The sequence below is a fragment of the Teleopsis dalmanni genome, chromosome 2 (genome assembly GCF_002237135.1).
Source record: "Teleopsis dalmanni isolate 2A chromosome 2, ASM223713v2, whole genome shotgun sequence".
In the NCBI taxonomy this organism is placed as follows: Eukaryota; Metazoa; Arthropoda; class Insecta; order Diptera; family Diopsidae; genus Teleopsis; species Teleopsis dalmanni.
The window spans coordinates 150,187,207-150,432,288 of record NC_051847.1 but is presented as its reverse complement, the minus strand read 5'-3'; the positions used below and the strand labels follow the sequence as shown (position 1 = coordinate 150,432,288).

Here is a 245,082-nt window from a genome sequence, read left to right as displayed (position 1 = left end):
TCACTCTCGCTCAGAGCTTAACTCAGTTCATGTCAATCATGCAAACTACTCTTAACGAGATAGTTAAAATGCAAAGCCAATTAATGCAAATGTTTTTGTCTAAATAACGAGTACTTTAAAAATTTGTACATGGAATGCAAACGACTTAAGCCAACATAAACTTGAACTCACAAATTTCATGTCTCGAGAAAGTGTGCATGTAATGCTTTGCTCAGAAACACATCTAACTAACAAAAATTTCTTTTCTATTCCTAGTTATTTATTCTATAAAACCAATCACCCAGATGGCAAAGCACATAGTGGTACAGGTATTTTGATACGAAGGCGTCTAAAACACAATTTTCTAGGTACATATGCTCATAATTATATGCAAGCCACATCAATATGCCTTAAGCACACAGGAAAAAATTCAACTTTATCGACAGTTTACTGCCCTCCTCGCTTCAACATTACTGAGACCCAACTTACGGATCACTTTTTAACTCTAGGTGAAAGATTTCTTGCGGTGGGAGACAACGCCATGCACACGTATTGGGGTTCACGACTCTGTAATCCAAAAGGAAAACAGCTCTACAATTCTATTTTAAATAGAAAAAATGCACTAGACGTAATCTCTCCTGGGCAGCCAACATATTGGCCTGCTGATAACAATAAAATACCAGACCTAATAGACTTCGCCGTAACCAAAGGCATAAACAAAAATTTTATCTCAACATACACTAGCTGCGATTTGTCTTCTGACCATTCTCGAGTTACATTTTGCTTACTTGATGGTCCTCAGTTATATGACTGTTCCTATAGCCTTACAAGTCCTAGAACAAACACACATACACACAAATTACAAGATAAAGTGTAAGTCTCATATTGAGGACGCAACCTCGGTTTTAAACTCAATTCTGATTTCAGCAGCAGAAAACTCCACCCCTAAAGGCAATAAAATTTACAGATTCAATAGAGTACTTACAAATAGTGACATAGAGAATTTAGTTTTACAAAAACGTAGGTTAAGGCGTGAATGGCAAAAATCTAGGTCCCCTTTAGCACAAAACTTATTTAAGGAAGCCCAAAGGAGACTTAGATCTGCATTAAGCAAGGAAGTCAAAGTCAGACAATATAACTATATTTAAAACCTATGTCCAAATGGCAAAAACCATTCATCTTTGTGGAATGTTAGCAAAGGTATATATTCTCCCATAGACTCTGATTCTCCAATAAGAAACTCTCTTGGAAACTGGGCGCGAAGTGATGAAGAAAAATCTAACGTTTTTGCTGATTATCTAAAAGAGGTGTTCCAATCAAATCCTGCAACAGGACATTATGATTTTCCTACTCAGGATCTACCTGCACCATCTATTGACATGCATATCACGGCCAATGATTTTGTGCAAATAATCACAAATAAGTTCGATTGCAAAAAGACACCGGGATATGATAATATCTCACCCATCATGATAAAAAATTTACCCCTTTTGGCTATAAATTTTATCACAAGACTTTTTAATTAGTGGAAAACATCTATGATTATTATGATTCATAAATCAGGTAAAGACCCCACGCTTGCCTCTTTATACAGGCCAATAAGCTTACTGCCATGCCTTTCTAAACTCTTTGAAAGAGCACTGCTTTTAAATTTAAAATCGTTCCTTGACGTTTAAAACTTAATACCGTCCCACCAGTTTGGTTTTAGGGAAAAACATGGAACTATTGAGCAAGTGAATCGTATAACGAATGAAATAAGACACGCATTTGAGCTCAGAGAATATTGTTCCGCGGTATTCCTCGATGTTAAACAAGCATTTGATAAAGTATGGCATAATGGACTCATATATAAGATACGCTGTTCATTACCTGCAAATGTCCACTCAGTTTTAGAATCGTATCTGCATAATAGAAGCTTTAAAGTGAAATGCAAATCTTATACTTCTAATAATTTCCCAATAGAAGCTGGCGTTCCACAAGGAAGTGTTCTTGGCCCTATATTGTATGTACTTTACACATCTGATATCCCGATAAGTAGTTCAGTTATCACCACAACGTTTGCCGATGATACGGCAATTTTATGGCGAAACAGAAACGCTGTGTTAGCTTCAAACCAACTTCAATCTCACTTATATCGGGTGGAGAAATGGTTGTCAAAATGGCGAATTAAAATTAACGAAGTAAAATGTAGACACGTCATTTTTACCTTAAATCGGAGTACATCTCCAACAATTTTACTAAACAACATTCCCATACCACAAGCAGATAATATAACGTACTTAGGTATCCACCTAGACAGACGACTAATTTGGCGCAAACATATTGAAGCCAAAAAAATTCAGATGAAGCTCCAAGCCTCTAAGTTGCATTGGCTCATTAATAGCAGATCTTCCCTGTGCCTAGAGTATAAAGTACTCTTGTATAACAGCATCATAAAACCAATATGGACTTATGGTATCCAGCTATTTGGTAATGCTAGTGCTTCAAATATTGAAATTATACAAAGAGCTCAGTCAAAAATACTAAGAATTATCACTGGTGCCCCATGGTATATTAGGAATGAAAGTATACACCGAGATCTACAAATTCCCCTAGTTAAAGCTGAATTTGATAATATAAGAAAAAAATATAATAAAAGGCTGACAGAGCATGTTAATCCCTTAGCAAGAAATCTCGCACTTCTATCCATTACTTCCCGTCTAAAAAGAACTGACCGTCCATCCGTTAATTAATATTCAACAGCTTGAAGTAAAAACCGCACCTTTCTTTTTAGTAATCTGAACCACTTTCTTAAGAAACCACCTAACATTCACTTTAATGAAATTTAACCCATTAATCTAAGTGAGGTTCGTGATATAAGGTTTACTTATTTTATTTTATTTTATACAATGTATAATTAAAATAAAAATTTGTAACATTATGTAATTAGTTATAAGATTTTACAACTTATTGTTAGTCTCATTTTAAGAGAAGATGCAATAAATAAATGTATGTTTTAAAAAAAAAAAAAAAAAAGTTCATGTGTAGAAAATATCTCTTATATTTTTTATAAAGGTTGATGTCTATATTTTGAACTATTATCAAGTTACAGACACAAGACATTGGTTATCATATTATTGACGAATAGAACGACGAGTTCCTGGATATGTTATTGTGTATAGTAAATAATTGTAATATCAATTTAAATTTTATAAGCAATACTATTTTCTTTAATACCTAGTTTTGAAAAATAGCAAAGATCCATAATATAGACCAAATATATGTAGTTTAAAAGTAAATGTCAGTTTCGTTATTGATTTATTTCAAATAAAACAATGGTACAAATTCAACCATACACTAGAAACGTGTCAGTATCATTTACCTAAAATGTGCTCGGTTTTATTAGGCTAGCCTTTAAAAATACTTATATATGAAAAAATTTATAAAAAGAAATAATATTGTAAAAGGATTTATTTTGTAATGATTACAATATTTTGCCTCCTAAAAAAATTAATATGTCCAAGTCAATCGAATTTTACCTAAACTCATGTGTAAACATATCGAACCCAAATGTCCATATATATGGGACTTGAAACTATAGTTCTTTAAGAATTGGCTGAATTGTTGGACAATAGCTTCACTAAACAAAAATAAAAAAAATTATAAAATGAATTTGTTTACAACAATTGAAATACCTTGTGTAATGCATTTAACTACGATTTTCGTAATATCATATACGTATGCAAGATCCGAAAACGAATATAAATACAAACGAATGCCAAAAACTAAATTCATAAAAACAAAATAATTTAATTATAAAAAAAAAATTATATACAATTTTTTGCTTTTTGCTTACAAAAATAATGACTGTTTATTGTCCAAAAGTTTTTTTTTGCCAAACACAACTAGATTCATACTAAAATTCGCACAAATTGAATAAATAGAATTTATGTATTAAAAGATTGTAATAGTAACTGCTTCTCACGTTCCTTTTTCTTAACAATATCAAGACTGCGTTGCCTCCAAGTACTTTTACGCAACTTAATGGGACGGCTACCAACATAACGTCCATCCATTTCCTTCATAGCGCGTATAAAATCTGCAGGTTCACGAAAACTAACGAACCCGAAACCCTTACTCTTTCCAGTGCGCTTATCACGTATAACGCGTGCTCTTTGAAATGATGGATATTTATTGAACGTGCGCGTTAATAACTCATCATTAACATCATTGCCTAAATCACCACAAAATATACGAAAGTCATCATCAGGCCAATCTGCTAGGGAAGGATCCTCCCAGACAGTGCCGCCAGCTATGCGTACAGTTTTGCGATCTTTCTTTTTGCGTTCGTTTGACTGGAATGACTGTAAAGCTGACGAGGCACGTGCAGCCTTAATTGCTTCTTCTGCTATAGGATTTGGTCCAGATTTTTCAGCTTTGAGTTTTTTTAATTTTTGCGTTACATCAAACTGTATATTATTAATATCAATGTGTGGCGCGCTAGGAACATTTACTGTCTGCCTGCTTTGGTATAACTTTGGTGCGCTACTCAATACAATCGGAGTGCTTGCGATGCTAGATTGTTTCGGTGCCATACCCGTAACTTGAGTTGGCACAAATGTTGGTAGAAATGCTGGTGGTGGTGCAGGCGCTGGCCTGGATGGTGCTGAAACAGGAGATGGGCCTAATATATTTATTGGTTGTTGTTGTAATTTTTGCTGTACTGTCGTGTACGTGTTTGCTGCAATTATCGGACGCACCTGATTTGGTACAAACAAATTTCGTACCGGAATGGTTGTTGTAGGTTTTGATATTTCCGCTTCAAAACGGGAAAGTTCATCTTCTATATTTTTTCTTTTAGTTCCCATAATTACAAAACATTTATTATTTAACACCAAATCAACTCTTCACCCACCTTTCACAGTGAAATACTAAAATAAACTGACAACTTACTGAACGCTCAACTTAGAAACGATGTGGAATAAAATGATAAGTCAGGCAAAAAAACAGCCCATACAACGAACTCAAAATTTCTAGGAAAAATATAATAAAACAGGTATGAATATGATTTTCACAACGCATATGTCAGAAGTAAAGTGATTTCTGTGATATATCTGTAATAAAACATTTCATTCGTTTATGAAATAATATTATAAAAGTTATGTATGGCTAAAGGTTAAATGGTTGGGGTATTCAACTAATCAATTAAATAATTATATACTATATTTCACAATTGACAATAAATCTTTTTATTGTTTCTACTTTATTTTTTATGAGTATTTAATTTATTTTATCAAATAAAATAATAATTAACTAAAAAACTATTAATAATTAATTAATTGTTTCTTATTTTTATTAATTTTTTTCAAGAAAAACTACACAAATTTGTATATTAATAATAAATTAATGACTAATTATTATGAAATTTTTGATACAGTACTTATCAGTCTATATTACTTACTTATTTTTTATTAGGTCATCTAACAGTATTAGTGGTTTTATATATGATCACGATATATACATATAATACTTATTGTATAAGGTAATTTTACACTCTATCCTTTATTTACAATTTAATCAGGGCTATGCGAACATTTCTCTTAATGCCTTTAACATTCCGCAACCATAATTACAAAAAAATTAGCCATTCAAGTTTAGTTTGAGCAAACAATTGAATTTTTAGTATAAGTTGTAACATAAAGTATGTTTGTTTATTCTTTTATATCAAACGAGATTATATCAAACGAATTCATTTATAATGAAAAGCAATATATCAGTTATTCGATTTAATAAAAAATTATATATTTTGTGACATATAATTTGAAATGTAGTTTATATAGAATTAAAAAGAATTTAGTTTTGAATTAAGTGAATTCTTGCACTACCTTACCGCTGTTTCGACTTCCTGAAAGTATAATTGATTTATTTATTCATACATACTTTTTTAACTTTAAAATTTCAATCAAACAATCAATTTTGAAACATAGGCTTGTGTTTAAACACATATAGCTAAAATGATATGTCATACGCATATCATAATCCATTATGTTTTTGCAATAAACGACGTATATGTGTATTGTAATAATCGAAACATAATTTTAGAGTTCTAGAGTACAGTTAGCATTTTGAGTTGCATTTGAATACTTAAGATTAACTTGAGATTAAATGCATTAATTGATTTGTATATAGAATGGATTAATTTTTATATAGAATGAGCAAAAAATTCACGTTTTATTTATTATAGTTTATTATTTTAAGTCAATTGAAGCTTATATATCATACGAATTAATTTTATAATAAGTTTAAAAGTACCAAAGATTACATAAATAATAGTTAATAAAAAAAATTATAAAACAAAAATTATTGGTTTAACATGTTGATACATACAATTAAATTGTTTAAATAGATAATAAAAATTTGAAAATTTGATGTTACAAGTTAGTACAGCTGCTTAAAATTTACTGCTGCATGTTAAGTTGGCAACACTAAATGCAGTTTGCCATCCGGCTTTATTGTTTTGCAAATAAATATTAATTGCGTTATTTTTATATGATTTCAACATGAGCTCAGTTAATGTTTCAGTAGAAACGACTTGTGAAAATCAAATACAGGAAATCACTTTTGATGGGACCGAGATTTATCAACAGTACGCTTAATATTAATTATATATATTTCACTCAGCTAATGTTTACCTTGCAGTCCGCCAACATTGTCGGAGAGTCTAACAAAGTGTGCTGCACGTATAGATTTCAGTAAAACATCATTAGATGATGTGAAAAAAGAAGAGAAAACGGAAGATGATAAGGACGTGACGCAATGTCAGCCAGTTTTGTGGCCTTGGGATTCTGTTCGCAACAAATTAAATGACGCTTTGCAAGAGATATGTGTGTTGTCCGATGTTATTACAATAGCGAAAGATAAGCGTTACCTAGTACTAGATCAAGTGCCTGAAGAACCGGAAGACACAAAGCCGATCGTGCAAGTCTATAGTAGGAAGAAAGCACTTGCACATGCCGCACAAGTTATGCTAACAAATTCTGAACGCATGCGGAATGCACATGCTGAGCTACGCAGTCGTAACGTGTCGGATTTTCATATTGAATTGCTCCGTTTAAGACAAAATTGGCGACTTAAAAAAGTTGGAAATAACATTATTGGTGATTTGAGTTATCGAACAGCTGGTTCCAAATATGGCATGAGTGGCACTTTTGAAGTCACGAAAGCCGAGGATTCGCCTGATGATGATGGAGCATCTGGTAGTAGTTCTAACAATGGTTTGCCTAGTCAATCGCCGAAAACCAGTTCAGCATTACGAGTTATTGTGCCAGCAGAATTACAGGGTGTGGCTTATATTAAAGTTATAACACAAAAGGATCAGGAAGACCTTTGCACAGCTGTAGTAAATCTACATGGACATGGACCAAATTTATCGCAACAGGTTAATGAGTTTTTCCTAATTTTTGCTTAAATGTAAAAGTAATGTTTTGTGTTTTTATATAGGCTGGAGTTTGGCAAAAGACGCTGGAGTTTGCACAGAATGTTTTATTTTGTAAGGAATTATTTAACCAACTGGCACGTGAGGCAATTCAATTACAAGCTCCAATACCACATGTTGTGATTGGCAACCAAATACGTGCAACTTTACTTCCTGGCATACAATTAATAATATCACTTTGTCATTCAACAACATTTGATTCGAATCAACCTGGTCCGATTAATGATCACGATCACGTATTAGAGCACTCATTGCATCAATTATTGCGCGAAGTACATCATAAAAATTCATACCTTCCGTTTCCGCATCCCGCAAGTGGGCCACTTGGGCCAAGCAAAAAGCGTATGGTTGCTGGACCTTTGGCAACAGATCGTCATAATCTGTTAGAGATGACGAAATCCCAAACTATTTTAGAGCAAATAATTGCGCAGGCACAACACATTTTTATGCGTAAGCGAACCCAATATGTTTTAGATACGTTAGCTAGAGATGTTAAGGATCCACAAATCGTATCACATTGGAATGCTATGAACAGCCCCACCTTGTCGTGTGTCAAGATTAATATTGTTACACATGGGTAAGAAAAAAATAACAAATAAAATGATCTAAACAAAATATTTGAATTACAGTTACGATACCATAAATCGTACCTCACTAGTTATTCATGTAAAGGAACGCTCACTGAAGTGCATATGTCGTGATGGTCGTGTGATGCATCTTTCCTACGAACCACAAGAGCTACGTGATTTAATACTTTGCCAGATAAATTCACATCAAATATCCTGTTTACTTAATTTGGCACGCTGTATGGCTTGGACTGTACTTTCTAATAGCAACCATCTAGGTATTGGTAAGGTAGAGCCATTAGGTAATGCCAGTTCTTGCCTGTTAGCTTCTCCCAATAGTGATCGCATGATTGCTGTACAAATTCGTTGCGATCCTCAAATTGATGTTAAAGTATATATAGCACGTAGTCCACGTCAAGATTTCTTCCCAAGCCCTCTGGTACCTGAAAAATTCTGGGAAAATTTAGGCGGACAATTTAAAGAGGTAGTATTTATTTTCAATAATAAAATTTGTGCTTATATTGTATTCTTTTTTATTTAGGTGCGTTTTGATAAAATTGAAGGTAAGAATTTTCTCCACAAAATGGAATTTTTGATGGCATCATTAACCAGTAGCTCATCATAAATGAATTAAAATTATAGAAATGGTATTATTTAACTTATAATTTAATATTGATTCAAACTTGAATATCAGAATGTAATTCTCTTAAGAATATATAAATAGAATTTAAAACTTACAAGAGTATGCGTTTAATAAATTTTTGAGAATAAATGGTGAAATTCACAAACTTAAAAAAAAAATGGTAATTATAAAGTAAAGCAATTATAAAGTAAGCAATTGTAACAATGTACGCTGTAAAGTTAAGAATGGTGTTCATTTTAACATTAGAACGATTAGAATATTGTTGAAAGTGAATTATAAAAATTCAAGACGTGCGTTTCCAAAAAAAAAGACTAAGAAATCAGATAAACCAAGAAATGTGAAGCTAATTAAAAATAAGAACTTTCTATAGTAGGAAGAAAAGTATTTCTTTTCAATTTATATTTAAGTACTACTTTCAATATTAATCTTTAATATTGAATTAAAAACGCTATTCAAGATAAGTTGTAAAACAGTATTTTTATTCGGTTAAATCTATAAAACCATCAATAATTTGATTCTATTAGGAGGAACGTAAAAATAATGCAACTAAAAGTGGAAAAGAGTTTATTCACTATTAAATCTATTGTATAATTTGTTTGTAATGAGTCCAAGTTACATGTAAGAACACAATGGATTAATAAGTATTGAATATACATCAGCGTAAGTTTTACAAAAGTAGCTTCCTAAGAAAATTTATTTTTTTCAGTGAAGTACCAATGCTTCACATGAAAAATATGAACAATAAAATTTTTTTATAGACTGTAAGAAGTGATTCATATTATAGATTCATAACAATGGCTTTTTTATATGTCTCAACGTTTACACGCATTGCTTGGGGATTCTTGGAAGGTGGATATAAGTGATTCATATAATAAATCGAGACAGATTGTTCAAAGCCGCCACTGTAATTTATTGATAATAAAGTATAAGAATCTTATTTCTGTGATTTGCGGTGCAAGATTCATGTCTATTTCTCAATTGTGTGAAGAAAACAGGATGAAGTATTGTTGAAAACTAAACTTGTACTTTTAGAATGTTAAGATAGCGCTATTTTAGTTTTGATACGTGAAATTATCAGTCACCTGCCTAAAAGAAGATACAATAAATTAATCTTGAAAGGAAATTCTTCACAAAAAATATTTAATTGTATGCATATGTAATATATTTGTATTTATTGCTGTAGTACCGTCAAATAAAATATATAAAAGGTACCAGTTAAAGCATCCTCAAATTTTGACTTATATGTTTAAGACAGAATTTTTTCAAGACTAATTACATTCTTTGTAAAATAAAAAGGTTATTAAAACAGCGTAATATAAATAAAAACTTATGTATATAAATTATAAAATATATACGTATATTATTAACTTAACGGCTTGACTGTGTTCGTCAATATGAAACGTTTTGTAGTATTTTTGGTTTATTAGTCATTTAAAGTTAGTTAAGTCGGAATATAGTACTACTCTTTGAAATGCTGACCGTACCAAATGTTTCTTTGCAATCATAATCATTATTTACTCTAATGATTTAGTATGATTGGTGTTTTTATATAATGTCTTCTTTATTAAATTAGCATGTAGCATTTAAAGAGTACATAATTATTATATTTTATAACATTTAAATAGAGGTACTCAAACAGATTACTTTCGAAAAATTAATAGCGTAGATAATTATTCCCTTGTACAATTGTTATACGTCAATATGTTTGGTATTTCCTTAAAACATACATGCGCAATGTATCATAAATACTAATGTTTTGGAGTTTTTAGAATTTAAATAAGAGTATTTTATGCTCCACATAAGTTTATAGTAACTATGTGTTTCAATTGTAAAATAAATGAAACCTTTATAACTTATGTTTCTATTTCTCTGTTAATAAAAAATTCGAATAAAAAACTTACTCAAATGTAATGTAAACGCTTAAACGTTTTTATTGATCTTTCGATCAATATTTAAGAAATGTACAATATGGCACCTCTATATTTTCTCTTGCTGTAACGATTCTTCTCCAACAGTGAATAACCGCTCTGATTGGTTGGAGAGTTTATTTATTTATATTGCTAAAGTTTAGAAGTTATCAATAAACATATTACGAAACAATATTATGTTGGTCCATGCAATTAATTGAAAGAGAAAGTATAACACTGGAATTCGCTGCACCCCACAACTATTAACAAGTATTTAACATTGAAACGACCGCAATTTGATTATGAAAACATACACTGGTTTAAGTATGTATTAATTTGAAATTTAGAGTGAAGCAAAGTAGACGGTTACATTCTAGTTTTTTAATTTATTCCATAATAAAAAAGAATTGTCTTTTATATCAATTATATTAGAATAAATTCTTACATTTAGTCATAACTTTTCGGAATTTTCACTGCACAAGTAAAATGACAGCGCAATCATGCGACGTGAGCAATTTCGTTGATAACGGAAGAAAAATTTTAGGTGCTGCCTTGAATTATATGTAGGTATTTAGTAAAAGATGTACTTAATAATTTATAAATTATTTGATTTTAATAAATAAAAAATAGGGATATAGTTCGTTCCCGCAATGTACCTGTACCGGAAGAACCACTACTCTTTTTTAAACCCACGTCATCATATATAAAAGAAGGACAAAATATTATAGTATGAATTATACAATTATTTATATATAAATATAGTGTATTCTTAATTATTATATATGCATTCATCACTTTTAGATACCCAAAGTATTTACTAAAGTAGCTCACGAAGTAGAACTAGGCGTTATAATTGGCAAGAAGTGCAAAAATGTTTCAAAGGAAGATGCTATGAACTATGTTGGTGGATATTGTTTAGCTTTGGATATGACTGCTCAATGCAACTTAGTAATATCACTAGTAATATGATTAAATAAATGTGTATATAATTATTATTTTAAAGGCTGACGCTCGCGCTAAAGGTCATCCTTGGGCCTTAGGCAAAGGATTTGATACAGCAACACCTGTATCTGGCTTTATTGAAACTTGTGCTTTAGAAGACCCACATAACATACAGCTGTGGTTGAAAGTTAATGGCAATACACGTCAATGTGAAAACACTTCCGAAATGATATTCAAAGTACCAGATCTAATTTCATATGCATCGAAATATATGACTTTGGAACCAAATGATTTAATACTAACCGGTACACCAGGTGGTGCAGAACCATTAACTAGTGGTGATGTTATCGAATGTGGTATGGGTGACACTATTGCTATGAAATTTAACGTGTGTGCAGAATAAATTTACTGTATTGAATTCGTGTCTGTTATAATCCATCAAAAATATATTTTGTATAAATCTTAACGTTTTGTGAAATATAAAAAAAAACCATGTAAATAAAGCTTTGAAAACTGTATTTATTTTTTTAGTATCACATCTTTAAGGTAATTAATTTTCTTAATAACTGAGTTTAAATCCTTTTGTATATTTGCACTTTCAACTATATGTGTCAGACACCTTTTAAACTGCTCTGCTGCTGTGCGTAAGGTACTTGGTGTTAACACACCAAACCACTGCATTGGCTCCAAATAACCATTTTCCTTATCAATTGGCGAACGTACAAGTGTATATTCGCTATTGCTTAACTTGCTTTCGTTTCGTTCTTGCAGTACACGACAAAGTGCATTAAAGTCCCTTCCATTTTCTGTTGGTATTTGTGCTACACTAACAGATTGGGATCCATGAACATAACGGGTTTTGGCTAATAACAGTTGACCACCATTACTTAAGCGCTCTATGTTGACTCGGCTGGCTGCTTGCTGTTCAATTAAATCGAACATTTCTAAATATAGCGCGTCTAACAGCTCTCCAACTTGTCCTTGCTTTGCCGACATTTCTTTGATCCTTTTTTTCGTAAATCTGTCTATACTTTAGTACTTATAATTACAAAATTTCTCGATTGAAAATTTGTTTTTATATTTTAAAATCATATGACAACCAATATTACTATTATTCAGATAAAAAGATAAAACAGTGTTGTAAATGATTTAAATTTTAAAGAAATGGTAAATAATTGTGTATGAATCATTAATTGGATAAAAGTATTGTCTACATTTACAAATTAATTACACGAATGTGTTAATTATACAATAAGTCGACATATATTATGTTATGAGTCGCTATCTGTGCCTCGTCACTTAAGCAAGCAGTGTAGTTTAGTAATAAATGTTAGAATTTACGCTTTTTAAAAGCAAATTATTACAATTTTGTCAGGAATCAACACAGCTTATTTTATAAACAGCTAATAATCTAATTCTGACACTTTCCGACTTTAGAATGAATCAACATTTTTACAGCCTCTATGAGTTTTTCTTGCTGGTTATTTTTGGTGTCAAATTTAAAGTAAGCATATTTATATTTTCTGTCAAATTTAGGCACAATCAAAAAGTACAAAAGTAATAGTAAAAATACGTAATACGTGACAATACTGATGTGGCACTCTACATAACATGCATTTTCGTCAAAGAGCTTGTGGTGTCCACCCAAATGTATTAATGATACGAAATTTGGATCGTAATTAAATTTTAACAAGGAGTTGAGAAATACAACTCTGTAATTGGAATCCAATGTCAACCTATGTTCCACAGAGAGTTGACAAGAATGTAAATGCAAGCGGAGACGGAAAAATTTTGATTGAGGAGAAAAAGGTTGTTGTCAAAGTATAGATAAGTGATAAGTGAAAAAATTAAGCAAATTGTTATATTATAAATAAAAAAGTAAAAATAAATTGTCTATTTTAACGACAAGCTAATTTGGCCATGCCCATGGCACTCCACATAACATGGCCCTTAGTCTCACAGTGCTGTTAAATATGAACAGTACTATTCACTGTACAAATGAATCAATTCCAGTTTTGCTCAGTACTGCCATTTATATTTATAATAAATTTCCTATGTGGTAAACATTAAGACCTTTAAACCCAAATTTTTTTTTTTCCATTAAGAAAAGTTAAATTTCTCTATTTTTTTGCAGTTAATTGATTTTTGCGAGGAACACTTTATATGTTAATAATACATTTTTATTTTGGCAATTGACCTATCTGCGAATATTGAATCTATATATTTCGAATTATCTTATTTAATACATTCAGTGCAAAATTACATTACTATCCTACATTGTATTATAATTCGATTGCATCTTTTTTTACATCCAATCGGTTGAAAGAATGGAAAGCCACGGCGTAAGATTTGAATCCACGAAAACCACCTTCTAGGAATGCTAAATAAACAGATTTCAATCATTGGATCGTGAAGGTCAAAAGCTAAAACGTCATTTCAGTGTTAGGAGAAAAAACAGATAGAATACGAAAACTTAGTAATTAGACAACAAATATATTTAAGCCAAAATTGCACACAAGTGTAGGAGAAAGAGAGGATGTTATTGCTAGGTAGTGATATTGATTAAGAGTAAACTCTATGTAAGAGGTTGTTGTTACAACGATTGTAGAGAATTAGAGAGATTAGAGAAGAGACGTGGACGATGACATCTAGATAAATGCCTGGAATTGCAAAGAGTTGTACGTCATATTATTAAGCAGGTCCATGGGAAATTGAGCTGGTTTAAGAATTAAAAAGGAAAATTATGACGTCTGATAAAGTATCTTCGCGCTGGGGATAACAAAAAGTCAGATGTTGTTGTAAAAACAATTGCCTTACTTTTGAACAATTCATATTACTATGCGCTACATATTTTATAATAAACGCTTAAACTTGAACCGAATAAAAGTCGCGGTTCTCCAATACACTTTCCAACACTTATCATCACTTGACAGCGATAAACAACAACAACAACGACAATAATAACAACCACAAAGTTTGATATAAACTTTATGCGCTAATATTAATGAAAACATTAGTAGTTAAGCGTGCGAAGAGACATTTTGCAAAATAGGGCTGGAGTTTTGGTTCCAAGTGTGCTTTAAGTATTAATTGTTCACTTTACAGAAAACGATTGGTAAGTAATGGCAATAAGTGTGCAAGCAATATTATTACTATTGATCCTTTTGAGTGTGTTTTTATCCAATTTTTAGATATTTTTGTTGATTTTAAGTGGTTGGATTTATAAAAATAACAGTTATACCTATATGTAGAAAGCAGTTAACTTTTTTTCCATCCTAAACTTACCAAACTCTTAATATAAATATTGAATAGCTGCAGATAAGAACATAAAATATTTAGGGACCTAAAAAAAAACGATAACACTTCAAAAAACCCATGACTCAAAGAGAATATCTAGCATAATTAAATCGTTAACTTAAACTGGCAGCTGGTCACATTTTCATTAATATAACTATTGTAAGTGTTTATCAAATTGTTAAAGAGAAAGCTTTATTCAAATGGCTTATATATGTACATATGTAGATTAAATATTTGTGACGATGAAGTGTAAATCAGTATAAACCAAATCGCCGTGTTGATTGCTTAACAGCATCACACATTTTAAGTATACAACGTTAATATTTTAAATAAATTTTATTATTGCATTTTATACACATCTGTAGTGTAAAAATATTATTGACACAATCGTTTAAGCGTACTGCTATGGAACTATCATCAGACTCTGAAATTCGTAAACGTGTTGGCTTGATTCAATATGGGCACAGTGAAGGGATCAATAAAGCAGTTGACGAGGTAGTAAATATTGTACTTGACAATATTTATATTTACTTAATGCTATTTAGTCAACAAGTTCATGACTTAACAACTTCTCAGAATTATTAATATAGTCACCATTAAAATATGATAACATCACACGCGTCACGTTACACATCAATATTTTTTATCTACTCACTTTATTGTTTAATATTTAATAACATCCGATACATTGACGGCTTTAATTGTTTTAACTTTGCGCCTAACAAACTAATTATACATAATTCTATCTTAAAGCTTACATATTAATTTGAATAAATTTAGTTTTTAAGCATATGAAAAATATATTAGTTTTAAATAAATAATTTTTATTATATTCATTTTGTATGTAAATAAATAATTGTAAATAAAAACGATAATAGTCCGTACCTGTTTAAATGATTAACATACGATAAGAAAATTAAATTGTGTATATAACACAGCTTTTTGTTATCTTATATTTTTCACAGCATGTCAACTCACGTTCTTTAAAAAACGGTCACAAAAAGCATAATATACCTATGACAATGTCTGAAACAACTACTACTACTACTGGAACGTCAGCAGCACAGTTAATAACGCCTCTAGAGAAATCGTATCGTAATGGCATTAAACGAAGTCTAAGTGAAAGTTCTGCTGATGAGTATCAGAGAAGTTGTAAAGAAAATAATTCTAGCGGTTATAATAGTAAAATGTGGCAAAATGAACTGTTGGTCAATGCTAGTAGCACGCTACCACAACCACAACGTAAGAAGGACGTTTTGGATCCGGCTGAACGTGATAATAAATATCGCCGTATAAGTAATTTTATCGATATAGCCATCAGAGTAGCTATAGTTATATCATTTATGTAAGTATTTCAAATGCTAATATATCATACATTTAAAATATTTATATCTTTGAAATATAAGTAATAAGACTTATGAACTATACATATGTATTCTCTCCTACATATATAATGTTAGTTAATATTAATGTTGGTTAAGGTGCGCTGACTCTGGCTCTCAAATTTGGCAGGACACGAGTTCGATTCCTAGTACTTGCAGTCTCAAAAATTATTTATGAATAATTAAATACAAGAATTATTTCCAAAACCACAGATGATAGGTACTTGACAACTGTACGGTCAGCCAAAAATTTAATTAATTCAAATAATATAAAATGAATTTTTGTTGTTGTACTTCAGTACTTTTCGAAAAACCTCTTTCAATAATGTTAGTGAATTTTAATATGTGCCTTTATCTATTGTGTTTCTCATACAACGCAAATTCACTCTCAACTAAGTTAGACTAGTTGTATCAAATTCAACACCTTCAAGAAAAGATTAAAATCCCTAAACTAAATTCCGAATAGAAAAACCTATTTCAATAGGCAAATGTCTTCCAGATATAAGTGGTAAGACAATTGTGATATATATGTCATGGACCACATAATTAGAGGATAACTAGCAACAAACAACACCGAACTAAATCGCCAATATAAACTGACACAATAGTACTATATACTTTTAAATGTGAATATGCAGGAAAAGAGAAGAAATAATATTTAACGAGGCTTTGAAAATAAACCATATCTTTATAATGAAAATATATCTTTAAACTAGTTAGTTATTTTTACAAACAGGAAAAACTCAATGATATGAATTCAAATTAAAAGAGAATATTTTGCATTGAAATAAAAATACTTTTTTTCTCGACAGCAATATTTTTTTGAACGTGCAAGTTTTAAGTTATAAAACATAAATAAACAGAACCGAATAAACATATACCAGGTAAGAAAAGATGGACAATTAAAAAAATAAAAGATTAAAGATTCTCGAAACAGCGTTGTATGGTCAGCCAAATTTCAATAAATTAAAAATAAAAAATTTTTGTCTTTGTCCTTTCTTTGCTATTCGAATCCGTCTAACTTTTAAATAGTTTCTTTCGTCATAAAAAGACACGCCATTATCGACAAGAAAAAATTAACCTATAAAAGAATAAAGTTTATAGAGACTCTTTCAAAAAAAATAAGTTTGGTTGTTTATGTAATTTTTTTGGTTAGATTTTTTCTACACTAAAACTAAAACACTAATATTTGCTAAATCCCATATAATTATACATCTTATTAAAAGATTTTTTAACAATTTTCTTCTTTATCTATAATAAGAGATAATATTAATAATTTCTGCCAGAGTAGCAAACCAAACTATTTGTTAGGGTTCCAAGAACGGTCGGGCGTACGTCCCGGAGTCACTCGTCTCCAGCGACGACCAAGTGCCGTTCAACACCAAATACCAGTTACAAAAACAACGTGTGTTAGAACTTAAATAAATATTTAAAATGTTACACATTTTTAAAAATTCATTAATAAAGAATTCATTTAAAAATTCACTAGAAGTGACCATATTGTTGAAAACGATTGACTGTTCTTAGACATAGTAGAACGAAATATGTATCTTAGTAACTTCTCTTCAATACAGTAATGTGAGGTTTCATATCACTCGAAAAAAACAAATTTGCTATAGTTCTAATAAGTAGTGGTGAAAACTCACCGTCATTTAAATCCTGACGCGTTGTAAAACGTGTATATCTGTATAAATCTGTACTGAGTGGGTTAATTTTTAGTTTTGTGTTATATTTAAATAATATATTTATAATATAACATAATTTAATAATATATAAAAGTTTTGTTAAGAGGATTAAACATCCAAAAAAAAAAAAAAAATAATAAAATATATAAAAGTTTTAAGAGAATAAAAGTTTCAAAAAAAAAAATAATAAACTACACTTAAGTCTCATGGAATGTGGAGGGACGTTATGCGTTATACAAGTTCAGATTATAGATGACATATATTATGGATTAACTTATACAAGTTGAAAACGTGTTGATAAGTTTTAAATTTTTATCACATTTTTTTACATTCAATTTCAATTTTTTTACATTTTTAATTAAAATTTTAATTAGTATTGTTAAAATAAAAAAAGTTGTAAATAACATCTGTATTACATTTAACTCATCAATTTTAGTTACATTTTACCAACATTTATGCAACAGAAACGCTGTTCAAATTTTTTAATTGAATATTATTTTTTATATTCACTTATTCATTATTGTATTATGACTCGGAATAAGTAATTCTAGATCAGCGTTTTCCAAATTTTTTTGCGGTATGCCCCACGTAAGACTTTAAAAAAACCTTTTCTCTCCCAAGCTACATCTACTATGAAGGTCCCTTTTTCAAACAATTAACCAACTTTTTTGATTTTTTTTTAGCTAATACTAAAAATAACTATTTAAACAGTAATTAATAAGAGTATTATAAAAAGTAAAAAAAAAGTATTGGTTTTTATGCGGATATATAACAGATATTCTCAACTATACAAAACGTCAAAAAAAAAATTGGCTGTCCGCAATAAGATTTTTGGTATAGCACACGCACTGCTGGAAACTCCTTCTCCTTCTTTTTATATAGAGTTGACTTGCATGTGCATTAACAGCAATTATCTACTTTAGGATTTTATAAAGACAAGACTTGTTTTACCACAGATTTAACTAACTATAAACTTCAGTATATAACACCAATGGAAAGACTTTAGAATAAAAAAAAAATTGAAATACCCAAATTATATTTAGGTATAAATATTGGTTTTATATTTTTCGTCTATTAGATTTCAGAAGAATTACTATTATTAATTTTCGAGTTACACTGAAAACGAAATACATATGTAAAAGACAATTCTTTACGTTTAAGAACTACAATATTTTTATTCTGTAATTATTTTTAGAAATTTAAAGTTTAAAATTTAATGTAACAAAATTTAGTAAATTTAGTAGTAATTATTTTTTGTTGCAATAATTTTATTTATTTTTTATTTTAGCAAATTGGAATTAACAGTACCGTTTAAAAGAAAAATTCACTTAGAAGAGCTATGGCTTTACAAAAATCCTCGTATGCCTGATATTGTTGCGCCCCTCACTCTGATAGTAGCAGTTATATTTGGACCATTTTGTACTACACTTTTACGTTTATTAATATCAAAAGATCGACGCGATTTTCGTGCCGCAAGCTGGGCATGGACGTTGGCTTTATGTTTAAACGGTGTTATAACAAGTTTATTAAAAATTACCGTAGGCCGACCTAGACCAGACTTTTATTATCGTTGCTTTCCCGATGGTAAAATGGTGTTTAACAATCTGAATGCAACCACAGATAATACAATTGATATATACAACTGTACTGGAAATATAAGAGACATAAATGAAGGTTTTAAAAGTTTTCCCAGTGGACATTCATCGTGTAAGTTTTTATTGATTTTTCATAAATGATAAAAAAAAATTATTAATTAATAAAAATTATTTTGCAGTTGCTTTCGCTAGTTTTGCGTTTATAACATTTTATGTTGGAGCTAAGTTGCATGCATTTGACAGTAGGGGCCGAGGTCAAACGTGGCGTTTATGTTGTGTTTTGACACCGCTTATATTAGCTGGCCTGATTGCTATTAGTCGCACTTGTGACTATCATCATCATTGGCAGGATATTGTAGTTGGTGGTTTTATTGGATTTTTCACAAGTTACTGGGCATATAGACAATACTATCCTTCAGTGTTTTCAATAAATTGTCAAAGATCTTATAATAGATATAATTCATTCCATTCACTTAGAAAAACCAAATCTTTTAACAAGTTATATACAGACAGCGTAGATGCTGCAAGTGATACTAGTGATGATTTTGATGTTGGTACTAAAATAGAGAGGCATCCATTAATAATAAGCGAAAAACGCAGTCATAAAAAAATTTAATTTTTTTAAGCTGATTAACATTATCCTATGCACATACAGAAGTAGAATATTAAAACACAGCAGTGCTGTAGAAAGACGTATTTCATAGCTTAATTTTAAGATAATTAATTCTTAATTTTATAAATAAGAAATATAACAGAAAGCTAATGAAGACTAATTTTAAAATTATGCGACTGGAAAATGAATGAAATGAGTATTGTGTGCATATTTAACGAACTTTGAAAATAGTTTAAATTATAAAAAATTATTCTAAAAAGAAAACTGACGACGGTTCTAGAAAATAAGTTATTTCTCCATCACTTGATGTGAAGTACTGCTTATATATGCATGCAAGTGCATTTCAAATCTTTCGACATAGTTAATCGTTGTTAATTAGCAAGCTTATTAGTTGTTTTCAATTTGTCCTTAAGATTAGTCAATTATTTATTTAATAAATGTAAATAAATAGTTTAGTAAGTATGTACTTTGTAGAATAATTGCAGTAGATACATTGCATCTTTACTATTAAATGAAATTAATTTAAATATTGTCTATAATAAATTGTGTCCATTTAGATTAGTTATCAATACGACTATAAAATTATACACAGAAAAAATTCTTAATTCCTTTAATTGATTAAGTTAGATTTAATTTGCTATATTTTCCTTATTAACTATATACAATTTCCTTACTAAAAAGTATAGGAATTTTTCACTTTTTAGTTACTTTTAAAGAATTATACATGTTTATTTTGACTAAGTGAATTAATATCCTTATCTTTATTTGTTAACAACGTAGTCATGTGCTTTGATTGTATTTTATTGTACTAATTTAAAAAAAACTTCTAATTAAATTTAGTAGTTCATAAATATGTTAATTCAAAAAATAGTATTGAATCTTTAGTGTTTCCAAATGTATACGGAATTATACACACGGAATTGTACTCTATATAGTCATGGATATCAATAAGAAAAAAGTTTAAAAATAAATATTGAAGGTTGTAAAGTAATAAAAATATATTTTTTTTAGTAAAACAAAAATTTTTATTTGTTTAAACCTAGAAAATTATACGTTTTAATATATTTTAAATTTTATAAACAAGTGGTGATTTATAAGCAAAAATTAATTATATAATTAATTATAAATTAATATAATATAAATATAAATAATATAAATCTTAAAAATGATTTAATAATAATTTGTTAATATGTTAATATGAAATTTGTATAATTTTGTAAATAGTGTAATTTTATTTAAAATTGGGTACATATACCTACATTTTTAACAGCGAAGCTTTAATAAGCAAAATATCAATATTTTAAATATTTGCAGCTAATAAAGAAATATTGCATATCTTATATTTTGAATTATTTATTTTTATTATAGTATTTTTAACAGAACTGTAATGGATAGAGCTTAGAAAATGGCGACAGTTCTTAAACACAAGAGAAGTGACCCCGAAATGACTAGTTGATATTAGAATTGATTTATTAGGCTAATATCTGTATTTAAGATGTAAATAGTAAGATTAATTAGTGCAAATTTTAACTCGATTACGCTTATGTAGTTTTTGGCATGATCAGACGACATTACAACTTGTGATCTGCATCAAGTACAATAGAAGAAGTTCAGAAATAGTCTTGTTGAAGATATGGAGATGTTACAAAACGGTAAAACAAAAAATTTGTTGGATGTACATGGAACGCAACATATTAAATTTTGGAATCTAAGGATAAATTGGAATCGGAACATTATTCAATTGGAGTATAAGACAAATGTATCTGTTTTCATTTTTATTTATTTTTATGATTTTTGAACAAATTTAACTGTTTAAAGAAGTTCAGTAAATATTCAAAATATTAATTGTGTTTTCAATACCTGCTTAATTTTTTTATAACGTTCGTAATGATAAATATTTCCTTAGAAAATTTTAATAATATAAATTTAAATGTCATTCCATAACCTAAAACGGTTACAAAGTATTACTATGTTGAGGCTAGTTGAGTCAGTGCACTTGAGCAATTTTATTCTCTATTAACTATGAGGTTTCTTCATATCTCCTCTCTACGCCTTGACTGAATTATTGTTTTTCACTTCATCAGACTAAGCAATAACTGACCTCAGATGTGCATACCTCCTCGAAGAGCCTGTAACCATTCTGAGATTTAATAGCGCGGTATTGATAAACCTGTCAGTTTTCGTAAATAATTTTAGAACTTTATCCTTTATGTATTTTTTGATCTGTTGAATCTTGAGATCCCTCAGGATTTCATTCGTCCTAATGGTCCATTTCACCTTGAAAAGTCTTCTCAGAACATGGCTTCAATTCCCAGCTGGCGAATAGTGGTGTTTGAGGCCTTGCTAAACGCTACACATCCATATAGAAGAGGCGGTCGAATTATTTGGTTATACCATATAACAGCTTCCTGTTTTTAGCATTAAGATTTTAATTTTTGAATAGCGGTTGGAGGAGATGAAGAATTTTGGCTAATTCTTTCCATTGAACAAGTTAAAGCCATGTGAATCGTTTATCCACCGTGATGCCTAAACATTTAATGCTATCCTCCCAGTTTATTACCATATCTTCCATTTTCACTCTCGATGGGTTCTGTCTCGTCTTACGTGTAATGAACAGAGATTTAGTTTTTACATTATTGATTTTTATTTCCATTTCTGGACATACTCCAGGATAAGGTGTTACTCCTTATAAACAATATATAAATTATAAACAATTTCACAGTTATTCTAATACTATGCCACATATGGTTTCTATTTACTCGACTAATGCTCAAAGTCTCATTCATTAAAGACTCCGTGGTTATTATTTTTATCATTACATAATCATTACATTATCATTACATTTTCACATGAATTACTTGAATCACTGCTTTCAGAAGCGAACTTCTCCACAGTTATTTTTATAATCACGTCACAATGGTGACAATTTACTGGACTGCTTTATGGTTTAAGAATTTTTTAATAACTACATTAAGGATTATAAACAACTTTACAGTAATCATAATTCGTATATGTATATGTATAAGGAAAACATAAAGGGACATTTTAGGTTAGTCTAGGATAATACTTTTTCAAACGTATAGACCAGTGTTTCTTAACGTGGAGTGTATACTCTACGAATGCAGAATTCGATTTTTAAGCGGGCAATTTCAAAATTAACTTTAATTAAGATTGTGAAATTTGGTGACCGGAAAGTCTCGCCGTACACGAATTTTATGCATTATAGTTTTAAATACATACGAGTTGGCAACTCTATGTTAGATTTGTTATGGTTCTGGTAAAAAATAACCGTTGTTAACGAAATTCTTCGTGATATGGCTTCTATTTCATATTTGTACTAAGGAGCTTCCAAAAACAAACGTCGAAATATTGTATAAAGAACACAATAATTTGTACGAAAAGAAACAAAATATTATTTTAAAAAGTATTTTTTTTATACTAATCAAGAATTTTAAATAAATATTAAAACAAACATTAGAAAAGTGAAATACATGGTTAAATCAAAAAGCTATATGTGTCCTAAATATAAACTTATAACGGAAGTGAGAGTTCATTAGCTTTACAATTTACAAGTAAAATTTTGTCATTTACTCAAACCATCTAATAATTTTGTATAAAATGGAACAGAAAAATCAATAAAAATTTATTAATAAATTCGCAGCAATATACATATATACATCAATCATAATTTATATCTGATTTCTTTCTAACTAATTTTAATTAAAGATATTTTAAAATTTATAATGAAATGTACTCTCAAAGGCTACCAATGCCTTCACTAAGTAATTATGCACGAATATACAACCGGTGAGCAATCGAATTCCCGGCGTCAAATTCAGCAACAAATACAGCAGCAACAGTTTTCTACCAGTAAAAATTCAAAAACATCCGATTTAAGTGATTGCTCTAGCCGCCTATCGGAAATTGAAGATATTGAATATCAGAATACGAATACCGTGGTGAAGCGTGGTACACCTATTTTATTCTCAACTAATCGTGGTCTACATCTGCGTATGGCAAAAGCATTTTCCTTTGCGGCATCTACTAACACCAATTACAGTAATCAGAGAAGTGGCCGTAGTGGCAGTGCATACGATATTAAATTCTGTGATCTCGAACGTTGGGTAATAGTTTATTAAGTCTAATCCTTGGAGGTATGCTTATATTATTTTACTTGTAGAGCACAAATCATGCAAATAGAGTGAGCTTGTTGGAAGACAGTGATGTTATTCACAAATTTTCAGTTACTAAACCAACTCACACTGAATGCGGTTGCAGTGCCAAACAATGTACCACCATGTCACAGTTTGTGAAAAATGAGGGAAGCAAATGTTGTAATATTTCAGGTATTCCAGTAAAACGTTCTGTGGTACGATTCAATAAGACATTCAGGAGATTTGATACGAGTAATTAAAAAATCTATTTTAATGTTACTTTGTACTGTAAATAATTAATAAAAGTGTAAATAGTTATTTTCTCCTTTTTATATATATTAAAATATTTTCAATGAATTTCAAAGTATTAATATGATGATTGTAAAATTGTAATTACTGTGGTTAATAATTCTTTATTTTTATAAAATAGAAAATTTGTGTAATAGAGAAATAATTTTGTTTTTAAAAAAGTAATATACTTTAATCAAAAGCAATATTGTATGTACTTTCTCTGTTCTATATTATAACCCCATTATTATATTTATTTAATATGTCAAGATAAATTTTCCTTTATATTAAACATAAGGTCTTATGATGACGAAAGATATCATCAGTGATCAATATAAGAAATTGCGATAAACTTAACACAAAAACATAACTCAGTAATTATATGGTAATACGATATATAATATATACATATTATTAATAAAAAACCAAACAGCCGGTACTGCGGCCAGAAGAGTCCTATTGTATCAGGTAATATACATAAGATCATATGCTTCAAATAGTGCATTGATACTTCTGTTAAATTAAAAAAGTATTTTTAAGTAAAGTATATAATCCGGCTAAAGGATTTTTGTTATATGATATAATTCAACGTTTAATATTTTTTATTTTTTTCTATATTTCGACTATCCTTGAGAGTCATCATCAGGATCACGATCTAACATAAATTAATATTACTAAAACTATATCTACGTCATCCTCTTTATTCTATCATCTATATTGCACTATAGATGTACTAAAAACCATTAGTAAATATAATTTTTAATTTAAGATTTACTACCGGATTATAGTGAGTATATTTAGTCCTGTGAGATCGACATAGCATTGAATATTAGCGATTACGCGTTCAGTTAAAAAATGATATAAGTACGAGAAGAGTTATATTGGAACAGTGCACCCAGTGCAAGACAATGTTCAACCTATTCTTACTTGCTTCGAAATAATAGGCTACTAACGATATTTTTAAAAAGTTAGACAGTGAAAAAATAAATAGAGACGGTTTAACACATTTGACATAAATTCATCTCTTTATCTCTCTTTATAAATATTGTAAACTAATAAATAATAATTAAATTAATAATTAATTCTTTATTTTACCAATTTTACAATTATTTGCAGTTCTATGGTTAACTTATAATTTCAAGTTTATTAGTTCAGTGATATCCTTAGCACCAAAGTATTATAATTGATTAAAAAATATGGGATAAATAAATAATATATCAAATTTTAACTAAGTTGAGTATAATATATGCATGTTAAGAAATATTTATTTATTTCTATGGAAAAAATATGGAATATATTCTTCATATAATATATTTACTATCAAACTAATTTAAAGAGTAGAGCTAATGAGCAATAGTTGAAGAAAGAAGGCGTAGAGGTAAACCATGTCTCTGGTAGAGTGATCAAGTTGAAGGATCACTAACCGGACTTGTTGTAGGATACTTCTTTTGCTGCGTTAGGCCGAAATCCGGTAATGAGTAAGGTTACATAAGTAAGTAAATAAGTGCTAATGAATTGGACTTTTTTAACCAGACAGAGAAAGGTGACAATTCTGAAAAGTTATAAATAGCAGAAAATAAAAGGATATTAAAATTAAAAAATTTTAAAATAATGAAAGTAAATTTAGATCAGTTTAATAGACGTACTTTAAACATGTGTCAAACATTTAATATTACTTTATATTGAAATATCTGTATTTAGTGTTAGTTAGTGGTAGTTGCATATTTAGATATATTCATTAGAACTTATGGTATGACTAGAACATCAGTATGTGGTGGTGTTGGTATAATTCGTAATGACTTATGTTTTTTATAATTCAAAGTGATTAAATCATTATTGGTTATATTAGTTATACATTACTTTTTACGTAAAAAATCCATCACCGAAACTAAGGAAAGACTTGATAAATACTACGGGGACTCGGCACCATCAATTTCAATGGTTTAGAATTGGTTTATAGAGTTCCGTTGTGGTCGTACCAGCACTAGTGACGCCGAACGTTCAGGTCGCCCAAAAGAAGTGATCACGCCGGAAATCGTCGATAAAATCCATGAAATTATATTGGATGATCGGAGAATGAAAGTGCGCGAGTTGGCTCATGCTGTAGGTATCTCAACTGATCGGGTACATCATATTTTACACGAATATTTCGACAAGAAAAAACTCTCCGCGAGATGGGTGCCGCGATTGCTCACACTCGACCATAAGCGCAATCGTGTGATCACTTCAAAAGAGTGTTTAGCGATGTTCAGCCGTAATCCGAAAGAATTTTTGCGCCGTTTTGTTACTGTGGACGAAACATGGATCCATCACAACACGCCAGAGACCAAGGAACAATCGAAACGATGGGTTGCTAGGTTCACCCTCGTGGACAAAAGAAGGTCAAACAAAATCTGTCACCCAACAAACGCGGATTTTGAGAGCTTTGAAAAAACCTATTATTTGGAGGGAATAAGAAAATTAGAAAAACGGTGGACTAAATATATCGAGCTAAAAGGTGATTATGTAGAAAAATAAAATGTTTATTCGCCGAAAAAAAATTTGTTTTATTCACTGTCTCCAAAAAAAAAGTCACTGTCTTATCAAACCGCCCTCGTACCTTAGAATTTCATCAATAAATGGTACCTAGTTATATATACATTAAAAATAAACTATTACATAAATGCATTTTAAGCTAGACATAAATCATATAAATTTGTTTGATTTCCTTAAAAATATGGTTAGATATAGTAAATTTTATAGATTAGTCAGGTTGTGTTACATTTACTTAAATGGGTGATCGTGTCTTTTCTTAGACAGCGTTTGTACGCCAACATTTTGATCTTTATACCTGTTATGATGGTCTACTTAGTCTGATAGATAGTACAATGGGCCATTATTTGTGTTGAATTAGGCTTTGAAGTGCAAAGCGACCAGTCCAATTTAGATGTGGTATTATAAGGGAAATAAAAAATCGTAAATGCTGGTTCAATAGTACTAAAATATTAAAAATATTAAATAATATGATGTGTCGAAGAAATTTATTTAATTCAAACTATTCATTAAGGTCTAAATATGATTGTTTAAATTCTTGAAAAATATGTACATATGTTATGTATTTTCAGTTATATAGAAAAATAGCAAAAATGATATTATTACTGATGAAATGGCTGTATTATTGTGTATAAATAAACTTTATTAGTTTTGTGGATTCAATAACTTTTGTATGTAGGTATGATATAAATTATAATATTTAAAGGTTTTTTAATCTTTTATCGTAAAAGGTCCGAGAAAAAAGTAAGTATCGTTGTTATCAAAGTTTTAACACCCATCACACTGATTACAAATTCATTAATTATTATTTTCTAACTATAAAATTTTAGTTAATTTTATATAATTTATATATTAAATTTTGTTTAATGATGTAATATGCAGATTATGAACGATCAGCCAACTAACTTTATCTATTTTTTGACTTAATCCATATTGATCCTTATATAAAATTTTATTCTATAATATATTGAAAAATAAACAAGTTTCTTGAAGTTGAATACTCTGTGTGAAGTTTCTTACAATAATGCTTCTGACTTTCATTTTATTTTGTTTCTCACTAGTTTTTAACGGTCACCATGGATCCCGCAACTTGTACAAATAACTACTTCGTAACACTGTTTATACTGTTTTATATTCTTCAAGAAATGCGTTAATCTTTAGACTTAAGCGATATTAATATACTTACGAATTGTAAGGTGCGCATTTAATATTCTTAACATTACATTCAGTTCCACTTTAACCGAACCTAATACGCTCTGTATTAGGTTAGGTTAATGTGACAGTCAGCATAGTTGACCAACTCTCTTTGTCCATATGTATAACTCTATAGTGATACCACTTATGGAATAAATTTAAAGCTCTCATAAAGCTTAGGATGTTTTCAATCTTTTCGTTGGCACCTCTTTGAGAGAGTTTAAAACATATGTACTAAAATAATTACCCTGCTGTTGGCCAGAGCTGGGCTGTCGCAGTCGCATAAGCAGTGTACCATTGTTTCTTCTTCCTCCATAGGGTCACAACTTCTAAAATATTCATAGCACAGAAGTCTTAGCCTAAGAGCGTGCTACCAAATAGCCATCATATTACAGAACTTGATTATTTCGATGAATTCGACACAGAGAACGCCGAAATTTAATTTGAAAATTAATATATAAATATGTCTTTAATGCTTTTTGATCTTTCAGACATTTTTTTTTATTTTCTTCCTTATGGCTATTATAAAAAATTAATTAATATTTATAGAACTAAAAAAATTAAATCAAATCGAAATAAAACATTATATTATTTTACAAATATTGTTGTTTAAAACTTTATTCATTTATATTATATTATGTTGTTTCATTATTTGCAAATTGTATAATTAACACTAAAATACTTATTTAAACATATTTTCTTGTTTTTAATATGCATAAACTTAAAGTCTAATTAAATTGAAGTTTTTTTTTGTGTTTTAAATATTCTCTTATTATTAAGCAAAACTTCCCATTACTTTTAATAATTAAGTGTTTTTATATTTTTGATTTATTTTAAATAATTTTTTTTTATAATTATATATATACTTTTTTATATTAATGCTACATGAAAATTGTGTTGAGAAAAAGTGCAAGCATGCACACAATTTTATAAATAATATATATATATATTGTATATAAATTTATTATCTTACATTTTTAAATGTAAAATTTATGTGATTTAATGCTTTTCAACACTTTAGAAAATTTTAAACTTATATTAAATAAAATAATTTAGTAATTTTATTCATATATATATATATATATATATATATATATATATATATATATATAGATATATGTATTTAATATGTTTATTAAATATTTACTTTTAGATTTTTGTACAGAATTAATTTGATATAATATATATAATAAATGTTTTCTATTATTACATATAATATATATTTTATAAATATATTTATATATAAGTAGATTTTTTATAAACTATTATTACTAAGTGAAATTAAAATTCTATATATATATTTTTTTGTTTTTTCTATATCGTCGTTACGACCCAACCATATTGATTTTTGAAATTTTATAAACGTTGAGTGAAAATTTTAAAACTTGATATAGACTAAGTGTCAAATACTTTTAACTTGCAAATATATTGTTAGCTAATATATTAATTATGTTTTATCTCATACTAAATTTTTATATATTTATATTACTTACTGCTTTTATAAAAAGAAACAGCTAAGTAAGCACTGCAGTATTAAGTTTACATACATGTTAAATTTAGAATTTTATATTTTTATTTGCTAACATTTTCTTCGAAAAATATTTTATACAGCAGAAAATACTAACATAAGAATAAAACTTATTAAATTAAATTTTGTATAACTAGATTAAAAAAAATTAACAAATAATAACTGTATTGATTTACAAGCAATCAATTTAAAATTAAATATTATTTTATATTCTATTAATATATATCACACAATATATATGTAAAATACGTTACATATTATATATACAAATTTATATATATGCATGTATGTAAAAATTTTGTATAAAAACTTGGAATAAAAGTATAATTTAAGGCTTTTATAATTTTAACAACCGATAAATCATCTATCCCATAGTATTGTATTTATTTTCTTGCCTAATCTGTGATAAGTTGACAGACAGTATTGAAACAACAAGAAACATATATTATTATTACATTGAAATTAATCAACTGATTAAAAAAGGTATGTTTAGTAAGACTGGCTGGTACTGTGAGCCAAGCATAGATGTCTGGGCTAATAGCTATACCAATTAGAGGCGCGTTTTATATAGCTGCAATAGCTTAATTCCACCAGGTGAACTTTTGATTAAGTTCAATGTATCTTAGGTATTGGCATGGGTGGATGAAGAGCTTCATTTTTTATTGTTTTAAGTTTTACTCGGAAGTTAAGAAACTCCCAAATTAATATTTATTTTTTATTACACTCTAATTATTTCCGTCAATTGAAATCTATTTCATTAAATTTTTATATTTCATATACTAAAATTACATTGATGAAGCCATATTAGTAGATATTTGTTGTAACTTAATGATATGAGCAATTTCGCAGCTTTATACTATCTTTACACTTACATTTAATGAATCGATTTAGTATATATTTGTCAGTTTTGTGTGAAAAATTCCCAATATTACTGCATATTTGTCGAGTTAAGAACAATAGTCTAACCATAATATTAGCTTTAAAAATCTTAATTTTATTTAGACTGCGGTTTAGGCTTCATATAACAACACAACAAAATGGGAATATATGCACGAATGGAATTGTTTCATACAAAGCCAGTTTCTCTATTGGTATTACTAAAACAAAAATATTTTTATCGTTATATATGTAATTATCATTATTATCCTAATTAGAAAATAAGGTCAATTAAATATATTAAAAATTCTAAATTGTAATTTTAAAAAACAAAATTTGATTTAATAAGTTTTATTCTTAACTAAAACTATTAAAATTCAATTGCATAATTGCTTGAAAATATATTATAAATATTTAACATAACTGTTTAAGTGCCATTGGTAAGTAACAATATATTGTATATTATTGATACGTTTTTTGGTTTTATATTTTTAGAAAATTGTTTATATACTATATAAGATTGAATTTGACATTTCCAAAATAATAAAACGTACCAACATTGCTGCAACTTTCATGTATATTTTGTATAAGTTTATTTTGATAAGTTTTGTTTAACTACAGTTCAATGTCTAATTTAACATATATTTTATTTAGTTTGTGGTAGTTTATTTTTATAATATAATGCTATGAAATTTATGTATATATACTCTCTAAGCTGTTATTTATTATAAAACAAATGAAGAAAAATAAAAAATCATAAAATAATATAAAACTAACATTTACCATAAAAAAGTTTTAAGAATACAATTGGTTAGCTCACATTAGTTGAGAAGTTGTTTATAGGAATATATATATATATATATATATATTCTTATAATTATATATTATTGATATTGAATGGGATATGAGAGCATACAGAGTTAAATACTTGAAATCTTAAACGATTTCTTTAAAGCAACTTAAATGAAAAAGCAATATACATATTTTTTAATTTTAAATACATATTTATATTTATTTTGTTAAAGCAAATTAAACCCAAAATTTTTAGTTATTTTGTATGCACTTTGCTCTCTCTCTCTCTCTTCTACAAACTAATGTGAACACAATTAATAAATGTATTTATGTACATAAAACATCTATAAGAAAGTGTATTAATATAATGCAACACAAAAAATACATTGATTAAATATTAATTATAAAATAAAGGAATCATTTCTTCTCATTTATTTAAACAAATAAAACGGAAAATAAACAACACTTGGCTACGTACGTAGTGCAATACAGCGTGCAGCTGACAATATGCCAATGGGCGGGTTGTTAATATAGCTTTAGTTAACCAACAAGGTTGTTATGCATCATTAATATCAGCTATTATATTTCAAATCTTATTAACATAACACCATCTGTTATATTATTCGCAGGTTACATTTATAAGTTTTTTTTATAAGTTTGTATAACGAATTTACTAACTTTTGAAATTTAAATATATATATATTTGTGTATATATAAAAACGATTTATGTACAAATTTATAATATTAATGTTGCATAGGCTTCCTGGTTAAACATAAATTGTCAGATTCGAGTTAATTTTTATACTTTTTTTTTTGTTTGATATTTTTTGTTTCGTTTCTATATAATTGCAATATATCTTGCGTTTAAGCTTAAGTGTAATGTAACTACATATATTTTACAAAGTTATTATAATAATTAAGTTTCCATTTATCCATTTTCATATAAGTACAAATTGAGTGTAACTATATTATTTGTTTCATTAGAGATTTATATATATATATTTTAATTGTTTAAGATTTCAAGTTTTTATTATAATTGCGCTTCTTTGTACAGTTTAATACTTTGATTTTTTACTTCTAATAAAAATGTAATTTTTGTTTGTTTGTTTATTTGTGCCAAACATTGTCAGCTGCAAGTTGTAACTTATGTCCTTAAATTTTAAAATAATTCATATTTAGTTTCTACAATTGTCTGTTTTAGTTTTGTTTATGTTTAATACAATATTATATAGTTATAAACTTAATATTTTGCTTTAATATAAATACATGTTTACTTGTGTTGTTTTTGAATTTTACAAAAATTTTTACTCAACTTAAGTTTTCTTTCTCGTTTTATTTTTCTGTTTGTTAGGTTTGATTTAGGTTTAGGTTTTTGCTTAATTAAAAATTAAGTTCTTTAGGAAAATGCGGTGCGCATGTGGGATTAGGGACACTGTTGCTATTGTTAATGCTGCTATTGAGGTTTAATGCAACTGAGGGTTTACCTAAAAGATTAGCGCCTAATACCGCTGTGTGCGTCGTGGCCGTGGTATGTTGTTATTGCATGAAATAGTCCGGATGCTCAGAATCTTTTTCAAATCGTTTTGCTTCTTCGTGCATACTTTCTTTTATTTTCATAATAGCTTCTGATTCTGCTTGATTATTTTCACCGGGGCCGCCAAATCCACCTAAATTATAATCACCCATACCGCTACCTGAATCTTCTCGTGGTGTACCTGGACCGCCGTTTGCTGGTGAGTTTTTCATTCCGTCTAAGCCTGTACCATCGCCACCGCCACCATTAAGTACTGGACCCATTGAATTAGGTCCACCGCCCATTGGACCCATACCGCCAGGACCGCCACCACCACCATCAGGACCACCACCCATTGGAAATTCAGGTTTCATAAGCGAATACATGCTGTCGCCAGGACCACCGGGACCTCCTTGTGTGCTGTCTTGTGGTGAAGGCATTATGGGCGTACCAGGGCCAGGTGGACCGTTCGAACCGGGACCAGGACCGTAATTACCTGGTGATGATGATGAATACGCATTCATTGGTGCTGTCGCGTTCGGTTGCCATTGTGGTGGTCGACCACCAGCGCCCATACCCATGCCAGGAGGCATACCACCTGGTCCCGGTGCTGGTCCCCGCATACCACCTGGTCCGCCATATCCCATTGGACCCATGCCACCAGGACCACGTGGTGGATTCATTCGCGGATTCATTGGACCCATGCCACCAGGCCTTGTTGGATCCAAACTATTGGGCATCATAGGCTGTCCAGGAGGACCATTAAATTCATTACCCATTCCTTGCATACGTACTCCTGGTCTGGGACCACCAGGATATCTGGGTCCAGCCATAAATGGTGGCTGGCCAGGCATCATTTGTGAAGGTGGCGGTTGCGGACTTGAAGCATGTGTAGGCGGGGAAGGCCGCATTGTTGAATTTGGGAAAAAGTTGGGACCTATTGGTCCGCCTGGGCCCATTGGACCATCACCGCCGGGTGGCATTTGCCCTAATGGGCTTGGTGCTGGACCACCAGCATTATGTGGACCGCCTGGACCAATACCATTTACACCATAACCAGAGCTCACAAAACCGTAATCATGGAAAGCTTTTGCCTCTGATGAATGATCACACTGATCACGTCGTTCAGGTGCTGCACAATATAAATCCCAAAATACACACCACCATGTATGTAGAAATCCAGGTGGTTCACCTAGTGTGATATTTTTTTCCCATCTGATTTCTGACAGGAATGTTTGTGCCGCTTTTTGAGCGCCAATGTGCAGCAGGTATTCGTACACGTATAGTGCCAATTTTTCGCGTGCCTGTGCGTCTGAGGGCACAGATGAGGCTTTTGATTTACCGTACATTGTGATGTGTGTGTCTTATATTATTAGATTTTTATTGTTTTTAATGTGTTTTTTCAATGTCTGTGTTTTGCGGTAAAAGGTGGTTGTTGCCACAAAGATATTTTTCTTTATATGCTAAATATATATATATATGTATATATTAGATCTTATGAAAACTTTATACTTTTATTCACTAAATATTATGTTTATTTTATTTTGAGGCCGCAACTATTTAATTGGCGCTCGCCGCCTTGCTGGAGCTCATGCAGCCGTTCTTCTCTTTTCTATGACTTCCAACATTTTTTTATGTTTAGTTTCTGGGTAATAATTTGTGCGTTTCTTTCTTCGTTTTACAATTTCAGCACTCGCTTGAATTTTTTTCGTGATATTTTATATATTTATATTTTTTTAAGCTGTTTCTGCAAGCACTTTTACAATAAACTTTTTGCTTTTCTTTTATTTATCGTGCAAATTTAGTTCATATATTGCCTTCTTCGCTATTTCTCCTTTTTTACCGTTTTTTTTTTATTTTAATATTTTGTGTTGCTTCTTCTTTGCACACATCACTCCACCGTTCCTGCTGCTGGTCCACACACTAAAAAACCAAAAATACAAAAATTATATATGTATGTATAAAATATAAGCAAAAAAAGGTGTAATGAAAGAGTACACAAAAGTGTGCAGCTAAAATAAGGTTGCCAGATACTTAAAAACAGTAATAATAATACTGCAGTGATTTCTTAATTATAACATATATTATTGTAAAGCTAAATAATATAATAAAAGAAAAATATATATTTAATATTAAAATATATAAAAAAAAAATGTGTACATTATAAGATTTTATATCATATATTATTACTTAAATCAAAACTTGAAAAATTATTGAGTATTACTAAACGGCCAACAAAACACAAGTGCAATATATATTTATTATAAAACTATTGAAATATATACTTACTGTTTTTTTTCGTTTCTTAATCTTATTTATTATAGTAAAAATACAACAAACATAAACTCTACATATACCCTCACTAAATGATATATAAGCGTTAAAATGGTAAAATGCAAATGAACGCAGTAAAAGCCCCTTGTGCTTGGAATGCTACTTTTTAATCACAAATATAAATTAATATAATCGATCTTTAATTTCAAAGTCAATATAATAAAAAAAAAATTTCTCTTAATAGAAAAAATAAAAATCTTGTTATTGTAATGCACCACTGTTAAAAATCCTTTCTCTAAGTTATTATAATTTCCATTTTATATAAAAATTATAATTCAATATCAATTATATCAATTCTATATAGTTTAAAAAACTACGATACGATGATAAAAGTAAACTACGATATTGTTAACCAATTAGCAACATATATACAGAATAATATCACATTGAAGTAATAATTAAAAATTGTAATATTATAAAAACCATTAATATTCCATTATTGTTGTTAGTTAAAAAACCATTAGCAATTAAATCAAGAAATGGTATTATGTACACGAAGTTGAGCTAGAAATAATTTTGACCTGAATTGGTTTTTGTGTTTAGTTGTAAAATAAATGGAGTAAAGAAATAAGTAATTATTGTTGCTTCAAGAATTATGTCTATTATTTAGTCAAGATCTATAATATTTTCTGATTGATGTATAAGCTTTCGTTTTTCGATTTAAAGGGAATGTATATATTGTTGACGATTTTTTGAAAAATATTACATTCAAATAAAGTTATACAATTTCCTATATCAAGTTTCAACTTTAACGCCAATTTTATATACCTTATTTCAACTTTCTGAAGTATAAAATAAATTAACAATACTGAATAAGTAAACAATACTTATTTATTTCATAGATACTTTATAAATTATACAAAGTTCAGAACATTTTGTAAAATTTTATTTACTAATAAATTTAAACAATACTTTATCAACATCTAAAAGCGGTGCTAATATTTTTTTTATAAATTGTGTTGCTTTTATTTTTATATGAATGTCGTTGTCCATTTTAAACCTTTTAAATTATTTAGCACATTTTATTTAAATTATATATTAACATATAAAATCAACTAATAAAAATGCATATTCATACACATTATTAAGTTATTACTAGCGATAAAATTAAGTAAATATTTATATATTTTACTTGCATTTATTTAATCTAACAAAGCGGTGTTTTTCTAAATGGCTACATAAGAAAATTTAAAATTTGTTTAATAATGCTTACAGTATTAAAAATATATATTTTTTAATAACTAATTTATGTGTAACTAATAATGAAGTGTTTGTTTCATACGTTTATATATAATAAATCTATTTTATGTTTACAAACCTTCACTTTTTATGTTTAGCAAATATATTTACTGCTTGTTGTTGTTGCTGCTAATGATTCCTTTTTGTACGAAAATCGGAATATGTAAGAAATGAAAACGTAGCAACGTATCAATAGAAAAATTTCACGTTACCATAAAACACAACACTTATTAAATATTGTTATTAATTTTTATTCAATTTTAAACTTATAGCTTGTATTAGTTATTTGTTTTGTGAAATCTAAATATTTTTTAATAATTTTATAACTATATTTTATTGTTAAGATTTCTGATTAGATTTTAATTTAAATCGAATTTTCTTGTTGGTTCACTGTTTTCCTTTTTTGCTTTCTTTCTACCACTTCATTTATGTTCACATTAAAATTCGTTTAAAATATTTTACATATATTTTGCACAATTTTTTGCCGAAATGTGTAAATTTTCACTGTGTAACATTAATTTACATTTTATTTAGTGTTTTGTACACAAATTTAATAAATACAATTATATTTTACCACAAAATTGCAGCAATAATTTATTACACGACTTTTGCGTCTACTCGTTATGGCTATATGAAAATGTATAGTGCTATACTCATCATGTGCATGTATCCGATGTTCTCTTTCTAACATAATTGAAACAGTATTGCCAATAACTGTATTTATTAGAGTTAAATAAAAACTATACATATACCATGTACGTTAAATATTAAAAACTGAATTTTTTTATGTTTCATAAAAGTATTTATTAAAATTACTTACAATAATATGACATTATTCTAACATTATTATTTGTATTTTAAAAATTTATACTATTCTTGTATTGTGCAAATTTGCAAATATAATAAAATAATATGTTGGCAGCTCTGATTTAAACCAAATAAATAGGGTAACGCAACTTATAGTGCAAGCGACGATATTAAAAAAGCTTATAAAAAGATCTAAGTCGATAAAAAATTGTGTATAATTGTTTTAAAAATTATTTTTTAAACAGTTTAATGATTTTAATAATATACAAACAATGTTAAAGTAATACTGTCACTATTTTAAAAGCGTGACGAATTTCAAATTAAACATTATTGATTTCTTTATTTACTATCGCCGACGATAACAGGTTGAAAGTGCCAGAATATTTCATCTCTTTCCTGTACATAGGTAAAGTATAATAACGCCGGCATTTTTTATTTTATTTTCTTTTGCATTCCTATTTTTGTTGGTTGAAAGACCAAACAGTGATGTATTTTTGAAATTTTTTAGGGTTTGTAATGGCAATTGCGTACATACATTTTCTATAAAATAAAACATATATATAAAATAATTACAATATATATTCAATTTGTTTTACCTATTTGTTTTATAAAGTTTTCTTAATAATTTTGTTACTGAAATTGTTATGTAATTATAAAAAAAAATACATATTAACAGAATTACATATTATTTATTTTATATTAAAAAAATTAGAATGTAATAAAAGTAAAAAAAAGAATATTTCTTTTCCTCTGATTGAATTACATATTATTAATTTTATTATATCTTATTATTGTAAGGAATTAATTTTTGTTTATAGTTTCTTATTCATACTCCCATGTTCGATATATTTGAAATTTCCTTTTATATGATGAGTTTAAGACATAATTTTTCTTTTAAATGTGTGCTGGGTTAAAGTTTTTTATATATCATTTTTATCCCGTTTAAAAATATCAATTTCAGTTAAATCCTTTCGCAAAGATTTGTCTATTTTAGAAAAGGGTTTTTTTTTTTATATTTTAAGTGTTAAATATTATATTTAATTTATAGCACTTAAATTTTAGTATTTTATATTATCAAAATAATATTTTTCTTTGATAAATAATAAAGAAGTGTTGTTGTTTAACAAATTGGTATTGAAAATGTAATACTGTTTTATCAACTTTATCAGTGGCAATAATGTAATGTTATTAACATTGTAATTTTAAATTCGTCAAGCTAACTGAATATAAATAATTTCAAAAATAAATACAGTTTAGCAACACATTGCGAATCAAAAAATCTACTAGTATTTAATTTTCAAACTGTTAGTTTCTAATATTAAAGTTCTATTCTAAACTTAAAAAATAAAATGAATTTGAATATAATTGTGCATATGTTGTTTATTTAACAGGATTATGTATGTTACCTTATTAAACTATTAAATCCTTACTCTCTTCACATTGTTTCTCTAGACTTGCGCATAACATTTTCAGTTGTATTACATTTTTAGCGCCAAGTTGTAAATGCATATATTTCACCTCGATTTTATTCAACACATTAACACAATTTTGAAAACAACAGTATAATTTTGTCTACCGTTGTGTTGAGTACGTGTGGATTTTGTGATGATTTTGTTTACAATAAAAATCTAACGAATTTTTGTTTTGATTTGGTTAAATTTATACTTCAAAGTCTTGTATTAAATATAAATGGAAAATACCATAAATTATAATCGATAATAATAAAAATTAGTCGAAGTAAAAATAAAAAGGTAATTTAATAATGATAATTATATTGATATATTGTTATGTGAATTGTATTCTTTTTTTTTGTAGTTATACAATTTTATGAAGAAGTTATTGTTTGAAACATAGTCATTACATTATAAATAATGTCAAATTAATTTATTTCCACTGTGAATATTTTTATTAGTAAAATAACTAAGCAATAAAATTATAAACTGTGGTAAATTCTTGTTTCCTCAAAGAGTTTTTTATTATTATTTTTCCGCTAACTGAGGCAGAAAACATCACACGTTTATAGGATCCGTTCCTGTTTAACGCTCGTGGGCTTGTATTTGCTTTCAACTTTGCAAAATAGTTCCTTTTTATTAGGTGAAAAATAACGTTATTTATATTCCAACAAAGTAAACTATTAACGGTGTTTACACTATAGAAACAGTAAACATATCTTACAATGTATTTTTACTAAATTTTAAAAATAATTTAAAATATTTATGCATTATATACCACCGAGAAGACTATATCAGTCACTGCAGTTAGTTCATACTATAAATATATTTAAAATAAATGTGAATTATAATTTACTTCTATAAAAAATAAATACTACTATAACCGCATTTACAAATACATTCTGTGATAATAAAATATTTTATAGAACGCATTATTACACATTATAGAACTTTTCAAAAATTAGTATAAATCGATAAGACAGATCTTTTTTTAATGTATTCCCAAAATTTCTTGAAAGTTAGAGCCATAGAAATGGAGTTATTTCCTAGTCTTTTGAATGGCTTTCACGTCCCCGAAATACTTTCTGGGAAATATTAAATGCCGCCCAAATCAACTGAATACGGAGAGTGGTTAAGCTTACCGATGTATTTAATTGCCAATAGATGGCTTCAGAAAACATACATATTTGAAAAAGTTCTGTTAACTTTTGGCTGCGCCTTATTCACATACATATATGTTCAATTCATACACCATGCTATCTATTAAGTATTTCATATATAAATTTGGAATTTCGTAGTATAAATACGACTCTCTGCTTCACTTAGTAAAAAAGCAATATATTATTGACCCTGTATAATTATTAAACCGTCATATATGCTTCTTTTATCCACTATTGACAACTGTGTTGATTGAAATAAAATTTTTATGATTAACTTAAAACTCTTAGGATATTTACGTCTATTGAAATAAGGCGGTTTTCCATCGGCGTATTGACATGTTACCAAAAACAGTTCAATTTTATTTTTTTATTTAAGTAAAAAAAAGGTTATTAAAAAAGGTAGATTAGGTTCAGAAGGCGCGTGCTGACCGTTGTCAGTATTTCTATTAAAAAAGTTTGTGTACTAAAAATTTTTTAATTAAGCTAAAATTTTTTGTAGATTTAGAAAAAATAAGAAAGATCTCGCTACTTGCCGCTTTGTTGGGAAATATACGTTGAATAATTCATTAAACTGTGTTTTTAACCCTATATTAGCAAAATAATCAGATTGTGTGGAATAATGTTGTTGTTATATTTAAAAAACGCATAATAATAATCATATGCAGAGATCCATGCTTCTAGGACTGAGTCTATAAACTTTAGTTTTACAGCTTATACTGTATAGGCGTATTAAAAACAAATTCGATATTATGAAATTCGATATTATAAAAGATCGGATTAATAACATGGCACTGTAACTTATGGTGATATCTTGGCAAAATAATAGTGTAAGATATAGACATAAAAAATTTATTCTGGATTTACGGTGTGATGTACTGCAACGAACCTAATATAACAACTTATACGTTACTAATTATAACATATGGACTTTAACATCTGAAAATACAGTTATTTAGAAAAATGTACATACTACGCCTTATCAGAACTAAGCAACTTGAAAAAATGCTGGCAGTATGAAAATCTAGAAATATCTTAATTATATATTCTTGAAGAATTGATTAGATTGTTAAGTATCCCATCCATATTTTTATATTTTTTTTGTAATTTTTTATTTTTAGCTTTAAATTAAATTATGATAAATAAAAGTAATATATGTAAAACTAGTGGCTATATCTTCGTTTGTTGCACGTATATAAATTTCTAATATTAATCCGCATGTCAATAACAAATATTACACAACTATAAAACTATGAACCTCACAAAAACAACAATAATAAAATATGACAACATAGGAAAATCAATATTTTTTTATAATAAAGGAACAAAAAGTAAACTAAAACTCAATCGGAGTTAGCCGGCTATTTTTCTTATAGTATAGATATATAAAAGATTCACCTGAGTGGATCTACTTCTATTAGAGATTTCATCTCTATTATATATTTTAGAAGCCCGTTTGCTATGTAGCATATAGTTTTTTATGCAATCTATAAAAATTTTATTATTTAATAATAAAAATAATAACAAATAGAAGTATAATAACTATATTTATAATTTAAAACGAATAAATTATTTTTACAAATTATGACTATAGTTCAAATTTCGTCACTTTTCCTTTTACGGTAGTCATATTGAACCATATGTCCATAAAATTTTGAATCTCAAATGCACAAATATTGTATATACTCAAGTAATATTAGATTGCAAGACTCACGTTATTAATATTTAGTAAAATAAATTTTAAATCTTAAAAACGTTTTGGAATTTTAATTTATTTTCATATAATTGTATTTGATTACTCTAACGTTCTTATCTTTGAGGAAATTATTGTAAAATTATTTAATTTGGGAAGTCATCACCCCATCACCTTAAGAATATATTGTTGGATCTACAATTACAATCAAAAATTTTAAAAATGTTCTTGAATTTATTTTCTTAGCCTTATAAAATATATTCACATTCAAATATAGAACCATAGTACCATACGTTTTTAACATTAATTTCTATATTTGCTTAATAATTAAACATTCGCAACTACATCTTCACTCGCTTCCTCATGTTCCTCACATCCTCATTCATTACATCCCTAATTCTAACACTGCTTGATTTTGTATTGAGATCAGGTTGTTCCAAGTAAACATTTGATACTGAAAGAGAGTATTTTATGACAAGTAAATGTCTCCATATCTTCTATTTACAATAAACTTATCCCATTTATTCTTTGGTTTGCTTCTTGTACTCCCCTTTATTTTATTAGTATATTGATTTGTCAGCGATTTCGGCATACCACCCCGATTCAACCATGCTCTTTCTCTCATGACATTGTAGTATATATTATTTTTTTTTTTTTTCATTAGAAAAATTCATTTCCTTCAAAAAGAATTATTACTATTTTTTTAATTGCTTTATAAATCTTAATTACGACTCTGCTGTACATAATTAAAGCTAATTATATAAAATAGTAAACTGATATTAACATATGTACTAAAATAGTAACTCAACTGGAATGATTTTACTAATTTTTACAAGATTGATCCATCAGTTCGCAGTGCACATTTGACATTGAAATTTTTTAACCAGAATCATTTGTTGTAAAAGTAAAATTGTATAAAAAATTGTAAAATTGTAAATTTATAATTTTTTTATTACCGTCTACTATTTTAAACAGTTTTATACAGGTGATAAAAAACCAAAGTAATTTTTCTATAAATTTTATATACTTAGTGCAAGCCGAATTAATATTAATGAGTTTTTTAATGTCACAGTTATACTCGTTTAATGTCACACTCGTACTTTTAAGTGGTCTAAAAACTTAGTCAATATTAAAGTTTGTTAACCGATTTGAATCAAAAACGTCTTTTTATAGGTTAAATCTACATTACCTTTCAATTGCTTCTAACAATAACCATTCATACTAGCAATGGACCGTTTTTACGTGTCTTCTTCTTTAGCAAATATTTTGTATATAGAAAAGTTTTGAAATACGTAGGGCAGAATAATATATACCTGACTTGGGCTTTTTCTATTTATTTTAAATTTATGAATAAATTTTTTCCAATGACACCTTTTTGCTTTGTTTGTTTTTACGTTGTCGCCTAAAGACATTTTGATTCAAATTAGTTGTGATATGAGATACATTCCCAATGGTGAATAAAATTTTATATGACATACAACTTTTGCTTCAGTTCAGTGATTTTGCTATACAATGGTAACATTTTCTGTAAAATGGTTTACTACACCTACTACTTTGTTGGTGTATGAATATGTATCCTTGTGGCTGCAAGGACAGTTCTCAAGTTGAAGTTAATTAAAAAGTTATGTTTTAATTAAAATGAGTCATACTTTATTAAAAACTCTTTATAGGCCTTGCTGTGTTATCGTTAGACATATACTATAATTTATTAAATTAAACTACCTTTATTATATAAATTATTTATTAATTTTTAATGGAGTGGAAGAAACAATTATTTAAAAGTTGGAATTTTTGTAAAATTATTTAAAAAATGATATAAAATATAAAAATTATTTAATGTAATAAACTGATTAAACATTGCTAACGATATTTTTAAAACTATTTGAACATAATTGCATATAGTATACCTGATAGGCTATTGAAGTGTTACATATTCAAGCGACCACTTTTCTGTGTGAAATTTTTTTTTAAATTTGTGGAAATAATCAAAAATTTCAGAATCCATCACTTTAGCTCGATGTAGCCATCGAGTTACATGCTTCACGAATATGATCTTCCGGTATTTTAATCCATTCCTGAACAATGACTTTCTTCAGCGAATCCATACTGGCATATTATTTAGTCCTCACCTTGCTCTCCAAAATTGCCCAGAAAACACAATGTTGGAAAATTCGCCATGTTTGTGCAAGCGTAACAACTCCTTTACTCTTTCGAGTCTAAATTTTTGTTGCTTTGGTGTAAAATCTTGTGGAACTTGTAAGACTTTACCTTGAACTTATTTTGGAATAAGTGTCGGTTGCTTCGCTGGAATATTTTCAGTTCTTTAGCCATTTGATTACAACTACTACGTGGATTTGGTTCAAACGAGCCCTCACTTGCCGAACCATTTCAGGTGATGTTGCATTTTTTTTCGTTCACCTCATGAACAATAGCTGGATGTGATTTTTCTGCCAAATATAACGCAATCACACTATTAGATTTGAATTTCATTTCGAATAACTTTTGTTCTATAAAATTTAGACGCAAATGCTTTTGGTAGCTTGTAAATAATATAAACAGCTGTCAGAGATGGAAATCTTTTTCTTTCAAGCGTCGCATCTGACAGGAACCAACTTCAAATACAAAAAATGGCTAGCAAAAAAATGCAATCTGCCAAGGTAGTTTTCACTATAAATATACTAAAAAATAATAAACACTCTTCTCAGTTTAATGTGATGTCAATCGGTTGCTTTCAGTCATCATATGTTATTGTTTAATAAGGAACCATGCCTCTAGAATTTTATAAATGGTATCACGATATACTTCCATATGATTTGACATTTATAATGTCAATGCTCTTATCATGCATGTCCTGCTGTATGGTGCAGGAGCTTGGACAACAACCAACAGTGTGAAAGATTTATACTCTTACGCGTTGGGAAGAAATGTGGAATTGTATGGAATAATGACATTGACATAGTTAAGCGCATAAAAATTTATTGGCTCTGGTGGTTTGTTTATTTCATACGAATATACGAAAATGCTACAAATGCTAGAAAAGTTTTTGATTCAATATCAGCTGGTGAAAAAGGAGTCCGCATCTTTGATGGATGAATCAGGTGACAGACGATATGAAAGCATTGGGTACTACCAACACGTGACAGCAAGTCACTGATTGGGCTGGCTAAAAGAGGTTACTAGATACTGCCAAGAACGATTCACGTTTCTAATGACCAATTAAGTAAGAAGGTAAATAATCTTATTGCCCAACTATATCCGGATAAAGCGGTAACTCATTAGGAGATTATTTTTTGTGGAATAGGTATAGCTGTATTTGAGGTAGTTGAGTTCAAAAACACAAACTATCTAAACAATAGCTTAAACTATTTTCAATGTAGGCTTTACTATTGTTTTACTATTTGAGTTTATGATTTGTTTATCAAAATTATTTTCCGAAACATTTTGTTTTCTAATCTCGTATTTTCTTTTGGCACATTAGTAAAAATATATGTATTTGATATCTTTATATATCTTAATTAAAAGTAGCAAATCCTTAAAAGTTTCAGTTTTTAAATGATCATTTCTCAAACTGTAAGTCCGTGCAAAATCTAGTGGCAAACAATCTTTATTAAAAACCAAGAGTATCAAAAAATGTTCAAAATAAAACATAAAAACGAAAGAATAAATAAAAAATAATACACAAAAAGTATGAAAAAGCAAAAAAGTGTTTAAAACACTGTTAATACTGCTTTGGAATTTCCGCTTTAAGTTCATTTATTTTACTTATATTTTTTTCCCGCATTTTATTTTTACAACATTTTTCATTAAATTTACTGCAACAAGCACAGTTCAGAACAAGCACATCAACAATAGTAGATACGTACCACATGAAGTATTCTTGTGCAGCTCATACACATGACACTGGTGCAATGCTGCTTCTCAACTGCGAACGTATCCATCCAAAGCAAATAATACGTATACGCTCAAGTGTGCTTTAGAATTGGTAGCATCAGGAATCCGAGAACCATCGGCCTTTTTGTGCTCATACACTTCGTTTGTTGGCTGCACTTAAATTGTATGAAATGATGCATTCGTACAAAGCCAAGCTTGTGTATGTCAATAAATTTGTCCATATATATATATATATATGGACAAATATATATATATATGCTATGTGTTAAATGTAAATATATATGGGAATACATAAGGAGTTAAGCTATAGAATAAGGTTTTTGGTTATTTGAAAATGTTGGTTTGTTGACCAAGGTGAAGTAGGAATTGTTATTGGTTTTGTAGTTTGTTGGGATTTGAAATAATCCTTGTTGTATTGATTTAACTATGTACATTGCTGTACATACTAATTTGTTAAGTATTTACATGGATTTATTATCTATTCTTTTCTACAACTACGAGTATCTTAAAATATTTAGAGAAAGTATATAGGATACTGTTTTTAAATATCCAAGCAAAATGTTGATATAAATATCAATAGATATAAATAGATAGATATAATAGATATAAATATCAATAGATATGATTTAGTGTCATTACATCTTCTAATGCAGTACGTCGTTATCCATTAAATAATTTATTCTTTGGTACACGTACTTTAATCAGACTAGTTAGTTCGTAAAGTAGTAGATAAGTGTATGCTAGTGATCGTATCATAGAAGTAGGACCTTTGAAATACTTTATTATCTCTTCACAAACTCACTCAATATTTTAGGTGTATATTAGGTGATTGTAACAAATATCTGCGATTTTTGTTACTAAATATTGTTGGTACACATATATTTTGTCAAGTGAACATCGATTATGTCAAGTGAACACCTATTGAAAAGTTGATATTTTTTGTGCAAACTGTTGTATAATTCATCGCTTTTCTGCAGATAACCTTATCAGCTTAAGTTTTAATGCTTTTAATATAGACAAGTTAGGCCGTACAAAATAACTATCTACTATAATTTTTGAATTTGGATTGGTTAAGGTTAGTTATTTTATTACAGATTCAAGCAATCGTCATGCCAACAACAGCGTTTCGATGACGATGTTTCTCTTCAAATTCTCTTTAGTGATAAAGTTCAATTTTCGTTTTAGCCTTGGTATGGTGTAGCAATTGTCCTGAAGGCGTGATAAACTAGCACTTTTCTTAAAATAATGAAAGTGTGACACAAACGATCAGTCATTCTGATCGGTACAGTTACATGATTATCATATATTGGAATGGAAGATATGTGGTTATAAGAGGACGATGTCACAAGCCTCATAACATATCCTTAACATATCTTTATTGTATCCATACATATCTTTATCTTAACATATCCTTATTATCCTTGTTATTATTATGAATTCATTAGATGCTAAAATTGTATAATTTCAATTTTGTTTTCTGTAAACATATCACAACCGATCTTCAATAATTCATTCGATACCGTTTTATAGAACCATTAAGTGTTATTGAAATCGTTTGTCGTTTTAAAAAAGTATAACGAAGTTTACTGAAATCACAATTAAATAATGTGTGGTGTTTAAATTACTTATACATTTTTAATTATTTCAAGAATAATGTCTTGAAATAAAAAATAATGTCTTGAAAGAAAAAATAGAATTATTTATGAATACTTAATAATTCTATGTATTATAAAAGCTATGTATTCTATCATTTAAAGGTCGCCATATTTCCATATAACATAAGACAATAATGATTTCCGAAAAATAAAAAAGTACAGATCTTTTTTTATTAAAATGACTTATTTTAAATAAAGTATTTATAATGCTTTAAAAATATTCTAATAATTAAAAAATATTTAAAAATTTAATAATAAATTCTACAAATGAAATTTTCTTGATTATTTCGAATATAACTTAATTTTGAATTTTAGTTAATGAACTCATAATACTTAAACAGCTCATTTAACTTTATTTGAAATACATTATTACTCGCAATAGACAAATGACACCAACATACTTACTTACTTACTTAGTTGGCCATTACAGACGTGTGTCGTCCTTGGCCGCGTCGAGTAGCCTCCGCCAGTCAGCCCGATTAGTTGCCTTCTGACGCCAGTTGGTAGTACCGAGCGCCCCCAAATCGTTGGTCACCTGGTCCTTCCACCGAAGATGCGGACGTCCTCTACCGCGTTTTCCACCTGCGGGTACCGAATCAAATACCTTTCTAGCCGGAGCACTTTCTTCCATTCGCACGACATGACCAAGCCAGCGTAGCCGCTGAATTTTTATGCGCTTAACTATGTCAATGTCGCGGTATAGCTCATACAGCTCATCGTTCCATCTAATTCGATACTCGTCGCCAACGCGTAAGGGACCATAGATCTTCCGAAGAATTTTTCTCTCGAATGCTCCTAACGCCTTCTCATCACTGTTGGTAATTGTCCAAGCTTCTGCACCATACAGCAGGACAGGCATGATAAGGGATTTGTAGAGCGTGATTTTTGTTTGTCGAGAGAGGGCTTTATTTCTCAATTGCTTACTTAGCCCGAAGTAATATTTGTTGGCAAGAGTAATTCTTCGTTGAATCTCTAGGCTGACGTCATTTTTGGTGTTTAAGCTGGTTCCTAAATAAATAAAGTCTTTCACAACTTCGAACTTATAATTGTCAACAGTGACGTAGGTCCCAAGACGCTCAGGAGATTTGTTTGTTGACAGAAAGTACTTTGTTTTGTTCTCATTTACCACAAGACCCATTTGCTTTGCTTGTTTTTCTAAGTTGGAAAATGCCGCACTGACGACGCGGGTGTTCAGACCAATGATATCAATATCGTCGGCATACGCAAGCAGCATTACACTTTTGTAGAATATTGTGCCAGTACGGTTTAAATCTGCTGCTCGAATTATCGTTTCCAACATTAGGTTAAAGTAGTCACACGACAAGGAGTCACCCTGTCTGAAACCTCGTTTGGTATCAAACGGCTCGGAGAGGTTCTTTCCAATTCTAACGGAGCTGGTGGTGTTGCTCAACGTCATTTTACATAGCCGTATAAGTTTTGCTGGGATACCAAATTCAGACATAGCGGCATAGAGTGTGCTTCTAGTCGTAGTGTCAAAAGCAGCTTTGAAGTCGACAAATAGGTGGTGTGTGTCGATTTGTTTTTCTTGAGTCTTCTCCAGGATTTGACGCACTGTGAATATCTGGTCTAGAGTGGATTTGCCAGGTCTGAAGCCACACTGATAAGGTCCAATCAGTTGGTTGACGATTGGCTTCAATCTTTCACATAGTACGTTTGACAGAACCTTATATGCGATATTTAAAAGACTGATCCCGCGGTAGTTGGCGCAGTTTGCAGGATCACCTTTTTTGTGGATTGGGCAAAGCACACTTAAATTCCAATCGTTGGGCATGCATTCATCCGACCAAATGTTGCGAATTAGCTGTAGCATGCATTTTGATAGCTCTTCGCCACCAGCTTTAAACAGCTCAGCCGGTAAACCATCGGCGCCTGCAGCTTTGTTGTTTTTGAGCCGCGTTATAGCTGTTTTAACTTCATTATGATCGGGAGGCGGGACGATTATTTCATCGTCAACGATTGAAAATTCGGGATCATCTTCGCTTTCAGTCACATTGCTACTACCGCCATTTAGTAGTTTCGAGAAGTGATCCCTCCAAATATTAAGCATGCTTTGGACATCTATCACCAGATTACCGTTTTCATCTTTGCAGGAATTAGCTCCGGGTTTATAACCACTTGTCAGGCTTTTAATTTTTTGATAGAATTTTCGAGCCATATTCCTGTCGCCCAGCTTCTCAAGCTCTTCGTACTCACGTCTTTCTGTTTCCTTCTTTTTTCGCCTGAAAAGACGTTTCTCCTCCCTTCTCTTTTGCCGATATCGCTCTTTAACAGCGCGCGTCGCAACTGACCGCAGGGTGGCTTGATATGCTGCGTCTTTCTCTGCTGTAGCATTGCGACACTCTTGGTCGTACCAGCTGTTTCTTTGTATACGGTGATAGCCGATCACCTCTTCTGCAGCGGTACGCATAGAGTTAGAGATGTGGTTCCATTGCGCGCATATATCGGCTTCTTCAGATGAGTTTTCCAGATATTGGGAGAGTCGAGTAGCGAAGTCATTAGCTGTCTGTTGTGATTGCAGCTTTTCGACGTCTAGCTTTCGCTGTGCTTGTTCACGTACCTTTTTCATCGTACATAAACGTGTGCGGATCTTGGCTGCAACAAGGTAATGATCCGAGTCGATGTTGGCTCCACGGATAGTACGTACATCCAAGACACTGGAAGCATGCCTTCCGTCTATCACAACGTGATCAATTTGAGATCTTGTGTTTTGATCAGGTGACAGCCATGTTGCCTTATGTATGTTGAGATGCTGGAATCTGGTACTACTAACCACCATGTTTTTAGCCGCGGCGAAATCAATCAGCCTTCTTCCATTGTCAGAAGTTTTCGTGTGAAGGCTGAACTTTCCGACAGTAGCACCAAAGATACCTTCTTTACCCACCTTTGCGTTGAAGTCTCCAACAACTATTTTGATGTCATGATGGGGACAGCGTTCATATGCTTGTTCAAGTTGTTCATAGAAAATTTCCTTGGTGTCGTCATCTTTATCTTCCGTCGGGGCGTGCGCACATATTAGAGTGATAAAGAAAAATTTTGCCTTAATCCGGATTTTTGCGAGCCTTTCGTTTATTGGTGTAGACGTTGAGACCAAATTTCTCAGCTTTTGGCCTACCGCAAATCCGACTCCAAACTCGTGCTTTGTTGCATGGCAGCTGTAGTAGATGTCACAATGATCTCGTTTAGAGCATCCTTGTCCCGTCCATCGCATTTCCTGGAGAGCGGTAATGTCAGCCTTATATTCCTTGAGGACATTAACCAGCTGTATAGATGCACCTTCTCTGTAAAGAGTTCGGACATTCCAGGTGCATATTTTTAAATCGTGTTCCTTAATACGTTTGCGTTTGTCGTCATCAGTAGATCGTTTCCTTATCCGAGGCTGCCTCTTCGTTTGCATTGAAAGGATTTTTTAAATGGTGGGTTCCAAGCCCGACGCAAAACCTCATATATCCCTGAGGTGGATTTCGCTGCACACATTAGTTCACTACGCACGGATGATTGTAGCTATCCAGAGGGGCCACGTGGAGGCTGTGTGTCAACTTGGAGAGAACAGTGACAAGGATCGCGCTGGCATTTACCATGTTAAATGCAATCAGACACTTTACCTTGTATGTTCAATCCCATCCCGGGGGAGGCGAGTTGATAACCTTTGACACCAACATATCATTCTTTATTTATGTATGCAGCAAAAATTTTCGCAATAAAATTTGCAAAAGCAAAATGATTCATCATCCAAACAAATGCAATTATAAGCTCAATAAACTGCCAAATGACACAAAATCAATTCTAAAGGATACGTACGTTCATACAAATTTATGTAATACAGATATGAAATTGACCACAGATGTGTATTGTGACATGTACAGGCCACAAAGGTACTCTCGTATATTTGTAATGAAATATTTTCGTGATTATTTACATAAATATTAAATCATTACAGTGGACGTCCAATATAACGAATTTTATGTTGCACCCCTTGTTCGTTATATCGAAAAATTCGTAATATCGAATGTTATACATTTACCTACCAATATGGTTATTTTTAGGAGATTTCATATATTTGAGTTCATAAATTAACTTATAAACACGTACGAGTATATATTTATTTGAAAGTATATTTTATTCGGTTGTTACAAAAATTATTTATAAGAAAGGACGCATTCAATCATAGTGTAGAGTAAAAAAAATCATTAATTTTTGTTTGTTTTTTACTACACTCAAGACTTTTCTGAACAGCTTTTTCTTGTAGTTCTCTTAGTACAGCTAATTTTGAAGTTTCATTATTGTTAATCGCGCACTTTATGCATTTTTCGAAATGATTTATGGCATCTTTATGTTTAATAATTTCTAAATTATTTTCTTCTATATTTTCGTCATCAGATCCATCATCCTCGTCCGAGACATCGATGGTATTATCAGCATTATTCCATTTATTAAATTCGTATGTACTAATGTCACACTAACAATAAAATTGAAAATATAATATAGGATATTATATGTATGTCTAGATAGTATTTCGTATATGATAAACTGAATTTGTGAACAACAGATCAGTGGCGCCTGCATATATGCATTTTGCCATATATAGGCATTTTTCTCAGAAAAAAAAAAAACGGACAATTACATGCATATTCTAAGCTGAATAATGCTAGTTTTATAGTAAAATTATATTCAAAAGCATAATTTGTATAAAACAAAAACGAATAAGAAACAAAAAATTTTTTGTTCGTAATATGGAGCAGAATTTTTTTTTTCGTTCGTTATATAGAACAATCAATGTAAATATTTTGGGTGTTCGTTATATCGAAAATTCGTAATATCGAGCGTTCGTTATACTGGACGACCACTGTACTTAAAAAACTACTTTGTATAAACGATATTTTTCGTATTTTTTTCTATGTTTGATAGGTTAGGTTAGGTTCGGAAGGCGCGTGCTGACCGTTGTCAGCTCTTCCACTCGGAGGCATGTATTATCCATTGTGATGCCCTCAAAAATTTTGCCGGGGGAGGCGAGTTGATAACCTTTGTAATCCTTGTTAAACATTTTGGTTTTCCAGATGAAGTTGAGGAGATCCGATAAGTTTGCTTTCGTTATTTCTTCCAATTCAGTGAAAAAGCGATGCCGAGACATTGAAGTCGCTTTGAGACAGAGGAAATGGTTGATAGATTCTACCTCCTCTTCATCTTGGTAACTCCTGTATAATCGGGTTGTTGGAATTCGCCGCCGTTGGAACATAGTTGCAATGGCACAGTGCCCCGTTAGTACTCCAGTAAGCACACGAACTGCAGGTTTACTGAAGCCTAAAAGGCTTTTCGTTTCATTTTTGTCCAATCTAGGCCATAAAGATCTAGTGACCTCACAGTCTTCACGGTTAGTCCGTGTTGGTGATTTTTACTATCATCCTAAACAGTTCATATATTGGTGTCTGTATTGTGAGGTCGGCCTCTCCTGTATGCAGTTCAGAAATTCTTCTGGCTATCTCATCTGCTAGTTCATTCCCTTCAATATTGCTATGTCCAGGAACCCAGCAAAGAGAGACCTTGTGATGTTTGATGCTCATCAGTGAGGTACGACATTTTAATACAATCTTGGATTTAACTGTTTTGGATTCAATGGCTTTCAGCGCGGCCTGACTATCTAACATACAAAAATCGTGGTATTCGAGGGACGAATTGCACTTTGTTGTATAGGGTTGGCCGCTTTTTCAATAGCATATATCTCGGCCTGAAAAACGCTGCAAGTGTCAGGGAGTCGGTAGAACTGCCTTATCTGCATATCTTTCGAGAAGATATCTGCTCCGATGCCGCCCTCCAACTTTGAGCCATCTGTGTATATGGTAACTGCAGAGTTACTTGTTACACATCCAAGCTATCTCTGGTTGGAAAAAGAGTGGGAATTCTGGTATTGAAATCTAGCATTGGTGTCATATAGTCTGTAGCAGAGTCCAGGTCCGTTTGACTGAGCCATGACCCTTTTTTCTAATCTTCTTCAAAATTGTACGATGTCCGTAGTTAGCTGGTTTCCACATTTTAGAGTCCCGAAGCTTAATAGCTTCGGTGATACCTAAGAAGGCAATCTCTCTGTTTTTCCGATTCGGGCTAGATTGCATTTTTTTTCCAATGCCTGCAACCAGACGAGAGACCCATAGGTAATGATAGGTCTGATGATCGATGTTTGATAAATTATTATAAGTTTAAAAAAGAATGGGTACTCAAGTAATCACCACAAGCTATTGAATAAAAATTGAATAGACAAACTAACATAAAAATAAAATATTTATAGAAAGTCATTTTCAAAAATTAACTAATTTGGATATTGTTTATTAAACCATTATACATATAGTGATATCATCTACTTAAATTTGTTTAAATATTTACACTATTATTATTAAATAATAGGCTATGAATCCACCTCACCTAAATGAACTATTTTTCGCCTAAAGCCTCTTTATGAATCTCGTAATTACTGTGGGCTTGATTTTACCTTTTGATTTGGGACTGAAATCCCGCTTCCAAGATAGTCAAGTCTATGTCTTGCCGCCGCTGGGCATTTGCATAGAATATGTTCTGATGTTTCCTTCTCCTCATGACAGAGTCGACAGGAATAACTTTCTAATGTACCTATATTCTTCATGTGATAATTGAGTCTACAGTGTCCTGTAAGAAGTTCAGTGTAGATTTTAATATCGATTCTGCTAAGGTTAAGGATAGCGCCAACTTTGATGTGTTTAGGATCAATGAATCTTCTTGACTGCCGCATGCCTGTTTGGGCTCTCCAGTGTTCAAGTAGGTTTTGTTTCTCCCGTTTACATAATAAGTTATTTGTGAAGTTATTAATTACCCCGCAGAAGAGTTCTGGACCAATGAAAGGAGTACATGCACCCTTCTTTGCTAGGGAGTCTGCTATTTAATTGCCCTCATGCCCTTCATGTCCCGGGACTCACATAAGAATAACATAGTTCCTCGATGTTAGAGTATTGAGAAGTTATAACCATTTCCAGACCAACTTTGATTGAAATGAGAATTTTTCTAAAGATTTTAGAGCTGCTTGGCTATCCGAAAGAATCCATATTTTGGTGCCTCGGGTGCCCTGCGTAGGAACTTTCTCACACATAGCTCTAAGACATAGACCTCTGTCTGAAAAATGGAGGCGATTTTTCCCATTGCAAATGCTTTGCGGAATTTCGGTCCTATAATTCCTGCTCCTGCACTGCCATCTTCCATTTTGGACCTATCAGTATACCATAACTGTGAGCCCTGTTTTAAGATAACTTTGTTGTTTCTCCAAGTTGATCGGTTGATGACCACTTCGAATTCACTGGAGAGAGCTAATCTTCTATTCATCTTATAAAAAATCTTAAGGCACGGAGAGTTCTAGACTACATCCAGAATCTCTGCTTGCTCTGTTAGATTGCAATTCTAGAAGGGCACTTCAGGAATCAGAAGGATTCAAGACTAGGAAAGATAGATTCTATCTACTGTCTTTCATTAAAGAAATCGGACTTGCAGAAACACTCTAATCCCACTAAGGGACACAATAGATCTTTCAGGGCGCAGTACATTGCCCCTTTTCACAATAATAATAGAACAACTTGGTTAAACGGAGTAAACCCTATAAAAAACAATATTAGACAGTCCGGATTTGTTTGTCTTTATATTCATAACAAGGCAACTCTGTGTCAAGCAAATGCAAAGCCCTGTGTACCTTTAATGCCTGGTAGAACATAGCGGTTTTTACTATGTTATGACAATTTTTCATTTTTCATTTATCATTTTTTACAAGTTTAGATATTAAAGATAAAGTAATAAGAAAGTAAATAATGATTTAATTGTAAACAAATGTCTATATTTTTAGCGTTACTAAAAGATTTATAGAACATCGGAACGCAAATTACAAATCAGTGATTTTGTAGATATTGTATTTAAATTAACGAATATTTGTAGTGCGTACCAAAAAGGGCTCAGATAGTAATTGTATTGTTCTATTAGGCAAATTCAGAACTTACAATCCCAAATAAAAGCTCACACATTGCCATTCTTCCTTCCTTCCTCTCTTCGTTCCTGATTTTATTTAACAGTACTCAGCGTAATGAAATTTACATATGAATAGTTTGCATACATTTTTCTAATTCATATTAAAGCCTTTGCTGAGTTGTTTTATTTATTATGGCAAAAATGTTAATGCAGCAACAAAAACAGCAATTGCAGTAGTTGCAATTGCAATTGCAATGGCAACAACAATAATATGGACTGCAGACACAGCATCAGCACTTTTACAAGTACTACTATATTTTCACAGTTGTGCATATTTCCTTCCATTCAAACCAAAATTTAGATTGAAGTTTTTTCCGTATTATGAATACTGAAACTGGAATTTTAATTTCAAGCAATCACCTCTACTTTCCCACTGCTAGGCAAATTGCACCAAATGGTTCTTGATATATACAGTATTACGTACTCGTATACTGCTAAGCATCTGTCTGACTATGTTTATATTTTCCTATTTATACTTTTCCATAATAAAGTAGAATGCAACATTTGCACCATTTAAACACTTCAAATTGCAGCAAAGACAGAAGCGGAACAGAAGGATTTGTTAATCCTTTGTTGAGGCATTGAAGAAACGTAAATGAATGGCTGTTGGTATTTAATTAAAATTGACGGAGTTACAACAAAACAAAAAATATATTCCTCATTGTGGGAAAGAATATTGCGTTCAGTGAAATGTTGGACTGAAAAGACAGGTGTTTTTATACACCAATTATTCATTTTATCTAGTCATTTGCTAAATCATACATTTCAAGCTGATATCCTATATAATTATGTATATTTGTATAAAGTCTTTAAATGGTATTAAATATGTATAACATTAAGGTGTAAGACAATTTAAGCTAAATGATATAATAAATCAATATATCTTTGTAGATTTTATAGATAAATCTTTGTTTACAAGTTTACTTACAATCTATTTAATGGAGATAATAAATAAATATGTTTAGAATTAGAAAAGATAATTGAACAGCTTAACAGAAGCTATTCAGTTTTAAAATAAATAAAACTAATTAAATAATTACAGTTTGATTTAAATCTGAGTGATACTTTTTTAATTTTCTAATATCATGAGTTTTGTAGAATATACTTACTACAAGTCGGTTAACTTGATTACTATGTTCTGACGGTGTGTTTTAAGTTCCACGAGCTCACTCGAAATTTTTTAAGTCAATTATTATTACGTAGATCGTAGATCGTTTTGTAGTAAAGTAACATTTACTACAAAACAATCTACGTACCCGCCTGTTTTAATAAACAATACTGAATTACCACAAACTTTAGAAACAAAATACTTGGGAATACATCTGGATAGTAAGCTAACCTGGAAATCACACATATTCAAAAAGCGTAAGGCCCTGGGTCTTAAATTACGAAACTTATTTTGGTTCCTCAGCCGAAACTCGAAACTGTCACTCGACAATAAGCTGCTCATATACAAATCTGTACTAAAACCTATATGGATTTATGGCGCCCAATTATGGGGTACTGCAGCAGACTCAAACCTGGCAATTATTCAGCGTTTCCAATCTAAAACATTGCGGATGATCACAAATGCACCTTGGTATATAACGAATGAACAGCTACATAAACAACTACATGTTCGGACAATCAAGGAAGAAATAGCCAGTATTTTAAAGAATTACGCTCATCGCATATATATGCACCCAAACCCGCTGGTGACACACCTGATGTCCCCTTCCAACACTTTTACAAGGCTAAGAAGGAAAACATCTAGAGATATTTTAGATATGTATATGTAAATCACACACTGTTACTTTAAATATATATGGATATGTCACTGTGCATAGTCCATACGTGTCTTTCTTTTTTTAGATTGTAATAATTATTATTACGATTTATAATTATACATTATTACTTATTGTCATTCATACCTGACAGATTGTAATAAAATAAATGGATCTCAAAAAAAAAAAAAAAAAATTATTATTTAATAAAGTATGGTGTGGTTAGCAATAATCTTAACGATTTGGTTTGATTTGTTTATATAATTAGAATATTTCAATCTCTAGCGGTGCCCCAAAACTATATTCCATAGGTCTATATAGGTTCCAATGTCGTTTTGTAAATGTTAGCACTGTGTGTTGACTACTAGGCCAACACACAAGAACGGACCCACTCGTCGAAGACGATCAAGCGCCGTTCAACCACTCCCAAAGGGACTTCACAAGCAGGTCCTGACGGGTTACAACAACAACAACTACTACTAGGCTGAGATTGATATATTGAGGTTGAGATTATATTAGTTTTAATATTAAGTTATTGTCGTTCTTCTATTAATATATATACCAAGATTTTTTAATATAACATATTACCTTGCCATTTCTTCTACTCATAAAAATGACATATGTATTATTAACTTATTGTAAAATAAGCAATCATTTTGGATTTTATGTAGAATTTCCAACAAACAAAAAATCAAATTTCTGTAGATGTTATGCTATTTAATATAGTTAACATTAAAAGCATGTTTTTATATTTACATCAATACTAAATGTTGTAGTGAATATTAGCAAATTAATGCCTTGGTAGGTAATTCCTTCCTTTGTTTCTCCTCTTCTTTCTGATTAGGTGAGAAGATATTATTTTTTCTCAAACCACAGAATGGTTCCGGTACTACAAGAAACGTCGCTGTCCCTTTCCGCTAAGTTTGTCTTTCTTCGTTACTCAAAATTACAGCGTGACCATAAACCTATAGTATCTATATCTTGATTATTTTGGATATATAGTTTTTTGACACACTCCATCACGAGTTTTGATATCACCTGACGAGATGCGTGACGAAATGCGTTTATTGACCCCTGGTTTTCAGTTAGAATCGCTATTCCATTCGATATGAAATCGAATCATCTTACTGAAATAAAAAAAGGTATGATGCATTAAAGTATATAGTACAAAATAGTGTCTGAGATTTAAATAGTATTATAAGTATGGATTTGTGTGTAATATCACTTTATCAAAAATGTTTGTTTATTTAATAAACATTGACTTGCTACCCAATTTTTTTGTGAAATGGTTTCTGTCAATTTTATATGTACTGTAATGTGAGAAATACATTGATCTATTGAATTCGAGATTTAAGTGTACTGTGATATAAAAATAAATACTTTTTGGTAAATTTTGTTGATATTTTTATTTATTTATTGACAAATTGACTATAATTTTAAATAAATAACTAATCTTTTGTTAGATTTATTAAATTTTAAGAGTCATTAAAACAATCAAATCATACTGCTCATTATATAAAAATGTTCTAGAAGGCAAGGAAGCTATAGCCAGACTAGCCTGCAACCGCAGACTTTGTATGTACTGGATTCCTGGTCATAAAAGCATAGAGGAAAATGAGACGGTTGATGCTATTGCTAAAAATGGAGAAAAGCTTTCAGAGGAACAAACGATCGAAGTGCTCAGACCTCTGAAACAAATACATAAACTTCTAGACGAGTACATAACAAGGAAAGCGAAGGAAAGGTGGCAAAACTTAACCACCTGTAGAATAGCTTGGATCATGAGTAGACACATGTACGAGGAAAAGTACACCGAGGATGTTATATCGCCTAGTCGAAGGAACTGTATAATATTAATTGGTATATTGGCAGGTCACTTGCACAAACTAAATCTAATTCGCAGTGATGCTTGTAGGAAATGCAATGAGCTGGATGCAGAGGAAACCCTTTGCCCGACTCTCTCGAGAACTCGATATAAATACAATTTTATCGGACTGATGCACATACCTGAGATTTCTGTTGAAATCCTAATAAAATTCGCTAATATCACGCGCATCTAAAGCGATGCACACTATCGCTAAAAAATGATGACTCTGATCTGGAATCGCAATAAACTTAAATAAATAAATAAAATAAAAAATTGTAGTATAAATTATCTTTGGTTGTAATTTGCATACATAAATTTTAAAATATGTCGCTTAGTTAGTCTAACGAAGTAGTAACTTTGATAATCAACATGTCATGTTTCTGTGTTTCTGTAATCGTCAACTGTTCAAATTTTGTAAAATTAATTATTATTAACTTTTAGCTCTTGCATATATTAGAATATTGCACAACACGCATATGTATATCAAACTTTTTTTACTCAGCTCTTCTAATTCAGTTCATTTTATTTCACTTCTTTTTATCTGAAAAATTTATAGTATTCCCTGTGTTGTTTTATTCTACTTGATTAAAATTTTCTTCACCGTTTTTCAAAATACAAAGGATATTCAAGTACTTTATTCTGTTTAGTATTCTCTTGCATGTGCATACTTTAGTCGCTTTTGTCATGTTATCGCTGAAATGTGAACTAACACTTTAAGGACACTACTTAAATGTCCTTGTTTCGTTAAGTTGAAAAATTCGTACTGAAATTTGAAAGGGTTTTCAATTTCAACAACTAGTAACAGGATAATAACAGATGCTGACATCATTTCGCGTTATTTATTTATTTATTTACCCCATGTCGTAAATGGGAAAATTAAGTGCTTTCTTATAAAATAAAAATCTAAATTCTGTTTGAATTGTTTAATTTTGTTTTGTTAAAACTTAAAAAGCGTTTTTGTTAAGTAAAGAAACATTTTTATGATCGAATATCACGTATAATTGCATAAAGCAATAATATAAACTAAATACTCTAACTTTATTATAAATGTATTTTACAAATGTCTTAAGCTAGCTATGTTATTGCTACACCTCAAGATTGATCCGATAAAAACATACATAAAGAATAGAGCCCTGAAATTATTTACGAAAACTGACAGGCTTAGCTACACCGCGTTATCGAATCTCAGAATGGTTACAGTCTCCTCGGGGAGGTATTCAGATCTGAGGCCAGTTATTGCTTAGTCTGATGAAGTGAGAAACAATAATCCAGTCAAGGCGTAAAGAGGGGTTATGAAGAAACCTCGCAGTTAATAGAGAGTAAAAGTGCTCAAGTGCACTGACTCAACTAGCCTCAACATAATAATAATGGAACTTATATTGATGTCGTCAACCTTTTCAACAATAAAAGAAGTTGCAAAATGAGAAAAATTTAATTCGAATTATAAAAGACCCATTAATACGGATTTTGCCTTTTAAATTATTATTTCGTAGCTGACAGTCCTTTAGCTACTGTTACTGATCAAATCCTGTAATGTTGTGATTGTAGAGCATTTATATCTATGTAATGTAAAAATGAAAAACTTTCTTTTTAACAACTGAAGTGAATTTTGCTAATGAAGAAGTTGATACTTTTAATTACAAAAGTTACAGTTTTCCTTCCAGTGAACTTTTTAATTGTAAAGTCGTCCTTATCACTTGCTTCCATTTTTTCTTTTTTGCTTTTAATTTATATAAATATTATAATGTGTTAGAATACATATACAAAAAAAATATTAACCAAATTTATAAAAACGCTGCGACGTGATGCACCTACGTAAATATCTGAAACTTATTGGGTTACACTGCTATTTAAAATACTACTTAAAATACTAAATAAAGTTATTAGATAAGAGGTTTTTCGTAAAGTAGTGAACTACTCAACAAAAATTCTTTTTTTTATATTATTTTAATTAATTGAATTTTTGGCTGACCATACAGCTCTTTTAAGTATTGCCAAATACCCATTATCAGTGGTCTTGGAATTATTTATTGCAAGTACCAGTAATCGAACTCGTGCCCTGCCAAATTTAAAGCTCAGAGTCAGCGCACCTTAATCAACTGACCCAAAGCGTTACTTGACTTTTTTGTTCGCATATTTTTGTGGAGTTTTGTTACTATTACTATGAAAGTTTTTATTAACAATTTTACTTGCTGTGTTTGTATTAGAACAAAATCATAAACTAGCTGTAGAATAATTGAATTAATTAATTAATTATATTTTTATTTTTAATTGTTAAATTTCAATACTATTCTGTTATTAGACAAGTACATATTTGCATTTTATTGTTTAATATTTAAAAGTACCATATTGTTATGATTCAAATATTTTTTCGCAAATTATTTATAAGCAGCAATTTTGAATCAAATGATTTTTTTAAATTTCGATAATTATAAATAAACTGAATTGAAATGTAAAATATAGACTGCGAAGGCAATGTATTTTTCAGATATTCTTATAATATCTGATGATTGATTCCTTCTCATAGGGAGACATTGTCCAAATATTCCTTAAAATTAACCTGTAGAAATGTTCTCTCAAAAATGTTTTTAGAAATATTTAAAAAATTCATCTTTTCAAAAGGAAAAAAAGGTGATTTGTGAAGGGATGTCTAAAGGTGAAAATGATTATCTATCTACTCGTAGCAAGGTTAGTAAAATAAAAATGTATAAACTGTTAAAAACCTTCATTTTAACTTTAATCTGTTATGATCAAAGACCCATATGTCTATGAAAAAATCAGTTTACAGATTTAAAATGATCAAATTTACCTAAACTGTTGCAAAAGCAAAATAGAAAACTTAGTGCCGCATAGTAAAATTGTAAGATTTATGCTTCAGGTATTTCAATATTGAGATTTAATTTAATCTTTTGTTCAGATAGAAGTACTTCACAAAATTATTTAGCTCCGAAGATGAGTTCAGATACCCACCGGCCATTCTTTTCGGAGTCATTTGTCAACTTCGATAGCTATCAGTAGCGCAGTACTAATGTTAAGGTATAGATAAAAACAAATACCATACAACACTTTTGCTTTATTTATTTTAAATCTGAATGAAAATGGTGTTGGTTCAAACTTAATTAAACCTAATAGCTATAGCAACCTGATTATCCATATATATATATATATATATATATATTAAAATAAAAGCTCTTTTAAAGAGACATTAATTAGACCAGCAATTTCTTAATATGTATGAAATTGGGTCATAGGTACAGTAGAGACCCATTAAAAGATATATCCGTTTATGAAAGCGTTGGTTTTCCATTGTACATTTATGGTATATTTGAAACGTCTTTTAAGGAATTTTATAATGTAACAATTATTATTTTATTATTATTACAGAATTATCTAAGTATGTAAACAAAAGTAATATTATTGAATTATTATAAGTACTTTTTAATACCTTGAACGTATGTCTGATTATATTTTCATTCGAAGTGCATAAGTGCAGTTTAAATTATATTAATAAAAATGCTTTATTGCTCATTGATAAAAACCTTTGTGCTCAATTTAAGGTATTTATTTTAAGCTTTAGCATTGCATATATAAAAGTAATGAAGTGTTTGTTGCAATAATTATTTTCTATTATTAAACTAACTATTTGTTAATATTGTGTGCAATACCTAAGCAAATAATTTGACATTTTATATTTATTTTAACTAAAATAAAAGTCACACGATTCTTATATTTCACTTCTAAATCAAAATGAAACTGTGCCGTAAATAAATATAATAGCAACTTCCATTATGAATGAATAATAAAAAATAATTATATTATTATATTTTAATGCAAAATGTCATATTCATATAAATATTCATATAAATATTTTTGTTATTATTTTTGTTGACTAGAGATTTTGTATTCGCAAAATACATGTACATATGTGGTGCATATATTGATTACTTTATCAATGCACTTATCATATACTGTCATTAATCTAAATAAAAATATGTGTAAAATATATAAATCCTTTTTTTTTATTTTTTAAGTAATAGGCTATTAAAGCACCCCGACCTAAAAGATTTATTGTGCGCCTAAAGGCCCAACTAGGACAATTTTAGACTATTTATAAATCTTATAATTGCTGTGGGCTTAATTTTACCTATTTGACTTCGGACCAACATCCCGCTTCCAAAGTAATCGAGTCTACGTCTTGCCACCACTGGGCAGTTTCATAGAACATGTTCTGATGTTTCCCTCTCCTCATGACAGAGTCGACAGGAGTCACTTTCTACCACACCTATAATCTTCTTGTGGTAATTAAGTCTACAGCGTTCTGTAAGAAGTTCAGTGTAGTGTAATATCGTTTCTGATATAAATACTTACAATGTCTGTAGAAATTAATATGTAAGTTATATAAATTAGTCTCAAGATTCAACTACAATAAAAAACAGAGAAAACAGAAACACGTCACTGTGGACACACGTGGCGTATGAGTGTTGTTATTCCGTTCAGTTCTAACCGTTTTGTCATAAGCGTAAATTAATTTAAAACACTAAATAATAATAAAATATGTATTCTAAACAGGATTTAATAACAGAGTAATTGCAAATAATTTTTGTTTTTATGTTGCATTTAAGCAAAGAGGATACAAAATTGCAATAAATGGCAATTCCACTTAAAAAATTAAAGCTTCCATTTCATTCTGTTGACAAGTACCATTAACCTATTTTACCAAGTGCGGGTATATGGCATGTCGCTTTAGTGCAATACAAAATGCAATAATAATAAAAATTAAATTTGTAGCACCAAAAGTTAACATAAAAATGCAAATAAAGTAAAATTTATTTGCTGATAACAATGCAGCGCTTGAGGACGAAATAAATCAAATTTAAAGGCTAACGAAATATTGCAGAGCTGATGCAGAAATTGGCGGTGAGTCTGAGTTGGTGAGTTGGTGAGTTGGTTTGCATTTCATATTCCTTCAGACTTTACACATCATACAATTTACTATTCTCCAAAAAAAAGTATATTTTCTATTTAAATTTTACTTTATATATTTTTTTTATATTTTTTATATTTTTTATATTTTTTTATATAAATGCAGTTTCGGCCAGAACTGAACATTTTCATTACAATTTGACCCTGATTCAGCTTGGCAGTAAAGCTGCATAAAGCTACGTTGTGTTACTAAAAGCCGTGCAAACCGCAAAATCTTTGACTTGGTACACATTTCTAGTATAACTCAACATTTTCTTGTTTTTTTTTTTGTTTTTTTTTTTTTTTGCGGAACTTATAAGCTTAAGTGCCACATCAGCACTGCCAAGTACCACCGAGAACTGCGTAAGCATGCAATGGCGAATTGCCAAGCAGCATACGAGAATAAAAATCCTTATTCTCAATTTTTATAAATTTATTTTTTGTACTTCGCTTTGATACATGTTGGGCGCATACATGGATTGGAATACGCCTGCCAAAGTCAGTTTTGTAGATTTTAGTCGAGTATGTGTCAACTTCGAGCTGATGCAATTTAACCAGTTAAACCAAGCATACAAATGTTGCTTACAAATGCAGCATCACAGGAAAAATGAGTAATTGAATACTACGCTATGAAATCTCAATGACTTTGTTTCTATTTGTAGCAATTGTAGGTTAAATTTTTCCTCCCCAATGCATTCACATATGTTGCCGTGCAACATAAGTTCACTGAAGTGAAGTATCTACAGTATTTGTGCTGCAGTTTATTATGGTAGCTCGGTTACGTGCAGTAGTTCATATGTGCTTACACAGCCAATATGAGTAACGAAAGTTCCAGTTTCTATTTGCTAAAGGCTGTCTTCTTCATTCATGTGTAGACTTCAAGTGGCTTCACCCAGTTTACATCTAACATACTCAACTTGTTAAATCTATTTGGGTTTTAACGTGAACTGCTTTTTAAAAACATTAAGATTAATGTTTCAAAATACATTGTAGATAAAATAAATTTTTAAGGGGCAATTTATAAAATTAGTATTTTGAGTGTCTTTTTTAAATAAAGCAATCATTTTATTTTATATTCATTGATCTTAAATGTATTTATCTATAAACGGTCTTTGCGCTAATAAGTTAATTCAATATATTTCTAAATTTATAAAAATTTTTTTAAATAGACATAACAGTTTTTAAATTAATATAACAATTAATGCATTATATTAATGCATAATTATTGCATCAATGTGGAGATGCATAGAAGCATTTCCACATGTCATAGATCTTCTGTTATTTTAACCTTATGAAATGATCAACAGCTATTGAATTTTAACCTGAATTGAAAAATATTTATTGAAGATTTGGTCAGAAAAGCATATATAGCTTACTACTTCAATAAAAGTATTATTGGAAGAAACGGGCCTTCTTCTCAAAATTACTCTATCGATGTATTATGCAGTTATATGCCTAATATACTGCTATGATAATCTGGTCTAGTAACCAGACCTCTTGTAGAGGTTATATATTAAAAAATTCTAGCAGATACAAGAATTGCATGTCTAGGAGCTATATGAGCTAAAAGAACATGCTACCAGTTGTGCTCAAAATCGTTCTCCGTTATGTGTCGATAGAAACACAAATTAAAAGTAGTGCTGGCGCTTGGAATGCATAAGAGTGCTTGCTGGCAAACCAAACCAAAGGAGCATATTTTAATTGTGGCTATACTAACATAATCTAGTGGTGACACTTTACTACCTATATCACGATAAGTTTTAAAAATTATATTATTTAATCTTTCCGTATTTTTATGGAACGGTATAAATAAACACGCTATAACGGTGTAGATTGTTATAATTATCGAAAACTAAAATTTCGCTTTAAAAACTGCAGGACTCGACGTTATTGCTAATTTTTGACCTTACCTTAAAATAACATATCAAATAATGATAAAGAAATATTGACAATAACTATGTAATTAGTCCATTCAAATCAATTGCAATTACATTTCTGTTTATAATGTAAACAGAAACTTGTTGGGTTAACAATATCGATGTTTACTAATTTCTCCAATTAAAAAACTCCCAAGGAGTTAACTCTTTCTTTGGAGAAACTGGTACATTTTTGGTTGAATATGGCTTGATTTGTTGAGAATGCCGGTCATTTTCTGCTTTTGCAGTTGTTATTTGTCTAATAAAACGTTAAAAGGGAGAAATTGGGATACATATCGCGAATATTGCTTTATTATTTTAGAGTCGTGTCGTCTGGAAGGAATTAAATTTTAGTAAATTTTTTCGAACTAAGGTGTTTAATAATTAAGGTGTTTAATAGTTTAATAATCAATACAGCTTTCTTTGCTAATAAAAGACAATTTATTCCTTCCTCTACATCCCCTGACGTATTTAATGATTTTCACATTTAAGTTAGGAGTTTTAAGTATAATTCTGTGCAATACAAGACAGTTTATAGAATATTGCAAATATAGTCTTTACATCAACTTGTTCAAATAGAATACTTAGATGTTTAGAAATCAGTTCTTTTGTCAACCTTTTAACACATCACTCAATAAGTAGTGTGACTGGCACACAGTTGGCGCTGCCATTGGCAAATCCATATGACGTTTATGAAGTATCAACCTTCAAAAGACTATGTGTAAAATTTCATGACATTTCGATTAGTCAGAAAAAAAGTGACAGTCATTTAAGTGAAGCTACTTTTGTTATTTTCAAAACAATGGATGCAAAACAATTTCGTGTATTAATTTATCGTTGCTTCTTAATAAATAAAATACTGTACAAGCTCAGCAATGGGTTCAAAAGTATTATCCGGACTCTGTTCCATCGAAAAGAACCATTTGTTATTGGTTTGCTGAATTTAAACGTGGTCGTACAGACACCGATGGTGGTGAACGTTCTGGTCGTCCAATTGAGGTGGTTAGTCCAGAAAACATTAAAAAAGTCCAGAAATTGGTTCTATCTGATCGTAAATTGCAATTGCGTGAGATAGCTGAGACCGTAAAGATATCAGAAGGCAGTGTGTTTACAATTATGCATAAACATTTGACTATGAGAAAGCTCTTTTCAAAGTGGGTGCCACGTTTAGTCGAACAAAAACAACGTGTTGATGATTCATAGCAGTGCTTGGCTATGTTTACACGTAATAAATCAGATTTATTGCGTCGATATGTGACAATGGATGAAACGTGAATCCATCAGTTCACTCCGGAATCAAACTGATCATCATCTGAGTGGACTGCAGCCGATGAACCACGTCCGAAGTGTCCAAAGGCACAACAGTCAGCTAGGAAGGTTATGGCTTCAGTATTTTGGGATGCACATGGTATAATCTTAATTCACTATCTCGAAAAGGGAAAAACCATTAATTGTAACTACTATGTACACGGCATTACTGGATCGTTTGAGAGCATAAATTGTGAAAAAACGACCGCATATGGCGAAGAAAAAAATTTGGTTTCACCAAGACAATGCACTATGTCACAAGTCAATAAAAATGATTGCAAAATTGCGCGAATTACACTTCGAATTGGTTCCTCATTCACCGAATAGTCCAGATCTGACCCCCAGCGATTACTGCCTATTCGCTTATCTCAAAAAATGCTCGCCGGTAATAAATTCATCACAAATGAAGAAGTAATTGCTGAAACTAAAACCAATTTTGAGGTAAAAGACAAATCCTTCTACAAGCTCGGCATCGAGAAGTTAAAGAAGCCTTGGAATAATTGTATTGCCCTTGAAGAAGATTATATTGATGAGTAAAATGGATTTTTGGCAGAAAAAATGTGTTTTTCTTAGTTAGTCACATGACTTATTGAGTGATGTGTTAACTCTTTGTTATACGAAAATGGTCATAATTTAATTGGGAGTAAACTTAATAGATAATATTTCATGATATATACTAGGCCAGTGTTCTTTAAGAATTTAAATTCCGCAATCCAACATATTTCATAAAATACAAAAGGTATGATATGCTATAAGGTATGATAAGGTATAAGGTATAATATGCTTTTATGGTTTTTATTTGTAGTTTATTATTTCTTTCCTTTGTTCTTAATTGTAGTATTGCTCTAGAAAATGGTATCCTCTAGGGCACTGAGTATTTTAAAAATATCGGTTTGAATGCGGAATAACATAGAATCACGTGCTTGCTCTTGATTTTTTTTATTCTCAATTGGTTACGTGTTATTTTTGTATGTACTTAAGATAACATAGGTTTCAGTAAAACAATACTCACATTACAAAAAACGATGCTAGAAAGAATATTTTTTTATTTCAACTTTTTAGTTTATTAACTTTACTGAGTTAAGCCTTTCAAGTGCACAATATATATTTTTTAATACCTTTTAAAAATAAAAACTCAGCGTTTCAGCGTTTCCATAGTTCTTCATTATTATATTTTTATTTTTAATAGCAAAAATAGTAAATTTATGGATATGTTATGTGGATTCGTGTTTAGACACACTCTCTGTTTTATTATACTTGTAAAATAAATATATTCAGATAAAAATACTCATATCTTTGCTTTGTACTTCATTTTGCAATAAGTTTAATTGATGATTATATAAAATTTTTACCAATACAGTAGAGGCACTAGGTTCAGTAGAATCACTTGGTTTTTCGGGTAGTTCGAATATGCGAAAAATTCTAATTTCTGGACTTTTTATTTCTATAAAAAATGATCAAAAAATTAGAACTGAAGATAAAAATTTTATTTTACAGTTAAAATCAATCCTTACTAAGCATTATTGTATAAAATATTCAATAATGTTAGTTTGTTTTATGGATTAGTCTAATTTTTTGTCAATATTTTCCTTACGTAGATTTAAAGGATTGGTCACGTAATTAGTAGGAAACGAGTTGTTCTTTTTGCACCAATTTATTAAGATATTGATTGTTTTAGAATGGGACACATTTGGTGTGGATTGGGAACATCATCTTCACTGTTATTTAACGTATCAATATCAGTATTGAACTCATATTCAGATCCGTCTTAAACTTGCCTTTCTAAATGAGTTCATTAAAGTGCGGATTTTGGGAACTCCCTCCTTTCTTTTTATTAAAACAAAGAAGAACGAACACTGTCTCTATTTGTTGTTTTTCATGGCTTTCTATGTCGTTGAGACTTAAAACCATGGTGTTCAAAAACACACGTATTAATTTAAGCGTCAATCAACGCTCCATTGGAATCGCATTGGTGATTCCGCCGGTACCAACTAAAGAAATTCATGCCGGTCATATCTTTCATCTTGGTTCGATGTTGAGAACCATCTACATCTCTCCTACAATGTGGGTTGTTTGAAACGCACTCCACGGTTTGAAACGCACTCCACGGCAAATGAATGATATGCTTATACCAATGATCATTCTTCCCGCGTATTTTTGGGTATTAACCACAACCACTTCGAGTCCTACACCAATGGTCAGCGCAGCCAAAGCTGTCGGGTTACTGACCCCCGAAGTACCAGATCGGATCATCTCTGGTCAAATGTCGCAAGTTGCACTCCTCAACTCACTACCATTCACACTTCTTGCATAAGTGCCAGACTGGCACTGGGGGATATAAGTCGCCTCTTACGACAGGCCATCCTAACCGCGGGAGTATTCTTTTCCCCTCTCCGCAGGGATAAGAAGAACGAACAATAACATTTATCAACTTACTAATTTATACAAACTTAAAAAAAAAAAGAAACGAGAATTTGCTCAAAAATTGGAACTAATAGTTTCAGCTGTTTCAGGACCACTGTGATTCGTTTGGAAGTCCTTCTGGTTGCATATGAACAAGGCAAATCCGTGGTATCACAACGTACCTTTATTTGAGTTTAAGTGAGTTTGGCTGTACAAGACCGTTACTCCAAACCTGGAGTATAAATAAATAATTATTGAAACCACTTTTTTAATATATCATAAAAAGTCTATAAAATGAGTTTAAAATCGAGATTTAGCATGAATTATTAAATTAAGATAGAGAAAAATTAGTCAATGATAATAATTCTTTAGTACTAATGATAATTAGAATGTTATTTTTTATCAAAAACTTGCTTTGATGATATTTTTGAAAAGAGTAGAAATGCTTTAGAACAACTGAATTTGAATTAATTGGAGTTCTTGCTTTAAATAAAAATAATGTTTTAATACTATTTTGAGAACTACTTTAAATTTAATTGCGTAGTGTGAAGTATAAAAATGATAAATTAATATTTAAAACTTAAAATAAATATATCTCATGCAAAAATAAAAACTTATTATATTTCAAGTGCCTTTTTATATTTAAGTTTTTTAAATAACTTTTTGCATTTTTTTGTTAAAAAATTGCTTTTAAAAATTCTTCTTCATAATGCCACCGTAGAAAATAATACTCACTTTTAGCCTTTCTAAGAAGCCTAATAATGCAAATGCATCTAGCATTTACACGGTAAAGTATTATAACATGAAGTTGGATAGATGCATACCATAAATGTATGTAAGTAAGCACTTAAGATACCTTATTGGCCTCAAAATATTTATTGAAGTTTTGCATACTTGCACGAACATTGTATGCAACACAGCAATCTTTAAAGTGAGCCATAAGCCATTTGTGTTAATAGTTGGAAAATAGTTTCTTCTAAGTAAATGGAGCATATTTCACAAGTTGTGTACTTGAGGGAATGTTTCAGCCGCAACGCATTTAAATTATTTTCAACTATGAGACTAACAAAGAAAATTGACATTAATTTAAATAAAATTTATTTTACAGATGCACTCAAATTTAATTTTAATATTTTGGAGGAGAAAATTTTCCATACTTTTGTTATCAACAAGTCTGATAATTATCACCCTTTGGTTCTGGACATTTATTGATACGCAAACTAATAGTCGAATTGGCGGAGCACATCTGTGGAGTGTAAGTTTTTTAACATTTCTAAATCATCTTTATGAATAATAGTACAATTATTTATAAGTTTTTGCTAGTTGATAAAATTCAAGCCGATTTATCTAGCCACTAAAGATTATAAATTAATTTTGCAAATTTATTATTTATTTTATTTTAATTTAATTTATTTTTTATACATAATAGGATTTTAGTAATGCCGAGAGCACCTCTAAAGAAACACATATGCTACAGAAACTGATTTCACAAGCAAATCGCGTCTTAAGATACCAACAACAATTGAACGATAATTCAGGTGCGAGAATAATAGCTGGTGGCATACCAGCTGTACCAGCTGCAGCACATAGAAATTCACCTAACGACTTGCGTATTGTGCGTTTTGTAAAAGGAACGAGAAATCCGTCAGAAGGTAAAATAAAAGAAGTATCCTCGAATACACTTTCTTTAGTGGCACGACGGAAGAAATCGCCCGTAGTTGGAGAGAGCTATTTATTTGAGGAGGAACGTTTAAAAATATTGGAAAATCAGCAACGAGTGCGTAACGCTGTCATGGAAGATCTAAATCAAAATAATATGGATTATGAACGCACATTAACTTCTGCTGAGAGGCAAACACAATATGAGCATGAATTGCAACGTATGGGTGTGCCAGTGATTGCAAGTATAGGTCCTGAAAATGCACATCCACCAAATGAGCGGTTGGTACATTTAGACCTTAAAGGAGCACCTCCAAAAGTAAGTATTTCAACAAAAGAATTTTAACTGTAAATTTATAACTGTTTTTTATTAATATAATTATGATTAATGTGTAAATTATTTTGAAATCTATGTTAAAACTTTTATTTTTAAAGTTATATCGGTTATAATTATAAATTTATAATAATAAATTTAATTTCTAATTAGTTCCTATTTAATTTAAATAAAATCAATTTGTATTTCAGCTTAATTTTTTGAAGCATCTTCTGCCGGTATTAAAAACACTTGGTGCCACTGGTTTGCTAATCGAATATGAAGATATGTTTCCGTATACCGGTGTACTACAAGGAATTTCGGCTAACAATGCTTATAAACCAGATGAATTAAGAGTATGCCTTACAGTGTTTTTAACATTATTCCAAATTGCATATTAGTAAATATATTTTTAGAATTTTTTGGAGACAGCATCAATGCATGGATTAACCATAATGCCGCTCGTACAAACATTTGGTCACATGGAGTATGCGCTAAAATTGCAAGGATTTGAGCAAATGCGTGAAATACCAGAAAGTCCACAATCGATTTGTCCTAGCCAAAAAGACTCCATCGCATTCATAGAGAATATGTTAACACAAGTGATAGAGTTTCATGTACGCATGGGTGCTAACAATAGTAATGATGCTGCTGCTCCCGAGCTACCAATCAAATTTACACACATACACATTGGTTGCGATGAGGTTTACCGTATGGCTGAGTGTGATAAATGTCGTCAACATTCACGACATGAACTTTTCCTAACACATGTTACAACAATTGCCAATTTCGTACGTACTCGTTGGCCGCACCTGCGTGTTGTTATATGGGACGATATGTTGCGGGATATGACTCTCACCGAAATGCAACATTCGCACATTGGAAATTATGTGGAACCTATGATTTGGGTTTACGCTAATGATATTTATCACTTTATACAGCCACAGTTATGGGATATGTATTCCAAAGTATTCACAAGTGCTTGGGCTGCATCGGCATTTAAAGGTGCGTTCGGCGAGAGTCTGATGATACCGCCATTGCAACAGCACTTAGAAAATAATATGAGATGGCTTGCAGTTATTGCTAAAGAAGGGGGCAGGTTGGTTTTTGTTATTATTAGATATTAATGTTATTAAATATTTGAATTTTCTTTGAATCGGGCTAATATTTTTTTTTTAGATTCTCTAAAGGTTTTAATGGTTTAGCATTAACTGGCTGGCAGCGTTATGACCACTTTGCTACGCTTTGTGAACTGCTTCCAATATCTATGCCTAGTTTAATTACCTCCTTATCTACAGTTTCACGAGGTTATTTTAGCACGAATCCGAAAGAAAATGATTTACTACGAGTTCTAGAATGTGTTTTTCATCCGGATAGCAGGTATAATATAATGAAGCTGAATATAAAAAACAATTTTTGCAAATTTTCATTTTTGTTTTTTAGACGCTCTGGTCACCCATGGATTGAATTACACCCTAATTCTCATCACAGTCAATTGTTCTCAACTTGCACATATCTGGGCAGTCATGTCTACAAATTTGCTTTACGTCTTTTCGAAAAACTTGTAGAAGTACAGAATTATTTAAGCCATGTTAAAGACAAAAGCGCCTGGTTGTCGGATTACAACTTACGACATAATTTCAGTTCACCAATAAGAGTACGCAGTTTAACCACAAATACGCCGCCATTAATAAATGAGCTCACAGGCATGGCGAAAGAAGCACATCAAATTATGATTGATATATTTGATGAGGTATTATATCTTTATATTAATTATAATTTATTCAATTATTAATAATGGTTTTTTTATAGCATACAATTGCAGAGTTTATAGAACAAAATATTTACCCTTTAATAGTGTCACTACGCAAGCAATTAGAACAAGCACAAACCCTGCTACAGCGGCACACTTGGCCACAACGTCCTCTACCATTTTCTCGAGAACTGATTGATTTAAGTCTATTACCAGATTACACTTTACACAAAAATGAACACCATTCAGAGCATACTAACACTTAAAAATTTTGTTGTGATAAAATGACTCAAATGTTAACAAAAAACATGTTATGCTTTTTGCAATAAACAATTACGCCATTTATTGAGATCAAATTTCAACTTTTTAAAAGTATGTGATTTATTAATGTATATTTTTATTAATAAGAATGTATATTATATGTATTTATAAAACAAAGTATAGGCATTATTATCTAAGTAGTATTAAAATTTAAAAAGTAAAAATATACAGTATGTATGTTTTGCTATTATAATGTAGTTTTTACTCATACAGAAAAATTATTATAATAGAAACATTTCAAATAAAATTTAATCTTTTTTATCACATATTTAAGCGTGTATTAAATTTAAAAATATATTTTTGACATATGTATTTCATCAATATATAAAATATATTTCATTAATCAAAATATTTAGAGAGTACACCTTGAAGTTAAAACTAAATCTAGAACGTGACTACTTTAAATCGGTTTATAATATTTATAATTATATTTCTTTTAAATATAATATTTCTTTTATGCAATCGATGTTAGTATGCGTTTTGAACAACAGCTTTTTATGAGCGTTATATTCTGGATATTTAAAAGGTATAATATATAGATGTTTGAAAACAAAAACAGTCCGAAGTAATATAGTATATTAACAATTTTCTTCATTTTCACCGGACTTAGATCGTTTATTTAGCGCATTAAAATGATAAATAAATAGACTTATTAATTTATGTTAAAGCTTTTTTCATTATATTAAAAAATATTTATAATACAGATTAGACCATCTTCAGTGTACATAAGCAAAAAAGAAATTATCTAAAACGCATGTAAATAAAATTTAAACATATATTCAAACCATATATTATATTCAGATTTTTTTGAAAATTAAACTGCGATTCATTTTAAAATATAAGAATTTTGAACTCTCTATAGAGAATAAGATTATGATTCTATTACAATCAGAACTGACTTAACTAACTTGAATATACAGTAATTCCCCCTATAATGCGGTACCCTTATAACGCGTTTGCATATTACGCGATTCCAGTCCCCCGTTTAACACGGGCATTCGCTCATATAACGTGGGGATTTGTACAGTTCAATATTAGCTTCACGTACCTTTGCACGTTGTGTACGGGATATACGAGAATATCTCTCTAACGCGAAACCAATCTACCGCCTTATAGGGGGAATTACTGTATTTCTCATAATTTTGAAAACAAATCCGTTGGTACATTAGAACTACTTATTCCAAAATTATGCTTAACTTTCTTGTGAGCATAGAGAGTACAAGATTTCAACATTACACATAAAAAATTTATCGACGTACTTGCTGTACATATACGAAAAAGACAATTCCAAACAATTTCCAACAAAAAATTCAATTGCTGGTTCAGGAAATAAGAAGGAAAGAATGTACAAAACACCGAATTTAAGAAATTAAGGATGTTCTGAAATAGAAATGCTAAGTGTAAGTAATATTCTTTATTTATACCATTGTTTTGAATGCTCTTAGTGTTATTATCTTTTGTAGTATTATCTTATTTTTTATACAGCTCAATACAATAAGTTTTGAATGTTTTCAATACACATAATATCTTTTCTAAATGATTAAAATAAATATATTAATCTTGATTCTTCTTGAGTTAGTGCTATTACGCACTTTTACTCTATAATGGCTGGGGGGCTTATCTCTACCCCACACTAGGCTTTAACTAGGCTAAGAAATCATATAATTTATTTGTCTTTTATTTGATGACGGACCTTAAATCAGTATATCTTCCTGAGAATCCAGAAGTGGACTTGAGGATTGTTAGGGCGGGGTTAAGTAGCGTATCAACTTTAGTGAATAATTTTAGAGCTCTGTCTCTGATATATTTTTTCACTGAGTCAATCCTAAGATCTCTATGTATGGAAAATTTAAATTTTGAAGAATCCGAAAAAAAATCTTACAAAAGTTTGTTACGCGTTCAATATGTTAGTTGACTAGACTTGACTAGAACTAAACTGAAAGTGTCCAGCAAAAGCTAACCAAACCACGTCAGCAATGCTGAGATTTGCATTCTCTTGATAAGTGTGGTGGTGTTTGTCGTATCTAAATTGATATCTATAATAGGAATCATAAGCGGAACATTATTCATCAAGTAAACAAATAATGTTTGACTATGCTGGTCGTACCTAAATCGGCATAAAGAGTAAGTTAGCTTCGCAGCACTCAAAAGTGTGTAATCAGGAAGTGTTACTTTGTGTGTAGGATAAATTCCTAAACAAAAACAATATTGTTGCGTTTTGTCTTTTATTTTTTTTGATACAAAGTAAAACAAAATTTACTTAGACTTTTGTACTTGACTAATCATTGGCACACTTTTTTATCAAAATCACTAGGAATATTTCGTAAAATCTTCATTTTGGTTTAAAATTATAATCATATTATTCCTTATTTCCAACACATTTTCAAACGTCTCTATTATTTCATAACTATTATTATTTTATTTATTTACAACATATGGAAAGAAATGAATTTTTAAGTTCATAAGTTCAAATTGAATTTATCCTATGAGTTTTGATGTCACGAAACCTTATAACCAATATTTTTAATAACATTGGTGACACAAACAATTCAATAAAAAAAAATTTATACTTACTATTATTATATATATTTTTTTGTTCACATAAACTCTTTTCGTCATAAATAAGGAAAATAATAAGTTTCTTAATCTTTTAGGTTTATATAAATTTTATAATATAAATCTTTTTGCATAAGATTTTTTTTAAAAATATGTTTATGCAGATAATTGTATAAAGTTGCGAAATATTTTATTTTTTTTATCGGCGTGTCCGATTTAACGATTTTAATTAGTGATTAGTTCTGCTTTTAAAGGTAATCAATGATTATATAGGATACTGAAATTACATGACATTTATATTAAGGTGCACCCACAGCAAAGCGAACGCTTACGAACGAACGAATATTCGCAGGTAATCGTACCTGCGAAAGTTCTTTTCACCTTTATATATACGCGTATTTTTAATATATATATATTATATTTTTATATCAATATTTACATAAATTTTAATATGAATTAGTGAAATGTTGCAACAGCGCAACAGGATAACAGAAAATTTCATGTCCGGAAGCAATTAACATCTGTCAAAGAAAGAAACGCGCATGAATTGAAACACAGCTGATATGCAAATGCAGTCCTTTTGGGCAGAAATTGACAATCGGCTATTACGACCATAACTGCTTGTTCATTTTGCGCTTGAATAAAGATTTTATAGTAATAATATTAATAATTGGAGTTTAATTACAAAAAAAAATTATTTAATTGGTAAATTAATGAAAATTTGTATAAAGTGAACTGAAGCATTTACCACAACAAGACATTAAACAAGTCATTTTCTTTATACACATTTATTCATTGATAAACCTAAACTCACCCTTTTTACCACCTTGTCAGATACCGCAATTGTGTAAGATTTTTTTTTCATTCATTCCATTGAAAAACTGTGTCAATTAATTACTTGTGATTTACTTGAAGTAAATTTAGAATTACAACTCAAATATGGGCATTAATGAAACTCAACATGATACACAATCAGCCGATGAATGCAATACAACAAAATTATCCTTAGATATTTTTCAGGATATTTTTAAGCGCATTGAGCCGGAAGTGCAAATCGATACGTTTGAGGTAAGTACAATAGTTGCAAGTGCATGTATGTAATTGTACATACATATAGATATGTATTGATATATACAAAAATCATTTAACCGTAATACATACAGAGTTGTAAAATAAATATTTATTGAATATATATTTGCACTGTTTGTAATTGAATTATTTTTACTAGAGTGAACAGGGGTCTGGGCGTGGTGATAACTACACGGCAATACTGTACCGTATTCACCTTACTGGACAAAGAAGATGTACAGTTGATGGAAAAAAACTAAAATGGGAGAAGAATTTAATTTGCAAACGATTACCAGAGAATGTGCAACGTAGAGAAGCATACAAAAGTGATAAATTATTTAGGTAAGTTAATATAGAATTATGAAGGAAAAATAAATTAATTTGGAATGTTTAAACAAAACAATGGGTTCACATAGGTGTTATTTTATGTTGCTAATTTATTCATTTTGTCTAGCATTTTTCATGTAAAGCTGAACAAAGGTATTTACGATTCTCTTTGGTTATTAGAAATAATACTTATAATAATATTTGACATAACACCTTCTTCATGCATTAACTGCAGCTCCACCACTGGCAGTACGGCTATCACTGCATTGTTTTGGCTGGACCCAATAATTCAGCTTACATTATTTAATAAATTTGAATTCCAACGAATTTATATAACCAAATTAGATTTTGTTTGCTGACTCTTAAAATAGCACCATATAATTTGCCTTCTACTAGTTAACCGCTAAGCCTAATGTTTGTTTCCTGCGAGATATGTTAATTATTTTTGATTTCAATTATATCATCTGCATAGATATTAACTTAGTAAACAATAATCAATTTGAAATATTTCCTGATGTAGTAGACTTCTTTATCGTATGGTGTAGTTAGATTTGATAAACTATCATTTTGTTTTCCCACTTCCAACACGACAAACGTTGATGCACTGTTGCCGTACGAATACATTTCGATATTGTTAATTAGGACATCCACATAGCCTAAACTTGTCTAAATTTTTTTTTTTTTTTGAATTCTATAAGGATCATAATTAAATCAATATTTTAAGTTTCGATTCCATGCAAATACGTGATACAGAAATACAGTTTATTTTTAATTAATGAATTTTTAAACTAATATTAATATTATATTATAATGTATTATTTTTTTTTTCAGAAATGAAGTCGAATTTTATACAACGATTATGCCTGAGCTATTGAAATTTCAAGGCAGCAAGACAACACAAGTATTTAATGCTGTACCAAAAGTTTATATTGCACAGCCGGATATTCTTGTGATGGGTTAGATTGAACTTATAAAATTAATACAATATATACTTATCACTTATTATTATTATAAAAAATTTTATGCATACTAATTAAAATTAAAATTTCAGAGGACTTAAGAATACGTGGGTTTGAAATGCCTGATCGAAAAAAAGGACTTACAGTAGAGGAAACAACACTCGTTTTGAAGCAAGTTGCTCAATTTCATGCTTTAAGCTTAGCGTATAAATATGAAAATCCGAAACAATTTGAAAAATTACGTATGCTAACAACTGAAGGTCTATTTTGTGCCTCCAATGAAAGTTGGTATAAAAATTACTACGAACGTTTGACTAAAAATGCAATTAAAATGGTAAGTTTAATTATTAACATCGAGCAATAATAATTTTTTGATTTATAATATCAACATCTCAACGTAGGTCTCCGATGTTTTACCTGAAGACTCAAAGTATTTGACAGCTATGAAAGATTTTGCTGAAAGCTCATCATTTTTTTCACGCATGGTAAATTTAGTTAGCGCGGAGTCGCCTTTGTCAGCGATTTGTCATGGTGACTGTTGGGTTAACAACTTTTTATATCGATACGAAATAAATAATGATCAATTGAAAGTTTTAGAAGTAACTATTCAAAAATATACGCTTAATAGATTTAAATAATATTCTATTTATCATAGGTTTGTCTTGTAGACTTTCAACTAATACGATACAGTTCTATTGCTTTAGATATAGCTAATTTACTATTCTGTTGCACCAGTAAGTCCACACGGGATGAGCATTTACGTTCATTTATTAAACTATACAGTAGTGAACTGTTTAGTTGGCTTGAAATTCTATGTAGTACAATACCAGAGCATTTTAACACACCAGAAAAATTTGAAGAATTGTAAGTATGTCATTTTATTTTTAAAGTCTAATGCCATGGAACAGAAACAAATTAATAGTTCCTTTAGTAGGGTTAAATTCTGTACGATATTACAGACTGCAATAAATTTGAATTATCTCAGTTTCCGTTTCAAAAATTTACCTAATATTGTTTAATATGTTTCATTTTTTATTCTAGATTTACTAAAGAATTAAAAACCTATGGTCGTTTTGCACTTGGTCTAGCGTTAGACATTATACCAATAAGTACTTGTGCATCAGAAGATGCTCCTGATCTCTATTTGAATACACATCTAACTGATGAAACCAAATTAGGTGCACCAGAATTAAATTTTCCGCCCAACGATTTGTGCCGTCAAAAAATGTCCGAAATTGTTATTGACATGGTCGATGGTGATATGCTGTAAGAAAATGCAACATCACTTATATTGCTATCACTTAACATATACACGAATAAGTTTCCTTAAACGTATGGAATTTATATATATGATATTATTATTTAATCGAAAGTAATGTAGTGAAAGTAAAATGGTTTACATGTAGGTAGTAAAACTTACTTAGGCATTTGTAATTATTTGACTTATACGTATGAAATCTACAAGATGAAATACTTGGTAGACTACTCATGAATATTGTATTGAAATGAAATTGTGTCGCTATAGCGCATGCTACTACAGGATATGTGAATGAATATATATAGAAAACTCAAGTTCAGAGATAATTAATAGTATTTTTGCAGTATTAATAATCATAAAAATAAGTAGCAGTAAATATGTATGTTATATTTGTATAACTGCGGTTAAATGTGTATTTGTTTGATTTGGAATGGCTCAAGATGTGTAGAATGTTTCAGTTTTCTCTAAATCATGAACACATTTTATATTTTTTTCATTTTTGATATAAAATATTTTAAACAAAATATACATACATATTTTTAAAAATTTTTTGAGCCATGCATATATTTTATATTCGCAATGCTTTTTTGACCCTGAACAAAGTAAGTATTAAAATATGCTTCTAACATGAACACCTTAGACAATAAAAGTATTGTTAGAAAAACAACAACAAGCAATGTATATTTAGTAGTATATTTAATAGCGATTTAATTTAATAAACTATACAATAATATGCATCAAATCACAATAGAGTAGTTATTATTTGATAAAATATACTAATAATCCGCTTTAGCAGTCCAACTGGATTTGGTACTCATAGTTCCTTTATCGCAATTATTGCGCAAAAACCTTAAACCAGCTTCAATTGAATTTTCTAGTTCAATATCTTTTCTGGATTTTTTCGGATTAATTGGTAGCGTACAATCCAAGTCAGCTGGCGGTGGTATTGTCGCGCCTCTAGACGTACTACTGCTAGATTCGATATCCTCATATGTTTCACTTTGATAATTTTTTCTGTGAAATTGCTTAGTACGTTTTGAGCTTTGATAATTATTAAAATTAACTTCTTGTGTTAAGGTAGGCGGCGGCACCATATGATATTGCATTGATGAAGTTGAGCTGCTATTGAAATTTGTACGTTTTAATTCTGCTTGAGGTGGTGCAAAATCTGGATTACGCTCAGTACGCTTTTTTTCATTCCATTCCTTTTGTGACATAGGCAAACGTTCTGGTTTATATGTCCAATTATCTGATTTTTCATCCTCATTATCATCTTTATTATTGGCAACATATTTTTTCGAACGATCCCAGGGTCGTAAATGTTGCTGACGCTCAAATTCCCGCTGCTCTTCTATTCGTTTATTTTTACGTTTTTGTTTTTCTTCACGTTTTCTTGCTCGTCGCTCCTCTTTTGTTTCTTCTAGTTTTTCCTCATTTTTTATTTTTTCAGCTTCATCAATTTCATCAAGCGGTGGAAGCCCTAAACGTGCCCTTTGCCGATTTTTTGCTGCTAGTACGCGTTCTGCAATAATTTTTTCTCTCTTCGAACGAAATTCCTCACGTTGTTTTTGTTCTTCTAGTGTTTTTTGACGAACTTTTTGTAGTCGATCTTGTTGCCGTTTACGTTCTTCTTCATCTGTTGAGAATGCATAATAACCTACACCATGTTGTCTCGCTTCATCAAAAAATACATCTTGATAATGGACATCTATTTTCTCGAGATTTTCTAGTTCTTTTCGCTCCCATCCTATACGTTGTTCGTCTAATTTGGATATTTGTGAAAAGCCATCAGTTTTTTCAGATGGCGGCGGAAGTGGACCAATTATTTCGTCACTGCCATCATTACTGTTATTACTAACATTTGTATCTAACATCCAATTTGCTTTACTTTGATCAATACGTTCAGGCATACTAGCTGCTAATTCAGCATCACGTTTTTTCGCAGTTTCTAAGTCTTTACGTAGGCATCTTCGAGTGCGACCCAAACAATCTTTAAATTCTACCTAAAGAATTTAAGAAGTTAAATATTATAAACTAAAAAATTCTTGGTTTATTAATATGCGTACCCAATCATCTTCGTCATCCATATGTTCTTCCCCACTAGAACTTAAATCACTGCTAGAATATTGTCGTTTTAATTTGGTTTCATCGTCGCTATCTTCTTGTTTCTTGCGATTAAATTGCACTAAGCAATTGTCATCCATATTAAGTTTTCCACCAGCTCGGCTCATTTTATCGTAAAATTTAGCTTTTGCTTCAAGCACGCGCTTCGATTTTTCCAATAATGCACTATCTTCAACTTCATACACCTTAGCATCTTCCTTTTGTTCAATTTTAGGTGGCGCTTCGTTTTTATTTTTTGATGTAGTTTCATCTTTGGATTTAGATTTCTTAATAGAGCGTTCTTCAGTTGGCACTTCAGCATTCTTGGCTTTAGTAACTTCTACTTTCTTTCGCTGTAACTCTGCTTTCAAAGACAATAAAGCAGACAAATTTACACTAATGACTTTATTAGGATCATTCATTTTATATGACAAACTTTTGATTATTATTTAAACTCGAACTTATATTTCTTTTTGGATTAGTTGCTCATCAGCTGATATTCATTTTTCTACTGTCAGGGTTGCAATTTATATTCAAATTATTTTTAAAATAACTAAAGTTATATCAAAACATAAATTGTACATATGTATATATATATGTGAGCAACATAATATAAAATATAATTACACTATAGTTAATAATATGTTCAGACACACCTTATTTTAGCAAAAATCTTAATTTCATCTTTGTTTCAGCGAAATCAAATTGTTTTCCATCCAAAATTCAGTTTAAGGTTTAAAACGATATTAAGGAAAATGGCCTTAGTTTCGTTGAAACAAATACTATGTTCAGACACACCTTAATTTTGCTAAAATCTTAATTTCATCTTTCTTTCAGCGAAATTAAGTTTTTTTTTCCAATTCAGTTTTAACTGACAACGAAATTAAGGAAAATAGCCTTAATTTCGTTGAAACGAAGGCTGAAATTGAGGGATATTTCAAATGCAACTATGTGTAAGATAAATTTTAAGCAAAAGATAAAATTGAGAAACGGTCACAACAATATTCGTATCGCAAATAAGCCAACATGATGTTTTTTGCCAGATTTGCGAGCCACCGAAAGCGCCTATTATAATAATTGGAATTTATAATAATAAATGACACAATTGAAAACTTTAGCTTGAACGTCCTATAACGAATTTAAATTCGGTATATGAAGTTTTAACATTAATGATATAAATTGTTCTTGTAATTTATTTTATATTGTGTGGTTGTAATATAATACTTTACTTATACAATATATATACTTATAACTTATATATATACTTATAAATATATTATACATTACTCATATTCTCGATCATTTACTTTTAAAAAAATCTGTTCATATTATTTGACAATTTTGTGAACAGGAAAATATCTTATATATACCATTTCCAACACTGTTTTTCATGACAAAGGAGCCCTTATCCAAAAGCAGCTGTCATTGTTCTGTAAATGATAAGTCGTTGTTGTTGTTCTTGTTCTAACGGGCTGTACGATTTGCTGTAGACAAATTATTTAATTCATTAAATTATTAAGTACACGGCAGCTGAAATTTCACGAAAAAGTATTTATAAAAGAACAAGAACTTAATTTAAAATTTAACAATAACAAAAATAGTACGATTTAATATCAATCACTATAGTAATAGAAAAAGGAAAATTTTGCGAAGAACAAAACAAAATCAATAATCGAACATTTTGTGCAAAAAATATTATTTTGATTTAATTTTTAATAATCGTATAAGCAGAACATAATATAATAAATAAAAAATTTACAAAATAAATCTTAATTAACTGAAACGCACTAGTTTCAAGATAATTACGTTCAATATATTTTAGTTTTGTTTTAATTGCACGATTTCATTTTTCGTTTGACAATTTTGTGCGTACTTCAAGCGTTTGTTCCTACATGTCGGCTGTGGATCCACCTTTAGTGCAGTTGGAGGACGTTGATCTTATGAGCACATTTTCAGATGAAGAGTCAACGCCTGCTCTAAGTACAGGAAAACTCACAACAACGACAAAAGTTGAAGTAAGTAAATAAAATTCAAGGTCATTAATTATTTGTAAATAATTTCAATGTCATTATAAAATAAATTTAATTAGTTGACAGTCCGTATAAACATTTAAATTTTACATATCCAAATAACTGATTATAAATTGACTCTACCATATGTTTCTAAATTAAACAGAAATCGTGTTTAGTAACATATTGTAACAATCTTAAAAAAATTTTTTTTAAATGTTTTTTGAATCATTTATTAATTTTGATTAAATTGTTTTCTTTATTGCAGATAAATACAATTGGCATTAATAATAAAGAAAAAAAAGGCAAAAAGAAAAAATCGCGCCGACAAAACGTGCTGCTATCTGTTGACGATGATGACGATGGAGCTGCCGAAATTAAATATAGTGATACAAATGATGTTAGTATTGATAACGACGATGACGATGAAAATACTTTCTATAATGACTTAAGCAACGATAAACTAAATGGATACCATCAGCAGTATAAACAAAACCATAAACAAACGCTCCAACCGTCAACGCTTAAAAATACTCACGGCAACAGCATCATTTCGCTCTCATCAAACACCTCACCTTCTCTTAGCAACAACAGAGAGAACCATAGCGGTAGCAGTAGTGGCAGTGCAAGCAATCCCAGCAATCGCAGTACACCACAACCCGGCAGTGGAGTTGTTACACCGTTGTCACTTCGAAATTCTCCACAGAATTTTCATAAAATTCATAATTTGCCATTAAATAATCACGGACACGATTGTGCTGACGACGGTGACGAAATTTGTTTAGTGCCAGAAGTTGATTTTGAAGTAGGTTCGATGGGTGGGGGAGATAATCGTGAATCACAGCCTTTATTAGGTGGACATAGTGGAAGCGGCGGTCGCGATCAAACGGATTTATCTTTCAATACATTTGTCGGTAAGTCAATACTTCCTAGTTATTCATATTTAGGTGTACATAAATGTTAACGTCGATATTCTATTATACTTTAAAATTGGGTTATATATAATATATCAACCACAAAAGTGAAGCCATACAAATTTCAATTTGCATAGAGTGTAAATAAATATATGTAAAAGAGCTTTTGGTTCTTGTTTAAAAAGGTGCATATGAAATATTTCTTTTCAATGAATTGCGGTCAAAGTACTCTAGCTGCAATAATACATTTTGTAATTACTGTTAGTTAATTTATTCAAACTAAATAGGTTTATTGATATAAATATTCGTTTAAGAGTATGCATATTTGAATGATTGCGATAATTATATAAAAATTACTTAATAAACGTGTTTGTTGCGCTTCAGAAATAATTACTCTTCTGATGAGTCACATATATTATCTTCTATTTCATCATTCCCAACATCATTGTAAACTATTTCAGTACAAAATTACAAAAAAAAACCAAACAAATAAGTTTTATCTTTACGTTATTTTAATACCCTTTACACAGACATGAGATAATCTATTTTTTTCAAACTTAGTAAACAATTTTCATTAAATAAGATAGTGATTATTAACTAGAATTATCATGTTAAAAATATACTCATATAACTTAAAAAATAAATGTAAATACATACAAGTTCAAACATGTGAATTAATTGTACTTAAAAATATATTATGACTAAAGGTTTCAAGTTTTTAGTAACATTCATCTACATTTTTATTTTTATTTTTATTTTATATATATATTTCATTTTTTTCATATTATACTGCATTCACTAAAAGAAGTTTACTATTTAAACTGATTCTGAACTGAAAAGGTTTTATAGCGGAACCTTCAGAGCTTTTTTACTCTAATTAAACCACCGACCCTTGTATTGAACCATTAAGGTTTTGTGTATTTGGCATGGCGCGATGGTGTCAAAAAATTAATATAAAGCATTTCAAAAATTTTGGTTGTTTGCAGTCTAAAGAACCATATTCAAATATATATATTATAATATATTATACATATAATATTTTATACATATATTTTCTGTATACATTTACAAATATATATCTTATACTAATAATGTATAATAATATTATTATATAATACAATAATGTTGGAAAATAAGTTCGTACCAGTTCAGTTATTTTGACGCTATTTAGTATAGTTAACAAATATCACACAATCATGAATTTGATTGATATTAATTTAATAAAACTTCTATTAAAGTTTAATTGCTACAAAAAAATATATAGAATTATTTAAAAACTTTTATATTTTCTATGGGTTTTGTCATCTTCTTCCTTGTATTACAAATATCTTGACAAATTTAATGTATTATAATTTACTACAGAGTAGGGTATAAAAATTGGTATTTTCAAATTATTCATAAAAATAGTAGATTAAAATAAATGATTGCATTTAGATGTATTCTTATATTATTATTAAACCTATTGTCGTGAAATACCCCAACAGCCGGTATTGCGGCGAGAAGAGTCCTATTGTACCAGACTTATTGTGAATTCTTATAACTTAAAAAACAGCTTACCCGTTTCATTTATTAAATATAATATAAAATAAAATAATTTATTCAAATAATAGATAATTAAAAAGATACATGAATATTCTAAATCAATTTTTCCTTAAAGTGATGGTGAATGACCTTAAAATATATTACAATAAAATATCAGAAAAACGACTAAATAAATATTGTTTAAGAAAAAGCTATTAGTGTGCCATTATTAACGTTTAGTCTGACCGTGATAACTAATGATAGGATAATATTTTATTAGTTAATTAGTAATTAGGATTCCTTTTAAGTCATTCCACAAAATTGTTTACATTTTTTAGCAAATTCTATAGAAAATTGTTAGTTCTGCAAATTAAAATCTTATAATTTAATAGTTAAAAAAAAAATGTGCACAACCATTAAGTTGACATCTAAACCATCTATAGTTATAGAATTATATTGAATACATAACCCAGGAACTGTTGCTGAATTAAACGTAATGCTATTACAATATTTGCCCATCTACATTTTTAACTTTTAAGTTAGAGTAGTTAGCGGCTTTATAAGTTAATCAGTAATCTTGTTATTTCATTGAGCGGAACTCTTACAGTATATAATAAGCTTTGGAACAGGAATGTCTTTAAGAATCTACTTAATTTTAATAACGAATTGAGATATAAAATATAGTTCAATATATATTTGAAATAAAAATATAGATTTAAAATATATCTTAATTCGTATTTCCAATATGGAAACTCAGATATAGTTTAAGAAACAGCCTGATATTATATCGCAGCGTATCAGCGCCATCCCTGCTTAAAACTGCATGGAGTGCACATTTATATATAAAATAATAACGTTTTATATATGATTACATAAATGTGTAATCCGTAAAGTCAAGATATATAAGTACAAAAACTGAAATCAAATTGTTCTTGTTTTTAAAGCACTTTTGTCAGACCTTGTGTAGTGTTTGAAAATTTTGATATGAATCTTCGATATCAAGAACAGTATCAGCGCACCAACAAAGTTTTTTAGGTTAGTCGGCGGGGATATGTCTTTAATAGCTGGTATTTTATCTGGGGCTAGATACTATATTATATATAAATTTATGGATAATTTGTACGATAAGCAAACCGAAACATTTGAATAGAATTTGGGTTATTTTCTTTATAAAAATTACCTCAATCGTTTTATAATTTAACGTTCTAGATGTATATCTGATTACAAATGCTTATGCTTTACGATTTTTCTACTTAATTATTGCACATTTGATTTAACTGATATTACTTATTAATAACAATACGACCAGGCCCATATAATCTAAAAAATGTTCTATGTTCATTATGTATTTCCTTTAATAATTTCATCAATATATAAAATATATTAATAATCCAGTCATTTTGATTATTCTCGTTTATTTACGCAAAGTTGTAGAATAGAATAAAATTTTTCTTAGCTTTATAATTATTTTGTTTCTACAAATCTATTAAAATTGCGCTTTGTGTTAAAAACTGATATGAAATTCAATTACGCCCTATAAACATCAACAAAGAATCAATTGTCCCAATGCAAATGTACGAGTATATTACATATAATTTTAATTTTTTTTAATAATAAATATATTTTTTTTGTGAATAATAATTTAAAAGAATTTAAAAATATTTCATGAGTTATATATAATAAACTTTGCTCAAAAATATATAATTTAAATTGCATTTTATCAAAAAATTTGGTATAAACTTACTTATGAAGAATTGGAGATAAGAAGGCCTTCTCCCTGTTTTTAGCAATTATTTTCTTATCAGCAATTTTTACGATCTAAATATTATTTTCATACACAGTCATCATAAAATCATTTCGCACTGCCACTCCAGTATATCAAGTACTAATTCATTATGTATAAAATATATATTATTATTATAACGATTCGTTTTTGCAAAACGGTTTCTTATACATATTAACTATTAATAAGATTTTTCGACTACAAGTAGCACTCCATACCATGTATATTTTATGTGTTATATTATAAAAACACATGGTAAATTAATAAAAACTTCTTATTTAAGTTAAATATTGTTAGAACTACTTAAATATATCGTCCGATTTTGTTGTATACTGAGCGAAGTTTTTGAAGTATTGAAATATTTGACTTGTATCTGTAAAATACTGCTTTTGTAGGGTTATCTTAACAAATAATGTGATGCCATGCTATTTTCGGCCACTAGCAAAAAGTATATCAGTGTTTTTTTTAATGGTTAAAATAAAGACTTATGAAGGAATTTTCTGTAAGATAAAATAAGAGAAGGAGACTTTGAAGGAGGGTAGGGAGATATGAAGAGATAAATTCTTAAAGTTCTCCAAGGCTTGTATTGAATTTCTTGTAAAGCACTTTATAGTTCAGCCCTAATACGCTTCTAAATATATTTATAAGTAACAATTTTGTTTTATTTCAAAAAATTTATAAATTTACAATTTTGTCATTGACTATTGAAACAATTGATTCATCGTTAGGCGCTTTCTTTTGTAACCAAATCACAAAAGAACAACCGCTTATTTTAAAAATAACATATGAAACAACACTGCTCGCTTATTTAATCCAACCTTTTTGAAACCGCTTAACTAATAAGCAGCTTAAATCACATGGTTGCCAAGACTAAGAACTTGTGTATTGTGAACGATTTTTGGAAGTACATATGAAATTTCCAGTTCACTGTGAATTATTTCGTAAATTTTTCGTATTTCGTATTATCATTGTTTGTAACAAATACATTATTTTTTTATTTATTATTTTTCTTGTAAAAGGCATATAAATTATTATTTTAATCATAATGTAAAAAGGAAAATGTTCTTGCCAATAATTGGACAGAATTATTATTCATTTTTGAAATTTTAACTTCCAATTTTATTACGCGTTTTGTATATGTAAGCCTAACAAAATTTTCGTTTTGTCCAGAGTTGCCATCGAAAATAGTGTTTATTTTATTTGTTCTTTTGCGACATGCTTACAAAAGAAAAGGCCTATTGCTGTTTGTAATATGATATTTACGAAAAATTCTTTTCTTTTTCCGATATGATTTCCTAATGAATATATTGAAAACACGTTACAATTAAATATTTATTTTCCAATTTCCATTATTATTTTTATTATTTCAAAGGGCTTATATGAATACTATATAATACAATAAGTTGTAATTTATTACGTTCTCCGAAGTATTTTTTTGCTTTTTCTTCAAAAAAGATATTCGAAATTAATGTTTTAAATTTAATTTGGTTTTAAGATCCATTATGCCAAAGATACTAATTTCTGAATAGAAGTTTTTTATGATTTTTAAACAGCGAAGAATTACAATTTTTTTTCTATATTTAATTAATTGAATTTTATTGAATTTTATTTGGTTGACCATACAGCTGTTGGTTTTGTTAGTTAGGCTTACAATTTTGAACATGATAAATTTAAAGCAATGATTATCGCGTTTATTAAGCGGACAAGCCAAAGTTGGAAGATATTATCGCTGTTCAAATTTCACGTTTTTTTCCTTTTTTTTTGATTTCTTAAAAAATAACAATTGTAACATTTATCGTGCTGGTGATGAGTATTTGGCAATCCTTGAAATATCCAAATATTATTTAATTAATTAAATAAAAAAAAATTGTAGAAATTTTTGCTGTTAAAATAACACAATTTATTGAATTGTGTTATTATTAGAAGAATTAGTGCGACCCTTGAAATTTATAATGCGAAGGTCTCCTAAAGTAAACTTAGCAAATTAAGACTATTGATTACCTAAACAATAACTCTTATACTTTATACTATGTTCAGACAGCCAAATTTTCATAATTTCGTAAAAATGAAATTAAGTTAATTACGAAAGTGTTCATACTGCCCCAAATTAAGGAAATCATGCATTTTCTGTTTACAAAACGAATGTTAAAAATTACATGCTCCAAACACCATTTGTATCTGGGATATTTTAAAAGTTGATTATTATATAGTTAATAAAGGATGACATTTAGTAGTTTTATTAGCTTTAGACAATTTCAGGTATGTGAATTATTTTTCACTCTATTTTAAATTAATAACAGTTGCAATTTTTTCTCTATATTCAAAATTAAAAATTTGCATCACTTTCAAAATATTTTCCGGTTTTATTAAAGTCAACTGTCATTGATATTTATTTTAAAAAAATTTCCCTTTTTCGTTATCTCAACTTTTTCTTTTGCTTAAAATTTATTCTACGTATAGTTGTATTTGAAATGTCTCTTAATTTCAGCCTTTGTTTCAAGGAAATTAAGGCATATTTTCTTAATTCCGTTCTAACCTTAAAACTAAATTTTGTATGGAAAAACCAATTTAATTTCGCTGAAGCGAAAATGAAATTATGATTTTTGTGAAATTAAGATGTTTCTGAACATAGTATTAAGCTTAGTTTTTCAATTTGTTTAATGAAAGCCACATGCAGGTATTGAATTCCTTGTCTATTACCTGCAGAACATGAAGAGATAATGTCAATGTACTTGAATTTCATATTTTAATAATTAACATATTAAATAATTATAATAAATATTATGTTTGAGTTGCTGTAGCAGCGTAGCATTCAGGATGCTTTAAAGAAATGGAAGCAAACAGCTAGTATTTAACTTTTCTGCAATTATGATATAGGTTGATAAGTGGACATCCCACAGAAAAATTTCAACTCTGTATATGCAGATAAGCTATTATTTTACGCAAGCTTGTATCATAAAAAAAAAGTGCACTGTAGAATACCTCATGAACAGGTATCTAGCCGAAAGTACTTTATTCGTACTCGTTCTATTTCTATCTAAAAATAAATTTCTTTTTTATTGTTTTTTTTTTAAATTATTTAAAATACTTATTTTTATTTTATTTCTATTTACATAACTTCTTAAGATTGTAATGATTATTGTATTTAATGTGTGCTCATTTTATTATTATTTATGAAATAAGTAACACTTATGGTCATACGCATTATATTTTTCTAAGATATTTTTCTTCATTGACATACTTAGTTGCATCCACGTATATTCATATTTTTATTATATGTAGATAACAAAAGCTGAATTACAAGAAAAAGAGAAAAACAGATTATTTAGATCATATTTGAGAAACCTCAACTATATCAATAAACATGCATTCTCATATATTCCTTTCTTTTAATTTTTTTCTTGTTCTTAGATAGGTGATCAGATAGGTACTCAAATGCAATAAACTGCAAAGACTCGCATGTATAGCTATGACGGGAACTATTAGAACATGTCCCACGTCAGCACTGGAGTCCATAGTGGGTTTTACCTTTTTTTTTTTTTTTAAAGTGGGTTTTACCCCTCTGCATCTCTTCATTAAAAAGACAGCAGCCCTGAGTGGAGCTAGGCTACACCCTGCATCTCTTCATTAAAAAGACAGCAGCCCTGAGTGGAGCTAGGCTACACCCTGATATCAATATGCACGGAAGTCTTGACAGTCAAAACTCTATCTGCAGACTAGTTTCTGGCATAAAGATCTGCGATAGGACAGATCGCATGAACATGGAACTTCGCTTCGGTAGAAAGTTCGAAGTCCTCATTTCTGATCGATTGGACTGGGAAAATGGCACTCCTGGAGCAGAACCAGAAGTGATTTCATGGTTCACCGATGGTTCAAAAATCAAAGAAGGAGTTGGTGCTAGAACATTTGGTCCTAACACCAGAATCTCGCTAGCGCTGGGTATATAGCCCACTGTCTTCCAAGCGGAGGTTCACGCTATCGAGATCTGCGCTCGTATCAACTTAAACAACGGGTTGAAAGGCGCCCGCATCTGTATTTACTCAGATAGTCAAGCAGCAGTCAAAGCTCTATCCTCTTGGAGGTTTTTCTTAAAGCTTTCATTAGACTGCTTTGATGTGCTGCAGCAGCTAGCAAGCAAAAACAAAGTGACGCTTTGCTGGGTGCCTGGTCACACAGGAGTAAATGGTAATGAATTTGCCGACAGTCTTCCAAGGGCAGGTTCTGCCACTCAAATCTGTGGACCGGAACCCTATTGTGGATTAAGTTGGTCTACAACTAGGTATCTAATTGATAAATGGATCTTAGCCGAGAGAGGTCGCTACTGGCGCGACAATCGAGGTAACCGTCAGTCTAAAGAGTTGGTTCACCGATATAGTTATCGCAAGACATCCCTCCTTAGCAGATCAGACTTGAGATTGCTGGTGGGATATTTAACGGGTCACCAAGGACTGCACCTTAATAAGATGGGTCTATCCGAGGAGACGGAGTGTCGACCCAGCCTTGATCTGGGCAAGGAGGAGGTCACTGGGAGGAGGGCTGCTCTCTCCTTCTGACATTAGGAGGTCCTCAACGGACGACATTCTGGCTTTTATTCGAAAAGCGGAATGTCTTCTGTTCGGTTAGGGTCAGTTGCAGCACAAAAGTTTTTTATAGTTCTTAATTACTCAGCTAGTTAGAATAATTTTTATTAACGTTTTAATATATATGTTAAAAAAATTCTATCTTATAATTGTACTTTTTAATTTTATGTTCATTCCCATAGACATCCATACACATATATATATTTTCATATTATTTAGTTCGTCATGTCTATGTTTATCGTATTAGTGATAAAAAAATAAATTAAATAAAAACTGAACAAACAGCGTGTATATTTTTTATGTTTTTCTGATAAGAATTAGTTTTTTTGTTTTTTTTTTAATGACACACAAAATAGCAGGGATTCCATAAAAGTTTTCTAAATTTTACTTATATTTAAAATATATATAGATATATATATTGTAAACATAAATAAATATATAAAATATATATATTTAAGACATTTGCTAGAAGCTTCCAGTAATACTGGCTTTACTTTAACCCTATATTCTATATTCAAAGTATTTGAGAATATTAAGTGCTTCAATTATTACTATAGACGTAATTTTTTCTTTCAGAGTAGCAAAAAAAAACACGCAACTTACAAAAGAAAACATGTGAAGCAACAATAATGCTCTTAAAATCTTCAGAGTTAGGTTTTATTAGCTAAACATTTTAAGTTTTAAGTTTCAGTGCAGCCAGATTCAACAATTAGTCTATTGTGAATGTTCACTGGAAATTTACTAATAAATACAAATTCATAAATAAATTAAATCATTTAAATATATAAGATAAAAATGCTTACTATTGCCCTTTTAATATCCATTTTGTTTTCTTTTATTAAAATTAATTAATTTTTATTGTTTAGAATTTTTATATTGCATATTGTACACAACACAATAAAAAAAATTTATGTCAAAAAAACATTTAACAAATTTTAAAAGTGCTGTCAATTCCTTTCAACCACAGTTGTTATTTTTTTCATGTAGTGAAAGAAAAAATCACAGCTTATAAAATACTCTGCTATAACTAAATAAAAATAACTACCGTGATTATACTTTACGTGTAGAATATACCATATGTGAATATTTGATAGTTCATTAACTATTAGCTAAAAACTATAAACTGCATTTAAAGAACATGAAAGTCGGATATATTATTTCATAGAAGGTCTTCAATAACAGATACATACATAATTTTACTTGTATATTTAAACTGACAGTTTGACTTTCCCCAAGTCTAACTATGATAACAATTCATTTTATGTTAATATTATCTTATGCTTCAGACATCGAAAGATATATTTTGAAAAAAACTTTACCTACAAAATTGTAAAATTATAATTAAGATAACAAACTAACATGTTTGATAATGAGCACTGTAGGCTTCTTATTTCTAATATTAGTCACTGGGTATATTTCTAAATACATTTTAGTCTCAGGAAAGCGCAATGCAAAGCTATTGCTATAAATATGGAATTCGACAGTCAGATTACAATTAAACTACTGAGCTAAGTAACTATCATTGAAAATTGCTTCAAGTTATACTCAGTGTACTGTGGGTAATTTGACTCGTAGTTGGCATATATTACATATATTATATATTAATTAAATTTTGCACATTTGCTTCTTAGTTTAAAATCTAACTGTGGACTACTTTTCAAGTAAGACTGCTAGAAATCGTGCTCATATTACGAAAATTTGAATTTTTCAGCTGCTATATCTATACCATACAAAGTGGAATAAAACTATTTTCTATATTTTGTTCAGTTTAGTTTATTTGTTTATTTATTTATAACTGTAGAGATCTCCAGCTCTTGGAATATTAAAACTAAACAAAAAATTATTTAATAATTAATAAAAATTTATATTGGTATAACAAATAATAGGATAAATAGATTAAGGAAAATGAAATTGAAATTGAATACATCGAAGAAAAACTATTCTTAATGTGATTTAGCCATCGAATTTCGGCAAAGAATTAAAAAATGGATTAGAAGTTTAGAAGTAGGCAGATCCTAAGTACTAAAAGTAAAAAAAGAAAAAGGTATTGATCTGATCCCAAAACGGCGTTGAATTTGATTGGAGAAATTACTTTAGGAATCGAAGATAGGAGTAGATGATATGCGGCCACCGCAGCAATAGTAGAATTCCTGAGTGTTACTTGGGAATAGTTGTTTGCAGAATAAAAAGGATATATCTAATTTCTGGACGTGAGAACATCGCAATTTGACTTTGCGAAGGTGTATCAAGAAAATATGGTATTATATCATTTGAACGACATTTTCGAAAGTTAGAAAGGTATTACAAGGACAGTTTGCAAGACGCTGACTTTAGCCGCTTTTTTTCCTGGCATGCATTTATTTATGACCAAAGATCTACAAAACTCTTAGCTTCTGAGAGTGAAACATAGTCTTTGATGATCTAAAGAGTATAAAATTATTATAGGAGAGACAGGCTGTCGTAGCATACTACGAAATGTTTTTTTTTTTGGAGTATACTTGAGGAAAATGACATGTAATAAGAATGCCTTTTAAGATTTTGTGAGAACGAAGTAGGAAGCAGCAGAAAAAGAGGGTGACCAAGAAAAAGATGAAAAGACAGTGTGCAGCAAGATTTAGAAGAAATGAACATAAGAAATTTGAAAATAAAAACAAAAAATAGAGCAGAATGAACCTGTTGTCACGGATGATGATACTTGAGGAAACAAAACTGTGGCAGTACTTAGTTAACCTCCAGATAAAAGTCTAAGTATAAAACTGGTGCATTTATGTACTAAAAAATATTTGATTTGCTCATTAAACAATATGTTGTAAGAGTGAAGGTTGAGGTTAACTAATATTTGATTAAAATATTTGATTAAAAGTATAAAATTTGTGCATTAATTTAATAATATATATATAATATTTATAAAGTTCACTAATTCTTGTGTTTTAAAATATTATTCGTCTGTATGTATGAAAATTCTCTGAAGATAAAAAACAATTATAACATATATTATATCAGTTTCGTACATAAAAATAATCGCAGCATGAAAATGTTATTCATAAGAAAATTTATTTTATTTAAAATTAAATTTCTATAAAAAATATGAGTTTAAGTAAGTTTACACTATCTCAATTAATTCGATATATATATTTAGCAACAAATGCTATTTTGCATAAAATTGCATAAAAAAATGTACTCTAGGCTCATTATATTAGCATTATGAACACCTAATGTATATATATAGGGTCATGTTATGTAGAGTTTCACAGGCACGTCAAAATAGCTCTTTCTAGCCATGTCGAAAATGCATGTTATGTAGAGTGTCACATCAGTAATGCCAATTTCGTATTTTTACTACTACTTTTGTATTTTTTGGTTGTCTAAATTTAAAAGGAAATGTAGATATGCTCACTTTCAATTTGCCACTAAAAATAACCAGTGAGAATAACTCATGGAGGTTATAAAAATAGTAATTTATTATCATATTTTCTAATAGTACTACAATATTATAAGATTTTGTTTAAAATCGGAAAGTGTGAAAATTAGTGGTGTTAAATACAATAATCTAAACATAACATAATAGACATTGCTTGACATATTTAATCTATCTTTCCTGCTTGTGACAAAAAAAATTTTTTTTCTGTCAAAACATTTACTATATGAAAATATGTATACATAAATTTTACAATAACTTCGCATCAAGTAATAGATTATATAGATATGTAATACAGCTTTTGGGTAAAAATTGCAGTAAAGTTTCAGTATGTCTCAAATGTCACTTAAAACTAAAAGTTCACGGTTCTCAGTAAGATCGTTCGCGAGTATCAAACCTCCTGATAAAAAATGTTGTGAATGTCATAAGTTGCATTGCTGCAATTCCGCGCAAAAACTGTTCCGGATTGAAAGCGATGCTTTCATAACACCTAAACCCGTTAAAACGGATGAAGAAGATGATGAGAGTTCTATTTCAACCTATTTATCCTTGAGCCTTGCGCTGGGTGAATGCTTCTGTATTAATTGTCCATTAAAAAATTTGTGTAAGTTTTTTTAAGAAAATGCATTATTTATTATTTATTTATATTTATTACATTATTTTATAATTTATTAAATAATTAAGTTTCAAAAATATTCTTTATGGAGTTGGGCTTTCTAGTCCTATTTTAATATAGGACTATATATATATATATATTTTTGAATTTTTGAATTTTTAAAATTGTAAATACTCCGAAGACATATTTTAACCATTTTGACACAATTGGCACGACATACAAATGTATATCACTGCTAATTATAGTCCTAATTGATAAATCAATTTTAAAAACTAAAGTTTTGAAGCAACAATACACTTTGTGGTATAGATTCTTTTTAGAATTAGTAACTTATAAATGTTTTCAAATTAATTTAGTATTTTTGTTTCTAAAGATGTCCGCTTTGAAACAAAATTATTTGTTTTTTTAATAAAAAATACATAATGATGAGTTGTTCGGAAAGCAATTTCGTCTCTTCCTAATATAGGGTTTAATAAATTATATTTTTTTATTGCTAACTTTACATTAAAACAATGGCAAGCACTTCTCTATCTTTACTCTGTATGACAATGCCAAAATCACTCGTATTGCTGAGTACCTTTTGACACTCGCCCGTAGGTATCTCACCCGGCTCCATGACCTCCCTCCTGATGTCTCTTGTCCAGATACCCTCCCAGTAGACCTTGTTCTAACTTTACGTTTTAAACCTCCACAGTACCTTCTCCACTATTTTGATGAGCTGGACCAAAATCCTCTCGCTATTCCCCTCTTTAACCGCGGCTTTCGTGACCCTGGTCACAAAGTATATCACTAGTCTCACCCCCACTAACTAGCCGTAAACTCACCACCTTCATTATTATCCTTTCTTCTTAATTCATGCCCTTGCTTTCTGACTTAGATGAACCTAGTTCACTAGGTATTAAGTCTATCTACTTTCTATCTCCCCTGATTACTGAAATGAAGTTCCCACATTGCTGTGGGAATCTTCTCCATACATTCCTAAGAGTGGGTTTTAGTGGGTTCAAGTCAAAAACATTAAAGCCCATAATCATCATATATTTTGCCAGCTAAGCCTTACTTGTGCAAAAATTCCATTGATTCTACACAGTAGTTTTCTGCTGGCGTCATTTTAAATATGAAAAGTAAATAGCAGTATTTTTGGCATATTTAAAAGTTAAATACGCCAAATTAAAAAAATGCTGTTAAAATAACAAAAAAATTATTCCTTGTTTATGGAGAAGACGTATTGATGTGGTTTGCACAAATCTGACTCGGCTATTTCGTGTTGAAGTTACATCACATACTGGACGGTCAGTTGAAGATGATGATAATCTTTTTTTCAGCTCATGTCGGGTAATACAACAATCAATTCTGAAGGGTACTTTCATAAGCAAAATGAATGCGATACTTCGACAGAAGAGACCTGAATAATTGAAATATAGAAATCTTGTAGTGTTCCACCAAAATAATGTGAGACCGCATACAAGTTTTGGTGACTTACGAAAAGTTGCCAAATTGCCATACTCACGATATTTCCCATATCTGGTAGCGTCTGTTTATTATTTATGCCTTTCTCTACAAAAATTTTGAAGGTAATACCTCTGCTTCAAATGAGAATGGAATCGTGTTTCTGTTAGAAAGATGGCAAGAGGTATTTGACTAGAATGGACAATATTTAGTTGCATAAAATATTTATTCACAATAATAAAATCGTCTTTAACTTTTATAAAAACAAAAACGTAAGGTTTTTGAACAGTACTTAATTACAACACAATTTTTATTGTTTTTAATTAATTAAATTTTTGGGTGACCATACAGCTATTTCGAGTATTGGCAAATACCCATCATCACTCCGTCTTTTAGAAATATAATACTTAATACTTTATACTTAATAAATAACTTGTTGACAATGCAAGTACCAAGATTTGAACTTGTACCCTGTCAAATTTGAAGCTCAGCGTTAGTGGTAATTAGCCAATTGACTCAAAGCCGTACTTTTATTGATCTTACTTGAAATTTAATTAATTATTTTGCTCTGGAAGTTCATTAATAAATTCAATTGCAAATTATACAATAAATGAATTAATAGTTGTTTTCACTCCGTCTTGCAAAATTATTGTAATATGCACGAAATGTAAGAATGCTATACTAAAATTGCAAGAGTGCGAGAATACCTCCATTGCAGAATTGCAACATCAAAATAAAACAGCTGTTTTTGCAGCATACCACAGCCACATGAGAAACAGCAGATGTCAAAACAGCTGTTTTTTCCCCCTCTTTTGTTTAGTTACAACCATATATACATGGGTTTAGGTATAGAAGGTGGCAAAAAATTGCAAGAAACTTTGCGCGTGTGTTTTGTTCTTGTCTATTGCAATTATACACAATCTGTGCATTTCGTGCATCTTCCAATGAGTTTGCAAGATAGAGCGAATCCCTCTAAAAGTTAAGTTATTTTTAATTGTTGTGTTTCAGTATTATTTCTTTTTGTGTCGTTAATATTTATTATGGTTGGGAATTACTTCCCACACAACCATCTATAAAGCTACCTTTAGCATCAAGTTAAAGTAATTATAATTGACTAAAATTTGGTATATGTTGATCTATATTGAGATTTTTCCTTTCCATACGATTTACATTGTTTCTTGAAACAAGAAATCGTCTCCTCCTGTATTTATACTATTTAGTTAAAAACGGCCTGTATATATTAATAAACTAAATATATTAATTATTAAAGCTCTTTTTGTTTTCTCTTTTTCTTGTTTTAAATTTACTTATTTTCTAATTTATTGAATTTTGTTAAATACACAATATATAGAAATTTGCATTTTCTTTAAAATGTTCAATATTCTTATTAATAGAATGTAAACAATGTAACTAATACGTCACCGAATGCAAAATTACATATTGTACATTACAGCGGGTGAATGTAATAATGTGGCGATAACTGTGTAAGAATGTTATACTTATATATGTATATATATTTATCTACATACGTGTGTATTTTGTGTTAAATTTGAAGAAAAAGAACCTAAGTAAGTAAAGCCAACTAATTCCAAGGTTTTTCCCCCTGTCAGTCAACCTCGTCTCACTATAATTTAGTTTGTAATTTTATTTATACTCTTAATTCGAAATTATTTGCATTCAGTCTGAAGTACTTTCTTGCACTCTCACATCGTATTTCTGTTGGATGGTAGCATTAAAAACAAAATGTTAGCAGATACATTATCACTGAATAGTTTAAACTCCTACGAGGAAATTTCTTCACCACAAATAATTGGTAAGAAATATTGACCTTTAAATATTTCTCATTCATACATATTGCGTGTATATATTCTCTATTTTTAGTTTGTAGTAATTTTTTCAAAGTATATGGAATTTAAAATCGAAACCCTTAATTAATTGAATAAAAAATTTATAAATTTAAGGTTTGAAACTTATAGTTTTAATGTTAAAAAACTTAGAAGTGTGTTAAGGCACTCAGTAAATTCTATAGAGTTCCTTATGAAGAAATATGTTGCGCATACAAATTATTTACAAATATTTGAATAATAAAAAGTGCAGTGGTCGAATAATAGTTTTAAGAACTAATTTTATCAGTAATATTTTGTTGATTACTTTCAATAATTATTTTTTTCGAATTTTTCATATAGTTAACATAAAAGATTTTCGCTGTTTGCAAAAATATTTGTTTAAAAATAAAAACCTATACATGCCTGTACCTATATATATATGTGGAATGTGTTTAAATTTTATTGTAGGAAAAATGTTATATGGAGAATTATTGACCCCATATGTGAAGAATGATCTAGCTTGAAATACAAAAATAAAGCTTAGTAATAGTCGGTGATGCAGCGCATTTAAGTGAAAAGGAATATACTTAGAGAACTTTTTATAGAGATTTTGTGATACGCGGCAACGTTAAAAATATAAATTTAAATATTGTTATAATACACTACTGTTCACAAAATCTTACTATTAAGAAATAGTTTCTATTAAGAAAAAAATTACTTTAATTTATATTATTACTATCGACAGTTATCGACAGTATAATCCGCGTTTACATTAAATTCTGAATATAATGAGCTTACATTTTGTTCGGAAATGATTCAGATTTGATAAGAATATATATGTCGCTTTATATATTCGAATTTCGTAGAAAGCACAACAATTTGTGATATTCTTTTATGAGTACCGAGAACAGAGTCAGATATGAAAAAGTCCTTACTGTTTTTTTATTATATGTTTACTATTATTTTTTGTTTATAGTAATCTTTTAAAATTAGATACAAATTATATTTTTTAATTCACTCAGTTGAATTTCACAGACATGTTTTATCAAATAAAAAATCCAATAATCTCCCCCCAATCAACAGCTGTTGTTGTTTGTAACCTGAAAGTCGATTTGGGAGGTGTTGAACGGCACTTAATCGTCGGAGACGATGAGTGGCTCCGGCACGTAGACCCGACCGTTCTTGGAACATCGACAGTTGGTAGGATCCGAATGGTGGTATATTTTTAGTTATCTTATCCTTCCTTTTATGAAAGACGCTGAGATCCTTTATTGCGCTTCTATCTATCTATAGAAATACTCTTTTACATATTTTTAAGTAATATCTTTACAATAAATAAACATACAAAAATCTAAGCATATCTTTTAAAAATTTCTTTTATAAATATTTTATTTCAGATGATCCTGTATTTGCCGATATAGTTTCACAAGTAGAAACTGGTATCGAACATGGTATAATGCCAGAGCGAATTTATCAAGGCAGTAGTGGTTCATATTTCGTTAAAAATAATAATGGAGTGAGTAAATTCAATATTTAAACGCAAAAATAATTAATTAATTAAATATGTAAGCTCTTAGAAATATTTGTTGCTTCTAAAGCTTAAAAGCAAAAAATAATTCTTTAGTGTTAACAAGAGCTAAAAAAATAAAAGAATTTTGAGTGGGGAAATTCTTCAATTAGTGTATTTGTTGAATTTTTGGTAACATGTCTTACAAAAATAAATGCAATCTTAAATATTATTTTAAATATAATATAACTTTTAAAATAAAATTGAAATTTTTTATTTAGCAAATATTAGCTGTTTTCAAACCCAAAGATGAGGAGCCTTACGGTAGACTGAATCCAAAGTGGACTAAATTAATGCATAAAATATGTTGTCCTTGTTGTTTTGGGCGGGCTTGTTTAATACCAAATCAAGGCTATTTATCCGAGGCCGGAGCTAGTCTAGTCGATCGCAAACTGAAATTAAATATTGTACCAAAAACTAGAGTTGTACGTTTAGTAGCTAAAACATTTAATTATGCACGCATAGATCGGCAAAAAGCGAAGCTTAAGCAACGCATAAAAGAGCATTATCCTGCAGCCCATTTCAACCGAATGAGCTTACCTTTAAAGGTAAGAATATGCTTTTTATTATATTTTTTTTGATAAAAAATTTTTTTTCATATCTTCAATACAGACTGGTTCTTTCCAACTTTTTGTTGAGGGTTATAAAGACGCGGACTACTGGTTGAGGCGTTTTGAGCAAGAGGAACTTCCGGAACCAGTTGCTAAATCATTTCAACTGCAGTTCGAACGTCTTGTGATATTGGATTACATAATACGAAATACAGATCGCGGTAACGATAATTGGCTAATTAAATACGAATCACCAACGCCCAAGCCCAATGTTTTACACAAATTAAGAGCTTTTACGACTGACAAACGAACGGTTCCCACTGCTGGTTTTTTGCATAGCGGTGCGATTGACGAAAATGAAGATGAAAATTCAAGATCGTCGTCAAACCCTGACATGCCATCCACTAGTCAAAAGGGAAACGACACAAATGCTCGTGATAATGTGGTTGAAAGTGATGATGAGGATGAAGTACCGCCGCCGGAAATAAAAATTGCTGCCATCGACAATGGTTTGGCATTTCCATTTAAACACCCCGATTCGTGGCGAGCTTATCCTTATCATTGGGCTTGGTTACCGCAAGCTAAAGTGCCTTTTAGTCAAGAAACAAAAGACCATGTATTACCATTCTTATCTGATATGAATTTCGTAGAAGAAATTTGTTCAGAACTATTATCGTTGTTTCAAGTAATTATTCATTTAATTTTAAACGTATAAAAATGCAAATAAAACTATTAACTATCATTATAGCAAGATAAAGGTTTTGATAAAAGACTTTTTGAACGACAAATGTCTGTGATGCGTGGCCAAATTTTAAATTTGACACAAGCTCTTAAAGATGATAAATCGCCCGTACAGTTGGTGCAAATGCCTGCAGTTATTGTTGAGAGGTAATTAACTTCAAAGTTTAATATTTATTTTTTCAAATAAAATAATATTCTTATTTAAAAGAAACAGTTCCTAAATTTATATTGAAATGCTATATTATTGGAAATAGACTGAAATGTTTGCTGTATTGGGTTTTTTTATTAAATCAATATGTTTTACACTAACTGTTAACAATTATTAAAAAGCCTCAGTCATTTCAGTCTTTACAAAAATGACTTGTATGAGCCTTAAAATAGAAATGGGCGTTATTCTTTATTTAAATGGACTAATTCAGAGTTTGTTTTTATACTAAACAAGCCATGTCATTCAATTTTATAGCAGATTGTTGAGCTGAAAAGATGATTGTTTTCTTTGCGTTAACATGATTTGAAAATCTTATATCACTAATATCTCGTTGCTTGCTTAAATTGATCATAACAACTCATTATCGATTTTCTGCCTACTGCAGTACTCCTATTCAGGTGGCGCTGCTGCGTGTACGCTTTCTTCAGTCTCGTTCATCAAGCGCAGTTAGCTCTCACTTTACTTGATCAGTCTACCGGAAATACGTTCTACTTCTATGCTTTCTTTCTCCAATTGCTGCTTCTAACATCTTTTTCGCTGAAGCCTTGTCATCTATTCTCACGACATGACGAAGTCAGCGAAGCCGCACTAATATTCTCTGTATGCCCAAAATTTAAATGTAATTGTTTTGTCTTTATCCTTATAATTTTTCATGCCGTTATAAGTTTTCAAATCATGACATTTATGATAGTATTTTAGCTGCTTTATAGTAAAAATGTGGTAGAAATCATAAAACCTACTCAATTTATATACTTTGAAATAAAACAAAGTACAGAATTACAAGGAACTTAGTTATTAGTATTATTAGTAAACTACAGAAGACTACGATTAAGTACGTTCCATTACAGTCTAACCTTTAGAAGGGTTAACAAGAAATTAACAATCAGTTTTACTACTTTTTATATAAAATAACACTGGTAACCTGCTGGTGTAGATGCATGTTGAGGGAGAGAGAGAGAGAGAAAATAATTTTTTTTTATGATTCCTGCTATAAGATATCCAAAATATTCAAAAAATAGACCATTAAGGGTGTTTTAAAACGAAAAAAAAATCATATTAAATTATGTCTGAAGACTATATTGGATTTTTCTGTCAATAAATAAAATTAGTGTTTAACTGAATAGAAAATGTTAAACCCCAAACACCAACTAATATGTATGAATGTGTGTAACACATTCAAAATAAATAAAAGTTAAAGTTTAAGAAAAATATGTAAATACACACACTATTAATGATTATTTTCTTCATTAAACTTTATTCATATAGTTAAGTTGGAGCTGAAACGAAACGCACTCTTCTGCAGTCCATTTATAACTCTGCTTTATTTATTTCTCAAAAATCTTAAAATCTAAAATTATAATAATTGTCTTAAAAACTAAAAGAGAGTTTTACAATATACTTATAATTAGGTGTAGTTCACACACATGATATGATATATAATGATATATTAAGTATATTATAATATATGACACCCTCACCCCTACATTCAACAGTCCCTGTTGAACGTTTATTTCAATTAATCTAATTAAATTACTAAATCATATTTAAATTTTAATGTTATTAATTATTATTATTGTTTTGAAATTTAAACTTTCGCTTTACTTGTGTTTTATATATTTTTTTAAATTTGTTGTTATTTGACAATATGTAATTCCCTTCTTTCCTGTAATTAGTAATTCTTTTATATTTTGGTTGTGACTTACTGACTCTATTATTATCTACAAATTGATTTTCAAATTGCTCGGTATTAACATTGTTCTTTTTTATGTTTATTGTCTTAATTTTGTTTACTTTATTTTTATGTATTTGGTCAGATAAGTTAAAAAGTTCTTCTTTAGATATTAAATTATTTATAAGATCTATAGGTCTTTTTTTTGTAGTAGAATGTATAGTGTTATTGTATAGGGTAATAGATTTAAATACTTTCTCATTTATACCATCCTTGTTGTCTACGTCGGCGTTAAATAACCTGATATGTTCGTTCAGAGTGAGATGTAACCTCTCTATGTCACTATTACCTGATTTTTTATACGTGGTTGTAAACCTAAAAGATATGTTATTTTCTTTAAAGAATTCTTTTAAAGATATAATATCTAGTTCATTATCTGTGACTATATTTTTAGGTTTACCTAAATATTGAACTCTCATTTTGATCCCTTCTAATATCGAGATCCATGATCTGTCTTTCAAAGCGTGCGCTGTTGCATACTTCGTGAGCTTGTCAATACTGGTTAAGAACATAATATTTCTTTGGGGATACCAGATATCAAAATGAACGATTTCATTGTGACAACGTGGAGTTTCTGTTATATTAAGGCAGTGTTTCAGTGGCTGCCTATCATATTTGGCCAGATTACATATATCGCAGTTATTGATAAATTTTTGTATTGTTTTTAGAAAATCAGGGTAGTAATACTTTAGTTTCAGCTCTGAAAATATTTCATTAACACCTCTATGATTATTTCTAGTATGCTCCTCTTCGATTATATTAAGTAATTTGTCTCTATCAGTAATATCTTCCAGTAACGTGTTCGATTTTAATACTCGTAACTTGGTGTTATTTGCAAAGTATTTTGAGTACAGTTCTTGAAATTGTAAATATAATTGATTATCGCTACAGTATACTACAATTAATCCTTTTTCAGGCAATTTATCTTGCATTATTTGTAAAAGATCACTATTTGATGAAACCCCAATTATTTCTCTAGTTTTCCTTTTGTATAAAATTTTTGTTTTAAAATACTCCCTTTTCGATTTCTGCAAAAATATTTGTCTTTTAAATAGATTGAGTGGCTTTTCTGAAATGCTAATGAAGTGCGCACTGTCAGTATCTGCACTGTGAACAGTTTCGATGTCTTCATTAAACAGTTCATTTAAGTTAATATAGAATTCGTTTATATTTTTCTCTTTTACATGTCTACTGAGCCCATCTGCTACGACATTTTCTTTTCCTTTGATGTGTGATATGTCAAAGTCATATTCATTAAGTTCAATCTTCCATCTCTGTAACTTTGAATTCGGTTCTTTCAAATTGCTAAGCCAAATAAGTGGTCTATGATCTGTCTGAATTGAAAACTTGCGACCAAACAAATATGGGCGAAAATGTTTTGTTGCCCAAACAATTCCTAAGAGCTCTTTCTCAATAGTACTATAGTTTTTTTCATTAGGTTTTAGTGCACGACTAGCATAACAAATTGCTCTACCATTTTGCATGAGTATTGCACCAAGCGCAAGGTTACTCGCATCTGTAATAAGGGTGAATTTTTTATTGAAATCGGGTGGAACGAGAATAGGGTCAGATTTAAGAAGAGTTTTAAGTTTTTCGAATGCGTCTTTATATTCTTGATCTTTTATATTAATTTTAGTATTTTTTTTTAAATATTTGATAAGCGGACATGCTATTTTCGCATAATCTTTTATGAATTTTCTAAAGAATCCTGTTATACCTAAGAATGACTTAATTTCTGTTTGGGTTTTGGGTAATTCAATCCCGTTTATAGCATCAACTTTGATGGGGTTAGGTTTTATCCCTTTAGATGTGATTAGATGTCCTAAATATTCTGTCTCTTGAACTAAAAATGTGCACTTGTTTAACTGAACTTGCAGATTATATTTACCAAGGCAATTTAAAATTTTATTAAGTGAGTCAAAATGTTCTTCTACGCTTGAAGAAAAAATGATTATATCGTCTAAATAAACAAGACAATTTTTCCCAATAAATTCTTTTAAAACACGATTCATTAATCTTTGAAATGTGGAAGGAGCGTTTCGCAGGCCAAATGGCATACGCAAGAACTCGTAGTGCCCATACGCGGTTGAGAATGCAGTTTTTGATATATCATCTGGATGCATTTCAATCTGGTGAAATCCTTTTGCCAGATCCAATGTTGAGAAGAACTTACAATCTCCTAATTTGTCAAATATGTCGTCCACATTTGGAATTGGAAATCTGTCTTCAATTGTTATATCATTAAGTTTGCGATAGTCAACTACTATACGCCATTTTTTCTCATTGCACTGATCTTTTTTAGGCACTATCCAAATAGGACTATTATATGGACTATGCGATTCTTGGATTATTCCCTGATCTAACATTTCTTTTATTTGCTTATCAATTTCATTTTTATGTATTTGGGGGTATCTGTATGCTTTTGAGTAAATTGGTACATCATTTTTTGTTATTATTTTGTGCTTGATTTCATTTGTAAAAGAGAATTTGCCATTAATATCATTGTCAAAAACTTTATAATTTTTAGCAATAATTGACTTAAGTATTTCTGAATTTTTCTTATTTAAATGTTCAGTATTAATTTTGTCAAATGTGTATTCTAATGTATTAGTAAATAATTTTATACTGTTGATTTCGTTAGTTTCTTCTTCTTTGTTCATAAAAAGGTTTAATACAGTTTTAGTTGTTCTCACTTGTCTATTTGGATAATCTATTACAAAATTTAAATCTGTTAAAATATTATTCCCTATAAGACCATCAAAATTTCTATTAAAATTGCATTCAAGAAATTCGCACAGGTAACCATCTTCTTTAAATTCTTTAAAAATTGGAAATTTACATAATTTTTGTATTTGGAACTCATTGCCAAAAGCTGTTATATTTACGTCTACTCTAGTTTTCCATTTTGGATTACAAATATTTTCATTAATCAAACTGAACTCTGCTCCGGTATCAATTATGAAATATAGTTTTCTTATGTGCGTCTCAATTATTATATAGGGTAATTGTTTTTCCCGTCCATGTAAAAATTTAGGGATGAATTTCCTATATCCATGGGTTCAGGTTTATTGATTTGACTTGAATGCCTGGATGTTCTAGTTTGTGTTCTAGACACTCCGGATGTACGATCAATATATCTTAACGGTTGATAATATTGTGGTGCTACTCTTGAGTCATTATTGAATCCATATCTATACGTTTGCCTTTGACCAGGCATTTCTGACGATCTATTATAATAATTTCTTGGAAAAGATTGATATTGTTTTGGCCTTGTTTCTGAATTATTAGACCTTGTGGATTGGTACCCTTGTGGTAATATTCTCGAATTATTGTTTGTGTTTCTATAATTATCACTAAAATTAATTCTGTTTGTAGGGCGTTGTTGACTCAAATTATATGGGCCTAATGCTGTATACGACTGGTGCCGTGCTTCTACAATAACTTTAAATGCTTCTTCGAGAGAGTTTGGGTTTCTAGAAAATATCATAGTTTTAGTTGGTTCAGGCAAATGTTCTATGAATACTTTTAATGCTATACGATTTATTTCTATTGACGAAAAGTGTAATTCATTGTGAGTGAGCCTTCTATTATGTAGTCGATTTCTAATCTTATTAATTTTAAAATGGTAATTTTCTATTGTTGAGTCCAGTCGAATCGTTTTTAATTCATCCATTAATTCAACTGTGGTTTTCTTTTCACCAAAGTTCGCTAAAAGAATTGGTTTTAAATCACCCCAATCCCGTATTTCTGCATTTCGATGTATTATTTCCCTAGTCCGACCTGTGCATCTATTTTTAAGGTAATTAAACAAAATTTTTTTGTAAGTTTCGTCAAAATTCTCTAAAGATGGTAACAGATTTTCGACCGTATTAATAAAATCTGGTAGCTGATTTATGTCAGTACCATCAAATTCAGTAATGCCATTTATACAAGTCAGAATTAGTTGAAAGTTCTGTACAACGTTAGAATTCATTTTATAAAGAATACTTTTATAGATTTATGTATAAGACCAATATGGTTGTAAATTAAATTATATTACTAAGATTAAATCAAATTAATAATATTACTTAAAATGTACAAGGTAAAAAAATGATTTTCTTAATATAATAATTTATCAGAATGATTTTATATTTAGAAAAAGAAAAAAAAATTGTTAACTATATCTCTATTAAGCTTAAAGTTAAGTTTAACGTTTAATTTATATTTTTCAATAATCAAATCAATAGCTTTTTCCTTTTTTTCCTTCAATCAACCATTCAATTTAATAATCGTTTTCAGCTTCGCTGTGCTCGTGCTGTATTTTCCTCTCGCCAACTCAGCTTCACACTTTGCAAACAAAATCCACTCTGTAATATTTTTTTACAAAATATTCAAGTTCTTTCCAACTTATTGTTGTTTTTTTTTTTATTGTTTCATTTTTTACTGAAATTTCTCTTTTTCATTTATTTTTAAAGAAATTCGTTTTTACACACTTTGAAATAAAATTTTATCATGTCATTTTTTACTGAGTTTTTATTGAACAGTTAATTAATGTTTCACAGTTATTAATATTTGAATTGCATAATTTTTTAATTGAAATTCCGCCGAAATTCGAATTTAGAAATTTGAAATCAAAAACTTCTATTCGTTTTGCTTTCCTTAAAGCAATCGAAAATAAAGAAAAAATTTTTTTTTTATTATTTTTATCCTCGTCACCAGGTAGGTATTTCGCACTGCGGCTTCACCGATTTTATAATTTGCTATCTTTAATTTTAATTCGATTATTTTAATTTTATTAATGTTCGGCTTTCGTGAATAATTATGCAGGGTTGCAGTTATTGTTGTATTTATTATTACGGGTAAATAGTTTTTTCTTTTCAAGGTTATTACCATGCTTTTGCACGTGAACACGTTTTTGAAAATAAAAATGTTTTTATTTTATATGTTTTTTATTTTTTCTTTTTAAATTTTATATACAATTATTTTTTTACAATCTTTTAATTATTTTAATTAATTATTTATACAAATTTTATTATTTTTCAACGATTGCTCGGGCGCCAGTTAAGTTGGAGCTGAAACGAAACGCACTCTTCTGCAGTCCATTTATAACTCTGCTTTATTTATTTCTCAAAAATCTTAAAATCTAAAATTATAATAATTGTCTTAAAAACTAAAAGAGAGTTTTACAATATACTTATAATTAGGTGTGGTTCACACACATGATATGATATATAATGATATATTAAGTATATTATAATATATGACAATATACATTAAAAATAAATATATATTACTATATATTTATATACCAATATACTGTATATATATACATACTATTACTATATATATATATACTATCGGACCTATTCTGTGCACTTGACAAATTTATCAAATTCTTTAATAAAATTTTTGATTTTTATAAAGCAGAAAGCTTTTTGGTATTCTGGACACATCTTGACTCTGGACACATCAAAGCTCAAGTACCTAATGCTTCTCACCACACAATGGTGTAAAGTGTTTTGTATATAAAACTGTTCGTAACTGTTCGTAATTGTTCGTAACTGTTCGTAAAAAAGAACATATATTTTAAAATGCCGAAAGCATTTTTCATGCATTCAAATCACAATAAAAAAAATGCTTGTAAGGCGCGTATATTTTAGTTAAGAATATTTGTCATGCATGCAAATAATAAAAAATGCTTAAAAAGAGCATATTTTTATAGTTGTTAACAGCATATGAGGTATTACCAACTAACAAGGAAAAGAGCTTTTTATTTATGTCACAGAATACCAAAACCTTTACAGCAGTCAATTTTGACAAGTGTCAATGTTTGACAATTTTATAAGGTGCGCAGAATAGGTCCGTATATATATAGTAATATATATTACAACTGTTTTTCGAACAGTAGTGAACTACAACAATAAAAATGTCATTTTTTATATTATTTTAATTAATTGAATTTTTGGCTGACCAAATAAAAATAAATGTTTAAATCCTACTAAAATATTTAGTAATTTCATAACGTAATAAAAAAAACCTTATTTATAATAATATGAATTTTTTTTTTAGGTCAAGAGGAGCAAGTCGAGGATTTTTCTCATTTACGCAACGCTTCCAAAATAAAAGTCCATTCTTTTCATGGTGCTAACATGACAATAAACAGTTAAGCATCGTTACCTTAATACGTATATTGTGAACATACCGCGTATGCTATAATTCATTATAACCACATTATGATTGCGAACGAAAATGATGCAGGCCATGTCTTAATTTCAACAAAGATTTATTTTAGTACTTTGCTGGCAACTGAATACTGTGCACTTAAATATGCTTATGTTTTGTTAATTTCTTCATATATTTTAAAATTCTAAATTTACAGATAAAAATTCATTAAATTAATGAAAACTTTACTTCATTGTTTATTTATATATTTAAATATCTGTGTATATCACTTTTGTGAAATTTGTATATAATATATAAAACCAAATCCAAAATTATATTCATACACAACCCAAAATTTGTTTCATATCATTCCAATGATTTACGTTATTTATTTTTTAATTTAATATATTATTTCAGATCTAGTAATTGCATATACATACAAACATATATAGAACATTTTCATTTTACATATCGTATAAAATACAAACAAAATATTCATTTATGGTTATTAAAATATTGTTCGATAAAAAAAAAATTTATTAAAATCAAATTGTTATGTAGCTTATACGCCTTAACGTGCAGTCATATATATATATATATATATATATATATATATATATGTAACATTTAGCTTATATTGTAATATTTACTTGATAAATATACATATTCCCATATTAGCTGTATGAAATTAATTAAAAAAAACTATTTGTGTATGATATAATCATGTAATCAAGTACACCGATACGTTTATGATAATTTAATTATATTAAAGTATATATAATCGTATGATAAAAATGCTCTAAAAAAATTACTTATACCTAAAGTTTTTGTTATACTCTTATAATAGTTACGAACTTATAGCAAATTAAATGAAATTATTGAAACTAAATATAACCGAAATAAAAAACATATTAAAATTTAGATTAGCTACTATTTTATTTTTAATTATATATTTACAAAATTAAAATTATTTAGTGGAATCAATTAATTTTATAAAATATAGAACACTGGATTACAGGTTGTCAAGGATTTAGAACTGAGCCTGTCTTGTTGAAAGCTCTACATATCGTGTAAGCCCATGTTTCATGAAGTAACACCGAAATATCTGTTGTGTCGCTAATCAGGGTTTTCCAGATGCAGGCTAAACCTTTTTGCCGTCCTATTCTTTAACACATTCATGAAAATGTGCAATGTAAAATTGACCAAATACTTGCATTTATCAACGTCCCCGGCTGATTGTAACATACTCAACCCTTTATCCAAAATTACAAGGAATGTAGAATCAAAATGCCAATTTTCGGCTTATTGAGCCTTCACTTCACCTACTTAACTACCATAGGTAAGGTTAGGTTCCTTACCAATTTTCGCACAATAATGGCCTATATGTTAATTTCTTATAGGTAAATTCAAACAGTTTCAAATGGAAAGTTGCTGCCTAATAATAGGGTCTAATGAGTTTCTTGTATTACATTTCGTTCTAGTGACGATTCAAGTACTCTGAGATACCAGTTTTTAAGTATGAATGACAGAGTTTTGATGACTTTACACTATTCAGAAAGGTTTTAGCCGGGTATGGGAATATGTACATCGTGTTATTCAAGACCATTTGAAAAAACTTTAAAAAATTGGTTTTTAATAACTAACTTGGTACTTGATGCAAATTATCATTATTTGTAAAGTTTGTATAATAGGTTATTTTCACTTCAAGACAAAAAGGAAACCACAAAAGAAATCAATTTTAAGGGCTCTCATATTTTTCAATACGAAAAAAGTAGACGCGATTACATTAAAAATCGCTGCTGGTTTATAATTTTGAAACCTCTCATGAACTTCTCCAAAATAAAAATAACTGAATTATATAAAATCATTTTTAAGAATATGTAACGTCAGTGTTGCCGAAAATTGCGAATAATTTAAAAACCTTTGTCTGGCAATCATGACAAACAGCTGATTTGGAGACTTCGAAATTTTTAGTAACATTTCCGTTTTTCATTTTCTCTCTTTTCTTGTTTGTGATTGCTAGACAAAGGTAAGTAAATTTTAGTTTAATTTTTCAATCGTAATATTTTACTGTAATCATTAATCATGTTACAGATTTTTTAAGCGCAAAATAAAGAGTGCTATTTAAAATTGTCATAAGAGCATTTATATACTTATTTTTACAACAAGAAATTCTTAAAAAATCTTTATAATATGGAAAATGATAATGACGTGGAGCTGCCTCTTCAAAAAGGTTTAACATCAGCAGCCATACTTGAAGTTGGAGATGCAGATGGTGATGATAAAATCTCACACAAACACAATGAGGATGATGGTCAACATAGTAGACAACAGCAGCAGCCCAGCGCCAACATTACTCGAATAAAACAACTTAAGTTGCAACAGCTAGAAGAGTCGTTGCAGATTAGGGAGAGCTATTTGCGGGAAAAATTTAAAATCCTCACTGCAGATAGTGACGACGAGGGTATCGTGGAATCACATTTGCCTGAAGTTGGGCCTCAGCTGAATGCACATCAAGCCGTAGCTGATGAACAGTTTTCGCCACATGGCCAACCTCATCTACAGAGTACACCAAGGTTAGTAAATAATCCATCTCTTTATACCTTACAGATCGCTCCCACGCTTACGTCGTCTCAGCTAGCAGCGCGTCAATGCATACCGAGAGATTTGCCTACGTTCCGCGGCGATCCAGAAGAATGGCACATTTTTATAAGTGCGTACGAGCAAACTAAGCAAATCGCAGGTTTCTCCGATTATGAATGTCTAATGCGCTTACAGAGGTGCCTCATTGGTAAAGCGCGCGATGTAGTACGCAATATGTTGGTGTTGCCCAATATGGTTGGAGAAATAATAAACACTCTTCGTATGTATTTTGGACGACCAGAAATAATTCTAAATAAGTTAATTGAGAAAATGCGTCAGTTACCGCCTCCAAGGGGTAGGCTGGGCGATTTAATTGACTTTGCAGTCAACATTAATAATGTAGTTGCAACAATTGAGGCATGTAAGCTCAATAGTTATTTTAATAATCCACTCTTATTACATGAGTTAATAAGTAAATTAACTGAAGATATGAAGCTCAAATGGGCACTACATTCAGCATCAATAGCCGAACCTACACTTCGCGATTTTTCAGCGTGGCTCTCATCTTTAGCAAATGCGGCAAGTAGAGTAGCTACACCTTCTTTTTTAGATAAACCACTAAAAAAGGAAGGACGAGTGCACGTACATCAGACAGCTGAAATGACAACCACGGCAGTTAGGTGTTACATCTGTGGCGGCGGACATAAAATAATGGAATGTGAAATATTCAAGAACGAGCCTACTAATCAACGCTGGCGCATTGTCAAGGAAAAGAAGCTGTGCCGACAATGCTTAGGCGAGCATAGGCGTCGCTGTTTCAATAATAAAGTGTGTGGCATTGATGGCTGCAATGCACGACACCACCCCATGCTGCATTCTCGGATAGACCAATCTACGCCAGCAATATCTTTTACAGCTAACAATGTTTCATCGGATATAGTAGAACAAATAAGTTTAAGTCCATACTCAAACAAAGCGTTACTCAACAACCATAATTCATCAGTGAATAAAAACTGTTCATATTGCCGAATTCTTCCAGTTACTTTATATGGCACCAAAAGGACTATTAACACATATGCATTGATGGACGATGGGTCAACACTAACGCTTATTGAAGCAAGTCTAGCCGATGAATTGGGAAACGATGGTATCCAGGATGCGCTATGCATTAATTGGACAGGTAATATCAGTCGACAGGAAAATAACTCAAAAAGGCTCAACCTACAAATTTCTGCCAATGCTCCTCAAGCTAAAAAATTCCCATTGAAAAATGTCCGCACAGTAAGCAACTTACGCATGTCAGCAGAATCTTTTGCAGCTGATAAAATAAAACAAGGGTATCCGCATTTAGATGGCTTGCCTCTAGCAAGTTATACAAATGCTGTCCCCATGCTGATTATCGGCGTAAATAATCCAAATTTAATTTCAGCACTTAAGGTGAGGGAGGGTGGCTGGCAAGAACCCGTGGCGGTGAAAACACGTCTTGGTTGGACAGTTTTTGGTGGTGGTGAATTAAACCACCGTAACAACTTAAACCTACACAAATGTAGCTGTGGACAAGAAGCTGATAGGGAGCTTCATGAGTTAGTAAAGACATTTATAGTAAACGAGAATGTCGCGGTGGCTACCCCAAAAGCAGAATTACTTTCAGTTGAGGATCAGCGAGCAGAGGAAATAATGCGCAAGTGCCAGTTACGCGGAAACCGCTACGTTGTCAATTTGCCATGGAACACCGATACGGTCGAATTGCCAAATAGCTTGCCGATGGCATTACGTCGAGCGGAGTGCTTACGTCGAAAAATGCATGGGGACCCTGAATTGTGTCAAAAGCTAAAGGAACAAATCACTACTTTAGTCAGCAAGGGCTACGCAACTGAGTTGCCAGCAGAAGCAATTAACGAGCGAGGTGGGAAGATTTGGTATTTACCAATTTTTATTGTGCGCAATCTACTTAAACCGAAAAAGCATAGATTAGTTTGGGATGCTGCAGCCAAAGCTGAAGGAGTGTCACTAAACGATTTTTTGCTGAAGGGGCCGGATATGCTGCGACCACTTATAAACATATTATTAAATTTTCGTATAGGAAGAATAGCTGTCTGTGGTGACATTGCTGAAATGTTTCATCGAATTCTAGTACAAGAAGCAGATACTGATGCTCAGAGATTTCTATGGTTCAGCGAGACATTTAAAAATATTTGCGTTTATAAATTAAATGTAGTTAGCTTTGGTGCGCGATGTTCACCATATATAGCGCATTTTATTCGAAACCTGAACGCAGAAAGATTTATAGCTGAAAATCCTAGAGCAGTGTACGCTATTAAAAACAATCATTACGTGGATGACTTTATAGATTCAACAAATTCCATTGAACAAGCAATAGCATTAGCCGAGGCAGTTCGCAACATACATGAACAAGGTGGTTTCCATATGAGAAGCTGGACAAGTAATGCACCAGAAGTTTTAGCTGCGTTAAACGAAAATGGTGAACAGACGGGTAAGTCGTTTGATAATAATATCGACACACTTCCGATCGAAAAAATTCTCGGCATGTATTGGGACCCGAAGTCAGATTGCTTTAAATATGTTTTAAAATTCGTTCGTTTACGTCGTAATGTTTTTGCAGATGAAATTGTACCCACTAAAAGAGAAGTACTTCAAATTTTAATGTCCATTTTTGATCCATTGGGACTGGCAGCTTGCCTCACATCATATTTAAAAATACTTATTCAGGATATTTGGAGAAGCGGAATCGACTGGGATCAACCACTGGTACCCGATCTTATGGGCAAGTGGTTAGCTTGGGTTGCCTGCATGCCTATTTTTGCTAATATTTCTGTACCCCGTTGTTATTCACCATACATAACAGAAAGTTCATGTGATGTACAAATTCATACATTCGTAGATGCGAGTGAGTTTGCTTATGCAGCTGTATCATACTTCCGCATTAAAGATAAATATGGAGTAAGTACGAGGATCGTAGCAGCAAAAACCAAAGTCGCTCCAATGCGACCGATGTCTATTCCAAGAATGGAGCTACAAGCTGCTGTAATTGGCACACGACTTATGAATACAATATGTAAAGTACACACATTTGATATTAAAAAGCGTTTCATTTGGAGCGATTCCAAAACGGTGCTAAAGTGGTTGCGTGGTGATCCACGTCAATTTCAACAATTCGTAATGTTTCGCATTGCAGAAATTCAAGAAGCATCAACCGTCGAAGAGTGGAGATGGGTACCCACGAAATTAAATACTGCAGACAGTGCAACGAAAACAAAACAAAGTCCCGAATATGTGCAGCGGTGGGTCGAAGGACCAGAATTTTTGCTACAAGACGAGGATAAATGGCCAACTGAGGTGGACTTAGGTCCGATGGAGACCAGTGAAACTCGTGCAAAATTTTTATATCATCGCGAGACACAACCATGTTTCAATTATGAATATTTTTCATCCTGGATCAAGTTGTATCGTGCCGTTGCAAATTGGCTACTCTACATTGGGAAACTAAAGGCTCGTTGTGGCGGTTTCAATGCTACAAACGTTATTTTGACTGTTCAACATATTGAGCGCGCGAAGCTCTTAATATACAAAAGCGTGCAACAGGAACTACTTGAAGATTGGTCGACACTGAAAATGGGGAGAATAGTAGAAAGGAACAGTCCGTTATATAGGTTGCAGGTGTATATGGATAACAATGAGCTCATAAGAGTAAAAAACAGAGCGAGTAACTTTACGAATGAGTGTAAACCTCAAACTGATTTTATTTTCTTACCGCCAAAACATAGAGTATCGTACCTTATATGTGCGCACTATCATGAACGATTTTATCACATCCAACATGAAACTGCTTTAAATGAGGTCAGACAATTGTATTTCATACCAAAATTAAGACCATTATTCAAATCGATGCGACGAAACTGCAACGTATGTAAAATTTCATCGGCAATACCTCAAGCGCCGCAAATGGCCTTACTTCCCCCAGCACGACTAGCAGCTTTTCAACGTCCATTTACTCATGTGGGTATTGATTATTTTGGACCAATGGTGGTTATTGAGAATCGCAAAGCACTGAAAAGGTGGGGTGTTATAATAACTTGTTTGACTATCAGAGCCGTTCACATCGAAATCGCCCATAGTCTTAGTACTGACTCATGCCTAATGTGTTTAAGAAATTTTATTGCCAGACGAGGAGAACCTATCACCATCTACAGCGATAATGCAACGAATTTTCACGGAGTCGAGAACGTTTTAAGAAAGGAGTTAAAGAACATTGATTCCTCGGTTATGCAACACAAGCTAGCTCATCAAGGAATAGACTGGAAATTTAATCCACCGGCAGCACCACATATGGGAGGAGCGTGGGAGCGACTGATTAGAACAATTAAGACAGTGCTGTATCAAATTTCGCCATCTCAACGTTTTACGGATGAAAGTTTACGTACTGCATTACTTGAAGTTGAAATGATCATCAACTCGCGTCCTTTAACCTACGTGTCACTCGATAGTGAAGATGAGGATCCAATAACTCCAAACCATTTCTTGTTGGGGAGCGCTAATGGTTTGAAACCATTTTGTGATGCTAAGAGAATCGATCCAAAGATGTGCCTGCTACAATCTGAGATGTTTGCAAATCAATTTTGGCGACGATGGGTGCGTGAGATACTTCCGACATTAACGCGTCGCGGCAAATGGTTCAATAAAGTGAAACCCATTACGGTAGGAGACGTTGTGCTGATAGTTGATGAAACGGCTAAGAGAAATACTTGGGTAAAAGGCATAGTTATCGAGACAACTGTAGCGAAAGACGGCCAAGTAAGACGAGCTAAGGTCAAAACAACAAAAGGCTTTTTGGAGCGCCCTGCCGTAAAGCTGGCCATTCTGGATATCGGCAAAGTTGACGCAAACGACATTGGGGTCGCCTGCGGGGAGGAGAATGTTGCCGAAAATTGCGAATAATTTAAAAACCTTTGTCTGGCAATCATGACAAACAGCTGATTTGGAGACTTCGAAATTTTTAGTAACATTTCCGTTTTTCATTTTCTCTCTTTTCTTGTTTGTGATTGCTAGACAAAGGTAAGTAAATTTTAGTTTAATTTTTCAATCGTAATATTTTACTGTAATCATTAATCATGTTACAGATTTTTTAAGCGCAAAATAAAGAGTGCTATTTAAAATTGTCATAAGAGCATTTATATACTTATTTTTACAACAGTCAGTAAGAGTATATTAGCATCAACTTTTTAAAGTCATTTTAAAAAAGAAAAGTTCGTCATTTTCTCCATATCCTTTAGATGAAGAGGTGTTGTATAAAGTAAACATAAGAAAATATAAACACATATGAAAGCATACTCGAAAAGAATGACCTGCTAAGCGCCATCAATTATCCTCGTTAGTCGATTAGCTGAGACGTCTGTCATTTAGATAAACGGTTGCATACCTAAATGACTGTAAGAACCACTTATCGGATTTCAGTCTGATCAGCACTCCTCTCTATGCGCGTCTGCTCCGTGCTCACTTGTGCTGTCTCGTACATCAAGTACTGTTAGTGCGACCTTCAACTTAATCATTCCACCGGTAACACGATATATTTTCACGCTTTCTTCCTCCAACGGCCGCTTCAAATACCCTTTTCGTTAGAGCATCGTTATTAGTTATCACGATATGACCAAGCCATTAGATGATAATTCGCTGAATTATATCAATCTTATGATAAAACCATTTAATTCGTGATTCATTCGGATGCGGTAGTCGCCGCCAACTCGCATAGGATCAAAGATTTGACAAAGATATTTTATTTTGGAAACTCTCAGTATATAACTTAAGTTTTGTTTATTGAGAGAGAGTTCTATATCCCAATTGCCTACTGAGTCCATAGTAGCATCTATTGGTAATGATAATTCTTCATCTGATGTCCAATGGCGATATGTTTATTGTAATAATTCGCAGAATTGGTAATATTTTTATGATAAAAATGATATAATTTTATAGTTGTTTAAACCTAACTTATTCAATCTTTTACATATGAACAGATTGTAATAAAATGTTTTGACAATGTATCATACTTCAATCTTCATGATTTTTTTTATTTATTTTTTGTGTACTTTATTTATTATTTTTTCTGCGTGTTTATATTTTCTACGTTTGTAACGTTTACTATAACTAATTCAGCATTTTTTTTTGAATTATTTAATCTCATCAAAAAAAGTTATATTAAAGTCTAAAATTATTATTTATTTAAATTTTTTTTTTCGAGCTATAATGCTTTTCCTAACTTCTCCTAAATATATAATTTTTAAAACGAGTAAGTTAAAAACACATGAATATTATTTGAACTTTTTTGAAATCGCCTTTAATTGTACTTTTACAACACTACTAATTCAGATGATCTCTTGAGCAAATTGGCAACCCTATAAAACTGCTGTTCTCAACAGATGCGAAACAAAAACAGTTGCAAAAGATTAGAATGTTTATGTTTTTAAATAAATTAGTATAAGTATTTAAAAATAAAAGAATATAAAATTAATAACAATAATTGTGTTGAAAGTGGTTAAAGTGCAACGTTGAATATTAATGTTAATAAAGTACAAATTCTTTACTGAATTGTGAAATACTATTCCTCAGGATTTATTTAAAATTTTTATTTGTCGTTATTGAATATATAATACAAGGTTCATACTTATTATATAGTAATTTGATATTTTCAATAGTTGTTGGTAAAAAGTGATTACGAGACGATAATAAAAATACAAAACTTTTTTTATGGCGTTTTCTTTTAAATAATTTTATATTGTGTGATGCTATGTTAAGTCAAAATATTTTATACATGGTTTCAATATATATATTAATGACATTTATTAATCATTTCATAATTGTATGAGAATGGGTTAATACTCTTAAAAGCAAGAGTTAGTAAAAACTGAAAAATCACACAAATATTTAATTGCAATTCGGCTATTTTTTGTTGTTGTTGCAGCCACTTTGTTCTGCCGTTTTACTCAATGATTTTTTTTCGAACGTGCGTTGTATTTCATCATCTGAGTTGATTATTTCTAAATATTTAAATTTTTATATAAACGGCATAGTTAAAAAACATTAAAATATGGCTATTATTAAAAATTTCCTCAACTAATTTGTGTTTACTCAGGCTAATATATTATATACATGCGTATGTATATTAAACATATTCTGCTTTACAGTGCATGTCGGGCATAAGCCTTTTTTACTATTTCAAATAATAATAACTATTATATATTAAAAATTTATTTTATGTGTTATTCACGCGTGTAGTGCAAATTCGAAATTTATATACATACATATCTGATTTTTATACTCTGTACTACTTATGTATATAGTAGTACATAAGATCTGTTCCATATGGGAACTCTATTTATCTATACTAATTGAGTTTGTCTTTGCTTTAAGTGGTGTTAAGCACTTTTTAAGTGCTTTCCTGAATGTTAACTATTTGATGTGTTCATAGATGTTATATTACATATACATAATTTTATGATATATTATTGAAAGAAATAAAATCGCTTATAAACTAGTTATAGGTGTTAAGCCTTTAATCTGATTTTTATTCAACAAATTTTTTAGAACAATAATCCATCAAATAAAAAAATTGTAAAGCATCAATTATTAGGCTTCTAATAGATTACCGAATAATATTATCTTCGTATTTACTTCCAAATCTTAAGCCACTGATGTTTAGAACATTTTATCTCAATTCCTCATCATCTTAGGCATTCACAGGCTTGTGTGTGTAAAATCTGTCCTTTACTATATAGCTATATCTTTCTTAATCTATATATACATCTTTCTGGCTCCTAAACTTCTTGACTATTATTTCTGTTTATTCCAGTTCCTCTTAGCAGTAAAGACATTGTTAGAATGTCGTTCTATATTAATTTTGTAGCTCATTGCATTCATGGGATATACAAATATCTGACGATGGTTTTTCTGGATATAGTATATTTTACTCTTTATCATTATTCTTCTTTCTATGTGTGACTCATAAGTTTTTTGGACTGTTATTATTTCAAAAATAATATGTTTTCTTTAACTGCTTTTGTTATTATTCATGCTTCAGGTCCATATGTAGCGATAGCCTTCATGATTGTGTTATACATTTTTTTGTTTCCTTGAGTAATACTCTCATTAGATCAATATTTATTAGTATTATTAATATTATTAGTATTGTAAATTTGTTTTGTATTATAAACTTACATACGTTAAATCTGCCACTCTAGTAAATCTGCACGTTTATCCACGTCAAAATTGTATCGATCAATATTTTGTCTAAATTAGTAAGATTAAATGAATATTTTTTTTTGCTTTAGTGTATTGCATTGTTTATAGTTAGTTAGCTAATCTAACGTATAAAGTTTCTATCATTTCGACCTGGCATCTATGTCTTCTTAAGTAATTTTTAAAGAAAGAAAATTTTTAATCTAGTATCTGTGCGATTTATTATTCTATGTTAGTCCTTCGTTTTTTATATATTTTTTTTATTGTAACCATTGGTGGTCGATACAACGATAGAATCAAATTTTCAAAACGGAAAATTCGTAAATCTCCTTTAATTTATAATTGTTGTTGCTGCTGCTCAGACATCATACCTTGTTTAGAATGTGATAGGAATAGGCGACACTTAGCCGTCTGTACAGGAAAGGAGCTTACTACCAGTTTATTTTGATAAAAAATAACTTTTTATGAATGAATGGCAATTAGAGTTCACTTAATCCGGGGGTTTTAGTTTCTTATAACGGTATATTTCGTTCAGTAAATTTTATTGGTTGTTGTATTGCCTTTTTAGTTAAATAGTATAGCATAATTATTACTAATATAAAGAAAGTGATTAATTATTTTTGATATTCATTCCTCAGTTTACTTATATCTTAATATTTCCTGATTGTTTCCATGAACTAAAGTTTTTATTGTAAATATTTAGTGCCTAATTTGTGAGTTATATTATTATTAAATACTTTACGAAAATTCCAATAATTTCTATCATTGATAACGGCCTACTTTATATATAAACCGTAGATTTTAATCGTAGAGCTGATAGCATGGTTGAAGTAATGCAAAACTAAATGTCGACATATGTTTGATAAAAACTTATACGGGTATACATGTATGGATATATACATAATATATTTTTATTTTTTCACTTGAAAATGAATAATTAAGTTCGGTATTACTATACGACCCTGTATAGTGTTTAAATACCTTCATAACGTTGGTTGTTCACAGCTTCTAAATTTTGATTTGTTTTGTTGACATTTGAATGCTGAATTGTGGCGTTATCAGTGATTCATTGTGCCAAGATTAAATTATTATTCAATTAAAAAATATGAATGAGTTAGTAATTTTTTTTTTCACTTTAGAAAATAACGTCACTATACAAACTTGGACGGCTGCCATACATTCCCGGGAAAATTCTGTACCTGCGAGGGTCAAAATCCAAAAACAACTGATAAATTAGATTATTCTTATAATCTCAAAAGTACTCGCCGAGTACATTGAGATAAAAAAACTCATGCAGAAAAATAAAATATTCATTTAAAAGATTGTAAATTCGGTCAGTTTATATATCAACTTCGAGGCATTGACTTCATTTGTAGACAATTTTATTGTATCCTACTAATTATTATTAGAAAACACCCGTGAGTAAAATAAGTATATCTATCATAAACAGAATATTTAAAAAATATTTTTTTTTTCAGTTATTCAACATGAACACAGAAACTGAATTTCTTGATTCCTATAAAAAAATAAAGACATCCTATAAAAATGTTATGGCACAAATTGACATCGCTATTGATCACGAAGAACACGAACGCCTACAGGAAGCAATAAATGCATATGAATGCTGCATACAATCTATTGAGGAAATTTTTTCAATACCAGTTGGTATACCAGAAGACATTGATCCGGTCGAGACACAATGGAATGATGCATGTGCCATAATACAAAAGCTTAAAGGTGCCAAAACAGAAATGATATATCGGCAAAGGGTATTGAGGAATAAGATTTCTCCTATTGATGTTAATGCTGTAGAAGCAGCATTAGAAGAAAAGGATGTGACAGATGAAAATGATGTGGCAGAACCTGCAGCTAAAAAGAAATCAGTTTTATTAGATAACCCGCCCACACATTTTGATATCAATACTGCTAGCGGTGAGCGTAAAACCTATAGAGATATAATAAATGGTTTACGGGAAGTTATTGCAACGGAAAATAGTGGTGTCCAGTTTGATACATTATTTCAATGTCAAATTAAATTGTATAAAATAGAGCCCGATGGGGTCGTTACATCGGTAGCGGTAAGTTTATTAGGGTTTTTTTATGAATTATAATTAATATTTGAATATTTCTTCAATTTATTTGAGAAATAATATGAGTATTGCGAAAACTGAACAATTGATATGAATTTGCTAAAAAGACTTATTTCATTTACCAAAAATGTTGACAGGTTTCTCATTTCAAAAATAGACTTAAACTCAGATTAATCACAGGTTTCTTAACTACCGCTTTTCAAAGTGTGAAATGCAGAGTAAAAGTTCTGTCTATCTTATCTGCTTATGTTCTGCGATAGCCAGAAAAATAGTTTAGTATCAACCAACCAACCTTGAACCAAGAAGTTATTATTGGGTTTATCAGTAACATAATTTGTCCGTGTAAGCTTTAAGGACTCGCTCCAAAGTTAACATAATAGATCAGTTGTTGTTGTTTTGATAACTCGTGGAGATCTATATAGTAGACAACACGAAAGAAATTAAAGATTCGAATATATGGGTTAGGATATCGTTAGGTGGAGGAAGTGTGAAAGTGGAAGAAATTGTTTGGGAATAGGAGCGATTTAAGGATGAGCGGGAGCTTATATACGCTAAAATTTTCGAATAATTTATATTTTAAATAAAACAAAGAAACTATATTTAGTCTTATATTAAATAGATTTTACAATTTTTTTACTCTTATTATATTTTTATTAAAAAGCATTTAAATATATTAAGGCAATAAGCAATGGTTTACTTGCTTGAATATTTATTCACATATTTTTTTATTACTTCTTATTATAATATAAATAATTTTTTTTTAATATTTTTATAAAGGGTAATATACCAATGTCCTTGGTCATGTGCACCATTGGAGGCAAATGGAAATATTTGAATAACATTTTTTTCATTCAATGTCCATTAAATACAACGGACACTGCAAGTTCAACAAATAACAACATGATTTGGTTATATCCACTAATACCAACCGTGACGAATTGTTATCGCACAGATTATGGTGCATTTATTTTTCCAGATCTTGAATTAAATATACCAGGAAGCGCATTTGGCATAATAATTATAGAAGAAACAGTAACAGTAGATAGTGATGAGGAATTATCCGATTTACAACAATTTTTCTTGGATTTATTGGAAGCCATACTTGCTGGCACTGTTGAAAAATTACAGCAACCAAGTAGTTCACGAGTACCACGTGACACGAGCCAACAAGTGTCAATGCAAATTGTTAATGCCGCGAATTTTGTTGCCAAATATCTTATAAAGGGTGCAGAGAAAACTGGCGATATAATGGAAAAGACTACACCATTTATAATATCAAAAATGAATCCTGCACCACCAGATACACCACCTGTTTCGTCAACTGTACAAACATCAGTAGAAGTTGCAAAGAACGTTACCAGCGTGGCAGCTACCGCTACTAGTTGGGTGGCTGGTAAAGTTGGATCCGCTTCTTTGGCTTTGGGCAGATATTTAGCACCACATGTACAAACACAGGGTAAGAAGCTATTACAGAAAGGTTTTGGTTGTGATTCCGCTGAAGCAAATAATAAAATGGAAGGTGCATTGGTTATTGCAGCTGGTGCTGTTGAAGGATTTAGTACAATATTCAATGGTCTAGAAGAGTCTGCAAGAATATTAGGTGGTAACATAAGTAACAATTCCGTAAAAATTATAGAGCATAAGTACGTGCCAAATTATTCGGAAATAATGTATTGAATATTTTATTCGCAATGTTTCCTTTATATATTTCAGGTATGGGCAATCAGCTGGTAATGTAGCTGCTGGCACATTTGATACAATTGGGAACGCTTTCAATGTTAGCCGGAACGTTAACTATGTGACACCAAACGGTATTGTTAAAAAAATGGCAAAAAATACGGGAGCTGCTGTCGTTATAGATTTGGGCAAGAATGTTCAACAGGAATCTCAATATGTACCCGCAGGTTCACTCTATCCGGATTTACGCAGCATAAAAGAAAAATAATACCAAAGATATTATAGTTCATTCCACTTAACACCGATTTTAATATAAATACTATGAATCTCTAGACATATTTATATTATATTCACTTATTATTTTTTTATATATTGTTTTATATTTATCATATAGATTATATGTATGGATGTATATTTATTTTAATTTTAAATTTCATTTTTACAGTATATGATTAGTGAATCTTAAATTAATATATACATAAATATAATTAAAATAGCGACTGTGACACACAATGTTGTCCGAAAGTATAGTTATATTAATTATTTCTGTATATTATATTATTTCTGTTTAGTTATATTAAATAATAATGTTGTAGTTTTAAAATAAGGTGACATCAAACTTATATACACTTAATAAAAAAAATCTCAACTTGTTTATATGTTGCGTCCAGACTTTATTTCTGCGGAAAGGAGAAACTTTAATTTGTTTCTTATATTCTGCGTAGAAACCAGTATTGCTTTTCATACAAATTCGTTGAAATAATAAATCTTTATTAATGGTTCAACTGCTATTATATCAAGCAAAAGATCCATAAGGTACTACTTATGGAATCATATTTCAATACAATCAATTTGTCCATTCCCACGTTCTTGAAAGAAAGAAAATACATTCCCATGTATATGAATAGCTGATAAATTTAATACGTTACGCACTCTATTACAATTTATTGTATAGAGCTATGTAGATTTCTCAAATTTAGAAATATAATAACAGTGACATGAACGGTTTTCCAATAGTGTCACTAAAGTACTATACATTCTCTACACCATTATGGAATATTTTCTACTAAAAAGGCATGTGAAAAAAAACGAATGAGAATATGCTGTATACCACTACAAAGAATTCAAAGATTTTTCCACTAGAAATTTGCTGAAGTCGCTACATTTTATAGTATACAATACATTTACTCCAGTTGTTAGATTGTTATATCGTTCCAGATTTTTCCCCCTCTAATCAGTACAGTTTTCTATTTGATGAAAAAGATTTATGCATGCTAATTTATAGTTTGAGCTCAAACTGCTTTTGCTTTCAAAAACATTAATTATAATATTTTATGTTCCATTGCCAGATGTTTTGATAGTTATATTGAGTTTAGTTTAATTAAAGTTTATATATTTATTTTTTATAGCTTTTATTTATATATATATGTATATATATAGAATAACTTTTACAATATATGTATATAAATGATTAGTGTTACAATAAATTAATTTATTTTTGACTATGTTGTAGTTTCGGTTTATTATATTTTGCTTTTTTCAATACTATGAATAAGAGAAATACATAAAAGGAACTTCAGATTCATTTTTTATTTAATTTACGACACCAATGAAAAATTTTTTAAAAAATAATGCAAAAAAATAGTTATTAATTTAATAAATATTTTTACATAGCGTATGGCACACATAAACATTATTATTTAACATAAATTCTTATAATTTAAAGTTTTAATAGAACATAATGTTAATATTATTAACCAAAAATTTTATTAATTTTGATTTCTCTTTAACAAAACACATTGTATTGCATATAAAAAATAACTAATTTATATTAATATAAAAATGAAAAATATAATATAACAACAAAAAAATGGAATAAACAAATTATAACAATATATCATAATAAAAAATATTATTATATAAATAATAATATAATATTGAAATGAAGTTAAAGCATTAGATGAATTGAATTCGTACTTATAATAAATAAATACATTCTTATAATAAATTAAATTAAATCTTATAATGAATACAATTCGTCATTATGAATTTAACTCACACTCATTCACAACTCATTATAATTTAATTTTTATAATTGATTGAATTCATTCTTATAATGAATTATGATATAAATTCATTTTTATAATAAATTGATTTATTCTTATGATGAATTAAATTTTTTTTTACAATGAATTAAGATAATTTTTACAATGAATTGAATTTATTTTTACAATAAAATTATTTCATATTCACAATAAATTAGTCATTTTAACGAAGAATAGAATTCTTTCTATCCATAAATTAAATTCACTTTAACAATGAATTTAATTCATTTTAAGTATGACTAACTTATTCTAACCATGAAATAAATTTATTTTTTTGACGATGAAATAAATTAAAAAATTCATTCTTGAAATGAATTTTACTCATCCTTATAATGAATTGCATTAATTCTTATGATAAATAAAATGTATTCATAGGATAAATTTAACTCATTCTTATAATGAAATAAATTTATTCTTCTGATGAATTGAATTCATACATATGTTGAATTGTTGTATTCATCATTATGATGAATTGAATTCATACTTATGGTGAATTGTTGTATTCATCATTATGATGAATTGAATTCATCTTCATAAATTGAGTTTTTCTCTTAATAAATTAAAATCATTTGTGTGACGAATTGAATTCATTTTTATAAACAATTGTATTATGAATTAAATTCAAGTTATAATGAATTGCCCTGATTTTTTAAATTGAACTGTTTTTATTTTTATGATTCATATTAAATGATTTATCATATAAAATGAGAAAAGGGAAATTCAAAAAAGTTATTCAATAATAAATATATAATTTTACTTATTAATTATTATATAATATGAACTTGTAATATATGTTTGTGCCAGCAAAACATTAAAGACATTTACAAACTAATCTTAGTAATTATATTTATATGTAATGATAAACATTAAAATGTTTTATTCAGTATTCTTGGCATTTTAAACATTAACCAATTTTAAAGCTATATGTCTTTGAAAATGAGTTTATTCATATGGTTGGAGAAATAACAGTTTGTTATATAAAATACTTTTTACCCAAAAATTTTCATAATTCAAAGAAAATAAAAAAGTATTAAAATTAAAATTAAAGATACTTATAAATACAGATTAAGAGATTAGAGACTTTAGCAACAACATATTGTGATTTTATCACATAAATTAAATTATTGAATTTTTTGCTTTAATTTTAACTCATCAATATTTCTTTATTCCCTGAGAGAATTAAACCATAACATTTCTTACACAGTGTCATAATGATGAACCACTTAAATCTTTAGGAAGATGTGTTTCAATATCAACACGGCAAATTGGGCAATGTTTGTTTGTAATCAACCACTGATCAACACAATCAGTATGAAATAGATGCATGCAGGGAAGACGCCTGTAATAATAATTTCACGTATTACATATATGTGAAGAATTGCGCACTTTGCAATTTTAGCGTAGTTTACATACCTAACATCGTTTTCAATTTCAAACAATGACAAACAGATTGCACATTTTTCAGCATCTTCATCAGTTTCACTTGGACGACGAACACGCTTGTATTTATGCGGTAGAGTGGTACGTTCAATTATATCCTGCAAAATAAAAAAAAATATATCTACTTATTTATTTATTTTAAAATTTAAAATAAATGCACATATAAATCCTTATATAAACATTTAATAAACTTTTAAAAACTCATAAATTCCTATTTTTGAATTAAATAAGAATTAACCTCAATTATTTATAGCACAGAATAATTTTCAATAATGTGTACGTGTATACATTAAAGTATTTAAAAGCATATGCACATAAAAATGTAATATAAATTTAAACACAAGAATTTTAATAAAAATAAAAATATGTACATATAAATAAAAACATATTTAAATAAATAAACATAAATGTAAATAAACAAAAACAAATATAAAAACAAATGCAAATAAATATAAAAAATATAAATAAAAAACTGGAATATATAATAATAAAAGCAAATGTAAATAAATAAATACAAATATAAATAACTAAAAACGAATTCATAAGAAAATAAAAACAAATATAAATAAAATATATAAACGTGTATATAAAGCAAAATGCGAAAAATACATATAAAAATAGTAATGTGTAAGAAATACACACAAAAGTATGTATTTATGTATGTATAAATTTAAAAAATACGATGTATCATATTTATGTATACATAATACACATATGTAAAAATATTCATTTGTAATATACAAATACATAATATATGATATTATGTGTATATACATAGAAATATAAATATAATATTGCATAGTTTGTAATTAACTAAATAATTTATATACCAATGTTGCACCACGGTTGGGTCGTATACCAGAACCAAATAATATGCGCCGAGACAGAGGCGCAGCTAGCCCAATTTCTAAATGCAATGGTGAGTAATGATGATAAGCAGGATGATGATATGATGATCGACGACGAACTCCTGACATGTGTGGCCCATATTGATAATAATTCTGTTTGTTAAATAAATATTAAATATTGTAATTAAAACTTAATTGATCAGAAAACAAAATATTTGTATACGTACTGGATCTAGGCTTGATACAGGTCCATTACGCGTATGTATACATGAGCAAGCATTTGGCAACGGATAGCGGCCATGATAAGCCCCACCAGATAAATTTAATGCATTCGAGGAGAGATCAATTGGATGTACAGGTGCCATATGGCGTCTATGAATTTCTTGGGTATTTTGCTGACGATACCACAAATTTTGATGAACAGGATATGGAACAGGAGCATTATTAAGTGTATTTCCTGGTGGTGCAATATTATTTCTGTAAGCATTTGGATGTGACATTATATGAGGATGATCAAGTACTCCATATGCATAAGGATGAACATGATGATGTGGTCCCATCACTGGACCGTTATTTGCAGGTTGTAGTAACGTTGGTTGATGATAACGTCGAATTCCACTGTGAAGTGGTGTAAATTGATGCGTATTTGAAAAATCGATGGCTCCAAGTGGTGAAAATGTGCGACCTTCATTATTTGCTTGTGCCGAATCCGCTTCACCAATTAACAAGTCAGTTTGAGCTTCCTCTGCTGAATGAACTACAGCTGATGCAGCGGTAGTTTCTGCACTTGATATAAGAGTTTGAGGTCGAATACGAGAAAATGGACGAACAAGGAATTGATTTGTGAAATTACGTACTGGAACGTTGAGAGGAGAACGAGGTGGTGGCAATATTGGCACTGTCGATGAGAGATCAGATAGTGTCGGCTGAACATTAGTTGATATGTTGCGTGGAATACTACCGGTACTATGAGAAAAAGTTGGCCGCATGTAAGATATTTCATCCATTTGATTTTCAAGTTGCGCACAACGTTCTCTTAATTGAATGACATGCGGTAAAATTGAATTCAAATGTTCAGGTCGAGAATGCTCCATATTAGGTCTTTGCTGTGCTGTCAGAAACGTTGGAGGTGCTGGTGGTCTTACAGAAGAACTGGGTTCTTCTCGATAGCTTGGAAATATGCAAGGATATTCAAGCAGAACAGGATGTATATCATTTAAGTTATAGGAATTACCAGGCTCGTGATCCTGAGGTGATTGCGTATTTGCTTGCATACTGGAGTCATTTGGCATTGCTATAAACTCATCAAACAAATCATTAGTTATTTCCATTTCAGTTTCTTCATATGCTCCAACTGAATTCTCATCTGCACTAGTTAATTCGTTAATAGGATCGTATATAACATCATCATCTGTTGTTAAATCAATTGAGAGTATGGGCTCTCTAGTGGAATGTACAAATACCACATCATCATCCTCCCCATTCGTTGAATCAGATAACCAATCCAATTGTAAATCGGGAGCAGTTAAAACTGCACTTTCATCGTTCGTTGAAGAGTTAAGTGTGGCAGCAGTACTGCTAACATCATCCGAAAAATTAGTTGTATTATTTGAAGCAGTGGAGGAATCGGATCTCGCAGTATTAGGTGCTTCATCAAACGTATTTGGAAAATTGTAATTCGAATCGGTTGATTCTGTTTGTGTAACAAACTTGACCTGTAAACCTCGGTTATTAGTTTGCATACGTGGCTCTTCGGGTGATTGAATCCTGCTAGAATTTTGTTCATTTTGACCTTGCGTTACGGGTCTAAATTCAACAATACGTCCCGAAATTGAATATGGTACGGGCAACATTCCTCTATCTACTGGTCTTGGTAAGTTTTGCATAAATTCACTTACATTGTTATTAGTAGTATTAGACAAGTTTTCAGTTGAGGTAGTTTCGTCAACTGCACGTGATCCATTTACTAAACTATAAATTCGTGGTCGACGAATAATTGACTGTTGCTCATTTTCATGCGGCACACGATTATTAGCATCGCTGGTAACAAGCGTTATTTTTCGAATATTACGATCTCTGGACGGAAGACCATTGGAAGTATGGTTGGTTTCGTCTCTTCTGTGGACACATCCTCGTCTATCATTCTATAATTATACACAAAATTAAAAAAAAAAATTATTATTATATGTATAAAAAAAGAATAAGTATGTATAATTATATACCATATTAGAAAACTCCTCATCATCTGTGGAATCATGTAAAATAGTTGGTGGTCTTATATTTAAATGAGAATGATAAGCTTCACTTATTCTAGGTTGCTTAGGCAAACGTGAAGTACTTGCATTCGAACCCATATTTGTGTCATTAAGAGTAAAACAACTATGATCTCTATCCAGATTCATACTGCGACAATTTGCACAAACCCCGATTGGAGTTGTATTATTTCTTTGTAATCGTTGTCTTTGCAAATTTCGTATATCATGATTCCTACGAGATACCGGCCTACGAACATTAGATATTGTTGGGGAATTTACATATCTATACATATCTTCAACATCGTTTTCATCATCATCAGAAAATAAATAAAAAAATGGTCTCTGTGTAGACAATATATTTGAAGGAGATGATGATACACCTTGTGTACCGCTAGTACTAGGCTCATCATCTAAATCAACAATATGAGCTTCGGTAAGTATGTGATTAGTAAAAACTGCCCTGCTGTCTCTATTGATATTATTGTTATTATTATTGGTGGTGTTATAGTTAGAATTAACACAAAGTTTTTTTTTGGTTGGAGCTGCAGAAGTGGTTGTCGCAGTATTCGTAGTACATGTATTCGCAAATTGGACATGTTCAGTATCAGACGAACTAACGTCATCATTATACGATATGAAATTTGGAACAATTACAGAATCTTGATTTGTTTCTCTCTCTTCATTTGTAATAGTATAATCTGGTATTATAATCTCATCATTTGTTGTAGTAGATGTATCTTGTTCTTCCGCAATAAGTACTTCATCATTAGTTTGAATTGCGCTTGAAGCTAAATTAATAGCTTCTCTTTGGATTGGATCAATTATTGGAGGCTCTACATCTCTTTCTGTAGGCGGCATCAAATTTCCTGAGTTTAAAAAATGTTCTTGCGACATATTATTCATAATAACTGTATTCGCAAAAAAAGAATGTGGGTAATTTTCTGTATTATTTTCAGTCTTATTGCTACGATTGTTTTCACTTCCGGTGGAAGATGAAGCTATATTATCTTGATCTGACAAGATAGTCTCTTCTGCATTGCTGGAACCATTTTCAATTAATACATAGTTATGATCACCATTTATAAGATATCTTGTAACATCAATCGGCTCAATACTAGTGTTATTAATGTGTTCATTTTGAGATTGATTTGTAATTTGTTGCCTTCTATTAGAAGTATGGTTGCTTCCCAAATCTAAGATTTCATAGGTTGTGGATACCACACTAAATAAATTTTTGTTAAAATATTAGAAATTTTTTTTTTTTTTTTTTTTCGAAATTTGATATATTAAATTTAAATTACTGAATTTTTTAACAAATTACAAATGTATAAAAAACGTATATATTTTTGAACGGGCTAATTAGTTGTTGTAGCTCGAGGGGAACTGTCTATGCAGTTCAGTTCTTTTGAGGAGTGGTGAACGGCACTTGCTTGTCGAAATTGACGAGTGGCTTCGGGTCGTACTTTCTTGAAATTGGATTTTTTTATAATTCTTTTTAAATTAGTTTTAAAAAAAGAAAAAAATTCCACTGTTACCGCTACTTTAACTTTAGTGTATAGTATAATTATATATAGTTATATTCAGAGTAGCCCGTTCAAAAATATAAAAATAAGAATTGTTTATTTAAACAATAAACTATGAAAAATGTATAAAAATTATAAAAAACTTACACACTAGAGCTCTCATCTTGTATATCATCAGAGTTAGTTTCATTCACGCCACATTGGCATATAAGTAAACGGCATTTGGTACATCCGCTACTATCGTATTGGCCATTACCATTCTCTTCATATCTGTAAGAATTACCAGGTCCCAAATACCGATGGTGGGAATGTAAATTATGTGTTGGAATAATATGTGTAGAATTTGACCCCACATATGCTAAAGGGGGAGGATCATTTGAAGATGATAAGTCTTCAGCAACAGTTCCTGAATTCTGGTCCAAAAGTGTTGGTACAGCAGTTACTGTTGGATAACAAATATTAGGCGTAACAAAGCTGGCATCGTTTAAAGTGTCACATGGAGACTAAAATATATTATATTTTAATATAAAAGCAATCTATATAAATTTATTGTAGCATTTTACTAACTTGTATTGTAAAGGCTAGCGATCGCCGATTGGGAATAAAGTACATGTCACATGCAGAAGCTGAAAGAGTGAAATATTTAAAACTGATATTGAAGTTGAGAGTAAGATTCATATTTACAGCTTTCATTGTGTAACTCTAGTTCATTATATGTGTTATCAATATCATGGTGACGTCGTGAATAGCTCTCTCCGTCATTTTCCATTGCTATGTTGATGCGTAAAAATTTTGAACGAGGAATTTTCAAAATATCTAACAAAGTTCAAAAAAAATAAAATAATAAACGTCAAATTATTAAACAAATGTATATAGTATTTAACCAAGAATTTTTGAAGCAAAACGACGTACCTTACAATAAATCCAGTGACACATACATACAACTTGTTTTTTTTTTTTATGTGCAGTTTACAGCATTCATCAACCCATCAGCTGTGCTTTTTAAGCTAAAACAAAATAAACAATAGAGATACATAAGAAAATGAAAACATATGAACATATGGCAGAGCAGAGAGAACAGAGAAAATAAACACACTGATAAATATTTATACGCCGAGCTTATATACTTGTCCCACTCTATATATACAAAACAAATGCTACGCACTTTATTACAAAAAAATAAAAAAAAAATAAAAATAAGGAATGTGGAAGTTAATCAACAGACAATAAATAAGTTTGCTATTAAAACGAAGAAAATTTCGTACTAATTTAAAATAAACGAAACTGGTACATGTCTGAACATGAAACTGCATGTTTCAAATGCTTCATATTATTTTAAAAGAATATATATACACATACCTGCTGCTGCATTACCGAAGTGCATAACTATAACATAATTAAGAAAAAAAAAAATGAGATATACAAACTGCATAAGCTGACAAAAGTTTTTATGGAAGAAATTGTGAATAGCAAGTACGAAAAACAATTTCCGGAAAACGCAATAATGGACTACATGTAGACATTTTTCAAACTACATTTCAATTATTAGAACACAAACTCAATATATTTATTTTAAATTAATATTCGTTTAACATTATTATAGAATCTATTAATTTTTAATATGTTCAATTTAATTTAAATACAAATTTCCTTTTTTTTCCACGGCTAATTTTACAAAACTTTATGAAAAACTACAAACCCATCCGATCTACTGAGCTGATTGAGAATAACTGCAAAACTCTAATTTAAAGAGGAAAGAATAGGTGAAAAATGCAAGGTACAGTGTTGTAAAATGACTTTTTTTATGTGTAAGTTAACAAATAGTACAAAATGAACGATGGGATGACAAAATATACCTACCGGCTACAACTTGGCAATTTATTTAAAATGTGAAATACACACACATAAACACGAAAAGCTAAAAACTGTTGTTTAGCTTATACAATATATTATATATACTAAATAGAGCGCTGAAATTGTTTATTTATATTAATGCTCACACTAATTCAGTATTGCACACTCTTAAAAGAAATGAACTATATATTTTTTCAGAAAGATATGCTGGGCTACAAAATTTAATTTTATAAAATTATCATTATTATATTTTATAATATAATAATGATAATATAATAATGATTATTATATTTTAGCATTATCATATTTTAATGGACAACTTGTTTTAGTGGATTACCCACGTGGTGACAGACACCATTAAGCAATAGTGTTTTATAGAACATTCACACTGTGTCATTTTTAGTCGGTTTTGCTCATTATAATCACTAATGAGAATTATTTATAGCACATTTACTCTTTCTCATATAGGCGGATTTGCTCATTATAGTCACTAATGAGAATGATTGGTAAATCATCAAGAATCTCTTATATAAATGAGCTCATTATTAATAAATTAGCTCATTTAAGTCGAAAAATGTCGAATGCAACTTTTGTAAATAAATTTCCCACAAGAAATATTATTAAAATTTGAAATATGTGTCGTCATAAGTTTTATATATAAATTGTAAACAACAACAGCTGAGCTTTAAACATATATACTGAGAAAGTAAATGTTCAATCAAATCTTTGTTTTTATTAATTGAATATGTAATTGATATATAAAATGTATTTAAATGATTTATAATATTAATTATATATTTAATTTTTTTGTGAAATATGTAATTGTGTGAAGTTACAGCTGCATAAATGACCACATTACAATATGAGCTTTCATTCATTAATATAAATGAGCAAGTGCCTAAATGAGACAGTATGAATGTACTGTTAGACACTAATACTGGATTCGAATGAGAGTTTTGATTGTAATTTAAACTGTCATTACTAATTAATTTAATGTCGCTATTAATTTCGCTATTAATTCGCTATTAATTTTGATGTCGCTAGAAAAACAAGTTCATATCAAAAAGTTTTGTATGGGAATTTTGACAACTGAAATAAGAATTGAATCGTTGTTGTTGTTGTTGTGATTTGAATTAGTGCTATTGCACACTTTTATTTTTTTGTGGCTGGGGGACTTATCCATACCCCACACTAAACTTTAACTATACTAGAATCATTATCATTTATTTATTGAATCGTAATTTTTACAAAATATAGTTAACTGAACTGTCAAGTTGTGACAGTTCAGAGTAGTACAGTATAGTATAGTACAAACTTATGCTATTGTGAATCGTTTTGAGGAATAAATAAAATTATTATACAAAATGAAATGAAACTGATATTTATCATATGTTTAAAGTTTTATCATATGTATATATCAGAAGCTCAAAGTAAATGTTTTGTGAAAGTAATTAAATAGTGTGGACGTATGATAAATCTGACAAATTGTAATGATACGTTGTATGAATCAATTTTTAGTTGCTTTTGGATTTCAGATGTCAGTTGGAGATTTTTTGGTAGCTAAAATTACAATCAAAACTCTCATGTCTAAAATAAATCGAGGGTCGCCAAGCAAAGAACAAAAAAGATTAAATAAAGCTATTACAATTTTTTATATACATATATTAATAATTTTATTTGTAAGAATAATACATATAGTCAATCATATAGTATGTTTAGACTTTAGCTTAAGTTTTGCGTAAGTAAGTGATTTTGGTAGAAAAAGTGTTTAGGAGTCGAGAATTTTGAGAATTGTCAAACAAAAGAAAAATAAGAGAAAATTTTTGGTTTTTAAATTAGCATAGTTTATAGAGTTCATAGATTTCTATAAATCTGTTGTTATAATATTCAACCCTGAGGAAGAAATCAAATAAATTTCGAAACGTTGCGATATTTATATAGATAACTATATAAAATAAAAATAATATCCAACTTCAAGTTTTTTATTTGAAAATTTATAGAAGCCTTTTTACAATCAGAAATTTATAGTATATAGTATTTTTTTTTTGTTATTTTAAAGGAATTTGTAAAGTAGCACTACTTCATCATAACTATGTCAAGCCACACACATGTTTGATTACTGGGAACAAATTAACAGATTTTAGCTGCTTAGAAATTTTGATGCGACCACTGTGTAACTCGGATGTTGCGCCACCTGTAAAATTTTATTTCATAGGTGCAAAAATTGTCCGGCTGAAAAGGCGAGGATAATCGGCTAAATTTTTCGGTGATAAACCATAGAAGTTTTACACTGATAAATTTATGATGAAGCTATACAAAATGTAGCAGATGTCATAAATAGTAATTGCCATTATATATATATATATATATCATTGAAATTCATTATCAATTTACAAAATCTGTATTCAAATATGTAACAAAAAATGTGAATAGTTATTATATCATCCAATATTATTAGCACATTCAAGGTGAAACTTGTATATGTTGTAATAAAGGGTATTTATGGTAATATTAATTGCAGGATAGCATTGTTGATAGTTGGGTGCAAAGCTGTGCAACGGAGCATATATATTAAGATTGTTGTATATTATTTAATAAAAAAATAAATAATTATGGGCAGAATTACATTTTTCATTGCAATGTGCCTATATGACAAATTTTAGAATCCATTTAATAAATTGACATTTTTATAGAAAATGCAACTAGTTTGATTTCCATATACAAATTGTGAGAGAGTTGTAGTTTTCCCATTTTTGGAAAAAAATATAGGTAATAAGTGAAAAAGTGAGAGCAAAATAGCTTAAATAACTTGTCGAAAACTAGCTTGTGTAGTACATGCCTTAATTAACTGTTTTTTCTATGTGTATATATTACAGATTATGTTCTACCAGTACAAAATGAGAATTCGTTTAATTTTTAATATAAGTTTGTATAATTTGTTTTTATATATATAGTAAAATAAGAGTATTTAATGGAATTGTGCAACACTAATTACAAAATAAACAGAACTCATAAAACGTAATGAATTCTGTATTACAAGTGTATGAAATTATCTATTGAAAAAATCCAGGCACCTTGTTTGATTTGGCTGGTGCTTTGAAACTTAGTTTACACATAAATGGTAAAATTTTACATATCAAACACCCTCGCAAATTTATGTACACTGAGCGTATATGTACGCAAGGGAGATATTAAATATTAATTGTACATGTACAAGTATAAGAAAAAATATCCTTTTTCAATATGGCAAAGTGGGAAGTCTTACCTACAAAATAGTTTTAAACTTCTATTACGCATGCAATATTTAATTAAATTTACGTTTCTAAAAGTTTAACGTTGCTTTGAAAGTTTATTTTTTTTATGCCGTCGAGTACCATTTGTTGATATATGACTAATGCCCAACTGCATTGAATAATGCATTCTCTTTTAAAAAAATAGCACCGAACAAATAAACATATCATCAATATTTGTTACGCATCCCTCGTACCAAATAACATTTATTTATATATATTCGTTTACTTATATTTATTTTTAAAACTAAAAACAAATAATTCTATATTTTAACTTTATAAAATATATATGAGTAAATTTTTTTTGTTCTTTATAAAAGAATATTGTATATACATTTTTGTAAAACAAAATACATACTTAACACTTGCATATATGTGTCACTCCATACTCATTTCATGAAGGGAGCACTCTGAACTTTTAATTATTTATAATTGCAGACTATTTCTCAGCGAATTTGATGATAAAATAATATTGCTGCCTTCCAAAAAAAAATATTTAAACTAAATCACTTTTTATATATATTTATTATTTCTCACTGAGGTCTATGTAAATAATTGTATTTTTGTTTGTTATTCAATCTTATTTGCAACTTCCAAACACGTCACTCTACTTCGCGGAATCACAACATCAATGAACCACGGCAAAATACAGACTGAGCATATTTCTGATAGCTGCTGCAGCAGCACTGCAATTTTATTTGAGTTAAATTAGGAAAATGCAGAGTTGTTCTTACTTTTTTTTTAAGAAAAATTCGCTATATTTGTAATTACAATATTAAGGTATGTACTCCATTGCGGTGTCCGTTCGCTATGCATTTTGACCTATGACATAACTATATGCTAGGTATATTTGTAAATGCAAGTCATAAAATCATCAAATAATGAAAAGTTGTGTTACTAAACACCAAAAACTATTATCACAGTATAGTGACAATTTTATAGTACTTTAGGTTTACACTGCTTACTTAGTAAGTTACTTAAAGGTGCATTCATATCAAAGGGAACGCTTGCGAAACAACAAACTTTTGCAAGTGCGATCTTAAAGGTACCTTAAGTAACTTTAAGATTTTATCGTTTTTATTGACATAAGTTACTTATTCAATGTTAAAGAGATTTTATGTGTCAGAAAGTTCTTTGAAAGTTTTGAGAGAAATTCTCTATGTTTACAAAAATTTTACTCAATAATATATCAAACAAAAAATTATATCTATAATTAATATATTAAATCATTTATATATAATATATCTATTTTATAAATCTATTACATATTCAATTAATAAAAACAAATATTTTAATACTGACATTCTCAGAAAGTTTGTTTACAGCTCAGCTGTTATTTGTTTACATTGTACATATTAAATTTTTGCTCTAAAATTCTACATCTCCTTAAGCCGCTGTGTAATAATAATCACTTCAACCTCAAAAATAGAAAGTTATTATTTACTCAAATACTTAGGCCAGCACTACTGTACGGATGTGTAACTTACAGCATAGCCTCAAATACTGCTATAAAGCAATTACAGATAGCACAAAATCTGGCTTTAAGAAGACTAATTAAGATTCCTTGGTATATTAGAACAACAGACATGCATAGAGATCTAATAGTACATTCACACTGTCTCATTTAGGCTGTTTTACTCATTATAATCACTAATGAGCATGATTTACAATAAATCAGCTCATTTTAGACCAAAATTGTCGAATGCAACCCTTTAAAAAAAATTTCCCTGAAGGGAAATGACCAAAATTTGAACAAACAATAATTGAGCTGTAAACAAGCACACTGAAAAAGTGAGCATTAAATACAATCTGTTTTTATTAATTGAATATATAATTGATATATAACATGTATATAAATGATTTAATATATCAATTAAATATTTAAATTTTTAGTGGCAAAATAATTTCAGGCAAATGCACACGGTTGACTTGCCAACGCCAAACAGATTTGCTACGCTTCTGTATTCAGCCGACGACCCAAGGCAATACAAGCCAATGGCAATTCTCCTTTCTAAAGAAATTGAAATTTGAAAGGTTGTATCTTTTTTCTGTAGTCCTTTTAATAATTCACATAACTCCTTAAAACATTCCAAACTCATGCGAAAATTTTCTTTGAAAAAATTTCCCAGAATTTCTTTGTTCTTTTCTGAAAAAAAATGTTAATTTTAAACTTTATTTAATAATCATTACTGGTGGCACTAACCAAAGTCCAGCACTTCCTCCGGTTGCTAGCAATTATTGTAGAAAGTATTGCTATTTGCTTTTTTCTTATTTCAAGTATATTTTTTCGGTGCATTGCACGACATTTACGATATTCAGAAATTGCTTTCTTTGTTTCTATTATTAATAATTTCACACACATTATATATTATGTTTTTTAAATTTTCCGCGTTTTCCATTTTAAAATATTTATTTTACACAATACCAAAATTTTTCTTTGTTTTATTTGTAAACAAAAGAAAGTTCATTTATAGCTTTTTTGACATATAAAAGTTCTAAAAGCTGTATAAATGAGCTCATTATTATGTGAACGCTTCCTCATTTATATAAATGAACAAGTGCCTAAATGAGATAGTGCGAACCTGGTATAAGAATCAACTCAGTGAAAAAGTATATCAAGGACAAAGCCCTAACGCCGCTCTAACAAACCTTAAGTCCATCTCAGGACGCATAGGAAGATATGCTGATCTACGGTCCGTCATCAGTTAGAAAATAAATAAATGATAATGATTCTAGTATAGCTAAAGTTTAGTGTGGGGCAGGGATAAGCCTCCCAGACACAATAGAGTAAAAGTGCGCAATAGCGCTAGCTCAAATCACAACAACAACATAGCAAATTTATGACAAATATTTAACTGGGCAGATAGGGTAGCAGTTCTTTCTGTACTGAAATCTTTAATAAAAGATGAGAACACTCAGCGATATGCAGGCATCAGGCATCTGTATGCAATCTGGCCACGTTCCGAAAAAAAGAAATCAAAAATTCTCAATGAGATACCCCGTAGAGATATCGGTCTTTTGGTAGATCACTGCAAACTAGGGAACCATGCTAGAGGATTAGGTCTCCCTTTCAATCAAATCTGCCGCAGCTGTGGAGAAGACGATGAGAGTGCCTCACATCTGCTAAGTTTTTGCCCAGCTCATGCACGGCGATGACTTAATATTTTAGGAGCCCCCTTTCTTAAAGACCTGGACCAATTACAGGACCTGACACTAAATCGCATCTTATGTCAGCTAAAGGTTCTAAGTGGTTTTAGACCCTGATTTTTTGCTATATATACGGTAACGCAATGGGCTAATAGGCTTAAATAGATCCAGGGATCGCCGGTATAAGTTAACCTAACCTAGTAGGTTTTACAAAAGATTATAAACTAGGTATATGTTTATTAAGTACAAAATGATCATGTTCAGTTTGAATAATGAGAAGGTAAATATGTATAAATATTTTAATATCGATTAACTATTAAACTGTGCTATTAGAAGAAAATGATTATATTAATTAATATTTCAATTTAAATTAATGTGTACTTTAATAATAATGATAACTTATAAAAAACTAGCAAATTCTAGCTCATACATTTCTTAAATACATAGCTTTTTATTCATTATGCTGTTATTTATATTCAAATTCCTTTTATTTTAAATATGTGAAAATTGACAGGCTATCCTACTTACCACTATCTAATCTTAGAGTAATCAGTCTCCGCACGGGGAGGTACGCAGATCTTAGATCAATCACTGAATAATTATGAAGCTTATGAGAGGTATACAAATTAGTCAATGAGATGGGTGGGACCCTGTAGTACCCCCAGTTATCAAAGAGTAAAAGTGCCCAGTTGCGCTGACTCGAAAAAAAGAATCAACATACAACATACATTATTTATATTCAAATTCCTTTTATTTTAAATATGTGATTACTAAACTTAACTTAACTAAACTTAATAAATTACTATTTTTTTTCAACCAAAACTTAATTCAACTTCAATTTATCATAAAATATTGAAAATTCAAATATTTGTCAACAGGTTTTCACGGAAATTAGATCTGTTTATTAATTTTCTTATATATGTTCAAACTTAAATTTTTACAAAATACAAAAACAATAAGCAAAGTATTACTCGTAATATGATATTAATATGATATCAATATGATATTGTGATATAACTGTAACAAATTACTTTGGATTTGTTGCAATTCACATTAATCTTACAATTTACACTTAAGTATCAGTTAAATTAATATCAACACCATGATTCTCTTCAATTAATTATAAAATATATGACAAATATTTGAAATTTTGGTGATTTCCCTTATGAGTAATTAAGTTAACAAATTTATTGACTTAGATCAGTTTTGAGATTTAAGTAATGCTTGTGAAATTATCCTTTAATAATATTCTTTTGTATCACTCTTAGTAAAATTTTTATTCTGTACTATGCATTAGTATTTAGTAAGGCTAAACCATATTGAAAGAAGAGGGTTCAATTCGGGTAACATACAAAACCGGTTGGCAAAATACTGCTTCGAAAAGATTTCCAATTGAATAAAATATATAATATATTAGAGATATTAACTTAGTACCTATTGTAAGAAATATAATTTTTTCAATTGTTACAAAACAATGCTAACTTAAATGTAATACGAATGTCAAACAAAGTATATCGGAATTAGTTTTTTTTTTAGTTTAATTAAACGAACAAATATTTTCTTAATCATACCTTTTCAAACATTATCATACATTTTTGTATCTGGTAACTCTGTTTTTACTACAGTCTAAAACACGAGTACACTTTTTCCTTTGGATTTCAGCAGCAGCACTGTTTGTAAACTGTCAAAACTTCTGCGCCAATTATGTTAAAAACTTTTGAAAAAATTTCAGTTGTAATTGCGTCGCCGCTGGAGTTGAAGTAGTATATTTTCCAATTGGAGTTTAGTGCGAGTGAAGTGCGCAAGGTGTGGTTGACAAGTCGAATATAATTGCCAAAAATATATAAAAAGGTAATATAAAAAAGTTTAAAATAAAATACAATTTGCTTTGTTATGTAAATAATCAATAATAAAAAATGCAATTTGAGAAATCAATAAAGAATACTTAAAAGTGAAAACTGACAAAAAAGAGCAGCTGACATCATGGATCCCAAGGGAAATACATAAAAATAGACGCTCTGTGTGATGGAATCTGTATGAGTGACGGCAGTTGTGCATTTTTATTGCATCTTTTACGTGCAAAATCTCATTGTTGCATGTATATGTTAAATTGTTTATAAAAACATTTTTGTATATGTGCTCACGTATCATATAAGTAACAAAATTAAAATTTGAAAAAAACAAAAAAAATTAGATTGATGCGCCGTCATTGTGGGTCCATTTTTAAAAAACTACATTTCATATATTTTGGTTAAACCAGATTATTCAAAACTCTTACCCAGTTAGAACTAGTTTCAGTTTCACCAACATTGGCAAGTCCACTTTGTTAGCGTACCCTAAAAATACCAACTGCTATACGGTAATTGTAAAAGGCAAAGCAAAAACAAATAAGTTGTTGCTTTTTTTTTTGTTTTTGGAAGTATGAGGTAAATTATCTGCAGTTTCGTTGGGTATTTTTTTTTTTTTTTTGAAATGTGTCTGGCTATCTGCCACTAATTTAATATTGGAATAGCACAGAGTGAAGTAGCTAGAGTGATTCATCATCCTATGAAGTCAAGTCAGCCCATAAAAGTCACCCAATGGAAAAATGTATGCTTTGTTAGAGTGCCATTTTAGACGACAGTGTGCGTACTCCCTTTAAAGCTTTTTATAACCAATGTATGCTTTATATGTTTGTGTGTGTGCTTGTATATGCTTTTGTGCAGTTGTTGCCATTTATATTCTTAGTTTACTGTTAAACCAAAATACTTTACCTATTCCACTTGTACGTGCATGATTCAGCCGAATGATGCCACAATGTCGTGTACTTGCTATTGCCTCTGCCTTTGTTGTCTGTACTTACGAATTTTACATACACTTAGCGCGAGAAGTATGACTACGCTTTGCTATTTGGAAATTGTATGGAGTTTTTCAAATAATAAAAGTTAAATAACTTTTGAAGAATTGTAGTTTTCTTATGGTAGCTAATACAACAACAAATAAAACTATGTATTTAAGTTTTTAAATAAAAAGTAAAAAGTATACAAAAAACTTATTTATTTGATGTAATCATTTTGGTTGCTTTTGTTATGCACAACACTGTATATATTTAATTATATTGAATATTGATAAGAAATTAAATTTTTGTAAAATTTTGTACAGTTAAAAAACAGCACAACTTATTCTAAAAATTCTGCAATTGTGAAAAAAGATACGGAAATACGGAAAATTTCTTTAATTGTTTGGCAAAGAAATATTTTCCTCAGAAATTTTCAAGCCTAACGGTGCATTTATTCACCAATTGGTGACTGTATTTTCTTCTGTCCTTATTTTATTTTCTTATTTTATTACGAAGTAAATTTGTTCGAGCTGAGTTGAAGAGTACAGAAACATTAATTTCATTTTGAACTATTTAAACATAAGTACTATGTACAAAAAAAAAAAAATTTGAAAAAATAACGATGGTGTTGCGTATACTATAGGGTTTTTTAGTGTAATACTATTGGTATTATAGCATAATATATATAATAAAAATATAAAAATATAAAAAATATAAAATTTAATTTACTGTAGGGATTTATTTAAGTTGACAATTCGAAATTGAATTTTTTAGACAATTCGAAATGGAACTAGTTATTAGATTATTAATAACTTATAATTGTTAGATTCGCCACATTAAGTAATAGGAACATTTGCAATCACTGATTAATTATTTTTATAAACATTTCAATCTACATATTATCTTCTTATTATTACAATGAGAATAAATAACACAATTATTAAAATATACAGCACAATTAATTACTGAAGAACATAGTATTGCTTAGTGTACTTCATGTGTATATTATTACTATAAGGCACTACGTCTTCACTAGCAGGCGTTTTAATGACTTTTATACTAACAACAAATGTGTTTGCACTACTGCCAGTGCTTCCTGACTTCAACATAGGTAAACCTTATATATTTGTTGCAGGCCGGTATTATATTTTATAAGAAATTATTTTTGAAATTATTTTAAGGAACGAAGAAATGCGTTATAGGTGGGATCGTAGTTACCAACCTGCATATATTACTTGATAGATTATGGCAACAGAAATAACAAAACCATTATTTGGTATTTTTTAATCTTGCTATATCTTAGGTTTCGAAATTACATGTCTGGGTTGAGTTTGTGTAAAAATATGCTAAATTTTTTACAATAATAATTAAAATTGAATTCTTTTGAAAACATTAGTATTGCTACATAGTTTTATTGTTAAAGAAGATTTGTGCATTTAATTCGTGTCTAATATTTGTTCTATTTTATGAAAGTTTTTTTTTACAAACTTGTTTAGCGGCAGCTTTTATCCTTTCATAAAGTCATATATAAAATTTTGGGATACAAATGGTGTAACATATTTTATACAAGTCATTTGTTAACTAAAAAAATCAGAATCGTATTTAGTAAGATTGTCGATTACCATGATTGCCGGAATAACTTGCTATAATATTATCACGTCTGGTTATTACAGCTCCTAATGTACATGTTTTATGGTAAAATGCCATAAAATTCCACTGCAACACATGATTTAAATTTAGAAAATAAATAAATAAAACTAAATGTATAAATAATTATAATGGAACATATATCATCTGGCAGCTTTCCATCACATTTATATTAAAATTCAATTGTTTACTTGCATGAGAATGCGATTAGTAGCTGTTTTTGATTTTACCACGAAGGAAATACTATAGAACAAAACAGTTTTCTAGCAGGAATCAGAAATGATAAAACATTTTTGAAAGATTTTTGTGCCAGAATAGAAAAAATCTTACAAAGGATCTTTCGGTCAATATTACAAAGATTTTACGAAAGAGTTTAAACGATTTTTGCCAGCGTAGCCCTGTAAATGTAATTAATAAAACTTAACCTAATACCTTGATAAAACTCCACACTTTAAACTAAAATATGGTAGAATAATTATATCATGTGATTACTAAACGAAGTATAATAAATTTGTAAATTGTCCTAAAATGTGCCTCGCACGAGATCTATTTATCCTATATGATCAATATTGACAAATTAATGAAAGATAAATGTAAGCTAAATATATTGCATACCATTATTTTTAGTACCAAGTGTATAAATCCATTTGTGAAAAGTTTAGGTAGCAAAGTGAAGTAAGTGCTATTTACAATACCTATTCACATAATTTTTTAAAGCCCATAATCTCGCTTTTCCTAGGTCGCACAATTAAAGCAGTTATTGCACTTCACTCATGTATTTCTTTTTTTTTATAGGCGGTCAAAAAGTGAGGTCATTAATACTAAATATTAGGGTTTCAAATATATAATTTAGATACAACAGCAGTCACCTATGAATATGTATATGTAAGATTGATTACACGTAATTTGACATAGTACTGTTTTATCGTTATTTGTTGTTGTTCCTTAATATACAAAACAATAACAAAAAAAAACATATAAACTAAAAGCAACAAATGTTAACAATTGAAAACGTACGTACGTATTCCGGTAATGTACGTACGTACGAATGTATATGTTGTGGGGAAAACTTAAGAAAATTGTGAAAGTCTAGTCGGACTGGTAAGTGTATTTTTCTAGTTTTTGCAGTCGTTAATTTTCTTTTGGATTTAGCCGTGCATCATTAAGGTTAAAATTTTGTTTAGTTAGCAATTTTGCTTTGCATATGTATGTATATATGTGTATACGTACGTATATAATATATAATTATTTTACGTGTAAAGTGAACATGTGATTGCACGTGTAGTTTGAAGTAGTAAAAAATTCGAGTGTAAACTTAATAGTGGATTCACACGAGAGCTTTGTTTGTAATTTTAGCTGTCAATTGTTGTTGGTTTTAATGCAAAATGAAAATTTTTGACAGCTAAAATTACAAAGAACACTCTCGCGTGAGTGAATCCAGCATGAGACAGGGCGATGTTAGGTAAAGTGTCATGGGCACGTCCAATTTGGTTTTTTTGGGCTATGACGAAAAGGCATGTTATGTAGAATGTCTACTTCTTTTTTACTTTTTGGGTGTGCCTAAATTTTGAAAGTCAATATAAAAATGTAGAAAACTCATAGAGGCTATAAAAATGTTAGTCATGTTGAGTCTTTTTCGAGTTAGTGGATCTGGCACTTTTACTCTTTGATAGCTGGGGGTTTCTTCAGAGTCCCAACCTTCTAATTGACTAATTTATGTAGTCCTGAAGCTTCGTAATTATTCGATGACTGATCTAAGATGTCCGTACCGCCCCGTGCGGCTTGAGATTATTCTGAGATTCTATAAGTAGGGTAAGTAGGAGTGCTAAGTAGGGTAAGTTTAGTTTGTTATTATATTTTCTTATAATAATTGTTAACGATATTTACAAAATTATACGCCTTTTCTTAAAATCGAAAAGTGTAAGAATTAAATTATTAGCTCTTTATAAAATAGACTGTGTTGCTGTCATGGTAAGAGTTAGCGTCGGTTGTCACGACGAAATTTGTCCCAGCATATTGTTTTTCTCTCACTCTCTATTTTGCATGGGATCATGTCGTGCACGTGACCCATGGAGGACTGTCCGTTGGCAAGTTATTTGGTTATAAATATTGTGAATTGTTATATTTAAAAAAACTTTGTATATGTAGGTTTTCATTTTTATATGAGTAGTTATAAAACCTATTACTATATAAAGTGTATATATCTTTATAGAGGTAATAGACTCTTGCCTTTTTCTTACAGATTTTCTCTAAGACGATTATAAAGAATCGGCCTTTTACTAATAAAAATATAACGATTTACTGTACATACATATATCCAATGATTCAAGTTCTTAATGGGAATGAAAATGTGCATTCGTATCTTCGATCTACTCCAAATAGGATAGTGATAGTTTGTATCCGGTTGTATTCATGGGCAATAATGATTATTCGCTTTAATGGTAGCCTTCTACATTTGTGTAAAGTTCTGGTAAAATGGCTTTTCTACAAAGATTTATAATCTATTAAGTATACTAAACGCTCAATTACTGTAAATAAAACTTTCATGCCCAGTGGTCTATTACTATATGTTAAAAAAAAATATAACGTTAGATATTTTTCATATATATAGATATTATAAAAACATAAAAATCTATCAAACGTTATTCTTTGTTAATGATAAAGTCGATAAAATAGATTTCCGTGAGTAATATTACAATTGAACTCTCCTTAATATTGCCTTTATATTGAAATTATATTTTTTGTTATAGGATATAAAATTCTTATTATCATGCAATTTTCACATATTTTAAAAAATATGAATACTTTTTATAATTCAGCGTTTATGTATCAAAATAAATTGTTTGTTTACATAAATAGCGTTGTATGGTCAGCCAAATTTCAATAAATTTATCAAATTTTTTTTTGTTGTTTCTTCATTACTGTTCGAACCCTTCTAGCTTTCTTTTTGTCATAAGACGCGTCAAATTCGACAAAAAAAATTAACCTTATAAATTGTTTATGTTAATTTGTAACAGATTCTGTGTAAAAAGTATCGGGCATTTATGTTTTGAAAAATGTGTGAGGAATAACACCATAATTTTTTTCTATAAATTGACAACACTCTACTATGTGTTACTATGTAAAATTTAAACGCTTTTTGTAACCAACTATTCCTGCAATTATGCTTTTGAGTGTTCTGCGATAGCACGTACCAAACATTGTACAATAGTTTTTGACAAAGAACTTAACGACTCTTAACGACCATAATGTATTGACTCGATGTAGCCTACTTTAAATACGACAAAATAAATTTTGTTTGATTAATATATATAATAATACAATTTATATTTATTATTTAATCTGTGTTCTTCTTATAAAGAATTCACAAATTGTTATATTTGAAAATTCAAATTTTATATAACTATTACTTTATTTATTAAGTTATTATTAAGTATTAAATTTGTATTTGAATTAAATAAATATAAAACTACAATAATATAAATATTTTTCTTTTTAGACATTTACGTAACTTTAATTATACTTCTTTCTACTTACCAAAAATGACTTCGACTGAACTAAAAATTGGCCTTACCGGTAGTGCCCGTCCATCTAGTCGCGTTCTTAAACCTCCAGGTGGTGGTCATTCAAATATTTTTGCTGAGCCTGAAGTAGCAGTGAATGCACCACGTCCAAAATACAACCAACAAAACTCTTCCAATTTAAATGCTTGTATGGGTTCTACTGATCCCAATCAAAAAGTCGAGCAACTACGACACGAGATCGAGCAATCTAAACAAGAACAACCTAAAGCTTCAGCAGAGACTAAAAAAGATCAGCCAAAAGACACTAACAATGCAGCTAATGGCAATGGTGCTGGTGCAAATGATCAAAATGCACGTGGACGTATACCACCAGGTGGCTTCTCATCTGGCGGTTTCTGGTAAATGGCCAATACATTAACCAGAGCTAATGCAGCATTTATTTATATAACGACTTATATTAAGCTACCTATATTTTATTTATCACTAAAGCCTCTTGTCAAATAATGTCATTAATTCTGTTTCATATATTTTTACGTTTATATAAGATTCAATTTTAAATTTGTTCTAAGAATGTTTATATTTTATTTCAATATGTCACAACATTTTTCTTAAGAATTGTTGCTTTAACTTAACCAATAAAAATTGTATACATTCTTAAATCTAGACTCGATTATAAATTACTGATGTATAGCTAAAGTAACATTTAAGTTATTTTGTGGTGTTAATAAGTTGTTCTCATTTGATAAATTCGAAATACAATATTTCTTCAATAAGTTGATGTAATTTGGCCAAATTTATTACTAAAATATTTTTGGTGGCGGATATGTCGGAAGGAAAATAAGTCTTGAACCACAAAACTAATTAGTTATGCCTGTATTTATAGTATTAAATCTTCTTTATTTATTATTTTTAGTTAGAATATAATATGCTATATAGTTATTGATAGAATAAAAGATCAGTAACGTTCCATCATTTTTTGAGCTTTCTATATTCTATCCTACTCTCAATCTGAGATTATATGTCTTTATGACATGGATCAAAGGATTATTTATTTGTATATATAAATTTTGGATTCGAAACCCTAATTCCAGATATCTCTAAACACCATATTTAAAGAATATTGTAAATTACTTTGTAATTCTTAAATGCATCAAAACATACAAGTCAAGATGTACGTAAAAGGATATTTTTTTGTGGAAATGTAACTTAGTGACTCTAAGGTAAATCCTTTGGTTACCAATGAATATATTTCTTATTTAGGTTAATTCGAAATCAGTAATTATTACTGAAATATTAATATAAACGAATAATCATAATTATTATAAATGAGTAATCATTACAATTAAATAATTACTATTATTGTAATTGAATAATAATTATTATTACAATTAATTAATTATAATTATTATTAATACAATTGAATAATAATATATTATTATTATATTATATTAGAATATTAAATAACCTTATTGATTTATTAATAAAATATAACGGTAGAACGAAAGAATAGAAATATACGGGTTTCATAGAAGCCTTTTTTTGCGTCGACTCAATTTAATTATTAAATAGTTGTTTTTATTATAGAATATACTATTATAATTGAATTATTTTTATTATAATTATAATTTAAAAATGATAATTATGGTAGGATACTTTTAATTATTATTAAATAATGTAATTTATTTATATCATAGGATATATGTTAAACATATGTTTATATAGGTTTAACAGAACCTAAAACTAACAGATAAGAAAATATTGGCTGTGGAGGCCTTCGAATCAATTGAATAATTATTATTATAATTGAATAATAATAATTATTATTATAATTGAATAATAATAATTATTATTATAATTGAATAATAATAATTATTATTATAATTGAATAATAATAATTATTATTATAATTGAATAATAATAATTATTATTATAATTGAATAATATAATTATTTATAATTGAATAATACTAATTATTATTATATTTTAAATTATAATATTTCTATTATAATAATAATTATTATTATAATTGAATAATAATAATTATTATTATAATTGAATAATAATAATTATTATTATAATTGAATAATAATAATTATTATTATTACTGCATATTCATTAGAATCATTGGGTAATGAATTTTATTATAATTGAATTATTAAAATCGAATAGTTATTGCTTATTATTTAAAGATCAAACTTCTCAAAAGTAAAAGACTATCAAGGAAACCCCGAGTAAAAAATGTATAAGACTATATTTATTAGGGCGTTTTATTATGTTTATTACAATAGCTATATATGTGTGCAAAGCAAGGACGCTACAGTTAGATATAATAATCAACTAGCTTTTGCTATAAATCCAAGACCCCATAAAAGTTGTTATAGCCTATATCAAGAATGCGTTTGATAGGTCCATGATGAAAGTGGAGGTGGTGCTTGGTCGTGTGTGTGGATAAGAAGTTCTGAGATGGCGTTCCTAAAATCTGGCATAAAAGTTAAGATTACAATTATTATCTGGAATTGCTTAAATCAACCATTGCCTAAATTACTGCTATAAAAAACATTTTAAGCAATAAAAATTTATAAGTGCAATATTGTTAAAGTTTAATAAATTCGTTTTTATTTCTAATTAATTGCATAAAATATATTTTACAACAGAGTACTTAAAGATAAGGTCAAATAAAATTGTGCTTTTGATATTTTTCAAATTAGTGTACATTTTAATAAATCAATTTACTAAAAAAATTATGGTATATATAATATATCACTTCATTGTAGTTAGCACCACTTACTTCAACTATATAACAACGTTCAACATATTTTACAAATATAATCAGATTTAGTTTTTCTGAAATAGAAAATATAGAAAACAAAATAGATTTTTTTATCAATAAATTTCTAAGTATATCTTATTTTACCGTAACATTAGACAGTTTTATAATTCTGCGGTTGCTTGTAGTTTCTTTTGTTCCATTTGATACATATAGGCACGAGCCAGTTGTACACATTGAGTCAGGCCGACAAAGAGATTGACTGAGAATAGACCCCAATTCTTTGGAATGATAACTAAAGAATAACGTGACCAAATTATTCCAGTTGCTGCCAAGGCACCACACTGTTGTACTGATAACGTGTCTGCTGGACGCACCAAATCACTAAGACCAGCAACAACAAGTCCCTGAAAAAAAACCATAATAAGTGACAATCCTTATTTATTTATATAGATATTTATATATATTTTTATAAAAATACAAGTTAAGTACCACTGGTAACAGGGACCTTCAAATAAAAAAGTAAAATTGATTTTAAAAAAAATAAGGAACTATCGAATTTCCTGAGTTTGAGTATTTAACTAAACTGTAAGTATTTAAGAGGAATAGAACGTTTGATATATAGTAAATCATAGTTAAATATATATTTTGTACATATATATTATTTATTAGTTCCTTTGCTGGTCTATTAAAATAATTTACTGAACTTATAATTCGGTGAAAAATCGCCATTCTTTTCTTGAAAGTGCTAGTGCCTAGTTTGGGTGCAATTGGATAGGAGGCGCCATCATATAGGCCAATAAAAATAACGATGGTAAATATAAGGTATTTGTGACACTTTGTCGTGCAGGAGACGAAAATAAATTAGTTGTAAATAATTAGGGCCATTGTAATATTTAAAAAGGTGACACTATAAAAAGGTTTTTAGAGTTCAGTAATCTTAGCTAAATATATCTATATTGTGAGTCCCTAAATCAAAGAGTCATTATAATAAAACCAGCAATAGTTTCAATGCATATACACACATATATATATCTGAGCTACATTGGAAATAGCGGATAGACATTTGAGGACAGGAGAACGCATTTTGGATTGACGCTTCCAGGCAAATGCCGGGTAGTTAGAGTTTAGAAGAGTTGCATTTTTGATATTTAACTATTTCATAGTTACAGCAATAGCCGTTGAAGTTCTTATCTGGTCAATATTACTACCTAGAAAGCAGTGTCGTAAAGGCAATTATATTGAATAATGAAACGCAAACAAAAACAATCAATAAATCTATTATTTTCTGATTGTATTTGAGCCAAGTCATATTTGTCATGTTTGGTAAGACTTTTGAAAGTACTGTGTTCATATATGGAAATTAATTTAAGTTAAATTTATGTCTACATTTACAAATATTAATATTATATAAAGTTATGTGCTACGTCTGACCATTATAGCGACCCTAAAATTGCAAAGAAAGCTTCTATAATTCTATACTTATCTTAAATTAACCGATAAATGAATCTGCAGTAACTACGGTTTAACTTCATTATAGTTTTAGGTTTACATTAGTTAGATAAGTTAGTAATTTCTATTTTGTTTATAAAAGATATGGAACCAGAGATAGCCGCGTCGTATAATATACAAGGCAGCTTAGTTTAAAAATATTTTAATATTACCTTGAGCCTAAATATATAAACTAAAAATATAAAGAGCATATAACAAACACTATTATTTCTGCATATAATAACAAAAGAATGAATACTTTGTTTTAAGAACTGTTTTAATAAAGATTATGATTTCTATATTAGTCCAGGTTATGCATGATAATAGATATAAAAGTTCGGAATACTCGATAAATGCAATATAAATATGTATACTAATATGTGTTAAGAGAATAACTTTTAATTAAATTCATTTTTCGAGTGAATGTACATATGACCCGGTAAACTCATATAAGTGGAATTGATATATCAACATCATTTCCAATTAATTGTTTATCTGTGTATTTATATTATTCTATTTCATTCATTTTTATAAGTAATAGTGCATATATGTGTACGTATTTATGCACAGTTCGAGTTCCATAAAAATATCAACAATAAGTTCTAATAATAAAATCTCTGAGTGTTTACAAACGGTGAATGGCTCGATTAAAAAAAAGAATGATAAACAAATATTTAATTTGATTAAGCGTAAAATTTTTATCATGAAAAAATATTATTAATAAATTAAACAGGGTATTGGCACTTAAATTTGATTTAAAAATACTATAAAGTTAAGTATATTCGGGTATAAAGTATTGTAATATTCAAAGCAGTTATTTTATATAAAATTGACTGGAGGAGGAGATTCGGATATTAAATATGTTGAAATGTCAATATTTAAACGTTCATGTTAAGCTATAGTTTATAAAAAAGATATTAATTTAAAATTTCCATAAATTTAGAAGCTAAAAAATTTCACTAAATTTTCTGTGTAAATTACTTTGATTATAGCTCTGGTCTCCGCCTTTTTGTTTCTATAACTTAAATAAACTCTATTATCTGTATATGTAAGCATAACCAAAGAAGATTAATATTAAAATTTTTAAATTTTAAGTAATTTAGAAATATTTTTATCATTATGTTTCTGTTCCTTTTTATTGGGTTTATCTATAGCATAATAGCATATATATCTAGAGTGTGACGAGGCATCCACTCATTTTCTATTTGATTGTAAAGTTTATGTAAAGATCAGATGTAGGATACTTAGATAGAATTTGGTGACGCAAGCATAAATAAAGGGTTTCTTCATATTCTGATATTTAGAATATAATGGTACTGTTTACTATCGTTTACTTCAGGATTAACAATTAATTGATATGGCATATAATTGATATAAACAGATTCAATCATTATTGTTACAGTTATTACTATTACTCCACTATTACGATATATATTTTTAATTGATGTTTAAAATGAAAAAAAAAAGTTAATGAATAAGACTGTTATCAGCAAAAGTTTAAGTAGACAGCTAAATAAATGGCATTTACATCGCTTACTGTATAATTAAGAACTAATTGGTATGATCGAACAATACAAAGACTTAATCATTATTGTTACAATTACAATTATTAATATCTTATAAATCTTAATTGATCTTAAGTTTAAGTACACAGTAGATTATTAAGAATTAATAGGAATCAACAGTTTAGATGAGTCAGTAGATATGACAATAAATATTCACTTATATTTCAGTGAAGCATGAGTCTATAACAGAAATTCTCAAACTTTGAGACCAGAAGAGCCTTGAATGTTCCCCAAAGAATTCTAAACATTTCGTGAAAAGGTTGCATTATAATAATATAAGTTAACACGTAATGAGCCACACTTCTATGTTTAAATAAAAATATCCGATGAATTATGTTTAAAAGCTCTCAGGTGAGAGTGTTGTAAAAAGCTCCCTCACATATGAAAGAGTTCAGTTCAATTTTGGCTCTGTAGTGTAAAACATATATTTAATAAAGAAATAAATAATTGATAATTGGTAATAAAATAATTTATATATATAGTTTGAAAACATTTGTTCTGTAGAATAAAAATAAATTTAATAAAATATACATAAAGCAAATAGCCACTATAAAAAGTTGGAGAATTTGAAAGTAATAAAAGAATGTGTTGAGGTTCCCTATATCTGTATTCTATATCCTATTGTAAGAGATTACTCCATAACAACCTCTTTGGGTACAAAAGTAACAATTATCTATCGATTACAGCATTGATTCGGTTAAGAGTATTAACTTAAAAGACAAAGAGCATCACAACTCTAGTCAGAGATTTAACAAACTGGGTTACCTCTCTGTGAAAGCGATTACAACAACATATTATTAATTAAAGTGAGGTTCCAGGAATGGTAGGGTCTACGTCTTGAAACAGTTGGTCAGTTTTGTCTACAAAGTGCCGTTCATCTTTCCCAAAAGGGAATACTAGTAGATTGCCACAGGTCACCACAATACAACAATAACAATTAAAGAGACGATTACTATATTCATTATGGACTCGATAAATAGGTATACAATATAATATCAAGCGGTCGTATGTGACAGTAAAAGTTTGTATTCATTTAATAAGGCATGACAAATATTATTCAGTAAAATTGATTTAAATCAATATAAAAAAATTAAAATCAATTTAATTCCCATCTATCTCTAATCTATTCTTACTCTTAAACAATTTCCTCTCCTTTAAAACTATCATCACTCATCCGCATGGGTTAGCAACCTATGTATTACAGCATTTTTAACTTTTAATTTGTTGCTGTTAAATAGCACTTTAAGTTTATTGATATGTTATAAGCATTGACTACATGCGTGAGTGAAGTGAAGGGCTTAACTTTGCAATTGATATGAATTGAAGTCTGACATTTTTAATGTATGGCTTAAATATTTTATCAAATTTTGAGGTTTTTTATCTTTGTTTTAAAGTAGTATCGCTACGTTGCACAATAAAAGTTTAATGGTATTTATGTATACATGAATAATTATATAATAATATACATATATAAATAAAAACTACACATTTTATAAAAATATATGTATATGATATTTAAATTACTTTTGTGCTTTATCTTTGATTTCAAAAATTATGATATATGCTGCTTTTCACTAGAGTAATGTACTAGAGTAAGCCTTTCTTTGCACATAAATTTTCTTAAGCACTTGTTTACATATGGTGGAGGAAAGTTTTATGTCGACAACTTATTCAATAATAAGGTCGAGTTTATTGAAGATATTATTTTAAACAAGATCCACGGGTCGTCTTCTCTTGAGTCCTCGAGTTTTCGTAAGTTTTTTTATTGGAAGTGAGTTAATTACATTATTTTCGTACATAAATGTATGTATATAAATATATATATGTTTGTATATAATTCTATTTATTTACTTTTGCTTAGCTGAAGCTTTTAGTATTTTTTGAATTATGCTAAAGCACTGAATTTCTTTTTAATTTGACAGCAATGATTAATTAATCAGTTTTATGCAATCACTTTGACAGACGACAAATCCGCTGTGTAACCGTGAAGTAAGAGTAAAGCGAATCGAAAAAAAAATTAAAAAAATAGAAAAAAAAAGAAACTGGCGAGATAAAAGTGTAATCAAATTTATATTAGACACAGATTTCGTGCGACGCAAATTTAACAGTTATGTAAGTAGCAGAACAACAACAATGGCGCGCATAACTGACGAAACACTCACCCACTTAAATATTGGTGCCCAGAAAAATATAGTTTTAGGACCTATAAGATAGGGTAAGAAATGCATTTATAATATTGAAATTATTAAGAAAAAAATCAATAACGCATACCTGCAGGATGCACCCACAATGGACGCAATTTCGCTGGTACATATTTATCAACACTGCCAATTAATCCATTATACACACGGCTTGGTAAGCCTTTTCCCGTAGAAGCTGATACAGGTGGAGGTACTGGAGCACCAGCAGGGCTTGGAGTCGTTGATGCCATTTCTATTTATTTGAAATTATTAAATTATTTATATTAAATAAACACAACGTATAAATAAACTACGCACGTACCGAAACACAATTCACAACTGAATCATGAGCAGACAATGTAGGTCTGACAAAGTGGAACAGTAACAAAAAAATATTAGCACACAACATACGAAAATGAGAGTACACTTCAGAAAAGTTGTTCGACTGGTTGGTTTCAGTTGAGCAAAACGGAGAGGGCAAATATGCAAAAAAATATGGTGAGCATTTTGTGGCACATGTACTTCCTCTCACTCTGTTTATTGAACGTTCAATTTGTAAACATTTCCGATATTTTTTTTGCAGAAAATATAATTTGCTAAATTTTACCACTGTCATGTGTCCTTGGCATTGTGTATTCTATGCGATAAAAAAAATATTAATTGCACTGTGCCAATTTCCGCAACTAAAAATAGTAAATGCACTGCAATTGAGTTCATTGCAGCAAACAAGTTTTACAAACAAGAATAACAACAAATCACGCGACATAACAGAGACAACTCAAACAAAGAACGGCAAAAGAAGACGAAAAGAGAGCAGCGAGAGTGCATAAAAACACATTCTATTTACATTTAATTTCGGCGAGCTTTTATTAAACACAAGCAATAAACAGTTTTTTTTGAATTCATAAATAAAAAGTGAAAATACTGTGAATATTTATTTATTAATTCAATAGAAATTTAAATAAATATATTTAAATTAATTTATTAATAGAAAAAATGAAAAGAAATAAATGTAAGCAAATCCGAATTTTTCAGCAATAAATTATTGTTGGAGTTAGAAAAGAAATTACTTTTTAGTTATTTTTTTATCGCCGTTCTTTTTGATATTCACGAAAGTGAAAAAAGTAAGACAAATATTAACAAAAAAAATAGTAATAATAAAGAAATAAGTAAATAAATAAGTGTGAAAAAAAAAATCACAAAAAGAATTTTAAGGCAAAAATATTATTAATGCTTTGTAAACAATTACAAATAATAAAAAATTCCTGTTTAGGTTCCACATAAAAAAATAAATATAATAAAAAAAAAAAAAAATAAGATAAGCTTAATCTGACGTTTATTTTATTTATAAATTACTTACAAATTCATTAATTTCTTTCAATTACTAAAATGAATTTGCATAACTGTGTACCGTTTTATAGTTCATTATATTTATAGCAAGACCTTTCACCTTCCTATGTTTTAGTAAAGATAATAAATATAATCGAAAATATGTTAATAAATATAATCGAAAATAATAAATATAATCGAAAAACATCAGTTAACTGTTGCTATTCATTCGTGTGTTTTTATGAATTATCTACGGTTTAAAATCAATTTAAATTCCGTTTTATAGTTCAGCATTTTTAAGCATGACTATTTACCCCTTCCTAAGTTTCAGTCATAAAAGTAACAGTCTTAAGCCAAGTGTGTTTTTAAAATCTGCAATGCAATAAAGTTTTTTCTTATAAAAAAATAAATAATTATATATTTTATCAATATATAATATTATAATTATATTAATATTTAATTACATTTTTTAAACTGAGTTTATTATTTCTATAATATTATACTAGCACTACATAGTGCTTTATGGACACAACTTTAAATTAGATATGAGAAAAATTAAATGTGTATTCAATCATGTGCAAAAAAACATAGAACGTGGTGAAAAAAAGAATTGTGGTAGTAAAATAATACTCACATGTAAATTCTCTTTGCTATATAAAATAACCATAAAAACGAACCATAAAATTATAAATGATTTTAACTGTTATACAACTTTTATAATTTTAAATTATAATCATAACTTCTTTTAGTAAATATATAATGTATATTTAAACAAATAATGATAATAATTTAATATAAAATGTGAAAACAAAAACTATATATTTTCTAATTTTAATAACAAATTAACATTTTAATGCCAAAAAAAAATTTTTTTTGTAAAAGAAATTTTAACGGAAATATTATAACAGTTTCTATTAAGTTCTACATGGAATTTAAAATGCGCTATAAAGTAGGCAACATTTATTTTCGAATTACAATTCAACTGAGAGTGTTGCATTTTGTTTTATTTAATAATTGTTCAGAGCAAGTTTGTTAAAAAATATGATTTATTAATTAAATAAAATTTAAGTGTTATATGGAAATTGAACTTCGGTGGATTCGATAAAAGCCTTCATGGAATTCTTGTTCATCAGATTATGTGCATTTATACAACTGTAACGATATTGAAATAAACGCTTCAGTATGTTATTGGCCAGCGTCAAAGGTAATTTCCACTCTTGGATTGTTCTCGTAAGAATAACGTGAAATTGTCAAATATATAACCCAAAACATGGAATGCAGTAGAGAGGAGGACAAAGGAAAGTAGTAGAGAAGAAAGCACTAATCTCGCAAAGAAATGCAGCTATGATTCAAAGAGCTACACGGTGATTTTTACATCAAGTCATGGCGCAAAGCCATAATCTATGGTCTACATCGGTGTAAGTCTTAAGAATTACTTACCTTTAATATAAAGTAATTAGATTATTTAGATTAAATTCGGTTTAAAACAAAATTTAAAAAAAAGTGGTCTGGATTAATTTAACAATTCATTTATTTTGTTTCATTACAGTTCATTGCATATGTTTTTTACAACACTCACTATTGTCTTTCCATTTAAATGAAATGGATCAAATGCGCAATATCATTTTATCGTTTTCTTGGTTTTATTAATAACTGAGTTTTCTGGCAGTTTTCTGGAAGCTGTTTATATAAGTTCACTTTTGAAGAAGGCTTTAGTTTACATACATTATAATGTAGTAATTTTAAGAGTATTCTCAGAAGGATGGTGTCCAATGTAAGGGGACATACCCACAAGTAAAGTATTGTGCATGAGTTTGGGGGAATTGACCATATATATCAAAAACATTACATAATGTTAAGGTACGTATATAACTTGTTACTGCTATTATTTTTATTATTCATACTGACTTCAATTCATATTGAAGTTCATACTGTGTTATGCGTAATACCTATGTATTACTATGTTTTTAATGTTTTAAGTAGACGAAAGGGCATTTAATCAATTCTCAATTTTTATTATATTTCTTAGGAGAGAACGCGGGATTAGGTTATATTTTTTTGGGAATGTAATGACTCTTTCGGATTTCTAGAACTTTTGAAAAGAGTCTACTCGAGAAATTAGATTTATTATAAGTGTTATTCTTTCAATTGCATAATCCCATAAACTCTAATTACAACGATTATTAATTCTATCTTATCCTGGAGATGTGCGGGATTAATCCCTAGAGTTTTGATAAATTTGTTAGGTCTGATTTGTTAGGTATTTTTTGATTGCTCACGATATTATTTCCTCATACATATTTTCCGCATCAATATATTTTTTAAAATACATTTTATCACTTTTAAAACATCAGTGAATGCTACAGCTTCGTGGATTCTGATCTTTAGGTGATATGTATTGTGCATGACGAAGGAATGATCTTTCTTTGATATTTGCAAGTCCGTTTGTAAGTCTAGATCAATCGATGGACGAAACGCAAGTTTCCGAGAGTTGTATAAAGTTCAGTGACGGTTTAGCACTATAGTAGGTAGGGGATGCTGTAGAAATCTCGGCATTGCAAACCATTAAAAAAGCGAAAAAAACAATTGTATGGAATGATTAGGGTAATGAAATTATAAAATAATATTTTGTCATAAAAATACTTTTTATTATACGTAAAACTAATAGCAGAAATTTGAAAACAACAAGGCATAATGAACTTCATATTAAGTATTTTTATATATAACAAAAACAAATATTCATTTATACTAATGTACTTTCTTAATAATTTCAAACATTTATTCTTGATAATATTAATAAAATTTTACTTTTCCGGCTTTTCTATCGGCAAACTCTCTTACTACTGCATTAAAGTCTATGTTTTGTGTAATTTCGTTTTCGATTGACAAAGTTGCCAAGTTTGTTAACCTGGGTTGAGACATTGCACTGGACCCGCAGTTATGATATGATCAATTTTTTTTAATATTTCATACTGGTGGCCAAGTAGCTGATTCTGATATATTCGTAATAACATCACTAACGTCAATGTTTTTCTCATAGGTATCTAGATCTTGTAATTGATCACTAGAGCCAACATTTTCAGTAAAATCTGACTCTGTAGCACAAGAAACATTATTTTGAGACTTGATATCAGTGTTCTGAACTTAACAGAAAACCTATTGTACTTAACGATTGAATGTTGTACGTTATGGCCTTATGCCATTAAGATTACTGATATGACATGAATTAAGTATGAACTTCATATAGTGAAATAATTTCACTTTCTAAAAACCCATGCATATTAACTGAGAGTCTGGGAGTCTGTATATTTTAAAATGAACGATTTTGTAGCAAGGTCGGTGACACACTAACAACCTTTTTTAACATGTCTAATTCGTAATTTGAATTTAAATATGGACATAGAGGACTTGTCGCTAGACTTGAATGTCGCGAACACTGGAGCATTTGCTTAAGTAACTACATAGACTTTATTTTCGTTAATTACCTTAATTTTGAACTACTTCTCCGTTGTTCTCTTAATAGAGATTTTTTACAAAAATCATAGTATGCGTTTATAATCTTTAAACGACAGTTATTATTTTCATAATTTTAAAGTTTTTTCTATATATTTTTCAGATAGAGCAGTTAAAAGTGTATTCATTCTCTAATTGTTGACTCGATGATTTGCTTATTCAAATAGAAAGATATACATTTCCGCTATTTATGTTAAAAAGGTGAGTATATAGCGTAAATATTTCTTGTAAATCCATTTAAAAAATTAATTTGCAAGAAAAATCATAGAATTTTTATTAAAAAGTGACATTTCTTACAGATCTCATAATTTTTTTTACTGACGTAAATTTACAGTTTTGGGTAAAGCACCCAGGTGAGTACTCCATTTGAAGACATTATATTGATTAAAGTAATTTGTTAATTTGAATAACTATTAAAATTTTTTTATATTTACCTAACTATTATTACTATTGTAAATATTGGGCTCTCTTATATTTTCTTGATTGCGGGTAGACATAATTGTTCAAATTATAAATCTTATACTCTTTTTATTATTACATTTGTAATTATAAACGAGTGGCTTCGGGATGTAGACCCGACTGTTCTTGGAACCTAGAATCAGGTAATGTACGTTAGGTACCCAAACTAAGAAACTTGGCCAAGTTTATAGCCTTGTCAGGTTGGTTTGCTTCCGCTTAAATAACGGATATGTGCCTATTAACGTTGTTCGTACGCCGACCGCAGTGGTTCTTTTAGAAATTCTTCTCATCTGAGTATTAACAGTGCATAGTATGACCCCGGGAGCTCAAGTTGGCTTTGGGTACAAGGCCGGCCGTCTCTTAAGCATAACCTTAACTACGTAGTAGTTCTTGGTCGGTGCTCTTTCAAATATGAAATGTGAAAACCAGTATTTTTGACATGTTTTACTGTTTTACTATCGAATAGGTAAAAATGTTGTGAAAGGAATAAAATTATTATGCAGTGTCAAAATTGATTTGCCAATTTTGATGTTAAAGATTCCATCACTATTAAGAGCACTACTTGATACAAACTGGCAAATAACAATTTATGGGATCGTTGAGACATTAAGTCTATCGAATTCGATGATCGAGTTCATTTAAAATGCATAAGTTTTAAAATATTGATATATGGATTCTTCAGGTTCAAAAAAATGTTTTAGACGGTAAAATATTGGCTTTAAATAAAAAGGTTGAAAATTATCTGCATTAGCTTTTTGTCATGAAAGTAAAAAAATTTGAAATGGTATTCAGGCCTATTCTGAATCGCAAGGGAATGGGAGTTTGTTCCCTGTTCCCAATTCCCCTATTCTGAATAAATTTGGTATGTTCCCTGTTCCCAATTCCCCTATTCTGAATCGCATGAGAATGGGAGTTTTTTCCTAATTTTGCACAAATTCTCTCCCTACCAAATTGTTGGGGACACAAGTTAAAAAAGTATTAAAAATGGTTTAATTTAATATAAAAGTAACTGAAAATGATCAGATTTTTGAATATATTTTAATAAAATTATTATTATAATAAAATTATTACAATAAATTTAATATTTTCAAAGTTTTATTTTTTGATTAGTTTTCCGAATATATTTTAATAAATTTAATATAACAAAATTTTCATTTAATATATTTTATTAAAATTATTATTTTAATAAAAGTATAACAAATTTGAAATATTTAAATTTTTATTTATTTATTTTATTCACACGGGTTTTTTCCACTAATTAAAGTGTTAACTATTGTTTTTAAAACAATAGAAAAATGAAAGGAAACCAAATTCTGAAATAAATGGATTCCTAGAATAAGTTAAAATAAACTGCAATTATGTACAGGTAAAACATTGCTTCTTTTTTATTGTAAGATCTGCACAGGTATAAACTATTATTAGTTCATTAATTGAAGCATGAAGGACATTTCTATCCTAATTATATAAAAAAAGTAAATTATCATTTACGCAAATTTTATATAAAAGCAGTGCATGTTTGAAAATAAAGACATTGAAGAATTGATATCATAACGTAAGGTTTTTTTAATTAGTTAAAAATTTAGAAAAGAGTTAAATTTAACATTTAAGTAACCAATAATAATAAATTTTTCGAATATATTTTAATGTGATATTTAATGTCTGATGTCTGATAAGCTCCTTCAGCAAGGAAATGCAAACAACCGCTCAATTTCACAATTGGAGCAACTGCAAACTGCTTCTTTGCTGGTTGTAGTTCCTCAGTAAGTTCCTCTAACAGGTAAATAAATGCTGGTTTATTTACTTTGTAATATTTTTGAAATCTATAATGAAACAAACGTTTATTTTAAAACCAAATTAAATTTACATTTGTACTTACAAGAAATTAGGCAGCTCAAGTGGATTTGCTGCGTCTCGCAAGTTTCTCCGATTGATCCTCTGTTTCAAAATTTCTTGCTCATGTTCTTGAGCCAAATCCTCCGTTAATATTCGAAATGCAATTGAATGCATTTTTAAAGTTTTTGAAAATTTTTTATATAAATGAACACCAACAACTGCACAATTCTTTTTATATTTTTATTTTTCTCATTAAAATAAAAGTTTTTCATTAATCACTTATAAAATTATTTATATTTATTTCTAATAATTTGTGCAGCAAACAAATAATGCGATTTTAACATTTAAATCAACATATGATACGCAACTGTTTTTTTTGTTTTGCTCATTTTCTCACTTTTGGTCATTAAAAAGTGGCATGGTTGCCAAAATTTAACAAAACAAATTTGAAATTGTTGTTGTTCACGAAACTGCTGTCTCCCTAGCGATTCAGAATAAGGGAGCTGTGTGTTCGGGAACAGCGTGGGAATAGGGAGTTTTTTCGCTGGGAGTATTCAGAATAGGCCTGATTATGTTACTGCTAAATAGATGGTAAAGGGTATTAGACTATAATGGACAATATATAGATATATATAGATTTTATATAAATAATCGTATTTTGTTTTCATAAAAAAAAATTTAATTACTTTAACAACAATCCTATAATTTAAAATTAATATGAATTATAATAAAATTATTATTATTATTTCCGTACTCTATTAGGAGCTTAACGAGTCTATAAAAGTTTTCCACTGGTGTCTGTATTGTGTGCTACTGCTCTCAACTCGTTTAACAATTTGATCGTCTCCTGCTGAACTATCCTTCAGATCATTGCTGGTCCGCCTCTGCGCCTTGTCCCCTGGGGGTTTCAAGTAAGTGCAGAATGCGCGATATTTTCATAAGGCTTACGTAGTGTGTCTCCAATCAAACCATACTTCATTTTTGTCTCACTGTTTATGTTTGTTTGTTGCGTTATTCTCCATAACTCTTAATTTAAAATCGTTCTAGGCCCCATATGCCTAATATGTTGCGCAGGCATGGCAAGTCAGGTTTCCGATCCATATAGGCATTCCGATTTAACGCATGCGTTAAAAATTTTAAATTAAAATTATTAATATCAGTAATGTTTCACTAAAACATAAAAATTATAAGATTTTAATGAATAATTTTCTTTTTATTACATTACATTAATTTATTAAAACTTTTCACAGGACAGTAGTGATTCCTATTGCGATTTTTGTTTTGTTTTGATGTGTAACTGATGGCAATTTCGATTGTTAAATCTGGGGTAATTTATTCAATCGACGAGATGCTTTTTTAATGCACTTTTACTGCAAATTTGATTAGTAAATCTAGGGCAAAATGTAGAACAGTCAATCAGTCAAGATCAATTTATAACACTCTAGATATTTTGCCAGAGTTGAAAGATTACTCTGCAATTAACACCTGTTTTATATGATTTCACAGATAAATTGTGATTGGATTCGATATATGTATTTGTGAAAGATATAAATGTCTACTTACACTACTTGAAAAATGTTAGATTACTCTAAAAATGTCCGATGGATCAACAAAATTTGACAGATCGAGAGTAAATCTAAATTGCATCCAGATTTAACAATAAAAAACTCCATTAGCTCATACTAAATAGAAATCCAACTTATTCTGACTGCTTGTCGGTTTTCCTTTTTTAAAATTGTTATACTTACTGTTATCTTCCATTGCCTTTAATTCCAATTTACGTAAAAATAAGGAACAAATAAATGTCTCATCTGCTACGGTTTTAAATTTTTTTTACATATTTGACAGCTTCACCTTTTCTTCAAATACTTGCCACCCTTATATAAGTAGTTTAATTAAAATTTATCCTATTTCTATAACATGCAGAATAAATCTTCGGGACTTCCCATAGCGTTAAACAGCGCAATCTGAACATGAAAGGATTAGCGGTTCAACTGTCACTAGAATATGCACTGACTGTACACTTTACTAACTAATTTATTATATCATTGCCGGAATTTCAATATTCGATTTGTTGTAGTGTTAAACGAAAAATCACAACTCAATTCACCCTCAACCCTCTCCCCTCTTCCGTTCTAACGCGAGTATGCCAAGTCAAACAAATATGACACGTTTATCAAAGTCAGCAACAACTCCCCCGTCGCTTAAACCCGTGTTACGCACATGCTGTGTGCTTTGAATGAGGGACAGACATAAAGCTTCAATTTACAAAATGTGAAATATTATGACTGCTTTTGAAAAGGATAACAATAAAATGGGTTGGTTTGGTTACGTTAATCCAATAACAGGCTTACATACCAAATCTTCTACTGACGAGCGCAAAACAAGAACAAGCACAAGCAGCGACACACACATGCTATGCCAGTGTAAATTTACTTACCATCGCCAATACAAGAACAACAGGCGATGGTTATAACAAAACGCAACAACAAAAACGTATTATTATACGTATTTATGCACAGTCATAAGCTGTTTTCAAAAGTTTTAATTTTTTATTCCATTATTATAGTTCGAACGTAACGGAACTGACACCTTTCCTTCAATAACAAACAATATGCAGATATTAATTTTAGAATAAATAATCATATTCATAATAACGTAAACGAAAAACGTAAAACGTAAAACGAAAAACGTCTAACGTAAATTGAAATATTTGTGCGCTGGAACAAGCAGTTGTAAAGTACGTAAGTAAGTTTCGATTGCTGTTTCTGTGTGTGACGACCCCAAACCGGGCGAATCTGTCAATTGTTAGACATTTAAATAATGACAACAAAGAAGACTGCAATCGAAGTAACAGAAACTTTGAAAAACGTCAAACTGTTGTGTATATGTGGATGGCGTTTTGCTGACGCAAACTGCTGATTTGAATGGAGATGATGCTGATGTTAATGCAATGCCAGCATTTTTAGTATTTAGGATTCAATTAAATTTAAGTAGGAACTTAAATTAGTTACTACCGAACACCCTTGTGTTATTGATGTTTCGATGTTTTCTTATGCAAAGCTGTTAAGTAATTCTGTTTAATGCGTCTATGTTCGTCGTGTGCATATCTGGCCTCTTTATTTTGTTGGTATGTCTTTCTGTTAACTGTTTACTGTAGGTATTAAAGAATTTTATAAAAATGTAAGTTGTTATTAATTTTATTTTGTAAATGTGTATTTGTGTGTGTGTGTGTAAACGTTTCTATAAAGGACCTAAGTAAATAAATTATCTGGGAGATGTACAATTTTAAATGCCAAATACCAACAGTTTGTGTGCAATTACATATAAACAGTAACAACTGCGTCAACACTTAAATCAGCATTAATGGGAGCGAGGAATGATTTAGAAAACATCACAAACAATTCGCTGCGTTAACGCCGCTGTCGCCGCCAACGTTAACGTTGTCGTTAATGCCAATTATGTGCTTTGTGTTGTGCTTCGTTGTTCGCCGTAAATACTTTGATGCTTTCGCATTTAGTCGCTTGTTCATTGTGGACACAAAAGTTATTAATTCCTAATTCCTAATGCCTAATGTAAACTGGCGTTGCGAGGAGGCCAAGCAAGTCCCTGTTTTCATGATTTATTCATTTTAATAAATATTTTTGTATAGTTGCGCTTAAATGTCATTGCTTTGGGCTAGGGCTATTGTTTTCAATTTTATGGAAATTTCTGCAATGTCGTTCATTTCTTTGAAATAATTTAAATACTTTAATCCTTAAAGACTCAATGGTGTACCCATTTTTAGTTTACATTTGAACTTATTATTCATAATAATCTTAAAAGGATTTAATTTGTGTGAGTGGTAATATTTATATTTGCATTTATTCATTATGTACAATAATAAATAGTTAATCTTTTAAGAAAATAGGTTTTATGATTCATTTAGTAAGAATTTTCTTCTTTATTTACTACTACCATTGAAACTAACATTCTTATATCCTTTATTCCTCAAAAATCCCTCTAAACTTTATTTTATATAAGATTTCAGCAGCTACTTGATTATATGTGTACCATCAAGAGCTCCTGTTGTATTATTTATTAAAAAGAATTACATTACATATAAGTTAAAATATATCTGAGTCTGACTTACTTACCTAAATGGTCATAACATTCTGTTAACGGGTTTCGCCTGATGTATATCTCATTTATATGACTTATAGGCGTATATGACTTTTCAAGTGCCTCTGCTGAGTGCGTCCTGCTTCAGTTTTGTACATCAAGTGCGATTACTGAAGTCGTATCCAAATCCTCATGTACGACATTTATTTTTGCCACTGCACTAAATCGCCATAAAAGAAAATCATTGATAAATATGAATAGCCTAGCTCAATAGCATACATGTTAGTTTTTTAGGATTCGCAAAATTATTGTCAATTTATATTTAGAAAGATTCGATAAATAAAGTAATGAAAAACAAAAAAAATAAAAAGTGCGATTACTGTCCTTCAACTATATCATTCCAGCGGTGATATGGTGTTTCTATACGTCTTTTTTTTCAATGTTTTAAAAACCCTTTTCCATGGATTATTGTTATCTATTCTCATGACATGACCAAACTCGTAAAGCCGATGAATGTCCATTCGCTGTTTTAAGTCAACATTGTGATAAAACTCGTATGTGGTTGTCATCGCCAACTCATTGAGGAGTTTTAACATACCAACTTTATAATTAAGTGATACATCGGCTATTGAATCGACAAAACAATCAATAAAAAAACTTTAATTTGACAACAGATAAACTTTACTTATCAACAAAGTTTCTTTTGACAGTAATACAATTATTCCAGCGTTTTTCTAACATTTCGATGCCTCTCTTGTAGAATGATTCGTCTTTGGCCTTAAAGTTTACACATAACTTACTGTCAGTTCCACTCTGGAGCAAAATGGTGGATCCATTATTACAAAAAGCAGGATAAAACTGCTTCAACAGTTCCATACAGCTCTCATAATCTTCAACACGGTGTTATTTTTGATTAACTGTCAGCAAAGGCGACTACCATAGCTTTCTCATAAACAAATGTTTATGTAAGTTGAAGCAAACATGCTCCATTGAATTCCTGAAGGTGTAACGTATCTCCTATAACTTTACTCTACGGTTTGCAAAATGATTTTGTGGAGCTTTTAGATATTTTCCGGTGTCATTATCTTTTTTGGGTTACTATCGCTTTGGGCATCGTCGGTGTTTCTTTACCATTTGTCTCGTTTCAGCAGATTCCGGTTAGTATTTATCATGCTAAGATGTTGTCTTTACGCCATATTTTTAGATCTGAATATATTAAAAAACAATGTCATTAAGACAGAAGTAACTAATTCAGTAATTGTTCAAAAAAAATTGTCACTTTTTACATTATATATGAATTTTTCATTAGTACCATATTAGTATAGAAACTTATCAGTAGAGTAATTCAATTATAAATGATATTCCAGCAGCTTCATCAAATTTCTGCTTCATTATTCGTTACCACTCGTTTTATAGCAGTAATTTGCAGATGGATATTTCATACATTATCTTTTCACTTAGTTTATCGGGTATCTAAGCATCGAATCTCTTCTTGCATCCAATATTACACAAATGCCTTAAATGCAAATATTCTGTTAGATCTGTTTCATATAAAATTTCATGGACTTTTTACAAGTATATAAAAACTTATATAGCAACGGGATTGTTCCTAACAGTTACAATGTACTAAGTGCATCTGATCGGTACAATATATGTATGTATATTACTTTCATTTCAAATATTTTATCAAACCATACATAAAAAACAGAATTGTACGATTAATCAGTATTGTAATCGTGGGACCTGCACACGTATTACTTAATATCTATGAAAGAGTAAGATTTGAACAGCAATTGTTATTTTGATTACTTATATAAATCATAGCTTTTTTTATTAATTCAAAAAATGTTTAATGCCTCTGTTAAACTTTTTTTATTGTCATCATTTAATACTTGTTCCTTTATCGTTTAAAGAAACAGCAGAATGGTAAAAATCTAAAATTATATATTAAAATCAGTTATTACAATTATATCAAATGAGCTTTCTTTTACTGGAAGACTAATTTAAAGCGAAGAAGAATTATAATATTACGCAGCCCTCCAACGCATTTTATCTGATGAAAAAGATTAGCAAATTTACTACCTGTCCTGAGTGATTGATGCGAATCTATGTATGCTCAAACTTTATATTAAAATAATTTCTGACATATATACTAATTGGTTTCATTTTAATAGAAGATTGATTTTAAACGGAATGAGAATTATAATATGACAGCCTTCAATACTAAATGAATCCTATGAAAATTATAATACTTATATACAAGTTGCTTCATATTGAAGTAGCATAAATTAGGGAAGTGATTTTTTGGTCCCGGAAACGAAGAAAATCGTATAGGTTGAGGGGTGTATCTTCAGAATTTACGAGATAGAGCGTGTTTAAGAGAATCCTATTCTTCAATATCTCAAATATCTAAGTAGTATCAAAAAATTCTTCAATATCTGAAGAAGAGTTCATTCGAAAAGATTTACGAAATACACCAATTTAGGGCCTTTTAAATGTTTTATGATAAACAAGAATTGCAAATACGTGAGTCTACATATCAGAATATTCATATTTTATATTAAAATAATTTCTAACATATAGGCTATATTGATTTCATTTTAAAAGAAGATTGATTTTAAATTGAACGAGAATTATAATATAACAGCCTCCAATACTAAATGAAGTCTATGAAAATTTAAATACTTATATACAAGTTGTTTCGTATTAAAGTAGCATAAATAAGGGAGGTGATTTTTTGGTCCAGAAAACGAAAAAAATCGTATAGGTTGAGGGGTGTATCTTCAGAATTTACGATATTCAGCTTGTTTAAGAGAATTATATTTTTCAATATCTCAAATATCTAAGTAGTATCAAAATATTCTTCAATATCTGAAGAAGAGTTCATTCGAAAAGATTTACAACATACATCAATTTTTGGCTTTTTAAATGTTCTTGAATTGTATATTTATTACATCCATGTGATGAAATGGGTTCGGGAATGTTTTGATAAATTATGTTTTGAAGTTGATTTATTTGGAAAATTTTTAATCATTTTTGCAAAAAATTTTATTTTTCTTAAAGTTTTAAAGTTATCTAATTAATAATTTCAACAAAAAGATTTTCTTTTTATCTTTATTTGTTTACTTACTATTTTTCCTTAAAGTGAACTATCTTAATCTGCATATAATTCTTTTCGTTTCTTAGGCCGTGGGATAACCTCTCGCATTTACATTACGTGAAATACAATAAATAAAATTTCTAAATGTGTAGAATTTAATAGCAATCCGGTGTTCTTACATTAAAAACTTACCATTAATTTTAATTTTAAAATTTTATTTTAGTAGCCTATATTTTTGGGTGCAGCTAGACTTCAACTCTTTGTCCTATCAATCCTGGAAATGCGAAAGACATAAGATTAGATTCAGTGCAATATACTAGACTCAGTATTTACTCTTATTATAAGGTACTTCGAATAGTATTAGATTACAAAAATAAAATTTTATTATTTTATTAATTAATTGAATTTTTGGCTGACCATATAGCTGCGCCGAATAAATAAATAAATAACAGAATAAATATATAATGAAATTGCTGTCTTCTAATATGTCCAATAATCTATCTGTTTCGTTTTGAGTCTGGTGGCAAATAGATCCTCAGTAAGACTTCCGGTATATAAACGATCTGCTATTGTATATTGAACTTCTTCTAGGTTTTGGCCGCTTCTTGGATTACTTGGATCACATGGTTCACTTTTGATTGCTTTTAGTGCTTCATGTTTTTTTTACCTGGTTCCATTTTTGGGTTCAATTCATCTCTATATGCGCTGTTTAATTTTTTCAAAGATTTGGGCTTTTAACTATTTTTCGCTTAGATTAACTTTAGTTATTCCTTGATGTCACTGGACGTTCGAATTTGGCGTAAAATGGGTCATTTATCGACCCATTTTATCGACCTATGCAATTTTGATAACAGCAATTATACAATTATACCGATTTAAGGTTTGAGTTTAAGAGTATCTATAATCTTTTGATATAAATTTTAAAAATAGAAAATAAATAGATAGATTTTTAAAGTAAGTTATATCCTTTTGACCTCTAAAAATAGGGTTTAAGAATATGTTAATAATCCAATAACTTATGATAACTTATGATAAAAACTTTATATGTATGTGTTAGTTGATTAAAAAAATACAATTAACTCAATTCATTAATTATTATCAAATTTGATACTTTGAAATCTATCCTGGTGTTACCTAAATGTAGAACAGTTCAGGACCAAGTTAAGTAAGAAGTTTTCTGTGTTATCATAAACCAAGTATATCACATTTCTTGCAGGAAAGGATCACATTAAAGTAAAAACTTCTATAAGAAGAAAAAAAAGCAGAAGAAAAAAATAACAGAAGAAAAAAAAACAGAAACCAATTAAATACCAATATAAGGAATACAAAAATTACCCAATAGCACCTAAGATTATTAGTAATTCCTTCTACTCGTATTTGAAATGGAAGAAGCTGACCAGACAGCTGTTATGGAGTCTGTTGTTTTATGAAATATTTATTGAAGTATTTTTGGTTCTGTCGAATTTAATAAGAAAGATTTGAAAGTAATTTTACATTTCTTCCCTATTTTCTACATAATTTGGTTTCATTGATTTTCGGCTCATATTTGGAAAAGAAAAAAAAACCTTCGGAACGAAGGTGCAAACACCTGTCAAAACTGTTGGAAAAATAATAAAAATTAAATCAAATAAATAAAAAGTTTAAAAACAATTCAAGAAATTTTCACACAATTTCCGCACAAAAGGAACAAACAATGAAACCGAAAGGCAAAGATAAAGAAGTGTGCAAGGTGCAAGCAAACTTCAATTTCCTCCAGACGCTAACATCGAGCTGTTGTGCGCGTATCCTTGTTGGCCGTATGTTTGTCTTTACTTAAAGAACATAACAGTTTGGTGCGATGAAGCAAATCCTGCAGCATCATAGGCAGGCAGTTCAGCTCCTAAGATGCGACAGAGCAGAGCCGCAGCAATCATAAAAGCGAAATTTCCGCAGGGAATCACGAAAGAAACACAATTTCATGATGAAGTGCCGAAATTATTATTTTTACAATGCGAATGAAAAAGAAGGAAGAAATTTTGAACTTAAACAAAAAGTAAAATAACGTTTGATGTAGAGCCCAAGAAGGGCTGGAGAATTTATTGTGATTGATGTTGGCCATGCGATATACCTAAAGCGTTCGGGCACATTCTTACCCATATACGTGTAAATGAATGCAGTAGATGTATTTTGATATGAATTGAATTATATCTTCCGTCCTGTGTAGTTGCAGATTCACATGTGGAATATGTGTGGGTTTCGATATTCATAATTATGCCGAGTTTATTTGTGTAAAACTTTTTCAAACAAAGCAGCTGTTCTTGGCAACTCAACTCGATTTATTTTAGAAGAACGGTATGTGTTTTATGCTCTGGAACCAACTCAGCAATGGCGTGTGAACAGCAGGAATAGAAGCTGAAACTGGTTGATTTAGTACTGCAAGTAAATGAGTTATTTATTATTAATATTCTGAAAACTCTCATTGCACAATATGTGGTTCTACACGCGAACTATGTAGCATAAGTAGATTCGCAAAAAAAAATATGTATAAAATATATTTAAAACGGCTTGTAGGATATGGATCAGCTTGTTAATTAATTTAGCAGTTATTTAATTTTTTAAAATATAAAATATAAATTTTTCGTACAAAATCCATACAAAAAAAAAAAGATAAAAAATTAATATTAATAAAACATATATAAAGAGATAATAATTTGACCACGCACAGAACGGAACTTAAAGACACGGATACCTTTGGTTTATATATCTGTATTAAGCAAAAAAATGAATGAAAACTTCGTTTTGGAAATTCTATATTCTCAATGTATATTGTCACAATACGTATGTGGGTTATATATAACAGAAAGATGTACTTGCTTCTATATAGCTAAATTGCGTTTAATACACCATTTAAATATCAAACATTGAAACAAAAGGATTCCCAACTTCATCCAAGTTACTATTTTTATTGACATTAAAGATATAGTGGATACTATGAAAATGGTGGACCATATTCTAAGATTACTCTTCTCCAAAATTGAAGAGCAAAACAAAATAAGCAATAACTATATTCTACAATGTGCGACACTAACTTCTAGTTTTTGATTTTTAAAATTGTTGGAACAATTTGAGGGGCTGTAGGTAAAAATATTTATTTTTATTGCAAATTTAATGAATAAACTAAGTTCATATGTCTAAATTTCAATATTTGAATGTTAATCTGTTCTTGTCAGGGACCTATATCTTTAGTTAAAAAACAGATTATAAATTTAAGCTCAGTGAATCCTAAATCCGAAAATTGTTAATAATTTAAAAAATAGAAAATAAAAACTTGATATACATATGTCCATATCTTTGTCATTGATATTGATACATAGCTTCTTTTCTCATATGCAATGGATGCAGTCAAAAAACTTTGCAAGATGCAAGATAGTACATGATCCAGGTTCCTTTACTCGTTAAGAAGTTTTCATTTCTGAATCCAAAATGAATTTTGAATTCCTAAATTTATTGTACTTTATATTTATTTGTTTGTTAAGAAATTAAGACTTCTTGATGTGTTTCTCATATGTTTCTGAAAAGTTATTTTGATTTTTAAAGTCTCGGTTTATATTTAGCACAGAGGTCATTTTTATGGCTTTTTCTGAATGTTTAATATTTTAGTCGTACTTAGTCGTCAATCGCTTCTAAAAAGCATGGGCATCGAATTGGATAAATTGTAAATCAAATACTCCTTATCAAATACTAAGATTTTAAGTATATGAGCATCGTACACTAAGGTACGATGCTCAAAATATTATATATCTCAAAATATTAGGTTGTTCGGAAAGTAATTTCGTTTTTTTTTGTGGAAATAAAGATAATTTTCACTGCAATCCGATCTCATGTGTTGTTATTTCCCGGTTTTCATCAACTAATGCCTTTATCGCGTCTTTATCAGCTTCAACCAGGTTTCCGGAACGTGGTGTAACTTCGACATAAAAATTGCAGGATCGAAATTTATCGAACCAGTTTTGGAACTGCGTACTGTCAACACATCTTCTCCATACACATCGGTCAATTTCTTTCTGGCTTGAACAGCATTTCTACCCTTTCTGTAGTAAAAGAGTATGATATGTCGAAAATGCTGCTTATCGCTCTCCATATTTAAAAGGGCACCAACCAAAAACTACTGCGTATAAGTAATTAGAATTTTTCACACACAAGCCTTGCTATAAGAGCTCGCAAAGCATATACAAATTATACGGCTTAAGTGTGAAGTTGGATGCAAAAAAACACAATTAGATCCTCTGTCGGGAAAATACGAAATTACTTTCCGAACAACCTAATAGTTCGAACAGTTGTCTAACATCTTGATCAATTGAAAACATTTCTAATGAATTTCACTTGTACCAAAGTGGTAAAAATTTGTACCTTTTTTGGTATAAATATTACTATTTTAATGATTTGTTATAGCACCAGACCAGTTAACGTGCTTAAGATTCAAGTAATTTAAGCAATCTCAAGTTAACTAGCTATGTTAACTCGTATAACGAAGCCTATTAGAATTCTGGGTTTCTTATACAGTGAAGCAATACGACTATAGTAGTGATTTTAATATAATAATATTAGTAGAAAATATTAAATCTTTATTAATGAATTCTATAATTACTATTTACAATATGTATGACACTAAACACTATAAAAGTCAAGGATTTTTTAAAGTTGTTTTGCTCGTTTAAATGCGTGAAATTTTTTTATAAACATGATATATTTTAATATTTTGTATATGTCTCCCTCCTACCTTCTTTTTAACTAAAAGAAAACAAAAATTTTATTTTAAAAATAATTTAAATTGGGGTTTAATTTTCGTCCCCGGTGTATAATTATACGAGGATTTTGTAGTTGAGTTAATTATTGTTATTCAACCAAGTGGTATGTTGTTAAAATACATATCCTCTGTATATATCCCCTGTACACATGCTGTCTACAAAGTTTAAATATAGTACAAATACGGCACTGAAGCAATAAAAAAGTAATTATAAATACAACATCAAATTAAGTTGGGCAAATAATAATTATAAAATTTGAAGAAAAAAAATCAATATTCAAATACGCTTAGCCTGTGACCACATCCATATGCCGAACATTTCAAATGTCATAAGGACACAATAGCAGGCAGGCGTTTAAGCAACCAATGCACTACCAATGCGCTACCAACGCGCCTAACAACTTCAACAAAGCAGCAGCAACGTGCACCCATAATTATATTACTAAAATTAATAACAATGACAAGAGGAAGAGGAAGGGGAAGAGGAAGAAGAAGAGTGCTAGTCAGCCTGTTCGGTATTAATGTGAATCGCACAATATGACGCGTTTTTGTTCGTCCTGGTTCTTTTGTTGCACGCGTGAGCCTGATTTTGACTCTGAACGACGTTGAGCACGTCTCTTGTCCATACTTCCGTTCGTTAAGTGCAAGTTACTCGTATACGAAATGAGGTTGTTAAAATTGTTTGCCGGTCTTGCTTATGAAAAATCTCGTTATCCTGTCACTTGAACTGTTTTCCTGCATTCTGTGCCTTCCTAATGCGTGAGGCCTTCCTTATTATAGAAGTTTAATTTTAAAAATAAATTTTAATGTTTCTACCCATTTAATTACGCAAAAGAATTTCCCTTTATTAAAAAACAAAAAACAAAAAAGAAGTATTTAGTATTTTTGCAGATATCAAATTTGCATGACTTTAAAAAAGGGTTTATAAAACAATAACTGTTAGTCATTAGTGGGCAGAAGTATATCGCGATCTGCTATCTTTAATCTTTCACTTTCTGATAAATCATGCTTCTTGCATGAGAGACATGTATTTATTCCGTTTGTACTAGAGGAACAACTAAGAAATAAATGGGTAGATGTTGTATTCTGTTCACTGTCGCTGTCAGCATCGTTTAATAATATCGTAGGGAATGAGTTAATAGTTTTCGTCGATACGAAATCAGCTAATGATTTAAATTTACATCGATATAAAGCATTAGTTCCCAAGCGGTGGTGCGCATGTAACAGGTGGTCTGTGGGTTGCAGGTGGTCCGTGAGTTACAGGTGATCCGCGGGTTACAGGTAGTCCTTGGGAAGATTTTGAGGATTCTTTTGAAATGAGACCGTGTTATTTCTTGAAACATTGTCTATTCATAAAGCCCTACTTTTGAGGCTTTAATAAACAAATAAGAAAGATGAACTACTAAAGAGACGTGTTATATTAACATCATGTTAAGGTGATTTTAGGTTTTGGAGAGTAAACTGAAGATTGAATAAGGGTGAAGAAGAATTTATAAATTTATTTAGGATTTATAAAAAATATTATACTGTTCGTACACATATATAATTTTGATGAGTGTCCGATATTCCTATTATACGGAATTGAAAACGAATTTCAGTAAAGTTAAGTATTACGAGTAACCTTTTTCACTACCACAGAGGTGGTGTGTACTGTTTTTTTGGTGGATTTTTTATAAAAATGTTCAAATCTCAAAATCGTTACCTTGACGACTAAGCGATATTGACAAATTGTGTGTTGGGAAAAGTTGTTGAAATTAGCTGATTCGTTGTCAGATGGATGTGTCCCAGGAAGTTGGAAGTGATAACAAGAATTTTACACAACTTTTCGAAAACTCTGCTATATTTTTGTTTAAATGGAGCTTATGTAGGAGTATCTTTCGCATTATTTCCATTGACATGTTGTGGGTGCTTTTGTAGTTATCCTTTTTCTTATTTTAAAAGTTAGGCGTATCTCACCAATACTATTTTGTCTAATGGTTTTCTTTTAATCATATCTTTATAAGCAAAATTTGTGTTAATTTCTTTCCACATCTAATATTTTTCTTAGAAAAACTAGACTATATTTTACTTGTTGTTGTTGAATATTTGAACCTTAAGTATTTGGCATACTTGAATTGTGCTTAGCATTTGGTTTGCTTCCTCCACTTTGTACTTTACACCTTGGTTACCAAATGTAGTCAAAATGTATCTCACGACTGGCCAAGTATTGCTTGAGTTACTGACAATCTCCCCAAACGACAGACTTGAGCGTTCCTACATCATGTCATATTGCACGAGTGTACACTGCCACTGCCATACCCCTCACCATAGCAAATGTCTCATTAGGCATGTTTCATGCCCCTTTGACATGCACAAATAATTATAATTTAATACACTTGCTCTTTGTTTTGTTTGTTCTCCTGCTCTCCTGCCTTTTATGATGGGTTACTTACAGTATTCACAACAACAAAAAAAAACGAATGGAACCAACAGCAAATATATACAATACTATTGCTGCTCAAAGGGAAAGCTTCAAACATCCTGCTTAAAAATTAAGTAAACAACCCTCTGCGGAATGTCTTTCATTAAACCCATTTGCCTCTACTGCTTCCTTCAATAAAATGTAATTTATCAGATTTTTAAATTGCCGGCAATTAGTTGTTGTAACGTAGGTCTTAAAATTGTAAATCGACGTGAAGGGTCTTTCAAGCGGGAAAGTATTCTGCAGCGTGTTGCTGGCATATGCGTTCTCGTCGGTTTTGTTGGGTATGCACTTTTTGCTTTGAGTAATTAGTGGATTGTCGTGTGGACTGTAGATATTACTTTTGCAACTGGTTTGATTCGAGATATGTCAAACATTTAAATCTTTATAATAGCATTTTTGTTATTTATTGTTACATACTATAAACTATGTATACATTTATTTTTTATCCGTGAATCCGTGCAATGCTGCGTATTTAATTTTTATCCTACGTAAAGGACCACCAAATTATCTTAGCTTATTCACTTACTTACAACTCACAACTTTGAAAGTTTTGAAGTCCTTATGTATCATCCTATGAACGTTCGTGAAACTTTCCCAAATTCACTGCGATAAAAGTTAAAATTACTTCTGAGTCAGAAGTGCAGTAATGTTATCCTTTTTATCTTCCTTGTATTAAATTTGATTGAAATTACTTAAACTTTTCGGAAGTAGCAAAACAAATTTTCGGCATCTAGATTTTAAGGGTTAATGACTTTACTGTGATTCCATGAAAACTTTTCAGTTAGTAAAATATTTAAATATATTTTCATTTTTTTATAATTAAAATATATTTTATAAAAAATATGATAATTTTTTATTAACAGAGTCAATAAACGATAATAACAACTGAAAAGTTCTTAATTAAAATTAAGAATTATGTCTGCTTAGTTAATTAATTTTTTAAATATTTAATTAATATTAAGAAGAAGAAAATATATATTAGTAGTTTCCTTTGAAGTTTCTGCTTCAGTCTTATTTTATGTGTCTTATATATTAAAATTTATGAATAAAAACGGAAAATTTACTATATACTAAATAATAACGGAGATACTATAAAAATCGCAATTTAACAATTATAAATTTAAGGTTACAAATTTTTGTTTATAATTAAATTTTATTTTTGTAGTTAATAATGATTCAGAAAATTATTTCTATATTTTTTTTTCATAATACTTTTTATTTGTTATTATTTAATTGAGTACTTTTATTAGGAACTTAACTTGCTATATACTGTCTCCAGTTGTTTCTTTTACGTGCTGTTAAACGATTTCGTACTGAATTCTTTTTTCGATGAGTACTCTAAGGATATCATGTCCTTGTGCCTATGTGGGATGCCGTTTATGGTAAGAATTGTGTGCGATCTATCCGGTCGTATTCATATAAGCGTCAATAATCTTTCTGCTTGTTGTTTGCTGTAGTTTTTACAATATTTCTCAACCATCTATTAACGGAAGAAAGAATTGAATTTAATAAAGTGAAATAAGGTGATTTAATAATTCATATATAATATATATACATATATATATATGTAGTTTGCTTCGTATTCATAAATTATTTTTTATACATTGTACCAGATTTTTTCAAATTTTTATTTATAATTTCTACAAATGAAGTGAGACTTTGCTAAAATTTATAAGTTACTTAGGAATTTTAAGCTTTATGATAAGATCTTCATTTTAAGTAGGTCATGATCTACTAAAATATATTGCATTTAATCAGTTTATTGTTAGATTGTTCACCCTTAAACCAGATAAGTTCTACACCAATGGAATTATTAAGCTACCTGAAAAATGGCAAAAAGATCATAAATAATAATGACAAGCACAAAAAATTATTAAAACTTCATATTATTACTTCTTTTTATTAACAAAAAATGTTTGCTTAAAAATGTAGAAAAAAACATGGAAAGTTTTTATATCATCCAATATATAATATATAATAATATATTTCATTATTCATCATTATTTTCTATAGTAGATTTTTTAATCTAGAGAAACTGGTGAACGTTTTTTATTAAAAATGTATAAAGGTTGCCTCGAAATGAATGTTGCAGTCATAAGTTCTCTAAAAATGGACATACTAAGCGAAGTCTGTTTGGTGAAATCTTTAAACTTTAGTTTGTGCTACATAAGAGGAGTACCATAATAACTTCTAAGTACAAGCTTTGTTGTCGAATATTGGTACTTGCAGATAATGTTAAGTTTATTCTATAAAATGTGTTGTCAACAATTTCGAAAATCATACCAAATCAGTGAAATAAAGTACGATTGGTGTAATCACCATCTTAATTGCTTGATTTAGCTCCCTTTCACTGCTAGTTATGCGACATCTCAAAAAAAATTCACTAACTATTTTATAGAATTCTATTATATTGAAATCTATAAAAAAAATAGTTCTTATTTTATTTTTATTTTTGTTTATTTTTGTTTATTTTTTATTTAAAAAAAAGACATATTTAAAAGGCACATTACTCGCAGCATGCAAGAGGCATTTATTTGAACTGATATGCATATAATATCATTTAATATTAGGCCTGTCTATAATTGCTTTTTTATAGTCGAATATACATACCACAAAGTATATGATTATATTTTCGAAAGTATAATAATGTAATTAATTTTTTTTATTTATTGCAATATCTACATAACTCCAAAATTCTTATCGGTATTGCTTTTCATATGAGGAACTATAGACTATGGTATAATTACATTAATGTGTACTATAAACTAACAAACTTTAAGGGCATATGTAGCCTTAATATTTCTCTCTACTTTAAAAGGTAAAAAGATATTAAAGAATTGCAGTATTTAAATTTATCTTTCAAAGAAAATATTTGTTAAGTAAGCAAATTTTATTTTATTATTGAAATACTTGTAATAATAATAAAAAGGAAAAAAAATGTGAAAACATAAAAATACTTGAGAGTTCCTTATAGGCACAACGTGAATATGTCCGAAATACTTTCTAAATACAAAATGCTGCTGCTGATTGCATACAAATAGACAAGTAAATAACAACCTTAGGCTGTAATCTCAACAGGATACTTTAATATCCTGCTTAGATACAAATGTATACGAAATGGAATGAAATTAAACAGCACAAGTTGATTTTGGGGTGATGCCGTCACAACCTAAAATTTTTAATACTACCTTTCCATTGAACGTGAAGTCAGGGTAGCCAAGTGAGTGAGTACGGGCAATAGGCAATCTCAGCCACAGCCTGGCAAATCTTAACAAGGCAACAGCAAGCAGCCTTTACGACTACTAAAGGTAGTCGCTTGCCTTAGTCAAGTAATTCTCTTGAACAGATAAATGCACGGACGGACGGGCCAAACGTTTACGTTTAACAGATACGCAAGCAGTCACAGTGTTAGACAGACTCAAGTACGCCCTTCTCAATGTAGTTTCATCGGTTGCTTTGCTTGCTCCATAAGTTATAAATATTTTATTTTCCTTGAAAATGTAAAAATAAATAATAATAAAAAAGATATTTTAAACGTAAGAAGGTATTAATGCAAATAAAATGAAAAGCAACAACAACTGCAACAACTACAGCAGCAACATGTTGTGCCAAAAATTATAACTTTCATTCCATTTAATGGATTTAGTTATTGCTTTTCATTTGAGGTTCTTGTCGTTCTTGGCAACGTAAACATCAAAAGTACTTTAGAAGTATCAAAAGTTTCATAAAATAGGAAATTAATTACTTTACAAAATGTATTTTTATTATGTATATTTAAACAAATACAAACATAAATATAAACTTTGATGATTAATGGAAATTAAAATTGAAATAAAAATTTTGTACTTCAATTTCCTTGATATTAGAATTGGTGGTTGCTAGGCTTCAAGGGATTTGGGTTTCTTTCCGTAATAAAATTCTTAGCGGTTAAATTTATTTAACTGAAAGGAATTAAATTGTAAGGTTTCATTATTTTTGGGCCGTGTGTCTTAAATGAATTTTGTATATCATGCGGTTTAATAATCTCACTGAAAGTATGTACTCGTACAAGGGTCTTCAGCATTTAACCTTTCGAAAAATATAAGCTTACCAAATTTTATACGAATGTATGTCACCCACAATAAACAAAAAGCTTTCATGTGAATTAAAACCCTAGTTATTTTAAATCACTTATTATGAACCACATAGTTATGTATACTCGTACCTTAATTGGTTAGAATTTTGTATTGATATGGTTAATAATTAGTAAGTTCTGGCATGACCATTGTTTAACAAATCAAGGTTGTATATGTGTACATAACATATATTCTATTTATATATCGTACAATTTTTCTTTTTGTAAATTAATATTGTAGTTTTTTCTTAAAGCACTGAGTTTTGATTTGACCTATTTTCTTAAATTTCAAATTTGCGTATGAAAAGCAGTAAAATTTTGTTAACAGAATATAATATTTAAATTGTACGTATTTTATATTCGAAAATATTGCTCAATATTTAGTAGATTGATATTAGAATATTTCGTCTTTCAAAAGAAACACTTTATATATGTTGTAAGAAGTGCTACTATTGTGATATTGTGAGAAAGTTATAAGGCACATAAACTGTTTAAAAAAACTTTGGGTAAAGATGATCTTGTGTTGTTGAAAAATGATTTCATTAGAAAAAGTTTAGAGTTAATTGACTTAAGAAACTGAAGGTTTGTTCAACCCTGTGTTAATGAGTACCCGACGCAATTAGGTCCTAAAAAATGGAAATATTGTGGTAACACAAGAAAATTATTAATGATTATTAATAATAATAATTATTATTAATAATTATGATATTATAACTAATTAATTAATTATAATAATTAAATAATAATTATTATTAATTATTATTAATACATGTTAACATAATAAAAATTAAGATATCAAAACTGGGATATCACTTTATTGAGATGCAGTGTTGAGTGCTTGAAAAAATTTCTCTAAAATCACTTTAGGCACTTAAGTATATACCTACTTCTTTGACTTTCTTTAATTACTATTAGTTAGTAATACATAAAGTAGGATTATCATCTTTGCCACATTTATATTTTTATGATTTTATAGTTTAATTAAAAACTTTTACATTATTGATTCAACTAAAACGACTAAAAGCACTTACGAATAAAATCCGATAAAGGATATACAATTTTATACATTCAATGGTAATATCTCTAATTTGTCGAAACTATTTTCAATGCAGAATATATGTGGAATATATTAAGTATTTGAAAGCACTTACACATACTCTTCTTAACTTAAATCGCTGATTAAATTTGTCCGAATACGCTTAATAATACACGTATACACTGCAAAATATATTGACTTAAATTATGAATTAAAAATAAGAAACAAAAGAAAAATTAACTAAAGGATCACGAGACGAGATTGAGACTGTGCTTAATTTTATGATTTAATATGCTGACTCCTTTATTTAACTGTTATAACATATATTAATTTTTTTTTATTATTCAAGCCTCTGTTCAGCGACTTTACCATTCAATGTCATAAGGCCTAAGGTAAGAGAATTAGTATATGTATGAAGACGATCCCTAGTACTACTACTATTATTATTAATTATTTTTGTACCACTAAAATTTAATAATCTATTTGAATTATCTTTAACTCTAATTATATGTTCTTGATTATTATAATTTTTGGATTTAAATGGTAAAATAGTTTTAGTAAAATAATTAAATTAAGTTTACTTTTAGAATGTCCCAAAGATTTGGCTTTCTAGCTGAGAAGAGCATCACGACCACAACTGTCAAATATACTAGTGTCTATTAAGTAAAATAGTCACTTCCGTTATAACAGACGTTAAATTATACAACTTATTTCATAAAGATATTTCTAAAGTCTTAATATAATATATTTATAATAGTTTAGCATTTTTTATGTCATGGTTGCTAAATTCTATAGTTTGTTTTCATTACAACATTGTTTCAATAGAAGTTCTATTCAATTGTAGCTGAAGCATTTCATTAAATTATCAATCTTTAATCTATCATTAAAGTAAGAGAGTTTTATAAATAATAAAGCCACGATTAAAATATGTAATTTTATGAAAATAGGGGGACCAATTTAGAATAACTCATTTTAACTTTGTTGGCGGTTCAAAGACAGGAGTCAAAGTCAAGTCAAATCACGTAATAAGTAACTATCATCTAGTTTACATTGTAGATATATTCTTGCAAATGATGAAATTAGAAACATGTGGATACTACTTAATTACTAAATAAATACTCTCCATAAATCTATAATTTGAAGTTACAAGATAGCAATTTAATGTTGTGACGTCGCATTTGCGTTGGACTCAAACGAAATACGAAAAGCAATTGAAGAGATACTGGAACACGCAAAGCAGCCGAGTTTCCAATATTAAACAAAGTAATGAGATGCTTGGTTTGTGTAAGGCAAAATTATATCGTAATTAAAATGCAATGAAATTAATTTCATTTACCGTCATTTTACCGAACGTGTACTTACGTTAACAGCCGAAACGCAACGACGAACGATAATGTTACGTTAACATTCGTGCGTAATTACACTTGTTAGCTATAAAACGTATCCGCCAGTTTGCTTTATTGCGGGCCAGGCCGGTTTTGTACGTGTGTCTTGCCTTTTAAAGTCTGCCTTCTGAATTTGTAGTAAGAAAGTAAAATTCAGTTATATTTGAATACACAAACAAAAAAAAATATTCTTTAAAAAAAATTATTGGAAACTGTCTCTGACGTACACGTAAATTGTTGTTATTTTCATGTTTCGCGTGTTCTCCACTTAAAAATGTAAATTATTGTGTTTAATGTTAAACGTTGTCAAGTGTCACATTATTACAGTGTAGGAATAATTCAACTTTATGGTAACCTGGGTATCTGGTATTTTATCATATCATCATCGACCCTTTTCGAATTCATATTATTTAATTTTTTTATATTTGGCTTAATATGTATTCAAGTATTTACGTTGGTTAGAAATGTAATTATAGTTTTTACGCGCTTAGAGTTTACAATATTAGTTCAAAGTAATTTGCATTATACAGGGTGGGTTAAATTACAAATTCAAGAATATATACTAATGCAGTGAAAGTTGATTTCGTGTGACAAGAAATTAGTTTTATTTCAATACATGTATATATTAACAAAGGGGGCGCGAGAACCTTCATGGGGCCGGTGTTATAAATATATTAATTAACTTTAAGTATCTGTATTTTGGCAATTTTATTGTATGAGAAATGAAAGAAAACGGATTTTTAAATTATAATTTAGTCCTGATGAAGTATTTTTAATTTAAAGTTAAACTTATATGGTAATGGCAAGTTTATATACCATAAGACTATAAATCTAAGTATTATTATTAAGTTTGAAAATAAGTTTTAGGAACTCTATTCTTTCTTATGAACAGCGTAAAGGAAAAAGAAAGAGCACTCTATTGGAAAAAGCTACCAAGATTTTCACAATCTAAAATGCTTTTAGGAACGCTTCAAAGATTGCATAGCACAATCAAAAAATAACCTAAAAATTATTACGGGTTTATTAACCGGTCACTGTAGATTGAATAATCACCTATCCAAGTTAGGACTCAGACTGCAGATACTGTAGAGAAGAGACAGAAACTGCATACCATGTGCTTAAGGAGTGCCCGGCACTTATACACAAGCGGAAGAAACACCTAGGAGGGTATTTCATGAATCATAAGGACTCGAGGCTAGGAAAGATAGGCTCAATACTGGCTTTTTTTTAAAGAAATCGAACTTGGAGAAATACTTTAATCCGACTAAGGGGCACAATAGATCTTTTAGGTCGCAGTGCACGATTCCTTCTTTTAATAATAATAATAATATTAAGTTTGGAGATTTCACATTGCGATCTAGATATCTATTGTGACCATGGATAACCAAATCTGATTTCTTCGATAACTTGTAGTATTAAACCCATTTCACTGTTAGTTATTGTTGCATTTCTTCTTTTTTTTATTTTATAAATAATACCCACTAAGGATTTCTTAAGTTTATGTATCTTATCAAGTGTTCTGCGATTTTGTGTCTCTTCCCTACAAAACCTATTCATATGTGGTTTTCTCTTTTTTTTTTTTGCATATATAAACAAATATTACGTCTTCCAAAACTCCAGAATTATCTTTGTGCTACAAGCAGCGATGCTGCCATTTTCTAGCAAATTTTGCAAATCTGCAAATTTATTGCCAGAAATTCTAATGTATCAAAAACTTATAGAATCCATTTTTGTTTGCCATGAATATTTTACTTTTCAAGACACTGCGTCACTAGTCTTGACGACACTTGATGAGAATTGAGTGTGTTTATTGCTGCCGAACCATTAGGTAGTATGACAAATAAATGGGTCTAATAGTTACGTATCATATAGTTATGTACCAATTATCAGAGCTATCGCGTTATTCTTTTCTTTATTAACAATTGTTTTTGTACCACTATTATAAGATATTATACTATATGTTATATAATATATGTATATATATATAAAGATATGCTATGGCATTTTAGTCGTCTGCCGAACTATGTGTTATATATTTTGATTTATCTTGTAATTTTAAGATAAACCATTCCAATTATATTTTTTATCAATTTCAGTTTTTAATCAGGTGTATGGTTGCAGTCTCTGGAAATTGCCTTATAAGAATATCAAGCTTCTTGCGATTAAGACAATCTTAGAATGACTGTCTTTACTTGATATTGGGTACGTATATGAAGGGGTCTGTGTTCTAGGAAGATCTCAACAGATGCCCTTGAGTATAATTTATTAATTTCTTTTCATTTTTAGCGTTACTAACTACTTTTGGATTTTTGAGATTAACATCTATATCTATTTTTGCTGGTAAGTAATGTTTTTATTATTTAATTATAGAAAAAAATTTAAGTACTTATTTAAGTATTTCAATCAAAACGACGTTTTCTGGAAAAATTAAAACCTTAACCAACTAATTTTAATTTATAATTTATAAAAGACAGTAAGTAAAGTCGTGACCATATAAAACAGTATTATAGTATAATGATCAACTATTAAATGTTTGCTTACAACGTTCTTTTAAAAAATATATCAAAAAATTAATATGCGTTGAAAATGGAAAGAATGATCCTGTAAAAAATGATTGACGGTCATTAATTTTAGTTTGGCTTTTCTATGAGTATGTGATATATACGTAAACTTATGATACAAAAATAAAAAAATAAAGGATATGGTTTCTTAAGTCCGATACATATTCTTCAAAAAAAATTATCAACTACAATTCGTTGTGTGGGGACAACGATCCAGTAAAAACTGATCGACTATTATTGATTTTTCAACGGTTTTTTGATGATTGTATGAAATACAAGTAATATTATGATATAAAAATAAAAATATGAGTGATGTTCTGTTGAAAATGAGGTCAACTACAATTCGTTGTGTGGTGATAACGATCCTGTAAAAAATGATCGAATACTAATCTATTATTATTGATTTCATAACGGTTTTTCTAAAGGTGTATTATATATGAGTAAAAACATAAATGATATGATTTTTCAAGTCCGATACATGTTCTTCAGTCTGCACTTTACTATTTCAAGTTAACTTCATTTCATATAATTCAGAACCCATATGCTAGTTACCCTGTATTGGACATACCAGATCCATATCCATACGCAGATACAGAAAATGCGTTGATGTGGAAATAAGTGCTTACAGTGGCCTTTTAGCCTCTTACTGTTATATTTCCTATATATTTGTTCTTGTAGAGCGCATTGGCATTATTATATATATATTTATTACATTTTTTTTACACAACGCAAAGACGGCTTTGGTTAGTACGAGTACAATGACTGCATCGTAAGTGGTAATAATAATTTCGCTCAAGAGGCGTTTCGGCTTTCAATGACATAAATGCACTTTGAATTGTGTGCCAGAAAAAAGAAGAGGAGAGAAATGTGTGTGGAGTACTATTCCATGCAGCACTCGTACAGCAATTGTACGATGATTGCATGGAGGTGCTATTGTCATTTTGTGATAATAATCCCGCATGAACATGTTCCTCTACATATTCCTACGTACTATAGTTTTCAAATTAATAATGATGTGCACCCTATAAGGGAAGTGTTTGGCTTAAGTTGCGGAACCGTGCACTCTATTTTTCTTTCTGCTTTTCGTATTTGTATTGTCTCGTCATGGTCTCAAGTGGTTATTGCTTATTTATTTCTGTATAGATTTTTTTAAAATTGCATTTTACTTGACATACTATTTAATGACATGATGGTGAATTGCATTTTTTTCCGGCATTCGATTCTTTCAGCTATTGAATTTTTATATTTATTCAGTTGCTGAGAACTTTAAAGCCATTTAATTAAATTTTTCTTGTATTTTTGCGATATGTACGGGTGTACATTGATGTGTGGCAGGAAGTGTCTTTTTACAATTTAATTATTTATTGTACATTAAAATTTTTTTTCTAATGATACTTGTTCCTTCGTTAGGAACTTATTTTTTATTTATTAACAAGGGCAGTTCCGAATATATTAAAAAAAGGAATTGTGTATTTTAAACAGTTTTCAACCGTCGTGTAAATAGTTTTTTTATTAAAGAAGTTATTAGAATAATATTTAATAAAAAGGATTCGGTATAGAGGACCACCTACAAATGTCTACAGGTAACATAAAAGTTTTTTTAAATAGTTAGATTATCTTAGTAGTGCTAAAGCTCTGCATTTTTGTGGGTTCATTTGGCTTGAAGTAGTGCTTAATAAGTGTTTTAAATAATTGCATATTTAGGTTATTTATTGCATTTTTACTAGGTTTTCTTATACGCCTATTTAATGTTAAAGTCACCATTATCATTTCACTGTAGAGTTATTCTAGTTTTACTACATTTTCATATAAATTTGTGTAATGTTAGGAGAATCACCATTATTTTGCTATATGATCATGAATGTATTCAAGGATATTATATGGGAATCGATCCCCTAAATGTTAAGATGAAGTAATTTCACATAATTAAAAGAAAGAGCTTACAAAGTAATGCCGCTCTATAGATGTAGTTAAACATGTATTTCATAAAAAGAAAATGTTTATGAGGTAGTGCAATATCGATTGCGAAGGCATGTATTTGTGCAAATAATATAAAAGATATTGAACTGAACTTTAATTTTGTTTTTGTTTTTTGACATTATTTGATATCATTAGCAGATGTCCGAAAGTATATAGAAAATAGTTTTTAGGACAACAATATCACAAGGGGAAGATTATGCTGAGCTGCAAAAAATAATTATTAACGTGATCTAATTACAATTGATCGAGAATAAATATTTTCTTAAGTTAGAATTGATAGTTTTAGGGCCAGTATGACTTCACTTTTAAAAATGACTGTCTCTCTAGTGAAAAAAGGAGACTATTATACACTATTTATATCAAGCACGTTTGGCAAGCAGTCACCGAACTAATAACCCTGGTGGATATACCAAATTTTTCTTAAACAATAATTTCTTCGATAAACCTGTGGACTGGTTTTTAATACTAGAACTTTTTCCCTTGTGTGTGATAACAAAACTGCATTTAAGTGCTTTTTGAACAAAGGAGTTAGTTGTGCCACCACTAAATCCAACCGATGAGATCCAAAACTTCCAAAACATTAAACGAAAAATTGATGGGTGATAAATAAATGCAATAGTTAAGTAGCTCAATCGTCACGTCTGAGTAGATGTACAATCATTATCAATCGTAATCATTACCTGCCAAACTCTGATTTTCGTCATACTATCGAATTCTGTACTCTACATTTTTATTTAATATTGATCCCAATTTGGCTCTTCTCGTTATTGGCTCTTCAATACAGTTTCAGAGAAATTTAGTTTAACTATATTATATCTCGTGTTTCCAATTAAGTCCTTAGTTTTGGAATCATTTATGCATTTATTTTAACTTATATTATTAATAAAAGTAAACCTTTTACGTTAAATGTTACATAATTTCAAAAAACGTATATGGTATCAAACAGATGTTTAATAATTTATCTATTATTTCTGCATATCATCAATGTACTAATTTATGATCTCTAAAGTCAAAACTCAATAGAAATTTATATCTAAAAGATTGAAATTTGTTTTCACACACCAAACTATTATATTATTGTTTTGATAAATTCATATAAATCCTTTTATCTATAATGTTTTTTTAACATGTGGCAAGTCTTTTGAATAAGTTACTATTAATCATACGATGATCATAATTTTTACCTGCGATGTACGGGTAGGTATATCATAAAAGTATCAAATTTCTGTTTATTAAAGCATAAAATATTGTGGATTATATATTTATGTTCGTAAAAGGGTGCCATAATTTGCAGAGTTTGCTCGAAAAGTATGGTTTGTTAGAGGTAAAAGGATTAAATTCACACTAAATTAGATTTGACTTTCTAATATGGATATTCGACACTTTTTAGATTATTACACATCATTTGGTCTATATACAACTGCAAAAGTGTCATAATAATATTTAATCTTCTATCAAAACTAATGTGCGAGTTTTTTTTTATATACACAATTTTATAAATCTATTTATCTTTAATAATCAGACTTTATTGTTAAAATAAGTTGATTGCATATAATACCCATATATATGTAATAAAATTCTTCGTTTTAGAGTACTAAAGTCTATAAGCATAGTCTTATATTGAGGTTTTTTCGAGTTAGTGCAACTGGACACTTTTACTTTTTGTTAGCTGCGGGGTTTCTTCACAAGCTTTGCTGATTATTCGATGACTGATGTAAGATGTGCAAACCGTTCCGTACAGCTAATGATTGCTCTATGTAGGGCAACCTATCAGTATAGCTTCATCGCTCTGTCCCTTGTGTATTTTTTGACCGGTTCTATTCTCTTATCTCTTAGCATGTCATTCGTGCGGATATACCATGGCACTTTGAAGAGTCTTCGGAGAGTTTGGCTTTAAGCAATTTGTAGTTTCTGGATAGCAGAGTTGGCAGCTTTGCTATACGCGATACTCCCGTAGAAAAGTTCCGGTCTAATTATCTGACTGTAGATTAACTTTTTATTCTTAGCGCTAAGGTTATTGTGTTTAAAAAGTTGTCGTAAGCTCTGCAGTGTTTTTGCACAATTACTTCTTTTGTCTTGTATGTACTTGTGCCAAGGGAACCGTTTATTAAACGTGATTCCCAGGTATTTGATGCTGTCCTCCCAATTTATCGCAATGCCACCAACTCTCACTCTCGGTGGATGCTGCCTGTGTTTACGAGGTATAAACAGGGTTTTAATTTTCCTGTTGTTAATTTTTATTTTCCACTTCTGGAAGAAATCTAGGGGGAGAATAGTGTGTTCCTGCAACGTGTTAGTTATATGTCTGGCATGTTTATCGGAATACATACATGTGTAATCTGCGTATAATGCTAGCACCGGGGAGGTCTAGTATTGGGCGATCAAGTCATAAAACAGCTGTTTCAGGTTATTTTAATTTCAGGTTAATTTCTGGCAAAATATCTAAAGTGTTATAGATTAATTTTGAATGTTGTACCATTCGCTCGAGTTTTAATAATCGAAAATAATAATAGTACTCAAAAAGTGAATCTCGATTGACAAAGTTACCGCAGATTTACTAATCGAAAACGGTATAAATAAATAAATACATTTAGTCTTTATTTACTTAATTCAAAGCCAAATTTTTGTTTGACGTTTAAATAAAATATAAGAAAAACCATTCCATAAAAAATGTTTGAATTCCATTGATGAATTAAAATTTCAATTTTTAAAAGTCCTTTATATTCGTTATTAGAGTATCTCTTGAATAATTTTAAATTTATGTGCGATAAAAAATTTAAAAAATGGGCACATAAAGCATAAATTAAAGAAACCATTGAAATAAATCAATATTGATAAAAATCTTTCCAATAATTCAATGCATTTGTTATTTATTTGTAGTTGTCTAAATGCTTTCTTTAGATACGTGTTAAGTTGTGGTGCTTAAGCTCATGTGTGTATATCTTTGTACTTGTATCTTGTATTTTGGGATTTTAATAAATTAGAACCCAATGGTGTCGTATGCAAATGTTACAAATTCGAAATCATTGAAGCGCGTTTGTAAAAATATATAAAAATTTTATAAATAGAAATTAAACTATTAAAGTGGTGTCAGAGAAAAAATGATATATATTATTCATTAAATCAAGTAATTATTTAATTCATTCTATGAAAAAATTAAAAGGCCCATTTGACTCATGGTATACTTACAACCAGCTTAATTTAATAATAATACATGATAAAATATAAATATAAAATGAGAACTTTTTCATAACCTCCATAATCTTCCGGCAATCAGTGATAAACAGAGTTCGTTTGAGATTTTGTTTCATAATGCCTTAAAGCTTAACTTATAGTACTCGAGCTTAAATATTTATTTTAAATTTATGACTACGAGAAGTAAAACCACAGAGCTAAGTCGAATTCAAAAAATATATATATAACATTTGTCTTAAATACTTAAGATCAACTTTTTTAAAATTCTGAAGACGTATCTAATTTCCTCTTAGTGAATTCAGTAGCTTGTTGACTATGCTGCCAAAGTAGCAATTGAAATGAAGTATATTCAAAAATTGAAACCACACCTAGGACACTCTGGAATTCTAAAGAAAATATCATACAATCATCGATTATCACATGAACTAATCAAATCTGGTAAGGGTATTTGAACACTCTATACTTATGTTAAACAATATGAGTGGCAAAATAATTATCCTAACCTTTACCGTTAATTAACACAGATGACTGCAAACTAAATAAGAGGGTTAGAATTTACTTAGTAATGAGCACACTTAAGTTGTCACATAGAACACCAGACTATATATGTGTATTTTAAGCGGACGTGGTGATGACACTCACAGCTGCTGTTAATATTCCACTGTTAAGATATATATCAGAAACAGATGTTAGAAGCTAAATAGCTACTAAAGCCTCTATATCTCCTTATATATCAATATAATATAGAGCCGAATTATTCTCTATATTTTTAAACGATATCAATAGACACAATATATCCGCTATTCTGATAATATCACATAGTGATATCTAGGTTGAGTTACTATATAGAAAACTAATTACTGTGCAGAGATTTGACACTCCAACTGGCGATTGTTTTAATACTACCAATGAAAATAGTAAGAATAAGAAAGTTCTTATCTAGTGTGCAGCTTATCAGACTTTGAAAGAAATTCTCAAACTAAATAATTCATTTTACTACATTTTACTGTGGATTACATTTTATTTTATTTCTCGACGCATTTTACAGATTGGCCTTATGGTTTTGCAGATATTCTATCTTTATAATTGAATTAATATAAGGATTTTAGTTTTATTTTATCCAAAGTGCATGTTGATAATTTTAATGTTCATAATTTAATCGAATTAAAGAAAACTTTGTTTTAATAATAAAAACTGATATTTTTTCAAAATATATTTATTTAATTGTGTAATCCACAGTATAGTAAAATTAAGATAAATTCTTGAAAGTTGATAGCATCTAAAAGTTTTCTGCAACTCAAGTCTTATTTTGTTGCGCAAAGACAATGGGTTTTTATATCCACGAGCTCATATTATGATCTAAATCCAGTAAAAATATTTAAGATGATGAAGATGAGAATCATGATATGGAAAATTCAATACATATTTCTGTATACAATTTTTATGGAGCTTATCTGAAGCGAATACGATTAAGTCCGTTCCTTTAAAATTAAATGCGATATACTACATATATGTACGTCACTCCTAGATGTGGCGGCTTCATATGCTATTACTTATAGAATATTTCTTATACATACATAAAAGGTTGCAGGAATAAAGTCGTAATTCATTATGCTACGGCGCAATCCAAAGAAGATAAATTAAATTTGCTGCGGTACGGTTTCCATGAAGAGGTTGGTCGATTGCGATTATATTTTTCACTTTTTTGCCACTTTCAAATCGCGTGAAAAGTGTTGTATAGGAATAAAGGAATAAAAGTTGCAAAAATGATTCCCTCAATATATTGCTTTTAGTCTTAAATGATGTGTGCAATATGTGCTCTTCCGTTTTAAACAATTTCTTCTTATTCTTTAAAAAGTTTTAATTCAATTTCTACTCCACCACTGTGCGCATATAAATTATTTTGAGTAATCGCTTTGTGTGCATGACAAGCACAAAGTCCATATATGCCTCTGGTAATCCGTTGTCATTTCCCTTTATTTAGTACACAATGGCAAAAATATTTAAAATGGATTTGTTGAAGTAGCATTTCCGTTGCGACCCACGTTTCGGTAATGCTTGCGTGTAGGCAGGAAGAAATCCTCGACTATTTTTTGCTGAGTCTTCACAATAGAAATATTCTATTCCTCCACTGCTCTTTGCACCTCGCATTGAGATGTTAGTATGAAATTTATAATTAAATTCTTTGTGCAATTTTTTTTCGGCAGGGCTACACCCAATGAATTTCATTTATTGCATACAAATTATTTGAATAAAAATTATTTAATGACATTTCGCATAAAAAATTATTATGAATTTTAATGCATACATTGTGACCGAAAAGCTTTCGGAAATTCTCATTTAAAATTCGCGCGCTGTATATTTTTCGATATTTTAAGTTTATGTAGTTTGGCAGCACTGTCCTTAATTACTATGCCAAAAATGAGCGCGATCTGTAAGACAGTTCGTTTACGGCAGCTGTTGAAACCAGTTCACCTCAGTAGTGCGTTGCGAAAAAAACAATGGAAAAAAATATTGAACAAAGAGTTTGCATCAAATTTTGTGTTCCGAACGAAATTTCGTGTGCAGAATCGTTGCGAATGCTACAAAAGGCTTATGGGGAATCAGTTTTATCGAAAACTCAAGTTTATGAGTGGTACAAAGCCTTTCAGGACGGTCGTACGACCGTCGAAGACATGCCGCGTTCTGGACGACCTTCGACCTCTACCACCGACGAAAACATTGAAAAGGCAAAGGAAATCGTGTTCCAAAATCCTCATGTGAGTGTTAGAGAGATAGCACGAGAGCTAGGCATCGGTCGTGAGATGGCTCGTTTGATTTTGGTGGACAATTTGTGTATGCGACGTGTCAACGCCCGGCTTGTTCCGATTCACCTCAATTTGTTCAACATTATCAACGATTTTAAGGCCAAACATTCAATAAATACCATCGAACAGCCACCGTATTCACCTGATCTTGCACCGTGTGACTTTTTCCTGTTTCCCAAACTCAAATTACCACTCAGAGGAACGCGTTTTGAATCCATAGAAGACGTAAAACAGAATTCGCAGAGGGAACTCAAAGCCATACCGGAAAGCGCCTATAAAAAATGTTTTGATGATTGGAAGAAACGTTGGCATTTGTGTATCGCTTCTAATGGAGCATATTTTGAAGGAGATAAAATAAATATTGATGAAGATTAAGAATTTTGCGTTTTATTTAAAATTTTCCGGAAACTTTTCGGTCACAATGTATAACACACTTGTATTTAAGAGCAGATTTTTTTAATGGCACAAGCAGAGTGTACTTCAATAAACACTTAAATTGTTGAATATTAAAATCTTTTAAATGTTAGAAACTCAAAAATACTTTCAATAACATAAGGTGGAGTATCAAAAAAAAGTAGCACTCAAATCAAATTTGCTAATATTAAGTGGAATGTTTGCTTCAAGATAGGTACGATTTGTCAAAAAAGTGCTGGCACTTCTATTCAAAGGAAGATGAAAAGTTCTTAAGTAGAATTAAACATTTTTTTAATTGCAATTTTGCACATTCATTCATATAATATAAGTTAGCCGATATAATAAACATATTATGTAGACTATATTATACCTATGTCAATAAGTGATATAACAGATTTTAAATCTTTTGTGATGGATACCGAAAATTTCTAAATCAATACATAACGTGTTTATGCTTTTGAAACAAATTTTCCAAACCAAAGAAGACAGTGATGTAGCACTAGGTAGATTGATAAATACTATACCTAAGTAATAAAAACGCATTTTTCTTGGAAAATTATATTTTATGCTTCAGAGTAGTCCGCTTTTAGCTTGACATACCGAGTCCAACGATCTTTTAACATTTGCATACCTTTTAAATGATAACGCGATTTATCAAGTCCTCCAAAATATACCTCAGTTTTCCATTCCACGTGATCATTTGGTGCAAATTTCTTTCCCTATAGCCATCTTTTCAAGTTTGGAAACAGGGTATAATCACAGGGGCAGCCAAATGTAAAAAATATGGAGGGTGAGGAAGCAATTCATACCGTAATACATTTAATTTGGTCATGGTTTTCATTGACGTGTGAGCGAGTGCATTTTTTCTCCAACAAATGCGGTCATTTTTTCTTGATTTCTTGATACAAAAATATACAATAGTAGTCTAATGTTATTGTTTTTTCTTTTTCTAAATTGTCTATGAAAATTATTCCACATGAAACTTAAAGTACGGAAATGAAAACTATTCCAGCCGATTGTTGAGTTCGTGGACGTTTGGGAACACTATCCAGGGCTCCACCCAATTTCTGGCTTGTAGTTTTTTCTCAGGGATGAAATAACGGAGCCTTGCTTCATTATTTCTCACTATTCGATGCTCACAATCAGCTAGATTATGCATAAACATTTCCAAACAGTGTTTTGAATGACGAAGTCGTTGTCGGTTTTGGCCAATTCTGACCAACGCGGCACCCAACTTGCGAACGGTCTTCATGAAAAACACTCGTACGACCACGTTTAAATTCAGCTTTTCAATATTTTATTGTTGTTAAGGATGGTGCAAGGTTGTCGTAAATAGAATTCATTTCCCCAATTTTATTGCATCATTGTTTATTTCTTTCCATTTTATAAAAAATCTCTAAGGTGCTAGCTTTTTCCTAGCCAAACAGTTGTCATTTAAAACTTGCCAGATATACAAAATGTAATTATTTTTGTTTTGGCGTTGCCACCTGTTGTGAAGTCAAGTAATAATCAATCCACCTAGTAGCATTGGTTTGTAGTTCATCATATGCAGATTATATTGTCAAGAGAATATTTAACTAATAATTTGCTTGGATACGATACTCGCAAAAAGAACATATATAGATCTTTCCAATAGATTTGGATAAAAATCTTCAAAATGAGAAAAGGATTATATTTGATATTCCTTTCGATAGATACAGAAAATTACTAAACCAATTCAAATTGTATTTAATGTGATTTATGTTTCTTAAAGCACAGAAGAATTTGGTCAACAGCTTGAAGAATAGAGATCCACTATATGTATTAGATGTACTGAAAATCATATTTTAGTATATAAGATCGCATTAGATTTTAAGACATAGTTGAAATGGTTTTAAGCTTTTTCGAGTGTTCCTTCATAAGCGCAAATCTATACAAACAGAAAAAAAAATTTGGCTAGTAGTGAATAGAGAATATTTACAATCTAATCGAGATTCTTTTTTACTTCTTCATTACTTTGCTGATTTGACTGAACTTATTTCTTCTGTTTAAAATAATATAATAAAAAATATTTTAATACTAACTTTTATTGTAGTTTAAACTATACTGTACTTAAAATACAATGTATACTTGCGATAAATGCAGCAAGAAATTCAGAAACCGCAAAAATTTAAATAAGCACCTAAAAGAAAATCATAAAGCAGAAGCTTCATTAACCTCTCACGATATGGCAATAATTAAGAAGAAATCAGATATTTCACTTAAACTGATTCCGGATAATGTTGAAAATGTAAATACTATAGAGATTGGCAAACCAAAAATATGTGAAGATTTAAGTAACATGAAAAAACTTTCAAAAAATTTGAAAACTGAAAAGAGCGAACGATATTCCAATGAGATGACAGCTAAAGAGGATTCGTCTTATAGAAATGTAGAAATGATTGAGACTAATAAAGAGAAAGACAAAGATCACAAATCTGGAATTAAGACCAGGCTTAGAAATTATCAATGTACTGAAAAAAAGAAGTCTGAGGGCAAAAGTAAAAGTACTAAAAGTTTCGTATGTAAATTTTGTAGCCGTAGTTTTATTACTAAATACAGGTTACGAAAGCATTTGCAACAGTCCCACAAAAAAGAAAGTGTCAAATTACAAAATCAAAAAGATACTTCCATTATGGTTGAACATTCGACAAAGATTTCAGGAAAGAGAATCCACCAATGTCAGTTTTGCAAAAAGCAGTTTTCTGAGAAATTTACTTTAGCATATCATGTTGATAAGTTACACCAGAGGGATAAATCTATAACTTTCCATAGGGAGCGCCTTAATAATGCCAAATTGTCTTCTCAGTATAATGTCAATTCAAAACATTTATTAACAACAAAAGCTGAACAAAAGTGTTCTCGCGAGGAAAGTTCAGAGGATTTGGATGTCTGTAATTCGGCACTAAACTTTCGTAAAAGAAGTTCAGAATATATGATTGTGAATAATTCTGAAGTGAACTCTAATAAGGACAGCTCAGAAAATTTGAATGAAAATTCTGTAGTAAACTCTTATAAGAACAACTCAGAAGATTTGCTGTTGGATAATGCTGAGGTCTATTCTTGCATAGATAACTCAAAAGATTTTTTGTTAAATGATAATGATTCTTCATCAAGCGATGAGGAAAAGGATTATGTAACAGCGAATTTCGTTGTTAATAAGAAAGTTTTGGCAAATATGACTGAGTTAGAAAAAGATCTGATAAGGCAGTATGGTGGTAATTGTAAAACATCAAATACTGACTCGATACATTTTTTTAACGATAAATTATTTCAATTTACAGGATCCTCTACTGAAAAAAAGACAAAGAAAAGAAAACGAAAAATAAGGAAAAGAATTAACACGGTCGTTGCAGTTGAAAGACGTAAAGCCATAGAACATCCTGATGTCATAATGTAATTATTGCACAATTTTAAACTTCAAATTTTGAATAATTAATTTATATATCAAAATCATATGATAAGTTTACTACTTTTTTGTCATTACAGAAATGATGCAAGTAGTCCTTTACAGAAATTGAAAGCAACGCCTGAATGCGATGACGGTCAGCATATATTTATTCAGTATTGTTTTCCTTTATAATAAAAGTTGATTCTATTATTTTTGTAGACAAATCCTCTATTAAAGCTATACTGCTAATGAAAATGTTGCCGCAAACGAAGGGAGACAAAATTTTAGGAGCTCCTATCTTACGTGTAGAAAAGCTCATTGACTACAAAATAAGAATAGCGATTGAAGCAGGTAATAATATAGTTCTGAATGAGCTATCACGCATTGAGATTTATGCCACCACAGCGAATATCGACGGAGAATGGGTTCTTATAGCTGAACTGTCTACACACAAGCCTCCTCTGATTATACATGTTATACAAACGATTAAAACTCGTTATTTTTTCTCTGTAAGAGGCATTGGTTATAATGGGTACTATACGATTTTCAGTATCCCTGCAACCTGGTAAATGTTTATAATGCATAAACAAATTTTTTGTACAAAATATTGATACATTTTTTAAATTACATATTTATCTAATTTTGATAAATAAAATTAGATAAATATAAATAATTTAAATTTTCACTTTTTTAATAAAAAAATAAATATATTTTTATACATTTATATAAAAAAAGGTTTTGTTTTGATGCTTTTATATAAAAAAAATACATGAAATAATATATAATAAAAATAATATATTCACTCTTGTATAAATATTAAATATCTTGTCAACAAATGTTACTTCAGGCTAAGTAGACAATTGAGAATAAAGTCCTCTCATGACAAACAAAAATCACGCTCCACAAATCTCTTATCATGCCTGTCCTGCCTTATGGAGCAGAAGCTTCAACAATTACTGAGACAGATGAGAAGGCGTTACAAGCATTTCAGAGAAAAATTCTTCGGAAGATCTATGATCCCTTATACGTTGGCAACGAGTGACGAATTAGATGGAAAGAGGCGCTGTATGAGCAATACCGTGACATTGACATAGTTAAGCGCTTAAAAATTTGGCGACTTCGCTGATTCGGTCATGTTGTATGAATGGAAGAAAGTGATCCGGCTAGATCGTTGTAGAAAACGTCCACGATCAAGACTAAACGAAATCAGCTCATCATGAGGCAGATGGCATTACTTTCTGAAGATTAAGCAAATACTTCTGATTAAAGATAAATTCTGTTAAAGATGTTAATTCTGTTAGTCGTGGTTACAATCGTTAAAAAAAAAATACATTGAAGTTCTTTGAAAATGTTTAGAGAATCAATTTATGCTCTATCTTTAAACAATTGAAAATAGTTAATATCAGGAATTTAATAACTTGATATTTTAGCAATGAGAGAAGTGGGAACCTTAACTTCAACAAATATTGAAGAAATCATCATTTAATTTAGTCATTAAAAAAGGTGTGATCTAACGGACTAATTGCCAAAACAAAAAATTGTGATATCCCAGTTGACATGTAAAACTGTTAGCTAGTTTTTTTTTTATCAAATATAGAGTTCTTGGTCAAAATTCAAAACCACTTTTCATCTACAAAGAAAATTAAAATAGATTAGTATCCCTTAAGGTTTCCCATTGTTTCGATTATTTTGTGATTTATATACTGCAAATTTTCCTGCGAAATATATGAAATCAAATACACTCTTTGCTGACGAAACATGTGTTAATGCATGCTGACAAAAATGCTTCATAAAAACTATTTATAAGAATTTTACCAGTACCAGGTGGAGTTATTCGTTTATATATAATTTTGCTCTTGGTGAGAAATGATGCCTATCCTACACCTATATTGTTTTTAGGTCACTCGGTCAAAAGATGCAATTCTACTTTTAATGAGAGTAATCTGATTTGGATTTTATCTTTAGATTATTATTACAGTGGAAGAGAGAGAGAGTATGACACTTCTTCATAAAAGAAAACCTAGAAATTAGGTCAACTAAAGCTGAGGGATCTGTGGTACTAGATATAAATTTTCAGTTGGTCTCGTAAGCAGCAAGTCAGTAAACATTAATTCTTCTCCAAACATCTCTGTGATAATCCTTATTCAACCGATTGAATATGCATTGAACAGAAAGACGAACACCTAAACAGCGATAGACTGTATAATATGTACTTATCGCAGAGATGAAATGCGAAATGCGGTTCTTTCATTACAAGTAGTCGATGTAAACAAAAATATTATATTAAAAATAAATAATTAATTAAAATTTTTATTCTCCACGTCAACTATTAGAATATATAATATAATAATAGTTGCCTAATAATATTATATTTTTTATTTAAATATAACTTTTCTTATACTGCGTCTAGTAACTGTAAAACTAAGTTACTAGAAGTTATTTTATTTTTAATAATTTTTCATTTACTTCACCGAATGCATATCAAAACATTAAATAGAGGAGTGCCTCAATAACATTAAAAAATTTCTCGATCTCAAGTTGTTAAGATTTATACTTTCTAATATTTTCGTTAAACTGAAAATAATTGAAGCGTAAATTACCGCACAAATACTATACGTCCGTCATGTGATACGATTATTTGTGCTCATTTTTTTGTATTGGAAAAATCTCACGTTCCTGTTACGCCCAAATGCAATTGCTTAGTAACTGTAAGGAATGCATGCAGTCACTACTAATCTGTTCAGAAGAATTCTATACTTGCCACATGAATACTTTTAATGATTTATAACATCATAATGACTGCTTTTATTACGGCAGTGGCCTTGCGTGAAAATTCTATGACAGCAAATACAAAATTCAGAGAAAATATTGAAATGTCGGATATGTGTTAACACAGATGATTTATTTTTGTTCAACATTTTATTAGGGCGATGCCGCTAGATGGACAGGAATTAGGATTACGTAGTAATTTAAAAAAAGAAATTTTAATTTAAATATTTAATTCCTGTGTAAAGTTTGTATGGGGTAATAAATGCTCGTAAATAGTTATCATAAATTCTCAAATGCTCTATCATTCTTGGATTTTGCGTAAGATAATCTCCAACGTACGAACAACAATCAACTCCAAAAAAGACTATGAACGAGAGAGCAAACTAAATGCAAAGACAACTTATAACCGAAGATATAAAATCTAACACATTGCCAATTATTCAGAAATTCACCTGCTGCTTCTTCCTTCAAATACTTTTGCAAATTATTCGGAATTAGGAATTGGGTTTATCCATTACAATTCCATTTTTAATCTCGTAACTCAATTCCTAGTTCCAATGCCTTGTACTTAGAAATTGGGTTTTACAATTTCAATTCCACTTGTAATCGTGCAACTCAATTCCCAATATCAATTACCTTGTAATTACAATGGAATTGGTAATGAAATTTATTTTGCACAGCTCTGTTAATCATTTAATAAGAGCGTTTAGAATGCAAACCAATATAAATTAACGTCAATACTCAATTTAAAACAAATACATTTTTTTTATAACAAATGTATGACATAGAAAACTGTGCAAAAAACAGACAGTTCCTATATTTGATCATTAAAGATTTTATTAAAATAAACAAATCCAAATTTATTTTCGATGGGTTTGAATTTAAATCTATCATTTCCAATAAAATATATTAAAATTCTCACCTTGTTGGCAGATGCTTTAGTAAGTTACATAGATAAACATGAAATAAATTTAAATAAAGTGCTTAAAAGTAGCACATAATTTAAGTTCCAATGCAAGTCTTTTTTGCAACAATTTTAATGGAAGTAAAATTGAGAGTAATCTAATTACAAAAGTGTTAAGTACTGCACAGCTCTGGAGATTAAAGAGGGCTTGCTATAGTAAACTCTATTTCTGATTTCTAATGAACGAATTTAATTGCAGGCTTGAATTGGGTGCATTACAATTAAATGTTCGAATATTAAAGGTCCTATAATAAACATTTTCTAAATAACTTTTTCTGAATATGAACATGAGGAATAGATGAATATTAACAAACTCGACTGTGAATTCTTTTAGTGTTAAATCTCTCATGACTATGGATATGATCACTAAAATTTGTTTTTGTTACTTTTGTATTTTTCCTGTCCTTTTTAAGATCGCGGTGGATCAATACTTTCACAAGATCACTTGTCTTTATTATGTTCTTAGTGTGTTTTAATCGCTGAATATTGCATCGAGACATATTTTGATTGGGCTCTCTCTTCTGTGACAAGTCGACACTTCAATATATAAGTAATATCTGATAAAATTTTGTTTAGTTACTATTATATCTCAGCGTTGTAAATCTCAATAAGATCTAAGATCTTGCATTTATATATGAGCAACTGTGCATTTTCAATACTTTTAAGTTTCTATCATTAGCAATGGGTCCAATAAAGGTTTTAAACATGTCCATTTTTTTTATCGCGATGCATTCTACTTCCAGTCTTTGTCATTTGTGTGTTCAGGATTTGAGTATCTGTCCATGTTATATCCAGTGACGATTGCTCTAAGGTGCGGAGGTGTGCGGTGAACACCCTAACATAATTTGCAAAATGTCAAATAAAATAGGTATATAAATTTATTAAGTATCTTCACATCAACAATTATTATTATTTATTACATTTCCATATATATTTTTAAAGTTTTAGCAAAAACAATTAAATATAATTGTCTATGAAAACTCAATCAATTTGCTTCTGTTAGTTGTTATATTTGTTAGTTGTGCACATATATTTGCAGCTCAAATCACAGAACATTTCTATTATATTTCGTCTCTCCCCTTTGTGTGCAAAGAAGTTGGCCACACATTCATACGTTGCATATGAACAAAATAATGTGCGTGTGCTCCTGTTCGTAATATCAGAAATAGAGATTTATATAGTGGGAATTGTATGAGAGTAATTTTCTGTTCTATTCGATTATCAACTGCATGCATACGAATCCAACATGATGATTTGTCAAAGTGGTTGCATGAGCGGCTGAAGTTTGCAGCTCATCTCACCATACATTTCTATCACATTTCGTCTCTCCCCTTTTAACAGAAGCACCCACGAATTTCGGTCGCTTACTGTGCGGAGTACTTGTCCGCACATTTATACGTTGCAAGTGGGTTTGATTTTGTTTGATCACTGCATAAACATGTATGTTTCCAAGTACAAACTCTTTTGTTTGAAAAAATTTGGTTTGATGTTACGAGAATTATGTGAAAAGTTTTGTTTCTTCCATATTGATATAATATTAAACTTATATATAAATTATTAATTTAATTTGTTTAATATGTTATTTTGTTAATGAATTGTTAATATAATATTGCGAATATATTGTTGCCTAATATAATATGGTTATTATTAATAAAACATCTCATAAATTTTAATTTAAGTGGTAAATGTAAAAACAGCATTAAAGAAGGGCCGCACACCCTTCCAGATAGAGCACGCGTCGTCACTGGTTATATCAGAGAAATATGATCATTTATGTATTTCTATCCTATAATTGCAGATTCTATACCAGTAGTAGCAGATTCTATATAAAGTCAGTAGCATTTTTTGTGTAAATAAAAATTATTTTCATTATGTCTCCATTTCGGTAGTCTATAATTACAATTATAATAGTGTTTTTTTAAAAATTTATGCAGTCGGAAATTCTAAGATTTATACTATAACACTGCTAACATTATATTTTATTAACTTATTAGTACTATATCTGCTTTCTTTGCTTTGATTATTCTGTTTAATGATACTATAATCATTGCTGGTTGTTATATTGAGTGATCCGTATCTATAATTCCTGTGTTGAAAGTTTCGTAACAGTATTTTTTTTAACGGTAAGTCTATAGTTCTTACCTTAAACCCCCTATTGAGGAGCATCGAAAATCACAGCTCAATTTTAATAGAGCTTTTGTTTTCACTTTTACAAAGTAAGCCATTTGTACCAATAATATCAAACGCTGGCACGAGCGCCAGGCTTTTAGTCTGTTAACAGGGTTTTCCTTAATCGGTTTTTATGAACTGCAGAGAGCTATTTAAATAGTGCTTTATGTTTTCACTTTGACAAAGTAAGTCGCATCGCTTGTACTATGTCAGATATTTACTTTTAATTATACCAATTTTAAGCATAAATGCCAGGCTTTTAGTTTGTTAACGTGGTTTTCTTTCTTCGGTTACTATGAATCGCAGAGAGTATTTTTTTATCCGCGTATTTCAGAGAGACGACTCTTTTATTGGTAACAGGATTCTCTCCTTTTTTTATTTTCCAAGAAAACAACAAAAAGTTTGTTCGCATTTATCATCTTCAAAAATATACCCACATAATGAATTCTACCGAAATGATCTTTTTTGTGCAGAAGAGTAATTCGTGCTCTTCCGGGGATCTTTTTACAATATAAATTACAATATTATGTAATTTATGTTGTATAATTCATTGACTTCTTTCTATATGACGCGGTACTCCATTCTGAGAGTGGTCTTAACAGCTTTATGTTATAAGTTCTGGCTATTCAATTCTGTTAAACTTTTACTGGGCATTGTGTTATATATTGTATTTTTTTTAAACTATTTCGCTATTTAATGATACCAATGGTAATGATTCTAATATAGTTAAAGTTCAGTGTGGGACAGGGATAAGCCCCCAAGTCACAAAAGAGTAAAAGTGCGCAATAGCGCTAACTGAAATCACAATAATACCAACAACAACAACAACAGTAATATATAGTACTCCAGCAGAGGCGAGGCGTCGAATGGTTCAGAGTGTTCACTGAACACCTTAACAAAGCTTCCTTTTTAGATTTTTTTTTATCAGGTAAATAATCTCGCTATGTTGCTACTTAACATTTTTTATAATAGCTTTTCCAAACAGATTAACATAAACACAAAACGTCAATACAAACAAAATCACACATACATATGTTATTTACACCCAACATTACTTATAATTAATAAAAGAGAAAACACATTCCTCTTAAAATATACTAAGGTTCAAAATAAAAACTGCATCGCGCTGCTTACAAAGCATGCAAATGAAATAACATTCACATTGGGACTATGTTCAGTATTGAATAAACACATAACATACAAACAAATATAAAAATAAAAGAGAAAACAAGCACCGCAAAATATGTACGTAAAATAATCATAACTCTTAAATTAATGCGTGCAAGCGGTTCAATAAAAAAAGTGAGCCTACAATGTTATGCAAAGTAAATACAAAAGAGAAAAGAAATGACTGAGCGAAAATCGCGTTACATTTGACGAGAGGTTCACTCGACCAAATTGAACCGCAAGTTCATATAAAGCGTGCAAATACAATCAAAGTCACGGTTGCCGTTTTATATGGGCAAATGGTTCAATAAAAAAATTGAATCGCTCATAGCAAATACAAATTAAAAGAGTATGAGAGTTTCTTACTCTTATGTAGAGGTTGGAAATAAACCAAAAACAAAGTCATTATTACAATTTTATACTAGCAAATGGTAAAAGTAAAGAAAAAAACTAAAGAAATTTGAAGTGAAAAATAATATTTAGAAATGGATAAATGTGTGATTAAAGATTTGATTCAAATATCTTTTTTTAAACGATCTTCTAAAAAAAAGTTTTTAATTCATAAAATGAATAGACCAACTCCAGATATGAAAAACTTGGTACCTGATGTAAAAATGTCGAAATCTGTGATAAGTCGTCGTTTTCCTACAGTTATTTACCATAAAAACCAGTGAATCACAGGCTGCGAACATTTAAATAAATTGTTTTGTTGGTCTTGTACGCTATTTGTTTGAGGAAAGGACAAAACTCAGGAGTTGGGGGAATACGTTATAGTTGGAATTCTGTTTTGATCAAATTGTGAACACCTTGTCAAAAAGCTGACGCCTCGCTACTGTACTCCAGATATAAATTAATTGTTAATATATATTTGAATAATTTCGAAGTGTTTTAGTATCATCTTCTAATTGTGAATGTAGGCTTAGTTAATAATAAATGGATTCAAAATTAGTGCAAGGTTAGAAACTTCATTTTGAATGAAAATTCAATCAGATCAGACAATTTACTGAATTTTTTTAATGGAATCGTACTATTCTAGTATGTCTAATAAATACTGGTAGTATACTCAATCTCATAATTCTTATACATAGTGTGCTCCTTCTTTTGAAAAGAAAAATGAAATAATTTATTTATTTGATAAAAAGTAAAATGACAGATGTTAGGTATATGTCAGATATCTTATGAACCAGTAAGTATATAATTTTATATGTTTTTTAAGTTTAAAAAAAAACAGTATTACAGTTTTTTTTTATTTTCCTAATGTACTTAACAAAGCAAATTTAAAAAAAAAATCAAAAGTGTTCGATTTAATTGAAAATATTTTGCTCTCCGCCAATTGGTATAGCAAAATTGATATTCCTTTAAAGGAAGGTATTAAATAACATAAAATATTTAACGGATGTATCTGATTTTTCATTTTAAAGTACTGCTGCATTAGTCTGTTTGCACAAGAAGCGAAGAAGGGAGCTCGTGTATTTGGGTATAATCGATTGAGTTCATTTGATGTGGATTATGTTTCATTTTAAAATTGTTTAAGTAATTTGATGCTGATAACACTCACATAGTGTGATACGTCATTTATTTTGAAAATTCCCTTCAGGCAGAGGGCAGATAACATCAAATGTATCTCAGTTACATTATTGATGCGAAAAGTTGGGCATAAAATATTAATGCCGCATTACTGATTTGAGAAACCTGGTTACAGTAGATAAGTGCAAATTGGCTAAAATCATATAATTTAAAATTTGATATATTTTTTCCTTTTTAGGAAATTGCAATATTTTACAATATTTTCATACGTAAATTTGAAAGAAAGTAGAAAGAAAGTACTCAATGAGTAGCAAACACATCACTATTATTCAAACCTTTATTCTGCACAGTGTCCTTCCTCTAAGCAATCGAAGCCGTAAAATGTATGCAAATTACAATTTCAGATATTTAATCAAATTCTTTTTTATATGAAAAGCTCCACAAACGCTTCTAAAGAATTGCAAAGAGCATTTATAGGGCTTTTATATTAGAATTTTATTTCTTTGAAGTGTTTGGTTGGTTAGGGAAATCTACAAAAGTGCCTTTGAAGTTGAATGAAAGTGTTAAAATGTATTTTTTCATTGAAAGGGTGATATTCCAAATGAAATTCTACAAATTGGTTTTGTTATACACAAAACTTGAAATAGAAGTCTGTTAGTTTGTTTATTAAGCACTTTGAACAGTTTGATTAGTTTTCGAAATTTTCCTTGGTTTTCACATAACTAATTTACACTAAGTCTTCTGTTACGAAAATTATAACTTATTCTTTTATTTTACGAGAATTAATTAAATAAGAAATCGTGACGACGATTCCTTAAGTCTTAGCACTTTTTATTGTTGTGAATTATAACTTGTAATAAGGTTGTCCTTATAATAAATGAGGTTAAGCAGTTGTTCAATAACTGTATGTATTATGTTAAATGCAAATTCTCTACATTATGTTATGCAGACACCACTATAGCCATAGCCAGTTGTGACGATAACTCTTTCATAACTACTGCGAAAAGATTTGATGTTAAAACCTATGATGAATAGACCAATTCTGGTCGGAGTGCAACTTAGCCTTCATTAACAATAATATGGACACCTCAATAGAGTTAACAAACACGCTTTTTATAAAGCAAGCTTGAAGAAGATCGTAACATATTCAAACAATTAAGTGCAAATACCTCAGAAAAAATACTTCTAGTGATATTAATAATATATAAGAGCGAAGTTCCAGAATGATATACATTGGCTGAAAAATCTTCAGATTAAGATATATTAATTGGTGCTTGTATTATGTTTTTTTTTTACAAAATACCTACCTTTCAATAATTACATTTAGAATTTCATTATTAATTGGTGTTTAGTTGAGAAGTTACATTGGTTTTAATGATATTACTTTTATTTATGATTTTTAATGTAAAAAAAAATAGTCAAGTCCAAGATTGGCTTGATAATTGTTATCTAAACTCTGCTTCATTAAAAGCATCCGTTGAATGTTGGTTTTTAACATAATAATAAAGATTATGATGTTAATAATTAATTAATAAAGACTTTATTTAATTTAATAAAGATATTTCAATAAAAAAGCACTTTTGAAATGGGTGGCGTGTTTCCACACGGCTGACCAAACACATAAACGTGTCGATGAATCAGAGAGCTATTTGGAGCTATTTGAGCGAAATAAGATGGAACTTTTGACATCGATATGTCTCAGTGGATGGAACATGGATAAACCACTTACTCCAAAATTATTTTACTGCAGAATTTCTTTATTGAAGAATCAGAATCAATGACAGTTGAGTCAACAGCAACCGTTCAAAATTGTCCATAGCGACCACACGCGTATTAGTCATCAGGTAACATTATAGGATTTGTATTTTGGAATGAACAGCAGAGTAAAATATTTATTGGCTACCTTGAAAAAAGAAAAATCTCCCGTCTTAAAAAAATGCTCCCACGAACACTATACTTGTCAAATAAAGAAGTCAGTATCGAAATAAATGCTTATTTTAAGTCCAAAAATAAATGTTTCAGCTGATTTGTTATAGCTACCACAAAATGGATCAATTACTCTTACAAAATATCAGAAATATTGATTTTATCTTAGGAAAATTTGTTGATATCAAACGGGGAAGTGATCGCGAAGCAACTATGAATTGGTGATAAGGGGTTCTCACAGCTACCGTTTTCAGTCGCACCTTCTCAAATTTTTACTTGCACGTGGTGACCCTGTTAAGCCTAGAAACCTTGTCTACACACTGTATATGTTATGTTATGTTATAATATCAAAAAAAAAAATTAAAGAAAATATAAAATGAAGAAAAAACATTAGTATTGTACAATAGTGTACAATATTTTCACAGACTTGTTGGTTATTCATTAAATGATGTTTTGTATACCAGAAACTCTTACTTACATAACAGTTGTATATATATTTCGTTCATTTTGTTAAATTTTATAATTGTATATTCATTTTAAATTGAGTTATTCAAAGAAATGTAATTGTAGCTAATCTATTCGCCAACATTGCCACAGTCCAATTTCAATATAACGATTTTATCTAAAATTGAATTATAAATTTAAATAATTTTATGTCTTAATTCGAATTTATATATATAGACAAATGTAATATTAAAATACTAAATACAAAATCAAATCGGATTATGACTCTGACTCTGATATTTATATACAAAACATCTTCATTAATATTGGTGCTATACCCACATATATAAACAAATATAAAAGTATGTTTTGTTATATAAATAAAAATAATATATAAAGACGACTATTAATTGCTTCTAACTTTTATGATTAGTATGTGTTGACGTCAAAAAAGCAATTTGTTTTGATATCAATTATAAAAAATAAATAACCTTCTGAAACATTTTATTCAGGTCAAAGTTTTAATTAATACACAGAATCATCCATAGTTACCCTTCATAAAAGTATATGGAATGTTATTAATATTCATTAATTGCTCAATCAGTTCTAGTTTTATTAATTAATTAAATGCTTACCAAAATTGTACCCAAAATACAATGATTTTTAATGAAGTTATAAGGCGGCAATAAATTCAAAAATTAATTAAAACCAAATAAAGATAAATTATTCCCATTTCAGATTGTAGATTTCAATTGAAAAACATAAACAAAAAATCAAATAATAATTTTTTTTGGTAATTTTTATTTATTTTTATGGCATAAGTAATAAAATCATTACCATTTATAAAAGTAATAATACTTAAATGGAAATTAATGAATTCATGGTATCAAAACACTATACTTATTTGTAGAAAATACGGGTATTTTATATAACCCAAAAACAAGATTACAATAATTATAATTGAATGTTTCGATATTATTTTTTTATGAATAGAGTGAATAAATAATATATATGCAATTATTTAAATATTTGGTTCTCGTTTTGAAATCAAAAAAATGTCATATTCTGTCATATGAAATTGAATTACTTCACTTGAATAAGATTTCATAATTTTACATATTTTATAATAAGATAAATTTAATTTCTGCATCACATATACGACTTCAAAGATTTAAATTAAAATTTAATAGGAGTTACGAACTTAGTTTAATACTTAAGTTCTCTAATGGTACGTAAGATAAGAAATGACTAATTGCATGAAATATATTATATATGAAATCGAATACAAATATTTTTTAAGCCACATCTTTTAAATGAATTGTATTGCAATTCATCGTGACAAGTGAGAAATCATGGATCTACGTATATGAGCACGAAAAAAACAGCAATCCACTGTTTGAGTTTTCCAAAGTTAGCCGAACCCGACAAAATTTTTCCGCGTTCGGGAAAAATTCACACAAATGGTCGTATATTTTTTCAGGAAAACCCATATATAAGTAAAAATGTAGAATGGTAAATTCTGAGTGATACACAATCATTTGTTTGCCGAAAGTCGGAGAATTGAGGAAAACCAATCGTCGAAGAAAGATCGTTCTCCATCACGACAATGTGAACCCACACATCAGCTCAAACAAAAGAGTTTTTAAGCATTCAAAACATCGAGAGAAATGATAGTTCATTCGCTCTACACTCTCGACTCGCATCCAAGGACTTCTTATTGTTCCTAAGCATTAAGAAAAAAATACGTGGCGAGCGTTTTTCTACGCTCGAACAGGCCGTTGCGCCTTCAAAACCCTGGTTTTTAAGATACCAACTCGAGAGTGGCAAAATTGTTTTGATCGGTTCAAAATTTGTTCAATCGAATGCAAAAATGTATTGATCATCATGGAAAGTACATCGAAAAACAATTAAAATATTTTCACTTATTAACCACTGTGTTTAAATTACTGGGTACAAGAATTAAAACGCAGCTCTCGTATTATATTTATGTATTATTGTATTCAGTACTGCAGTCTAGGAATATTGCAGTGTAATCAATGAGATTATATTCATAAACTCAGGTATAAAGTGTAAAATGCTTAGATTACAAGAGAGTGGTTGCTGAAAATTTAGACTGAAGTATCATTGGTTTAGTCTAGACACCTATGCCCCAAAAATAAATTTAAAAAATTAACTTTTACTATATTTTCATAGAGAGGACAATGGCAATAAAAGCTAAACATAATTAATTGATTATGTTAGGACAAAAGACTACCATATCTTCACGGACGATACAAAAATGAACGATTTTTAGTTCAAAATATTGTAAGCAAATGCTTTCACCTTGCAATTTCGTTTGGTGGATTCGGAATCGAAATCTTTGCTTTCAGTGATGAAGTATAAACAAAGAAGAGCAGCAATTCTTGATGCTTTACTTACGACAGCACAACATTAAAGCTAGTAAGCAATGCAAAACTAAACCGAGGTCAGTTATAAATGAGTCGACAACATGATGTGTTTGGATTCCGGGTTACCAAAAAATAGAAGGAATAAAAGTCTAGAAAACTAGTTACACAGTAATTAGATATATCACCAGTAAAGGAACAAATACTGTTTTCATAAAAGAACATAAATCGAACAGAACAATTTGATACGAAAATTTGAAGCTAACATGGCCAATCTACAATTATTGAAGAATGAGAACACTACTAAGCAGAGTCAAAATCGAAGTAAATTAGTGAGAACTCACGCCGAAAAATTGAGTAATGTAACCAGAAATGCTGAAGCTACAGGGAGGATGAGGAAAGAACTGAAAACTTTCTTTTGCAAATATAGAGGTCTTACAATATGAAGTCATTTCACTGTGGAAGTTTACGAACTGTAGACCCGGCCGATATTTCAAAATTAGATTCAAAAAATTTTTCAAAAAATTATCACCTTTATCAAACGTACAAGTTGGTTTAAAACCTTAGTGTGTGTTATTAAATCAGCGAATATGTGCTATTTGCAAATAAGAGGAAGTTCTTTCACACTAAAATTAACCAATCCATATACCAACCTAGAATATAATATTTTGAATATGGCACCCTTTTCTATGAATATAGTTTTTTGTTGTAGACATAAAAATGTTAAACATAGTATTTATTGTAAAATTTATTATATGTATAAATTTTGGAATGCAATGTATATTTATAAATTTATACTTTAAGTTTAAGTTGTGATTGACTACAATATGCTTTGCAATTTATTATCACAATCAATATTAGTTAATTTGTCATTTAATGCTTATATAGACAGTTTAATAAAAATTGATTGCTTAAGTATAAATATAAATATATAAAAGCCTTAAAAGGCTTTCCGTTTCATATGTGAACGTGGATATGAAAATAATGACTCCATACTCGTATACTTTGTATAATAAGAAATTCAACATGAGATACTCAGGCCATAGATAGTGCAGTGCATGTCAATAATAAATTCAATATGAAAATGGAAAACTATAATTGGTCGCCAACTGTTCAATTGAGTAAACATGTAGGCAAACAAAATGTTTTAATGACAAAACAGGCAAAACATATACACAAAAGTAAATTATAAGACAAACAAAAGGGTAAAAACTGTAGATACAAGATACACAACATACAAGTACAAGTTCGTTTCGTACGAGCAAAACTCAAAATTCAAGATACTACTTGCCTGATACTATAGATATATGAACATGCAATGCATACACGGTTATCGCTAAAATGAAACACAAATGAACTCAAATGAATTGAATTGAACTTTTATACAAAACCAAAAAAAAAATATATATAAAATTACAAAAAACAAAAACAAAAACAAAAAACCCATTAAAAAAATAATCAAATACAAGAAATAAATAAATGCTAATAACGAGTAAAAAACCTCATAAGTACAGAATGAATTACCAATGAAATGAAATAAAATTAAACAAGTCTGTTATGTAGAAACCCATCAATAAATGTAATTAATATTGATTCAATTGGTATACAGCACGTCATATATCGACACACATACCTCACGTCCATATATGCGAACATACAGAAGTATCTGCATGCTAACATATTTGTACATATGTCATACTTATCATATCGAGTCCCCTACTTTTTTATCTGCATCGACTGTCATTGGAGCATTTGAAACGATGTAACGTTATTTTATTTGTTCTTATTGCTGTTGTCATAAGATACAAAACAAAAAAAAAATATACGGAGAAAAAATATATTTGTCGGAGAAAAGAAAACGTTCATAAAAGTTACTTGTAGTTTATTTAGTTTTTTTTTTTTGAAGAATTCCCAAGATAATAACCAAGTAAAAAAATTTGGTATCCTGCATTTTGTGGTTAATGTATTCGAATCTGTTTGCTACTATTGGTTTTGCATCATTTTCAATCGGTGGCAGCGTTTCAGGCGAGAAACCACAAGTGGATTTGTTGATATAAACTAAAAGGCAGTATCTGCTTGCATAGCTGTAGAAACTAACTTTTGTCAGCTTGAGTTTTAGTTGAAAAATTTAAGATATCAAATACAAATGTAACTGCTATGTACTTAGCTAGTTTCGAAGAATTGATCTGCTTAACAAGTATTGCTCAAAATGAAAATTTAGAACATGTCTGTAAATGACATTACAAAATCAATTTAAATAAACTCGTTTAGAATCTGTCAAAAATGCTATCTTGTTACTATCTACATTCGAACTACCCTATATGGATGTTAGATCATGGTATTAATCTAAAGAAACGACACAATTGATCAGTTAGCAAATCAACTGATGTTCTTTTTCACTAAAAACTAAGGTCAAAGTATGCCTTTAGCGTTACTGAAGAACCTTAAAATTGAGGATTTCACCAGAGAAGCTATCGCTTGATGGGTAAAACGAGCAATTTACAAGAACACAAGAGAATTATGAAAGAATTATACAGAGAAGTAGAAGTAGGGGATGATAGGAGTATTGCCAAGACATTGTCTAATAAAAAAATATCACAAGAGAAGTAATCTCGAATTTTCTATGTTATAATAACTTATTCAATTACGTAAATTTTCGCTTGATATATTCTGTAAAATTACTTTATTTTAGTGGGATACCATATCCCAAAAAAATTTAAATCACCATATATCCAAAAAAAACATGGATATACTTGTTTCTTGTTTCTGCGGCCCTTCAATCTGTCCAGTAGTTTGTATTGGCCTCCAAGCGTATCGGGTCTGGACAGTAAATGAATGATATGTTACTCTTTTTTTTCACAGTCACAACACAGACATTTTTTTTGAATGACAATGGATAAAATATAATGATGTTAAACTTTTATTATTGAAAGAGAATTCTAGAGAAAATGCGCTGAAACTTCTGAAGACTTTTGTTTAATTGAAATCATTATGAATACATTGCATTCTTGGAGCTTAAGCTACTACAATTTTTTGCATAATAGTAAAAATGGATGTCAAACATAACATTTAAAATAATTGGAATTAATAGTCATATAAGCTTAATGCTTAGGCATAAGTTGATAAGTTCTTGTAAGATGAACTTAAGGTTTATTGATTTATTCTTTTATAATAAATTTAATATGTATGTTTGTATATATAATACGTTTAAAAAATTAAGTATTTTAGTACAGTTTGAATAAAACTGCTATAAAAATTGAAGGTTTTGATAACTGTTATTAGGTATATTTTTTTCATTGTCAATATATATATCTATTACCTCTATTATATCCAGCATGACTACCAATAAAGTCATAGAATTTTATTTAAAAAAGTCTTATGGTGATGCACTCAGAAGTTGAAAATATGACTTCAAAATAATTAAACCATTAAACGAGACTGGCACTACTAAAAACTTGTGCCACCAAATCTTCTGCTGGCATCGAAAAGCGACAACAGCTTAGAGATGGATCGTCAAAATTACTGAATATTCATGTCGAGAATATTTGTTGTCGGATTCATTACATTGGAAGAATTTTCTATTAGTGTTTTTAAAGAAAATTTCAACAATTCAATGTGCAGAGCATTTAAGTTCTTATAAACTTATAGTACTTTTTTCCTTTTTGTGTATGATATTTGTTGTCTCCCTATGATTTTATCATTGTAATTTTAAAATTAATTATTAAATTTAATTTATTTAATTTACTTAAATTTAATTATGGCATCATTGCCATCGAACAAAAGGATATAAGAAGTTCTGGAATGGATTCGATAAGAACATAAGTGTTTGTTTGAAGCAGGTTTCAACAACAATAAACAAATCAGTAGTTAACTTATTTTTCTTTTTCATTCCACTCAATATTTTATTTAAAAAAGTGAATTCAAACAGTAGTATCTGAAGTATTTGTTAATGAGATGGGTCTGCTTATGACTGCCTTTAGCTCTAACGAAACATATTATTATGAAATATTTATCAGGAAGGGATGTAATTATATAGAATGATTTTCCAAATTTCGTTTGACTCATATATGATTAAAACAAAGTTATATGAATTGTCATACAATCATACATATCATACTGAATTATCATACAAATTAATTACATTGAAATTCTAACATTTTGAAGTCTAAAAATATTTTCAAGTCAAATAAATACTTGGCCTGCGACCTTTTACAAAATTGAGGCTCATAAATTCATATCACGTCATTAAACTATTTATTGTTGTTGAGTTTGTACGTGTTCGCCGGTACTTTTAATTGCCCTGAATTGTTACTGAATACGCAGATATTTTTTAAATACAAAGCAAATATACTGAAACCATAAACTCATAAATTTCGAAAATATTTCTCGTTAATATTTAACTGCCGGTTCCTACGGTCTTAAGAACGTTAACAACCGCAATGCAGAAAGCTGTGGCGATTGCGACGACTGCGACGACTAAAAACTTTTGTGCGTGTCACTATTTATTTTGCACCGAAGGCGTTCCTATAGCCACCCACTCAACGAACATGTTTGGTCCTTCTAATGCTTTTCTATCGAATTTTAATGTCTACTTACCAAACTACCAAAGTACCAAACTACCAAACCACTCATACCCGTCATACCAAACACAATCAAAGGCAAAGGAGAGCTCGTTCAGTGAGTAAGTAACCAGTAACCTAAACGACACCCTCGAAACAGGCTCACACGTACTTCACGTGTATCTGCAGTTAACTTTAATCTACGACATACAAAGTTAGCATAAAAAATACGAGTATCTATATATATATATATATATACTCATATATCTGTATACTTTTCGAAATCCATGAGTGGATGTGTATGTTTAGTGTTGCGGTGAGACTGCTTTTATCTTCAATTTTCAACTTTCACGGCTTCCTCTGAGCAATTCGTTCGTTAGCTGTTATTGTTATTGTCATTCCTGTCACTTTTGCTATTAATTTAAGCGAATAAATATTTGCTGAGGCAGAAAAGTTTGCTAACTTTTTACAATACAATTTCGTAGAACTCGCAATAGAAGTGCCTGGAAATACAATATTTTCGTGGACAAATCTGATATACCGCATTGTGTACGTTTTCATGTGGAATTTCGTGCTTTTTGTTTTTATATTGTTTTGTGAATATCATTTTTCTACGAACTTTTTTATATGTAATTCAACATATTTGAGAGGTTCGAAATTTAAAATGTTGTCGCGTCAGTCGCATCTAATCCTACTTCTTATAAGGTTGTTTAGTCGTCGGGCAAACCCATGGCGGAGATTAGACTCGTTAAAACAAATTTTTTGCCATATTTTGTGGGAATGTGATTTATGAAGGGAAGTCGGTATACTTTTTACTTTACATGGTTTATGGCTTAATATCCTTATAAATAAACTCTCAATAAATCAATAAATTGAAATTTACAAGCGTCTCTTATATTGAACTCCAAAATTTTGAAGAAATTGAAATTTTTTTAAAATACATGTACATAAATTATATATATAAAGTAAACTTTAGTATATATTTTATGACGCATGTAGGAATAAAAAGAGTCCTTCAATATTGTAGAGCTTTTACATTTTTTTGACATAGAGTGTAAAAAATTAAGAAGTATTTACAGAGAAGTAGGCGGTTGAAATAAAAGATTTAAAATTGAATATAATGAATTTCAAGAATGTTAATCCAACTTTACCAGAATTATATAGAAAAATGTATTATTTTTAAAGATTATCAACAATTATTTAACGTAATAGTTCACTTAATAGTTCATTAGTAGTTCTACTCAATTTCTAATTAACTATACAAATATTTTAATTATTGCAAAATATCGCCAGTGAGTTTGATTTAGCAGTCTAAATATACTAGATTACAAGTACCAGATTAATAGACCTTCTTAAATAGTAAAATAAAAGTTAATTTTTTCTGCTATACTACTATTGTCCACTTTCCCCAGTGGGGCATAGATTTTTAATAATTTTTTTAAATCTGACACTATTTGGTGTTTCTCTGTAGAAGTTGTTCCATGTATATCGTGCTTCGGCTAGATCACTCTTGACAGTTCCTCTCCACGTTTTCACTGACGCACCAGGTTTTCTACTACTTGGTGGATTCCATGCTAAAGTTTGCCTTACTATGTAATTTCTCGGTTATCTAAGCGTGTGTGCTATCCACTTCCACTTTCTCATTTTTATTTTATTTTGTGCTACTTTTAGAACCAGAACCGTTTAGTTCAGCATGTGTTCATTTGATCTGTGTTCTATCTGGCCACCATATTTTAAGAATTCTATATAGACACTTGTTGACAAACACTGGTATCTTTCTCTCTATATGTCTCTATATATCTAGCTTCTAGAGTTTCACAGCTGTAGCACAAAACATATTTCACATTTATGTCAAAAATTTGCAGTTTAGTTTACCTTCTAGTTTCTGCTTATGTAATTATATATCTACATGTTTACTAACCAAATTATAAGGTTGTTCTGAACATAAATTTCATTTCCAAACTGAATAATCAGAAAATGCAAAAAGTTGTAGTTTCAAAGTTGGAAAAGCTCTTGGCAATTTATCAAACTAATGGGGGCTTGCATTATCTTGGTGGAATCGTAAAACTTTTCCATTGATCTATTTTTGCGTTTTCAGATTAAGTGAATTATTTAATTTGTCTAACTATTAACTTTACATTTCAGAATTGATCATTCTATTGTACGAGTATGTAATTCAAACAAACGATTTTTTGAAATTCCAGCAAACAAATATCATCTGCTTTTATTTTTTATAAATATTGTCTTTTAAAGTGCTTTGGACCGGTTATTATTTTTTACTTCATGAGATTCTGCATTTAACGTTGTAGACAAATCAATTTTCGTTCATAATGATGATGCTTTTCAAATATGGATCAATTTTTTGACGCTTGAAAAGTATATCACCAATGTTAATGCAATAGCGCAAATATCTTAAGGAGCCTATACGACGAGCTTTGAGACTTAACTTAGCCGTCATGATTATGAATAGTCGAATTCAATAAATCTCTCAGTGATCTCACAAGTTGTTATCCACCGAAGCTGATGTCTTCATCAGCTTCTAACCTTTCAAAACGCCGTGCACCTTAAACATAAATTTTTCAAATCACTTTCGGCATTAGCGTTTTGTCAGCGGAGAATTGTAATAACAGTTTATTACTAACTCTGTACTGGATAATTCGAATATTGGATAATTATTGTTCGAATGCAAACTTTTTAGAGGCCTGATATCGTTGTTCTGAACATCTGCTCTGTCAGTGCGGCTTTTACTAACTTCGAAAAATAAGCGAGACAATTGAATCTTGTAGAAATAAAGTACTTTCTGTCAACAAACAAAATTCCTGAGTGTGTTAGGACCCAAGTCACTATTGACAATTATAAGTTCGAAGTTGAGAAAGACTTTGTTTATTTAGGAACCAACATAAACACCAAAAATGACGTCAGCCTAGAGATTCAGCGAAGAATCACTCTTGCCAACAGATGTGACTTCGGGCTAAGTAGGCAATTGAGATATAAAGCCCTCTCTCGACAAACAAAAATCACGCTCTACAAATCTCTTATCATGCCTGTCTTGCTGTATGTAGTAGAAGCGTGGACAATTACCAACAGTGATAAAAAGGCGTTAGGAACATTTGCAAGAAACATTCTTCGGAAGATCTCTGTTCCTTTACATATTGGCAAAGATATCCAATTAGATGGAACAATGAGCTATACCGCAACACTGACATAGTTAAGAGTAAAAAAATTTAGTGGCTTCACTTAGTGGTTAGTCGTACGAATGGGAAAAAGTGCTCTGGATAGAAAGGTGTATGATTCGGTACCAGCAGGTGGAAAATGCGATGGAAATCGTCCTCATTTTTGGTGAAAGGACCAGGTGATCAACGATTTGGTAGCATTCGGTACTATTATCTCGCGACCACAAGCCACTGATCTGGCTGGTTGACGGAGACGACTGAACGCGGACAAGAACCACTCACGTTTGTGATGGCCAACTAAATAAGTAAACAGGTACTCTTAAGAAGGCTATAAATCTCTCTGATTATCAGAAATATGAGACAAACCACCGGATAAACTTTAAAATATTCAGTTTAAGCAGTACGAGTAAGATTTATTTTTTTAAGTACTGTTTCCCAAATAAAATACTAACAGCTGATACTGAGTGGCAAAATACCAAAAATAAAAATCGTAAAAGAAAACAATTAACTATTAAAACTGATCGCACTTTCAATATTTTTGTTTAAAATAAAATTTACAAGAAAATAAAAGATTTAAGATGCATTCATTAAAATTACGGCATTTGTGTCTGTTAGTTTGTCAATCGGAAATCGAGCATTACCTGCATGTGCCCGCATTAGGAAAAAATCAAATTAAGAAACTGCATTGAGTGCAATTCTCCTTGAATATTTCTTCGCATTTGCTTTAATGTCGTCTACGGCAAATGTATCTGAAAAATAAATAATGTGTGTGAAAGTAAATTAATGGTTTACACCCAATTGCATGAGAGTGTTTATTAGTCCGTCTTGTTACTTATGAAAACGGCAACACATAGCACCATTTTAACATTAAAGTATCTGAAGTATAAGAAAAGCAATTGTACAATAACAATAACAATACCAACAGTAACAACAACAACGTCATTATTAACAGCAACTGAAACTGTAATATAAAATTATGGCAATGAAAAAGTAGGTGGGTCGCAGCTACATAGTATCTTACGGTTTCACTCACAAGGCAAGTGCAGATTAAAGACTACAAAACAAAAAAACGACAAACTCAGCACACCATTTAGCACTATTTTTTTTCCATTTTATTTCTCTGGAAGCCACAGCAATTATAGTGCAGAGCATTACAATGGTCTTTAGTATTTACCGTGTTCTACAACAAATCTACTTAGCATTAACAACTTAAACAGCAGTTACGTTATGTAGTCGCTTACACGCTAAAGTATCTATGAGATACTTACGTTATCATGGGGCGAATTACGCGCAAATTAAATGAAAAATAAATAGAAAAAATGTGGTGAATATTATAAATACTTTAGTACATTATCAGCTTGAAGTATTTCATGATTCTAATTTCCTATTATGGATTTTTAAATACTTTTTGCATTCAACATTGGAGCGGATTGTGAAAATTTATTTGTGCAGATTAATTTATATGAATCTACTTTTCCGTTGACTAGGTCAACAGTTTTATGAGTTTAGAGATGAGTCATGTTTGTTGGCTATAGGAACTATATTAAGAATTAAACATTGTATGTAAAATTGAGTATTGTACTATATTAGTTGTAATGTTATATTTATTTTGTGGCATTAATGATTACCTAAGTGTGCAGTAGTCAAAGTCAAGAATATATTTTGGCTACTTAGTATTGTGAAAATACAGTTTAAATAAAAATAATGCATATAAGTTTAACTCATCATATTAAAATGAATTTGATAAAATTTTTGAAAGTGATGTTCACAATATTAAAAAAGAAAAGAGAGTCTTATAAAATTCGAACTTGAATTATTGAAATGTATGGTGGACTTAAGGTGTAATATAAAATAATCAGGACACTTTGCAAATAAGTGTTTGTAGCCATCAATTGGTAATTATCTAGATCGATGAGAAATTTCTATGCCATTTGGACGAATACAAGTGGAGCTATCGCTTGTATTTTCTTAATTTTCTTAATTTTCATAAACTAGAATATTTTTATTGGGATAGTACATTTCAAATTTGGTAGGGTGCAAGTTTAACCCTTCATAGTTACAGTTCAATTATCTATGAACATTTATCTATTAAGTAGATCTAAAGACCACTGATGACCACTGGCGTAAAATTTGCAGTTTAGTTTACCTTCTAGTTTCTGCTTATGTAATTATATATCTACATGTTTACTAACCAAATTATAAGGTTGTTCTGAACATAAATTTCATTTCCAAACTGAATAATCAGAAAATGCAAAAAGTTGTAGTTTCAAAGTTGGAAAAGCTCTTGGCAATTTATCAAACTAATGGGGGCTTGCATTATCTTGGTGGAATCGTAAAACTTTTCCATTGATCTATTTTTGCGTTTTCAGATTAAGTGAATTATTTAATTTGTCTAACTATTAACTTTACATTTCAGAATTGATCATTCTATTGTACGAGTATGTAATTCAAACAAACGATTTTTTGAAATTCCAGCAAACAAATACCATCTGCTTTTATTTTTTATAAATATTGTCTTTTAAAGTGCTTTGGACCGGTTATTATTTTTTACTTCATGAGATTCTGCATTTAACGTTGTAGACAAATCAATTTTCGTTCATAATGATGATGCTTTTCAAATATGGATCAATTTTTTGACGCTTGAAAAGTATATCACCAATGTTAATGCAATAGCGCAAATATCTTAAGGAGCCTATACGACGAGCTTTGAGACTTAACTTAGCCGTCATGATTATGAATAGTCGAATTCAATAAATCTCTCAGTGATCTCACAAGTTGTTATCCACCGAAGCTGATGTCTTCATCAGCTTCTAACCTTTCAAAACGCCGTGCACCTTAAACATAAATTTTTCAAATCACTTTCGGCATTAGCGTTTTGTCAGCGGAGAATTGTAATAACAGTTTATTACTAACTCTGTACTGGATAATTCGAATATTGGATAATTATTGTTCGAATGCAAACTTTTTAGAGGCCTGATATCGTTGTTCTGAACATCTGCTCTGTCAGTGCGGCTTTTACTAACTTCGAAAAATAAGCGAGACAATTGAATCTTGTAGAAATAAAGTACTTTCTGTCAACAAACAAAATTCCTGAGTGTGTTAGGACCCAAGTCACTATTGACAATTATAAGTTCGAAGTTGAGAAAGACTTTGTTTATTTAGGAACCAACATAAACACCAAAAATGACGTCAGCCTAGAGATTCAGCGAAGAATCACTCTTGCCAACAGATGTGACTTCGGGCTAAGTAGGCAATTGAGATATAAAGCCCTCTCTCGACAAACAAAAATCACGCTCTACAAATCTCTTATCATGCCTGTCTTGCTGTATGTAGTAGAAGCGTGGACAATTACCAACAGTGATAAAAAGGCGTTAGGAACATTTGCAAGAAACATTCTTCGGAAGATCTCTGTTCCTTTACATATTGGCAAAGATATCCAATTAGATGGAACAATGAGCTATACCGCAACACTGACATAGTTAAGAGTAAAAAAATTTAGTGGCTTCACTTAGTGGTTAGTCGTACGAATGGGAAAAAGTGCTCTGGATAGAAAGGTGTATGATTCGGTACCAGCAGGTGGAAAATGCGATGGAAATCGTCCTCATTTTTGGTGAAAGGACCAGGTGATCAACGATTTGGTAGCATTCGGTACTATTATCTCGCGACCACAAGCCACTGATCTGGCTGGTTGACGGAGACGACTGAACGCGGACAAGAACCACTCACGTTTGTGATGGCCAACTAAATAAGTAAACAGGTACTCTTAAGAAGGCTATAAATCTCTCTGATTAATGAATATTAGTGAATATTATAAATACTTTAGTACATTATCAGCTTGAAGTATTTCATGATTCTAATTTCCTATTATGGATTTTTAAATACTTTTTGCATTCAACATTGGAGCGGATTGTGAAAATTTATTTGTGCAGATTAATTTATATGAATCTACTTTTCCGTTGACTAGGTCAACAGTTTTATGAGTTTAGAGATGAGTCATGTTTGTTGGCTATAGGAACTATATTAAGAATTAAACATTGTATGTAAAATTGAGTATTGTACTATATTAGTTGTAATGTTATATTTATTTTGTGGCATTAATGATTACCTAAGTGTGCAGTAGTCAAAGTCAAGAATATATTTTGGCTACTTAGTATTGTGAAAATACAGTTTAAATAAAAATAATGCATATAAGTTTAACTCATCATATTAAAATGAATTTGATAAAATTTTTGAAAGTGATGTTCACAATATTAAAAAAGAAAAGAGAGTCTTATAAAATTCGAACTTGAATTATTGAAATGTATGGTGGACTTAAGGTGTAATATAAAATAATCAGGACACTTTGCAAATAAGTGTTTGTAGCCATCAATTGGTAATTATCTAGATCGATGAGAAATTTCTATGCCATTTGGACGAATACAAGTGGAGCTATCGCTTGTATTTTCTTAATTTTCTTAATTTTCATAAACTAGAATATTTTTATTGGGATAGTACATTTCAAATTTGGTAGGGTGCAAGTTTAACCCTTCATAGTTACAGTTCAATTATCTATGAACATTTATCTATTAAGTAGATCTAAAGACCACTGATGACCACTGGCGTAAAATTTGCAGTTTAGTTTACCTTCTAGTTTCTGCTTATGTAATTATATATCTACATGTTTACTAACCAAATTATAAGGTTGTTCTGAACATAAATTTCATTTCCAAACTGAATAATCAGAAAATGCAAAAAGTTGTAGTTTCAAAGTTGGAAAAGCTCTTGGCAATTTATCAAACTAATGGGGGCTTGCATTATCTTGGTGGAATCGTAAAACTTTTCCATTGATCTATTTTTGCGTTTTCAGATTAAGTGAATTATTTAATTTGTCTAACTATTAACTTTACATTTCAGAATTGATCATTCTATTGTACGAGTATGTAATTCAAACAAACGATTTTTTGAAATTCCAGCAAACAAATACCATCTGCTTTTATTTTTTATAAATATTGTCTTTTAAAGTGCTTTGGACCGGTTATTATTTTTTACTTCATGAGATTCTGCATTTAACGTTGTAGACAAATCAATTTTCGTTCATAATGATGATGCTTTTCAAATATGGATCAATTTTTTGACGCTTGAAAAGTATATCACCAATGCTAATGCAATAGCGCAAATATCTTAAGGAGCCTATACGACGAGCTTTGAGACTTAACTTAGCCGTCATGATTATGAATAGTCGAATTCAATAAATCTCTCAGTGATCTCACAAGTTGTTATCCACCGAAGCTGATGTCTTCATCAGCTTCTAACCTTTCAAAACGCCGTGCACCTTAAACATAAATTTTTCAAATCACTTTCGGCATTAGCGTTTTGTCAGCGGAGAATTGTAATAACAGTTTATTACTAACTCTGTACTGGATAATTCGAATATTGGATAATTATTGTTCGAATGCAAACTTTTTAGAGGCCTGATATCGTTGTTCTGAACATCTGCTCTGTCAGTGCGGCTTTTACTAACTTCGAAAAATAAGCGAGACAATTGAATCTTGTAGAAATAAAGTACTTTCTGTCAACAAACAAAATTCCTGAGTGTGTTAGGACCCAAGTCACTATTGACAATTATAAGTTCGAAGTTGAGAAAGACTTTGTTTATTTAGGAACCAACATAAACACCAAAAATGACGTCAGCCTAGAGATTCAGCGAAGAATCACTCTTGCCAACAGATGTGACTTCGGGCTAAGTAGGCAATTGAGATATAAAGCCCTCTCTCGACAAACAAAAATCACGCTCTACAAATCTCTTATCATGCCTGTCTTGCTGTATGTAGTAGAAGCGTGGACAATTACCAACAGTGATAAAAAGGCGTTAGGAACATTTGCAAGAAACATTCTTCGGAAGATCTCTGTTCCTTTACATATTGGCAAAGATATCCAATTAGATGGAACAATGAGCTATACCGCAACACTGACATAGTTAAGAGTAAAAAAATTTAGTGGCTTCACTTAGTGGTTAGTCGTACGAATGGGAAAAAGTGCTCTGGATAGAAAGGTGTATGATTCGGTACCAGCAGGTGGAAAATGCGATGGAAATCGTCCTCATTTTTGGTGAAAGGACCAGGTGATCAACGATTTGGTAGCATTCGGTACTATTATCTCGCGACCACAAGCCACTGATCTGGCTGGTTGACGGAGACGACTGAACGCGGACAAGAACCACTCACGTTTGTGATGGCCAACTAAATAAGTAAACAGGTACTCTTAAGAAGGCTATAAATCTCTCTGATTAATGAATATTAGTGAATATTATAAATACTTTAGTACATTATCAGCTTGAAGTATTTCATGATTCTAATTTCCTATTATGGATTTTTAAATACTTTTTGCATTCAACATTGGAGCGGATTGTGAAAATTTATTTGTGCAGATTAATTTATATGAATCTACTTTTCCGTTGACTAGGTCAACAGTTTTATGAGTTTAGAGATGAGTCATGTTTGTTGGCTATAGGAACTATATTAAGAATTAAACATTGTATGTAAAATTGAGTATTGTACTATATTAGTTGTAATGTTATATTTATTTTGTGGCATTAATGATTACCTAAGTGTGCAGTAGTCAAAGTCAAGAATATATTTTGGCTACTTAGTATTGTGAAAATACAGTTTAAATAAAAATAATGCATATAAGTTTAACTCATCATATTAAAATGAATTTGATAAAATTTTTGAAAGTGATGTTCACAATATTAAAAAAGAAAAGAGAGTCTTATAAAATTCGAACTTGAATTATTGAAATGTATGGTGGACTTAAGGTGTAATATAAAATAATCAGGACACTTTGCAAATAAGTGTTTGTAGCCATCAATTGGTAATTATCTAGATCGATGAGAAATTTCTATGCCATTTGGACGAATACAAGTGGAGCTATCGCTTGTATTTTCTTAATTTTCTTAATTTTCATAAACTAGAATATTTTTATTGGGATAGTACATTTCAAATTTGGTAGGGTGCAAGTTTAACCCTTCATAGTTACAGTTCAATTATCTATGAACATTTATCTATTAAGTAGATCTAAAGACCACTGATGACCACTGGCGTAATTCGAAATTTTTCGCCTTAGGTCTATAGGATTTGTCATCTCACATAAATCAAGCAAAAATATAAAAATATTTTAATACTGAAGAAGATTAAGAAAAGACCATAATATTATATATTGGAGAATTCTTAATATTTTTCTTGAATTATTCTAAAACACTTAAATAAATAACAGATATATATGTAGTATTCGAAATAAAACGTTTGTTTTGTTTATTATTTGAAACACAATACGTACAATAATACAAATCAATGTTTCATTTGACTACGACTAGTTCAGGTGTAGAGAACAAGCATTGTATTTTACAATAGGTTTTACAAATGTCAAGTTGTCAAAGACTTAGTGCTAATGTAGTAGTAATCTAAATTATTATTAGATTACTAATTCGAAAATAGATGTGAAGGCTTAATTTGTTTAAGAGTCATCAGTAGGTCAGATGTACGATGTTAGACAGAAGGTGGGCTGTCTCGTTTGGGTGCTGTTAAAACCGCTTTTGGTGCTTTACCGAAAACTTTTGTGTTACTGCATCTACAGATTCGATCTTCAAGGCGCGATGGAGGTCAGTATTCCTTATGAACCACGGAGCATTGACTAAATTTCTTAAAACTTTGTTTTGGAAATATTGGATGACTTGAATGGACAAATCCAATATAATTTTTTGTGTTTTGATTCTAGCTCAACTTGTTTTTTCTTTATATGTTCCTGCCATTTCAAATTTGGATCTAAGTTCATGCTAAGATATTTAGCTGTATTTGAGTATGGTATTCGAGCACTGGACATAGTTATCGGCAAATAGTCAATTTTTTTTTTTGTGAAATTTGATGGATGGATTTCGTTTGGTTGAGCTCAATTTTCCATTTTTTGTCCAACTCATAATTTGATTAATGGAATGTTGCGTTGTTTCTGTTGATTCTTTTATGTTATTTCCAGAAATAAGGATTGCCACTTTCTGATGGGACTTGCAAGTCGGCTGTGTAAATTAGGTACAGAATTGGACCAAGTATACTTCCCTGCGGTACTCCGGCTTCAATTGGTTCAAGCGTTAAACATGACTTTTAAGAACTAGAATTGATGGGAGCTCAGGTATTGATTGCATCATTGAAACAGATCACTTCTCAATTCACCTGATTTGGTACCGTGCGACTTTCTGAAAGAATGTTCTTGCCAATGAAAGGAAAGAGTTGACGACTTAAACCAATTCTTTGACTGGTTTTTAGATTATATATATTGATGTATTCAGTCAGAAGGGAACTATTGCGAATAAAATACATTGGTACTGACAAAAAACTTTTTGTAGCTCTATAAAAGTTGTTTATATTGTCAGGGGTATGAAAAATCATCTGGATCAAAACTAATTATTTATTTTAGTTTACATATATAAGAAATCTGACTTACCTTGTTTTATTGTGAAGTTATTCCGCATTTTTTAGTAGATTTTAGATCCTTAAATAACTCAACATTTTAACCAGATTGTTTACTAGACTGCAAAGTTCTTTGATCAAATATGCTAATAGCAATGATTTTTCATAATATTCAAAGATAAAAAATCAGAATATAACTCCCACGTATTTGTATTAAAAATGGATAGCTGTATGGTTGTCGAATTGAACAGAAGAAGTTTCATCGTTGGCTTGAAACTTTGAAGAATAAATGTTTATAAAAGTATCTTTAATTGTAAATCGTATATTTGTGGGAAGTAAAATAAACACAGTTTGTATCAGAAGAAAGGTATTATTAGGAAGAAAGTATTAAGATCGTTAGATGTCGATCTTAAAGAAACTTAACAAAACGCTAATTTGATTTGCGAGGCTATATATACAATAAGTATTTAGTCTCTTAATAAGTTTCATTTTTGCTACTTTATTCTAAAAATAAGAATTCTTTCATTTTAAAAGTAATTTGTTAAGCGAAACTGCAACATTTTTTTTTATTTCACAATGACAGTCCTGGAGTAGATCTGTGCACATTTGGTTAAAGCTTCAAGCTTTAGTTAGTAGCAAAGTGCAAATTATCAATCAAATATCACTTTGGAAGAATTTTAATGCTGGTTTTAAAATATAGTGTAATCAGAATCACTCCTTAATAAATACCACCTGAGGAGATTGCGAATGCTGTTTCGAAAATAAAGTGTGACTAGTGTCACTCCTTAATAAATATCACATTTGCAGATTGCGAATGGTGTTTTTAAAATATAGTGTAATCTATTTCAATCCATAATTAATTTTTAAAAATATTTTTTATTTTAAATCCGCATTGTTCCTTCTCTAACATTTTGCACATATAAAGCAAATTTTCATTGTATGTACCTGTCTAACAATTTATGGAGCTATATTCAGGTAATACTATTAATCATACCATCTGTATTGGATCAAGTTGTCATAGTTTGTCTTATAAAATGTGTTACTGTTAGCGGATACTTGTCTGTATCTACACAGCTAAAATTGTGTTTTGACTTTTATGTTTTTTAATTACTCCATTTTTTATGGCAGGTGTCACTTCTGTTAAAATTTCCATTTTCGGTATTAATTGAGTCATGCATTAAATGTAAGTAAAAATATGTGCATTTGTGCATACATGGATGTAGGTACTTAAGACAACATTTTACTAGATGCAACTTATTTACTCTATGGCATACGCAAAGAATATGCCCATAAAATTCGCAATGACCGACTTTTTATGTCAGAAGTGGATTTTATGATTCATTTTTATGGCGCGTTAAGTACTTAAAGTTGGGCAAAATGTTGTAAGAGTAAATTCTCTCAAGTCTCTGCTATTTTATGGACGTCATAAAAATTTGTACAAAAGTTTTTATTGTGCGTTCATTGCAATTACGTTGAAATTTTTTTCTCCATTTTATGCTCATACCACACTTCAAAGAAACTTCTTCTCCTTCTGCCTCGTCTTCATACCAACTGCATTCTTTAATATTGGCCATAAAATTATATTGAATGTCTGTCGCGCAAGTAATTCGAAGTATGAATATGGGCACAAGTGCTGCCATTGGTGCGACTGTTTCCCCTTCTGCCGTTTGCGTTGTTATAGTCATTGAGACCATCCACTCATAAAGACCATAAGTTGTTTTATTTGTGATATACAAATAAATATATTAATATATATGTAAGTATCTCATATATGAAAGTATCTGTACAATTTAAATTTGTAGCTGTTATCTTATTGGAGCTAACAGTCTGGCCCGCTAGCTTTTAGTCTTTCTGCCTTTTTCTACTGTGCTTTACAGAATGTCTGTTCAGCTTCCATAGTGTGATCTTCTGTCTTGGTTTCAATGAGTAACAATTTTATTGTTTTAATTTTAGGATTATTGTAGCATTTGTCTCTGTGTACCCGTAATTCCATTTTTATGACCTTGCGGCTTATTTATTGAAATAAATTGCATTTTATCCTGCAACCGCTGTTGAAATTCCAGCGATTTGCCAGTCTCATATTTGTATGCTTGTAAAATCTAAAAATATGCGCACAAATATGAATTTTTTTATTAATCTAGAAAACTCAATAATACTCGTATTAAAATTGTGCTTAAACTAAGCATTTACATTTTATTGTTAAATTCCGATTCTATAGTATATCTCTGTTTTACAAATGAAAGCATCCACGATGGATCACAGAAGGGGCGTAAGTATACGTAAGTATTCAGAAAAAATAGAAAAATATTCATTTTAGAAAAATATTCACCAAAATAATTTAATTTCGATTTCAATACCAATAAAAATAAAAATTCAAATTAAATTGGATTAAACTTATTTTCAAGCCATTTTGATGGATAATAAAAATAATTTACGAGTATAATAGATACGAAATAAAATACTTGGTATATTTTTTACTTCTTTTTTGTATTTATTGTACAGGATGTATTCCAAAGTAAGTAGTTCTCTTTAAAAAAAAGATATATTCAATGATGCCATTTATTGCCAATTATATGCTTCCACAAGGTACATCGTTCATTGATGTACTGACAAAATTTCATAACATTTGGATGTCCATCGGTATTTAGTCTAAAGTCATAGTTAATTAGAATGTAAGTACAAACTTTTCGGATAGCTTCTACATTGACAATTATTTTTTATCATTGGCAAATGCATTTTTTATGAACAGATAAAAGACATTTGTCAAATCAGGTTAATACGGAGAGTGGTTGACTGTCAAAGTTATAGTTAAGCTTACATCCATGTAATTAAAAATTGATATAAAACCTTATATGGAAACAACTTCTACAAAATTTAACTTTGTAGACAATTTTTTATATATGCAGGTTTATGTCAATCTTTAGCGCGAAGTGGATATTTTGTACTAGGGTTTAGCGAACAAATTACTATGAACTGAGAAGATTTATCTGTTGTGTTAGGTATACGTTAGATTTAAAATTTCTTTTAATTTTATTAAGTTTGTCTGAATATATACATACATTCAAAATGCAAAAATTTTTATTATTATTATTATTTTTATTATATACACAAGGGAATTTTTGCATTTTTATTAAAAAAGAAGGAAAATTACAAAAAAATAGTGTGTGATAGAATGGAAAATGTTGGATTAAAAATGGTATTATGCTGGACCAAAATAATAGGGTATTAAATATTTAAAAAAAGGAAAAATAATTTTAAAAAATGTTAAGAAATATTAATTTTCAAAAAAAATAAAACTTTGAACCAACATAACCTTTGAAATCATTATAGTGAGGCGACATTAAATAAAATTGAAGACTATTTAATAGAACAGCTTAATATGTGCAAATAAACTGCTTTTGAGATATTTAAAGGTTTTTTTCGAATGTAAATATTTGACCCCACCTGTCTTGGTCAATATACAAAAAGGCCCTTCACCCCTGAAATTTCGAAGATCCAGCAGACTAGCGTAAAATATCTGATATATTACACTTGTATCCCTTGTCATGGTGTAGGGGCTTATTATTGACTGAAGCATGTAACATGGAACTTGTAGTCTTTCATGTGGCATGATCCAGCACACAAGTTAAGAACTACCGACAACGTACAGGTTGAAAGTAGGTTTCTACGATTTCTGATCAGTCATTGAGGCTAACTAGGGGACTTAAATGGACACTTGCTAGTTGGTCAGTCCTTCGGGGAAGTGCGGCTATCTATCAGACTAATGGCTCGCCTTCAGTACGGTCATGTCTTTGCTGATTGTGGGTCACCGATAGTTAGACGGGGGAGAAGCAAAATTCCTTAGGGCAGAATTTGCTTATATTCCAGATGTGCCAATCACAGGTAGCGGGGTATTTGATATCCTCGCCGGTGAACTCATGGACTGACAAGCCGGAGGAGACGGATATTGCACTGGAATGTCTGTTTGCTCGGAACAGGAGAGAGATCTTCTTGAGCCTGGTTTAACTAAAAAGATGGTTTAACCATAAATACTGCTTTATGCAGTTTGCATATTTTACAAACTTGCCAATAATTCTGTTGAAACGAGAAAAAATTATTCGATGCAAATGAAGGTGATGTATTGGTAGAACTACAGTGCTGAAATTGGTTTGCAAAATTTTAAAATTTCTTCGTTATTATTAACTGTTACCTGACAAACATACATTTTAGACATTAATTGATGCAAACCATTAAAGTTACTGAGTGTCCTTTCATGATCATTTGGAATGACTACACATGGATTCAAAATCTCGACAAATGGATTTCTCAGGTTCTTAAGAAAAAAAATTGTGCCGCCGCGTTGGCGTTTATTGATTGTTTCTTAAACATCGAAAAAATAATTCATTTTTAAAACGTATCATTACTGGAAACGTTAAATGAATTGGCTGTAACTATACAAAATGCAAAAGATGATTGAGTGTAAAGAGATTAAATTAAAAGCAAATCGAAAACCGATAAATATTTAAAAAAATATAATGTATCGGTATGGTGGGTTGTAATCCCGGAATCGTGTTTTTTATTTATACCTTAATCGGAGAACACAACGATCAATACTGAAGCGTACTTTTATTAGCTAGGCAAGAAAAGGCAAGAATTAATCAATAGAAATGAAAAAGTGCTCCACTAAAGTATTGCGAAATATCATACATTTCCATATACAGCCAAACCATATTATTCAGATTTGGCATGTTCGAATAATTTTTTATTGTGGTCCTTACAAAATTTGCCAAAAAGGTGTTAAAAAACTATTAGATCAGAGCCGATAATATATCATTCAATGAAATATCTATTCACTATCTATTAAATGGATCAATATGAAAATTCTGCACTTATATATCTAAACAATTAAGCTAAATTAAAAGAGGTTATGAACTATGTCTTAATATCTATTACAGATCAATAATAGTTGGTGCCTAACATTATTTTACTTAAAAAACTAGAGAATCCGAATGAAAGAATAATAAGATGCAAGGTCCATCCATTATTTAGTAAAATAAATCCATATAAAAATTCTGCACTTATATATGTAAATAATTAAGGTTAATTAAAAGAGGGTATGCAAACTGTGATCTATTAAAGATCAATAATAAGTCGATGCCTAATATAATTTACTTAAAAAACTAGAAGAATCTCAATGAAAGAATAACAGGATGCAAGGAGCTCCATATAAATAATAGAAAATCATATTAAAGGACACTATCCCCATATAACGCGATATGGACATCCTTCCAAAATATTTGTATGCCAACTTCCTTTAGAAGTCTCACTTTTGAATAACTTTATTCGGCAACAGCTCAAGTGCTAATCTGCCAATTCACAATTTTCAAAAGCAACAGCTAAAATGTTAGTCTGCTAAAACCCATCTGTAGAAACTATTAGTTTATGTGCTACGTAGTCTAAACGATTAAGGTATAGAGTTTATTCGTTTTCATTTCATAGATGAATAGGCGAACATGAGACTCAAAGTTTATAAGAGGATTGTATACTTGTACTCGTTTACAGGTGGAAGTATGAGAAACTCTTTACCTCTCAAATAATGTTATTAAATGATTGTTTAAAATGACAAAATTGGATATACTTATATTATATAAGTATATCTTATAATATATGTATACTTATATTTTTCTCTTACTATTCATTTCCTTCCGTCAGAAACGTTTAACAGAGCTAAAAATATTTATATATATACTCAGATTGAATATATGAACAAAATATGACATATTTTCCCAGCGCAAACCTTTTAGAAAGAAAATCGAAACTTCCATTATAGAATTTGGTATTTTCAACAACTTGTCACATTTTCAATTACTGTTCCCGCAATGAAGTCCACGGATTTTATCGGTATGTCTCAAGTGTGTGTATTAGAGCTGGAAACATTTGTGCCACAAATTTCAAAGAAATCTGTAAAATTTCAATTATTTGAAATGACATGAGAAATCGATTTATGCAGTCTTAGTTTGTTGGCTTTTTTGTTGTTTGTCATATTTTGAATTGAAGTTGAATTACTTTTAGTTTAATTGATGGCGGTTTGTCTGCTTTTTAGTTCGTTTAACATTTTTTTTTGATTAAACAGCGAAAAATATATTCGAACTATTTTCATAGATGTGAGTGACAGTCTCATTACTGTGAATAATATTTTTTATTGAAATTTTAATGACAACTTTTAATAACATTTCTTAAATTTTTTTGTATTTTTAGGAGCGCCATATGTGGAAATGTTAATTTCAAATAACAAAAAATATTGATATACCACTAAGAAAAAAAAAATGGGTGTGTTATAGTCTGTCAAAGCCTTTCAAAAAAACTTCAGTTTCCTTTAATAATTGTACAGCCCCGAAAACCTCAAGCAACCCTCGTTATTGTTTTTTATTCTTTGTTTTTTGTTTTTTTTCTTTTTGGTGTTATACATTTTACTTTTATGAAAGCATTGTGCATAATTTATATCACCATCCGAAACCACTGCCTATCTCCCATCATCCATGAAAAAGGAGATATTTATTTTGCGTATATTTTTTATGGTAACTATTCCCGCGAGATACACTTAATTGAGAAAATGTCGATTTTTTATTTTTTTTCTTCCTCCTGACCAAGCTGATAAAGTTGATGACTTTGCATGAACTCATTGACTTAAAATGCCCCTTTTCCAACTAAATTTTGTATGCTGTAACAGTTATTTCCCGATATGTGCTTACCCTTCTGACTGTGGTCATTTCCGTTCAAGGATTATGTGATGTGGTATTTCGTCTGTAATGCATTTTAATGTTTGTCAAGTTTCCTGTGATGGCTTCGAATATGTTGATGACATTTGTTTATTGCATTGATTTTAGACTTCAGAGTATTGACAAAAAAACAAACTAAACGAATTTTATTTGTGACATATTAGATTCTGTCAATGTAATTTATTTTTTGAATGCATTAAAGTATTTTTTACACAAGGTTCTGATTTAAATGGGATGCCATTTGTTATTTCAGACCAGTAAAGCCATAATTTACCATTAATACCATAGGATTCAAGCCATTATTTAGTGTTATGTTATTATTGAAAAGTTCGTATAAAACGTAATTTTTATGTTTTTATATTTCTCAGTTAAATGACTGAAAAAGATGGAAGTAATCACACATTTCATTCTTGAGTTAACTATTAAGGGTTTTTTATTTGTAGTACTAAATGTTTATAAAATATCTATTGAAAAGACAAAGAGTGCTTTAAGACTATAAAACAAAAATGGAAGTTCATTGAATCAATAGATATAATCAAATTATAGATAAGTAAAAACAATATTCTGTATTTTCTTAAAATAGAGTTATATGTACGATCTAACGAAAAGCTGCCCTCTCCATAACCGCAGAAAACATAAATAATCCTTTATAAGCGTTTCTTGCTATTCAATCCCGAGAGCAAAAAATCGGCATCTACAACATTTTTGTTAGTTATAAATAAGATTCCATTAACCCCTTAAAGATCGCAATATCTGAGTTTGGTATCTTCACAAAGCTAATACACTTCTGCAAGCTGACGTTGAGCACTATCTGTTGCTCTTCCAATGTAAGATAAAGTCGCACCGATCTTTTTAATGCAGTTCAGGGGTTCAAATAAGACGATCCCTTATCATATGCTTTTGTCAATTTCATTATTAAAATAATTATATGTAGTGTAGGTGTTCATTGTAAGGACTCAATATATCATAAATGCTTTCAGCTGCTTGTTCCAAAATATTGAGCGTAGTAATTTTAGTATAACCTTTTCCGCATTCGAAAATGAATCCACGAAAACATGCTTAGAGATGAATGAGAGTCAAACTAAGTACATGAAGGGTAATGACAGAAATATGTATTTCTTCGATCTGATTATGGGCGCCTATATTATCATTTAATTTATTTTGGTACAGCTGTAACTAATACGAAGATTCAGTTCGCAATTGGGATGTAGAGGTTCTTCTCGAATGACAAAACTTACTCTCTACAGGCTGCTCAACCTACTCTGTGCTTCTATAAGGCACAAAATTTGTCTGCTATTCCAAAATAAAAAAATAAATTTTTTATAAGATCGTTGGTCATCTTCGAATTGATGATGGCTACAGTATTTATTGTTGACGAAATTATCATTTAGTAAACAGAAAAATAAATCGAAAGAAGAAGCAATAATTAAATTTAGAGAGCATAACAGAATTAGATGTATGTATATTGGAGATGTATTTAGATGTATTGGAGAAAGCGTATAACAGTAAAGGCGCATGGATGAGAGTACTGCATCAGGCTACAACCAAAAATAAGCGTTGAAGCCCAATTAATTAAGTAAGTAAGTAATTGGAAGCATAATCTTAGTAAAGATTAATATTTATAAACATCATAATATAAATGTTATGAATAATGAATAAAAAGTCATGTGCCTCTTCTGTTGGAGGATCACAGCAATGACAGTTATTGTGGTCTTCCACGCTATTCAGTGAGGAGCGACATTTCAAAACAATTTCTGATTTCACCGTTCTTAGTTAGACTTCTTTCATGGCTTCTTAACTGTCTACAAGGATAGTGATTTTCAAGAAAGGAATTATATTTGTATTAGGCTGGCTGTCTTTTCTATTGCTTATATTTGGACTTAAAAGACACTGCAGGTATGATTTCCTTCTCTACATAAGACTCAAGCCGGTTCTTTTTTTTGGTGTTGTTTTTTTTCAGATAATTTTAGTAATATGAAAAAAAATTAATTTATAAAATAGTCATGTTGTGTCTATATTGAATAAATGTATAAATACAAATCATCATTATATTTTGGAAGGGGGGATTTAACCTTTGGCGCCCCTTTGGCTAAGTGCATGGTTATGGTTAAATTAGAGTAGTAAACTTATACATTAATTTTTTTTTGTGTCAGCAGTGGCTCGATAATATATATAATAGTTACGGATATAATATTATAAGTATCGTGATAAAATGGTATTAACATTTTAAAAATTTGAGCTTGAAGTTGGCGGCATTAAAAGAAGCTGTCTAAAAATTATTTTGAAAAGTATTTCAAAAAGCCACAAATTATGGCAATCAGCTAAAGAGCGCCAATGATAATAATAATTATTAGGATTGAAATATATTACAGTAAACCGGCAATGCACATAAATTAAACTTCACAGTTCACCGCGAACATGGTACGAGTATAAGTTAATTTTCTTCGTTGATTTTGTTAAAATTTTTATCTTTTTTATAGAGATGAAGATCTCTTTAAAGGCGGTACTACGCATAATGCAAGAAAGCAATATGATTTTTTATAGCTTTTAAAGTCTAATGACATCATCACATGCTGTAAGGGAAATAATTCTTAACGCAGCTGCTCGCTGAAAACGCTTGCTACTGTGCAATTGCGAATTATCATGTGAGATTGCCACATTCCATGGCTTGGCACCACAATTTGCTGCAACAACTTTTAATTTTATTGCCTTGCATGCGTAAAGGATATTACAGCCAAAGACCCTTAAATAAATAACCAACAATTTCTGATAAGAAGTCTCGTTGGGCTCTGAGTGCTGTGCTGGTGATTGGTAAATTTTTGGGAATATCAAATAAAAGATCGTAAATGTGTAAAAAAAAAATATTTTAAAAGGATAAGAAACGGATATTTCGGTATGTTGTACCAAAAAAAAGAAGAAAAAAATGGTATTCAAAAGGGAATATTTTTGCAGACTACGAGCAAATGCACAGGAAGCTGTAAACCCAACGCGTAGATGGAGTTAGCAAATATGGAGTGCGGAGAAGTTGTAATTTAAAAATAAAAAGTGGTCAAAAAATTTATAAAATTGACAACATAACGGAACCGGATGTCAGTAACTGCATGTGCTGCCATCCTGTGCGTGTGTGCTCGTTTAGGGTGTAACGGTACAAGTTAATACGTGCATAATAAAAAGTATACATCCGCAGAAAAGCAGAATATATTTAATGCATTGCTTGGCTATATAATTTCGGCATTCATTCCCAATGTAGTTAGCTGAAGCTATCGCATAAAAGCCATACGAAATTCGCAAAAGTATAAACAAAAACACCCATGAGTGCAATTAGCGAATCTTTATATTCCTGCGACTTTGGCAATGAAATAACAAATAAATTTTTTTTCCAATAAGTCGTAAAAATACTTTCGAGACAAGAACTAAAAATAATAAAATTTTTTGCAGTTAAGCACATTTTTTGTCTTGACTGAAAAGCAAAAACCTCCTTAGTGGCCTCAAGAAAGGAACACGTTTGTTCAATAAAATCTCTGTCCAATGAAGAGAAAAACATAATTTCTAATTTTACCGCCTTTTAATATAACATAAAAATTAAAATAAAAACGTAAACATTCTAAAGTATTTAACGTTTAAAGGAAAAAGGAATTAATTATTTTGAGAAACATGCAATCTTTTCGAGTAAAAATTTTTATTACGAAATTTCTTAAGTAGTTCGAAGTGAAAAAAGGATAATAATAAATTGTTAAGTCTCTTTTGGCCTTGAGCCAAATTCTTCAAAGAAATACAACATATTAAGATTAAATATAGTAGATTCTTTTCGAAGTAAATGAAAGTCCTTAGGCAAACCTTAATGTTCTGAAATTGTATAATAATTTTAAGCCGCTACAATAATAAACTTAACACTCTTGGATCATTATAAAATATGTTAATTCAGACGAACTCCTGACAATGTAATAAAATTTAAAACTTTTTCTTAAAAGTAATATCATACATATAAACAAAATGAAAACAATTTTACATGAGTTCTTTATATACTTAATAGATATATAAAAAAATAAAATTCTGCCTCAAAAAGTTTATAAAAAACAGTACGGTGAATTGAATTTTATTTAATATACTCTACATCTACATCTAGTACTCTACATCTAAGAAAATATATTTCCGTCTATTAGCCGGAGCTTATGGCGGTCTCACATACTCTGAATCACCTATTAAATTATCAATTGTATCAGAAAAATATTCTCATAACGTTGGACAATCAAGCAGTTATCAAAAGCATGCAAAAGACGTACATAGTCAATAGCTTAGTACAAGAATGTGCCCCGAAGCTCATGGAATGCGCTCATGGAAATAATGTAACAGTCACGTGGGTTAAAGGACATATCGGTATTGAGCAAAACGAAAAGGCAGATGAGCTTGCAAAGCAAGGTTCAAGCCATAACTTCTACAGCCCAGAGCCCAGAATACCATTGGGCTACAACATGACTGCAGTCGATGTCGATTTGTGGATAACTTCACTTCATTTTAACAGGTGGAGAGATATGAACACTTGTAGAAAGATTAATCTTATGATACCGAAATCGTTGGCCAGGGAAGCGATAAAAGTGCTTAGCTATCCGAGGAGCACCCTAAGCTGGCTGACCCCATTGATTATTGGACATGGAAACTTCAGGTATTACCTCAAAAAGATAACTCTTGTTGAGGAAGATACTTGCAGACTATGTCTATAAGAAAAGGAGACAGTGGTGCATACATTGTCCCAATGTCCAGCACTCGTAAACAGGAGAATAACTGCTTTGTAACACCATTGGGTTGGAGATGATTTGGCAGGCAACCTCAAGCTAAATGAGCTGCTTGCAATAACAAGAGATGTGGTTGTACGAATGGAAGTCACTCTGGCTTTAACTCGATAACGACATCTGAGAATAGAAGGATGAAAAAGGTCCCACGCCGTTTCGTGGTCTACTTCGGTTAATACTTCACTTCAGTGGCGCCACTTGTTGGATGGTGCGCAGTCCCAACGTCCCACAATGTATATGTGTATAATATATTGTAAAAAAAATAATCTAATCTGTGATAATCTGTGATTACTATAAGATACACTTATTGTGTAAACTAATTAACAATGTATATTAATGAAACTATTTATTTACAAAAATGACTTAATTGTATATTTATATCTACCTATTAAATTTTGAAAAATAAATGTACATATGTTCTCTAATTCAAATATTCAACGTATCTACTTTCTTCGGAACAAAGGATTATTCACTATTGTTCTCTTTTTTATCTCCGTCTCCGATTTCAATTTGAATAAAAATCATTGAAGAATAAGAAAATAGCCAGCATCTGAAATTAAATGCCAAGAAAGGCAATATAATTAGAATTATATTTTAGAATTTCTTAACAAGGACAATCTCATTTATAATGAATTGAATTTTTTTTTCGAAAGGTGTTATGTTCTTTACATATGAATATGAATGATGAAGCTGAAGATAACCGGAATAATTAGAATTTCATTCAATTAAGACTCTAAAGTATTTGAACAGAAGAAATAAATGTTATTCGAAACTAAAAATTCTCGAATCCATTGTTTTGTGATAAATTTTTTAAACCATTTTGAAATGAAAGGGTGGATGACTAAACATAAATCGGAATTTGTGGGTTATGAATTTTGCTTATATTCTTGTATATTATTTATAGTTCTTCTAAAAAAGTTTTCATAAATTTGAAAATACTTGTGGGGATCATTCATGAAATAAATGGTCAATACGTAATAAAAGTGATATATATTGTGGATTTATTCTTTTTGAGTAAAAGAACTTAAATCGCATCATCTCCTAATAATAAATAGTTATTTGTGAGTATAGCAGTGAAGAGATACGCAGCAAATATTTTATAAAAATCATTCTCAACGTGGAATTAGTTCCACAATCTCTGAGAAAAAAGATTACCACACATAAGTTAAAAATTGTTTTAATAAAAAAAGAACTAAAGCCTGAAACTGGTTCAAATTCACGATTCTTGGGTTCCAAAACTCATTGCAGAACAAAGTAAATAAACAAGATGAATTTATAAAAAGAAAAACAGATGATTAGATTAGGTTAAGCTTAAAAGGTGAATGTTTATGCAAACATCATTACACATTGGAGCATAACTATTGCCAATTAAGATGCTCTTAAAGTATCCATCATAACTTCAATGGCAAAGTTTAGATGATTCTCATAATTTGGACAAAATTAAGAAAAGTTTGGAAACCAACTTAATTTAATTTACACTCTGGAACAACTATTGCCCTTTGTAATTTATTAATATTAAAAATATTTTTAATAATGTTTTTAAGTACGAGGGCGGTTTAATAAATCACTGACTTTTTGAATAAAACAAATTTTTTTTCGGCAAATAAATATTTTATTTTTCTACATAATCACCTTTTAGCTCGATACATTTAGTCCAGCGTTTTTCTAATTTTCTTATTCCCTCTAAATAATAGGTATTCTCAAAGCTCGTAATGACTTCTTCAACTGACTCAAATTTCTTACCGCTCAGCCATTTCTTTAGGTTTGGAAGCAGAATATAGTCCAAGGGGGCTAAATCTGACGAATCGTGTTATGCTATCCAAGATTGATATTGCTTTATTAACATTTAAAATTCTAAAGGTACATTTTGATCATTATTACTTAAACTAAAATTAAACTAAAAAAATAAATTTTATTTTAAATATTCAAGTGTTAACATAAGAATTAGTCATTTACTGTCAGAATACCTAAAATAATACAGGAAAATTTTTAATTTAATAACTTATACATGCCACACCTTCAACGTAGCCGTAATATATCTGAATCTGAATTTATAGAATCTTAACCATAACAGTTTATGAGGCTGGTATGAATGAAGGTCAGTAATATTAATGCATATTTTATAAAGAATTTTTAAAACTTTATGTGGAAGTAGAAGAACTCTTCACATAAAGGAAATGTACAACAAATACAACAAATAAAATTGCAAATGCAGGGCAGAGGCAAAAACAGAGGCAAAGATGAGATGTGCACTGAATACTTAAAGAATTCAGCCTTTTTGCTCGGCTTTATCATGATATTAATTCTAAAGCCGTGCTTCACGATACGACTGGCTTCTCGTATAAAACTGCATTTACTGTGAACTCTGAATGCTATGAATGGTAATATATGCGAAGTGTACATATGTGTTCTGTGAATAATTACAAAATGCCTCTAAGGTAAGAAACTTTAATGCTGCCAGCATACAAATAATAATCTTATCTACTTTATACGGCAGAAACGTTATTGTTATTAAGCCCAGCAGCTGCGCAAAGGCTTTACTCTACTACGATATGCTTCTCCTCTTTAAAATGTTTACAGCAAAGTATACGATTTTTTTTGTATAAAATTGAGATATAAAATGTTTGCAAATAGAATAATAAAACGTTCAGAACGTGTGGAAAGAGCTTTAAAATAATAAATGAAATCTTAAAATTCAAACCCAGAGGAAGTGAAATTCTTTTTTGCTAAATTAATTTTTAGTTAAATTAATTAGTGTGAGAAACTTTGTTGTTTAATTTGTAATTTAATTAAAAAAAATTAAATTTTTGTTTATTTCCATGTATAATGACTTGATAAATTTTTCAATGAATGTTCACAAACTTATTTTTATTTTGAGATAAATACAAGCGAAATTATTATCAAAATAAATGCATAGAAAGAAATACTTAGGTAAACATATCGGATGAAGATATAACACAAGATAAAGCAGGTTTTATACTATAATTTATCGTGAAAATTGTTTTGGAATATACTCTAAATCCATGAGGATTTAAAGTACTTTGCTCAAATTATATGTGAAGTGTAAAAATAATGATAATCTTTAAAAAAAGTATTGCGAAACCAGGGAGCAGATTTGTTCTCTGGCGTAGTTATTTTCGTTTAACATTCCATAACGTATGGTCCATATAAATATTTAAGAACAATATATCAAACTTATGTGAACACATATTCCGAAATATACTAGGTTTCAAACATATGGTCTACCTGATCATTTACGGCTATCAGTTCAAAAGGCAATAGGCCTCTTACTTTTAGAGCAAGACGAATAACTTTTTTTAAATGGACCCCTAATATTTATCGCAACAATTGACTACATCCCATATTGACCAAACATATATAGCGTTATAAAATATGCGAAACGCCTTATTTCACTAGTGTATTACAAGTTTAACAATATAACATAAATAATAAAATTACTACCAACAACAAAATTTAAATAAATTAAAATTTAAAATCAAATTAAATTAATTTTAATTAAGATAATTTAGAATTTTGAATACTATAAATTGAGTGCGACATTGGTTAAAATGGTTAATATCCGACTTAATGTTTATCATCAACTATTGTTGGACTATTAAACTAAGAAATATTTCCAAAAATAAAAGACGTT

General features: G+C 29.8%; 17 protein-coding genes and 1 long non-coding RNA gene across 27 annotated transcripts; 11 read left to right on the top strand and 7 right to left on the bottom strand.

The window, feature by feature from the left end:
- Positions 1 to 3,458: 3,458 nt before the first annotated feature.
- On the bottom strand, positions 3,459 to 4,998 carry LOC119678730 (RNA-binding protein 42). Its single transcript, XM_038090730.1, has 3 exons — positions 3,815 to 4,998; positions 3,654 to 3,743; positions 3,459 to 3,598 (listed from the first exon to the last, which is right to left on the bottom strand). The coding sequence occupies exon 1, from the start codon at positions 4,824 to 4,826 to the stop codon at positions 3,906 to 3,908; it is 921 nt and encodes a 306-aa protein (XP_037946658.1). The 5' UTR covers positions 4,827 to 4,998; the 3' UTR covers positions 3,459 to 3,598; positions 3,654 to 3,743; positions 3,815 to 3,905.
- Positions 4,999 to 6,363: 1,365 nt separating this feature from the next.
- Positions 6,364 to 8,734, top strand: LOC119678729 (mediator of RNA polymerase II transcription subunit 17). The gene is made up of 5 exons (XM_038090729.1): positions 6,364 to 6,604; positions 6,658 to 7,396; positions 7,459 to 8,030; positions 8,083 to 8,503; positions 8,561 to 8,734. The coding sequence occupies exons 1-5, from the start codon at positions 6,519 to 6,521 to the stop codon at positions 8,642 to 8,644; spliced, it is 1,902 nt and encodes a 633-aa protein (XP_037946657.1). The 5' UTR covers positions 6,364 to 6,518; the 3' UTR covers positions 8,645 to 8,734.
- A 1,982-nt stretch (positions 8,735 to 10,716) lies between these two features.
- LOC119677798 (acylpyruvase FAHD1, mitochondrial) lies at positions 10,717 to 12,014 on the top strand. Its single transcript, XM_038089320.1, has 5 exons — positions 10,717 to 10,893; positions 11,021 to 11,132; positions 11,200 to 11,296; positions 11,371 to 11,517; positions 11,573 to 12,014. Exons 1-5 carry the CDS (start codon positions 10,872 to 10,874, stop codon positions 11,912 to 11,914), a joined length of 720 nt encoding a protein of 239 aa, XP_037945248.1. The 5' UTR covers positions 10,717 to 10,871; the 3' UTR covers positions 11,915 to 12,014.
- Positions 12,011 to 12,614, bottom strand: LOC119677799 (coiled-coil domain-containing protein 115). The gene has a single exon (XM_038089321.1). The coding sequence runs from the start codon at positions 12,505 to 12,507 to the stop codon at positions 12,031 to 12,033; it is 477 nt and encodes a 158-aa protein (XP_037945249.1). The 5' UTR covers positions 12,508 to 12,614; the 3' UTR covers positions 12,011 to 12,030.
- Positions 12,615 to 13,879: 1,265 nt separating this feature from the next.
- LOC119677797 (phospholipid phosphatase 5) lies at positions 13,880 to 20,709 on the top strand. Of its 3 annotated transcripts, none has more exons than XM_038089318.1 (5): positions 13,880 to 14,626; positions 15,205 to 15,303; positions 15,774 to 16,153; positions 19,164 to 19,582; positions 19,650 to 20,709. In XM_038089318.1, exons 2-5 carry the CDS (start codon positions 15,214 to 15,216, stop codon positions 20,084 to 20,086), a joined length of 1,326 nt encoding a protein of 441 aa, XP_037945246.1. In that variant the 5' UTR covers positions 13,880 to 14,626; positions 15,205 to 15,213; the 3' UTR covers positions 20,087 to 20,709. The 3 variants fall into 3 exon arrangements, with proteins under 3 accessions (XP_037945246.1, XP_037945245.1, XP_037945247.1); XM_038089317.1 differs by having other exon boundaries at positions 15,174 to 15,303; XM_038089319.1 differs by lacking the exon at positions 15,205 to 15,303 and having other exon boundaries at positions 13,884 to 14,626; positions 19,650 to 20,705.
- Positions 20,710 to 23,761: 3,052 nt separating this feature from the next.
- Positions 23,762 to 24,538, top strand: LOC119683909. The gene is made up of 2 exons (XM_038097797.1): positions 23,762 to 24,207; positions 24,264 to 24,538. Exons 1-2 carry the CDS (start codon positions 23,872 to 23,874, stop codon positions 24,495 to 24,497), a joined length of 570 nt encoding a protein of 189 aa, XP_037953725.1. The 5' UTR covers positions 23,762 to 23,871; the 3' UTR covers positions 24,498 to 24,538.
- An 8,229-nt stretch (positions 24,539 to 32,767) lies between these two features.
- On the bottom strand, positions 32,768 to 37,164 carry LOC119678446 (single-stranded DNA-binding protein 3). The gene is made up of 2 exons (XM_038090275.1): positions 36,613 to 37,164; positions 32,768 to 34,883 (listed from the first exon to the last, which is right to left on the bottom strand). Exon 2 carries the CDS (start codon positions 34,307 to 34,309, stop codon positions 32,984 to 32,986), a length of 1,326 nt encoding a protein of 441 aa, XP_037946203.1. The 5' UTR covers positions 34,310 to 34,883; positions 36,613 to 37,164; the 3' UTR covers positions 32,768 to 32,983.
- Positions 37,165 to 37,524: 360 nt separating this feature from the next.
- Positions 37,525 to 73,529, top strand: LOC119680382 (hexosaminidase D). The gene is made up of 8 exons (XM_038093169.1): positions 37,525 to 37,746; positions 70,567 to 70,713; positions 70,888 to 71,436; positions 71,643 to 71,786; positions 71,847 to 72,529; positions 72,610 to 72,810; positions 72,874 to 73,183; positions 73,243 to 73,529. Exons 2-8 carry the CDS (start codon positions 70,567 to 70,569, stop codon positions 73,447 to 73,449), a joined length of 2,241 nt encoding a protein of 746 aa, XP_037949097.1. The 5' UTR covers positions 37,525 to 37,746; the 3' UTR covers positions 73,450 to 73,529.
- Positions 41,875 to 42,529, bottom strand: LOC119680383. Its single transcript, XR_005252462.1, has 2 exons — positions 42,451 to 42,529; positions 41,875 to 42,318 (listed from the first exon to the last, which is right to left on the bottom strand). It is a non-coding gene; the product is annotated as an uncharacterized LOC119680383 (long non-coding RNA).
- Positions 73,530 to 76,609: 3,080 nt separating the features above from the next.
- LOC119685038 lies at positions 76,610 to 80,362 on the top strand. The gene is made up of 8 exons (XM_038099224.1): positions 76,610 to 76,907; positions 76,976 to 77,128; positions 77,289 to 77,470; positions 78,287 to 78,411; positions 78,507 to 78,748; positions 78,816 to 79,013; positions 79,070 to 79,278; positions 79,456 to 80,362. Exons 2-8 carry the CDS (start codon positions 77,000 to 77,002, stop codon positions 79,682 to 79,684), a joined length of 1,314 nt encoding a protein of 437 aa, XP_037955152.1. The 5' UTR covers positions 76,610 to 76,907; positions 76,976 to 76,999; the 3' UTR covers positions 79,685 to 80,362.
- Positions 80,352 to 82,278, bottom strand: LOC119685037 (coiled-coil domain-containing protein 174). The gene is made up of 2 exons (XM_038099223.1): positions 81,739 to 82,278; positions 80,352 to 81,675 (listed from the first exon to the last, which is right to left on the bottom strand). The coding sequence occupies exons 1-2, from the start codon at positions 82,195 to 82,197 to the stop codon at positions 80,449 to 80,451; spliced, it is 1,686 nt and encodes a 561-aa protein (XP_037955151.1). The 5' UTR covers positions 82,198 to 82,278; the 3' UTR covers positions 80,352 to 80,448.
- A 1,221-nt stretch (positions 82,279 to 83,499) lies between these two features.
- Positions 83,500 to 111,054, top strand: LOC119685036 (phosphatidylinositol 4-kinase type 2-alpha). The gene is made up of 7 exons (XM_038099222.1): positions 83,500 to 83,790; positions 84,053 to 84,698; positions 101,286 to 101,404; positions 101,677 to 102,003; positions 102,068 to 102,691; positions 102,755 to 102,894; positions 110,733 to 111,054. The coding sequence occupies exons 1-7, from the start codon at positions 83,668 to 83,670 to the stop codon at positions 110,809 to 110,811; spliced, it is 2,058 nt and encodes a 685-aa protein (XP_037955150.1). The 5' UTR covers positions 83,500 to 83,667; the 3' UTR covers positions 110,812 to 111,054.
- A 1,964-nt stretch (positions 111,055 to 113,018) lies between these two features.
- Positions 113,019 to 118,364, top strand: LOC119675925. Its single transcript, XM_038087139.1, has one exon. It carries the CDS (start codon positions 113,019 to 113,021, stop codon positions 118,362 to 118,364), a length of 5,346 nt encoding a protein of 1,781 aa, XP_037943067.1.
- A 1,485-nt stretch (positions 118,365 to 119,849) lies between these two features.
- On the top strand, positions 119,850 to 125,768 carry LOC119680872 (protein spartin). 3 transcript variants are annotated; one of them, XM_038093880.1, is made up of 5 exons: positions 119,850 to 119,989; positions 122,795 to 123,073; positions 123,134 to 123,733; positions 124,523 to 125,388; positions 125,459 to 125,768. In XM_038093880.1, the coding sequence occupies exons 3-5, from the start codon at positions 123,143 to 123,145 to the stop codon at positions 125,688 to 125,690; spliced, it is 1,689 nt and encodes a 562-aa protein (XP_037949808.1). In that variant the 5' UTR covers positions 119,850 to 119,989; positions 122,795 to 123,073; positions 123,134 to 123,142; the 3' UTR covers positions 125,691 to 125,768. The 3 variants fall into 3 exon arrangements, with proteins under 3 accessions (XP_037949808.1, XP_037949806.1, XP_037949807.1); XM_038093878.1 differs by having other exon boundaries at positions 119,850 to 120,076; XM_038093879.1 differs by lacking the exon at positions 119,850 to 119,989 and having other exon boundaries at positions 122,620 to 123,073.
- Positions 125,769 to 128,579: 2,811 nt separating this feature from the next.
- Positions 128,580 to 139,230, bottom strand: LOC119677365 (uncharacterized membrane protein DDB_G0293934-like). Of its 4 annotated transcripts, none has more exons than XM_038088674.1 (10): positions 139,096 to 139,230; positions 134,506 to 134,600; positions 134,278 to 134,409; positions 134,161 to 134,219; positions 133,741 to 134,096; positions 132,038 to 133,292; positions 130,043 to 131,959; positions 129,798 to 129,968; positions 128,941 to 129,065; positions 128,580 to 128,866 (listed from the first exon to the last, which is right to left on the bottom strand). In XM_038088674.1, exons 3-10 carry the CDS (start codon positions 134,360 to 134,362, stop codon positions 128,734 to 128,736), a joined length of 4,101 nt encoding a protein of 1,366 aa, XP_037944602.1. In that variant the 5' UTR covers positions 134,363 to 134,409; positions 134,506 to 134,600; positions 139,096 to 139,230; the 3' UTR covers positions 128,580 to 128,733. The 4 variants fall into 4 exon arrangements, with proteins under 4 accessions (XP_037944602.1, XP_037944604.1, XP_037944603.1 ...); XM_038088676.1 differs by lacking the exon at positions 139,096 to 139,230 and adding an exon at positions 135,293 to 135,442; XM_038088675.1 differs by lacking the exon at positions 139,096 to 139,230 and adding an exon at positions 134,953 to 135,156.
- Positions 139,231 to 143,447: 4,217 nt separating this feature from the next.
- Positions 143,448 to 150,620, top strand: LOC119683043. The gene is made up of 2 exons (XM_038096642.1): positions 143,448 to 143,735; positions 149,849 to 150,620. Exon 2 carries the CDS (start codon positions 149,892 to 149,894, stop codon positions 150,273 to 150,275), a length of 384 nt encoding a protein of 127 aa, XP_037952570.1. The 5' UTR covers positions 143,448 to 143,735; positions 149,849 to 149,891; the 3' UTR covers positions 150,276 to 150,620.
- A 2,167-nt stretch (positions 150,621 to 152,787) lies between these two features.
- LOC119681293 (mitochondrial pyruvate carrier 2-like) lies at positions 152,788 to 158,284 on the bottom strand. Its single transcript, XM_038094441.1, has 4 exons — positions 158,199 to 158,284; positions 157,968 to 158,129; positions 157,859 to 157,899; positions 152,788 to 153,047 (listed from the first exon to the last, which is right to left on the bottom strand). Exons 2-4 carry the CDS (start codon positions 158,125 to 158,127, stop codon positions 152,805 to 152,807), a joined length of 444 nt encoding a protein of 147 aa, XP_037950369.1. The 5' UTR covers positions 158,128 to 158,129; positions 158,199 to 158,284; the 3' UTR covers positions 152,788 to 152,804.
- Positions 158,285 to 162,821: 4,537 nt separating this feature from the next.
- LOC119679885 (zinc finger protein 724-like) lies at positions 162,822 to 200,969 on the top strand. Of its 3 annotated transcripts, none has more exons than XM_038092469.1 (8): positions 162,822 to 162,919; positions 163,018 to 163,071; positions 188,093 to 188,198; positions 188,283 to 188,336; positions 199,028 to 200,189; positions 200,256 to 200,367; positions 200,461 to 200,516; positions 200,582 to 200,969. In XM_038092469.1, the coding sequence occupies exons 5-8, from the start codon at positions 199,055 to 199,057 to the stop codon at positions 200,929 to 200,931; spliced, it is 1,653 nt and encodes a 550-aa protein (XP_037948397.1). In that variant the 5' UTR covers positions 162,822 to 162,919; positions 163,018 to 163,071; positions 188,093 to 188,198; positions 188,283 to 188,336; positions 199,028 to 199,054; the 3' UTR covers positions 200,932 to 200,969. The 3 variants fall into 3 exon arrangements, with proteins under 3 accessions (XP_037948397.1, XP_037948395.1, XP_037948396.1); XM_038092467.1 differs by having other exon boundaries at positions 200,437 to 200,516; XM_038092468.1 differs by lacking the exons at positions 162,822 to 162,919; positions 163,018 to 163,071 and adding an exon at positions 184,985 to 185,003 and having other exon boundaries at positions 200,437 to 200,516.
- The last annotated feature ends 44,113 nt before the right edge of the window (positions 200,970 to 245,082 follow it).

Excerpts from the sequence above, each read along its gene's own strand:
- LOC119685037 (XM_038099223.1), bottom strand. The coding sequence starts at position 82,197 with ATGAATGATCCTAATAAAGTCATTAGTGTAAATTTGTCTGCTTTATTG. Across the intron at positions 81,676-81,738 it reads TGGATGACGAAGATGATTGG|GTAGAATTTAAAGATTGTTT; the intron begins GTACGCATATTA and ends TAAATTCTTTAG.
- LOC119683909 (XM_038097797.1), top strand. The coding sequence starts at position 23,872 with ATGCACGAATATACAACCGGTGAGCAATCGAATTCCCGGCGTCAAATT. Across the intron at positions 24,208-24,263 it reads TCTGTGATCTCGAACGTTGG|AGCACAAATCATGCAAATAG; the intron begins GTAATAGTTTAT and ends TTTTACTTGTAG.
- LOC119680382 (XM_038093169.1), top strand. The coding sequence starts at position 70,567 with ATGCACTCAAATTTAATTTTAATATTTTGGAGGAGAAAATTTTCCATA. Across the intron at positions 72,530-72,609 it reads ATTGCTAAAGAAGGGGGCAG|ATTCTCTAAAGGTTTTAATG; the intron begins GTTGGTTTTTGT and ends TTTTTTTTTTAG. Across the intron at positions 72,811-72,873 it reads GTTTTTCATCCGGATAGCAG|ACGCTCTGGTCACCCATGGA; the intron begins GTATAATATAAT and ends TTTGTTTTTTAG.
- LOC119675925 (XM_038087139.1), top strand. The coding sequence starts at position 113,019 with ATGGAAAATGATAATGACGTGGAGCTGCCTCTTCAAAAAGGTTTAACA.
- LOC119677798 (XM_038089320.1), top strand. The coding sequence starts at position 10,872 with ATGAAAACATACACTGGTTTAA. Across the intron at positions 11,133-11,199 it reads GGTGCTGCCTTGAATTATAT|GGATATAGTTCGTTCCCGCA; the intron begins GTAGGTATTTAG and ends AATAAAAAATAG. Across the intron at positions 11,518-11,572 it reads TGACTGCTCAATGCAACTTA|GCTGACGCTCGCGCTAAAGG; the intron begins GTAATATCACTA and ends ATTATTTTAAAG.
- LOC119685038 (XM_038099224.1), top strand. The coding sequence starts at position 77,000 with ATGGGCATTAATGAAACTCAACATGATACACAATCAGCCGATGAATGC. Across the intron at positions 77,129-77,288 it reads TGCAAATCGATACGTTTGAG|AGTGAACAGGGGTCTGGGCG; the intron begins GTAAGTACAATA and ends TATTTTTACTAG. Across the intron at positions 78,412-78,506 it reads GCCGGATATTCTTGTGATGG|AGGACTTAAGAATACGTGGG; the intron begins GTTAGATTGAAC and ends TTAAAATTTCAG.
- LOC119683043 (XM_038096642.1), top strand. The coding sequence starts at position 149,892 with ATGACTTCGACTGAACTAAAAATTGGCCTTACCGGTAGTGCCCGTCCA.
- LOC119678446 (XM_038090275.1), bottom strand. The coding sequence starts at position 34,309 with ATGTACGGTAAATCAAAAGCCTCATCTGTGCCCTCAGACGCACAGGCA.
- LOC119677365 (XM_038088674.1), bottom strand. The coding sequence starts at position 134,362 with ATGGAAAATGACGGAGAGAGCTATTCACGACGTCACCATGATATTGAT. Across the intron at positions 133,293-133,740 it reads CAAGATGAGAGCTCTAGTGT|TGTGGTATCCACAACCTATG; the intron begins GTAAGTTTTTTA and ends AAATTTATTTAG. Across the intron at positions 129,066-129,797 it reads CCAACCGTGGTGCAACATTG|GATATAATTGAACGTACCAC; the intron begins GTATATAAATTA and ends TTTATTTTGCAG.
- LOC119678729 (XM_038090729.1), top strand. The coding sequence starts at position 6,519 with ATGAGCTCAGTTAATGTTTCAGTAGAAACGACTTGTGAAAATCAAATA. Across the intron at positions 6,605-6,657 it reads GGGACCGAGATTTATCAACA|TCCGCCAACATTGTCGGAGA; the intron begins GTACGCTTAATA and ends TTTACCTTGCAG. Across the intron at positions 7,397-7,458 it reads GACCAAATTTATCGCAACAG|GCTGGAGTTTGGCAAAAGAC; the intron begins GTTAATGAGTTT and ends GTTTTTATATAG.
- LOC119681293 (XM_038094441.1), bottom strand. The coding sequence starts at position 158,127 with ATGGCATCAACGACTCCAAGCCCTGCTGGTGCTCCAGTACCTCCACCT. Across the intron at positions 157,900-157,967 it reads ATTGTGGGTGCATCCTGCAG|GTCCTAAAACTATATTTTTC; the intron begins GTATGCGTTATT and ends CCTATCTTATAG. Across the intron at positions 153,048-157,858 it reads GGGCACCAATATTTAAGTGG|GGACTTGTTGTTGCTGGTCT; the intron begins GTGAGTGTTTCG and ends GTTTTTTTTCAG.
- LOC119680872 (XM_038093880.1), top strand. The coding sequence starts at position 123,143 with ATGAACACAGAAACTGAATTTCTTGATTCCTATAAAAAAATAAAGACA. Across the intron at positions 123,734-124,522 it reads GGGTCGTTACATCGGTAGCG|GGTAATATACCAATGTCCTT; the intron begins GTAAGTTTATTA and ends ATTTTTATAAAG. Across the intron at positions 125,389-125,458 it reads GTAAAAATTATAGAGCATAA|GTATGGGCAATCAGCTGGTA; the intron begins GTACGTGCCAAA and ends TATATATTTCAG.
- LOC119679885 (XM_038092467.1), top strand. The coding sequence starts at position 199,055 with ATGTATACTTGCGATAAATGCAGCAAGAAATTCAGAAACCGCAAAAAT. Across the intron at positions 200,190-200,255 it reads TCTGATAAGGCAGTATGGTG|GATCCTCTACTGAAAAAAAG; the intron begins GTAATTGTAAAA and ends TTCAATTTACAG. Across the intron at positions 200,517-200,581 it reads AACGCCTGAATGCGATGACG|ACAAATCCTCTATTAAAGCT; the intron begins GTCAGCATATAT and ends TTATTTTTGTAG.
- LOC119678730 (XM_038090730.1), bottom strand. The coding sequence starts at position 4,826 with ATGGGAACTAAAAGAAAAAATATAGAAGATGAACTTTCCCGTTTTGAA.
- LOC119685036 (XM_038099222.1), top strand. The coding sequence starts at position 83,668 with ATGTCGGCTGTGGATCCACCTTTAGTGCAGTTGGAGGACGTTGATCTT. Across the intron at positions 101,405-101,676 it reads TCGTTAAAAATAATAATGGA|CAAATATTAGCTGTTTTCAA; the intron begins GTGAGTAAATTC and ends TTTTTTATTTAG. Across the intron at positions 102,004-102,067 it reads GAATGAGCTTACCTTTAAAG|ACTGGTTCTTTCCAACTTTT; the intron begins GTAAGAATATGC and ends TCTTCAATACAG.
- LOC119677797 (XM_038089318.1), top strand. The coding sequence starts at position 15,214 with ATGGAACTATCATCAGACTCTGAAATTCGTAAACGTGTTGGCTTGATT. Across the intron at positions 15,304-15,773 it reads TCAATAAAGCAGTTGACGAG|CATGTCAACTCACGTTCTTT; the intron begins GTAGTAAATATT and ends TATTTTTCACAG. Across the intron at positions 19,583-19,649 it reads TCCCAGTGGACATTCATCGT|TTGCTTTCGCTAGTTTTGCG; the intron begins GTAAGTTTTTAT and ends ATTATTTTGCAG.
- LOC119677799 (XM_038089321.1), bottom strand. The coding sequence starts at position 12,507 with ATGTCGGCAAAGCAAGGACAAGTTGGAGAGCTGTTAGACGCGCTATAT.